General features: G+C 46.0%; 1 protein-coding gene across 1 annotated transcript; it reads left to right on the top strand.

The window, feature by feature from the left end:
- Positions 1-53,884: 53,884 nt before the first annotated feature.
- Positions 53,885-188,415, top strand: LOC143962431 (uncharacterized). Its single transcript, XM_077471707.1, has 6 exons — positions 53,885-53,993; positions 55,944-56,524; positions 62,550-62,607; positions 104,300-104,467; positions 116,245-116,271; positions 185,659-188,415. The coding sequence occupies exons 1-6, from the start codon at positions 53,885-53,887 to the stop codon at positions 186,636-186,638; spliced, it is 1,923 nt and encodes a 640-aa protein (XP_077327833.1). The 3' UTR covers positions 186,639-188,415.
- The last annotated feature ends 99,943 nt before the right edge of the window (positions 188,416-288,358 follow it).

Below are 288,358 nucleotides of genomic sequence, written 5' to 3'. Positions count from 1 at the left end.
GCCCCCCACCCGCTGGAAGGCAGGCACATACGGGTACGTGCTTGTGCCCGTACATGGCATTCTGCCGACGTATAATTACATGCGGCGGTCCTTAACCACTTGCTTACTGGGCACTTAAACCCCCCTCAGTCCCAGACCAATTTTCAGCTTTCAGCGCTGATGCACTTTGAATGACAATTGCGCGGGCATACAACACTGTACCCAAATAACATTTTTATAATTTTTTCCCCACAAATAGAGCTTTCTTTTGGTGGTATTTCATTACAGCTCGGAGTTTTATTTTTTGCTAAACAAACAAAAAAAGATGCAAAAAAAAAAAATCATGTTTAATAGTTTGTTATAAAATTTTGCAAACAGGTCATTTTTCTCCTTCATTGAAGTGTGCTGATGAGGCGGCACTGATAGGCTGCACTGGTGGGCACTGATAGGCTGCATTGGTGGGCACTGATAGGGTGCACTGGCGGTCACTGATAGGCTGCACTGGCGGGCACTGATAGGCATAGTTAAGGCGGCACTAATAGGCACAGATAAGGTGGCACCGATAGGCACAGATAAGGCAGTACTGATGGGCACAGATAAGGCGGCACTGATGGGCAAAGATGGGCACGGATGGGTGGCTCTAAGGGGCACTGATAGGTACCACTGATAGATGGGACTGATGGGCACTGATAGGTGGCACTGATAGGTGGCTCTGATAGGTGGCACTGCTGGGCACTGATGGGCGGCACTGCTGGGCACTGATGGGCACTGGTAGATGACACTGATGGGCACGGATATGTGGCACTGGGGTGCAGCACCGTTGTTGAGGCAGATTGTGGGCACTGTGGGTGGCACTGCTGGGTGGCACTGTGGGCACTGCTGGGTGGCACTGATGGGGGGCACTTATGTTTTATTAAGGTGGCACTGGCAGGGGGCAGGTGGGCACTGGCAGGGCTGGCCGTGATCGGGACTGATGTCCCGATCACGGCCGCCGGTGATTGGCTCTTTTTTTTTCTCCTCGCGCTGTCAGCGCGAGGAGGAATAATAGCCGATTACCGGCTCCGTTGCATCACATGATCAGCTGTCATTGGCTGACAGCTGATCACGTGATAAGGGGTCGGGATCGACCCCTTGCTCGGATCAGTGATCAGGCGAGTCTCATAGACTCGCCGATCACAGAGCGTGCCGCGCGCGCCCCTCAGGGGGCGCTCAGGCCGCTCGTGCACGGGACGACGTCAATAGTCATAGTCCCGGCAAAGGAGGTCCGCGCTGTAGCCGTCATTCGGCTATAGCGCGGATCTCAAGTGTTTAAGTGGTTAAGAAGCTTGTTTCAGGCATGTAAGTTAATAGCTCTAAAGTTGATCTCAATAAACCCCCAACAGTGGAGGAGTGGAGAACACAAATTAAGGAAAGTTTGTTAAAAGTCTAATATGTGTTTTTTGTTTTTGTCGGAATGTCCGACCGTGTGAACAAGGGCTAAGTGAAAATGTCCAAATTGGGGGCAATTAGCCATTTTCCCTCCCTTGTGTCAGGTGACTTGTTAGTGTTACAGGGTCTCAGGTGTGAATGGGGAGCAGGTGTGTTAAATTTGGTGTTATCGCTCTCACTCTCTCATACTGGTCACTGGAAGTTCAACATGGCACCTCATGGCAAAGAACTCTCTGAGGATCTGAAAAAAAATATTGTTGCTCTACATAAAGATGGCCTAGGCCAGTGATGGCGAACCTTGGCACCCCAGATGTTTTGGAACTACATTTCCCATGATGCTCCACTACTCCGCAGAGTGTATGAGCATCATGGGAAATGTAGTTCCAAAACATCTGGAGTGCCAAGGTTCGCCATCACTGGCCTAGGCTATAAGAAGTGTGCCAAGACACTGAAAATGAGCTGCAGCATGATGGCCAAGACCATAAAGAGGTTTAGACATTAATGGCTTTGTGTTGAGTTATTTTGCGGGGACAGCAAATTTACACTGTTATACAAGCTGTACACTCACTACTTTACATTGTAGCAAAGTGTCATTTCTTCAGTGTTGTCGCATAAAAAGATAGAATAAAATATTTACATAAATGTGAGGGGTGTACTTACTTTTGTGAGATACTGTATAATGCAACAGCTAAGGGAAGGGACATATGAAATCTGGAATCATTGCAGCAATCGGACATCGCACTGTTGTTGAGTCTTTTCTTAGGTGTTACAATTCATTTAGCTCTGTCATTTCCCCTTTGCTGTCAGGTTGCAGTAACAATCCCCGGCTCTTCTCAGCTCATAGTTATAATTATACAAAATCTATTAGAGGACATAAGGAATTTGGAAACATTCCAATAAATGGACATCACACTGTTGCTGGATGTATGGATTAGGTGACAGGTCACTCCAGTTATCTTTGTGAATTAACCACTTGCTGACCACCTACCACATATGTACTGCGGCAGGTCGGCTCTATTGTGCGAAACAATCTACCTGTACATCATTTCATGCAATAGACACTGGGAGCGCTCATGCGCTGATTGGACAGAGAGGGAGCCAATCAGCAGGTCCAGCAGGCCTGATGTCCGTCAGCCACCCGCGATTATTCCCCAGAGAGGCAGAATGGCGATCTGCCTATGTAAACATGGCAGATTGCCGTTGTGACAGGTGAGAAGATAGAGATTGGTGTTCCCGCTAAGCAGGAACACCAACCTCTGTGTTCATCCAGTCAGACCATCCCCCACACAGTTAGCAAGCACCCCCTAGGAACTAACTTAATCCTGTCATCACCCCTGATATTAACCCCTTCCCTGCCATGGTCATTAGTACAGTGACAGTGCATATATTTGCCACTAATCACTGTATTAGTGTCACTTGTTCCCAAAAAAGTGTCAGTTAGGTGTCTGGTTTGTCTGCCACAATGTCACAGTCCCTCCAGAAAATCACTGATTGCCACCATTACTAGTAAAAAAAATTTTTTTAAATCCCATAAATATATCTCCCAATTTGAAGACGCTATAACTTTTACACAAACCTATCAATATGCACTTATTGGGATTTTTTAAATAAAATATATAGCAGAATACATATTGGCCTAAACTTATGAAAACATTTTGATTTTTTCTTTTTTTTTTTGGATGTGTTTTATAGGAAAAAGTAAAAAATATAGTTTTCTTTCTCCAAATATGTCGCTCTTTTTCTGTTTATAATGCAAACAAATAAAAACCGCAGAGGTGATCAAATACCATCAAAATAAAGCTCTACTTGTGGGAAAAAACGGATATAAATTTAATTTGGGTACAACATCGCACGACTGCGCAATTGTCTGTTAAAATAACGCAGTGCTTTATTGCAAACAATGGTAATTGAGGGGGTAAAACCTGCCGGGGCTGAAGTGGTGAAATGGTATTACTCCTGGCTGGTCCTATAATCACCAGTCACTGGAGATGTATCCAGCAATGGGGTCCATCTATTGCCCAGAAATTCTCCAACAATACATACAAAGGCTGCACAACCACTAATCCCACTTCTCAGTCACCTTTATTGTACAATGTTCATTCCATCTTTCCAATCTCTGCATCTTCTGATGCATTTCACCCTCTTTCAGGAATTAGTTATGGAGGGAAAGGAGTCTTTTTCTGTCTCTTTCTTGTTCAGAGGGAAAAGTAGAGTATTAGAATTTTGGCTGAAATGGTAAAAAGGTACTAAATAGTGATTTAAATCTTCCAGTAATTATTTTGAATATGAATTGTGTTCTAAATATGGTTTTATTGGAAGCCTTGCGCCCGACTCCTCCCTTCCTGGATAGTTGGGAGAGGGATCTGAACAGACGTGGACTGTACGAAAGTTCTGCCACTGACGTATAAATCCTCCATTAGTAATAAGTAGCAGGAATTGTGATCATACTACTGACAAGGTGGTACTGCTACTTTATTTTCCATCCCACCTCAATGCCAGAGAAAATATACAAGAAATCAGTGGTGCCCCATCTGGTAAATGGAGCTCGATCCTTCATTCCAGCTTTGTTGTAATCCACGGCTACCCCCACTCTCACACAATGGTTTCATAAGGTGGAAGATGTCCGCCATATGGAGAGCCTGGCTAGAGCCCTAAAGGGAACTGATGAGAAGATTAATAAGACCTTTTGGCTTAAAACTCTTGCACTGCTGAATTTGACTGCATTTTGGAAGGAGCCTCCTTCTTAGGCCGCGTACACACGCGGGGACTGTTCGCCCAACTTTGTCCGCTGAACAGTGTTGCGGCAAACAGTCCGCTCGTGTGTGGGCTTTCAGCGGACAGTTTCAGCGAACAGTCCGCTGAACAAGGTTTTTCGGAAATTCCGAAAAACTGTCCGCTGAAACCTTGTTTCAGCGAACAGTCCCCTCGTGTGTAGGCTTGTTCGTCAAACTAAGTTCCGCGCATGCTCAGAAAGGATTTACACGCCGAAAGTTATAATGCAGTGTATAGGACGTCGTATTTTTCGTCCCGTCGTACGTGCCGTTCACGTCATCGCGCACGGTTTCAGCAAACTGTTCGTCCGTCGTGTGTGGCCATGTCTGTCCATGCTAATTTTGAGCGGACTGTTTGCCGAAACTGTTTGACGGACAAAGTTGGGCAAACAGTCCCCGCGTGTGTACGCGGCCTTAGACACCCGGCCACTGAGTCCATACTGCCATGAAGGTGGATTTTAGAATATTGGCCCTTGAGTGATTGGTGGCTGGGCAGGTGGATACGGAGCAGGTCTGCCCTACTACTTTCCTTTCCCTGACCTTGCCCCCTTTTTTTTTACCTTGGAATGTCATATTGAGCTTTAGTATAGATGGGTAAAGTCCAGAGAAGTGATCACCATTAGGAGATCCTGGTGGAGCCGCCCACACAGCTGGGAAGGTGATGAGACCTCATTTGGTTGGACACCTGTCACATGTACCGGGCTCCCAATGCTGGCACAAATTACTGTAAACTATGTATTTTTTTCCCCTTTATGAATGTATGTTTGCTAGAGCTGCACGATTAATCATTAAGAATCATTATTGTGATTTTTTTCCCCGTTGCGATCTTGACAAAGTATTTCCCAATTATTTCTATGCAGAGAGTTCTCTGTTCTGTGGACAGCTGTCAAAAGAAAGGGAATAAAAACGGGCAGTCTGCCAAGAAACACAACATTCTTTATCAGTGGAACTTAAGTATAAACATTGTAATGATTTGTTCTTTAGATCAAAGGAATAGACTTTGGTGTGTAAATGAGGGACGTTTAACCACTTCAGCCCCCCAGGAGGATTTACCCCCTTCCTGACCAGAGCACTTTTTGCGATTCGGCACTTGCTTTAACTGACAATTGCGCGGTCATGCGGCGTGGCTCCCAAACAAAACTGACATATTTTTCCCCCCCACAAATAGAGCTTTCTTTTGGTGGTATTTTATCACCTCTGCGGTGAACCACTTAAACACTAAACACTAAACACTTTTTCTGACATTCCTTGGGTTCAAGTTAAAATCATTTCCTTTTTTTTTTTTTTTTTTGCTTGAAAATTACTTAGAACCCCAAAAACATTATATATCATTTTTTAGTAGAGACCCTGGAGAAAAAAAATGGTGGTTGTTGCAATATTTTATGTCACACTGTATTTGCGCAGCAGTCATTCAAATGCAAATTTTGGGGAAAAAATTACACTTTAATGAACTTTAAAAAAAACAAACCAGTAAAGTTAACACTTTTTTTTGTATAATGTGAAAGATTTTACGCCGCAAAAATGGTGATCTTTTTATTCTAAGCAAAAAAATAGTGATTCTCATTTTGGCCAGAATCGTGCAGCTCTAATGTCTGATATTTTCAAAAAAATTAATAAATAAATAAAAACACCAAAGTGTTAGGCCGCGTACACACGCGGGGACTGTTCGCCCAACTTTGTCCGTCAAACAGTTTCGGCAAACAGTCCGCTCAAACTTAGCATGGACGGACATGGCCACACACGACGGACGAACAGTTTGCTGAAACCGTGCGCGATGACGTGAACGGCACGTACGACGGGACGAAAAATACGACGTCCTATACACTGCATTATAACTTTCGGCGTGAAAATCCTTTCTGAGCATGCGTGCAACTTTGTTTGACGAACAAGCCTACACACGAGCGGACTGTTCGCTGAAACAAGGTTTCAGCGGACAGTTTTTCGGAAATTCCGAAAAACCTTGTCCGTCAAACTGTCCGCTGAAACTGTCCGCTGAAAGCCCACACACGAGCGGACTGTCCGCCCAAACACTGTTCAGCGGACAAAGTTGGGCGAACAGTCCGCCCGTGTGTACGCGGCCTTACAGTCCAAAAGAGTCAATGAGAACAATTAGGATAAATGATGAGATGAGGATAAAAGTTCCCCAGAAGTTGCTGCTATTTTCATCGCCCACTTTTAGGGAGGTCTGTACTGTACTTGGAGAATTTTTCCCTTTTATCGAGTTCTAAAACTTTTTGTTTAGAAAAATAAAGAACACATAAAAAATATGATTTTATTGAATATACTACTAAAGATTTCTACTATAGAGGGATTCTCATAAAGGGGAGGTGTGATAATGGGGGAGTTGGAGGAAGACGGGTGATCATTATTTGCCTTTCTTTCCATCTATTAAATCTTCTGCCCTTGTTGTTGTTGTTGTTTTATCTTTGGAAAGTAAAACATTTTCTGCCAGTAAATCCCTTACACAGCCCACTTCCTGTTTCTTGTCTGGTCATTTGCCTAGACTTATGACATCATACTCAGCACTCTCTCTCTCACTCTCCTGAGAGTTTGACAAGAAGGAAGAGAAGGAAGGAGTCACAAGAGGGCAAATGAGAGCTGCCGAGCTAGAGGTGTGCCTCTGTGTAAATCCAGGAAGTGAACCAGCAGCAGCTTCAGCTGCCCACAGTTATAATGGATGCAGACAGACTCGTGGAGGGAGATTTCTGCAGCATATTTGGCAAGTACAGAATCACAGTATATATAAAATAATATGCAAAGTGGTTGGAGGGAAGCTTCAGAATGGCAAAGATGTTTTTATCACAAATGATGTGATCAAACTGCAGTTCCTCTTTAAGACTGAAGAAAAAACAGTGTAACATGGATGTGTTGTACCTTTGGGGTTGTAAATTGTGGGAATGCTGTACAAATTGTTGCCCCTCCCCCCACTCCTCTCTAAATCCTGACAGGGGATAAAACATGTCAGTAAGGAGCAGAGTTTGGGGGGAGATAAAATATATATTTACACTACAAATGTTAGATAGTAAGAAATAAAAACATTTTAAGCTTTGTCCTGATCATCCTCACACTGGTCCTTATGTTCTTCAGATCACAATCCCACCACCTCCAATCACAAAGTTCTGGGGTGGATGTCATGAAGACGGAGCATGGCTGCACCTGACATTTCCAGGAGGAGGTCTTATCCTGATATTCAGAGAGGTATGGAGGGCACAGACTGGGGGAGGGGTGTGATGGGTAGATGTGGCATGGAGGGCACATACTGGGGGAGGGGTGTAATGAGCAGATAGCACAGGGAGGGCACAGACTGGGGGAGGGGTGTGATGGGGAAATGGGACAAGGAGGGCACTGACTGGGGGAGGGGTATAATGTGTAGATGTGACATGGAAGACACAGACTGGGGGAGGGGTGTGATGAGTAGATGGGACATGGAGGGCACAGACTGAGGGAGGGGTGCAATTGGTAGATGGGACATGGAGGGCACAGACTGGGGGAGGGGTGTGATGGGTAGATGGGACATGGAGAGCACAGACTGGGGGAGGGCTGTAATGAGTAGATGGGACCTGGAGGGCACAGACTGGGGGGGGGGGTGTAAAGGGTAGATGGGAAATGGAGGGCACTGACTGGGGGGGTTTAATGGGTAGATGGGACATGGAGGGCACAGACTGGGGGAGGGGTGTAATGGGTAGATAAGACATGGAGGGCACGGACTTGGGGGAGGGTTGTAATTGGTAGATGGGACATGGAGGGCACAGACTGGGGGAGGGGTGTGATGGGTAGATGGGACATGGAGGGCACAGACCGGGGGAGGGGTGTAATGGATAGATAGGACATGGAGAGCACAGTCTTTGGGGGAGGGGAGTAATCGGTAGATTGGACATGGAGGGCACAGACTGGGGGAGGGGTGTGATGGGTAGATGGGACATTGAGGGCAGAGACTGGGGGAGGGGTGTGATTGGTAAATGGGACAAGGAGGGCACTGACTGGGGGAGGGGTGTAATGTGTAGATGTGACATGGAGGACACAGACTGGGGGAGGGGTGTGATGAGTAGATGGGACATGGAGGGCACAGACTGGGAGAGGGGTGTAATGGGTAGATGGGACATGGAGGGCACAGATTGGGGGAGGGGTGTAATGAGTAGATGGGACCTGGAGGGCACAGATTGGGGGAGGAGTGCAAAGGGTAAGTGGGAAATGGAGGGCACAGACTGGGGGAGGGGTGTGATGGGTAGATGGGACATGCAGGGCACAGACTGGGGGAGGGGTGTAATGGGTAGATGGGACATGGAGAGCACAGACTGGGAGAGGGGTGTGATGGGTAGATGGGTCATGCAGGGCACAGACTAGGGGAGGAGTGTAATGGGTAGATAGGACATGGAGGGCACAGACTTGGGGGAGGGGTGTAATCGGTAGATGGGACATGAAGGGCACAGACTGGGGGAGTGGTGTAATGGGTAGATTGGACATGGAGGGCACTGACTAAGGAAGGGGTGTGATGGGTAGATGGGACATGCAGGGCACAGACATGGGGGAGGGTTGTAATCGGTAGATGGGACATGCAGGGCACAGACATGGGGGAGGGTTGTAATCGGTAGATGGGGCATGGAGGGCACAGACTGGGGGAGGGGTGTGATGGGTAGATGGGACATGGAGAGCACAGACTGGGGGAGGGGTGTAATGAGTAGATGAGACATGGAAGGCACAGACTGGGGGAGGGGTGTAATGAGTAGATGGGACATGGAGAGCACAGACTGGGGGAGGGGTGTAATGAGTAGATGGGAAATTGAGGGCACCGACTGGGGGAGGGGTGTTTTGGGTAGATGGGACATGGAGGGCACAGACTGGGGGAGGGGTGTGATGGGTAGATGGGACATGGAGGGCACAGACTGGGGGAGGGGTGGAATGGGTAAATGGGAAATGGAGGGCACTGACTGGGGGAGGGGTTTGATGGGTAGATGTGACATAGAGAGCGTAGACCAGACAGGGCGGGGTGTGATCGGTAAATGGAACATGGATGACACAGACTGGGGGAGGGGTGTGATGGGTAGATGTGACATGGAGGGCACAGACTGGGGGAGGGGTGTAATGAGCAGATAGCACAGGGAGGGCACTGACTGGGGAGGGGTGTGATGGGAAAATAGGACAAGGAGGGCACTGACTAGGGGAGGGGTATAATGAGTCGTTGAGACATGGAGAGCACAGACTAAGGGAGGGTATGTTGGATAGATGTGACATGGAGGGCACTTACTGGGGGAGGGGTGTGATGTGTAGATGGGACAAGGGGAGCACTTCCTGGTGGAGGGGTATAATGTGTAGATGTGACATGGAGGACACAGACTGGGGGAGAGGTGTGATGAGTAGATGGGACATGGAGGGCACAGACTGGGGAGGGGTGTAATGGGTAGATGGGACATGGAGGGCACAGACTGGGGGAGGGGTGTAATGAGAAGTTGGGACATGAAGAGCACAGACTGGGGGAGGGGTGTGATGGGTAGATGGGACATGCAGGGGACAGAATGGGGGAGGGGTGTAATGGGTAGATGGGGACATGGAGGGCAAAGAATGGGGGAGGGGTGTAATAGGTAGATGGGATAGGGAAAGCACAGACTGGGGGAGGAGTTTAAAGAGTAGATAGCATAGTGACGGCACAGACTGGGGGAGGGGTGTGATGAGTAGATGGGACATGGAGAGCACAGACTGGGGGAGGGATGTGATGAGTAAATGGGACATAGAGGACACAGACTGGGGGGGTGTAATGGGTAGTTAGGAAATGGAGGGCACAGACTGGGGAGGGGTGTAATGGATAGTTGGGAAATGGAGAGCACAGACTTGGGGAGGGGATTAATGAGCAGATGGCACAGGGAGGGCACTGACTGGAGGAGGGGTGTGATGGGTAGATGGGACAAGGAGGGCACTGACTGGGAGAGGTGTGTAATGGGTAGATGAGACATGGAGAGCACAGATTGGGCAAGGGGTGTGATGGGTAGATGGGACATAAAGGAAACAGACTGGGAGAGGGCTGTAAGGCATAGATGCGATATGGAGGGCACAGACTGGTGGAGGGTTATGGTTTGTAAATGGGACATGGAGAGCACAGACTGGGGGAGGGGTGTAATGTGTAGATGTGACATGGAGGGCACAAACTGGGGGAGGAGTGTAATGGATAGATGGGACATGGAGGGCACAGACTGGGGGAGGGGTGTGATGAGTAGATGGGGCATGAAGGGCACAGACTGGGGGGGGGGGGTGCAATGTGTAAATAGCACAGGGAGAGCACTGACTGGTGGAGGGTTGTGATGAGTAGATGGGGCATGGAGAGCATAGACTGGGGGAAGGATGTAATGGGTAGATAGGACATGGAGGGCACAGAGTGGGGGAGCGGTGTGATGGGTAGATGGGACATGAAGCGCACAGACTGGGGGAGGGGTGTATTGAGTATATAGCACAGGGAGGGCACTGACTGGCGGAGGGATGTAATGAGTAGATGGGACATGGAGAGCACAGGCTGGGGGAGGGATGTGATGGGTAGATGGGACATGCAGGGCACAGACTGGGGGAGGGGTGTAATGGGTAGGTAGGACATGGAGGGCACAGACTTGGGGGAGGGGTGTAATCGGTAGATGGGACATGGAGTGCACAGACTGGGGGAAGGCTATATTGGGTAGATGGGACATGGAGGGCAAAGTATGGGGGAGGGGTGTGATGGCTAGATGTGACATGGAGGGCACAGACTGGCGGAGGGGTGTAATGGGTAGTTGGGACATTCAGGGCACAGAGTGGGGGAGGGGTGTAATGGGTCGATGGGACATGGAGGAAACAGATTGGAGGAGGAGTGTGATGGGTAGATGGGACATGGAGGGCACAGACTGGGGGAGATGTGTAATGAACAGATGAGACAGGGAGGGCACAGACTGGGGGAGGGATTTAATGAGTAGATTAGACAATCTAGGGCACAGACTGGGGGAGGGGTGTAATGGATAAACGGTAAATGCAGGCCACTGACTGGGGGAGGGGTGTAATGGGTAGATGACACATGGAGAACACAGACTGGGGGAGGGATGTGATGAGTAAATGGGACATAGAGGACACAGACTGGGGGGGGGGGGTGTAATGGGTAGATAGGAAATGGAGGGCACAGACTGGGGGAGGGGTGTAATGAGCAAATAAGACAGGGAGGGCACAGACTGGGGGAGGGGTGTAATGAGTAGATTAGACATGGAGGGCACAGACTGAGGGAGGGGTGTAATGGATAGATGGGAAATGGAGAGCACAGACTTGGGGAGGGGAGTAATGAGCAGATAGCACAGGGAGGGCACTGACTGGAGGAGGGGTGTGATGGGTGGATGGGACAAGGAGGGCACTGACTGGGAGAGGGGTGTAATGGGTAGATGAGACATGGAGAGCACAGAATGGGCAAGGGGTGTGATGGGTAAATGGGACATGGAGCACACAGACTGGGGGAGGGGTGTGATGGGTAGATGAGACATGCAGGGCACAGACTGGGGGAGAGGTGTAATGGGTAGATAGGACATGGAGGGCACAGACTGAGGGAGGGTGTAATGGGTATATGGGGCATGGAGAGCACAGACTGGGGGAGGGGAGAGATGGGTAGATAGGACATGGAGGGCACAGACTGGAGGAGGGTTGTAATGAGCAGATGATACAGGGAGGGCACAGACTGGGGGAGGGGTGTAATGAGCAGATGAGACATGGAGAGCACAGACTGGGGGAGGGGTGTGATGGGTAGGTGGGACATGTAGGGCTCAGGCTGAGGTAGGGGTGTGATGGGTAGATGGGACTTGAAGGACACAGACTGGGGGAGGGGTATGATGTGTAGATGTGGCATGGAGGGCACAGACTGGGGGAGGGGTGTGATGGGTAGATGGGACATGGAGGGCTAAGACTTGGGGAGGGGTGTGATGGATAGATAGGACATGGAGTACACAAATTGGGGGAGGGGTGTGATGGTTATTTTTGTGACATGGAGGGTAATGACTGGGAGAGAGGTGCAATGGGTAGATGAGACATGGAGGGTACAGACTGGGGGAGGGGTATAATCAGTAGATAGTACAGGAAAGGCACTGACTGGGGGAGGGGTGTGATGAGTAGATAGCACAGGGAGGGCACGGACTGGGGGAGGGGTATAATAGGTAGATGAGACATGGAGGGCACAGACCGGGGGGTGTAATGAGAAGATAGCACAGGGAGGGCACGGACTGGGGGAGGGGTATAATAGGTAGATGGGACATGGAGGGCACAGACTGGGGGGGGGTGTAATGAGTACATAATGAGTACATAAGACATGGAAAGAACAGAATGGGGGAGGGGTGTAATGAGTAGATGGGACATTGACAGCACAGACTGGGAGAGGGGTTTGATGGGTAGATGGGACATGGAGGGCACAGACTGGGGAGGGGTGTAATCGGTAGATGGGACACGGAGGACACAGACTGCGGGAGGGGTATAATGGTATATGGGACATGGAGGGCACAGACTGGGGGAGGGGAGTAATGAGTAGATAGCACAGGGAGGGCACTGAATGGGGGAGGGGTGTAATGGGTAAATGGGACATGGAAGGCATAGACTGGGGGAGGGGTGTAATGAGTAGATAGCACAGGGAGGGCACGGACTGGGGGAGGGGTATAATAGGTAGATGGGACATGGAGAGCACAGAGTGGGGGGGGGGGTGTAATTAGTACATGAGACATGGAAAGAACAGAATGGGAGAGGGGTTTGATAGGTAGATGGGACATGGAGGGCACAGACTGGGGGAGGGGTGTAATGGGTAGATGGGACATGGAGAGCACAGACTGGGGGAGGGGTTTGATTTTTAGATGTGACATGGATGGCACAGACAGGGGAGGGGTGTGATGGGTAAATGGGATATGGAGGACACAGACTGGGGAAGGGGTGTGATGGGTAGATGGGACATGGAGGACAAAGACTGGGGGAGGGGTGTGATCGATATATGGGACATGGAGGGTATATACTGAGGGAGGGGTTTAATTTGTAGATGGGACATGGAGGGCACAGACATGGGGAGGGATGTGATGGGTAGATGGGTCATGGAGATCACAGACTGGGGGAGGGGTGCGATGGGTAGATTTGACATGGAGGGCACAGACTGGGTGAGGGGTGTTATCGGTAGATGGGACATGGAGGGCACAGACAGGGGGAGGGGTGTAAAAGGTAGATGGGACATGGAGCACAGACTAGGGGAGGGGTTTGATGGGTAGATGGGACATGGAGGGCACAGACGGGGGAGATGTGTAATCTGTAGATGGGACATGAAGGGCACAGACTGGGTGAGGGGTGTAATGGGTAGATGGGACATGAAGGACACAGATTGGAGGAGGGGTGTAATGTGTAAATGTGACTTGGGGGCACAGGCTGGGGGAGGGGTTTAATGGGTAGATGGGACATGGAGGACACAGACTGGGGGAGGGGTATGATCGGTAAATGGGACATGGAAGGCATAGACTGGGGAAGGGGTGTCATGAGTAGATAGCACAGGGAGAGCACAGACTGGGGGAGGGGTGTTCTGAGTAAATAGCAAAGGGAGGGCACTGACTGGGGGAGTGGTGTAATGAGTACATATCACAGAGAGGGCACTGACTGGGGGAGGGTTGAAATGGGTAGATGGGACATGGAGGGCACACATTGGGGGAGGGGTGTGATCGGTAAATGGGACATGGAGAGCAGAGACTGAGGGAGGGGTGTAATGGGTAGATGGGACTTTGAAGGCACAGACTGGGTTGGGTTGTGATGGGTAGATTCGGCATGGAGGACACAAATTGGGGGAAGGGGGTAATGGGTGGGTGAGACATGGAAGGCACAGACTGGGGGAGGGGTGTAATGAGTAGATAGCACAGGGAGGGCACGGACTGGGGGAGGGGTATAATAGGTAGATGGGACATGGAGGGCACAGACTGGAGGGGTGTAATGAGTACATGAGACATGGAAAGAACAGAATGGGGGAGGGGTGTAATGAGTAGATGGGACATGGAGAGCACAGACTGGGGGAGGGGTTTGATTTTTAGATGTGACATGGAGGGCACAGACGGGGGAGGGGTGTGATGGGTAGATGGGACATGGAGGACACAGATTGGGGGAGGAGTGTGATCGATATATGCGACATGGAGGGAATATACAGAGGGAGGGGTTTAATGGGTATATGGGACATGGAGGGCACAGACATGGGGAGGGATGTGATGGGTAGATGGGTCATGGAGATCACAGACTGGGGGAGGGGTGCGATGGGTAGATTTGACATGGAGGGCACAGACTGGTGGGGGAGTGTAATATGTAGATGGGACATGGAGGGCACAGACTGGGGATATATTGTAATGGGTAGATGGGACATAGAGGGCACAAACTGGGGGAAGGAAGTAATGTGTAGATGCAACATTGAAGGTACAGATTGGGGGAGGGGGTACTGAGTAAATTAGACATGGAGGGCACAGACTAGGGGAGGAGTGTAATGGGTAGATGGGACATGGAGAGCACAGACAGGGAGAGGGTTATGATGGATAGCTTTGACAAGGAGGGTAAAGACTGGAGGGGTGTAATGGGTAGATGGGACATGGAGGGAGGGCACAGACTGTGTTAAGGATGTAATATGTAGATGGGACATGGATTGCACAGACTGGGGGAGGGGTGCAATGGATAGATGGGTCATGGAGGGTGCAGGCTGGGGCAGGGGTGTGATGGGTAGAATGGACATGGAGGGCACAGACTGGGGGAGTTGTGTGATGGGTAGATGGGACATGGAGGGCACAGACTGGGGGAGGGGTGTAATAATAAATTGGGACATGGAGGGCAAAGATTGGGGGAGGGGTGTAATGAGTAGATGGGACATGGAGGGCAAATACCTAGGGAGGGTTGTAATGGCTCAATGGGACATTGAGGGCACAGACTGGGGGAGGGGTGTTATGAGTAGATGGGACATCAAGGGCACAGACTGGGGAGGGGTGTGATCGGTAAATTGGACATGGAGGACACAGATTGGGGGCGGGGTTTAATGGGTAGATGAGACATGGAGGGTGCAGACTGGGGGAGGGGTGTAATGGGTAGATGGGACAATGAGAGCACAGACTGGCGGAGGTGTATGATCGTAGATGGGACATGGAGGGCACAGACGTAGAGGAAACAAATTGGGGGAGCGGTATAATGTGTAGATGTTACATGGAGGGCACAGACTGGCGGAGGGGTGTAATGGGTAGATGGGACATGGAGAGCAAAGACTGGGGTAGCGTTGTGATGGGTAGATGGGACATGGAGGGCACAGACTGTGGGAGGGGTGTAATGAGTAAATAGCACAGGGAGGGCACTGACTGGGGGAGGGGTGTGATGGGTAGATGGGACATGGAAGGCACAGACTGGGGGAGGGGTGTAATGAATAGATAGCACAGGGAGGGCACTGACTGGGGGAGGGGTATAATAGGTAGATGGGACATGGAGGGCATATATGGGGGAGGGGTTTAATGAGTAGATGGAACATAAAGGGCACAGACTTGGGGAGGGATGTGATGGGTAGATGAGACATGGAGGGCACAGACTGGGTGAGGGGTTTAATCCGTAGATGGGACATAGAGGGCACAGACTGCGGGAGGGGTGTAATAGGTAGATGGGACATGGAGAGCACAGACTGGGAGAGGGGTTTGATGGGTAGATGGGACATGGAGAGCACAGACTGGGGGAGGGGTTTGATGGGTAGATGTGACATGGAGGGCACATCCGGGCGAGATGTGTAATTGGTAGATGGGACATGGAGGGCACAGACTGGGTGAGGGGTTTAATGGGTAGATGGGACATGGAGGACACAAACTGGGGGAGGGGTGTGATCGGTAAATGGGACATGGAAGGCATAGACTGGGGGAGGGGTGTAATGAGTAGATAGCACAGGGAGGGCACTGACTGGGGGAGGGGTGTGATGGTTTGATGGGACATGGAAGGCACAGACTGGGGGAGGGGTGTAATGAATAGATAGCACAGGAAGGGCACTGACTGGGAGAGGGGTATAATAGGTAGATGGGACATGGAGGGCATATATGGGGGAGGGGTTTAATGAGTAGATGGGAAATGGAGGGCACAGACTTGGGGAGGGATGTGATGGGTAGATGAGACATGGAGGGCACAGGCTGGGTGAAGGGTGTAATCGGTAGATGGGACATGGAGGTCACAGACTGGGGGAGGGGTGTAATACGTAGATGGGACATGGAGAGCACAGTCTGGGGGAGGGGTTTGACAGGTAGATGTGACATGGAGGGCACAGACAGGGGAGATGTGTAATCGGTAGATTAGACATGGAGGGCACAGACTGGGTGAGGGGTGTAATGGGTAGATGTGACTTGGGGGCACTGACTGTGGGAGGGTTGTAATGGGTAGATGGGACATGGAGGACACAAATTGGGGGAGGGGGGTGATCGGTAAATTGGACATGGAGGGCACAGACTGGGGGAGGGTGTAATGGGTAGATGGGATTTTGAAGGCACAGACTGGGTAGGGTTGTGATGGGTAGATTGGGCATGGAGGGCACAAATTGGGGGAGGGGTGTAATGGGTTGGTGAGTCATGGAGGGCACAGACTGGGGGAATGGTGTGATGGATAAATAGGACATGGAGAGCACAGACTGGGGGAGGGGTGTAATGAGTAGATAGCACAGGGAGGGCAATGACTTGGGAGGGGTTTGATGGGTAGATGGGACATGGAGGGCACAGACTGGGGGAGGGGTATGATGGGTAGATGGGACATAAAGGACACAGACTGTGGGAGGGTTGTGATTGGTAGATGGGACATGGAGGGCATATACTGGGGGAGGGTTGTAATGGGTAGATGGGACATGGAGAGCACAGACTGAGGGAGGGGTGTTATGGGTAGATGGGACATGGAGGACACAGACTGGGGGGAGGTGTAATGGGTAGATGGGACATGGAGGACACAGACTGTGGGAGGGGTGTGATGAGTAGATGGGACATGGAGGGCACAGACTGGGGGAGGGGTGTAATGGGTAGATGGGACATGGAAAGCACAGACTGGGGGAGGGGTGTGATTGGTAGATGGGACATGGAGGACACAAATTCGGGGAGGGGGGTGATGAGGAAATGGGACATGGAGGGCACAGACTGGGGGGGGGGTGCAATGGGTAGATGAGACATGGAAGGCACAGACTGAGGGAGGGGTGTAATGTGTAGATGTGACATGGAGGGCACAGGCTGGGGGAGGGGTGTTATGGGTAGATGGGACATGAGGGACACAGCCTGGGGGAGGGGTGTAATGGGTAGATGGGATATGGAGAGCGCAGTCTGGGGGAGGGGTGTGATGGGTAGATGGGACATGGAGGACACAGATTGGGGGAGAGGTGTAATGTGTAGATGTGACTTGGGGGCACTGACTGTGGGAGGGTTGTAATGGGTAGATGGGACATGGAGGACACAAATTGGAGGAGGGGTGTGATCGGTAAATTGGACATGGAGGGCACAGACTGGGGGAGGGGTGTAATGGGTAGATGGGATTTTGAAGGCACAGACTGGGTAGGGTTGTGATGGGTAGATTGGGCATGGAGGGCACAAATTGGGGGAGGGGTGTAATGGGTGGGTGAGTCATGGAGGGCACAGACTGGGGGAATGGTGTGATGGATAAATAGGACATGGAGAGCACAGACTGGGGGAGGGGTGTAATGAGTAGATAGCACAGGGAGGGCAATGACTTGGGAGGGGTTTGATGGGTAGATGGGACATGGAGGGCACAGACTGGGGGAGGGGTATGATGGGTAGATGGGACATAAAGGACACAGACTGTGGGAGGGTTGTGATTGGTAGATGGGACATGGAGGGCATATACTGGGGGAGGGTTGTAATGGGTAGATGGGACATGGAGAGCACAGACTGGGGGAGGGGTGTTATGGGTAGATGGGACATGGAGGACACAGACTGGGGGGAGGTGTAATGGGTAGATGGGACATGGAGGACACAGACTGTGGGAGGGGTGTGATTAGTAGATGGGACATGGAGGGCACAGACTGGGGGAGGGGTGTAATGGGTAGATAGGACATGGAAAGCACAGACTGGGGGAGGGGTGTGATTGGTAGATGGGACATGGAGGACACATATTCGGGGAGGGGGGTGATGAGGAAATGGGACATGGAGGGCACAGACTGGGGGAGGGGTGTAATGGGTAGATGGGATTTTGAAGGCACAGACTGGGTAGGGTTGTGATGGGTAGATTGGGCATGGAGGGCACAAATTGGGGGAGGGGTGTAATGGGTTGGTGAGTCATGGAGGGCACAGACTGGGGGAATGGTGTGATGGATAAATAGGACATGGAGAGCACAGACTGGGGGAGGGGTGTAATGAGTAGATAGCACAGGGAGGGCAATGACTTGGGAGGGGTTTGATGGGTAGATGGGACATGGAGGGCACAGACTGGGGGAGGGGTATGATGGGTAGATGGGACATAAAGGACACAGACTGTGGGAGGGTTGTGATTGGTAGATGGGACATGGAGGGCATATACTGGGGGAGGGTTGTAATGGGTAGATGGGACATGGAGAGCACAGACTGGGGGAGGGGTGTTATGGGTAGATGGGACATGGAGGACACAGACTGGGGGGAGGTGTAATGGGTAGATGGGACATGGAGGACACAGACTGTGGGAGGGGTGTGATGAGTAGATGGGACATGGAGGGCACAGACTGGGGGAGGGGTGTAATGGGTAGATGGGACATGGAAAGCACAGACTGGGGGAGGGGTGTGATTGGTAGATGGGACATGGAGGACACAAATTCGGGGAGGGGGGTGATGAGGAAATGGGACATGGAGGGCACAGACTGGGGGGGGGGGTGCAATGGGTAGATGAGACATGGAAGGCACAGACTGAGGGAGGGGTGTAATGTGTAGATGTGACATGGAGGGCACAGGCTGGGGGAGGGGTGTTATGGGTAGATGGGACATGAGGGACACAGCCTGGGGGAGGGGTGTAATGGGTAGATGGGATATGGAGAGCGCAGTCTGGGGGAGGGGTGTGATGGGTAGATGGGACATGGAGGACACAGATTGGGGGAGAGGTGTAATGTGTAGATGTGACTTGGGGGCACTGACTGTGGGAGGGTTGTAATGGGTAGATGGGACATGGAGGACACAAATTGGAGGAGGGGTGTGATCGGTAAATTGGACATGGAGGGCACAGACTGGGGGAGGGGTGTAATGGGTAGATGGGATTTTGAAGGCACAGACTGGGTAGGGTTGTGATGGGTAGATTGGGCATGGAGGGCACAAATTGGGGGAGGGGTGTAATGGGTGGGTGAGTCATGGAGGGCACAGACTGGGGGAATGGTGTGATGGATAAATAGGACATGGAGAGCACAGACTGGGGGAGGGGTGTAATGAGTAGATAGCACAGGGAGGGCAATGACTTGGGAGGGGTTTGATGGGTAGATGGGACATGGAGGGCACAGACTGGGGGAGGGGTATGATGGGTAGATGGGACATAAAGGACACAGACTGTGGGAGGGTTGTGATTGGTAGATGGGACATGGAGGGCATATACTGGGGGAGGGTTGTAATGGGTAGATGGGACATGGAGAGCACAGACTGGGGGAGGGGTGTTATGGGTAGATGGGACATGGAGGACACAGACTGGGGGGAGGTGTAATGGGTAGATGGGACATGGAGGACACAGACTGTGGGAGGGGTGTGATGAGTAGATGGGACATGGAGGGCACAGACTGGGGGAGGGGTGTAATGGGTAGATGGGACATGGAAAGCACAGACTGGGGGAGGGGTGTGATTGGTAGATGGGACATGGAGGACACAAATTCGGGGAGGGGGGTGATGAGGAAATGGGACATGGAGGGCACAGACTGGGGGGGGGGTGCAATGGGTAGATGAGACATGGAAGGCACAGACTGAGGGAGGGGTGTAATGTGTAGATGTGACATGGAGGGCACAGGCTGGGGGAAGGGTGTAATGGGTAGATGGGACATGGGAAGGGCAGACTTGGGGAGGGGTGTTATGGGTAGATGGGACATGAGGGACACAGCCTGGGGGAGGGGTATAATGGGTAGATGGGATATTTAGAGCACAGTCTGGGGGAGGGGTGTGATGGGTAGATGGGACATGGAGGGCACAGACTGGGGGAGGGGTGTGATAAGTAGATGGGTCATGAAAGGTACAGACTGGTGGGGGTGTAATATGTAGATGGAACATTGAGGGCACAGGTTGGGGGAGGGGTATAATAGGTAGATGGGACAGGGAGGGCATATATGGGGGAGGGGTTTAATGAGTAGATAGGACATGAAGGGCACAGACTTGGGGAGGGATGTGATGGGTAGATGAGACATGGAGGGCACAGACTGGGTGAGGGGTTTAATCGGTAGATGGGACATAGAGGGCACAGACTGGGGGAGGGGTGTAATAGGTAGATGGGACATTTAGAGCACAGACTGGGGGAGGGGTTTGATGAGTAGAGTTGACATGGAGGGCACAGACGGGCGAGATGTTTAATTGGTAGATGGGACATGGAGGGCACAGACTGGGTGAGGGGTTTAATTGGTAGATGGGACATGGAGGGCACAGACTGGGTGAGGGGTTTAATGGGTAGATGGGACATGGAGGACACAAACTGGGGGAGGGGTGTGATCGGTAAATGGGACATGGAAGGCATAGACTGGGGGAGGGGTGTAATGAGTAGATAGCACAGGGAGGGCACTGACTGGGGGAGGGGTGTGATGGTTAGATGGGACATGGAGGGCACAGACTGGGTGAGGGGTTTAATTGGTAGATGGGACATGGAGGGCACAGACTGGGTGAGGGGTGTATTGGGTAGATGGGATATGGAGAGCACAGTCTGGGGGAGGGGTGTGATGGGTAGATGGGACATGGAGGGCACAGACTGGGGGAGGGGTGTGATAAGTAGATGGGTCATGAAAGGTACAGACTGGTGGGGGTGTAATATGTAGATGGGACATTGAGGGCACAGGCTGGGGGAGGGGTATAATAGGTAGATGGGACAGGGAGGGCATATATGGGGGAGGGGTTTAATGAGTAGGTGGGACATGAAGGGCACAGACTTGGGGAAGGATGTGATGGGTAGATGAGACATGGAGGGCACAGACTGGGTGAGGGGTTTAATCGGTAGATGGGACATAGAGGGCACAGACTGGGGGAGGGGTGTAATAGGTAGATGGGACATGGAGAGCACAGACTGGGGGAGGGGTTTGATGGGTAGAGTTGACATGGAGGGCACAGACAGGCGAGATGTTTAATTGGTAGATGGGACATGGAGGGCACAGACTGGGTGAGGGGTTTAATTGGTAGATGGGACATGGAGGGCACAGACTAGGTGAGGGGTTTAATGGGTAGATGGGACATGGAGGACACAAACTGGGGGAGGGGTGTGATCGGTAAATGGGACATGGAAGGCATAGACTGGGGGAGGGGTGTAATGAGTAGATAGCACAGGGAGGGCACTGACTGGGGGAGGGGTGTGATGGTTAGATGGGACATGGAAGGCACAGACTGGGGGAGGGGTGTAATGAATAGATAGCACAGGAAGGGCACTGACTGGGAGAGGGGTATAATAGGTAGATGGGACATGGAGGGCACAGACTTGGGGAGGGATGTGATGGGTAGATGAGACATGGAGGGCACAGGCTGGGTGAAGGGTGTAATCGGTAGATGGGACATGGAGGTCACAGACTGGGGGAGGGGTGTAATACGTAGATGGGACATGGAGAGCACAGTCTGGGGGAGGGGTTTGATGGGTAGATGTGACATGGAGGGCACAGAAGGGGGAGATGTGTAATCGGTAGATTAGACATGGAGGGCACAGACTGGGTGAGGGGTGTAATGGATAGATGGGACATGGAAGACACAGATTGGGGGAGAGGTGTAATGTGTAGATGTGACTTGGGGGCACAGGCTGGGGGAGGGGTTTAATGGGTAGATGGGACATGGAGGACACAGACTGGGGGAGGGGTGTGATCGGTAAATGGGACATGGAAGGCATAGACTGGGGGAGGGGTGTCATGAGTAGATAGCACAGGGAGAGCACTGACTGGGGGAGTGGTGTAATAGGTAGATTGGACATTGAGAGCACAGGCTGGGGGAGTGGTGTAATAGGTAGATTGGACATGGAGAGCACAGACTGGGGAGGGGGGTGATGAGTAGATAGCAAAGGGAGGGCACTGACTGGGGGAGTGGTGTAATGAGTACATATCACAGGGAGGGCACTGACTGTGGGAGGGTTGTAATGGGTAGATGGGACATGGAGGACACAAATTGGGGATGGAATGTGATCGGTAAATTGGACATGGAGGGCACAGACTGGGGGAGGGGTGTCATGGATAGATGGGATTTTGAAGGCACAGACTGGGTAGGGTTGTGATGGGTAGATTGGGCATGGAGGACACAAATTGGGGGAGGGGTGTAATGGGTGGGTGAGTCATGGAGGGCACAGACTGGGGGAATGGTGTGATGGATAAATAGGACATGGAGAGCACAGACTGGGGGAGGGGTGTAATGAGTAGATAGCACAGGGAGGGCAATGACTTGGGAGGGGTTTGATGGGTAGATGTGGCATGGAGGGCACAGACTGGGGGAGGAGTATGATGGGTAGGTGGGACATAAAGGACACAGACTGGGGGAGGGTTGTGATTGGTAGATGGGACATGGAGGGCATATACTGGGGGAGGGTTGTAATGGGTAGATGGGTCATGGAGAGCACAGACTGGGGGAGGGGTGTTATGGGTAGATGGGACATGGAGGACACAGACTGGGGGGGAGGTGTAATGGGTAGATGGGACATGGAGGACACACACTGTGGGAGGGGTGTAATGATTAGATGGGACATGGAGGGCACAGACTGGGGGAGGGGTGTAATGTGTAGATGGGACATGGAAAGCACAGACTGTGGGAGGGGTGTGATGAGTAGATGGGACATGGAGGCCACAGACTTGGGGAGGGGTGTGATGGGTAGATGGGACATGGAGGACACAAATTCGGGGAGAGGTGTGATGAGGAAATGGGACATGGAGGGCAATGGGTAGATGAGACATGGAAGGCACAGACTGAGGGAGGGGTGTAATGTGTAGATGTGACATGGAGGGCACAGGCTGGGGGAAGGGTGTAATGGGTAGATGGGACGTTGAGAGCGCAGACTTGGGGAGGGGTGTTATGGGTAGATGGGACATGAGGGACACAGCCTGGGGGAGGGGTGTAATGGGTAGATGGGATATGGAGAGCACAGTCTGGGGGAGGGGTGTGATGGGTAGATGGGACATGGAGGGAACAGACTGGGGGAGGGGTGTGATAAGTAGATGGGTCATGGAAGATACAGACTGGTGGGGGTGTAATATGTAGATGGGACATTGAGGGCACAGGCTGGGGGAGTAGTGTAATGGGTAGATGGGACATGGAGGGCACAGACTGGGGGCTGGGTGTAACAAGTAGGTATGAGCCGAACACCCCCCGGTTCGGTTTGCACCAGAACTTTCAAACGGACCCCAAATTCGTACGAACGTTAGAACCCCATTGAAGTCTATGGGACTAGAACGTTTGAAATTAAAAGTGCTAATTTTAACGGCTAATATGCAAGATGCTGTCCTAAAAAGGTTTTGGGGACCTGGCTCCTGCCCCAGGGGACATGAGTCAATGCCTAAAATGTTTTTAAAAATGGCCGTTTTGGCAGGAGCACTGATTTTAATGACGTTTAAAGTGAAAAAAAAGTGAAATATTCCTTTAACCACTTAAGGACCGCCGTATTGCCAATGTACGTCATTACAATGGCACAGGCAGGCACAAGCACGTACATGTACGTGCCTGCCTTCCAGCGGGTGGGGGGTCTGATCGGATCCCCTCCCGCTGGATACGGCAGTGCGGTTAGCTGCAGGAGCGATCCGTGATGAGGGGATGGCCGTTGGTTTCTGGCCATCCCCTCTCGATCGCTCTTGGCCAATGAGAAGCTTCCTCCCACTGTGTATTGTATACACAGGAAGGAGGAAGTGATGTCATTCTCCTCGGGGCGGTCTTTTTGACCGGACTACGAGGAGAAGACAGAAAGTAAGTGTGCACCAACACTACACTGACATGTAGGTACACACAGGCACACAAACCCCCCCCCCCCCCCCCCCAATCAGTGTCACTGATTGCAGTGATCATTTATTTACTGATCACTACATTCAGTGTCAGTTGTAAAAGTAAAAACTGTCAGGGCAGTTAGTGTTAGGTCCAGGGTAGCCCCCTATCACCCCCAATAAAGGTTTAACCCCCTGATTGCCCCTAGAGTTAACCCTTTCACCCCCTTTTGCCAGTGTCACTAAGCGATCATTTTTCTAATCGCTGCATTAGTGTCGCTAGTGTCGCTAGGTAGCTAGTTATTTTTTTAGGTTCACCGCCAGGTTTTTATAGTGCTAGGTACCCCCATATACTACCCAATGATGGTTTTAACCCCCTGATGGCCCCTAGTTAACCCTTTCACCCCCTTTTGCCAGTGTCACTAAGCGATCATTTTTCTGATCGCTGCATTAGTGTCACTAGTGTCGCTAGGTAGCTAGTTATTTTTTTAGGTTCACTGCCTGGTTTTTATAGCACTAGGTACCCCCATATACTACCCAATAATGGTTTTAACCCCCTGATTGCCCCTAGTTAACCCTTTCACCAGCGATCACAGTATAAGTGTCACTGGTGACGCTGGTTAGCCAGTTAGTTACTTAGGTTCCCGTCAGGTTTTTATATAGCGCCAGGGACCCCCATATACTACCTAATAAAAATTTGAACCCCCTGATTGCCCCTAGTTAACCCTTTCACCAGTGATCACCGTATAAGTGTTACGGGTGACTCTGGTTAGTTTGCTTTTTATAGCATCAGGGCACCCACCATTTATTACCCAATAAAGGTTTAACCCCCTGATCACCTGGCGGGTGATATCAATTAGGTTTAAGGGTCAGGGTCTGCGTCGCCCCAGGCAGCGCTAGGTTAGTCCCAGTACCGCTAACACCCACACGCAAAGCATAAACCTCCCGTAGTGGTATAGAATCTGAACAGATCAATATCTGATCTGATCAGATCTATACTAGCATCCCCAGCAGTTTAGGGTTCCAAAAAACGCATTGTTAGCGGGATCAGCCCAGATACCTGCTGGCACCTGCGTTTTGCCCCTCTGCCCAGCCCGCTCAAGTGCAGTATCGATCGATCACTGTCACTTACAAAACACTAAACACATAACTGCAGCGATTGCAGAGTCAGGCCTGATCCCTGCGATCGCTAACAGTTTTTTTGGTAGCATTTTATATTTAAATCCGGAAGGCAGTGCTTGGTTTTCGGGGTCCCGTATGTGGCTAGGCTCCCAAAAAGTCCCCCACATGTGGTATCCCCGTACTCGGGAGAAGCAGCAGAATTTATTTTGGGGTGTAATTTGACTTATGCCCATAGCATGTGTGAGCAATACATCATTTAGTGACAACTTTGTGCAAAAAAAAATTTTTTAAAATTCCTGCAACTTGTGGCAAAATATAAAATATTTCATGGACTCAACATGCCTCTCAGTAAATAGCTTGGGGTGTCTACTTTCCAAAATGGGGTCATTTGGGGGGGGGGGGGGTTTGTGCTATTTTGGCATTTTATGGCCTTCAAAACTGTGATAGGTAGTGAAGAGTGAAATCAAAAATTTGCACCCTTAGAAACCCTGAAGGCAGTGATTGGTTTTTGGGGTGCCGTACGCAGCTAGACTCCCAAAAAGTCCCACATATGTGGTATCCTCGTACTCAGGAGAAGCAGCAGAATATATTTTGGGGTGCAATTCCACATATAACTATGGCATGTGTGAGCAATATATCATTTAGTGACAACTTTTTGTAAACCTTTTTTTTTTTTGTGTCATTATTCAATCACTTGGGACAAAAAAAAAATATTCAATGGGCTCAACAGGCCTCTCCACAACTTCCTTGGGGTGTCTACTTTCCAAAATGGGGTCATTTGGGGGGGGGGGTTGTACTGCCCTGCCATTTTAGCACCTCAAGAAATAAGATAGGCAGTCATAAATTAAAAGCTGTGTAAATTCCAGAAAATGTACTCTAGTTTGTAGACGCTATAACTTTTGCGCAAACCAATAAATATACGCTTATTGACATTTTTTTTACTAAAGACATGTGGCTGAATAAATTTTGCCCTAAATGTATGACTAAAATTGAGTTTATGCGATTTTTCTTATAACAAAAATTAGAAAATATCATTTTTTCTCAAAATTTTCGGTCTTTTTCCATTTATATCGCAAAAAATAAAAATCGCAGAGGCAATCAAATACCATCAAAAGAAAGCTCTATTTGTGGGAAGAAAAGGACGCAAATTTCGTTTGGGTACAACATTGCATGACCGCGCAATTACCAGTTAAAGCAGTGCAGTGCGAAATTGTAAAAAGGCCTCTGGTCCTTAGGCTGTTAATTGGTCCGGGGCTGAAGTGGTTAAATATCGTGCCTGGGGAGTGTCTATAGTATGCCTGTGAAGTGCCACGTGTTTCCCGTGTCATCTCACTTGCTGTTGTCTCCTTCCGTTTGCAAGTAGGAGATGTTTTTAAGTTGGATGTTTAAAAGTAGGGGCCTGCCCTATATGCTCTGCAGAAATAGCGGAACAAGGTGTTGGTTTTGCCACAACATTGTAAGCCCTCAAAGTGACTTTTGGTGGGCGCTGGAGCACTCTGCTGTGAACGATTATATCAAGAATTGTAATTACATGCCATTGTTGAACAGTGGTAGAAATATCGACCTTTGGTGGTTGTGGAGCTGGTGCTACAACACTATAAGTCCTCACAGTTACTCTGGGTGGGCACAGGAACGGGCCCTCCTGTGAAATATTATATCAAGAATTGCAATTACATGCCCCAGTTAAACAGAGGCTGAAAAATTGGGCTGCTGGCACTGATGCTGGTGCCACGACACTGCAACCTCTCCCATATACTCTAGTTGTAGTGCAGGAATTAGCTCTGCTGCAAAGCATTGCATCAAAAATTGTAATTAAACGCCCCTGTTAAACAGGGGCAGAAAAATTGGGCTGCTGGCATCACCCAGAACCAAAAATGTTCTTCCAACATATCAGCGGAGGAGGAAGAGGATAGACAATCAACATAACAGGGCAGTCACTCAGCATCAGCATAGGCAGTCTTAAAGGGATGTGATATTTCAAAAAAAATTATTCGATTACATCAGCTTCAGGTGCTTGGTAGCTGTGGGTGATCCAAGACTGATTCATCTCGATGAAGGTCAGTCGATCAACTGATTCGGTGGACAGGCAATCGGTAACAAAGCCACTAGCAGCACTGAAGGTGCGTTCCGAAAGAACGCTGGATGCAGGACAGGCCAGTAGCTCAATTGAATACTGTGCAAGCTCTGGCCAGTGATCCATCCTCAAGACCCAGTAAGCCAGAGAATTTTCGGTGGGAAAGGTGTCCAAGTCTGACCTTGCCCCTGGGTATTCCTGCACCATGTAAATCAGACACTGACGATGGTTGCTGGAACCGATCATACCTTGGGGCTGACCTTCTGACCGATGCCTCAGCAACACGTTGTCCAGGACCAGGAGTTTGTAACCTCCTAGTCTCTGGAAACGCGTTGCACAGACCTTTCTGCAAGGCCTTCCGGAGATGTCTCATCCTCTGCTCCATCTGTGACGGCAAGATAAGGTCGGCAACCTTACCCTTGTACAGTGGATCAAGGAGAGTGGCCAGCCAGTAATAGTCCCTCTCCTTGATCCGAAGAATACGAGGATCCTTCTGCAGGCTTTGCAGGATCAGGAAGGCCATGCAGCGTAGGTTAGCTGAGGCATTCGGTCCAGAGTCCTCTGGGTCACTAAGGACAACATGATCCGCAGCTACCTCCTCCCAGCCACGTACAAGTCCACGGGTTTCTTGGGACTGTAAATTATCCCTACAAGACTGCTGATGCTGAGTGCCAGCCTCCACCTCCATGCTGACACAATCATCCTCCTCCTCCTCATCCTCTTCCTGTGTGATGGGTGGTACAGCAGGAACACTGTCTGGATAAAGGGGGCCTTGAGAGGCAAGGAAGTCCTCCTCTTCCTGCCTCTGTTCTGCCTCAAGTGCCCTGTCCATTATTCCATGCAGCGTATGTTCCAAGAGGTGGACAAGAGGTACAGTGTCACTGATGCATGCACTGTCACTGCTCACCATCCTTGTGGCCTCCTCAAATGGTGACAGGACAGTGCATGCATCCCTGATCATGCCCCACTGGCGTGGTGAGAAAAAAACCGAGCTCCCCTAAACCCTGTCCTGGTGCCGTAGTTACACAGGTACTCATTGATGGCCCTCTGCTGCATGTGCAGCCGCTGCAGCATGGCCAACGTTGAGTTCCACCTGGTGGGCATGTCACATATAAGGCGGTTCTTGGGCAGGTTCAACTCCTTTTGGAGCTCAGCCAGCCGAGCAGAGGCATTAAATGATCGGCGACAATGCACACAGACTTTCCTGGCCTGCTTCAGGACATCCTGTAAGCACGGGTACCTGCCCAAGAACCGCTGCACCACCAGGTTAAGGACTTGAGCCACACAGGGCACATGGGTCAGTTGTCCCTGTCGGAGGGCGGAGAGGAGGTTGGTGCCATTGTCGCAAACCACCATTCCTGGCTTAAGCTGGCGTGGCGTCAACCAACTCTCGGCCTGCCCCTGCAGAGCTGACAAAACATCTGCCCCAGTGTGGCTCCTGTCCCCCACACAAACCAGTACAAGCACGGCATGGCATCGTTTTGCCTGCGTACTTGCGTAGCCCCTGGAATGCCTACGGAGCACCGCTGGTTCTGAGGACAGAGCACTGGAAGAGGCCATGGAGGAAGAGGAAGGGGTGGAGGAGAGAGGTGTGTCACAACCAATAGTATAATTTTGGAGGCGTGGTGGCGGAACAACCTCCAACACTATTGCACCTTGTCCTGCATCCTTCCCAGCTGCCAGAAGAGTGACCCAATGGGCCGTGAAAGACAGGTAACATCCCTGTCCATGCCTGCTGGACCATGAGTCAGCGGTAATATTCCCCTTACCGCTGACCGCCCTGTCTAGCGAGGCAAGGACATTGCCTTCCACATGCCGGTAGAGAGCCGGAATCGCCTTCCGTTAGAAAAAGTGGCATTTGGGGACCTGCCACTGAGGAACCGCACATTGTACAAACTCACGGGAGGGGGCCAAGTCTACCAACTGAAAAGGCAGCAGTTGAAGTGCTAACAATTTAGCCAAGCTAGCATTCAACCGCTGGGCATGTGAATGGCTGGGAGTGAACTTCTTCCGCCGGTCCAGCAGCTGGGGCAGGGACATTTTCCTGCTATAATCGGACGTGGGTGTACTGCTAGCAGAGTGCCCGGAAGCACTTGGCTGTGACACACCTAATTCTACACCTTCATTCCTCTCAGAGCATTGTTCAGAGAGGACTGAAGGTCTAGTGGGGTTGGAGATCCCAGCTGATGAGGAGCAAGGAGAGGTCCGCTTTGTTCTTTGGTGTGGGTCTTTGAGGTACTCTTGCCAATGAGCTGCATGGCAGGTCAACATATGTCTGGTCAAGCATGTGGTGCCCAAGCGGCTGATGTTTTGGCCACGTGAGATACGCTTGAGACATATGTTGCAAATAGCAGCGGTGCGATCTGATGCACTCATCTCAAAAAAGGCCCACACCAAAGAACTTTTAGAATAACGCGCAGAGGCAGCGCCCTGCACAGGTGGAGCTCTGCGGTGTGATTCAGTCGGTGTGCTGCCCCTAAGCTGGCCCCCGGAGGGCATCCTGCCTCGTTGGAAATGTGCCTCCTCCTCCTCTCTCCTACCAGGCACCCACGTGGAGTCAGTGCCCTCATCATCCCCTCCCTCTTCATCGCTGGAGCAAACCTGGCAGTATTCTGCAGCTTGTGGAACGTGACTGCCAGATTGCTGTCCTTCTTGAGCATCCCCTCTCTCTGCATTCACGCTACTGCCTTCCTCTAGCTGAGTATCATCATCAGAGCCTACAAAACACTGGGCATCCTCCTGGAGCATGTACCCAACACTGTGCTCAAAGAGTTCAGGAGACTCCTCAGGAGGACGTGGTGGGTCTAGGGAAGGAGTCACTGATGATGACATTGAGAGGAGGGAAGACGATGCGTTGGCAGCTGCTTTGCTAGTACCCTGAGCCTGGGTGAGAGAGGATGAGGAGGATGAAGAGGGCTTGGTCATCCACTCTACCAAGTCGTTGGCATGTTGCGGCTCAACCTGTCCAGCTGCCGAAAAGAAGGACAGGCGTGTCCCATGGCCACGTGCTGATGATGACGATGCACCGCGTCCACGACCAGCACTGTTGTATCTAGACACAGAGCCTTCTTGCCCCCTTTTATCGACTCGCGCCTGTCTGCTTCTCCTTGCTGGCCTTCCAGACATGGTAATGGCCTGAAGGGAGTTGGGAAAACCAGCAATTGGTTAGTGTATATTGTGCTGGAGGCACACACAACTTCCACTAACTCCCGCAGATGGCAGATGGCTCAAATAGATAAGAGCTATGTAGGTGGATATAGCGGTGTATACTGGGTTCAGAGCACGCACAATCTCCTAACACTGACTGCAAGCTCTATTTAAAACGAGCAAGATAGTTAGCTATATAGGTGGATATAGCGGTGTATACTGGGTTCAGAGCACGCAGACAGCACGCACAATCTCCTAACACTGACTGCAAGCTCTATTTAAAATGAGCAAGATAGTTAGCTATATAGGTGGATATAGCAGTGTATACTTGGTTCAGAGCACGCAGACAGCACGCACAATCTCCTACCACTGACTGCAAGCTCTATTAAAAAAGAGAAATAAAGCTAGCTATATAGGTGAATATAGTGGTGTATACTGCGGTCAGGGCATGCAGACCACAACCACTACAGAAGAACAAGAACGAAAAATCAGCCGATAATGATCGATGTATACTGTGTTGAAGGTACACAGAACACCCACTAACTCCTACAGACGGCAACACACTACACAAGGCCGCCGCGCTGGCGGCCTTATATAGTGTGGGGCGTGTACTACACAGCCTGAGCTATGATTGGCCACAGACATCCTGCCTGTGGCCAATCATGGCTCTCCTCGCTGCCGGCGCGGTGATTGGCCAAGCATGTGGGGTCACAGTCCATGCTTGGCCAATCATCATGAGCCAGCAATGCACTGCGATGGAGCAGTGCATTGTGGGCCGTGAGCACCACACGAGTTTGGCGCAAACGGCCCATAACGTTCGGAATTCGCTGATGTTCGAGTCGAACGTATGTTTGACTCGAACACGAAGCTCATCCCTAGTTACAAGTAGATGGGACATGGAGGGCACGGACTGGGGGAGGGTTGAAATGTGTAGAGGGGACATGGAAGACACAGACTGGGGGAGTGGTGTAATGGGTAGATGGGACATGGAGGACACAGACTGAGGGAGAAGTTTAATGGGTAGATGGGACATAGAGTGCACAGACTGGGGGAAGAGTATAATGGGTGGATGGGACATGGAGGGCACAAATTGGAGGGGGGGTTAATGAGTAGATGTGACATGGAGGGCACAGACTGGTGAGGGGGTGCGATGGGTAGATAGGACATAAAGGGCACAGACTGGTGGAGGGGTTTAATGGGTAGATGGGACATGGAGGGTACAGACTGGAGGAGTATGATGGATAGATATGTAACAGAACCCACTGTGTGTTTCGGAGGGGGCTGTGGGTTCTTCTCCTACCCACAAACTATGGCCCAGTAAAGGACATAAGATTTGGAGGGCTATTTGTCGTCTCCCACCACCTGGAGATGCCACCTCCAGAAATTTGTGTCCGCAGTTGTGGGTTCTTCTGAACGCGGTATCTGTGGCTGGGCTCATGGAGTTGTTTTTGGCTACCTAAACCTATTGGCCCGGCTGGGCTAAATATATATGTGAAGCATCCAATCCCACTCTCCAATTTAGTGCTTTCGACATATCCCACTTCCTCCCAGCCTGAATATAGATATCAGATATTCCAACCGCTTACAAGCACAAAACAAGACGACACTTGCTTAGCTGCTCAACATGGACTGATTTATTAGAACCAAAATGACAAGTATTTATAATACAGTAGAAGGGGAGGCCCCCCTCCTGATCATTTATTCTAACAATACAACTGTAGCCAGAAACAGAATTAACCTGAGCTAATTATCTAAACCAACACTCAGACTAGTTGACTGAGAGATAAGACTTTGACTCCTAGCTCACTAATAATTCAAAAAACATTACCATAAACATCAACACAGGGTTAAGTAGCACAAACAACAATGTGTGGAATACTCTTACAAGCCAGACTAGACTCATTTACATTGTACAAGACAACAGACAGGTGGCTGGAGTTCATGACATTAGCATCTGACAGTGTGTGTCCCAACAGCATGAGACAACACACATTATATATACATGTATACAGCATTGAATCTGACTAGCACAGATTGTAGTGGGGTTCTCTTTCACCCCCGTGCCCTTAAAATACAGGGCCCATAATCAGTCGGCAAGAGGCTCGCATTCAGTCCTCTCAAAAAGCCTGTGTCCCGCTAGGTCTGTCACATTATACTTTTATTCCACAATGTACTTTTAGCTGATAAAGACATACAGTGGTGTGAAAAAGTGTTTGCCCCCTTCCTCATTTCCTGTTCCTTTGCATGTTTGTCACACTTAAGTGTTTCGGAACATCAAACCAATTTAAACAATAGTCAAGGACAACACAAGTAAACACAAAATGCAATTTGTAAATGAAGGTGTTTATTATTAAAGGTGAAAAAAAATCCAAACCATCATGGCCCTGTGTGAAAAAGTGATTGCCCCCTTGTTAAAACATACTATAACTGTGGTTGTCCACACCTGAGTTCAATTTCTCTAGCCACACCCAGGCCTGATTATTGCCACACCTGTTCACAATCAAGGCATCACTTAAATAGGAGCTGCTTGACACAGTAAGGTCCACCAGAAGATCCTTAAAAGCTACACATCATGCCGAGACCCAAAGAAATTCAGGAACAATTGAGAAAGAAAGTAATTGAGATCTATCAGTCTGGAAAGGGTTATAAAGCCATTTCCAAAGCTTTGGGAATCCAGCGAACCACAGTGAGAGCCATTATCCACAAATGGCGAAGACATGGAACAGTGGTGAACCTTCCCAGGAGTGGCCGGCCACCCAAAATTACCCCAAGAGCGCAGCGACGACTCATCCAAGAGGTCACAAAAGACCCCACAACAACGTCCAAGGAACTGCAGGCCTCACTTGCCTCAGTTAAGGTCAGCGTTCATGCCTCCACCATCAGGAAAAGACTGGGCAAAAATGGCCTGCATGGCAGAGTTCCAAGGAGAAAACCACTGCTGAGCAAAAAGAACATCAAAGCTCGTCTCAATTTCTCCACAACACATCTTGATGATCCCCAAGACTTTTGGGACAACATTCTGTGGACCGATGAGACAAAAGTGGAACTCTTTGGAAGGTGTGTGTCCAAGTATATCTGGCGTAGAAGGAACACTGCATTTCATAAAAAGAACATTATACCAACAGTAAAATATGGTGGTGGTAGTGTGATGGTCTGGGGCTGTTTTGCTGCTTCAGGACCTGGAAGACTTGCCGTGATAAAAGGAACTATGAATTCTGCTGTCTACCAAGAGATCCTGAAGGAGAATGTCCGACCATCTGTTCGTGTACTCAAGCTGAAATGAACTTGGGTTCTGCAGCAGGACAATGATCCTAAACACACCAGCAAGTCCACCACCGAATGGCTAAAGAAAAACAAAATGAAGACTTTGGAGTGGCCTACCCAAAGTCCTGATCTGAATCCTATTGAGATGTTGTGGTATGACCTTAAAAAGGCCGTTCATGCTCGAAAACCCTCTAATGTAACTGAATTAGGACAATTCTGCAAAGATGAGTGGGCCAAAATTCCTCCAGGACGCTGTAAAAGCCTCATTGCACGTTATCGCAAACGCTTAGTTGCAGTTGTTGCTGCTAAGGGTGGCCCAACCAGTTATTAGGTTTAGGGGGCAATCACTTTTTCACACAGGGCCATGATGGTTTGGATTTTTTTTCACCTTTAATAATAAACACCTTCATTTACAAATTGCATTTTGTGTTTACTTGTGTTGTCCTTGACTATTGTTTAAATTGGTTTGATGTTCCGAAACACTTAAGTGTGACAAACATGCAAAGGAACAGGAAATGAGGAAGGGGGCAAACACTTTTTCACACCACTGTATACAAGATGGCGGTATTTCCAAAGTGTGAGGCTACAAGACTTGGGGACAAAACAGCATTGAGATAATGTAATGCTACATCCCTTCTCCCCCCCCCCCCCCCCCCTTTGGTGCTTTGTTGCTGTGTTGGGTCATGGCACATAGAGAAAAGTCTGGAGACACCTCTCAGCAGGGGATGTGTAAGGAGGGGCTGCCTGCTTATCCCTTCATGTGTTTCAACTGTAGTTGTTTGAATATACAAGTGTTAAGTTCCCATTGGTTCTTCCTTGTCCCCCACTCCCTCTATGACAAGGCTAAGAGGAGTGTCCCTAATGCTGCGTACACACAATCCAATTGTCTGGCGTACTTAGTCCGCCGAAATGCATTTCACCGGACAATTGGATTGTGTGTGAGCTTCAGCGGACTTTTCCAGCGGACTTAGAAAGTATTTTTTCAGTCCAATCTTTCCGCCAGACATGGGTTTCAGCGGACAATACGTTCGTCAGTATGCTAGTCTGGTGGACTAAGAATGATGCATGCTCAGAAGCAAGTACGAAAAGGAAGCTATTGGCTACTGGCTATTGAACTTCCTTTTTCTAGTCCCGTCGTACGTGCTGTACGTCATTCGGTAGAAAGTCTGCCAGACTATCCGCCGGATTGTTTGCCGGACTAAGTACGCCGGACAATTCGCTCATGTGTACGCGGCATAACTGTGTTTAAGAGGTGCATGTTTGGTTTTTAATAAATAGTTTATGCTCTGGATGTTTAACCTTCAACACCTGTGTGGCTTGTCTTGTGATTAAGGGGTTAAGGGCTGGTTTAGGCGAGTCTGCAGGCTGCAGGTGCGTTTGGAGGACAGGAGACACAGGTCTGTCGAAGATACTCAGCAGGGGAATCGGTGATCCGTCACAGATGGGAAATGGAGGGCAAAGACAGGGGGAGGGGTGTAATGAGTAGGTGGGATATGGAGGGCATACACTGGGGGAAGGATGTAATATGTAGATGAGACATTGAATGTACAGACTGGGGGAAAGATGTAATATGTAGATTGGATATGGAGGGCAATGAAGGGCACAGACTAGTGGGGGTGTAATATTAGGATGGAACATGGAGGGTACAGACTGGGGGAGGGGTGTAATGGGTAGATGGGACATGGATGGCACAGACTGGGAGAGGGGTGTAATGAGTATATTAGACATGGAGGGCACAGACTGGGGGAAAGATGTAATAGGTAGATTGGACATGGAGGCTGTCAGACTGGGGGAGGGGTGTAATGGGTAGATGGGACATGGAAGGCACAAACTGGGGGAGGGGTGTAATGTGTAGATGGGACATGGAGGACACAGACTGGGGGAGGGGTGTAATGTGTAGATGGGACATGGAGGACACAGACTGGGGGAGGGGTGCAATGGGTAGATGGGACATGGAGGGCACAGATTGGGAGAGGGGTGTGATGGATAGCTGTGACAAGGAGGGTAAAGACTGGAGTGGTGTAATGGGTAGATGGGACATGGAGGGAGGGCACAGACTGGGTTAGGGATGTAATATGTAGATGGGACATGGATGGCACAGACTGGGGGAGGAGTGCAATGGATAGATGGGTCATGGAGGGTGCAGGCTGGGGCAGGAGTGTGATGGGTAGATTGGATATGGAGGGCACAGACTAGGGGAGTTGTGTGATGGGTAGATGGGACATGGAGGGCACAGACTTTGGGAGGGTGTAATATGTAGATGGGGCATGGAGGACACAGACTGGGGGAGGGGTGCAATGGGTAGATGGGACATGGAGGGCACAGATTGGGAGAGGGGTGTGATGGATAGCTGTGACAAGGAGGGTAAAGACTGGAGTGGTGTAATGGGTAGATGGGACATGGAGGGAGGGCACAGACTGGGTTAGGGATGTAATATGTAGATGGGACATGGATGGCACAGACTGGGGGAGGAGTGCAATGGATAGATGGGTCATGGAGGGTGCAGGCTGGGGCAGGAGTGTGATGGGTAGATTGGATATGGAGGGCACAGACTAGGGGAGTTGTGTGATGGGTAGATGGGACATGGAGGGCACAGACTTTGGGAGGGTGTAATATGTAGATGGGGCATGGAGGGCACAGACTGGGGGAGGGGTGTGATTGGTAGATAGGAAATGGAGGGCACAGACTGGAGGAGGGGTGAAATATGTAGATGGGACATGGAGAGTGCATACTGGGGGAAGGATGTAATGGGTAGATGGGACATGGAGGGCACAGACTGGAGGAGTATGATGGATAGATGTGTAACAGAACCCACTGTGTGTTTCGGAGGGGGCTGTGGGCTCTCCTCCTACCCACAGACTATGGCCCAGTAAAGGACATAAGATTTGGAGGGCTATTTGCCGTCCCCCACCACCTGGAGACGATGCCACCTCCAGAAATTTGTGTCCGCAGTTGGGGGTTCTTCTGAACTGGTTGAACGCGGTATCTGTGGCTCGGCTCACGGAGTTGTTTTTGGCTACCTAAACCTATTGGCCCGGCTGGGCTAAATATATATGTGAAGCATCCAATCCCACTCTCCAATTTAGTGCTTTCAACATATCCCACTTCCTCCCAGCCTGAATATAGATATCAGATATTCCAACCGCTTACAAGCACAAAACAAGACGACACTTGCTTAGCTGCTCAACATGGACTGATTTATTAGAACCAAAATGACAAGTATTTATAATACAGTAGAAGGGGAGCCCCCCCCCCCCCTCCTGATTATTTATTCTAACAATACAACTGTAGCCAGAAACAGAATTAACCTGAGCTAATTATCTAAACCAACACTCAGACTAGTTGACTGAGAGATAAGACTTTTCAGCTCCTAGCTCACTAATAATTCAAAACACATTACCATAAACATCAACACATGGTTAAGTAGCAGAAACAACGTGTGTAATACTCTTACAAGCCAGACTAGACTCATTTACATTATACAAGACAACAGACAGGTGGCTGGAGTTCATGACATTAGCATCTGACAGTGTGTGTCCCAACAGCATGAGACAACACACATTATATATACATATATACAGCATTGAATCTGACTAGCACAGATTGTAGTGGGGTTCTCTTTCACCCCGTGCCCCTTAAAATACAGGGCCCATAATCAGTCGGCAAGAGGCTCGCATTCAGTCCTCTCAAAAAGCCTGTGTCCCGGCTAGGTCTGTCACATTATACTTTTATTCCACAATGTACTTTTAGCTGATAAAGACATATATAAGATGGTGGTATTCCCAAAGTGTGAGGCTACAAGACTTGGGGACAAAACAGCATTGAGATAATGTAATGCTACATCCCTTCTCCCCCCCCCCCCCCTTTGGTGCTTTGTTGCTGTGTTGGGTCATGGCACATAGAGAAAGGTCTGGAGACACCTCTCAGCAGGGGATATGTAAGGAGGGGCTGCCTGCTTATCCCTTCATGTGTTTCAACTGTAGTTGTTTGAATATACAAGTGTTAAGTTTCCATTGGTTCTTCCTTGACCCCTACTCCCTCTATGACAAGGCTAAGAGGAGTGTCCCTAATGCTGCGTACACACAATCCAATTGTCTGGCGTACTTAGTCCGCCGAAATGCATTTCACCGGACAATTCGATCGTGTGTGGGCTTCAGCGGACTCTTCCAGCGGACTTAGAAAGTATTTTTGCAGTCCAATCTTTCCGCCAGACATGGGTTTCAGCGGACAATACGTTTGTCAGTATGCTAGTCCGGTGGACTAAGAATGATGCATGCTCAGAAGCAAGTATGAAAAGGAAGTTATTGGCTACTGGCTATTGAACTTCCTTTTTCTAGTCCCGTCGTATGTGCTGTACGTCATCGCGCTAGCCGGACTTTCTGTGTGTCCGTGTGTGGTCAAGTCCATTCGGTAGAATGTCCGCCGGACTATCCGCCGGATTGTTTGCCGGACTAAGTACGCCGGACAATTCGCTCATGTGTACGCGGCACAACTGTGTTTAAGAGGTGCATGTTTGGTTTTTAATAAATAGTTTATGCTCTGGATGTTTAACCCTCAACACCTGTGTGGCTTGTCTCGTGATTGAGAGGTTAAGGGCTGGTTTAGGCGAGTCTGCAGGCTGCAGGTGCGTTTGGAGGACAGGAGACACAGGTCTGTTGAAGATACTCAGCAGGGGAATCGGTGATCCGTCACAGATGGGAAATGGAGGGCAAAGACAGGGGGAGGGGTGTAATGAGTAGGTGGGATATGGAGGGCATACACTGGGGGAAGGATGTAATATGTAGATGAGACATTGAATGTACAGACTGGGGGAAAGATGTAATATGTAGATTGGATATGGAGGGCAATGAAGGGCACAGACTAGTTGGGGTGTAATATTAGGATGGAACATGGAGGGCACAGACTGGGGGAGGGGTGTAATGGGTAGATGGGACATGGAGGTCACAGACTGGGAGAGGGGTGTAATGAGTAGATTAGACATGGAGGGCACAGACTGGGGGAAAGATGTAATAGGTAGATTGGACATGGAGGCCGTCAGACTGGGGGAGGTGTGTAATGGGTAGATGGGACATGGAGGGCACAAACTGGGGGAGGGGTGTAATGTGTAGATGGGACATGGAGGACACAGACTGGGGGAGGGGTGCGATGAATAGAATGGACATGGAGGGCGCAGACTGGTGCGGAGGGGTGTAATATGTAGATGGGATTTGGAGGCACAGATTGGGAGAGGGGTGTGATGGATAGCTGTGACAAGGAGGGTAAAGACTGGAGGGGTGTAATGGGTAGATGGGACATGGAGGGAGGGCACAGACTGGGTTAGGGATGTAATATGTAGATGGGACATGGATGGCACAGACTGGGGGAGGAGTGCAATGGATAGATGGGTCATGGAGGGTGCAGGCTGGGGCAGGGGTGTGATGGGTAGATTGGACATGGAGGGCACAGACTGGGGGAGTTGTGTGATGGGTAGATGGGACATGGAGGGCACAGACTGGGGGAGGGGTGTAATAATAAATTGGGACATGGAGGGCAAAGATTGGGGGAGGAATGTAATGAGTAGATGGGACATGGAGGGCGAATACCTAGGGAGGGTTGTAATGGCTAGATGGGACATGGAGGGCACGGACTGGAGGAGGGGTGTGATGGGTAGATGGGACATGGAGGGCACAGACTGGGGGAGGGGATTAATGGGTAAATGGGACATAGAGAGCACAGACTGTGGGAGGAGTGTAATGGGTATAAGGGAACATGGAGGAAACAGACTGGTGGTGAGGTGTAATGGGTAGGTGGGATATGGAGGGCACAGACTGGGGAGGGGTTAATGGGTAGATGGGACATGGAGGGCAAAGACTGGGGGAAGGATGTAATATGTAGATGCGACATTGAAGGTACAGACTGGGAGAGGGGTGTACTCAGTAGATGAGACATGGACTGGGGGAGGAGTGTAATGGGTAGATGGGACATGGAGGGCACAGACAGGGAGAGGGGTGTGATGGATAGCGGGAACAAGGAGGTTATAGATGGGGGGGGTGTAATGGGTAGATGGGTCATGGAGATCACAGACTGGGGGAGGGGTGCGATGGGTAGATTTGACATGGAGGGCACAGACTGGTGGGGGAGTGTAATATGTAGATGGGACATGGAGGGCACAGACTGGGAGTGTATTGTAATGGGTAGATGGGACATAGAGGGCACAAACTGGGGGAGGGAGGTAATGTGTAGATGCAACATTGAAGGTACAGATTGGGGGAGGGGGTACCGAGTAAATTAGACATGGAGGGCACAGACCAGGGGAGGAGTGTAATGGGTAGATGGGACATGGAGAGCACAGACAGGGAGAGGGGTGTGATGGATGGCTGTGACAAGGAGGGTAAAGACTGGAGGGGTGTAATGGATAGATGGGACATGGAGGGCACGGATTGGGAGAAGGATGTAAGGTATAGATGTGAAATGGAGGGCACAGACTGGGGGACGGATGTAATGGGTAGTTGGGATATGTTTGTGCACATACTGGTGGAGTGGTGTAATGGGTATGTAGTGCTGATATTTTTGCATACTATCATAATGCAATGTAAGTCTATAAGCATTCTTATTGCTTAGTATTTGGCATCATCTAGTGGACAATACAAAGAATGGACTCTTAGTATTTTCTTTTCTATAACACTAGAAATATAACAGGAAGTGACTGTTGTTTACATTCTTGCTATTACCTACCTACCCAGAATGCCAGGTGACCTGCCAATGTTTCTTCTGGTCTGAACTGCGTGCTGGGTAGGCTATAAAAGGACATGCATGGCCTGCCTGTAAGGACCTGTAAAAAGGTCTCCAAAGAGCATGGCCTACAGCCACTGCTGAGCGGAAGGACTACAGACTTTTCCTGTTACCTGATCACTGGAGAGACAGAGTGACCGGATCGGGAAGGATCCAGAGACACCTGTCGGAGCCATCAGAGGGTCCTGTTCATCTTATGAAGTGGAGCGGTGTGATGGAGCCGGTCGGTGAGAAGCAAGATTGAGACCAGCGGAGTGGAGCTGTTCCATTCTTCAGACCCAGTTTGGTGAGAGGGCTGCTGCCCACAGTTTTTGACGCACTTTATATACACCTATACAATCTAACACAGTGTTGCTGGAACCTGTAGTCCCACGGAGGAGAACTTAACCACTTCAGCCCCGGACCAATTGTCAGCCTAAGGACCAGAGGTCTTTTTACAATTTCGCACTGCACTGATTTAACTGGTAATTGCGCGGTCATGCAATGTTGTATTTAAATTAATAAAACGCTACTAAAAAAAACTGTTAGCGATCGCAGGGATCAGGCCTGACTCTGCAAACGCTGCAGTTATGTGTTTAGTGTTTTGTAAGTGACAGTGATCGATCGATACTGCACTTGGGTGGGCTGGGCGGAGGGGCAAGACGCAGATGCTAGCAGGTATCTGGGCTGATCCCGCTAACAATGCGTTTTTTTGGAACCCTAAACTGCTGGGGACACTAGTATAGATCTGATCAGATCAGATATTGATCTGTTCAGATACTATACAACTACGGGAGGTTTATGCTTTGCGCGTGGGTGTTAGCGGTACTGGCAATAACCTAGCGCTGCCTGGGGCGACGCAGACCCTGACCTTAAAACCTAATTGATATCACCCGCTGGGTGATCAGGGGGTTAAACCTTTATTGGGTAAAAAATGGTGGGTGCCCTGATGCTATAAAAAGCAAACTAACTAACCAGAGTCATCCGTAACACTTATACGGTGATTACTGGTTAAAGGGTTAACTAGGGGCAATTAGGGGGTTCAAATTTTTATTAGGTAGTATATGGGGGTCCCTGGCGCTATATAAAAACCTGACGGGGAACCTAACTAACTAACTGGCTAACCAGTGTCACCAGTGGCACTTATACGGTGATCGCTGGTGAAAGGGTTAATTAGGGGCAATCAGGGGGTTAAAACCATTATTGGGTAGTATATGGGGGTAACTAGCGCTATAAAAACCTGGCGGTGAACCTAAAAAAATAACTAGCTACCTAGCGGCACTAGTGACACTAATGCAGCGATCAGAAAAACAATTGCTTAGTGACACTGGCAAAAGGGGGCGAAAGGGCTAACTAGGGGAAATCAGGGGGGTTAAAACCATTATTGGGTAGTATATCGGGGTACCTAGCTCTATAAAAACCTGGGGGTGAACCTAAAAAATAACTAGCTACTTAGTGGCACTAGTGACACTAATGCAGCGATCAGAAAAATGATCGCTTAGTGACACTGGCAAAAGGGGGTGAAAGGGTTAACTAGGGGCAATCAGGGGGTTAAAACCGTTATTGGGTAGTATATCGGGGTACCTAGCACTATAAAAACCTGGCAGTGAACCTAAAAAAATAACTAGCTACTTAGCGGCACCAGTGACACTAATGCAGCAATCAGAAAAATGATCGCTTAGTGACACTGGCAAAAGGGGGTTAAACCTTTATTGGGGGGGTAGGGGGACCTAACACTAACTGCCCTGACAGTTTTTACTGTCACAACTGACACTAAATGCAGTGATCAGTAAATAAATGATCACTGCAATCAGTGACACTGTGACTGGGAGGGGGAGGGGGAATTGTGTGCCTATGTGCACCTACATGTCAGTGTAGTGTTGGTGCACACTTACTTTCTCTCTTCTCCTCGCAGTCCGGTCAAAAAGACCACCCCGAGGAGAATGACATCACTTCCTCCCTACCTGTGTTTACTATACACAGTGGGGGAAGCTTCTCATTCGCCAGGAGCGATCGAGAGGGGATGGCCAGAAACCAACGGCCATCCCCTCATCCCGGATCGCTCCTGCAGAGAAACGGACCGCCGCATCCAGCGGGAGGGGGCCTGATCGGACCCCCCACCCACTGGAAGGCGAGCACGTACATGTACATGCTTGTGCCTGTCGGTGCCATTGCACTGACGTACATTGCCATGCGGCCGTCCTTAAGTGGTTAATAAAGACTGAGTATAAGCAGGTCTCAAGCCTACCTTTCACTGTACTTTGACACTGTGTTACCAAAAGTCAATTACACCGGAGGCAATTACAAGTGTACCACACCGCAGGATTTGTTCTAATATTCAACTCACAATAACCCTTGTTGTTCCTCTGTTGATTCACTGTTGAATTACAATTGTTACAACACAAATAGCTAGCATAAGAAAGAAGACTAATAGACTGCATCTTTTATCACAAGGCCTTGCATCCTATTAAAGTAGGGGGAGCTCCCTAGTGATTGCGTTGTACTCTATTTATCACTTTGCATTTTTGTATTCACCAGAGTGTGCTGGAAGTGGGAAGGTGCCCAGAGTAAGTCGTAGTCGTAGTCATCCATTCTTCAGACCCAGTTTGGTGAGAGGGCTGCTGCCCACAGTTTTTGACGCACTTTATATACACCTAGACAATCTAACACAGTGTTGCTGGAACCTGTAGTCCCACGGAGGAGAACTTAACCACTTCAGCCCCGGACCAATTGTCAGCCTAAGGACCAGAGGTCTTTTTACAATTTCGCACTGCACTGATTTAACTGGTAATTGCGCGGTCATGCAATGTTGTACCCAAACAAAATTTGTGTCCTTTTCTTCCCACAAATAGAGCTTTCTTTTGATGGTATTTAATTGCCTCTGCGATTTTTATTTTTTGTGATATAAATGGAAAAAGACAGAAAATTTAGAGAAAAAAAAATATTTTCTACTTTTTATTATAAGAAAAATCGAATAAACTCAATTTTAGTCATACATTTAGGGCAAAATTTATTCAGCCACATGACTTTAGTAAAAAAAATGTCAATAAGCGTATATTTATTGGTTTGCGCAAAAGTTATAGCGTCTACAAACTAGAGTACATTTTCTGGAATTTACACAGCTTTTAATTTATGACTGCCTATCTCATTTCTTGAGGTGCTAAAATGGCAAGGCAGTACAAACCCCCCCCCCAAATGACCCCATTTTGGAAAGTAGACACCCCAAGGAAATTGCTGAGGGGCATGCTGAGCCCATTGAATATTTTTTTTTTGTCCCAAGTGATTGAATAATGACACAAAAAAAAAAAAGTATACAAAAAGTTGTCACTAAATGATATATTGCTCACACATGCCATAGTTATATGTGGAATTGCACCCCAAAATATATTCTGCTGCTTCTCCTGAGTACGGGGATACCACATATGTGGGACTTTTTGGGAGTCTAGCCGGGTACGGCACCCCGAAAACCAATCACTGCCTTCAGGATTTCTAAGGGTGCAAATTTTTGATTTCACCCCTCACTACCTATCACAGTTTCAAAGGCAATAAAATGCCAAAATAGCACAAAACCCCCCCAAATTACCCCATTTTGGAAAGTAGACACCCCAAGCTATTTACTGAGAGGCATGTTGAGTCCATGAAATATTTTATATTTTGCCACAAGTTGCAGGAATATTATAAGTTTTTTTTTTTGCACAAAGTTGTCACTAAATGATATATTGTTCACACATGCTATGGGCATAAGTGAAATTACACCCCAAAATAAATTCTGCTGCTTCTGCTGAGTACGGGGATACCACATGTGGGGGACTTTTTGGGAGCCTAGCCACGTACGGGACCCCGCAAACCAAGCACTGCCTTCAGGATTTAAATTAATAAAACGCTACTAAAAAAAACTGTTAGCGATCGCAGGGATCAGGCCTGACTCTGCAAACGCTGCAGTTATGTGTTTAGTGTTTTGTAAGTGACAGTGATCGATCGATACTGCACTTGGGTGGGCTGGGCGGAGGGGCAAGACGCAGATGCTAGCAGGTATCTGGGCTGATCCCGCTAACAATGCGTTTTTTTGGAACCCTAAACTGCTGGGGACACTAGTATAGATCTGATCAGATACTATACAACTACGGGAGGTTTATGCTTTGCGCGTGGGTGTTAGCGGTACTGGCAATAACCTAGCGCTGCCTGGGGCGACGCAGACCCTGACCTTAAAACCTAATTGATATCACCCGCTGGGTGATCAGGGGGTTAAACCTTTATTGGGTAAAAAATGGTGGGTGCCCTGATGCTATAAAAAGCAAACTAACTAACCAGAGTCATCCGTAACACTTATACGGTGATTACTGGTTAAAGGGTTAACTAGGGGCAATTAGGGGGTTCAAATTTTTATTAGGTAGTATATGGGGGTCCCTGGCGCTATATAAAAACCTGACGGGGAACCTAACTAACTAACTGGCTAACCAGTGTCACCAGTGGCACTTATACGGTGATCGCTGGTGAAAGGGTTAATTAGGGGCAATCAGGGGGTTAAAACCATTATTGGGTAGTATATGGGGGTAACTAGCGCTATAAAAACCTGGCGGTGAACCTAAAAAAATAACTAGCTACCTAGCGGCACTAGTGACACTAATGCAGCGATCAGAAAAACAATTGCTTAGTGACACTGGCAAAAGGGGGCGAAAGGGCTAACTAGGGGAAATCAGGGGGGTTAAAACCATTATTGGGTAGTATATCGGGGTACCTAGCCCTATAAAAACCTGGGGGTGAACCTAAAAAATAACTAGCTACTTAGTGGCACTAGTGACACTAATGCAGCGATCAGAAAAATGATCGCTTAGTGACACTGGCAAAAGGGGGTGAAAGGGTTAACTAGGGGCAATCAGGGGGTTAAAACCGTTATTGGGTAGTATATCGGGGTACCTAGCACTATAAAAACCTGGCAGTGAACCTAAAAAAATAACTAGCTACTTAGCGGCACCAGTGACACTAATGCAGCAATCAGAAAAATGATCGCTTAGTGACACTGGCAAAAGGGGGTTAAACCTTTATTGGGGGGGTAGGGGGACCTAACACTAACTGCCCTGACAGTTTTTACTGTCACAACTGACACTAAATGCAGTGATCAGTAAATAAATGATCACTGCAATCAGTGACACTGTGACTGGGAGGGGGAGGGGGAATTGTGTGCCTATGTGCACCTACATGTCAGTGTAGTGTTGGTGCACACTTACTTTCTCTCTTCTCATCGCAGTCCGGTCAAAAAGACCACCCCGAGGAGAATGACATCACTTCCTCCCTACCTGTGTTTACTATACACAGTGGGGGAAGCTTCTCATTCGCCAGGAGCGATCGAGAGGGGATGGCCAGAAACCAACGGCCATCCCCTCATCCCGGATCGCTCCTGCAGAGAAACGGACCGCCGCATCCAGCGGGAGGGGGCCTGATCGGACCCCCCACCCACTGGAAGGCGAGCACGTACATGTACATGCTTGTGCCTGTCGGTGCCATTGCACTGACGTACATTGCCATGCGGCCGTCCTTAAGTGGTTAATAAAGACTGAGTATAAGCAGGTCTCAAGCCTACCTTTCACTGTACTTTGACACTGTGTTACCAAAAGTCAATTACACCGGAGGCAATTACAAGTGTACCACACCGCAGGATTTGTTCTAATATTCAACTCACAATAACCCTTGTTGTTCCTCTGTTGATTCACTGTTGAATTACAATTGTTACAACACAAATAGCTAGCATAAGAAAGAAGACTAATAGACTGCATCTTTTATCACAAGGCCTTGCATCCTATTAAAGTAGGGGGAGCTCCCTAGTGATTGCGTTGTACTCTATTTATCACTTTGCATTTTTGTATTCACCAGAGTGTGCTGGAAGTGGGAAGGTGCCCAGAGTAAGTCGTAGTCACTCTGAGCACTAGTCCCAATTGGAGACACATTCTCAGGGATAATCTGAGACAAATTGATATGTGAAAACGGTGGTGTATTCCTATTTTGCTGTCACATTATGTTGGTGTGCCAGTGAAAATGCTGTAATTCCCATATTTATCGGTGTATAACACGCACAGGTGTATAACACGCACATTCATTTTAAGAGGGAAGTTTCAGGAAAAAACTTAAATTTTAAATAAGGAACTTTGAAGCAAAATAAGGGTCAGTGCCCATCTGCAGCTTCACCATTGCCATCAATGCAGCCTGACCAATGCCCACCTGCTGCCTCACAAGTGCCATCAATGCAGCCTCATTAGTCCACATCAATGCAGCAGCCTCACCATTACCATCAGTGCAGCAGCCTCACCATTGCCATCAGTGCAGCAGCCTCACCATTGCCATCAGTGCAGCAGCCTCACCATTGCCATCAGTGCAGCAGCCTCACCATTGCCATCAGTGCAGCAGCCTCACCATTGCCATCAGTGCAGCAACCTCACCATTACCATCAGTGCAGCAACCTCACCATTGCCATCAGTGCCGCAACCTCACCATTGCCATCAGTGCAGCAACCTCACCATTGCCATCAGTGCAGCAACCTCACCATTGCCATCAGTGACGCAGCCTCACCATTGCCATCAGTGCAGCCTGATTGATGCCCATCTGCAGCCTAGAGGGGACAGGAAGGGGGGTGGGATGAGCACCGACAGATCACATACAGTCAGAATCTCCTATGATAGACAGAACAGTGGTCCAATGGTGGCCCAGGAGACAGGACTTCCTATTACAGAGGCCGCCAAGTAAACGGGAGATTCTCACTGTATGTGATATGGTGGCTCTCGTCTCGCGCCCCTCCCTGTCCATTCCGAGGCAGCTAAAATTGAAGTATTGGCGTATAAAACGCACACGCTTTTTGCACCCGATCATAGTGAAAAGTGAGTGTTATACGCCAATAAATACAGTACAATTTTACACTTTTAGTATAAAGAGAAAGTGCACCTAACAAATTACTTTGAGCCAGCTGCACACCCCGTATAGAGTTTTAGAAAAACATGAATTGGATTCCCCATGGGGTTTTTTAGCAGCAAAAAAGAGACAGTTATTGATAAAATTGAAATATTTTTATTGATCCAAAAAAAAATACTGATCAAAAGCCATTATTGAAATGTCAACAATTGGTTTAAAATTCGAGTTCTGGTGTACATTGTGGAAACAAATTATTGGATGAAAAATACATGCATCACTCCATACAATAATTACCAGAAAATGCTAAAACAGTATTCAAATAATATTCCAAGAAATTTTACATCATCTGATCAAAGGCACCCCACTACCCCAATGCATTTCGATCCTATTGGAGATTAAGTTCTTCTTCAGGGGGGAAAAAAAAGGAAAAGGTGGGATGACTTGAATCACATTTCTGCGAAATATCAAGAAGGAAAATTTGAACATTTTGTAATCATTTATTATTTTTACTTTATTCACGACATGTAGTATTTACCTTTTCCATCAAATCGCTTCACACAAACACGAGATTTAAGTTTTCTCCCTATGGGTGGTCCTGGGCCCCACCGCTGAGATGCTGGATCCCACACTTCCCACTGCAGTGGGGGGGGGGGGGAAGAGAGATGACCCCCCAAAAAAGGGTCAAGATCACGGACTTGCAAGAGGTGAGAGTGTCTTGGAATTACCCCCTGCCCGGGATATAGCCTTGGGGGTGATGGCACCTGAAACCAATAATTATTTAACAATTATTTAACGAATTATTGAGGTGTGTTGAATATTATTCATGTTAAACTGAAGAGAAAGAGGGGGGATTCCTACATATATAAACCTTAGTCCCTCGCTAAAATATAATTATTATTCAATGACAGAACCCGGGTAACCACTACTCCAGCATTCTGTACAGATCTAGTAATGAAATCCTGTGTTTACTACATGAACTGAATTATTTATAAAGGTGTAAATTATCCCTTAATAAATAAAGTCACTAGAAAAAAAAAAAAAATAGTATGACCTTGAGTATGACCTTAAGTGACAATTAATAATGGGGTTACTAAAATCCCCTGGTGAGGTGAACAGAAAAACGTCAATTTTTTCCCACAAATGGAGCTTTCTTTTGGTGGTATTTGATCACCCCTGCGGTTTTTATTTGTTGTGCTATAAACAAAAATAGAGCAACAATTTTGAAAAAAATGCATTATTTTTTACTTTTCGTTATAATAAATATCCCCCAAAAATATATATAAAAACATTTTTTTCCCTCAGTTTATGAATGATTAGCCAGAGTGCCAAGTAGTCAGAGAGAAACTACAACCAAAATATTATTGTAAGGGGTTAAACTACTATGCAAGTTTCCATAAACAACAAAATCAATCAATGTGGTTAACTAGTTGTTGACCGCCGGGCATCAAATGACAGCCAGGCGGCACACCTATTGTGGTGGGAGGTCATCATATGACGTCCTCCCGTTTAAACAGGGAATGTGCGTGATCGTGCATCCCTGTTCTTTCGGTGGCGGCGTGTCACGGAGACACCGCTCACCACCGAAGGGGGTGAACAGCCATTGGGCATGGCTGTTTACCACGTGATAGGCCTTGATGAAGTCACGGCTGATCACAGATGGTTACACCCCCACTGTGCACGATCGCGAGCTCGCTGCACGTACACGTCGGTGGTGGTGTGTTCCCAGGAACAATGCTCATCACCAACGCTGGTAAACAGCCATTGGCTGGCATTTTACCCACATGATTGGCTGTGATCCTTTCACAGCCGATCACTAAATGTAAACCTCATGCCTCATAGAATATACGTTGGGGTGGTTGCTTCGCAAAATGGGATCATTTTGTGGGTAATTCCATTGACCTGGTGCTCCAGGACCTTCAAAAGTGTGATAGGTAGGAATGAAATTAGATGTGTAATTTATGCTCCTAGAACGCCTGAAGGTTTGATGTGATGTTTAACCCCTTACAATAATGATTTGGTTGTAGATTCTCTGACTACTTGCCACTCTGGCTAATCATTCAGTATGAATCCAGCTACACCCACTGGTCATACTTGCTAATATAACAAGCAGAATTAACAGGTAATATATATTATGAACTATGGTTTCTTTTCCCTGCTTTTTCATAGGGTAAATACACATAGAATTTATGCTTTCATTATTAATATGATTATTATCATTTATGCATTACACAAATCCTCATTTTTAATCACGATATATATATATATATATATATATATATATATATATATATATATATATATATTATTTATTTAAAAAAAAATTATAATCACTTGTGTAAGTGTAATCACTCACCGTAAGTGGGTAGCAGATGACTACCCTCCATTTTCCTCTGTCTCATGGGGTCTGCTGCTAGCAGGAAACTTTTTGTCTCCTCCAGGGCAAGGCACCACCCCCTCGCTTTCAGGCGGGCTGGGGGCTGTGGAACTGATGGGCAGGCTCCTCCCGGGGCATGCTGCTGTAACCTTGTGGAACATACTGAAGTTGGCAGGCATGCAGATGCTGGTGCAGGGCTTCTCCAAGCATGTCGCTCGGCACTGACTGTGCCCAAGCAACCAGATGACCGCTGACTTATCCTGGCTCAGTCAACCTCGGCTGCTAGAGGCAACAACTGGCAGGTTTCCCATGAACAGGTGGTCCCAAAATGAGCCCCAAATGTAGCGGTACCCCTGTAGGGGCTGCTGAGTGATGTGGCCCACCTGTCACCCTGCCCAGCCCAGCATTCACTTCTAGACACTCTAAGACAGGCATGTCCAAAGTCTGGTCCGCGGGCCAATCACGGCCCGGGTTCCGGTTTTGAATGGCCCATCTGGTTATTTGGACATGTATATCTTTTGTGACCCCCCCAACGATCTCCCAGCGCTGGGGCCACAGTAGATATATATATATGCCCAGATGCCTTGGAAGGGACAGGGAGGAGGCGGGACAAGTGCCGTGCACACGGGAGAATTTCCCATATACACGGCAGCCTCTGTAATGGGAAGTCAGCACTGCCATTGGATGACTGATCTGTCCATTAAATTAGGCGGCACTTTCTATTAAAGAGGCCACAGAGAAAACAGCTCCTGCAGCTAATCTTTTGGTGCTCGTCCTCGTCCCGCCCTCCTCCGAGGCTGCAGATGGATGGGAATTAGTCAGGCAGCAGTGATTGCAATGGTGAGTCCGCATTCCTGGCACTGATGGGGGGGCTGCATTCTTGGCACTGATGGGGGGGAGCTGCATTCTTGACACTGATGGGGGGGAGCTGCATTCTTGACACTGATGGTGGGGCTGCATTCTTGGCACTGATGGGGGGCTGCATTCTTGGCACTGATGGGGGGGCTGCATTCTTGGCACTGATGGGGGGGCTGCATTCTTGGCACTGATGGTGGGGGGCTGCATTCTTGGCACTGATGGGGGGGGCTGCATTCTTGGCACTGATGGGGGGGGGGGCTGCATTCTTTGCAATGGTGGATGCTGCACTCATGGCAATGGTGGGGCTGCAGATGAGAACTGACCCTTATTTTGCTTCATAGTTTTTGTTTTTTTTAAGTAAAATTTATGTTTTTTTTTTCCTGAAGTGAAGGTGCGTGTTATACGTCAATAAATACGGTATATCCAAATAACATGCCCAAGCTCCTCTCTTTACTCACACACAGCCACAAAGGCAAGAGAATTCTTGTTGGGCCATGTATTAGTGCAAACTAACACACAGACCGAATTTTAATGGTTCAAAAAATGTCAGGGAAAATGGTCAGCCCTCACGCACGTTTGGACACCCCTGCTCTAAGCCCTTGTACACACGGTCGGAGATTCCAACGGAATGTGTCCGATCGGACCATTTTGTCGGATATTCCGATTGTGTGTGGTCTACATCAGACTGTTTCCGTCGGGGTATCCGACGGACCAAGTTTTCCAACTTGTTGGTAAAATTTTCTGACAAAATGCTCCGATCGGACATACTCCGATCATGTGTAAAGAATTCCGATCGGACAAAGTGCCACGCATGCTCAGATTAAATTCCTACACCAAAGCTATTGGCTAGTAGTGTGAACGTAGTCCCATCGTAACGAAATAACGTAATCACGTCGGATTTTCTGACAACTTTGTCAGACTGTGTGTATACAACAGTTTCGGACAAAATCCGTCGGACAAAATCCGAGGATTTGGTTGTCGGAATCTCCGACCGCGTGTACAAGGGCTTAGACAATGAACAAGTTCATCAGCTTTGTTTATTAGTTTTATTGAGGGATTAAAACTTGGATGGTTCATGGGATGCCCAGAAATATTCTTGCATGGTTTGAGACAATTTAGATAATCTCCTCCTGCACAACAGACGATCTCTCCTTCTCCCTCCAGCACAACTCTTCAGGCGCAGCTAGCACATGGTTAGGCCTGGCACGGATTTCAGCTAGGCCTTAGCAAAAGTACCTTATTACAGGCAGGGACTGCAGGCACCTATGGTGTAGCAATTGAAAGTTCTGATGCTAGCTGCCTTCTTTGGTGGACTACTGCTCCCAGTCAGTAGCCCTCCTGGCTGCAGATTTCCGTTTTCACTGCCCATGACACCGCAGTCCTTACTGGCTCTACATCCATCTCAGATTGCATATACTAACAACTTACAAACTCACCCACAATTTAGCTCCCAGCTACATCACTGGCCTAGTCTAAAAATACCAACCAAATCATTCTCTTCATTCCTCCCAAGACCTCCTGCTCTCTAGCTCCCCCGTCACCTCCTCCTATCCTCACTTCCAGGACTTTTCCAAAGCCTCTCTAATCCTATGGAAATCCTTACCCCAATCTGTCCAATTATCTCCTACTATTAGCTTTTAGATAATCCCTGAAAACCCTCCTCTTAAGAGAAGCCTCTTCTAGCCACACCTAACAACTGCATTTTCATTTTCTCCATCAGTTCATCCCCCACAGCTATTACCCTTTTGTTTCATTTGATCCTCCCTTCCAGATTGTAAGCTCTAATTAGCAAGGCCCTCTGATTCCTCCTGTTTTGAATTGTATTGCAACTGTACTGTCTGTCTCCATGTTGTAAAGCGCTATGCAAACTGTTGGAGCTATATCTTTCCTGAATAATAATAACAGTCTGTTGTCTATGAGGCTGAGGAGGAGGGAGATCACTGTTTATATTGATAATTGTGTTAATTGGAACACCTATTGTCTCTGCTAGAAAATTCTTGTGGGTTGTGTTTATACTTGTAGTAATGTGTATTGTTTTTAGTGAGCTTAAAGTCGGCAAGTCTGACAATTGTTGTAATTATATTGCTGTGTGCAGACTACCCCATACACACACACTCATAGCGCTGTATATGTAGTGTGTGTGTGTGTGTGTGTGTGTGTGTTTGTGCCCGTTTGGCACCAGTAACTTCAGTCTCTTGGAAGAAGGAGGCCTTGAACCTTCTGTTAGCCACTTTAGTTGGTGCACTTAGAACTCTTGCTCAGTAAAGTGTAACTGCAGTTTGCTGACAGTATCCAGATAGCAAGGCGGACACTGTGACTGTTTAACAGGGAGTCAGTGAGACCTAGGTTCTGGCAAGTGTGGGCAAAAGTAAAGTAATGCTGTCTGCATGCAGTGTACCTGTTTCCTGCAAATGGGCAAGTGCCCGCTCGCCAATCCTGTGGTCAAGGAACACACAAATGTCCTGGAAACAGGCAGGCTCTTTAGGTAACCAGACTGGTTACCTCACACTGGAATGCTTCATGGCGCCTGTGCAGGGGCACCTGGATATGCATCTGGGATCCCCTCTCAGTCTGGATGTCCCCAACCGGCCATGGATGCCTGTAAAGAAGTGGTGGATTGACCCAGGAGGCAACACTTCTCCCCTGTGTCTAGTCTCTTCTCCTGCTTCGTGGTGCCTGCCCCAGTCCTCAGGCAAACAAGATGGTATCCTTTGCTCTTTTCCCCCAGAGCATGCTGAGCTTTTTAGTTCTGCCACCCCATACAAGGCTATGGGGCCACTTTAGTTGGAGGACCACATGATTGGCTCTCTTTTTGCCAATGAAGATGCAGGGGAGGGAACAGAGCAGGCGGCCGTGACTATGCGAGTACCGCTCTTATTAACTGAAGTAAAGAGAAGGGGGAGGGGGAAGATTCCACCCCGCAAGAGCTGATAGGCGCGCACTCGCTCTCTGGAGAGCCCATGTACATTCTGGCAGTGGCATGAGCAAGATGTGGGGCTGCGGGGCACCCACTACAAATATATATGTGAATTTTTGTAGTGGGAATGAAAACTGCGCTAAGTCAAACTTAATCCAAAACGAACAGCTGTAACATACCATGTGACATAATGACATAGCATAAGAAATAAAAAAATGTTTCGTAAGAAAAAATGACCACCAATCACCTTTCCAGTGGAGAAAAAATGCTGTGTCCAGACCTCCACCCAGTGATAAAACACAAGGCTTACCAGACAGAAATGACCATCAAACTAGAGATAGGTGAATTACGCATTTTTATGATATCCTTAAAGTGGAGGGCCACCCTGAAAAAAAAAAAAATATTAAAAATTACAAAAGAATCTAAAAAAAAAAAAAAATGAAAAAAAATGTTTTTTTTTTACTTACCAGAAATGCCTGTTGCTAGGCACATAATCCTAATCTTCCTCTTCCTCCTCTGCGGAGATCTTCTTTCTTCTCTCCTCGTCGCGTTGTCTTCTGGGCAATGGGTCGCGCTGTGTTCTGGGAAATGTGTGTTCCAGAAAACACAGCATCCCATTCACAAAGCGCTGCACGAGTCGCGCATGCGCAGTAGGAAACGGGCAGTGAAGCCGTAAGGCTCCACTGCCTGTTTCCCTTAGAAGGAATGGCGGCGCCGGGACCCGAGAGCCGAGGGATGGGTCGGCCTCGGGCGGCCGACATCGCGGGCGCCCTGGACAGGTAAGTGTGCTTATTAAGTCAGCAGCTGCAGTGTTTGCAGCTGCTGACTTTTAATTTATTTATTTTTTTAAACGGCCCTCCTCTTTAATTCCCCCAATGATGGTAAACCATCAGGGGCAATACCACTGCACACCCTGTTAACTGGTTGCTCCACAATGTGTATATATTAGAGATAAACAAAGAGACCTCACATAGCATAACTCTGCTATTGAATAAAAGGTAATGACACTCACATGTCTGCCAAGTAAAAATCTATTTTCACATTTAAAATCTGTGGGTACACACAAGATTGCTTCCAGTATTGAACCTAGTGACGCCACAGGATCCTCCCTACGCATTTAGTCATATCTGCCATCATCTGGTGCATGGATGCCACGCTGGAACTTTACTCAGATATAGGAATCCAAGCCTCGATTTAGATCCTATTACACACCCAATCTAACAGGCTGAAATACATTGTGTGGTCCCAATGGTGAACCCCGAAGCTACATCAAAAATGTGAACTAGACTTCTGGGTTTGGCGCCGCATGGAGTAGCTGGGTCTCCAGTTAGCTCCCAATCAGCGATCAATGACCGGCATATAAAAACCAGCCTGACTCTCCATTGCCACCTGAACAGCCCTGGGTGCTCTCACGATCACCCCCTACCCCCAGATTCGCTGCTCAGGAGCTCCGGAACGGGCGCTAGACCGTCTGCCACATCACGGCCGGCCGGTCGCTAAATCGAGGCCCCGGTGGCAGCCTACATGGACCACGCCGTCAGCAATCAGGCCTGGATTTGCTCCACAGAGCCCCCCGCTACCGTTCGTAATACCTCAGGGTGCCATCCCTACCCTCCTGCGGACATCTCTGGGCCCAGCATCCACCATAACTTTGCCGGGCCGGCCGGGCCACAAAATCGAGGCCCCGGTCTCTGCCTACTCGGACCACTCCGCCAGCTCACAGGCCTGGACTTATCCCACGGAGCCCCCAGCTACCGTCAGCATTTTCTCAAGGTGCCATCCCTACCCTCCTGTGGCTATCACTGGGATCTGCACCCGCTGGAACAGCGTGACAGACCGAACCATCACAAGGCCGGCCTGACCGCAAAATTGAGGCCCCGGTCGCAGCCTACACGGACCACGCCGTCAGCAATCAGGCCTGGATTTGCTCCACGGAGCCCCCCGCTACCGTTCCTAATACCTCAGGGTGCCATCCCTACCCTCCTGCAGACATCTCTGGGCCCAGAATCCACTGGGCTCTAGTCTAATGATAGATGCATGACCGGACGCAATAGCCTGCCAGGCAGACAAAACAATTGAGCCTTACCTCTTTCCTCATAAACCCTGCATACCACCCTCAGGCTCCACCCCTCCAGTGAAACATTCGGGTGTCCCTCTACCAGTCTCGAGTGACCCTCACAGAGCGCTGGACACTGGCACGCTTCCAAACTCGGCCACATCGTACCCCCACAGCCTTGTCGTAACATCAGGCCCTGGTCTCTGGCTTTTTCTTTTTCTTTTTTTTTTTTCAGGAGGACCCAGGAGTTTGCATAACTGTGACTCCCCCTCTAACATATTGAAGCCTCCCGGGGGGCCTTCCCAGCTTTCCCATATAAACCGCTTTGTGGAGAAGACTGGCTCACGCTCCCTTATGTCAGCATCTACTCTTCTGGCTCAGCCTCTACTTGAGGCCCCGGCTACGGATTCTCATGTCGCCATGGCAGACGCACCGGCGATGGAGGTAAGCTCCCACATCGCGTCCCCTGTTTCGCTCCAAACATCTCTCTCCCCACCTGTCGTTATACCATCCTCAGTTCTGGGAGACAGTACTACTGATACCGATTGTATAGCCGAAGCCGTGGCTGCCCTCCTGTCCCTCATGATAGCCGCTTTGGTGGAAAAGGCGGTAAACGCGTGGATGAGGCAAATCAAAAAACAGCTAGGGGAACACTCCACTAGAATTGATGAGGTTGAACACCGCCTTTCCAGCCTGGAGGAAGAAGTCTACCAGGCCCAAGCCACCGAACAAGCACAAGACAAAACAAACCAATATATACTCCAAAAACTGGACGATTTAGAAAACAGATGTAGAAGGAGCAATCTGAGATTTGTGGTGGGTACCAGAATCCTTACAACCGTCCGGTCTCATGGACTTCTGCGCCAGACGCCTTCCACAAGTGCTGGGCCTCGCCGGCCCACGCAAGGTTGAATCCCACCACATGGGAGCCATTGTTTCAGACCACAAGTCGCCTCATCCGATTATTGCGAAGTACCTCAATTACGATGACAAGTCCACCATCCTGCAAAAATTCAGGCATACCAGATCTCTTCAAATTGATGATGTCAAGATTCTGATTTTCGCAGATTACTCCCTGGAAGTCTCCAAAAAGAGGAAAGCTTTCCAACAAGTCTGCACTGAGCTATTCCAGCGCCAGATAAAATTCACGCTAGCTCTCCGTCTTAAAGCCCCCAATGGGGAACAACTGTCCTTTTAGGGTCCCTCAGAAGCGGAAGCTTTCCTGCGCTCTCTGCACCTATGCAGACTCTCCGCACAAATCCTCTCCAAACAACCGCCCACTAGACCAGCTGAGCCAGAGAAAAGATTCCCTAAAACGCTTCAGAGCCTCTGGTCTTGCGCAGCACAACTACCCACGCTGACATGGTCTCTTAGGATCCACTCTGTTGGTCTCTAAAGTTATGGAAGTTGAGCAACAAATCTGCCTACCATGGTCACTGACTCAGGTATTTAACCCATCACTAAGTGACTGCCCGTTATATACCGTCTGCCTATGTTACTTGTTTCTGTTTTGCCTTCTACTTTTCATCAGTTTGGTATATCTCCTATAGATTCACTGTGTAAACCCCCCTTCCTAATCTCCCGCCCAGGGCGACATCCCATCACGGTGAAAGACACTGCCTTTCCTTTTGGGCTTTCACGCGTCCCAGTGTCTGGGGAGAGCTGGCTTACGCAGAGACTCTATGCGGAAAAAGGTGAAGTTCATTCCCTATTGTTTTGTTTTCCCCTTCCCCCCTTTCTCTCCCATCTTCCGACCCCCCCCCCAACCACACACCCCACACATCAAACACTTGGGTTGCATCGTTATCTGTCAACCGGCTCACCCTGGTTACCCTTGCTATTTTTTTTATTTATTTTTTTTCTCCTCCTTAGGTCTTTACATTCGGTGTGTAACATACCCCCTCACATTGTACACGCGCAATCGCTGACATGAGAGTCACTTCCTGGAAAGTAAAAGGGCTTAGGTCCCCCTTCAGGAGACAAAAAATTCTTCGCCACCTGAAGAGACTCAAAACTGATATTGCATTGTTCCAGGAAACCCACCTCACTCCTCCTGATTTCCATCGCATGCGCTAAACCACAAAGCTGGAGTTATAGTACTGATACACAAAAATCTTCCCTGTGAGGTGTTAATGGTTGAAACTGATAGCCAGGGCCGCTTTATGTCCATCCACATAAAATTAGGGACTAGAGAACTGATTATTTCCAATATTTACACCCCGAATAACCCTGGTAAACAATTTTTTAATGAGATGTCTACCTGGCTACTCCGTGCCCCGCATTTACCCCATTTAGTGGGAGGAGACTTCAACACAACACTGTACCCTTCAGAAGACAGATCCCACCCTACACGCCTGCGGTCACCGCCTGCATCCCCGAACATACCCATCTCGCACACACCATGGATTCTCTTTCCCTTAATGATGTCTGGAGAATCCATCACCCTGTGGACAGAGAATACACTTTTTACTATAATCCTCACAACATCTTTACCAGAATCGATTACCTCTTCTGCACGGACAGCCTTCTACCGTTGCTCTCTGATGCGGACATTCACGATATCGCTATTTCGGATCACGCACCCATCTCCACATCATTAGACACTCCTGACATCCATCTCCCCGCATTTGGCGTTTTCCCTCCTATCTTCAAAACAATGCAGACTTTCAACGCTATATGGAAGGAGCTTGGTCGGAATACTCCACGGCCAACTCCCCCATACGGAAAACCCAAACCTTTTCTGAGAAGCAGGCAATGCTTTCCTTAGAGGCTGCATCATCTCATAAGCTGCCTCCCTTAAGAGGAACACCTTGTCAAATTATAGGAAAGCCAGTGTTGATCTTCGCCTAGCACAGAACTCTCTGGGCATCCTGAACTCCCCCGAGAACAGACAAAAATGACACGCAGCGAAAAAGGTCCTTCGATACTTGGGCAAACACTCTGGAACTGACACATAGGGCTCGCTTAGATGCTACCTTCCATAAATTTGGTTATAAAGCCGGCAAGACTGTGTGAGGGCCCCTTTTGCCCGACTCATATCACCTCCTTGAGAGACGCATTGGGCACCATAAAATCCTCCCAAAAGGATATAAATGAAGTCATGCTCAAGTACTACTCCTCGCTATATGCCGCAGACCCCATAGACATGAATGTAGCTAACTCCTTCCTAGATGGTCTGGACATCCCCACGGTATCTCCCTCTCAACTTGAAGCTCTCAATGCTTCTATCTTCCTGCCTGAAATTTCGACAGCCATTAGACATCTTGTTCCCTCTAAAGCCCCAGGCCCGGATGGGTTCACGGGAGAATTCAATGAGACCCTATCTGCCATCACTGAACCGGCTCTTCATGCAGTTTACAATAGTATTTGGGCAGGTGGTCCTTATCTACCAACCAGAAACCAGGCCATTGTCAAATTGCTGTCAAAAAAAGGCAAAGATCCCCAAGATCCTGGCTCTTACAGACCCATCTCTCTTCTTAATTTAGATGTTAAAATACTTTCTAAAATAATAGCTTCCAGATTAGCCATCCTTATCCCCTCCCTGATACATCCAGCTCAGTCTGGCTTTGTTAAGGGAAGATCGGCAACCATGAACATACGGAAAGTCATGACAGCCCTAGAACATGCAAAAAATTTGCTGGGGGGGGGGGGGTCATGCCATCATCACCTTGGGTGCGGAAAAATCTTTTGACAACATCAGTTTTGAATGGCTATCCTTGGCTCTAACGAAAATGGGTTTCTCGTGCCCCTTCACCCACCTTGTACGAGCCACGTACACATCCCCCACGGCCAGGCTGGTGGTGGCAGGCCTCCTCTCAGATGAATTCCGTCTCTATAAAGGTACAAGACAGGGCTGCCCCTTCTCCCCTCTTCTTTTTAAAATTGCACTAGAACCCCTCTCCCGTTACCTCGTTCAAAAGGCCCCCCTCCACGGAATCAAAATAGGCCCACGGGAACTCCGCACGTCCCTCTTTGCCGATGACGTTGTCATTTTCACGACCGACCCATCCTCTGATATGCTCACCATTAAAACTATCTTCGATTCAGACTCTGCTCGGGCCTTCGCATCAACTACAGCAAAAGCGAAATTCTCCCTATAGACACTCATTCCGCTCCTCCGTGGGTTCACATTTCACCTTTCTCAGTGGCCAATTCCCATATAACTTACCTAGGCATTAAGATAGGGAAACTGCCCTCTTCTATATACCACCTCAACTACCCCCCTTTAATAACAAAAATTGTTCAGGAATTAAGTAACTGGATGGATCTACCTTTTTCGCTCCTGGGAAGATGTCACTTGGTAAAAGATGGTCAGGTTTGCTCGATTATTGTACCCTCTCCAAACTATACCTCTGCTTTTGAAACACAAAGATACCTTAATCTTAAAAAAAACCATCTCAAAATTTCTCTGGCACACAAAAAACCAAGCATTGCCTTTGCAAAATTGTTTCTTCCCCGGAGCGAGGGAGGGATTAGCCTACCGAATATTAGAGCCTATAACCCCTCTTTCTTGTTGAGAATAAGTCTGGACTGGGTATCGCAACTCTCTTACTATTCAAACTACTCCCTGGAATCAGCAATGGCTCGCCCCTACTCCTTGGTGGCCCTCCTTCATTGCAAGTGGAAATCTATCCCCCCTCCCCTCCAACACAATCTTCTCCTCAGGGGCACATCCATTGCTTGGAGGGAAGTGTGCAAAATACTCAAACTATCACCCTTTCTATCCAGGTGTCTCCCGATACAAGGAAACCCTAGCGTCCCGCCAGGAATGGAGCATAAGCAGTTTTTTGAATGGCGACAAAAAGGCCTAACAACCTTCTCCTCTCTGTGCAACATGGAATCAGGTCACCTTCTTCCCTTCTCTGCGGTTGCAGAAATTTTCTCCCTCCCTCAGTCTCATGCGTTCCACCATGCACAATGTGTCAGTTTCCTGAGGAACTCCTGCAGAGAGGAACGCAAAAGATTTCAGTCATCCTTTCTGGACCTGCTACTACAAGGGGACTCTTACAGGATTTTGGACATCAACAAAGCGCTCGTGTTGAAATCTACCCCCCCTATTGCCTCATCATCATTTGCCAACTGGGTGAAAGATTTCCCAGATCCAGAGTTAGTGGATAAAATTCTACGTGGTTACAATAAAACACATCAGCTGGTCCCCAATTAAATTTGGTACCTCTTGTAGTTTCTCAAGGCCCCTTACTCTAGATCCATCCAGTTTCTACGCTATGGCAGATATATTCTAAGTTGCCTCTCACTATCTCTTATTCTAATTACCTGTATGCATTTGCTTGTTTTTCTTTTTCCAAGGGCCTTGAATGTTGGCTTATGTATGGTACTCTGAAAACAGAAAGATTTTGTATACCTACTTTTGTGATTTCTTGTACCACCTTTCTTCAATAGAATCTATTAAAAAAAAAAAAAATGTGAACTAGACCAGACAGGCTTGTTGCCTTACCGGCATTGCATGGAGTGCATAATATGTAAGCCATCCATATAAGAATAAAACGTAAATAAAACAACAATAAAAATGTAACTGACAGTCTTCAAAGCACCTAAAATACAGTATCACAAAATAAAAATAAAAAACAGATGTCACAAAATTCAAACATAAAAAAATAAACATAAATAGCCATATTTGAGATTTCTCTTTCTAAAGGCCCTCCAGTGACCATAAGGGAAATCGACATCCAGTGATCAAATGTTAAAATCCATCAGAAGGAATAAGAAACCTTGTATTTTGAAAAACAGATCTAACATTTGATCGCTTTTCAAAAGTCATTTTGGGTGCTAATTTTTTTTTTTTTATGACCACTATGAGGGCCTTTGTAAATACCATTCTGGATGTCGCTTTCTCTTATGGCCACTGGAGGGACTTTAGAAAGAGAAATCTCAAATAGGGCTATTTATGTTTATTTTTTATTTTTGTATGTTCAAATTGCATGACATTTTTTTTTTTAATTTTGTGATATCTGTACTTTAGGTGCTTCAAAGACTGTCAGTTAAATTTTTATAGTTTTTTTAATCAAGTTTTTTTGTTCTTATATGGATGGCTTACACATTGTGCACTCAATGCAATGCCGATAAGGCCAGCTGGTCTTGTTCACATTTTTAATGTAGGTATGTGGTTCGCCATGGAGACAGCGTGATGTATTTCAGCCTGTTAGATTGGGAGTGTAATAGGATCCAAATTGAGGCTTGGCTTCCCCGCTTACTATATCTGAGTGATGGTCTGGTTTGGTGTCTGTGCCCCAGATCACATCAGTTATGACGAAACACGTAGGGAGAATCCTGCTTTGATGCCACTATGTTTCATACTGGAAGTGATTGGGAAGCTATCGTGTGTGTGTGTGTGTGTGTGTGTGTGTGTGTGTGTGTGTGTGTGTACCCACAGATTTTAAATGTGAAAATAGCTTTTTACTTGGAGGTTATGTTAGTGTTATTTCCTTTTATTAGATGAACTATGCACATACAGAGTTATGCTATGTGAGGTCTCTCTGTTTATCTCTGATATATACACATAGTGGAGCAACCATTTACCAGGGTGTACAGTGGTATTGCCTTTGACTGTTTACCATCATCAGGGAATAAAGGATATCATTACAATGCGTAACTGACCTATCTGTAGTGGATGCTCAGTTCCGTCTGGTAAGCCTTGTGTTTTATCACTGGGTGGAGGTCTGGACAAAGCACTTTTTCTCCATTGGAAACTATCACTGCACTTTGATTTCTATCACAGATCGACATTAAACTACTGGGATTTTTGTGGACTTTTGTGGATAATATGTGGAAACAACTAGTAAGATTTGTGTTGATGGAATAATTTGTACTTTTCTTTTTATAGAACAAGACAAACCATGTGTTTTATCTGGAGGAGATTACAATTTTCATGTGGGAAGAAGGTAATACAACAAATACAACTTCATACTGCCAGGATATTTTAGAAGCAAAGTAAACCCTTGTTAGCTCTGTATCCAAATGTACTAGTCCAAGTTACGCAGTCAGTTTACCCAAATATGATATTTCAGAGTTTGGTGAATGCTGGAGAGTTACACCCCATGACTATGTTTTCTATCTCTGAAGCATTCTATTTTGTTCTTGAGTCCATACACCTGCTGTGCCCATTATGAGGAGCTCTCACCATCCATGAGCTGAGTTCCCAGGTCTGTACACCTACTGTGTCTAGGAATAGACTTCCCCCATTCCTGCACTGAGTTCCTGGGTCTGAACACCAGCTGTGCCCATCATGAGGGGTTCTCTCTATCCCTGGCCTGAGTTTCTGGTATCTGAACAACTACTGTGTCCATTATCATGGGTTCCCACTAGGATTGTCCCGATACCGATACTAGCATTGGTTTAGATACCGAGCATTTGCGCGAGTACTCGTACTCGCAAAAATGCTCCTGATGTCTAATCTGATACCTGGGAATGTGGCGGGAGAGGGCGGGGTAGAGAGTAAGTCAACAAGCGGACAGCAGTGGAACTAGGGGTAAGCTGGCTGGGGCAAGGTGCAGGGCGCATTCTGTTAAATTCTGTCACATTCTGTCAAAATTGGTGACTGGAAAATTCTAATTCGGTAAAGGAAGTGAAGTTCCGTGTCTCCGGAGGTTAAACATCACAATGCCCATCTTGATACATCTTGCACTCTGCTGCAGTAAGGCAGCAGCGGCTTTCTTGTTTCCCCCAGCCAATATGCTTTGGGCTGGGTGTAACAAGGTGTCTGCTGCTGCTTACTGAGTGCAAGCATATAGTATATACTCTATGTACCGATACCCCCGAAGGAGCTGCTTTTGTTTGTTCAGTCCATTACACTGCCTCCCAACCCCAAAGAACTGTCCCAGCCCCTCTGGTGCACCTAGCAATGTCATTAATGGAATAACACAGTAATAAACACAGACACAGTTCTGCTCTCTCAAGTTTCCTTGGACCAGAGAAAAGTTTAAAGTAATATTAGTCAGCCAAGTCCTGTAGCCAGGACTTGGTTGAAACAGTTCTCAATAACCCAACAAGGCAGCCTCACCAGTGCCCATCAATGCAGGCTCACCAGTGGTTTCAGCATTGTTCTGTGATCGACAACATGGGTGCCTTCATCCCCATTATGCTGCTCTGGAAACACTGGAATTTGTTGTACTCTCTATTAATCATTGTGCATCCGCATATGTATATTGTTTTGTACTATGTAATAAAAAAAATTTTTTAACTTCTTTTTGTTAATAATTTTTGAGACTACTGCCTAAACTAAAGTCCCAACTGAGGGGAAAAAATTGGTTTTGTGTCTAATGTATTACGGATGTGAGCAGTCAGTCTCTTTCCATACAGTTTTATGCACGTCTATTCTTTAAGAGCAACAACAATAATGTTCTAAGAGCAAGGTCTTGCGTTTGTTCTCTTCACCGGCATTTTGGAGCTCTGTGGACAAGGGTCCCTCAATGTAACAGGGTGATGAGGAGCAATGTAAAACAGCTGGTGCTGGGATATAGCACTCTTCTATGTGATCCGGATAACAGGTGTCTGTGCACAGTGTTCACGTTTGGTGTCTTATGGAAGGCAATATGATTCCCTGGCAAAGCCCCCTCACCAATCCTGTACGCATTCAGTGGTCCTCCAAAGAGCGATCAACCAATTATCCTGGCTGCAGATGTGTCGCAATGGCTTCAGTCTGCTGACCCAGTGAATTGATCGATTCCGTGACATTACGTGCTGCTGCAGAGCATCCTTCTGGAAGCATACAGGGTTCTATCCCTCTGGGCTGGAGCTGCAGGCTGTGAGCCCGTTGGCAGGCCGCAATCCCCTCACACAGAAACAGAAGATTGCTCTCCCGATGGGATCCAGGAAACAGGGCCTCCTTGGCCTGGTCCGTCCTGTACTTTTATAGTCTCTCCCACAATCCTCTTGACTCTCTGCAGTGCAGCCTGTGATTTTCAGTCCTGCCCCCTCACCAGTCAGTCAGGCTGCCTTGTGCTGGGACTTCATATTCCACAGTTCTCTGCTGCTGCTCCGTGATGATTGGCTCTCAGTCTCTTCCAATAGGGAGGCTACAAAGTGAACAGTTCAGCCTTGAGTGGTACCTGCTACACATATGACAAATGACATGAATGATGAGAGGAAAGGAAGGATTTTGCAATGCTATCTGCCATATACCATTGGAAAATCCTTCCTTTCCTCGCATGACATCTGTAGGACTTTAAGCCCAGTGTAATATATATGTAAGCTTTTCCTATGACAGGCAACCCGTCTCCAAAACCCCATCCACCATTAATAAGGACTGGACTAGATTTGGAGTAAATGGCCATCCGGCCTTAATTTATTAACAAAATATGCTTTAATAAAAAATACAGTAAATAACTTTAAACTGCGACTTCCAACTTTTTGAGTTGTTGACCTCCAGATGGAATCCCCTGTCTTGTAGGCTATAACCAAACCGTCGCAGTGACCTACCCCTTTTAACCCTTCCTGGTTAACCCCTCATAACCTGGAAGTACCATTAAACCACCCCCATCCCATGGATGGGTACAACAGTTTTTCTACCCGTACCTCACATTACTTCTTTAAAAGCCCAAAGAACCGCCTAGCTCCCACCTGACCCCCTTAACCTAAAAAAACCCAATATATAAACAGGGAGGGTGGGTGGGGATCACTTCCTCCTCCGCTCTCTGAGTGATAGCATAGCATGCTGCTATCACGGAACAGGCAATGGCTCCGCCCCTCAGCTCTGCCTACCCCGTCTCTTAAAGCGGCCCCTAAATAGCTCTTAAAATGGCGACTGTGCAGTCCAGCACATGTCATGCCATCCCTGCGCCCACCCCCTGCGTCTGTTAGCTACCGGAATCACTTCAATCATGTCATTTATTATGCCAGGCTAGTAAAGCATCAGTGCCTGCCCACCAGTGCCCATAAGTGCCACCTATCAGTTCCCATAAGTGCCAACCATCAGTCAGTGCCCATCAGTGCTATTGTAACATGATATTTAAAAAAAAAGTATCTGTAATCGGTATCGGCGAGTACTTGACAAAAGTGTCGGTATTTGTATTCGGTCTTAAAAAAGTATCGGGACAACCCTAGTTCCCACCATGCCCACACTGATTTCCTGGGTCTGCACACCTGTTGTGCCTGTTTTTTAAAGGGGGCTAGATTTTATATTTATTCTATGTTTTGGAGATTGTGACAGGAGGACACACAAAGGTTGGCAGGAACATCCCGTGAGGAGCAAGAACATAAAAGATAGAAGAAACACCCAAAACTCCCTTGTGGATAGGAACAGAGCTGGGTATTATGGCAAGACAATCTCACTATTGAATGATCCATACTGTCACAGATTAGTGGCATATCTTATCTTTATTGCTCAAACCAGATGTCTCCAATCTTAACAGTATGAGGGCCACACTGTATTTTTTTACAAATAGTCATGGGCCAAAAAAAATTAAAAAAATTAAAACGGCTTTATTCAATAAATAAAATGTAAACAAATTATTAGGTTTTACTTGGATGTTTTTGGAATCACCATGATAGGATTCATTACAAAAGAGAGAGAACTTTAGTAAAATAAAGCAAAGAAATTCCAAATACACTTGAGCCCATCAGAACCTTACATGACGTTCCCCATCAGAGTCTCCCTTTACATCAGGGTCTCCATCAGAGTGCTTCACTTGCACCAGAGCCCACCCTTATATACTTATCACATGCCTGGGAGCCATCTTCATGTTAAAATCTGGTCTAAGCACATGATTGGTTATTAGGATGCTTGTTGTCCTAGCAACCAACAATGGTACAATGACAGTGGAGTCAGGGGAATCTGTTCTGGTGACTGGAGGTTGGACTGTAGAAGAAACAGAGACCGTGGGCTGACCTGAGGACCTGTGTGTGACCTGTGTGAGAGGTGACTGACCCTAGCTGTTTGCATGAGGAAATTATCTTTCCTGGACCTCCAGTGTTTGGTCTCTGACCGGTGCCATTCTAAATACATCTTATGATGGTTTGAATAGTGCTTTATTTCTTAAAAGATAACGTGTATTTTGTCTTTTTTAGACCTCTAGCACTTAGTCTACAACCAACGCCATTTTTTAATAGATCTGATTATTCATTATAAAGTATACATACCCAGTTTTTGGCCTCCAGTGGTCGGTCTACAAAAGACGCAATTTTTTAATAGACCTGATCATTCTTTGGGAAGTATACAAACCCTGTTACGTCAGTGGATAGACCGATTTATTCTGCCACTGATTTTGCATGTTGATGTGAAACACGCTGGGAGGAGCCTGACTTGCGAAATCATCACACCTGCCAAGGCTTTGTTAGTGTGGCATTTGTATTGCATGCTGACTTGATTTGAAATTGTAAGCACCTGTCTCTATTTTTTTTTTTTTCTTTTACACAATTTTTATTGAAAGGTAACAGAACATTACAATCAAGATTGAGTCGCACAGTGACGTTTGCATTTCAACACGATATCTTAAATGTAAGCAAAGATACATAAGAGATTGCAAAATTCACAGGGTTTGAACAGTTACAACATAGGATGTTTTAGACAGAAATTAAAAATTGTATTCGTCAGATAAGGCGGAAAGAGAATCAAAGCGTATATAAGGATAAAATAACAATATTCTTGAGGAGGAAGGGGAAGGAGGGGGAAAGGAGGGATAAAAAAAAAAAAAAAGAAAGTGGGGGGGGAGTTTATATTTAGGCGTAGTGGCAGGAGGGAAGATCAGGCAGTGAGGAGGGGTGGACAGCGGCCTGCGCTGTATGAACATCTCATGTACAAAAACATAGATCAATGACAGAGAATCAGCAACAAATAATACTTAAATAGACGATTTATATTCCTGAGTATCTTTAAAAGCTAGCCATTTTGACCAGGTTGAGGTGAATTGTAACATTCTTTCTTGCGAGATACTGATAAGCTCTTCAATAGTTTCAATAGAGGTGATCCTTTTGAACCATTCTTTTTTCGTAGGGATTGAAGTTGACCTCCAGTGAGAGGGGATGCAGTGTCTAGCAGCGTTTGTCATAATCATCACTAGGGATTTCAAATATCTTTTTGAGGGGATTGTGTTGTGGTGCAGTAGAAAGTGGGCTGGGTCGAATTCTAACGGTTCTGAGGTTATGAATGTAATGGTTTCATGAACCATTTTCCAAAATGGTTGGATATGAGTGCAAGACCACCATAGGTGGAATAATGATCCCACTTCACCACTGCACCTCCAGCACTTGTTGGAGATCTGGGGGTTGAATTTCTGTATGGTGCTGGGTGTTCTATACCATCTGGTTAGAATCTTAAATCCGCACTCCTGAGTAGCGACATTGAGTGAGCCTTTGTGAGCGTACATGAAAATAGTTTCCCAGTTTTTATTAGTGAATGAAAGGTTGAGGTCGTTTTCCCAGGCTAGACAGGATGGGAAAGAGAATTCTAGACCTCGTCGAATAATGAGTTATAGATAATTGAAATATTGTGTCTTTGAGGGTGCATACCTGAGCATAGAGTTTCAATGGTCTTGGGGGGTTTGGAACTCAGAGTTGTCAGTACTACCGTGGAGAAAAAATGTCTTATTTGGAGGTACGTCCAGTGGGAGATTAGTCTCGGGTCGTTGTCTTTATTGATTTCCTCGAGGGGAAGAGGTTTCCCATTGTGTAAGAAATGTTTGATCAGTACATTTTTGTGGGGCCAGTTTACTAAGAAAGATTTTTGTTTGTTTCCTGGGGGGAAGTCTGGGTTGTCTCTGAGAGGCGTTAGGGAACTGATCCAAGGGGTGGGGTCACTTTTTTTATACGTGTCATGGAATATTGCTAACGTGGGACCGATAATAGGATGAGATTTAATCTCTTTTGAGTGGTATTTGGGGTTTATCCATGGAAGATGACTGAGTGGGAATGGGAATTGGGCTTGTTCTAGTGATACCCAATCCTTGATAGGCTGGTGTAAATTCCAGTCCACTATACGTGTGAGCATAGCTGCTTGGTGGTATTTTTTCAGGTCCGGGAGGGCTATTCCACCTTTATTTTTTGGGAGAGTTAATCTTGTGTATTTGATTCTAGGAGGTTTACTCCTCCAAATAAAGGTGGTACACGCTTTGCGAAAGGCAGCAAAGAAAGAAGAAGGTAGTCTGATAGGGATCGTTTGCATAGCGTAAAGGAATCTGGGAAGAATAGTGATTTTTATCAAAGAGGCCCTACCAAACCACGAAATATTGAGGGAGTTCCATCTTATAAGGTCCTCTTGTGAGTCTTTTAGTAAGGGTAGAAAATTGAGTTTGAAAAGGTCAGTTAGATTTGAGGGTATTTCTATCCCAAGATAGGTAATATGTTTAGGAGACCACGTGAATGGGAAATTTTTCTTACATAGTTCAACAACATTGGAGGGTAAGGATATGTTTAGTGCTACGATTTGGAGTGGTTAATTTTTAAATTGGATATTGATTGGAACGCCTCAAGTTCTTGAATTATATTAGGCAGTGAAATAAGGGGTTGCGATAGGAAGAGTAGCATGTCATCTGCGAAAGCAGCGATTTTATAGGGATGGTCTTTTATTTCTATGCCTTTTATGTCCGGGTTGGCTCTGATTTTATTAAGAAGCGGTTCTAGGGTGAGAACGAATAGAAGCGGGGACAAGGGACAACCTTGACGCGTCCCATTTTTAAGGGTGAAGGCGTTCGACAGGTGGCCGTTGGTGCGAACGCGAGCAGTAGGATTTGAGTATAGTGCAGAGATGTATGCTCTCATCTTAGGCAGTAAGCCGATGTTTTTAAGGACTGCGTCAATAAAGTCCCAGGCCACTCTGTCGAACGCCTTCTCGGCATCGAGAGAGAGGAAGAATCCCTGTTTCTTTTTGGAAGTCAGCCAATTGTTTATGTTCAGGGCCTTAATGGTATTGTCCCGGCCCTCCCTACCCGGGATGAATCCCACTTGGTCAAGGGAGATTAGTGATGGGAGTAAGGGTAATATTCTATTGGCGAGGATTTTGGCATAAATTTTAATGTCTACGTTTATTAAAGAAATTGGGCGGTAGTTCGTGACGAGGGTTGGGTCTTTTCCTTCTTTGGGAATGACTGCTATGTGCGCTTCCAGGACCTGTTTGGGGGGGTTTCGTTCGGAATGGAGTGATTGGAAAGTTTTCAAGAACCTGGGTTTAAGAATGTCGAGAAAAGTTTTGTAATATTGGAGTGGGAGACCATCTGGACCCGGGGCTTTGCCAATTTTCATGTCCTTTAAAGCTCTATCAAATTCTTCTCCATTAATGGGAGATTCGAGTTCCAGAGCGATATTGTGTGCTATTTTCGGGGGACTGTGTTTGTCTAAATACTCTTGAAGGAGTTTAGTTCTAGCCTCTGAGTTTGGGGGAAACTTGGGATTGGGAGGGATATTATAAAGTGATTGGTAGTACTGCTCAAATTGGTTGGCTATCTCCTCATTCGAGGAATACGACTTTCCTTTGTTGTCTTTTATTTGGTGTATGGTGGAAGCAGCTTTCTTACTCTGAACCGCTCTTGCAAGAAGTTTGCCACTTTTATTGCCTTGTTCGTAGTATATTTTATGACGTAATATATATTGCCTTTTGGCCTTTAGATTCAGTTCGTCGGCAAGTGAGTCTCTAGCTTTAGTCAACTCCTCAAACGCGGAGACAGCCATAGTTTTTTTATGTAGAAGTTCTAGTTTGTGTATGTGATCTACTAGGGATTTGATTCTAGCTTGTTTTTCTTTTTTGAGTTGGGTCAGTTTCCTAATAAATTCGCCTCTGATGACACTTTTGTGGGCTTCCCATTGTATGGCGTTGGAGGTATCGTCAGTGTCATTACGAGTAAAATAGTCGGTGAGTATGTCTCTGAAGCGGAGGATATCTATAGGGTCTTTAAGTACAGTGGTGTTCATTCTCCAAGTTTTGGTTTTAGTGATTTTTTCCGGGAAAGTCAAAGTTAGTGTAATTGGGTGGTGGTCAGATAAAGTCATTGGCTCAATAGTTGTGTTCGTCAGGAGTGGTAGGTCTGATTGTGTGATGTAAAAGTAGTCGATTCTGGAATATTTTTGATGGATTGTTGAAAAGTAAGTATAATCTCTAGATTGAGGGTTGAGAGTTCTCCACGTGTCGTGTAGCGTTAGCAACTGCAGCTGTAGTTTAATTTGTTTAAGAGCCCTGAAGGGAATGCTCGAAGAGCCATTCGAGGTGTCGGTAATGGGGTTGAGGGGAACATTGAAGTCTCCTCCCAGTATAAGAATACCGGAAGCAAAATTTGTTAGAAGGTCTTTGATCTTACGAAAAAAAGCTACCTGTTTCGTGTTGGGGGCGTAAATGTTGGCAATCGTGACCGGGCGTGATGACACCTCTCCCTTAAGGAAGATGTATCTTCCCCCCGGGTCAACCATTGTATCTTGTATCTGCAGTGGAGTGTGTTTCGAGATGAGGATGGATACTCCTTTTGTCTTCCCCTCGGGATTAGTGGAGTGGAAGACAGTGGGGAAACGTCCATCCGAGAATTTTGGAACATTGTTAGATTTGAAATGAGTCTCTTGGATACATACTATGTTGGCTCTGTATTTGTGAAACTCAGAAAGGAACTTGGTTCTTTTAGTTGGGATATTGAGCCCTTTGGCGTTAATGGATAGTAATTTGAGGGGAAGGGTTGAGGTATGCGATCCCTGAGACGGCATCACTGAATATATCTGCCAACGGTGTTGGGAAAGAAAAAAGAAAAGGAAAAGTAATAGAAGACAGAATAAATAAAATTAGGGGTGGAGGGGTAAAAAAAAAAAAAAAAGAGGGGGGATGAAGGGATTACCTAAAACAGGTAGGTAGAACAGATACCGGAGGAAGGATTAGACCAGCTAAGCCAACCTATATGTATATGCCGGTAGGGTCAAGGAGCGATATAGGAGATCACTCCTTGTGTGGGTTCAATGACCAAAAGGGGGGACAAGCAAGTGTCAGATGTTGTAACACAAAGTAAGGTGTTTGAGATAAGGTAAGAGGGATCGGCGCCCAGGGAGCTCAAGTGCGCATGGAAATTTAAAACTGGACAGGGTTGTGATGCATGGAGGTGGAAGAGGGGTAGCGTGGCAGCATCGCGTAATGTGATCAGAGCCAGCCAAGCCTATGTTGCAATGAGAAGAAGTGTGAATAAGTGATCAACCTTGGACCGTGGATATGCATATCTCTTTATAATGACCAACGAGACAAATTAAGTGAGGATCTTGTGTAAGGTAGTGCAATGCATCAGGGGGATGAGACCCTTTCACCCTCTGGAGGGCTTGAGTAAATATGTTGCTTGGTAGTAGTGTGTAGTAAAGGAATCTTCTAAACAACAATCTTAATAACAATAATAATAATAACAATACCTTTAACCTTGCACAAAGAAGGAGTAGGGCGAACCGAGAATCCCACCAGGCATCACCGAGCTCGGAGCCCGGAATTAACAACAAATAATTGTGTCAGTGGATTTGGAGACTAGTGCTGATCCCAGTTAGCAGAAGGGTTGTGTCTATTCATCGAGCAGGATAGTTAGGATAGGTCTTACTCAGATCCATGGGGGATGTGCACTAGCGGGGTTCTCCACTCGCCCAGTTAACAGAAGCTGTAGCAAAAGAGAGAAGGGGTTATACCCCTTACAGGAGCCTCTGACTGGTAACAAACAAAAGTTGAAATCAAGCATACAACTTAAACTTTATGTATATAATGGTAGAGAAGAAGGAAGAACAAAAAATACAGTTTACCTCAATAACCTTAGTGGAATGGGGGTCGAGCCAGACTAAAAGAGACCTTTAAATATGGCTGGTATTGGGATAACCCAGTCCCTAGAGACCATGAGAGAGACAAACCTAAGATAATTAGAGCCTTGGGGCTCTTGTAAGTTATCATGAGGAAAAAAAGAGACGAAAAACCTAGCTAACATCCACATATTAGACAGTGAGCAACCTAGATAAAAGAAACAAACAAAGTTAGACTGACCCCCTAGTGTATTCATAAAATAGCCCATTTCAAGGTGGGCATAGAAATAGTGTTCGCCATCTGGTTGTGAGTCCACCTGTAAAAGAAGACTTTATTATAACATTCTCAGTTCAGTCTGTTCCCCAGAAAGCAAAAAAAAAAAGAAAAAAAAGAGGAGCAATGAAAGCAGGAGAAATAAGCATGTTGTGAGTGGGCAACTGTAAGACAATGTGAGTGCAGGCCCAGACGCTAACCAGGTTCCATCTAAGCGATATAGTCTACATTTTGCTCGGAAACCGGAAAAACCTGAATAAGGGCCTTAAAGAACCCCCTAGGGGGGCATACCTTTTGGGGCAAACTTGTTTTACCCAAACTTGGATGAGGGTAGCGAGCGTTTTCTGGGTGTAGTTTCAAGCTGCAAACAAGGTGTAAGCTGGCGGAGTGAGATCATTGGAAAAGATGATGGTGGGACAGTTGGAACATCATAGAGTCGGCGAAGAGGAGGAACAACAAAAAAAAAAAGGGGGGGTCTTGGGGCTTCTACAAGATAAATGTTTCAGGTAGTTTCAGCGTGCAGGAGACGATGGACTGCGATTTAGGTGTCCATGAGATCTGGCCTGTCGAATTCGGTCTCGTCTTCTAGGCGGGGAGATGCATGGGCTTCCGTGCTCTGCTCCCCTTCCATGATGCGGCGCTGATGGGGACCTTCGTCTGCGGTCTCTGTTTCTCTGCGCTCTGGGAGTCGAGTTGTTTGTTACTTCGATCCATGTGTCGTGAATCTGGAGGGAGTTGTACCAGTCCGGTACCTCTGTTACAGGGAGGTTGAGCGATTCACAGAATGAATGCAAGTCGTCAGGAGTGCGTAGAAGCGCTGTGTGACCTCTCCATGTTGCGGACAAGCAGAATGGAAACTTCCATCTATAGGGAATGCCTCTGGTCCGGAGTTGGTCCAGCAGTGGGCGAAGGGCCCTGCGTGGCTGTAGGGTAATGTTGGAGAGGTCTTGGTACAATTTGATTTCGTGACCGTTGAAAAGCACCCTGTTCTTTTCTCTGGCTTTTTTAAGGATAGCTTCCTTTAGTGGGAAATTTACCAAGCAACAGACAATGTCTCTTGGTGGGTCAGTGTCTCTTCCTCTCGGTCTGAGAGCACGGTGAATTCTTTCAAAGTCAATTGGGGAGTCAGGGGGTCTCTCCAGCAGGTCATTAAAAATGGACATTGCCGTTTGCATTACAGGGGTTTGGTCTGTTGTCTCGGGGACCCCACGGATTCTGATGTTGTGTCACCTTCCTCTATTGTCGAGGTCTTCAATATGGCGTTGCATCTCTATGAGGTGACAAAGGTGGTTGTCAGAGGACCTTTGTATTTGCTTCAGGGCATCAGAATGACGTGATGTAGTTTGTTCAGCTGCTCCAATTCTTGCTGCCATGTGCTGGATGTCAGATTTCAGATTTGTAATGGCTGCTGACAGTGTAGCTTTAATATCTAGAGCTACAGCCTGAAGATCTGCAAGGCTTAGGGCCTGTGTGACTGGGGCAGCTTGGGGGGATACAGCCTGGGTTAGTGGGGGGAAACTGTCTTTGTTTAGGCCCAGCGGACCGTTTGCGCCGCCCGCCGCACCTCCGGAGGTGCCGAGCGGGGAGGATGGCTTAGGCGAGGCCGCGGCTTTGAGGCCTTCCCCGTGCGCCGGGCGAAACATCGCCGGTATACTGGTATGAGGAGACTGACCTGCATCAACAGTCTCCTTGGATCCCGGAGCGTTCCGATCTCCCTTCCCCATGGTCGGATGGCGGTGGATTGGCCCAGAAAGATGCGTATTAGCTCCCTGTACGCCGGAGGAAAGGGCTCAGGCGTCCATCTCTGTCCCCGGTTAGGCCACGCCCCCTCTATTTTAAATACCGTATTTATCAGCATATAATTTGTACCTTTTCCCCCTAAATATAGGGGGCAAATCATGTGTGTGTGTGTGTGTTATATGCCGATAGTGCACCTCAGAGGGGAAGGAGGGGGATGAGCGCCACCGGAATTCACTGAGCCGTCATGTCCTGTATAATTGGCTCTCACTCGGCTCTGACATCACACACACAGTCCCGTCTCTGCCACTGGCATTGGACCAGTGTTCTGTCAATCACAGGAGCTGTTCCAATGGTGGAGGCAGGACTGTGTATGTGACTGCCAACTGAGAGCTGCATAAACAGGAGATGACGGCTTGATTTTCTGCATCAGAGATGGTGATTCTGCAGATGGGCATAAGGCTGCATTGATGGGAGATGGCTGCAGATGGGCACAGATCAGGCTGCAGATGGGCACAGACCGGGCTGCAATGAGGCTGCAGATGGGCACATATCAGGCTACGTTGAGGCTGCAGATGGGCACATATCAGGCTACGTTGAGGCTGCAGATGGGCACAGATCAGGCTGCATTGATGGGCACTAACCGTTATTTTGAAAAAAAAATAAAAACTTTCCTATAACTTTCCTCTTAAATTGAAGGTGTGTGTTATATGCTGATTAAATATGGTAAATGCTTTAGTAGCAATTTTTTCAAATATGGTTCATAGTGACATCTGGCCTGGTATAACTACTTCATCAAATCATTTGTAAAAAAACATGCGTTATTGATCTCTCTTTTAAACAGGGGTGTTGCTAGGTGGGAAAAAGACCAAGGGCTTCAGCTCGAAGGTAAATTTGATAATTTCTCCCACATTTTAAAGTAAGTCCAGCCCAAGCCCGCATTATTGGGGGGGTTGTTTAGACTCACTTTCTGGTTCCCGCTTGGCTCACCAGTGCCCATCAATGCAGCCTGATCAGTACCAATCAATGCAGCCTCACCAATTCCGCCTCACCAGTGTCCATCAATGTAGCCTCACCAGTGCCCATCAATGCAGCCTCACCAAAGCCGCCTCACCAGTTCACATCAAAGCAGCCTCACCAATGCAGCCTGATCAGTGCCCATCAATGCAGCCTCACCAATGTCCATCAATGCAGCCTAATCAGTGCTCATCAATACAGCCTGATCAGTGCCCATCAATGTAGCCTCACCAATGCCCACAAATGCACCACAAATGCAGCCTCACCAGTGCCCATCAATACAACCTCATCAGTGCCCATTAGGGATGAGCCGAACACCTCCCGGTTCAGTTCGCACTAGAACCTGCGAATGGACCCGAAAGTTCATGCGAACTTTAGAACCCTGTTAAAGTCTATGGTACTCGAATGTTCAGAATCAAAAGTGCTAATTTTAAAGGCTAATATGCAAGTTATTGTACTAAAAGGGTTTGGGAACCCGTGTCCTGCCCCAGGGGACATGTATAAATGCAAAAAAAGTTTTACAAATGGCAGTTTTTTCGGGAGCAGTGATTTTAATGATGCTTAAAGTGCGAAAAAAGTGAAATATTCCTTTTAAATATCATACCTGGGAGGGGGGTGTCTATAGTATGCCTGTGAAGTGGCGCGTGTTTCCCATGTTTAGAACAGTCCCTGCGGCTTTAATGCACCCAAATTAAAAAAAAATAAAAGGTGTGGGGCCCCCAGGCCCTATATACTCTGAACAGCAATATACAGGCGGTGCAAACAAGACAGGGACTGTAGGTTTGTCGTTAAGTAGAATCTGTTTGTAATTTTGAACTGGTACATTTTCAAAGTGTAGCTCCAGCGAAAAAAAACAAAAAAAAAACAAACAAACAATTTTTAAGCTTTTTGGAAAACATAGGGAAGGGTTATCACCCCTCTAGCATTTGTTTTGCTGTCTGTGCACCTCTTCAGAACATTTCACCTCACTTTCTGTACCAATGACAAATGTTTTTTGAATTTTTTTTAGTGAAAGAAGGATTGGCGATTGGTGGAGAGGAGACACATTTTTTCCATATTAACTCTTACAGCACAGAATTTCCCTTCCTAGGGGTAGATTTCCTCTCACTTCCTGTTGTCTCCTTCCTTTTGCAAGTAGGAATCGTTTGTAAGTTGGATGTTTGAAAGTAGGGGCCTGCCCTATATACTTTGCAGAAATTTGGGCCTTAGGTGTTGCCACAACACTGTAAGTCCTCACAGTTACTCTTGGTGGGCACAGGAATGGGCCCTGCTGTGAAACATTAGATCAAGAATTGTAATTACATTTGCCTGTGGAACAGGGGCAGAAAAAATGGGCCATAGGTATTGGTGCCACAACACTGCAACCCCTCACAGATACTCTAGTTGGAGCGCAGGAATGAATCCTGCTGCAAAATATTGCATCAAAAACTGTAATTACACACTGAAAAATTGGGCCTTAGTCACTGGTGCTGGTGCCACAACACTGCAACCACTCACAGATAAAACTGCAATTACATGCCCCTGTTAAACAGGGCCTGAAAAATTGGGCCTTAGCCACTAGTGGTAGCGCCCAGAACCAAAAATGTTCTTACAAGTTATCGGCATGATCATTGAGGAGGAAAAGGATAGTCACTCAGCATCAGCATAGGCAGTCTTGAAGGGATCGGAAATTTATTCAAATATTTAGTTACATCAGCATCAGGTGCTTAGTAGCTGGTGGTGATCCAAGACTGATTCATTTTTATGAAGGTCAGTCGATCGACTGAGTCGGTGGACAGGCACACCCTGTGATCGGTTACAAAGCCTCCAGAAGCACTAAATGTGAGTTCCGAAAGGAATCTGGATGTAGGACAGGCCCGTAGCTCAATTGCATACTGTTCAAGCTTTGGCCCGTGATCCATCCTCAAGACCCAGTAACCCAGAGGATTTTTGGTGGGAAAGGTGTCCAAGTCTGATCTTGCCACTAGGTATTCCTGCACCATGTAAATCAGATGCTGGTGATGGTTGCTGGAAACGATCATACCTTGGGGCTGGAGACTAAAAAATTGAACGCATCGGGCAGACGGCCACCTTCTCCACCGCTCCTTCTGTGACTGACCAAAGCCTCAGCAACACGTTGTCCAGGACCAGGAATTTGTAACCTCCCATGCTCTGGAAACGCGTTGCACAAACCTTTCTGCAAGGCCTTCCCGAAGTTGTTTCATTTCTGCGATGGCAAGATAAGGTCCGCAACCTTACCCTTGTAACGTGGATCAAGGAGGGTTGCCAGACAGTAATGATCCCTCTCCTTGATACCACAAATACGAGGATCTTTCCGCAGCCTTTGCAGGATCAGGGAGGCCATGCAGTGTAGGTTTGCTGAGGCATTCGGTCCGGAGCCCTCTGGGTCACTAAGGACAACATGATCCACAGCCACCTCCTCCCAGCAACATGCAAGTCCATGGGTTTCTTGTTACTGTAAATGATCCCTTGAAGACTACTGCTGCTGATGCTGAGTGCTAGGCTCCACCTCCATGCTGACACAATCCTCCTCCTCCTCCTCTTCCTGTGTGATCGTGGACCAGCAGGAACAATGTGTGGATAAAGGGGGCCTTGAGAGGTAAGGAAGTCCTCCTCTTCCTGCCTCTGTTCTGCCTCAAGTTCCCTGTCCATTATTCCACACAGCGTGTGCTCCAACAGATGGACAACAGGGACAGTGTCACTGATGCATGCACTGTCACTGCTTACCATCCTCATGGCCTCCTCAAATGGTGACAGGATGGTACCTGCCCAAGAACCGCTGCACCACCAAGTTAAGGACATGAGCCAAACAGGGAACATGGGTCAGTTGTCCCTGTCGGAGGGTGGAGAGGAGGTTGGTGCCATTGTCGCAAACCACCATTCCTGGCTTAAGCTGCAGTGGTGCCAATCACCTCTTAGCCTGCCCCTGCCGAGCTGACAGAATCTCTGCCCCAGTGTGGCTCCTATCCCCCAAGCACACCAGCTCAAGCACCGCATGGCATCCTTTTGCCTGTGTACTTGCGTAGCCCCTTGAACACCGATGGAGCACCGCTGGTTTCCAAGGACAAATCACAGGAAGAGGCCATGGAGGAAGAAGAAGAGGAGGGGGTGGAGGAGAGAGGTGTGTCAGAATCACCAGTAGTAGCATTTTGGAGACATGGTGGCGGAACAACCTCCAACACTACTGCACCTTGTCCTGCATCCTTCCCAGCTGCCAGCAGTCACCCAATGAGCCGTGAAAGATAGGTAATGTCCCTGTCCATGCCTGCTGAACCATGAGTCAGCGGTAATATGCACCTTACCACTGACTGCCCTGTCCAGCGAGGCCAAGACATTGCCTTCCACATGCCAGTAGAGAGCCGGAATCGCCTTCCATGAGAAAAAGTGGCGTTTGGGAACCTACCACTGAGGAACTGCACATTCCACAAACTCACAGAAGGGGGCAGAGTCTACCAACTGAAAAGGTAGCAGTTTTAAGTGCTAGCAATTTAGCCAAGCTAGCATTCAACCACTGGGCATGTGGATGGCTGGGAGCAAAATTCTTTGGGTGGTGCAGCAGCTGGGGCAGGGATAGCCGATAGCAGATTGGCCGTAAGTACTTGGCTGTGACACACCTAATTCTACATCTTCATTCTTCTCAGTGCAGGTTTCAGAGAGGACTGAAGGTATAGTGGGGTTGGAGATCCCAGCTGATGAGGAGCAAGGAAAGGTCCACTTTGTTCTTTGGTGTGGGTCTTTTAAGTACACTTGCCAACGAACTTCATGGCAGGTTGACATATGTCTGGTCAAGCATGTGGTGCCCAAGCGGGTGATGTTTTGGCCACGTGAGATACGCTTGAGACATATGTTGCAAATAGCAGCGGTGAGATTTGATGAACTAGTCTCAAAAAAGCCCACACCAAAGAACTTCTGGAATAACGCACAGAGACAGCAGCGCCCTGCACATGCAGAGCTCTGTGGTGTGATGCAGACGGTGTGCTTTCCCTTTAAGCTGGCCCCTGGAGGACATCATGCCTCATTGGAGATGTGCCTCCTCCTCCTCCTCTATCCTATTAAGCACCCACGTGGAGTCAGTGACCTCATCATCCCCTCCCTCCTCATCACTGGAGCAAACCTGGCAGTATGCTGCAGCTGGGGGAACATGACTGCCAGATTGCTGTCCTTCTTGGGCACACCCTCTTTCTGGGCTTATATTTCTGCCTTCCTCTAGCTGGGTACCATCATCGGAACTTTCGAAACGCTGGGCATCCTCCTGGAGCATGTACCCAACACTGTGGTCAAACAGTTTGGGGGACTCCTCAGGAGGACATGGTGGGGCTAGGGAAGGAGTGACCGATGCCATGGAGCCGAGAGAAGAGGCCGCGTGGGAGCTGCTTTGCCAAAGTACCCTGAGCCTGGGTGAGAGAGGATGAGGAGGATGAGGACAACTTGGTCATCCACTCTACCAAGACTTCGGCATGTTGCAGCTCAAGCGTGTCCTACGGCCACATGCTGATGAGGATGCACTATGTCCATGACCAGCACTGTTGCCTCTAGACCTAGAGCCTGCTTGCCTTCTTTTTTTTGGCTTGTGACTGTCTCTCCTTGTTGGCCTTCCAGACATACTAATGGCCTGCAATGAGATGTAGCTGCACAAAGCTGGGATGTGTGTATGTGTATATAATATATATATATATATATATATATATATATATATATATATATATATATATTATACTGCACCTAGCAGAATCAACTGCCTGCCTGTAGTATGAGAACACCAGCAATTGTCTTCAGGTAGCTTTAGGTGTACACTGTGCCTGTGGTATTTAAAGGATCAGAACACCAGAAATTGTCTTGAAGGTAGCTTTAGGTGCACATTCACAGAGGACACAGCACACTAACTGTAAATACAGCAGCTGCCTGCCTGTGATATTAATAGGATCAGAAGAACACCAGCAATTGTCTTGAAGGTAGCTTTAGGTGCACACTGTGCAGAGGACAAAGCACACTAACTGTAAATATTGCAAGTACTAAAATCAACTACCTGCCTGTCAGTATATTAGAAAGAGAATAAGAGGAACGGATCTAACTAAACTGAATACTGTGTGTGTGTGTGTGTGTGTGTGTGTGTGTGTGTGTATGTATATATATATATATATATATATATATATATATATATATATATATATATATATATATACACACACACCACAACTAGGGTACACATATATGCTCCATACAATAACTGACTTGTCTGCCTACTCTATCTAACTTAAATCAAATGACACTGTCTCTCTGTCTATATCTCTCTCCACTGCCCCAACACACTCAGGCGGCCTTATATAGTGTGGGGCGTGCACTGAACCCCCTGAGCCATAACTGCCCAAAGCCACCCTGGCTTTGGCCAATTACGGCTCTCTGTACAGACAGCGATGTGATTGGCCAAGCCTGCGGGTCATAGTGCATGCTTGGCCAATCATCAGCCAGCAATGAGTGAATTATGGGCCGTGACACGCCACTCGAATTTGGCGGGAACGGCCCATAACATTCGCAATTCGACGAACAGGCGATGTTTGAGGCAATGCAGCCTCACCAGTGCCCATCAATGCAGCCTGATCATTGCCCATCAATGCAGCCTGATCAGTGCCCATCAATGCAGCCTGATCAGTGCCCATCAATGCAGCCCCAGCAGTGCCCATCAGCTCAGCCTCACCAATGCAGCATAAGTCGATGGGCACTGGTTAGGCTGCATTGATGGACACTGGTTGCACATGAAGAATGCCACCTCACCAGTGCCCATCAATGCAGCCTGATCAGTGCCCATGGACTTAGCCTCACTAATGCCCATTAGTGCTGCCTCATGACGGCTCAGTGATTTCCTGCATGAGAGATGGTGAGGCTGCAGATGGGAGTTGGGCACAGATAAGACTGCATTAAGGCTGCAGATGAGCACAGATCAGGCTGCATTGAGGCTGCAGATGGGCACAGATCAGGCTGCATTGAGGCTGCAGATGGGCACTGATCAGGCTGCATTGAGGCTGCAGATGGGCACTGATCAGGCTGCACTGAGATGGGCACAGAACAGGCTGCATTGATGGACACCATTATTTTGCTTCAAAGTTATTTAAAAAAAAAAAGATTTTTTTCCCTAAACTTCCCTCTTAACCACTTAAAGAGGAAGTAAACCCTGATGAGTTTACTTCCTCTTTCATTCCCTGCAAAGGCAAAGCATAATGGACTACTATGCATCGCATAGTAGCCCATTATGTGTCACTTACCTGACACAGGAACCAGCGAAGTCACCGCTGCCCCCTGTTGTCCGGCGCATCCATCTTCTCGGTGGGGGTCTCGCAGCTCCGCCGCTGTTATTCGGCGAAGCCGCGATGACTTCACTCCCGCGCATGCGCACGGGAGCCGACACACGCGGCAGCTCCATTGTTGGAAATGCCGCGCTCAGTGCGCCTGCGCGCCGCTGTCTACGGTGCATGCGCCGTAGACAGCGGTGCCTGTCTTCGGGCAAATATCTCCTAAACCGTATAGGTTTAGGAGATATTTCTTGGACCTACAGGTAAGCCTTAATCTAGGCTTACCTGTAGGTCAAAGTGGTTTGTAAGGGTTTACAACCACTTTAAGCCCCAGACCAATTGTCAGCCTAAGGACCAGAGGTCTTTTTACAATTTTGCACTGCACTGCTTTAACTGGTAATTGTGCGGTCATGCAATGTTGTACCCAAACAAAATTTCCATCCTTTTTTTCCCACAAATAGAGCTTTCTTTTGATGGTATTTGATTGCCTCTGCGATTTTTATTTTTTGCGATATAAACGGGAAAAAGACCGAAAATTTTGAAAAAATATATATTTTCTAATTTTTGTTAGAAGAAAAATCTAATGAACTCAATTTTAGTCAGACATTTAGGCCAAAATGTATTCAGCCACATGTATTTAGTAAAAAAAATGTCAATAAGCGTATATTTATTGGTTTGTGCAAAAGTTATAGCGTCTACAAACTAGAGTACATTTTCTGGAATTCACACAGCTTTCAATTTATGACTGCCTATCTTATTCCTTGAGGTACTAAAATGGCAGAGCAGTACAAACCCAACCCCAAATGACCCCATTTTGGAAAGTAGACACCCCAAGGAAATTGCTGAGAGACATGTTGAGCCCTTTGAATATTTGTTTGGCCAAGTGATTGAATAATAACAAAAAAAAAAAAAAGTTACACAAAGTTGTCACTAAATGATATATTGCTCACACATGCCATAGTTATATGTGGAATTGCACCCCAAAATGCATCCTGCTGCTTCTCCTGAGTACAGGGATACCACATGTGTGAGACTTTTTGGGAGCCTAGTCACGTACGGCACTTCGAAAACCAATCACCGCCTTCAGAATTTCTAAGGCCGCGTACACACGGGCGGACTGTTCGTCCAACTTTGTCCGCTGAACAGTGTTTCAGCGGACAGTCCGCTCGTGTGTGGGCTTCAGCGGACAGTTTCAGCGGACAGTCTGACGAACAAAGTTTTTCGGAATTTCCGTAAGACTGTCCTCTGAAACTTGGTGCTCAGAAAGAATTTACACGGCGAAGGTTGCATTGCAGTGTATCGGACGCCGAATTTCTCGTCCCGTCGTACGTGCCGTTCACGTCATCGCGCAAGTTTTCAGCGGACTGTTCGTTCGTCGTGTGTGGTCAAGTCCGTTCATGCTAATTTTGAACGGACTGTTTGTCAAACTGTTTGACGAACCTAGTTGGGCGGACAGTCCGCCCGTGTGTACGCGGCCTAAGGGTGCAACTTTTTGATTTCACTCCTCACTACCTATCACAGTTTCGAAGGCCATATAATGCCAAAAAAGCACAAAACCCCCCCAAATGACCCAATTTTGGAAAGTAGACACCCCAAGCTATTTGCTGGCAGGCATGTTGAGTCCATGTAATAATTTATATTTTGCCATAAGTTGCGGGAATATTACAAACTTTTTTTTTTTTTGCACAAAGTTGTCAGTAAATGATATATTGCTCACACATGCCATAGTTATATGTGGAATTGCACCCCAAAATGCATCCTGCTGCTTCTCCTGAGTACAGGGATACCACATGTGTGAGACTTTTTGGGAGCCTAGTCACGTACGGCACTTCGAAAACCAATCACCGCCTTCAGAATTTCTAAGGCCGCGTACACACGGGCGGACTGTTCGTCCAACTTTGTCCGCTGAACAGTGTTTCAGCGGACAGTCCGCTCGTGTGTGGGCTTCAGCGGACAGTTTCAGCGGACAGTCTGACGAACAAAGTTTTTCGGAATTTCCGTAAGACTGTCCTCTGAAACTTGGTGCTCAGAAAGAATTTACACGGCGAAGGTTGCATTGCAGTGTATCGGACGCCGAATTTCTCGTCCCGTCGTACGTGCCGTTCACGTCATCGCGCAAGTTTCCAGCGGACTGTTCGTTCGTCGTGTGTGGTCAAGTCCGTTCATGCTAATTTTGAACGGACTGTTTGTCAAACTGTTTGACGAACCTAGTTGGGCGGACAGTCCGCCCGTGTGTACGCGGCCTAAGGGTGCAACTTTTTGATTTCACTCCTCACTACCTATCACAGTTTCGAAGGCCATATAATGCCAAAAAAGCACAAAACCCCCCCAAATGACCCAATTTTGGAAAGTAGACACCCCAAGCTATTTGCTGGCAGGCATGTTGAGTCCATGTAATAATTTATATTTTGCCATAAGTTGCGGGAATATTACAAACTTTTTTTTTTTTTGCACAAAGTTGTCAGTAAATGATATATTGCTCACACATGCCATGGGCATATGTGAACTTATACCCCAAAATACATTCTGCTGCTTCTCCTGAGTACGGGGATACCACATGTGTGGGACTTTTTGGGAGGCTAGCCATGTACAGGACCCCGAAAACCAAGCACCGCCTTTAAGACTTCTAAGGGCATACATTTTTGATTTCACTCCTCACTACTTATCACAGTTTTGAAGGCCATAAAATGCCAAGATGCACAACCCCCCCAAATGACCCCATTTTGGAAAGCAGACAACCCAAGCTATTTGCTGAGAGGCATGTTGAGTCCATTGAATATTTTTTGTTGTCCCAAGGGATTGAACAAAAAAAATATTTATTTTTACAAAAAGTTGTCACTAAATGATATATTGCTACATGCCATGGTTATATGTGGAATTGCACACCAACATACATTCTGCTGCTTCTCCTGAGTACGAAGATACCACATATGTGGGACTTTTTGGGAGCCTAGCCACGTATCGGGCCCGAAAACCAAGCACCGCCTTCAGGATTTCTAAGGGCGCAAACTTTTGATTTCACTCCTCACTACCTATCACAGTTTCGAAGGCCATAAAATGCCAAGATAGCACAAAACTCCCCAAATTACCCCATTTTGGAAAGTAGACACCCCAAGTTATTTGCTGAGAGTCATGGTGAGTATTTTACAGCTCTCGTTTGTTTTTGAAAATTAAGAAAGTGAAAGTAAAGAAAAAAAAATTTTTTTTTTCAATTTTCAAAACTTGGTGACAAAAAGCAAGATCTGCAAAATACTCACCATACCTCCCAGCAAATAGCTTGGGGTGTCTACTTTCCAAAATTGGGTCATTTGGGGGGGCTTTGCCATCTGGGCATTCCATGGTCTCCGAAACTGATTGGCAGTAAGGAGTGAAATAAAAAAATTACACCCTTATGCCGCGTACACACGTAGCGGACTATCCGACGGACTTAGTCTGGCGGACTTCCCGCCAGACTGTCCATCCGACTTTCCGAACGGGCTACTTGCCCACACACGGCACTTTTTCAGTGGACTAATACGGCGTACTAAGTCCGCTGTACTATCCACCCTACTTTTGAAATGAATGGACTCGCCCACACACGCGGAGGAAAGTCCGCTCATTTCGAGCGCGTCTCCAGGTAGGCGGGGCCCGCGAAGGAGACGTCGCTGGCCCCGCCACCTGGTATGGACTTAAAGGGGAACCCCAACGCCGAAAAAAATGGGCGTGGGGGTCCCCCCAGGGTCACATCAGACCCTAGTCCGAGCACGCTACCCGGCCGGCCAGGAAAGGGGGGGACGAGCGATCGCCCTCCCTCCTGAGCCGTACCAGGCCGCGTGCCCTCAACATGGAGGGTGCCTTGGGGAGGAGGGTCCCCATGTTGATGAGGGCGAGGGCGAGGGGCTTATCGGAATCCGGGAGCCCCCTTTAATGAGGGGGCCCCCAGATACCAGCCTCCCACCCTATGTGAATGACTATGGGGTACAATGTACCCCTACCCATTCACCTGTGAAAAAAGTACAAAAAAAACGCAACACAGGGTAAAAATAGTTTATTGCACAGCTCCGGGGGTCTTCCGTCTTCGGGGGTCTTCTCGCTGGACCCCTCCGCTATCTTCTTCTAGCTCTTTTGCTAGCGGAGGAGCCCGGCTTTCTTCCTCGCCGCCGCCCTTCTTCCGACTTCGGGGGTCTTATCCCCCTCTTCGATTCTTCTGCCGGGCCACTGCGCCTTCTTATAGCTCTTTTACAGGCGGTGGCCCGGTCTTCTGTCGCCGCTGCTGTCGCCGCCGCCTTCTGTTCTTCTCTTCAGATCTTGACTCGTCGCTCCTTCCGCTCACAATGGCTCCGACGCGACACACGGCGACTTATATAGGGACATCACCAGATGATTACCCCGCCCATTATGGTGTCCCAGTCCCAGAGGATGCTGGGACTGTGACATCATAATAGGCGGGGACATCATCCGGTGATGTCCCTATATAAGTCGCCGCGCGCCCGGTCCCCGTCATTGTGAGCGGAGGGAGCGACGAGTCAACATCTGAAGAGAAGAACAGAAGGCGCCGGCGGCGATGACAGCGGCGACAGAAGACCGGGCCATCGCCTGTAAAAGAGCTATAAGAAGGCGTGGTGGCCCGGCAGAAGAACCGAAGAGGGGGACAAGACCCCCGAAGTCGGAAGAAGGGCGGCGGCGAGGAAGAAAGCCGGGCTCTTCCACTAGCAAAAGAACTAGAAAAAGATAGCGGAGGAGTCCGGCGAGAAGACGCCCCGAAGATGGAAGACCCCCGGAGCTGTGCAATAAACTATGTTGTGTTTTTTTTGTACTTTTTTCACAGGTGAATGGGTAGGGGTACATTGTACCCCATACTCATTCACATAGGGTGGGGGGCCGGTATCCGGGGGCCCCCTTATTAAAGGGGGCTCCCGGATTCCGATAAGCCCCTCGCCCGCAGACCCCGACAACCAACGGCCAGGGTTGTCGGGAAGAGGCCCTTGTCCTCATCAACATGGGGACAAGGTGCTTTGGGGTGGGGGGGCTGCACGGCCCCCCCTTCCCCAAGGCACCCCCCATGTTGAGGGCACGCGGCCTGGTACGGCTCAGGGGGGGTCGCTCGCTCGTCCCCCCTTTCCTGGCCAGCCCGGTAGCGTGCTCAGACAAGGGTCTAAAGTGGACCTGGGGGGACCCCTACGCCGATTTTTTTCAGCGTTGGGGTTCCCCTTTAAGTCCATACCAGGTGGCGGGGCCAGCGACGTCTCCTTCGCGGGCCCCGCCTACCTGGAGACCCGCTCGAAATGAGCGGACTTTTCTCCGGGCGGGAAAAGTCTGTTCATTTCAAAAGTACGGCGGACTGGCACACACACGGCCGGATTGTCCGCCGAAATGCAAGTCCGGCGGGAAGATTGGAGTGCAAAACTACTTTCTAAGTCCGCCGTACTTTCGGGTCAAAAAAGTATGACGGAGGCTACACACGGGGGGATTGTCCCGCGGACTTCAGTTTGCCGGACTTTTCCACCCGATTGATTGATCATGTGTACGCGGCATTAGAAAGCCTGAAGGCGGTGCTTGGATTTTGGGGTCCCGTATGCAACTAAGCTCCCAAAAAGTCTCACACATGTGGTATCTCCATACTCAGGAGAAGCAACAGCATGCATTTTGGGGTTTAATTCCATATATGCCCATGGCATGTTTGAACAATATATCATTTAGTGACAACTTTGTGCAAAAAATTCTGTTCACCATTATTTGCACATGTTATATTTAAGCGCTGGTACTTTATGTGAATTTTTGGATGTAATCGCCACATTTTGCACAGTGTAACAGACATTTTGTCATTTTAATTTTTGGTTTTATTTGCATTGTTTCAACATTGTATTATGGTGTAGAGGGATTTTTCACTTGCATTATATTCTCTAGCACTGGCACCTTATACGATTTTTCGGCAGTTTAAACAAATCGCATTTGGAATTGTTTGCTTTACACGTTTTAAGAAACTTTGAATATATTTTTTTATTTTTATTTTATATTTTTTTCTTATATCAGTGTTTGCCTTTTATTTGTAATGAATGTCAAAGTGTTTTTCGGGGTTTGCGTTATTCCCCTATAAGAGCATATACTGATTTATATATACGTTCCGCGTAGTTTACAAGCAGTCTTTTATGTGATGTCAAATTAGCATCTGAATAACCTCCTAGTGTATAATATTATTTAAGTGCCCACACAGTCCACCACCCCTTGAGGTTGGACCACCCCTGTCATAGTACAGCGCACCACTACCTCCCGTTTACTACTAAAATAATATAAGCACATACAAAATTACAATGGACAATACAGTACAAAATTCATATATTTACAAAGAAGACACATTGTGTGTAATATTTGTTCCTGTATCCAATGCACATCACATTAATTCCACTGTACTAAATCATAGTACAGTGGATATAAAATCCAACGCGTTTCGAGATCTTGTACTGTGTACTAAATTCTCTTCATCTGGGGTGTGCGTGATTCACATAAGACAAACAATAAAGGAAATATACATCTGCAATCAAAACAAAATCAGTTTGTTTTAGTGTATGAACATCCCAGCAACAAATCATCTAATACATCATTTGGTTTAATCCATCCATTAATGGAAAACGAATATACTAACCATACATACATTTTTCCAGTGTCCAAGTTACATTTCATGAAGGGACAAATGTGCATAAGATGCGGGCGAAACAAAGGGAACCCTCTTTCTGGTCTCAGGGTGACCGGGCGAACCAATAGGCCTGCCAACCACGACTCCATCCACCACATGGCAAGAACCCCCACAAAGGACATCCAGAAGTGACCATATGGATGCGGAGTCACTGGGTCCCAGAAAAAAAAAAAATTATATATATATATATATATATATATATATATATATATATATATATATATATATATATATATCATTGTCTGTGTTAGTTAACATAATCACTCATAATCAAATTCTATAATGAATATAGAGATGGGGAATCACCCATTACTACACAGACTGTGCTATTACAAAAAAGTACTACTGAAAGGCACATAGTCAAAATACGACGCATCCAAGGCTACTCAGAAACTCACAGCATACTGCATAAAAATATGTGGAGACTCCATCAACTTGATAAATGAGTAGGTACAGATATATAAGAGAACCAAATGATACAAAACAGTACATTGTCGGCTGGAGGGGGGGCCGCAATAATACTGAAAACTCAATTTGTAGGGTGTCGACACCGCAAGAAGCAAGAGAACCTTTGATTGCTGCAAATCAGTGCATAGAAAGCCCTATAGGGAGCAAAGAGGAAGGGGAGGGTTTGTTTTGGTGAATACCCAACAAGCATACACATACTAATATCATCATGCAATTATAAGCAGAGGAGTTACTATCCATCCAAATATCATAATTTGCTCATGCCAGGGGTCTGGAACGTGCACCAACATATATACAAACAAAAGATCTCATAACTTACGGTGCCAATCAGTGCGTCCGAGTCCGTCACAAAATGGGAACCCAAACGGAGCCGCATATGCGACGCCCCGAGGAAGTCAAACTCCCGTCAAAGCTGACGGGGTGGAGCAATGGCTGGGCCATCCCGCGTCATCACCCCGCAATGCACGTAAGTCGTCAGGTGACCAGGAGTTCCAAGTCACATGACCACATAAGAAGGGGCCACCGGACCGTAAACAAATACATCATACCGGTGTTCTGGCATATTCAGTCCAGCCATCATATAGCGTCCGCTGTGTACTGCGCATGCGCAGTACGGGGCAGAAGAAACTTCATAAAATTTTGAAAGTTGAACGGTGCCTGCACCGTGAGTGGAGGTGGTAGCCCCAACATCCAAGCGGACATAGGTTTGTGAAAATTAGACGGCCCCTCGTGGGCGAGCTTCGCTCGGCCTCGCTGCGCTCGGCTCTTTTTTATTCCTACTCAATGTCCACTTGGATGGTGGGGCTAGAACCTGGACTCAGTGCGCAGGCGTCGTTCATCCTCGGCTATTTTCGGAATCTGTGTTGCTGTGTACTGAGCATGCGCAGTACACATCGGACGCTATCTGATGGGGGACCTTATATGATAAGACACCGGCGGCCCCCGTGCGTCGAGTGGGAGAATCAGCAGCGCGATGTAACGTGGATGTTACCTCAGTGGAAAGCAGAATCCCAGCCCATAGCCAGAGAGAGGGGGGAAGGGGAGGGAGAAGGGGAGGAGGAAAAGGGGAAGATCAAAAAAAGAAAGGTCTGAATGATATCGTGCCATTCAGGCCAGGGGGGCGAAGTGGCATTTAAGCTAAAAATCCAACGCTGTTCACGCTGGAGTAATGTCCGATTCCAATCACCCCCCCGCATTCCTGAATGGACGCGGTCGAGGATGACAAAAGAAACCTTGGGGCACACTCCAGCATGGACAGCGGTGACGTGTCTCCCTAATGGGAAGCTGGGAGTGCAAGTTTGCATCGATACCAGATGTCGATAAGCTCTTTTGCAGAACTCTTGGGTTGTTTTACCCACGTAAAAACAACTGCAACTGCAAAGGAGAAGATATACTACTCCTGGCGTTTTGCAGTTAGCATAGTGTCGGGGTCTTTATTTCTCACCATTGGGGAGCACTAAATTTGTGGTGGTATTCATAAGGCGACAGTATCCACATCCTCCACATGTAAAGGTCCCAAAGTTTCTACATGGGTCCCTTTGGCCATCCTCCTTAAATTCACTCAACACCAGATGGTCCCGAAGCAACCTAGCCTTTCTAAAAGTGAAAGAGGGGATATCTGATACAAATGGACCAATCACGGGGTCCATGGTTAGAACGTGCCAGTACTTTTGGACTATTGTTTTGACCTTTTTATGCTGATTGGAATAACCTGTGATGATTGAGATCGGATTTCCCTTTTTATTTTTAGATGATGGATTGTATAGTAAATAATTTCTCGTTCTAGTACATGCCCTATTGTAGGCCTTCTTTAGGCATGTTTTCGAATATCCATGACTTAGAAGTCTCGTTCTCAAAGAGTCTGCTTCCTTTTTAAAAGCCGTCATCCAAGCAGTTTCTTCTTGTTCTTAAATATTGGCCGTATGGAATAGAATTGATAAGAAATGAAAGATGTCCGCTTGTAAAATGGAATTACCAGCTAAGGGTTTCCTGTGTAGGCTAGTACTCAAGTATCCTCTTTCATCCTTCTGGATGGTCACATCCAGAAATGTGATACTGGACTTATCGTGGGTCAGCATAAAATTCAAATTGAACTCATTATGATTGAGCCCTATCAAAAATGAATTCAGCAGCTCCACAGGGCCATTCCAAACTAATAGTACATCATCAATATAGCGTGCCCACATTGACACATTTCCCATGAGTAGACTAAAATTTTCATCATTATTTATGGCTTGTTCCCACTCCCCCAGGTACAGATAGGCGTAGGATGGGGCACACAAAGTCCCCATCGTCTCACCCTGAACCTGGAGGAAGTGGGAACCATTAAAGACGAAGTGATTATGATGGAGAATGTATTTCAGGGCTTCCAAAATGAAGTCCTTGGTAGATGGATCCATCCCTACATCACGGGAAAGGATGTTTCTGATACAGACCAGCCCCTTGTCATGGGGGATTGAGCTATACAATGCTTCCGCATCCACTGCCACAAATCTGGCAGTGGGTGGAATGCAAATGCCGTTGATACTTTGTAATCATTTCATAGTATCTTGGATATAGCTAGGTAACTTTGCTACATAATGACGTAGATGTTCATCAGCCCATTCGCTCAATTTAGCTTAAATGTTACTGTTGCCTGAAATTATTGAGGCGACCAGAGGGGTTATGTATACTCTTATGCCGTTTTGGTAGGTAGAACATTCATGTGCGAGGGTTTTTTGTTCTTATGAAATCCCAATCATTTTTGTTAATTTTGTTGGTAGACCGTGCATGGACCACAAGGTTGTAAAAATCCTGATGAAATCTTGCAACAATCCCCCCGGAAATCTTTTTATACCAGTCCTTGTTGTTCAAAATCTTATTACACATTTCAATATAGAAAGTGTTATCCATGACTACTATATTTCCACCTTTGTCAGATGGTTTAATTGTTATGTATGTATTGTTTGCTAAAGGTTTCAATGCCCATCTTTCAACCATGGATAGATTATCACATTCAACGTGTGTTGTATCAATTTGGCTAATTTCCTTACAAGTGAGTTTGACAAATGCCAAAACATTAGTATTAGTGCTTAAAGGTGGAAAATGGTCAGATTTATTTTTCAGTGTAATTTGGGGAACTATTGGTGGTTCGGACTGGTCCAAACGACCCAGAAGATGTTCCAAGTCAATATGATCAATTAGATCAGGGGGATCATTTTCCTCTAGTAGTTCAATAAGATTATCAAGAGCTTTAAGTTCCTGTATCTCAAAGTCAGGCTTAACTGGGGTCTCTTTGGAGTATAATTGTTTCAAGATCAATTTCCCTGCGAATAATTGTAGGTCTTTAAGGACTTCAAACTTGTCCAAGTTTTGGTTTGGGCAGAAACCAGAACTTGGATTTCAGTAGGGTCAAGATTGTAGGAGGATAGGTTGACCATGTTGAGGTCTGCGGTATTATCTGGGGCGGAGGTGGGGACTACAAAACTATCCCCCCTATCCACCGTTCATTGTGGATCATTTATAGAACTGGATCAAGTTGTTCTATCAGAGGTGTTTCCATATCCTGGTTTACCACTCATAGCTGAGCTTTTGGTGGCCCACCAATGTAGCCTCACCAGTGCCCACCAATGCAGCGTCACCAATGCCCATCAATGCAACTTCATGAGTGCCCACCAATGCAGCTTCACCAGTGCCCATCAATACAGCCTGACCAATGTCCATCAATGCAGTCTGATCAGTGCCCATCAATGCAGCCTCACCAGTGCCCATCAATGCAACCTCACCAGTGCCCATCAATGCAGCCTCTCCAGTGCCCATCAATGCAGCCTCTCCAGTGCCCATCAATGCAGCCTGATCAGTGCCCATCAATGCAGCCTCACCAGTGCCCATCAATGCAGCCTCACCAGTGCCCATCAATGCAGTCTGATCAGTGCCCATCAATGCAGCCTCACCAGTGCCCATCAATGCAGCCCCACAAGTGCTCATGATTGGGCCAGTGTGACGTCCATCATATGAGCTCAGCTGGACCAGGAGGCGGGACATTGTATGTCATTCGACGGGTAAGCTGGAAATGGAGATCCCCGCTTTGTAAATCAATGCCTCTGGCGCTCCCCCTTCCGTTCAGAGGCAGCCCAGCAGCAGGCGGCCAATAGCCACAAGTTCCCACGTAACCCCAGGCCTTGAGACCCAGGGCTAATAATTGTCTTTGTTAAGACCGAGACCCGGGCTTTTTTGTGGCCCACTTGGGGCTATAGCCCCAGTCAGCCCCCCCCCCCTCTGCCGTCCGGTAAGAGGCTCATATTTGTGGTGGAGGGCACAAGGTGTTCACATCTATTTTTTCAAGAAGTGTTTACTTCAACAGTGGAAGGCTGTAATTTTTCATACTATTATTTATTTGATGGACTCATAACAATTAATTCCTGTTTTTTTTTTTCTATATTGATTTTTCTGGACTTTTTTTTACACATTTATATAATATTTGTGATTTGTTTGGATGCACACTTATTATTTGTGTATTTAATTTGTTTATCATCATGTATTCAGATGAGTGGTGAGCGCTGCTCTGGAAACTATTTTTACACTAAGCACAATTTTTTTTTATTATTATATTACTAGCTGTGGGCTGCTTCAAATCTTGTAGAGGGCCACATTTTGTCGGCAGGCATAGTTTGGGGACCACTTGCATAAACAATAGGTTTATTTCCTAGCCCTAAGCTCCAGTTCATGTTAGTTCCTGAGCTTCTAAATTTCTGCTTCTCTAGTTATCAACTTCAGCTTGTATTTGACTACACTTGTTGGCTGTCTGACCTTTGGTCTGTCCTCATTTCTGAAATTGCTTGTTGACTTTGTACCATGCTCTGGTTCTATCCCTGCTCAGCTGTCATCTGCACAGGTATGCCCAAGGGCCATAACTTGGTACACCCACCAGGAAAGTCCATTAGTCCTTGTGGTGTGCTCTGGTGAAGATTTGCACCTCAGCCCCTTTTTTGGGCTAGCCCCCTTTCCAAATGGGCAGATAGCTCAGAAGGTCCACTTTGCAGTTTGTCTGTGACACATAAGAAGTCAGGGTCGGACATGGCTCCACCTACAGTATCTCACAAAAGTGAGTACACCCTCACACTTTTGTAAATATTTTATTATATATTTTCATGTGACAACACTGAAGAAATGACACTTTGCTACAATGTAAAGTAGTGAGTGTACAGCTTGTATAACAATGTAAATGACTTGTAGTTTTGCAACATCTGGAGGTCCGCTAATTGCATATCCCTGGCCTAGGCTATAAAAAGATTGCCAAGACCCTGAAATTGAGCTGCACCACAGTGGCCATCATGAGGCAGCACTAATGGGCATTACATGTTTAACAGGACAGGTTCCACTCAGAACAGGCCTCGCCATGGTTAACCAAAGAAGTTGAGTACACATGCTCAGTGTCATATCTAGAGATTGTCTTTGGGAAATAGAAGTATGAGTGCTGTCAGCATTGCTGCAGAGGTTGAAGGGGAGGGGGCTCAGCCTGTCAGTGCTCAGACCATACACTGTACACTGCATCAAATTGAACTGCATGGTTTTCGTCCCAGAAGGAAAACTCTTCTAAAGATGATGCTCAAGAAAGCCCAACAGTTTGCTGAAGACAAGCAGATTAAGGACATGGATTACTGGAACCATGTACTGTGGTCTGATGAGCCCAAAATAAATGTATTTGGCTCAGATGATGGCAAGCGTGTGTGGCGGAAACCAGGTGAGGAGTACAAAAACTACAGTGAAGCATGGTGGTGGAAGTATCATGGTCTGGGGCTGCACGAGTGCTGTCGGCACTGGGGAGCTGCAGTTCATTGAGGAACCATGAATGCCAACATTCTGTTGACATTATGTGACATACTGAAGCAGAGCTTGATCCCCTTGCTTTAGAGACTGGGCTATAGGGCAGTATTCCAACCTTATAATGACCCCAAACACACCTCCAATTTGACCACTGCCTTGCTAAAGAAGCTGAGGGTTAGGCCCCTTTCACATGGGACAGATCAGTAATGATCCGCCCCGTGATGATCCGCTTGCTCAGCGGGGATCGCTCCATTGTCCCCGCTGAGCCGGCGGATAACAGGGCGGTCCCGGCACACTGTCAGCTCTCCATTCTCCTCTATGGGGGATCATATGAGCACGGACCGTCTGTCCGTGTTCATCCGATCCGCTCTGCAAACGGATAGAAAAATAGGAGTTTCCTCCGTCTGCAGAATCGGACAATTGCGGAGGCGGACGATATCCCATAGGAATGCATGTATGTCAGTATTTCATCCGCAAACGGATGGATGAAATACGGACATAATGTCCACATGTGTGAAAGGGGCCTAAAGGTTATGGACTGGCCAAGCATGTCTCCAGACCTAAACCCTATTGAGCATCCATGGGGCATCCTCACACGGAGGTTGGAGGAGCGCAATGTCTCTAACATCCACCTGCATGGATGTTCATGGAGTGGAAGAGGACTCCAGTGGCAACCTGTGAAGCTTTGGTGAACTACATGCCCAAGAGGGTTAAGGCAGTGCTGGAAAATAATGGTGGAAACACAAAATATTGATACTTTGGGCCCATTTTGGACATTTTCACTTAAAGGTGTACTGACGTTTGTTGCCAGCGGTTTAGACATTAATGGCTGTGTGTTGTGTTATTTTGAGGGGGCAGCAAATTTACACTGTTATACAAGCTGTACACTCACTACTTTACATTGTAGACAAGTGTCATTTCTTCAGTGTTGTCACATGAAAAGATATCATAAAATATTTTCAAAAACGTGAGAGGTGTACTCACTTTTGTGAGATACTGTAAATCACTTCTGGGTACACTGGCCTTCTGAAGCCCAATGAAATAAAATGGCTGCAGCTCAATTTACTGTACAAGATACAGGTAAACACAATAAATTAACCAAAGGAAAAAGCTGCGCACATGAATTGAGTGATGTGTATCGATTAAGTAAAAACACCTAGAAATAATGAATTGATTACCATGATAATTTTAAAAAACCTTATCAACCCCTCTAATAAATCAAACATTACATAATTTATATGGGTGAATTATAAACCAATACCAAGTGTGAATAATGAAATAAATAACAAAAAAATATCAGTGAAGTGATAAAAAAGGTCCAGTGAAGTGAAAATAGTCCAGTGAAAAATGAATAAATAATTATAAATATACAGTGAAAATTCATAGACATTAATAAATGATGATAAGTATCTAATCTTCCATGCAGCCAAAAAACACCAAAGATCGTGACCACCACCACACAAAATATGCGCTTACCAAAAGGCAAGCGATTTCATGCCCATAACAAATCTCTGCAACACCTCCTCCGACCATGGTCACAATAGGCTCTCTTATTGAATAGGACAGGCCGGGAACGTCAACCTCAGCAGGTGAAGCAAATAGGCAATACTCGAGATCCCAGAGAAATGGAAAGAAGACTCACCATAGCATAATTCCATATAGCAAATATTTAATAAAAATAAAGAATTGCACTTACATACAAAGCAGTAATAAAGCCCATAATAAGTGCCGGCTGACATGCAATCGCCCGTCCACCCCTACGCTGTATCGCGATGGCGTCAGCACGTCTGCCTCCCAATGTACATTTTGTCGTAAAAAGACTTATTCATGGGGACCAGGCGATGCACTGACTCATCGCTTAAAATAAAACCCAATAGAACCAAACCTCTCTGTGAAGCATAAGCGGCCCATCCAAATTAGCTGATTCGCCAGAATACAATATACAAATAAACAATTAATACCCTATTTAAAATAAATTGATTATTAAAAATATCGACTAATTAAATATAACTATTCCAAAAATGAAAAATAGAAAAAGGAAATTATAAACTGGAAAAATATATATGCATGAAATGTCATCTGTGGATCAGGCTATTCGTCCGTATCCACAGTCGTAACATCACATATAAATGTGGATAGAACTCCTCAGTGACATCTAGTGGGACAATGGATAATTACAATCCCAATGTCCTACCCCAAAGAAGATGAAATCTACAGAAACGTATAAACCAAACACCCAACAAAATAAGTGAAATAAAACCGATTATCCCATAGCCCATAATGTGCAGTCATAGTGTAATGTCCACACTACTAATAGGGGTATGTATAATTAAGTGGCACCACTATTAATGCAAAGAGCACCAAACAGTGTTCTCTGGTGGGATGGATGCTAGTTCAAGCCCAGCCATCCCACCCACAACACCCTCCACCAATATCATTTACCAGCAGACATTGTGCCAACAGAAGCTCGTACCACAATGCGCAACTATATTACTGAGAAATGGCCCCAAATCGCCATCCTCCAAATAATACAATATTGCATAGCCCAGTACAAAAATTAAAAAATATATTCCAAATAAACTAAATAAAAAAAAAAAAATAGACTCAATGGATATGGCCACTGAGGCTTCACAGCAAGTTCACAAAGATTATTTGAAATCAAATTGTATTAGGAATTATCAATAAAAGCATTTAAGTCAGTGTCCACATTCATCCCAAAAGGGGTGTAGCATTTTATTTTATGAATCCACGCCATCTCAAGTCTTGAGATTCCCCGTACTAAGGATCCACCTCTCCAATGAGGAGTGTAACGATCAATACCAAGAGAAATAGTCTTAGCCGGATCTTTATTATGAGCTTCCAGGTAGTGTCTCAAGACTGGATGTTTGGGAAAACCATGGATGATATTGGCTGCATGCTCATTAAGCCTTACCGAGAGGGCCTGCTTAGTCCTGCCCACATACTGCAGCCCACATGGGCACTGGAGCAGGTATACGGCCCCCTCGGTGGAGCATGTGATAAAAGTCTTAATGTCAAACTCCTTCAGGGTACTAGATGATTTACATTTATGGGTCCTTCTGTGTGTGCACCCACTCAACAAGCAAACCCTGCACCTCCTACACTGATCAAACCCAGTTCAATTCTCAAAAAAAAAATCTCTTTTGATAAGTGGTGGATCTAAAATATTAGGTGCCACTCTGCCCCTAATAGAAGGAGCTCCTTGTAGACAACCTGTGGCTTGACAGGAAGGACGGTATTCAGAACAAGGTCATTGATCAAAATATGGCAATGTCCATCTAATCAGTGTAACCAACATTGGAGTTTTCACAAACCCAATATCAGGGTTCCAAGCGATCGGGGGACGAAATAGAGTATCCAGAAGAGGAAAAAGGCTACAAGCTAAAAAGAAAGGCCCTGATGGGGGATGGGATATTCAACTTGAGTACAGCGGTCCTCACCGATTCTGAAAAGTTTGTGTTAGATAAGGGTCTGAAGTTTGCACCCCTCGTGGGTTGAATACATTTCAGACCTATATGGATGTCCACAAATTTGTAGGAAAGTTGAATATCAAAAGATATTGAAGGGTCCTGAAGGGTCTGGTATGGATTTTGGGGACCCCCACGCCAATTTTTTTTTTTTGGCACGGGGTTCCCCTTAATATCCATACCAGACCTAAAGGGCCTGAAATGTAATTTTGCTGTCAGACAGTTCTAAGCATGGGAAACATGCGCCCCTTTACAGGCATACTATAGACACCTCCCAGGTACAAATTTAAAGGAATATTACACTTTTATTGTTTCACTTTAACCACTTGCTTACTGGGCACTTAAACCCCCCTCAGTCCCAGACCAATTTTCAGCTTTCAGCGCTGATGCACTTTGAATGACAATTACGCGGTCATACAACACTGTACCCAAATGAAATTTATATCATTTTTTTCCCACAAATAGAGCTTTCTTTTGGTGGTATTTAGTTACAGCTCGGAGTTTTATTTTTTGCTAAACAAACAAAAAAAGATGCAAAAAAAAAAAAAATCATGTTTTAATAGTTTGTTCTAAAATTTTGCAAACGGGTCATTTTTCTCCTTCATTGAAGTGCGCTGATTAGGCAGCACTGATAGGCTGCATTGGTGGGCACTGATGGGCACTGATGGGCTGCACTGGTGGGCACTGATAGGCTGCACTGGTGGGCACTGATAGGCATAGTTAAGGCGGCACTAATAGGCACAGATAAGGCGGCACCGATGGGCACAGATAAGGCGGCACAGATAAGATGGGCACAGATAAGATGGCACGGATGGGTGGCACGGATGGGTGGCACGGATGGGTGGCACTGATAGATGGGACTGATGGGCACTGATAGGTGGCACTGATAGGTGGCTCTGATAGGTGGCACTGCTGGGCACTGATGGGCGGCACTGCTGGGCAGCACTGCTGGGCACTGATGGGCGGCACTGGGGTGCAGCACCTTTGAGGCAGATTGTGGGCAATGTGGGTGGCACTGTGGGTGGCACTGCTGGGTGGCACTGTGGGTGGCACTGCTGGGTGGCACTGTGGGTGGCACTGCTGGGTGGCACTGTGGGCACTGCTGGGGGGCACTGTGGGCACTGCTGGGTGGCACTGACGGGGGGCACTAACTTTTATTAAACTGGCACTGCAGGGGGCAGGTGGGCACTGGCAGGGGGCAGGTGAGCGCTTACATTATTGGCCGTGATCGGGACTGATGTCCCGATCACGGCCGCCGGTGATCGGCTTTTTTTTTTTCTGTCAGCGCGAGGAGGAATAATGGCTGATTACCGACTCCGTTCTATCACATGATCAGCTGTCATTGGCTGACAGCTGATCATGTGATAAGGGGTCGGGATCGACCCCTTTCACGGATCGGTGATCAGGCGAGTCTCATGGACTCGCCGATCACAGAGCGCGCCGCGCGCGCCCCTCAGGGGGGCGCGCAGGCCGCTGGTACAAGGGACAACGTCAATAGACGCAGTCCCGGAAATGTAGGTCCGCGCTAATGCCGTCATTTAGCAATAGCGCGGTACCAAAGTGGTTAAAGAGGAAGTAAACCCTGATGAGTTTACTTCCTCTTTCATTCCCTGCAAAGATAAAGCATAATGGACTCCTATGCATCGCATAGGAGCCCATTATGTGTCACTTACTTGACACAGGAGCCAGCGAAGTCACCGCTGTCCCCTGTAGTCCGCCGCATCCATCTTCTTGGTGGGGTCTCGTAGCTGCGCCGCTGTCATTCGGCGAAGCCGCGATGACGTCACTCCTGCGCATGCGCACGGGAGCCGACACGCGCGACAGCTCCGTCGTTGAGAATGACGCGCTCAGTGTGTAGACAGCGGTGCCTGTTTTCGGACAAATATCTCCTAAACCATATAGGTTTAGGAGATATTTCTTGGACCTACAGGTAAGCCTTAATCTAGGCTTACCTGTAGGTCAAAGTGGTTTGTAAGGGTTTACAACCACTTTAATCATTATTAAAATCACTGCTCCCGGAAAAACGGCTGTTTTTAAAACTTTTTTTTGCATTGATACATGTCCCCTGGGGTAGGACCCGGGTCCCCAAACACATTTTATGACAATACCATGCATATAAGCCTTTAAAATTAGTACTTTTGATTATTCATGTTCGTGTCCCATAGACTTTAACGATGTTCATGTGTTCGATCACATTTTTTGCCTGTTTGCATGTTCTGGATGCAAACTGAACAGGGGGGTGTTTGGCTCATCACTAATAGAGGAATATAATGGGGCATTTCTGATGGAGCAATTCTGATTGGGCAGTTTTGATGGGGCAATCTGATGGGGCATCTTTGATGTAGGCCGGTTTGATGGTGGCAATATGATGGGCAGTTTTGATGGGGCAGTATGATGGGGGGCAGTTTTGATGGTGGCACTATGATGGGGCAGTTTTGATGGTGGCAATATGATGGGCAGTTTTGATGGGGGCAATATGATGGGGCAGTTTTGATGGGGGCCATTTTGATGGGGCAGCTTTGATTTGGGCCATTTTTATGGTGGCAATATAATGGGCAGTTTTGATGGGGTAATATGATGGGGCAGTTTTGATGGTGGCAATATGACGGGGCAGTGTTGACGGTGGCAATATGATGGGCATTCTTAATGGGGGCCGTTTTGATGGTGGCAATATGATGGGGCAGTTTTGATGGGGGCAATATTATGGGACAATTTTGAAGTGAGCAGTTTGATGGGGGCCATTTTGATGGTGGCAATATGATGAGGGCTGTTTATATGGGGCAGATTTGATGGTGGTAATATGATGGGGCAGTTTTGATGGGGGCAGTTTTGATGGTGGCAATATGATGGGGCAAATTTGATGAGGGCAGTTTTGATGGGAGCAATTTTGATGGGGCCGTTTTGATAGTGGCAATATGATGGGGCAGTTTTGATGGTGGCAATATGATGGGGCATTTTTGATGGGAGCAGTTTCATGGGGGCCATTTTGATTGTGGAAATATGATGAGGGCTGTTTTTCTGGGGCAGTTTTGATGGGGCAGATTTAATGGGGCAGTTTTGATGGGGGCCCTTTTGATGGTGGCAATATGATGGAAAGTTTTGATGGAGCCGTTTGATAGGGGCAAATTTGATGGGGCAATATGATGGGGAAGTTTGATGGGGCAGTTTTGATGGTGGCAATATGATAGGGCAGTTTTGATGATGGCAATATGATGGGGCAGTTTTGATGGGGCAAATTTGATGAAGGCAGTTTTGATGGGGCAGTTTTGATGGGGCAATTTTGATGGGGCCGTTTTGATGATGGCAATATGACGGGGCAGTTTTGACGGTGGCAATATGATGGGCAATCTTAATGGGGGCCATTTTGATAGTGGCAATATGATAGGGCAGTTTTGATGGGGCAAATTTGATGGGGCCGTTTTGATGATGGCAATATGACGGGGCAATTTTGATGGTGGCAATATGATGGGTAATCTTAATGGGGGCCATTTTGATAGTGGCAATATTATGGGGCAGTTTTGATGGGAGCAATATGATGGGACAGTTTTGATGGGAGCAGTTTGATAGGGGCCGTTTTGATGGTGGCAATATGATGAGGGCTGTTTTGCTGGGGCAATATGATAGAGCTGTTTTGATGGGGCAGTTTTGATGGGCCCTTTTGATGGTGGCAAAATGATGGGCAGTTTTGATGGAGCAGGTTGATAGGGGCAATTTTGATGGGGCAATATGATGGGACATTTTGATGGGGGCAGTTTTGATGGTGGCAATATGATGGGGCAGTTTTGATAGTGGCAATATGATGGGCAAATTTGATGAGGGCAGTTTTGATGGGGCAGTATGATGGGGCAGTTTGATGGGGGTCATTTTGATGGTGGCAATATGATGGGGCAGGTTTGATGGGGCAGTGTTGACGGTGGCAATATGATGGGGAAAATTTGATGGGGGCAGGTTTGATGAGGCAATATTTTGGGGGCAGTTTTGATGGGGGAAATATGATGGGATAGCTTTGTCGGTGGCAATTTTGATAGGGTAGTTTTGATGGGGCAATATGATGGGGCAGGTTTGATGGGGCAGTGTTGACGGTGGCAATATGATGGGGAAAATTTGATGGGGGCAGGTTTGATGAGGCAATATTTTGGGGGCAGTTTTGATGGGGGAAATATGATGGGATAGCTTTGTCGGTGGCAATTTTGATAGGGTAGTTTTGATGGGGCAATATGATGGGGCTGTTTGATTAGGGTCATTTTGATGGTGGCAATATGATGGGGCAGTTTTGATGGGGCAGTTATGACTTCGGCAATATAATGGGTCAATTTTGATGGGGGCAATGTAGATGGAGGGCATTTTGAAGGGGCAATATGATTGGGAAAGTTTTGATGGGGCAATATTATGGGGCCGTTTTGATGGTAGCAATATGATGGGGCAGTTTTGATGGGGCTGTTTTGATGGGGCAATATGATGGGAAAGTTTTGATGTATAAAATTCTTCATTTCCCAGAGAAACGCACAGCCAACTTATTTTTTAAATCACTGACATGCCCACATTTTAACCACCTCAATACAGGGCACTTAAACACCTTCCTGCCCAGACCAATTTTGAGCTTTCAGCGCTGTTGCAATTTGAATGACAATTGCGCGGTCATGCTACACTGTACCCAAATGAAATTTTTATCATTTTGTTCCCACAAATAGAGCTTTCTTTTGGTGGTATTTTTGCTAAACAAATAAAAAAAGACTGAAAATTTTGAAAAAAAAAATGTGTTTTTGTTTCAGTTTCAAAACTTTGTAAATAAGTAAGTTTTCTCCTTCACTGGCGGGCACTGATATGGCGAAACTGATGGGCACTGATGAGGTGGCACTAATGAAGTGGCACTGATGAGGTGGCACCAATGAAGTGGCACTGATGAGGTGGTATTGATGGGCACTGATATGTGTCACTGATAGGCGGCAATGATGGGCACTGATAGGTGGCACTGATGGGCGACACGGATGTACACTGCTCAGTGGCAGGGATTGGCATGGATAAGCGGCTCAAATGGGCATGGATAGGTGGCACAGATGGGGATGGATAGGCAGCACAGATGGGCATGGATGGGCACTGATAGGCAGCATGGAGGGGCACTGATAGTTGGCATGTATGGGCAGTGATAGGCGGCACGGATGGGCACTGATAGGCGGCATGGATGGCCACTGATAGGCAGCATTGTATTGTTTTGTACTGATGGATGCCAATCAATGATGTCCATTGTGGGCACTGATTTGCATCCATTGTGGGCACTGATTGGCATCCCTGGTGGTCTAGGGTGGCATACCTGGTGCTGGGCATCCCTGGTTGTCTGGTGGCGTCCCTGGTGGTTCAGTGTGGGCTCCCTTGGGGGGGGGCTAATCGATCAGCACAGACCCCCCTGTCAGAGGAGCAGCCAATCGGCTCTCCTCTACTCGCATCAGACGCAAGTAAAGAAAAGATCACCGTCTCTTCCTATTTGATGATTGGACATGGCTGATCACGTGGTAAAGAGTCACCGTCGGAGACTCTTTACCGAGAAAGTAGTTGCGGGGTGTCAGACTGACACCCTGCAACAACGATCGCAGCAATGCGCACCCACGGGGCGTGTTTCTAATTGTGGGGGGGTGTGGCTATGTGTGACACATCACTGATCTCTGCTCTGATCACAGGGATGTAATCAGTGACACTGTCACTAGGCAGAGCGGGGACATGCTTGTTTACATTAGCATCTCCCCGTTCTTCCTCCCCGTGAGGTGATAGTGGGTATCCCCGCAGGACCCGCGACCCAATTACGGAGCTTGCCAGTGGCTGTCTCTTAAAGGGCAACATACAGGTACGTGATTCTGCCTGTACGAGCTCTTCTGCCGATGTATATCATCGTGAGGCGGTCGGCAAGTGGTTAATCTAGGCAGGAACTGTTTTCCTTCTTCACCTTACTTGTCATTTTCCATTATTTGGTTAGGTAATGTCCCTCATGATGCTCATCTGGGCTTCCTCATATATTAGTCTAGGTAGGTATAGCACTCCTCTACCTGTATACTAGCCATGTCCAACCTTGTATTTTATCTATACAGCCCCTAACCGCATTTTGTCTTCTTACACTTGGCAGTCATGCTCAGATGTAAACTATTTATATCTCTTTTTGCTTTACAGAGAAGTTCCCCATATATGAACGTGTGTCTCTAGAATCCTTGGTTACTCCACTTGGACATTCATTTACCCATAAAGAAGTGATATTGAGGAAATCTCCCGATGTGAGTCTTGTGCTCATGGATGTCAGTATTGAGGCCTTTACACGGGAATGGGGAAATTTCGGAGGAGGTAAGTGACACTAGGGTGACAATATTGACTCTCGTTATGTAGTATTTTACCTGCACGTTTATCTCATGGTGATCTGATCTCACTATTGTAGACCGATCATCAAATTCTACAGAATCATCTTATTAAGTTTGTTACATTTCCTTTTATTTATAACAAATGTGCTACTTTCCATCAATATTCCAATGTCACAATGTCAGGGGTACGGCATTTTCTGATACAAGGTTTGTGTCCCGACTCTCTCACCTTAACATAACCTTCTCCCCCTCACTGTCTACACCACCCAGAGGAAACCTGGAGGAAGAGTCATTAATGACCTTTCTTTTGAAAATGTTGTTTGCCTGGATGACCATCTAACTTCACTATTTCAAGTACACAGACCCTGAACAGTTTACAGATCGGGAGTTTTATCCTTGATCTATCTTTCCTTGCTGCATGCTAGTGCTAAGTCAGTCACCAAGGAAGACCAAAACCCAGAAATAACTAACATTCTCAGAACTCAGCTGCAGCATTCAAAGTATTTCCATTTTTAGGAGAGCTGCCCTCTCCTCCAGGGCATTCTCTGACATATAAACCCTTCTTGTAAGAAAAAGCATAGAAGTTGCTGGGATAACTGATCAGTGGACAGCACAGTTCCCAGGTGCCTAATGGAAAGCCCAGATCGCTACTTGTGATTTAGAGGTTTCCAATCATGTAATCACTACAACAATGAAACACGGGGGTAACATGATCATAAAGCCTGCCCCACCTCCTGGCATCAGAACCCCCTTAAAGGGCAATGGGAAATGGAAAAATAACTGGCTCATTATCAGGGTTCCAACTCATCCCAAAGGCATTCAGTAGGGTTGAGGTCAGGACTCTGTACAGGACACTCTATGGATCTGGCTTAGTGCAGTCATGCTGGAAGAGAAAAGAGATGTCCTCAAATTGTTGTCATAAGTTGGGAAGAGAATAATTGGCTTAAAGTCTTTGTATACTGCAGTGTTCTACATACTTTTAGTCATATGGTGGTAGGTATTAGATAGATAGATAGATAGATAGATAGGTAGATAGATAGGTAGGTAGATAGATAGATAGATAGATAGATAGATAGATAGATAGATAGATAGATAGATAGATAGATAGATAGATAGATAGATAGATAGATAGATAATCAGGAGAGTACAAACTGTAAACAAAATTAACAAAAAAAAAGTTTCTCTTTAACTGAAAACTAAATTGTATTTTCTTTTGTATTATCCAACACAAACTTTGCAGAGTGCGGAGGGAACTCAGAAGTCACTGGTAAGTAGCTCATCATACAATTCAATTTACATTTTAGTATATTGTATTTTTCACTCAAAGTTTGTCAGATTATGTAATTGTTGGGGATGAGAATTTACCTGGATATGATTTGTGCCCAGTTTATTGAAATGTCCTCAAAATTTAGAAAATACAAACTTTTCCCCAAAAGTGTATGGTGGTGAATCTTGGTATTCAATGCATTATTTTTGAGGGGCAAATATACAAACTATTGTCAAAAAAGATGCATAGGAAGCCAAACACTGACTTTGGGGGGTATGTACCAAAGAAAACAAACAAAACAAAACCGCACCCTGTGCACTCAGCAGAGCATTTTGTTTGTATGCCAAACCCAAACTCCATTAAAATCAGTGGGAGACAAATCTGTCATTTTAAAAATGCCCGCTTTCTAGGACAGAGCTGATCAGAGATTGTGATAGGTAAGAGCCAATAGGTGTGAGCCTCAGCAATTGTGATAGGTGCGAGCCACAGCAGGCACTCAGTTATGGAAGAGCATCAATAGACGACCTCTCAGAAATGGAAGACTGAGCTATAGCTGTGTTTGGGTTATAGTGGGGACGCCTGGGGGGCTTCCCTCTGAGGATGCAACACAAAGCAAATGCCTTGTTTGCCTTGGGGCAGATACGTGTGCTTGGGGAACATGTACAGTGCAAAACATGTTTAAAAAAAATGCCATTTGAACAGGAGTAATGATTTTTAATTGCGTAAAGAAAAACATTAAAAATGTCCAATTCCTTTAAATGACATGCCTGGTGGGTGTTATAATCCTGCCTGTGAAGGGGCATCTCTGTGATGTACAGAAAGTGCTGCAGCAGTGCTGACATTTACAAGGGAAAAAACGTTTTAAATTGGCCGGCGAATGACTGACAGCTGTCATTGACAGCTTTGTGTGTTTAAAAAAAAAAAAAAAAAACAGACAGGCCTCTCCAAGGATCTGCTATGTATTATGGGGGACATTTGGAGGGATCTGTGTAATTTTTTAGAAGCTGACAATGAATGTCATTTGCTTACAATTATAACTGTGTAATTTTTCTTCCTCTGTAAACTTTTGCTTAGGGATGGGCCGAAAGACCCCCTGTTCGGTCTGCACCAGAATATCTCAAATGTTCAGAACCGAATAATGAACCCCATTGAAGTCTATGGGACCGAACTGTAAAAATCAAAAGTGCCTAATTTGAAGGGTTATATGCAAGTAATTGGACATACAATGGTTATGGGGGTCCAGGCACTTCCCTGGGAGACATGTATCAAGAGATTTCATCTTCTGCGACTGATAACCTGCCATTGTGGTACAGCACATTCTGCAAGTTCACGGGATATAAAGGAAGAAGTTGTAAAGGCAGCAGCTTTGACAAACTTTCATTTAGATGCTGGGCATGTGGGTGGCAGTGACTATATTTGTTTTTTGCTGCAGCAGTTGAGGCAGAAAAATTTGCCAGCTATAGTCTACAGATGGTGGTGTGCTACTGGCAGATGTGCTGCAAGAACTTGGAACACCCTGCACTTTACCATCATCCCTGTCAGTGGAGGCTGCAGAGAGGCCATGAGGTATAACAGGGACAGACTGAGGTGAGTAAGGAGGAGGAACATGTTTGCGCCCGTTTAGTGTGGCTTTGTCAATGGGCTGAGTGGTGGGAGGTTAAATGCCTTGTCAAGCATGTGCTACCCAAACTGTTGGTGTTTTTGCCATGCTTGATGTGTTTGAGACAAAGTTGGAAAATTGCAACAGTGTGATCAGCTGCACATGTACTAAAAATGGCCCAGATAGCTGAGCTGTGGGAAGTGGGCCAGGAGATAACAGCTCCACAATGTGATGGAATAGGGTGGCTGCTCTCTACTCATCCATAAAGGCTGCATTGTTGGAGTTGTGCTTCAACCTCACTTTCACCCTCTGTTCTATCCGGTACCAAAGTTGTGTCAGTGACCTCATCATCATCATCATCATCATCTCCTCCATCCTTATTACCACTGGAGACAACTTAGCAATATGCTGTGGCAGAGTGAACATGACTGCCAATTTGTGTACCAGTGATCTCCCCTCTCTGTAGGCTCATATTCCTGCATTCCTGCATTCCTCAACCCCAGAACCAACATATGAATCGAGTAATGGCTGTGCATCATCAAGGGGCAAGTGGCTGGCCCTGTCTTCAAATAACTCAGTTGACTCCTCCATGCCTGATGCTGGGGCTATGGCTGGAATAGCTGTGGATAAGGAGGCAGAATAAGCCGCTCTGGCAGCTGCACTGTGCACTAGTCTCTGCTTGGGTGATGGAGGATGAGGAGGATGAGGATGGTTTAGTAAGCCAGTACACCACCTCCTCTGCATGCTGTGACTGGATAGCACGGGCAACTTCACTAAACAGATTGAAAGTGGTGTTTGGTGCACTTTAACCTGAGTACTCACTATGCAGACACACTCCACTGACACACTATAATATACTGCAGTAAAACTGCACTGATGCACTGCAATATACTGCATTAAGCGTGCAGTGATGCACTGAAATATACTGCATTAAACGTGCAGTAATGCACAGAGATGTTGTCAGGGCTGGGCTCAGCCCTTCCTTCTCTGAACTGGCCGCTCAGCTGTCGGCTAATTGGCAGCTCCTATCTCTCCACAGTGACTCACCTGTTGTTGATATGCTGCTTGTCAGTCCTGCCTACTTAAACTGTCCAGTCCAGATGATGTCTGCCTTCGCCTTGGTCCATGTCTAGAGATGCTCTCCTGCATTCCTGTTAAAGACTTGTTTGGCTGACATTCTTTCTGGCTCCAGATCCTGCTTGCTGTTCTACTACGCTCATCTCTGTCTATCTGACGTTTTTGCTTGTCTGACTATCCGTTTCGGTTCCCGAACTCTGGCTATGTTTTGACTACGTTTACCTTGTTTACTTTTTGTTTATTATTATTGAACAAGTGAGATTTAACTGTACTTCTGTCTCAGTCTGATTCATAATTTCTGACAGTAGGCAAAGGGCATGAATTCAGAAGATGCAGTCAATCCACTTGTTGGTAATATATTTTCCAGATTGGATGAGCAGGATCACCGCATGGGTCAGTTTTCTATGGCTTTACAAACCCTCCTAAATTTTGCGGCTCATCTGGAATCTCCCACTGTGGCTGCTCCGGTAGAACCTGTGTTGTAGGCCATCCCTGCTGCTGCTCCAGTCTCTGTGCAGGCATCCGCCTTGTGTATTACCTCTATAAGAGGTACTGTATGTCTGGTTCCGCTCTGCTTCCCCAGTGATTTGGGGCGATCCAGTCCAATGCAGAGGGTTTTCCAACCAGGTTGAGATTTACTTTGAGATGATGCCCCAAGTGTTTCCCACGGACAGAAGCAAAGTAGGTTTCGTGATATCTTTGCTGTCTGAGAGAGCCTTGGCCTGGGCAAACCTTCTATGGAAGACACAAAAACTTTTTGTCTTGAGTTAACTTGAGTTTGTGGCTTCCTTTAAAAGGGAATTTGATGTTCCTGCACGCTCTGCTTCTGCTGCCAAGTGCCTCATGTCCATCAAACAGAGTATGAGAACTGTTGCCGATTACGCCATTGAATTCCGTACTCTGGCAGCAGAGGTTGCTTGGAACAATGAGGTCCTTGTGACTGTTTTTTCTCATGGTCTTTTGGATACCATCAAGGATGAGATAGCAGCCCGAGATATACCCACTGAGCTGGAGAAGTTGATCACATTTGCCATGCTCATTGACTCCAGACTCAGAGAAAGAATCTCTTGCAGAAGCCTCCTGTATATTTGTCTCTGAACTTTGCAGTTCCATCCTTAACTTCCTCACCTCCCATGCCTCCTGGTACCGAGTCAGTCTGTGAAGATGAACCCATGGACGCGGGCTTCACGCATCTCTCTGCAGATGAGAGAACCCTTAGGAGGAGGGAGAGATTGTGCCTTTATTGTGACCAGTCTTGTCCTACCCATCCAGGGAACGCCCGGACCTTGAGGTCCTGTTATGGACAGACCTTAGGTGGAGTTGTTTCATCCCCAGTTATCCAGAAGGATAAGCCCCTTGTTTCGGTTACCCTTTCTTGAGCTGAGTTGTCCATCAAGATACAGGCTCTAATTGACTCTGTGGCTGCAGGCCTGTTCATTGATGCTGTCATTGTATCAAAGAGCTTGATTCCGCTGCAGCTGCGTGACACTCCATTTGCCTTGAGGCTCTTGATGGGAGACCTCTACAGCCTGCCCATGGGACTTATGAGACTATTCCATTGTCCATGGCCGTAGGGGCTCTTTACCATGAGATAATCCAATTCCAAGTTATTTGCTCACCTAAGTTTCCGCTGGTTATTGGTTATCCTTGGTTACAGAGGCACAACCCCTCATTTGATTGGCTCCATGCTGAGGTTCTCTCCTGGTCACCACAATGCAGTGAGACATGCTTCCAGAAGGTAGCCAAGGTTCTGTGCACCTCTTCACTCTCCTCCATGTCGGAGAAGTACAGCGATTTTTGCAATGTCTTTGATAGAGGTCAAGCCACTAGTTTGTCTCCACACCAGTCGTATGATTGCTCAATTGACCTTCAACCTGGTGCAATACCCCCTCATGGCCATGTTTACCCACAAGGAGGGTGCTCCTCTATAAATAACAACAGGGCGATCAAAGGTTACCAAAGAATAAGCAAATCTATGGTAGGGGACCATAGATTTGCTTATTCTTTGGTAACTGGTTATTCTAACCAACATTTTTCAGTTAGATTCTCAAGAAACACTGGAATCTATTAAAGAATGATAAAGTATTGGGTCCTGTTCTTCCTGAGAGGAGCACCCTCCTTGTGTCAAAGAATTGCCCCGAATGTGGTAGATCCCCCCCAAAGCCATCTCTTTTTTCCCAACCATGAATGGGTTCTACCCCTGTAGAAAATGTGACATCTGTCAAATCAATTCTTTTAGAGGACTCAGATGTGAAACATTTCAATCGACTCAAAAAAATAAATCATATAACATTGAATAATTTATCACATGCTCTTCTGAGTGTGTGGTATACATGATTCAATGCCCGTACTCTAAACAGTATATTATACATACTAAGAGACCCTTACGTGTCCGTTTGTCCGAGCATATAGGGAATATAAAGCGTGGTTTTAGTAAGCACAATTTATCTAGGCATTATGCTAAATATCACAATAAACAAGGGACATTATTTGTAGTCTTGGATAAACTCCAACCTCATTGGAGGGGTACAAATAAAATTAGAGCCATCTCTAGAATGGAAACCAAATGGATTTTTATTATGCAATCTTACATACCCCATGGTCTCAATGTTGAATGGGGCATTCATTGTTTTATTAATAATTCATAATATTTTTTTTAAATATATATTTTTTTCTTCCTCCTCTTCATTTGGATTTTATGGATTTTTTATATTATAATTTTTACTTAATATTTTTGAGTTTAATATTATGATTGTAAACACAGTGTCTCCTCTTTCTTTCGTTCCCCCTATGCTACGTACCATCAGCTCAGTTTGGATATCCTTTTTGGCCACAAGATGGCAGTAATACTTTTTTTGCATCCCATTCATTCACATAGGATGCAATCAGTTAAAATGGTGTGCTTTCCATGTATCTATCTCCACACATAGAGTTGCCAGTACTCAAGATGGCGCCGTGTAACTATATAAAGTTAATTCGTAATGACAGCGCCACTGGCCACTCCCCAGACGACATCCTATTGTGACGAAACGCGTAGGAAGGAGCCTGTGGCAGTGATGTGATTACGTTTGATATCCAGAGATTGATGGGACTTAGTTGGTAGGCGGACAGAAGCCTGTGGAGACGCCGCAAATTCCGAGACTATTTGTTTACAAATACGCTGCTTGACGATGTTTTATCTTGTAAGTGCAATTCTTTTCTTTTATTAAATCTTGTATAAAATACTATGCTATGTAAGCCTTTTCTGCTTTTGTCTCATGAGCGAAACAGTTATTTCTTTAAGGGTGGAGGCCAATATAGGTTGTCCTGAATTTTTCCCGCTTGGAGAGACTATCTGTATGGTAGTCATTTACTGCTGGTAAGAGGCTTTGATACTCACCTTGGTGCGATTCATCTTGGATTTTGGATCTTTTCACTGCTGTCGTGTTTGGAGCTACTTTTGCACTTTATGGACTGTTTCATTTATTATATAGGGGTACATGGTACCACAATACTCATTCACATAGGGTGGGGGCCGTTATCTGGGGGTCCCCTTATTAAAGGGGCTCCAGGTTTCCGATAAGCCCCCCGCCCACAGACCCCGACAACCAACGGCCAGGGTTGATGGGAAGAGGCCCCTGTCCTCATCAACATGGTGACAAGGTGCTTTGGGCTGGGGACCTCAGCCCCCCTTCCCTAAAGCACCCTGCCATGCCCTGCCATGTTTAGGGCACGCGGTCTGGTATGACTCAGGAGTGGGGGTTGCTCGCTCGTCCCCACCCGCTTTCCTGACCGGCCAGGCTACGTGCTCAGATAAGGTTCTGATATGGATTTTACAGTGTAGGGCTTCCCCTTTAAGTCCATACCAGGTGACGGGGCCAGCGACGTGTCAATCTCGCTGATGGAGGCGGTGACATTTACCTCATGTGCTAGTCCTGGCTACCTGGAGCTGTGTTCAAAATAAACTGACTTTTCTCTGTGAGTGGGCAAGTCCGTTCATTTCAAAAGTCTGGGGGACTCCCACCATAGTCCGGCGGGTATTTCCACCAGACCTAGTCCGGTCGTGTGTGGGCAGTTCCGCTCGTTTGGAAAGTCCAGCGGACCTCCACTGCAAAATCCGATCGGGTTGTCCTCCGGACTAAGTCTACCGGACAGTCCGATCATGTGTACGCGGCATTAGAAGCTCAGACCTAGATATATCGGTCCTTTCCCTGTCAAAAGGCAGATCAATCCAGCAGCATACAAACTTTCACTTCCTGAAAATTACAAAATTCACCCTGTTTTCCATGTTTCTTCACTAAAAAATGCAAGGTTAGATCTTTTTCCTGGTTGTGAGTCAGGTCCACCTGCACCTACTATAATCGACGGTAATGAGGAGTATGAGGTCAAAATAACTGTGGACTGTAGAAAAAGAAGAAAAATGATCCAGTTGTTAATTAGATGGAAAGGTTACAGACCTGAAGACAACTCTTGGGAACCAGAGTCCAAGCTACATGCCGAGAGATTGATACAGGCGTTCTTCCAGGCTCACCCTGAAAAGAAGTTACAGATGGGCATCCAGAGGTTGCCCATTGGTCGGGGCAATGTAAGAGAAGTCCGGTTGACTGATGCGCAATGGTGCACAGGTGCGTACACAGTGTGTGCGCCAAATATAGCATTGCTGGTGCAAGCCCTGATGCACGCGGGTGTGAGCAGGCACACATTTCTGAGTGGTCTTTCAGCTTGTTCCTGTTTACCTATGTTTTTATCTGTTCCAGTCTCCCTGTGTTTGACCCGTCTTCACCTGAATCGTCCCTTGGACTTCCACCTGCCTTCCTGTGACCCCGGCTTGTGCTTGACCCTGCTCCTGCTTCGTGCTTTTGTACCTCGCTGCCCGACTGTGTACCAAACCCGGCCTGTATCCTGTCTTAGCTTCTGCCTCACGTTCCGGTACCTGCTCTGCTCGGCTGTTGATGACCCCCTGGCTTATGTTCCGACCACGCTTCTGTCTGGTCATCCAGGTTCTTGTTCTCTGTGCTTATCCGGTGGTCTGTAGCCATTGGTTTCCTGCCAAGGCCCAGCTGGTGTAACCTGCTACATCGGTCCTCATGCTACTCTGTGACGTTCACTCCCTGTCATCTCTACCAGGGGGTGCAAGAGAAGCCCTCTCTAGAGCTCCGTCTCCACCAAGTACATGACAACACCACTTGGATCCACCAATGAGACTGGCTACCTGTGTTATGGGGGGCTCTGTGTGTGTGCCCTGTTGCCGTGCGGCCATAAATTGCCTCAGCTCCCGGGACTGACTACCTCTCTGGCCCTGGCCCCGATTCACCATACCTTATCTCACTGAATTATCATTCAGGACTGGTACATTTGCCTTTTCCTGCTATGTTTATGTTTAATACTACATGAGTTTAATCATATTTATCCTTCATAGATACTCTTGAACTTCTGCTCCTGATGAATGTTTATACACAAAACACGTCGGACACTATAGGATGCAGATACATGCCTGCCCCAGCATTTACTTCAGTTCACCATTTACATAAATCATGTTTATACTATTTCATATTACCTACTTCCATTGCAATATGCCACCCATATGATGATTGTACATACTGTATATGAATTTACAGGGTTTATCTACCAACTTTTTTATAGCATGTGTTGCCAAGTCGATATATATTCATGTATCCTTGATGTTTATTGTACATGCAGATGTATGTGTTTTATGCACATGATTTATACTTTTTGTACTATTTTATGTATTTTTACATCTTTGCATGTTATTAAATATGTTTTTCCATTAATTTCCTCCTCAATGTCATAAGTTTCATTTAAAGTCCCAAATTCCTCTTTTTTATATTACTTGAACCCAGGATGGAGGCACATATCATATGTGCTTCATCTAAAGTCCCAAAATCCCCCCCTTTTTAATTATCGTAATATTGGAATATATGACTGATAAAGCCAATAAACTGTCTTTTATTTAAGGATAGCAATCACATGAAGCAATTTATTCCATAGTTTTTTGGATCCTTTTAAAATCAGAATAACAGAATTACCCTGGAATGTTTGGCCTTCGTACAGACACAGAAGACGGCACACAGGTTAAAATGGCAATTAAAGGCTAATTTCCCTAATTTGTTGCTTTTTAAGTCTATATATGTATATAAATAGTCAATAAGTCTATTAGCCCTCACATGGATTCACTAAGCAGGCTAGACACTGAGCCATGAGGAGGTAGAAAAGAACAGTCAAAAGACCTGCGTAACAAGGTAACGAAGCTTTACAAAGATGCAAAAAGATATTCAAGGCTTTGGATATCTTTTTATATGCCAGTCAGTACTGTTTAATCACTTATTAAGAAGTGAAAAAATGAGGTGCTCTTTCGATGCCAAGCCAAGGTCAGGTAGGCCAAGAAAGACTGCAGCCACAACTGGCAGAAGAATTGCTCAGGTTACAAAGAAAAACACACAGGTAACTTCAGGAGAAATACAGGGTGCTCTCCAAAAAGACAGTGTGGTTGTTTTTAAGGAGCACAATTCAACGGTACTTGAACAAAAAAGAGCTGCATGGTTGAGCTACCAGAAGGAAGCCTTTACTGTACCAATGCCACAAAAAAGCTAATGAGGTAAGCCAAGGTGTTGGGCATATTGTAACCAGGCTTTTTTGTGGAACTTGTACAGTAAATGCCGCACCATCTTTTACCAGAGCAGCGTGCATTTCTCCAGAGGTTACCTGTGGGTTTCTCTTTGTATCCCGGACAGTTCCTATGGCAGTTGTGGTTGAAATCTTTCTTGATCCACCTGACCTTGGGTTGGTATCAAGAGATCCCCAAATGTTCAACTTCTTCTTAAGTGATTGAACAGTACTGACTGGGATATTCAAGGCTTTGGATATCTTTTTATATCCTTTTCCATCTTTTTAAAGTTTCATTAACTTGTTATGCAGGTCTTTTGATTGTTCTTTTGTACCTCCTCATGGCTCAGTGTCTAGCCTGCTTAGTGCATCCATGTGAGAGCTAACACAAAGCCACAAATGTGGGAAATGAACCTTTAATTGCCATTTTAAACTGTGTGTGCCACCTTCTATGTCTGTAACAAGGCAACACATTCCAGGGTATATAAACCTTTGATCAGGGTTGTTTGGGTGATTTCTGTTATTATTTAAAAAGGATCTAAAAAACTATGTAATAATAAATGGCTTCATGTGATTGCTATCCTTAAATAAAAGACAGTTTTTTGGCATGATCAGTCAAAGTTTTAATATTAATGCCAAAATTTCGCAATTTGTCAGGGTATGCAAACTTTTGAGCACAACTGTATATACTGAATGGATGACAGCAGCAGTTTGTATTCATTCCTGTGACCTCATGTATGACATCTTGGATTTTCCCATATGAGTAATTTTACTCTCTGTAATTGGGGTCAATTAAGTCTGGTGAGTGTATTGTGTGTCTGCATGCGGTTGGAGAGGAACACTTCCTGTACTCACTGAGGATGTTACTAACGTGTGGGAGCTATACATGGACTTCACAATTTATATGCATCTGTTATAATTTAAATGAAGATTTATGTGTTTATTCAGTATGGTGATATGTAATTTATGATATAAGAGCGCAGTTCTTTTGTTTCTTTTCAAGAGGACCTGTGATGTTATTATGGACAGGATTGGGGTAAGGGGATTCTATACTGATCAATCAATTTACCCCTCATTGTTCTCTAAATTTCTAATAACAGAAAATAACATGGATAGAAAAATGATAATTAGAAACATTTAAAAAATGTGTAACAAAAACTGAAATGTAGGTTTGGATTGTATGATTGTCTAACACTTTACTCCCATACTTTTGCAGATGGTGAATCTACATTTGTCATCTCAGGTAAGATACTTATCATACAATGCAATTTCATTAAGAAAAAAAAATACTATCATGACTTCAAATATGTCCACGCGATTTGTTTGTTTGTTTGTTTTTTTGTTCACATTTTCAACTGCCATCTATTAATAGATGCATTTTTCAAAGTTAACAAAAGTATCAAAGATAATGAAACCAAATAGATAGCTACATTATAACGAGGGAGATAGACAGACAGACAATATATAGAAATACAAAGAAAGAGAAAGATATGGGCACTACCCATCAACCCAAAGAAAACAAAAATTGCAGTGTTCCAAAAGAAGAACACTAAATGAGTTCTTCCTTTACATTAACTACTTCCCCCCATAGTACCCGTACCATGATGTACCAGTATGTCACTTTGTACATGCACACTGGCACACCCACTGGGGTAAAATAAAAACGTGTGAAAAATGAAATACCTGATTCCCCCTGTGACTGACAGATCCGATCCCACACTCCGATTGAGTGCTTCCGTCAGTATATCCCGCTTCCTCCAATTCGACTATCAGAGAGATATATTCTCATAGCTGCATTGAATACAAGTCTAGCTGAAAATAGCTTGTAGAATCTTGAATCCTTTATTGGACAGAATACGGCCTTTTATACACATTTTACACAAGGGGGTCGATAACGAGGTAAGGCTGCTCATGGATATTCCCCCCTCCCCTATAGCCACAACTTAAAAGACAATTACACAATTAACATGTTAATTAACCCAGCACTTAAAGCAGCCTAGGTGACCAGACAGTCCGTCTCCGGAGGTCAATGTAATCAGCTCTTTCAAGGATTGTGTATTCAGAATTAACAACCTAAGAATAGTCTTTGCATATATCCTGGGAGATACTGTGGATAAATATTACTTACTTACATTTTAAGTAATCCAAGATATATTTTCTCACTCACCCTGTACTAGGATGTCTCAGGGTGACTTAGACATAAGAGTTGTATGGGGAGCTGAAACATGGGTTTCCCAACCTTTCCAAGGGATTCTGGGTTCCATGTGCCCTCCCGTCACACCCCCCAGAGAAGTACAGTGACACTAAACTACTCTGATAACGGGATGTAAAAAAAAATTGTTTAAGAAAATGGAATTTTACACATACTGTCACCAGTCAGTATCCCTGATCACATCCCCACCAGTCATATGATGGCGCTGTATTACACTGGTGACAGTATGTAAAAAAAAAAAAAAAAAAGTGGAAAAAAATTATTTAATTTCTTTGCTTTCCAAAAAATTATAACTTCAAAAAAACTTGTCCTGCCTCTTACTAAATGCCCCAGACTGTTTAGTTTGCAAAAAGGTCATTTGAGGGATATTTGTACCGTCCTGCCATTTTAAGGTCCTCAAGAAATGAGATCCATCAGTATATCAGGACTGATCAATTTTCAGATATATATCATACAGTAGTTTGTAGACACTATAACTTTCACACAAACCAATTCTACTGTACACTTAGCTCCATTTGTGTGAAAAAAATTATATCAATTTTATTTGGGCACAGCGTCGCATTACCGCGCAATTGTCAGTTAAAGTAGGGCAGGGCTAAATAGAAAAAAATGGCCTGGGTTCTCACCAAGAGCCTCAGGCCCTGTACTTTTGATCGGGACCCAGATCTCCTGATTCCAGGTCACCTGATTGCTGTAATAGCCTCTGATTGGCTACCACAGGGATCAGTCACTGTGAAGCCCGTCCCTGTGTTTTTTTTTTTCTTTCTGTGAATGGAGAGGATAAATTTAATGGAATGGATACATTGTATCTCTCTCTTTCCTTGAAGAAAGGGTACTGTCATACCCTCCATACTCCTCTCCTGTACATACTGCCCACTGTCATACCCTCCACTAGGGATGAGCCGAACACCCCCCTGTTCGGTTCGCACCAGAACCCGAGAACAGACCTAAACTTCGTGTGAACTTTAGAACCCTATTAAAGTCTATGGGACTCGAACATTCACAATCTAAAGTGCTAATTTTAAAGGCTAATATGCAGGTTACTGTCCTAAAAAGTGTTTGGGGACCCGGGTCCTGCCCCAGGGGACATGGATCAATGCAAAAAAAAGTTTTAAAAACGGCCGTTTTTTCAGGAGCAGTGATTTTAATGATTAAAGTGAAACAATAAAAGTGTAATATTCCTTTAAATTTCGTAGCTGGGGGGTATCTATAGTATGCCTGTAAAGGGGCGCATGTTTCTGGTGTTTAGAACTGTCCCTGCACAAAGTGTCATTTGTGCAGGAAAAAAAGTCTTTTAAAATCACTTGCGGCTAAATTGTCGGCTCCCCGTAATACAGAGAACACTCAATGAGTGTTCTCTATATTAGCCGACAATTCATTCATTCATTCATTGATAAAAAAAAAAAAGCGTGGGGGTTCCCCTAAATTCAATTACCAGGCCCTTCAGATCTGACATGGCTATTAAGGGGAACCCTGTGTCAAATTTAAAAAAAAATTGACGTGGGGGTCCCCCTAAATATCCATACCAGACCCTTCAGGTCTGATATGGATATTAAGGGGAACCCCGCATCAAATTTAAAAAATAATTGACGTGGGGGTCCCCCTAAAAATCCATACCAGACCCTTTATCCGAGCACGCAACCTGGCAGGCCGCAGGAAAAGAGGGGGGGACGAGAGAGCGCCCCCCCTCCCTCCTGAACCGTACCAGGCCACATACCCTCAACATTGGAAGGATGCTTTGGGGGTCTGTGACCCCTCAAAGCACCTTTTCCCCATGTTGATGAGGACAAGGGCCTCATCCTCACAACCCTGGCTGGTGGTTGTGAGGGTCTGCGGGCGGGGGGCTTATCCGAATCTGGAAGCCCCCTTTAACAAGGGGACCCACAGATCCCAGCCCCCCCCCCCCTGTTTGAAATGGTAAGGGGGTACAAAAGTACCCCTACCATTTCACAAAGAAAGTGTAAAAATGGTTTAATAAGACAAACACACTTTTGAAAAATTCCTTTATTAAAAAAAAAAAAAAAAAAAAAAAAAAAAAAAAGATTCCAGCGGTGCTAATCCACTCTTGCTATCCAGCGACGGATCTCCGGGGTCCAGTGATGAATGATCATATCCAGCGACGGGGGATCTCTCAGTCCAGCGCTGTCCATACATCCCTCTTCTGTCTCCACTGCGGAGACTGCGGAGATCCCAGCGCTGACGTTTCTTATATAAGGAGGGCGGGGCCACCCGTCACCTGACCCTGCCCCTCTGACGCTGGAGAGGGAAGCCAGGGGTTCCCCAGTGACGTGTGGGTGACCCTGCCCCCTCTGATGTAACGCAGGTTTCCGTTACATCAGAGGGGGAGGGGTCACACACACGTCACTGGGGAACTCCTGGCTTCCCTCTGAAGGGCCTGGTTATTGAATTTAGGGGAACCCCCACGCTTTTTTTTTTTTTTATATCAATGAATGAATGAATTGTTGGCTAATAGAGAGAACACTCATTGAGTGTTCTCTGTATTACGGGGAGCCAACAATTTAGCCGCAAGTGATGTTAAAAGACTTTTTTTCCGGCACAAATGACACTTTGTGCAGGGACAGTTCTAAGCACCAGAAACATGCGCCCCTTCACAGGCATACTATAGATACTCCCCAGCTACGAAATTTAAAGGAATATTACACTTTTATTGTTTCACTTTAATCATTATTAAAATCACTGCTCCTGAAAAAACGGCCGTTTTTAAAACTTTTTTTTGCATGTCCCCTGGGGCAGGACCCAGGTCCCCAAACACTTTTTAGGACAGTAACTTGCCTATTACCCTTTAAAATGAGCACTTTAGATTTCTCCCATAGACTTGTATAGGGTGTTTCGAATTTGCTGCGAACAGCCCAAATTGTTCACTGTTGGCTGAACAGGCGAACAGGCAATGTTCGAGTAGAACATGAGTTCAACTCGAACTCGAAGCTCATCCCTACCCTCCACACTCCTCTCCTGTACATACTTTCCACTGTCATACCCACCACACTCCTCTCCTATACATACTGCCCACTGTCATACCCTCCACAATCCTCTCCAGTACATAGTGTCCACTGTCATACCCTCCACACTCCTCTCCTGTACATACTGCCAACTGTCATCCCCTCCATACTTCTCTCCTGTACATTGTGCTCACTGTCATACCCCCCACACTCCTCTCCTGTACATACTGCCAACTGTCATCCCCCCATACTCCTCTCCCATACATAGTGTCCACTGCCATACCCCAAACTCCTCTGCTGTACATACTGCCCAATGTTATATCTTCCACATTCCTCTCGCTCACCTGCACATACTTTTCACTTTTATACCCTTCATACTCCCCCCCCCCCCCATGCCTCTTACCCACAAAAACAGATCCTAAAAATTATATTGAATATCCTCAATGTTACCAGCTCTAGAATGGGCACACTTTTGTTAGTTCAACTAAAGGAAATCTTCTCAGTCCTCATATTTGTTCTGCCCATTATTAGTACTCATTTAATTTTGTGATTACTACTGTGATGTATAGTGGAACATAGGGGATCTCAGCTACTCTAAATATACCACTGGTAAAAAAAAGTGTCCCTGAAAATATTTTTGAAATGTTGGCAAGTATACACTTGGACACTGCACAAGGGCCACCGGGTCAGTAGGGATATAAATTATCGGGTGGGAGGAGTAACTGGGAGTGATATCTTTTGGAGTCGGGTCTGTCATCTACAGGTTGGGAAATGGTCACCTGTGATATAAGTTGAAGGGAGGTAGATAACATGGGAAGTGGTTGGGGAGTGATCTGGTTGGTGGGGAGTGTGAAATGGATGATGTGTTTCAAGTTTCTTTCACATTTGCGGTAATGTTTACTACCCTCTGAAAAGTGATCTGTGGTGGATTGCTTTTCAACGAGTGGTATAGGAGCAGCTGACAGGCATTCATGAGGTGCTATACTTTATAAAAAGCCCCACCAAAATCCTCAGCACCAGGCCCATGATGCTCTGAATTCGGCCCTGGCCAGGAGGGCTAATGAGAGAGACACCTGCATCCAGACGGGCTGGTGCTGGGATCAGTAGCCTCAGGGATGGAAGCTGGACACTGACATTTGCTACACAGACAAGGGGCCCATGGTCCCTGCCTGTAAAGGGCCTTTGCTTTATGTGACTGATGCCATTTGTAAGATCAACTACCAGGGTGCCAGCTGGGTCCATGATTTTTGTTCTGCAAGCGAGTGCTGGAGGAAGAAAAGGTGTACATAGACTGTATACAGGAAAGTTGTCCCTGAAGAGTTTGCTTAAGTCAAGTGGGCATCCCATAATACCCCCTAACCCCATCCAAGTGAATTAACCCCTAATAAAACACAAAATTGCTGGACTGTTTTCCTGACTCAAGTGTGCCTGTGAAATCTCAGTGTGCCTGGCTGTGCAGGGCGGGGGATCCCATTTCATCAGCTGTTGCTTCGTGGGGTAGCGCTACACATGTTATACCCTAAATATTGGTGTAACATGTTAATAAAAGTGAACTTATCCTTTAACTACGTAACTATTGTAGCGGGTGCCGACCCCCCCACTAATCCCTCCACTGCCGCCAGACACAGGCAGAGCCACAACTGCGGTGGATTTCCTCTCCCTCTCTCTTCTCTCGGGGGTGGCGCTACACTATGAAGTGCTCACACTATAAGACAATGTTCTAAACACATACTGAATCTATGTTATAAGGTGGCGATCTGCCTTCATTCTGAATGCTTTTCAGTGGACTGCACATCTTAAAGTCTTGTGTCTATATATGATGCTTTTCTAAACATTCAGAAATATTCCCTAGAAACAAAAAAATGGAATTCACAAATATACACATACAATTACTGTAGCTGCTGACTTTTTAGTATAGGACACTTACCTGTCCAGGGATCCAGCGATGTCCTCACCTGAGCTGGCTCTTCAGTCGTCTTCGGGTCCAGGCACTGCCACGTTTACTTTGGGAAGCCGGCTGTGACTGATTGCAGCTTCACAGTCAGCTTCCCCCTGCACATGCATAAGCCACACTGCACCTTGTGAATGGTCCTGCAGCTTTCTGGGACCTGGGACATGTCCCAGAGGGCTTTGGGGGAGGGGGGCTGAACTGCCCCTTGGATTGCCATGGTGATCTGACCTGAAGTGGGAGTGGGTACCTGTCAAAACTGGGTACCCACTTCCCCCTAAAGGGGGAGGGGGTAAGAGGCAGACAAGTGGAACTTCCCCTTTTGGGTGAAGTTCTGCTTTAATATTAAAGTTGGAACTTTCTTTACAAAAAGCTCCCTTCCCTGTAGAGTGTATTAATGTTCTTTTCTAGGGAATATATAAAGTTTGATGGTTTGCTGGATGTACCTTGTTCCTACTCTTCTGTATACAGTATAGATTTTCAGATACAAAACTATGTGGATTTTTGTTAATTGAAAGTGCAGCCAGGTGCTGGCTAAATTGCCTGTGTCATTGGGGGGATGTTCTACAACATCAGTCACAGTGAGTCTGTTCCCTCTAGTGCTCAGCTTGGATACTGAATTGTCATCTCCTGAATGCAGATCAGGTGAGATCCGAAAGAAGAGCAAAGGATCGTGGAGCATGTAGTCCATGTAGTCCAGTTTACACTAGGATCAGAACATTGTAGACTACAAGTTCCACCCAGCTGGAGAGCAAGCTGGGAGAGGATATTTATAGACTGGGCTGGGGAGTAGTGATGGCCGAACGGTTCGCCCGGCGGTCGTTTCGCGGCGAATTTCCGACATTCGCGGTCCGCACGTTCGAACGCCTTTTTCCGTCGTTCGCCGCGGCGGACTTACGTGTTTAATGTATACAAGAACTTTAACCTTTGGTGACACGTTTATCATGTGATACAGGACAGCCAATTGAGACATGACAGCACATGGACACTTGTACATTCCCCCTAACCTATAAATACACCCGATCCGGTGGCCATTTTACATTCTTTCTTCTGTTAAGATAGGGACAGGTTCCTGTGTGGAGTAGGGAGAGATAAACCACTAGCTATTTGGTACACAAAAGTTCTTTTCAGGACTGGTATAGGTGTTAGGTGTTGATAGGTTTGCTGTGCTGCTGATTCTTGCAGCAGCCTGAGTGTCTTTTGTTAGTTTAGAGAAAGGGAAAGGACGGTGTATGCTACAGGGACAGCCAGATTAGTCTTTCATCATCATCATCATCATCATCATCATTAGCTGTTACTATCAAGGTCCACAAAAGAGCTGTTCCAGTAACCACTAATCGTTCTCTTTTTTTGCCAATTTGTATAGGGACAGGAAGGAAGCAGTGTTGTCAGGCAGTGAGGGTAATTTTAAAGACTTGCTGTTATTATTAGTTCCACAAAGGTTCTTTTCAGGACTGGTATCAGTGGTACAGTAATAGGCTTGTACATGTATAATATTCTTTCTTCCAAATATAGAAAGGATATTATACTTGACTGCTGCCCTTCTGCTGCAGTCTGCTAAACATTCACAACTCACTTGTTCCACAAAAGTTCTTATAAGGACTGGTAACTTGGTATAGGGTGCTACGGTACATAGGCTTGAGTGCGGTACAGTCTGCTGTTCTGTAAGGACCGCTATCGGTCCACAATAGATAGGGTTGACGTGCACCACTGCTGACCGCTGCCCTATACTGCAGCAGTCCTTCAGCGGTATAGGGACTGACGTACAGTCTGCTAATCACTAACACACAACCTGCTTGTTCCACAAAAGTTCTTATAAGGACTGGTAACTTGGTATAGGGTGCTACGGTACATAGGCTTGAGTGCGGTACAGTCTGCTGTTCTGTAAGGACCGCTATCGGTCCACAATAGATAGGGTTGACGTGCACCACTGCTGACCGCTGCCCTATACTGCAGCAGTCCTTCAGCGGTATAGGGACTGACGTACAGTCTGCTAAACACTAATACACAACCTGCTTGGTCCACAAAAGTTCTTATAAGGACTGGTAACTTGGTATAGGGTGCTACGGTACATAGGCTTGAGTGCGGTACAGTCTGCTGTTCTGTAAGGACCGCTATCGGTCCACAATAGATAGGGTTGACGTGCACCACTGCTGACCGCTGCCCTATACTGCAGCAGTCCTTCAGCGGTATAGGGACTGACGTACAGTCTGCTAAACACTAATACACAACCTGCTTGGTCCACAAAAGTTCTTATAAGGACTGGTAACTTGGTATAGGGTGCTACGGTACATAGGCTTGAGTGCGGTACAGTCTGCTGTTCTGTAAGGACCGCTATCGGTCCACAATAGATAGGGTTGACGTGCACCACTGCTGACCGCTCACCTATACTGCAGCAGTCCTTCAGCGGTATAGGGACTGACGTACAGTCTGCTAATCACTAACACACAACCTGCTTGTTCCACAAAAGTTCTTATAAGGACTGGTAACTTGGTATAGGGTGCTACGGTACATAGGCTTGAGTGCGGTACAGTCTGCTGTTCTGTAAGGACCGCTATCGGTCCACAATAGATAGGGTTGACGTGCACCACTGCTGACCGCTGCCCTATACTGCAGCAGTCCTTCAGCGGTATAGGGACTGACGTACAGTCTGCTAAACACTAACACACAACCTGCTTGGTCCACAAAAGTTCTTATAAGGACTGGTAACTTGGTATAGGGTGCTACGGTACATAGGCTTGAGTGCGGTACAGTCTGCTGTTCTGTAAGGACCGCTATCGGTCCACAATAGATAGGGTTGACGTGCACCACTGCTGACCGCTGCCCTATACTGCAGCAGTCCTTCAGCGGTATAGGGACTGACGTACAGTCTGCTAAACACTAATACACAACCTGCTTGGTCCACAAAAGTTCTTATAAGGACTGGTAACTTGGTATAGGGTGCTACGGTACATAGGCTTGAGTGCGGTACAGTCTGCTGTTCTGTAAGGACCGCTATCGGTCCACAATAGATAGGGTTGACGTGCACCACTGCTGACCGCTCACCTATACTGCAGCAGTCCTTCAGCGGTATAGGGACTGACGTACAGTCTGCTAATCACTAACACACAACCTGCTTGTTCCACAAAAGTTCTTATAAGGACTGGTAACTTGGTATAGGGTGCTACGGTACATAGGCTTGAGTGCGGTACAGTCTGCTGTTCTGTAAGGACCGCTATCGGTCCACAATAGATAGGGTTGACGTGCACCACTGCTGACCGCTGCCCTATACTGCAGCAGTCCTTCAGCGGTATAGGGACTGACGTACAGTCTGCTAAACACTAATACACAACCTGCTTGGTCCACAAAAGTTCTTATAAGGACTGGTAACTTGGTATAGGGTGCTACGGTACATAGGCTTGAGTGCGGTACAGTCTGCTGTTCTGTAAGGACCGCTATCGGTCCACAATAGATAGGGTTGACGTGCACCACTGCTGACCGCTGCCCTATACTGCAGCAGTCCTTCAGCGGTATAGGGACTGACGTACAGTCTGCTAAACACTAATACACAACCTGCTTGGTCCACAAAAGTTCTTATAAGGACTGGTAACTTGGTATAGGGTGCTACGGTACATAGGCTTGAGTGCGGTACAGTCTGCTGTTCTGTAAGGACCGCTATCGGTCCACAATAGATAGGGTTGACGTGCACCACTGCTGACCGCTGCCCTATACTGCAGCAGTCCTTCAGCGGTATAGGGACTGACGTACAGTCTGCTAAACACTAATACACAACCTGCTTGGTCCACAAAAGTTCTTATAAGGACTGGTAACTTGGTATAGGGTGCTACGGTACATAGGCTTGAGTGCGGTACAGTCTGCTGTTCTGTAAGGACCGCTATCGGTCCACAATAGATAGGGTTGACGTGCACCACTGCTGACCGCTCACCTATACTGCAGCAGTCCTTCAGCGGTATAGGGACTGACGTACAGTCTGCTAATCACTAACACACAACCTGCTTGTTCCACAAAAGTTCTTATAAGGACTGGTAACTTGGTATAGGGTGCTACGGTACATAGGCTTGAGTGCGGTACAGTCTGCTGTTCTGTAAGGACCGCTATCGGTCCACAATAGATAGGGTTGACGTGCACCACTGCTGACCGCTGCCCTATACTGCAGCAGTCCTTCAGCGGTATAGGGACTGACGTACAGTCTGCTAATCACTAACACACAACCTGCTTGTTCCACAAAAGTTCTTATAAGGACTGGTAACTTGGTATAGGGTGCTACGGTACATAGGCTTGAGTGCGGTACAGTCTGCTGTTCTGTAAGGACCGCTATCGGTCCACAATAGATAGGGTTGACGTGCACCACTGCTGACCGCTGCCCTATACTGCAGCAGTCCTTCAGCGGTATAGGGACTGACGTACAGTCTGCTAAACACTAATACACAACCTGCTTGGTCCACAAAAGTTCTTATAAGGACTGGTAACTTGGTATAGGGTGCTACGGTACATAGGCTTGAGTGCGGTACAGTCTGCTGTTCTGTAAGGACCGCTATCGGTCCACAATAGATAGGGTTGACGTGCACCACTGCTGACCGCTGCCCTATACTGCAGCAGTCCTTCAGCGGTATAGGGACTGACGTACAGTCTGCTAAACACTAATACACAACCTGCTTGGTCCACAAAAGTTCTTATAAGGACTGGTAACTTGGTATAGGGTGCTACGGTACATAGGCTTGAGTGCGGTACAGTCTGCTGTTCTGTAAGGACCGCTATCGGTCCACAATAGATAGGGTTGACGTGCACCACTGCTGACCGCTCACCTATACTGCAGCAGTCCTTCAGCGGTATAGGGACTGACGTACAGTCTGCTAATCACTAACACACAACCTGCTTGTTCCACAAAAGTTCTTATAAGGACTGGTAACTTGGTATAGGGTGCTACGGTACATAGGCTTGAGTGCGGTACAGTCTGCTGTTCTGTAAGGACCGCTATCGGTCCACAATAGATAGGGTTGACGTGCACCACTGCTGACCGCTGCCCTATACTGCAGCAGTCCTTCAGCGGTATAGGGACTGACGTACAGTCTGCTAAACACTAACACACAACCTGCTTGGTCCACAAAAGTTCTTATAAGGACTGGTAACTTGGTATAGGGTGCTACGGTACATAGGCTTGAGTGCGGTACAGTCTGCTGTTCTGTAAGGACCGCTATCGGTCCACAATAGATAGGGTTGACGTGCACCACTGCTGACCGCTGCCCTATACTGCAGCAGTCCTTCAGCGGTATAGGGACTGACGTACAGTCTGCTAAACACTAATACACAACCTGCTTGGTCCACAAAAGTTCTTATAAGGACTGGTAACTTGGTATAGGGTGCTACGGTACATAGGCTTGAGTGCGGTACAGTCTGCTGTTCTGTAAGGACCGCTATCGGTCCACAATAGATAGGGTTGACGTGCACCACTGCTGACCGCTCACCTATACTGCAGCAGTCCTTCAGCGGTATAGGGACTGACGTACAGTCTGCTAATCACTAACACACAACCTGCTTGTTCCACAAAAGTTCTTATAAGGACTGGTAACTTGGTATAGGGTGCTACGGTACATAGGCTTGAGTGCGGTACAGTCTGCTGTTCTGTAAGGACCGCTATCGGTCCACAATAGATAGGGTTGACGTGCACCACTGCTGACCGCTGCCCTATACTGCAGCAGTCCTTCAGCGGTATAGGGACTGACGTACAGTCTGCTAAACACTAATACACAACCTGCTTGGTCCACAAAAGTTCTTATAAGGACTGGTAACTTGGTATAGGGTGCTACGGTACATAGGCTTGAGTGCGGTACAGTCTGCTGTTCTGTAAGGACCGCTATCGGTCCACAATAGATAGGGTTGACGTGCACCACTGCTGACCGCTGCCCTATACTGCAGCAGTCCTTCAGCGGTATAGGGACTGACGTACAGTCTGCTAAACACTAATACACAACCTGCTTGGTCCACAAAAGTTCTTATAAGGACTGGTAACTTGGTATAGGGTGCTACGGTACATAGGCTTGAGTGCGGTACAGTCTGCTGTTCTGTAAGGACCGCTATAGGTCCACAATAGATAGGGTTGACGTGCACCACTGCTGACCGCTCACCTATACTGCAGCAGTCCTTCAGCGGTATAGGGACTAAGAGTTTTGTCACAGGGTCATTTAAAAAATGACATGCAGAGGAAGAGGCAGGCCCTTCCGCAGGGGTGGTAGGGGTAGGGCAGGAGCAACAGGCTTGAGCCAAAGTGGGAAGTTGCAGAAGGTGCGTTCAATTACTTTAAAGGATGCACCAGACTTGGTTGAGTGGCTCGCTCAGCCTTACTCTTCTGCACCCTCCTCATCCTCTCGATCTGCACCCTCTTCTTCACTCTCTGCTATGTGCACCCCCAAAGACACTACCACCAACAACACGACCACCACCACCACCACCACATACCTTCCGCTTGAGTCACTGGAATTATTTTCCGATCCATATCAAGAGGACATTTCTGATGCGCAGCCACTCTTGGTATTGGATCAGGAAGAGGAGGTAGCAACAAGCGCTACTCAGCAGTCTGACGCCAGTACCCAGATCAGCCCAAGGAGGAGGTTGGTCCCCGGTGTTGCTGCCTACTCTACTTATAGCGGTGGGGAAGGTGACGTTGATGATGACGTGTCTAGTGATGTCACGTGGGTGCCCACAAGAGAGGAAGAGGAGGGGAGTTCAGAGGGAGATATGGACCAGCAGATAGGGAGGAGAAGCAGCAATGACTTACATTGCACAGCAGGGACAAAGCAGACTGCAAATGTATCAGGAGCGAGTCATCGACCATGTACGGTCACATCTGGCGCTCCCAGGACACCGGCACATGGCTCCGCAGTGTGGGCTTTTTTTAACGTGTCCGCTGCTGACAATAGCGTTGCCATCTGCAATCTTTGCAGTCAACGCGTTAGTCGCGGTAAGCCCAATACTCACCTAGGGACGACCGCCTTAAGAAGGCACATGAGCAGCCATCACCGAGCCCAGTGGGAGCAACGGAACACACAAAGCCACACTGCAGGCTCTCACCGTCCAGCCTCGTCTTCTACTTCTCCTTCTCCTCTCTCCTCACAATTGTCCTCCACTCCACCTTCCATCACGCCAAGCTCACATTTTTCTGCAAAAAGGCAGGCTTCCGTGGGCCTAATGTTTGAGCGTAAAAAAATGATGACGCCGGATAACCCTCTTGCCCAACGGTTGGCGGCTGGCTTGTCAGAACTCATAGCCCGCCAACTACTGCCATATAAACTGGTGGACTCGGAGGCCTTTCGCAAATTTGTGGCCATTGGAACACCACAATGGAAGGTCCCAGGAAGGAAGTATTTCTCAGAGAAGGGCATCCCAGAGCTATATGGCCATGTTCAGCGGCAAGTGAATGTATCTCTGGCACACAGTGTCGGTGCCAAGATACATCTGACCACAGACACGTGGTCTAGCAAACACGGGCAGGGAAGGTATATCACTTTTACTGCCCACTGGGTGAACCTTCTGACGGCCCTCAAGCATGTAACCCGTGGCACCCGTGTAGATTTGGTTTTACCGCCACGGATTGCATGCAGGCCTGACTCTTCTTCTCCTCCTCCTACTCCATCCTCCTCCCTCTCCTCCTCAGCTGCCTCCTCCTTTTCCGCTGCTAGCGTCTCTTCCACTGCACCGCCCAAGCTCCCCAGAACCTATTCCACATGCCAGGTGAGACGTTGCCATGCCGTGCTGCGTCTGTTGTGCCTGGAAGCAAAGAGCCACACTGGCCCGGCACTCCTTTCAGCTTTGCGTTCACAGGCAGATGAGTGGCTAACACCGCTCAATTTGACAGTTGGTAAAGTGGTGTGTGACAACGGTGCCAATCTGCTTAGCGCATTGAAACAGGGCAAAATCACGCACGTGCCGTGCATGGCACACGTCTTAAACTTGGTCGTGCAGCGATTCCTTGTCAAATACCCTGGGGTCCAGGACATCTTGCGGCAGGCAAGGAAAATCTCGGCCCATTTCAGAAGATCTTACACGGCCATGGCTCGCCTTGCTGACATTCAGCGGCGACACCATCTGCCGGTCAGACGTCTTATTTGCGATTGCCCGACGCGATGGAACTCAACCTTCTATATGCTTGATAGGCTGCTCCAGCAGAAACGTGCAGTTAACGTCTACCTGTATGAACTCTGCGAAAGAAACGGTTCTGGGGAGCTGGGTTTTTTTTCACCGCGCCAGTGGCTGCTCATGCGCGACACATGCAGACTTCTGCGGCCATTTGAGGAGATCACCAAACTGGTCAGTCGCAGCCATGGCGCCATCAGTGACATGGTACCTTATGCCTTCTTTCTGGAGCGTGCATTGCGTCGTGTCATTGATCAGGCTGTGGAGGAGCAGGAGCGGGAAGATGAGGAAGTCGCAATGCTGGATGAATTCCCAGGGGGGGCTACTCTATCTGAGACAAGTCAACAACAGGAGTCTGATGAGGAGTCAGAGGAGGATGGTGCCGGGGCGGATGAGCAGGAGCAAGAAGAGCATGCTTTAAACCTTTCTGGGATCCCTGTTGTGCGAGGATGGGGAGAGGAGAATGAAGAGGACGACATTATCCTGGATGATGAGCAGGAGCCAGGCCACCACACCGCTTCCACTTTAGTGCAAATGGGGGCCTTCATGCTCCAGTGTTTTAATAGGGACCCCCGTATAAAAAGCATGAGGGTCAAGGACCAGTACTGGGTGGCAACGTACTTAGACCCCCGGTACAAACACAAAATGGCGGAAATGTTACCGCCGTCGCAGAGGGCTGTCAGAATGCAGCACTTCCAGGCCTTGCTTCGAGAAATGCTGCATTCTGCTTTTGCGTGCGCTGGCAGAGGAGCAATTCCCACTCCCAGAGAAGGATTTGCGGGTACCAATCCAACAGCGCCTGCAAGAAGAGGCCGGTTTGAAGATGTGTTGGTGACTTCGGATATGAGGTCATTCTTTCAGCCGACCCATCGACAGGTGTCATCCGGATCCAGCATCAGGGAACGCCTAGACCGTCAGGTGTCCGACTACATTGGGTTAACGGCCGATGTGGACGCTCTGAGGAGTGATGAACCCCTAGACTACTGGGTGGGCAGGCTTGACCTCTGGCCAGAGCTTGCCCAATTTGCAATCGAACTGTTGGCTTGCCCCTCATCCAGTGTCCTGTCCGAAAGGACGTTCAGCGCAGCAGGGGGGATTGTGACCGATAAGCGTACTCGCCTAGCTCACCACAGTGTTAACTACCTCACATTTCTAAAAATGAATGAGGCATGGATCTCGGAGGAATTCAACACATGTGATCAGTAGACCATGTATATGTCTATAAACAATTTTTGGAATCAAGCACACAGACCTTCTTAATTCATTTGGCTCACTTCCCTGACCCAAAAAAGCACACCGTACTATATGCCCCTACCCTCCTCTTTGAAGAGGTTGAGCGGTGTCATATTTCTACTGGGGCTGCTTATTATGAGGGGTTCCCACCATCCCTGTGCTGTGCTGACTTCCTCCTGGGTGTTCTTATTATGAGGGGCTCCCACCATCCCTGTGCTGTGCTGACTTCCTCCTGGGGGTTCTTATTATGAGGGGATCACACCATCCCTGTGCTGTGCTGACTTCCTCCTGGGGCTGCTTACGGTGCTGCTGTCAGCGCTGTATGTCACGGAGCTGCTGTCAGCGCTGTATGTCACGGAGCTGCTGTCAGCGCTGTATGTCACGGAGCTGCTGTCAGCGCTGTATGTCACGGAGCTGCTGTCAGCGCTGTATGTCACGGAGCTGCTGTCAGCGCTGTATGTCACGGAGCTGCTGTCAGCGCTGTATGTCACGGAGCTGCTGTCAGCGCTGTATGTCACGGAGCTGCTGTCAGCGCTGTATGTCACGGAGCTGCTGTCAGCGCTGTATGTCACGGAGCTGCTGTCAGCGCTGTATGTCACGGAGCTGCTGTCAGCGCTGTATGTCACGGTGCTGCTGTCAGCGCTGTATGTCACGGAGCTGCTGTCAGCGCTGTATGTCACGGAGCTGCTGTCAGTGCTGTATGTCACGGAGCTGCTGTCAGCGCTGTATGTCACGGAGCTGCTGTCAGCGCTGTATGTCACGGAGCTGCTGTCAGCGCTGTATGTCACGGTGCTGCTGTCAGCGCTGTATGTCACGGAGCTGCTGTCAGCGCTGTATGTCACGGAGCTGCTGTCAGCGCTGTATGTCACGGAGCTGCTGTCAGCGCTGTATGTCACGGAGCTGCTGTCAGCGCTGTATGTCACGGAGCTGCTGTCAGCGCTGTATGTCACGGTGCTGATGTCAGTGCTCTGTATTACGGTGCTGCTGTCAGTGCTCTGTATCTCCTGCACCCTCTTGTTTGCCTACCCTGGTCCCTGACCTTCCCTCTCCTCCATTGCCTTCATTAGCTCCATAGTCCTGAATTGTCAGAACAATTTCCCAAATAAAAAAAAAATGCTTGTAGTTATCGATCCCAAATTCACCTCATACATGTATTATGCTATTGTCCAGGTGGTGGGACTACGTGCTACCCCCTAATAATTACCCCGTGGCCGCAAATTCGACCTAAAGGTTTGCGAAATTCGCCTCCCATTGAAGTCAATGGAGCCCGCGGCGAACGGTCGTTTTCGCGAACGTTTGTGTCCGTTCGCGTTTCGCGTTCGCGAAACGTCCCGTCGGAAGTTCGTCCATCACTACTGGGGAGGAGTCACTCTCTTGGGACCAACTGTGCAAAATACAAAAAAATAATTAAATAATGTGCAAATATAAGCATGTGCAAAGTAATGCAATAGTGCAAAAACTGAGATAAGTGTACCACATGTGTGACCAAAATATAAAAGAACAGGTAAGGATGTAATATGTGCTGAAACCAAAAAAATAATAATAATAATAGTGTTTAGCTGATACGAATAGTACCAAAAAAATAAAAAATACAAAAAAATACAAAATGCAAAAAAAATGTGAAAGGTGTAAGATGTATAAAAAAAACCTCAAAAAATGTTAAAAAATCCAAAAAAATACAAAGGATGACAAAAAGTACAGAAAGTGCAAAAATACAGTAACCTCAAAATACGCATAAATAAGCACTACGTGTGCATTAAATCTGTGACTATCATATAGAGTCCTTGAGGAATAAAGTCCACTTGGCAGAAATAGTTGTATGTACTATAAGTCTTCAAACAGGTAGATCTTTAAAGTGACTGGTGCTCATACAGATAATTCGGTGACTTCTGTGCTCACCCCCTCAGGTCCCCACTCACCAAATCCCTAAGCTCACAAGGGGTAGGAGTGAATATCTGTCTCAAGCTGCACAGGCTCGTCAGCCCAAACGTCCACCTTTTCTTCTTCCTCTAATATACAAGGTGCTGCAGTAGAGCCGGTGATTGCTGGCCAGTGTGTCCTCAGGGAGATGGAAAAATATATCCCATAGTGTAGTAACTCAAGGTCATCAAAAAACTTATATTCAATAATTAGCTTTATTTATTATAGACCGAGATCCGGTAAAAAAATGTATATAAAAAATATTAAAACAACTTTCAAGTCTTGCAAGTACCGTGAAAGCAAAAGCACAGATCATAAAAATATGTGTCACAAAAAATATATCTATTCAATAAAAAATAAAAAAATTAAAAAATTCAGTAGGAGAACTATTGAAAAAATAAAAATGAAAATAAAATTAAAATTAAAAAGTAAATGTAGTCAGGGCCAGGGGCCACACAAGTACCGTAGGCCCATACACAAAGGTCATCATAAAACCTCCAGTGAAAAAACACAAAAAAGGCCAACCGTCGTTACCACTATAAGAAAAACAGTAATAATAATAATCCACGGTCTGTGTACCGAATACGAGTGGAGGGACAAGCGGAGAAGCAGCGTGCGCTCCAAGCTGCGTTCCACTCAGCTTGCCAGACCGGAAGTGACGGGGTGTGCGTGGCTATACTTGGCATATGCTATTTACAGTACTGGATGTCACTACATAGAACATTTCTCTGGACCCTTATTAAACTAGCTTAAGATAAACAGTTACATCACCAGTAGTGATGGCCGAACAGTTCGCCCGGCGGTCGTTTCGTGGCGAATTTCGGCTGTTCTCGGTCCGCCCATTCGGCGGACTATTGCCGTCGTTCGCCCTGCGGACTTCCGTGTTTTTACTGTGTAAAAGAACTTTGACCTGATGACACATCCATCATGGGGTACAGGACAGCCAATTGAGACATTACAGCACATGGACACTTGGACATTCCCCCTAACTTATAAATACACCCGATCCGGCGGCCATTTTACATTCTTTCTTCTGTCACTATAGGGAGAGGTTGCTGTGTGGAGCAGGGAGAGATTACAGTGACCCAAATCGCTAGCTATTTGGTACACAAAAGTTCTTTTCAGGACTGGTATAGGTGTTAGGTGTAGTTCAGGATAGGCAGTGCTGTGCTAATGATTGTTGCAGCAGTCTGAGTGTCTTTTGTCAGTTTAGAGAAAGGGACAGGACGGTGTGTGCTGCAGGGAGAGTGAGTTTAATCATTAGCTGTTACTATCGGGTCCACAAAAGTGCTATTCCAGTAACCAGTTATTGTTCCAGCAGCCTCTGTTTTGCCAGTTTATATAGGGACAGGCAGGAAGCAGTGTGTCAGGCAGTGAGGGTCAGTTTAAACAGTAGCTGTTACTATTAGTTCCACAAAGGTTCTTTTCAGGACTGGTATCAGTGGTATGGTAATAGGCTTGTACACGTATAATATTCTTTCTTCCAAATATAGAAAGAATATTATACTTGACTGCTGCCCTTCTGCTGCAGTCTGCTAATCATTCACAACCCACTTGTTCCACAAAGCTCTTTATCAGGACTGGTAACTTGGTCTGTCTAGGGTGCTAAAGTACATAGGGTTGAGTGAGGTACAGTCTGCTATTCTGTAAGGACTGGTATCGGTCCACAATACATAGGGTTGAGGTGCACTACTGCTGACCGCTGCCCTATACTGCAGCAGTCCTTCATCGGTATAGGGACTGACATACAGTCTGCTAATCACTCACACACAACCTACTTGGTCCACAAAAGTCCTTATAAGGACTGGTAACTTGGTCTGTCTAGGGTGCTACAGTACATAGGGTTGAGTGAAGTACAGTCTGCTATTCTATAAGGACTGGTATCGGTCCACAATACATAAGGTTGAGGTGCACTACTACTGACCGCTGCCCTATACTGCAGCAGTCCTTCATTGGTATAGGGACTGAGAGTTTTGTCACAGGGTCATTTAAAAAATGACAGGCAGAGGAAGAGGCAGGCCCTTCCGCAGGGGTGGTAGGGGTAGGGCAGGAGCAACAGGCTTGAGCCAAAGTGGGAAGTTGCAGAAGGTGCGTTCAATTACTTTAAAGGACGCACCAGACTTGGTTGAGTGGCTCACTCAGCCTTACTCTTCTGCACCCTCCTCATCCTTTTGATCTGCACCCTCTTCTTCACTCTCTGCTATGTGCACCCCCAAAGACACTACCACCAACACCACCACCACCACCACCACCACATACCTTCCGCTTGAGTCACAGGAATTATTTTCCGATCCATATCAAGAGGACATTTCTGATGCGCAGCCACTCTTGGTATTGGATCAGGAAGAGGAGGTAGCAACAACCACTACTCAGCAGTCTGACGACAGTACCCAGATCAGCCCAAGGAGGAGGTTGGTCCCCGGTGTTGCTGCCTACTCCGAGATCTCTACTTATAGCGGTGGGGAAGGTGACATTGAGGATGACGTGTCTAGTGATGTCACGTGGGTGTCCACAAGAGAGGAAGAGGAGGGGAGTTCAGAGGGAGATATGGACCAGCAGATAGGGAGGAGAAGCAGGAATAACTTACATTGCACAGGAGGGACAAAGCAGACTGCAAATGTATCAGGAGTGAGTCATTGACCATGTACGGTCACATCTGGCGCTCCCAGGACACCGGCACATGGCTCCGCAGTGTGGGCTTTTTTTAACGTGTCCGCTGCTGACAATAGCGTTGCCATCTGCAATCTTTGCAGTCAACGCATTAGTCGCGGTAAGCCCAACACTCACCTAGGGACGACCGCCTTAAGAAGGCACATGGGCAGCCATCACCGAGCCGAGTGGGAGCAACGGAACACACAAAGCCACACTGCAGGCTCTCACCGTCCAGCCTCGTCTTCTACTTCTCCTTCTCCTCTCTCCTCACAATTGTCCTCCACTCCACCTTCCATCACGCCAAGCTCACGTTTTTCTGCAAAAAGGCAGGCTTCCGTGGGCCTAATGTTCAAGCGTAAAAAAATTATGACGCTGGTTGACGGCTGGCTTGTCAGAACTCATAGCCAACTACTGCCATATAAACTGGTGGACTCGGAGGCCTTTCGCAAATTTGTGGCCATTGGGACACCACAATGGAAGGTCCCAGGAAGGAAGTATTTCTCAGAGAAGGGCATCCCAGAGCTATATGGCCATGTTCAGCGGCAAGTGAATGTATCTCTGGCACACAGTGTCGGTGCCAAGATACATCTGACCACAGACACGTGGTCTAGCAAACACGGGCAGGGAAGGTATATCACTTTTACTGCCCACTGGGTGAACCTTCTGACGGCCCTCAAGCATGTAACCCGTGGCACCCGTGTAGATTTGGTTTTACCGCCACGGATTGCATGCAGGCCTGACTCTTCTTCTCCTCCTCCTCCTACTCCATCCTCCTCCCTCTCCTCCTCAGCTGACTCCTCCTTTTCCGCTGCTAGCGTCTCTTCCGCTGCACCGCCCAAGCTCCCCAGAACCTATTCCACATGCCAGGTGAGACGTTGCCATGCCGTGCTGCGTCTGTTGTGCCTGGAAGCCAAGAGCCACACTGGCCCAGCACTCCTTTCAGCTTTGCGTTCACAGGCAGATCAGTGGCTAACACCGCTCAATTTGACAGTTGGTAAAGTGGTGTGTGACAACGGTGCCAATCTGCTTAGCGCATTGAAACAGGGCAAAATCACGCACGTGCCATGCATGGCACACGTCTTAAACTTGGTCGTGCAGCGATTCGTTGTCAAATACCCTGGGGTCCAGGACATCTTGCGGCAGGCAAGGAAAATCTCGGCCCATTTCAGAAGATCTTACACGGCCATGGCTCGCCTTACTGACATTCACAATCTGCCGGTCAGACGTCTTATTTGCGATTGCCCGACGTGATGGAACTCAACCTTCTATATGCTTGATAGGCTGCTCCAGCAGAAACGTGCAGTTAACGTCTACCTGTATGAACTCTGCGGCAGAACCGGTTCTGGGGAGCTGGGTTTTTTTTCACCGCGCCAGTGGCTGCTCATGCACGACGCATGTAGACTTCTGCACCCATTTGAGGAGATCACCAAACTGGTCAGTCGCAGCCATGGCGCCATCAGTGACATGGTACCTTATGCCTTCTTTATGGAGCATGCATTGCGTCGTGTCATTGATCAAGCTGTGGAGGAGCAGGAGCGGGAAGATGAGGAAGTCGCAATGCTGGATGAATTTCCAGGGGGGGCTACTCTATCTGCCGTCGCAGAGGGCTGTCAGAATGCAGCACTTCCAGGCCTTGCTTCGAGAAATGCTGCATTCTGCTTTTGCGTGCGCTGGCAGAGGAGCAATTCCCACTCCCAGAGAAGGAGTTGCGGGTACCAATCCAACAGCGCCTGCAAGAAGAGGCCAGTTTGAAGATGTGTTGGTGGCTTCGGATATGAGGTCATTCTTTCAGCCGACCCATCGACAGGTGTCATCCGGATCCAGCATCAGGGAACGCCTAGACCGTCAGGTGTCCGACTACATCGGGTTAACGGCCGATGTGGACGCTCTGAGGAGTGATGAACCCCTGGACTACTGGGTGGGCAGGCTTGATCTCTGGCCAAAGCTTGCCCAATTTGCAATGGAACTGTTGGCTTGCCTTCATCCAGTGTCCTGTCCGAAAGGACGTTCAGCGCAGCAGGGGGGATCGTGACCGATAAGCGTACTCGCCTAGCTCACGACAGTGTTAACTACCTCGCATTTCTAAAAATGAATGAGGCATGGATCTCGGAGGAATTCAACACTTGTGACTAGTAGACCATGTATATGTCTATAAACAATTTTTTTAATCAAGCACACAGACCTTCTTTCTTCATTTGGCTCACTTCCTTGTCCAAAAAAAGCACACCGTACTATATGCCCGTACCCTCCTCTTTGAAGAGATTGAGCGGTGTCATATTTCTACTGGGAAAAAATAGATTTGGCACTATACCATTTCTAACTCAAACTAGATGAATAAATAAAGATAATTTACATAAATTTTTCAGCGTGCTGGTAAGTAATAAAAATAGTAATAAAAATAGAAATGGAAATGAAAATAAATAAAGAAGTGAAGGTGCAGAACTCTAAAGTAATTGTTCCTATATATATACTTGTCAGTAAATATCAATAATCCATAAAAAATATATAAACCATAAATAGTTATTCAAACATGCTATTCCTTAAATTCAAATATTAAAGTGCGAGTGCCAGTGACAAAACATGTGCCGATATTTAAATGCACAAAAAACAGAATAAGTGTCCAATCATATTATATCTCCATGTGTGCATATAATAAATATCATGTGGTAAAAAGTCCGTGAATAAAAATAAAAATAATAAAAATGTGTATGTCAATAACACAGGTGAACAAAATAGTGGGACAAATATAATAAAAAAACTTGATTATATAATTGATGGAAGAGATTAATATAAAAATTGATATAAAAAGATTAGTGAAAAAATAATAAAAATAAAAATATAAGAATAAAAATAAAAATAATGACAAAAAAGAAATGACAAAAAAGGTGAAAAAATCTTCTATATGTGGGGGAGGGGTGGAGGGGGTGAATTCAATTGCTGCTCCCGGTGCTCGGTGACCACTTATGAAATTTGCTCTCACCAGAGGTATGACCCCAGGGTGGATCAGCCTTCACAGTATGAGCCGCTGTGTCGCTCTCTGGCTTGCCTCTGCTGTGGTGCTGGGAGTCCCTCGTTGACGAAACGCGTAGGGATTTATGGATTATTGATATTTACTGACAAGTATATATATAGGAACAATTACTTTAGAGTTCTGCACCTTCACTTCTTTATTTATTTTAATTTCCATTTCTATTTTTATTACTATTTTTATTACTTACCAGCACGCTGAAAATTTTATGTAAATTATCTTTATTTATTCATCTAGTTTGAGTTAGAAATGGTATAGCGCCAAATCTATTTTTTCCCCTTATTTCATTTTACTGTTCCACCCAAGTTGGGTGGAAATTAATAGAGGCCGCTCTTACCAGAACCACATTATATTGTGCTAAGGGTTCCATAGCGCGACCTACCCCCCTCTTGCCCATATTTCTACTGGGGCTGCTTATTATGAGGGGCTCCCACCATCCCTGTGCTGTGCTGACATCCTCCTGGGGCTGTACCTCTGCTGTGCATATTATGAGGGGCTCCCACCATCCCTGTGCTGACTTCCTCCTGGGGCTGTACCTCTGCTGTGCATATTTTGAGATGCTCCCACCATCCCTGTGCTATGCTCATTATGAGGGGCTCCCACCATCCCTGTGCTATGCTGACTTCCTCCTGGGGCTGCTTACGGTGCAGATGTCAGTGCTGTATATCACGGTGCTGATGTCAGTGCTCTCTGTCACGGTGCTGCTGTCAGTGCTGTATATCACGGTGCTGGTGTGAGTGCTTTATGTCACGGTGCTGATGTCAGTGCTGTATATCATGGTGCTGGTGTGAGTGCTTTATGTCACGCTGCTGATGTCAGTGCTCTCTATCACGGTGCTGCTGTCAGTGCTGTATATCACGGTGCTGGTGTGAGTGCTTTATGTCACGCTGCTGATGCCAGTGCTCTGTATCACGGTGCTGCTGTCAGATGACTCTATCACGGCGCAGGTGTCATTGCTGTATGTCACGCTGCTGGTGATCATCTCCTGCACCCTCTTCTTTGCCTACCCTTATCCCTGACCTTCCCTCTCCTCCATTACCTTTATGCGCTCCACAGTCCTGAATTGTCACAACAATTTCCCATATAAAAAAAGAATGCTTGTAGTTGTCGATCCCAGATTCACCTCATACATGTGTTATGTCATTGGCCATGTGGTGGGACTAAGTTTGCACAGCTAATAATTATTTTGTGGCTGCAAATTTGACCTATAGGTTTGCGAAGTTTGCCTCCCATTGAAGTCAATGGGGCCTGCCGCAAACGTTCCGGTTCGCGAACTATCGGCCGCGTTCGCAGTCAGTGTTCGCAAAACGTCCCATCCGAAGTTCGTCCATCACTAATCACCAGGACTCACCAGGACTCCTCCATCCTCTCCCCCACTTAAAGGACTTTGTGTACAATATCAGAGACTAAATGTTATATTTCTGGTAATCTGTTGAACTACTATTGTGTTAAAGAGTTTGGTGGGCTTGTAGCATCAGGAGTTGAAGGGTGTAGTCTGACATAAAAAGGGTCATTCCTTCCCTTTTACTTACCTGTGGTCATAGGTTCTACCAAAGTTACTGGTTGCTACTATTCATTCTACTGTGATTCTGTATGCAATGCATACCTGCTTATGTGTGCTGAGAGCAAAAGTTTAATACTAAAAGTATAATTGCCTAAGCCATATATTGTTCTTGTTTGCAGAACTTTAAGAAAAAATACTTGGTTACTTGTTGCATTCTGGTGTCTGGGTAATTGCATTGTCATATTGAAATATGTCCAAACCCAGGGTGTCAGAGGAGTCAGGAGGCTGGCAGGGTCAGAGCAACCTTTGGGATCCGTCATCTTCAATCGGCCCTCATGGGGATGTGCCAAATAGGTAGCACATCTTTCCAACTTGGACCACACTAGTTATCCACAAGATATAATTTACTAGAGACACTGGCTTTTATTAGGGATTCTGTCCTCTCCTCACAGATGAAGTGAAGGCTATGCTCCTTACTACCACACAGGTGGCACCACAACATACCAGTAGCATGCAGAGGGTGTAAAAATAGGGTTATATACTATACAGTATATACAGCGCTGTATACAAGGCCCAGGCCTAGGATGGCACTTTGCTGGGGGGTTGGGGGGGGGCGGCAAAAAAAGCTGCCCTCCGCACGAAAAAAGCCCTTACTTCGCTGCCAAACTATAGATCATCGGGGCAGGCAGAAGGAGCCATTCCACCAGTGATCGCATAAAGTCACTTGCAGCGGAGGAGGGGGGGTCTGCATGAATGGGAAGTCTGGGCAGATGAAGATGTTGTATGAGTCGGCGGGCGGCAGGAGGTGGGAGGTAGAGTTTCTGGTTGTGCGGGGGCCGGGGAAGATCTCCTGGAGGAGAGGAAGATGCTGAGAGGAGTGGTCAGGAAGATTTCAGCACCAACACAGATGGCACCAGTTGAGTCTGACAAGACTGCACATCACAGAGAGGTGACAGGCAGGGACAGCTTGCTCTGTATCATGTTACATGCAGGCTACCACCATTGCTTGATAATGAATAGATGTCTCTGGGTCTAACAGATGAGATACTGGTGCTCAGGTGTTGCTGGCGCGTGGTTGTGCCCGGGGTTGCTGGTGACGTGGCGGTGAAAATATAAAAATTGATTGCCTGCATCAACCATTAATTAATAATAATCAAGAAAGAGTAAATTTATCAAACATTCATAATAATGACGTGGCGGTGCCCGGGGGTTGCTGGCGGTGTGGCGGTGCCGGGTGTTGCTGGCGACATGGTGGTACCGGGTGTTGCTGGTGACATGGTGCTGTGTTTGCCTACTGACAAGGCCAGATTTATACTTTTGCCCACTTCCTAAGACAACTGTCTTGTGTCACTCTTCTAATTCCCCCTCAGCACCACATGTATATTTGTAGATGTGTTTGTATGTACATTACTATTGCCCCTAATCCTGTACAAGCACAACTGCTTTTTTTATGCTAGTTCACAATGTCAGTAAGGACTGACACTCTTCTGAAAATAAATCCATGCTCGGATCTCTTTTCAGAGAAATTTGACAGAGGCAATTCTGTTGCCTCTGCTATGCCTGTCTTACCCCTTTAAATGCAGTATCACAGTTCTGAAACTGGGTGCAATGCATATGGTTGCAGGTTGGTTTACCCCATTCACCTAGGGGTACACTTCCTGCCGTGCCATGTACGCAGTCTCTGACCATACCTTGTGCCATGCCCGCAGTCTCTGTGGACTGTGATATAAGGGGGGCTCTGTGTACTCTTTTGTAAAGAAAGGGCTGTGGTTACCAGAGATCCCCTTACATCAGAATTTCCTATTACACCAGAGTCCGTAGTAGTCCCTTTTACATCAGCATTCTCCTTTACATTGGGGTGTGACCTTGACATGAAGGGGTGGGTCATATTTAAATTAGGGGATGCACCAGTTTAGTCAGGCCTAGGGCAGCACAAAACCTAAATACAACACTACGAAAGGAGAGCCAAAAAGATGGGCCCACCAGCAAGTGCAGAGATCCCAGATGTGCTACGGTGTCACCTACATCTTTGCACGATTCCAATACATGTTATCACACTCTTTGCAATCTATGGGGGTCACCTTTAATCACTTTTGTAAAACATTATTACTATTAACTGGTTGCTGACCACCGGCTGTCAAATGACGGCCTGGCGGCGCAGCTATTGTGGCGGGAGGCCGTCATATGACGGCCTCCCGTTTAAACAGGGAATGCGCGCGATCATGCGCGTGCATCCCGGTTTCTTCGGTGGCGGCATGTCACGGAGACACCGCTCGCCACCGAAGGGGGTGAACAGCCATTGGTTATGGCTGTTTACCACGTGATCAGCTGTGATGAAGTCATGGCCGATCACAGATGGTCACACCCCGACTGTGCACGGCGCATGCACGCGATCGTGAGCGCACTGCACGTACACGTCGGTGGCAGCGTGTTCCCCGGGAACACTGCTCGTCACCGATGCTGGTAAACAGCCATTGGCCGGCTGTTTACCCACGTGATCGGCTGTGATCCTTTCACAGCCGATCACTACCGGGTTCTCCTCCTCACACACCGATCGTGTGTGAGGAGGAGATTGCGGTAACATCTCGTTACCACCTACAGTACACATCAAGCACACCGATTGCCCCCTCCCCACCCCAATAAAGAGGACCTGTCACCACCCCTCATAGTACCTGTCAATCACAGTCCATCAGAGTACCTGTCATGGTCCATCAGAGTATTTGAGTACCTGTCACAGCCCATCAGAGTACTCGAGTACCTGTCACAGTTCATCAGAGTACCCGAGTACCTGTCAGGGCCCATAAGAAAACCTGAGTACCTTTCAAGGCCCATCAGAGTACCCGAGTACCTGTGACGGCCCATTAGAGTACCCGAGTACCTGTCAGGGCCCATAAGAGTACCTGAGTACCTTTCACGGCCCATCAGAGTACCCGAGTACCTGTCACGGCCCATCAGAGTACCCGAGTATCTATCACGGTCCATCAGGGTACAGAGTACCTGTCACGGTCCATCAGGGTACCCGAGTACCTGTCACGGTCCATCAGGGTACCCGAGTACCTGTCACGGTCCATCAGGGTACCTGAGTACCTGTCACAGCCCATAAAAGTACCCAAGTACCTGTCACGGTTCATCCGAGTACCCGAGTACCTGTCCCAGTCCATCTGAGTACCCGAGTACCTGTCACAGTCCATATGAGTACCTGTCACCGCTCTTCAGAGTACCCAAATACCAGTCACCAAGCCATCAGAGTACCTGTCACTAGGCCATCAGAGTACCCGAGTACCTGTCACCAGGCCATCAGAGTACCAGAGTACCTGTCACCAGGCCAGAGTACCAGAGTACCTATCTCCAGCCCATCAGAGTACCCGAGTACCTATTTGCAGCCCATGTCTCATAGAATATACGTTGGGGTGTTTGCTTTCCAAAATGGGGTAATTTTGTGGGTAATTCCACTGTCCTGGTGCTCCAGGACCTTCAAAAGTGTGATGGGTAGGAATGAAATGAGAAGTGTCATTTATGCTCCTAGAACGCCTGAACATACTACTTCAATGTTCGGCCTCTCTATGTGGCCAGGCTGTGTAAAAGTCCTACACATGTGGTATCCCCATACTTGGGAGGAGTAGCAGAATGTGTTTTGGGGTGTAATTTTTGCTATATACTTGCTATGTGTTAGAAATATCTTATAAATTGACAATTTTTTTTTTTTCCAAAAGTCTTTTATTAAAGATTGTAGTAAACACGGTGGACAAAGGTAAATAAAAGAAAAAGGGTCACAATTAAGCCAAAACACAGAGTACAATGGTGTTTTAACATCAGTAAGAACTGTAAATGGCAAATAAACACAACTGGAAGTTCGACATGGTGCGTATACATAGTTATTAGGTGTCAATGCGAAGGCTTGATGCACCTCCTCTGGAAGCTTATCCATCAAAAACACTTATCTGGAAGTCAAGTGGAGGGGGAGATAATGACTAATAGGAGACTAACAGTATAAATTTGAATCTCACGCGAGTTATTGGTAGCAATAATAAAGGGCCTAAGTAGATCAGGAAGGCAAGGGGAAGGGTCAGGTTAGGGGGGATGGGTCCTTACAAGTGGGGAGAGAGTACAACATGGTCTTAAGGTGGGGGGACTCCATTTAATAGTTGAGTACATTCATCTGAGGTTCTGAAGTGGTGCCAGCAGGCCCAAGTGGCCCAGTATTTAGCTGGGGTGTCTTTAGCTTGGCTGATCAAATTTTCAATTTCTGCTATTTTGGATGCTCTCTTAATCCAATCAGAGACAGAAGGAGAAGTGGTGGATTTCCATAGCGGTGGAATGCACATCTTTGCGGCATTTAGCAGGTGTTGTGCTAGAGAACGGAAGTAAGTTTTCAGAGGGAGTGCTGAGTGGTGTAGAAGCATTGCTGCGGGTGCAAATTGCATAGAGAACGTGGTGATATGACATATGAGGCGGTGTATCTCCTTCCAAAAGGGTTGGAGTCGGGGGCACGACCACCAAACGTGTAGAAATGAGCCTATACTATCTGAACATCTCCAGCAAGAAGGTGTAACACTGGAGTCACGTTTATGAAGTTTAACGGGTGTGAGGTACCATTTAGTGAATATTTTAAAGTTATTTTCTTGGACAGATACATTGGAAGAGCCTTTATGAATGTGCGCAAAAATGGTAGTCCAATCGGACTCCGTCAGAGACTGGGAGAGATCCTTTTCCCAACTGTGAACGGCTAAGTTGGCTTTCGGGCTACCTGATGAGAAAAACATCCCGTAAATGTTGGATATGACATGACGTTGAGGTTCTGTTTGGCTACACAGTGTTTCAAATGGCGTAAGTTGTCTAGAGAAATCAAGTTTAAATTGTCTGCTCAATAAAAAGTGTCTGATTTGAAAATACACCCACAACGGGAAGGGGCGCCCCGAGGGAAGTGTGGGGAGTTCTGATATAGGTCGGAATTGTGCATTCGAAAAAAAATGTAGAGCTCTAATGTCGGATGAAGGCCACAGACCCGAGAGGAATGTATCCGATGGTCCTGCAGGGAATGCGGGATTATGTTTTATTGGGGTCATCGGACTATGGTTGGAGGAAATAAGATGTGAGTGACAAGCTACACGAAAGGCCTGCAGAGTACTTGCTATTAGGGGGTGTTGTTTGCATGATAGTGGGACATGATCAGGGTTCAGCCATGGTAGAAATTTGATCGGGGAAAGAGAAAAAGTATTCTCCACCTGTACCCAAGCTTTGGTACGTGAGTGGACATTCCAGTCTACAATTCTGACTAAGAGACTAGCCCAATAATATTTCTTGAAATCAGGTAAGTTAATACCTCCTCTGTTTTTCGGTAATGTCAATCTAGCAAAGCTGAGCCTGGCTCGTTTCCCATTCCAAATAAAATCTGCACAACTAGACTGGAGGGATTTAAAGAAGGCCGGAGGAAGCTTGATTGGAATTGTTTGAAAGAGGTATAGCAAACGGGGAAGGATATTCATTTTGACAATTGCCGCTCTACCAAACCAGGAGAATAGGCCGGTAGACCAAGCTTTGAGATCTTTTTGGATGGTCTGGAGGATGGGAGAAAGTTGGGTGAGTATAAGTTTTCCAGTCTAGACGGTAATTTAATGCCTAAATAAGTGATGGCTGTAGTATTCCAGCGAAAGGGAAATTTTTTTTGGCATAACTCTATTGTTTCGGTGTGCAGGGATATATTCAGGGCTTCCGATTTGGAAAAATTGATTTGTAGATTTGACAGTGCTTTAAAGGCGTCAAGGTCTGAAAGGAGATTAGGAATAGAAACAAGGGGTTCGGTGAGGAAAAGTAAGATGTTGTCAGCGAAGGCGGCTATTTTCTTAGAACCAATCTGGATCCCCCTAATGTCTGGGTTAGAATTTAATCTACAGAGGAGAGGTTCCAAAGTAAGAATAAATAATAAGGGCGAGAGTGGGCAACCCTGGCGGGTCCCATTGGACACGGAGAAGGCGCCCGACAGTTGGCCGTTATCCCTGACCTGGGCAGTTGGAGAGGCATATAACGCCATAATAAGGGAAACTAGTCTATCAGGGAAGCCGATTTTCCGCAAAACTTCTTCCATATAGTCCCAGGCCACTCTGTCGAACGCCTTCTCCGCATCCAATGATAGGAAAAAACCCCTCTGAGTCGATGAGGACAGCCAATGGTGTATGGAGAGTGCTTTCGTCGTATTGTCTCTCCCCTCCCTCCCAGGCACGAATCCCACCTGATCTAGAGATACAAGCCGGGGAAGGAGGGGGAGAAGGCGATTTGCTAGTATCTTGGCGTAAATCTTCAAATCCACATTAAGCAATGGAATGGGTCTATAGTTTGTTACTAGCGTATCATCTTTATTGGGTTTCGGGATTACTGTGATATGAGCCCTTAGTAAATCTCTGGGAGGAGGTTTGTCTACAGTAAGTGAGTTGAAGGCTGCTAAAAAATGTTGTTTCAAAGTGGCTACATAGGTTTTATAATAGCAAGTGGTAAGGCCATCCGGGCCGGGGCTTTTCCCAGGTTTCATTTGTTTAAGAGCTCCCTCTAGTTCCGTGGACGAGAGGGGGGTTTCTAAAGAAAGTGCCATCTCAGAGGAAATGGGGGTGGGAGCATAATTTTGAAGAAAATGATCAATTGCAAGTTTTCTCTGTGTCTGGTCATTATGGGACAACTGTCCCCTAATGTTATAGAGTTTGGAATAGTATTGAACAAATTGTTCAGCGATCATGTGGTTTGAAACTACTTTTTTGCCCTTGGGGTCCGTGATAGAATGAATGGTTCTAGCGGCCTGCTGTTTTCTGAGAGCTCTAGCCAAAAGTTTACCTGATTTATTACCATATTCATAGAAGAATTTACGCGAAAGCATATAATTTCGTTTGATTTGGGAATTTAAGAGCTGGAGAAGATCTTGCCTAGCTTGGTTTAGATCAGCGAAGGTATCCCTTGCCCTAGAAAGTTTATGGGTATTTTCCAGGTTCTTAATGCGGTTCGTGAGCTGCGTTAAGAGGAGGTTTCTCTCTTTCTTGCTTTTCGCAGCCGCTTTCAGGAACACCCCCCAGATTGTACATTTGTGAGCCTCCCATACTGACATTGGATCTATAGTCGGAGATTGGTTTTCCTTAAAGTAATTGGTTAAATTTTCCAGAATGGAAGCTGCGATCACTGGGTCTGATATAAGGGAAGGATCTAGTCTCCAAATCGAAGGAGTGTGCGGGTTGTCTGCAATTTGTAAGATCATGGATACAGGGTGGTGATCGGAGATGTACATAGCCTCTATGGAAGCTTCATAGAGGCAAGGTAAGTCTCTCTGTGTCAAAAACAGGTAGTCCAACCTGGAATACCGATTGTGTGGGATGGAAAAAAAGGAGTAGTCTTTTCCTTGGGGATGTAGTGTGCGCCAGGAGTCGTGAAGACACAATTCTTGTAAGTGTGATTTGATGATGCGTAAAGTTTATACGTGAGAGAAGAGGTACCACTAGAAGAGTCTTGGATTGGATTTAGTGGGACATTGAAGTCTCCTCCCAAGATGAGAATGCCCTCTTGGAAGGAGGAGAGTTTAGCCAGAGTCTTACTGAAGAAAGAGGGTTGTCCAGAGTTGGGTGCATATACATTGGCTAATGTGATAAGCTTGCCCCTCAGTTTGCCTTTGATGAAAATATATCTCGCCTCGGGGTCCAGCGTGGTGTCTACTATCTGGAGAGGGCATTGTTTAGCTATGAGGATAGAAACCCCCTTTGATTTAGATATAGGATTAGTAGCATGTATTACCGACGGGAATCAGTAATTGGAAAGTTTGGGGATGCCGTTAGATTTAAAATGAGTTTCTTGAAGAAAAAGTATGGCAGCTTTGCATTTGTGTGCGAAAAGCAGCACTTGAAATCTCTTTTCAGGGATGTTGAGCCCTCGTGCGTTCAGGGAAACTATTTTGAGTGAGTCGCTTACGTTTAGACGGGGTTTAGGAGCCATGCTATGTGCCGGAAGATGTCAAACCGGAGACCACTTGTAGGAATGAGAAATATGTAGAGAGCGTTGTTTTAAAAGTAAAAACAGGTGTCTCAGTATGCAATCTACTCAACTGAAAAGGGAAAGGGTAACTAGTGAGGAAAGGGATGAAAAAAAAAAGGGGGGAAAAAACAAAAACACAACACCCCCCCTCCCCTAAAGAGCAAAAGAGCTCTGTTAGGGATGGGGCGATCCTGCTAATTAACAGTCCGGAGAAGTGGAAGGCCTGCTCTCACTTCCAGCACAGATCGTAGGGACGATCCTGACGACCAGTATCCGGAGACAGTCGGTGGAAACTCTAGTCTAATGGATGTATTTGTCAATTCGAGTTGGCACCACCGTGTGGGGAGGAAGCTCGAAGCTACCGAAGAAAGGAGTAGGGAAATACATCTCATATCCCGCTGATCGACGAATTATTAAAGGGACCAGGTGATCCTGGGGTCCCACCGTTAAAGAGGTTAAGCAAAGATTTAAACTTATACACTCTCGTAAGTGAGTCGTAAAAATATCGCCTAGACGCCATCATCTAATGCACTAGTAAACAGGTAGTGGCTGAGCAACCCGCAGTCTAAGATACAACCCGTCATCTCCTAGGGAGGAACATCTATATATGACAAAACATAAGAACAGCAATAACATTGTTAATTATAACATTAACATCCCCTCATTTGACTACGCCCCTCCCCCTGCAGGGAGGATCAGAACGTACGGTATCTTTGTTGGTGGAGAGGGGAGATAACATCGTACTCTGAAACTACATTCTTTATCTGGGTCAGGCCCGCGAGTAGTGCCAGGTAAGGAGGGGGTGGACGGGCTCACACCTAGAAAAACATAGCGAGTGAAAACGCTAAACAATAAAATAACTGTACGGAGGTTTGAGCACACCCATGTTAACAAGTAGAGAAACTACAGTGGAAAGATTCAGAGTCCTTCCTCCCGCATATATATATATATAAGCCTCCGATAGACTAATAGGTAACAGATTTTAGGAGTGTGTAAACTCCCTATGGGGACAGAAGTTTAGGGGGCAAAGCCATGACGGGAAATAAACGGGGGACAGACCCGCCTCCCTCCTGGTGATATCCTAGATGTGGGCCTAAGGGTTTTCACCTACTCCCTCGTCTAGGAAAAGTACCCCTCCCACCTTCAGCTTTGAGTCCATAACTCCAAAAGGAGTTATCCAGGGACTGGAAACATTCTTTAATGATTATGCTCTCAAATAAGCCATCACCAATGTAGGAAGCACAAGCACAAGTACACAGACTAGCCACTTTTGATATCCCTGACGTGAAATGCAACCAGGTAGAAAGTGAGGCAAGTAGTAATCCTAAGGCCGCGTACACACGGGCGGATTGTCTGCCCAACTTAGTCCGCTGAACCGTGTTTCAGCGGACAATCCGCTCGTGTGTGGGCTTCAGCGGACTTTTTCAGCGGACTGTCTGACGAACAAAGTCTTGCGGAATTTCCGTAATTTTGTCCGTCCAAACTTGGTTTCAGCGGACAATCCGCTCATGAGTAGGCTAGTTCGACGGACTAAGTTTGGCGCATGCTCAGAAAGGATTTACACGGCGAAGGTTGCATTGCAGTATATTGGACGTCGAATTTCTCGTCCCCTCGTACGTGCCGTACACGTCATCGCGCAAGCTTTCGGCGCACTGTCTGTTCATCGTGTGTGGTCAAGTCCGTTCATTCAAAATTTGGACGGACTGTCTGTCGGATTGTCTGACGAACTTAGTTGGGAAGACAATCCGCCCGTGTGTACGCGGCCTAAGAGAATATCTACAATGAGGTCTGGGGACAGAGGGGGAGACCCAGCAGGATTAGTTACTCTGTGAAAGCCTGTGCCACAGGCTCTGGTGCATCAATCCGGCCGAAGGTAGGGCCGTCTCTTTAGAGATGAAACTGAGCTATAACCAGAGCCAGCGTAGTTTGGTGTAGACAGCAAACACAGTGCAGGAAAACGTGCGAAAGAAAAAAAAAATATATAGGATCCAACAGGTCTCCCAACCTCGGTCTCCGTCACTCCGATTACAGATCGCTAAAGACATAGTATAAGCATACACTTTTCGAGGGGAAGTTGCCATCAAGAAAGCAAGAGCCCCACTAAACATAAGAGTTAACAGTTGGCATGAAAACAATAAGACTAGATGCTGTGCACATTAAAGACCAGGGGCTCGCAGGTGAGTGTCTAAAAAGGTATGTATGATCTATCAATAGCTAATAGGCAACATAACTAAACAAGCCTTTAGTCCAAGGCTCAGACCAGAGCTACAGGGGAGGTCAGACCAGGGTCCGCCATGTAAGTCTCCGCAAAGTCCTGAGAAGATGCAGCAGGAGTGGTAAACCTGAGCCAAATAAGGAGCAAAAAGTTCAGCGGGTAGTGCGATGCCATAGCACTATCTTTGGTTACCACCGGTCCCATGCGGGAGGTAGAACGGAAGATCCTGGAGTAAGAAGGTTAATAGCGAGCAGGGAGAAAGGAGAAGGAAGGTGAGAACAGAGTAGAGAAGCGGGGAGAGAAAGATATGAAGAATGTCAGAGAATGGGTAGCGATCGGGCTGTGTCCAATAATCTTACTGCAGGTAGAGTCAGCGGTCTCGTCGTGCTCTCCTGGGGTGCAGTGCTCTCGGCGGGCTGTTACCCGAGCTTGAGCCGTGTCTGGCTGGACGTTGCCTAGGCTCAGAGGGCGAGCGGTGTCTCCTAGAGCGGGAATCCTGAAATTCCATGGGTTCCATTGCGGCGTGTGTACGTCTGGCTGTCGGCGGGCGGAACTCTGCATACCATTCCGGAACATCAATGAGCGGTAAATCAAGTGTGTCACAGAAGTGCCTCAGGTCTTCCGGAACTCGTAGCAGAGCGGTTCTCCCTCCAGAAGTGGCAGATAAGGCAAGGGGAATCTCCATCGATATGGAATACCTTTGGCGCGGAGCATATCTAATAAGGGGCGGAGCTCTCTGCGTCTCTGCAAGGTTATGGTGGATAAGTCCTGAAAGAGAGAAATTTGGGACGCCCTTATGGATAAGCGGTTCAGTAGCCCTCCGCGATCTGTGTAAAACCTCTTCTTTTAGATTGTAGTCTATTACACAACACACTACATCCCTGGGTGGGTCAGACTTTTTGCCTTTCGGACGTAGGGCTCTATGGACCCGTTCTATGCCAATCGGTGTATCCGGCGGTCTCTCTAGAATGGAGTTGAATAGGCCAGTGACTTCAGCATGCAGGCTTTCAGAGTCAACCGATTCAGGGAGACCTCGCAGGCGAATGTTATGGCGTCTGCCACGGTTATCCAAGTCTTCCGTGTGACGGTTAAGATCACGTAGTTGTAGCGTGTGGGTATCAATAATCTGACAGGTTTTCTTTAGAATGGAGGAGTGAGTCGAGGTGGTTTTTTCCACATCCTGAATGCGAGTCGCCATGGCCTGAAGATCAATCTTTAGCTCCGCAATTGCGCCAGTCAGGGCTGCTGTAAGAGAGTCTTTAATGTCCGCAGCTACGGACCGCAGGTCCTGGAGGCTCGGCTGGTGATGAGGGGTGAGAACGATATCATCCGTTCTCGGAGAGCCCCTATGCGATGGACGTGCCTCTTGTGTGGCCTGTGAGGCCTGGCCTCGTGTAGCGGCCATATTGGCGGAGTACGAGCGGAACATCTCCAGTATATTCTGTGAGTTCCTGCTGGTCTCGTCCCTCGGAGATCTGGACCGCGATGCTGAGGAGCTGCGGGAAGACATTCCCATGTTGTTTAGATATGGCAGGTCAGGAGAAACCTCTATTTGTCGCTCGTTGTTGTCCTCGTCAGCGGGAGCTCACAGACTATGCTGCCATCTTCAGTAGAGGTCAAGCCACGCCCCCCCATAAATTGACAATTTTGTGTAAAAAAAAATGCGTTTAAATTTTTTTTCACATATTACAAAAACTTTTGGAAAAAAATGAACCGTTCAAAAGATTCATTATGCCTCACAGATTATACGTTGGGGTGTTTGCTTTCCAAAATGGGGTCATTTTATGGGAAATTCCATTGTCCTCGTACTCCAGGGCCTTCAAAAGTGTAATAGGTGGTTGAGAAATGAGATGCGTCATTTTTGCTCGTAGAACGTCTGAAGGTGCTACATCAATGTTGGTGCTCTGTATGTGGCCAGGCTGTGTAAAAGTCTCACACATGTGGTATCGCCGTACTCAGGAAGAGTAGCAGAATGTATTTTGGGGTGTAATTTGTTGTATGCATATGCTGTGTGTGAGAAATAACCTGATAATATGCCAATTTTGTAAAAAAAAAAATAATAATAAAAAAAATCTTCATATTGCAAAGAATTGTGGGAAAAAATGACAACTTAAAAAAACTCACCATGCTACTTACTTAATACCTTGGAATGTCTACTTTGTAAAAAGGGGTCATTTGGGGGGTATTTGTACTTGTTAGTGTCTCAAGAAATGAGATACACCTGATGTACTGAAGGCCTGATCAGATGTGATCAATTTTCATTGATTGGCACCATAGTTTGTAGACTCTATAACTTTCACAAAGACCAAATAATATATACAAATGTGGGTTATTTTTACCAAAGATAGGTAGCAGTATAATTTTTGGCCAAAATTTATGAAGAAAAATTACTAATTAGCAAAAATTTAAGACCGAAACAAAGAAAAAGGCATTTTTTTCACAAAATTTACGTTTTATTTTATTTATAGCACAGAAAATAAAAACACTAGTGATTAAATACCACTAAAAGAAAGCTCTATTTGTGTGGAAAAAAGGACGCAAGTTTCATATAGGTACAGTGTTACATGACTGAGTAATTGTCATTCAAACAGTGAGAGCGCTGAAAGCTGAAAATTGGTCTGGTCAGGAAGGGGGTGTAAGTGCACTGTATTGAGGTGGTTAATTATACACATATTTAATACCTTGTTCCCAGATAATGTTGGTCTCAACAACTACAATACATTCCAATCTTTGGTGATACTCTGCTATACCTTTGCATTCCTATATTCTGCCCGATATCGCATCCATTTTCATGCCGCCTCAGTTCCCGTGGAGGGATTATGCTCCTGACCCACCCTACACCCACCGCCGCGCACTGCACTTGCCATCCAGATTGGTGAGTGTGTTCTGGCTAACCATCTACATGCATTAAATGTTTATTAACTTATATATTTGTTTATATGGTTAGTATATTATACTTTTTATTTATATTCCATAGGAACTTTTTGGTCGCATCAGCTCCTGATGAGTGGGGATACACCCACGAAACGTGTCGAGCTTTTGATTTGATGCCCCAGCCATATTTTATACGGAACCATATTCATTTCATAATTAATTACATTTTTTTTTTAATTATATACAAAAAAATCTTTTTTTTTATATCTAGTGGATGCATACTTACCAAGTGGGTATATTTGTCGACATCGGGCATGCTGTTATGGGCACTATTATGCTACACTATTTATTTATTATTATCATGCGCTGCTGTATGTATATACTATATATCATGCCTCTACTATATTGATGCCTTTACATATAATGAAATTGATGCTTTTTACTGTCTTTTTACTTAATCAATAAATATTTAAATATGGTTAAAATTTACCTCCACTAGCCAAGTGCTTCATTTAAAGTTCCGACTCCCTTTTATATGTAAATATGCAAGATATTGTCCTAAAAAGGGTTTGGGGACCTGGCTCCTGCCCCAGGGGACATGGGTCAATGCCTAAAATGTTTTTAAAAACTACCGTTTTTTCGGGAGCAATTAAAGTGAAAAAAACTGTGAAATATTCCTTTAAATATTGCGCCTGGCGGGTGTCTATAGTATGCCTGTGAAGTGGCACGTGTTTCCCGTGTTTAGAACAGTCCCTGCACAAAATTACATTTGACGGAAAAAAAGTCATTTAAAACTGCTTGCGGTTTTAATGTAATATCTGGTTCCAGCAATATGGATGAAAATAATTGAGAAAAAGGGCATAGGTAGCCATCCATTACCAGCCCCTTTGGGTCTTGTACGGATATTAAGGGGAACCCTGTACCCATAATAAAAAAAGGAAAGGCGTGGGGCCCCCAGGCCCTATATACTCAGAACAGATGCATGTATGATACAACACCAGCAATAAAGGGTAGATACAGGTGTATACTGCGCTGGAGGCACACAACACCCACTAACTCCTGCAGATGCCTTTATTATAGAACACCAGCAATAAAGAGTAGATACAGGTGTATATTGTGCTGTGCTGGAGGCACACAACACCCACTAACTCCTGCAGATGCCTTTATTATAGAACACCAGCAATAAAGAGTAGATACAGGTGTATATTGTGCTGTGCTGGAGGCACACAACACCCACTAACTCCTGCAGATGGCTCTATTAGAGAACAGCAATAAAGCTATTTACAGGTGTATACTGAGCTGGAAGCACACAACACCCACTAACTCCTGCAGATGGCTCTATTAGAGAACAGCAATAAAGGTAGATACAGGTGTATACTGCACTGGAGGCACACAACACCCACTAACTCGTGCAGATGGCTCAATTAAAGAACAGCAATATAGGTAGATACAGGTGTATACTGTGCTGGAGGCACACAACACCCACTAACTCCTGCAGATGGCTCAATTAGAGAACAGCAATAAAGGGTAGATACAGGTGTATACTGCGCTGAAGGCACACAACACCCACTAACTCCTGCAGACGCCGGAACACTACACAAGGCCACCGTGCTGGCGGCCTTATATAGTGTGGGGCGTGTACTAAACAGCCTGAGCTATAATTGGCCACAGGCATCCTGCCTGTGGCCAATCATGGCTCTCCTCACTGCCGGCGCTGTGATTGGCCAAGCATGCGGGGTCACAGTGCATGCTTGGCCAGGCAAACAGCCAGTGTTCGAGGCTAACATAGGTTCGACTCGACCACGAAGCTCATCCCTACCCAGCATGCTCAGTTGAGGACATCACAAGGGGGCAGAGTCCCATGGTCACATCACCGGGTTGCCCTGCCACTCAATTTATTTAGTGGTGGGAGGCAGCGGAGCTGCTAGATGACTGAAGCCAGCGTTGGGTGCAGGCCTCTTTTTTTTCCTGGTTGGCAATGGCAGCGTTCATTGTGATTGATGATGGATCTACACCAGGGACATTTTTGAGCACTTTTTTGATGAATGAGTAAGGGTATGTACACAATACTCATTCACATGGGAAGGGGCGGGATCTAGGGGCTCCCTTGTTAAAGGGGGCTTCCAGATTCCAATAAGCCCCCCCACAACCACTAGCCAAGTTTGTGGTGAAGAGACCCTTATCGTCATCAACATGGGGACAAGGTGCTTGGAGGTTCTCCCTGCCCCAAAGCACCCACCATGTTGAGGGCATGTGGCGCAGTATGGTTCATTAGGGAGGACGCTTGCTTATCCCACATTTCCTGACCTGCCTGGCTCCATGCTTGGATAAGGGTCTGGTATGGATTTCGGGGGGACTCCACGCTGTTTAAAAAAAAAAAAACAATTTGCATGGGGTTCCCCACAAAATCCATACCAGACCCAAAAGTCCTGCTATGAATAGGGTGGAGACCCCCACACATTTGTTTTCACAATTCTTAATTGCTGGAAATTCAGCTGACAGAGGAGAACCCCACTGACAGCTGATGATTCATCGGTTGTTAAGAACGCAGCCTGCTGCATGTTGTTAATTGGTTGTTAAGGATGCCGGCATTCCCTAACTATCACATGCCTGAACCACTAATTATTTACTGCAGGCATTTCATTCTTTTTTTCCTTCTGTGAATTGAGTTTAACTCCTTTTCATACAGTACTCACTGAGAATTTTCAGCGTTTTGCGGTAAATACCGTCAAGCGGTATAGTGAGTTGAAAGTTTCAGGATTATATGTGATATTTAGGCAAAATGTGTTCAGACATCTAAATACCACATGTGATCTGCTTCTGTGAATGGAGCCCATTGTGTCTAAACATCCAGTATATACAATGTCAAAATATCATACTGAAACATTCAATACAAAAACATATACATATATATATATATATATATATATATATATATATATATATATACACACATACATATATATATATATATATATATATATATATATATATATATATATATATATATATATATATATATATATATACATACATATATATATATATATATATATATATATATATATATATATATATATATATATTAGCTGGTCCACCCTCTGCAGCGAGCAGGAAGTGCTTGCTTAAATAACAACTATAGGAGGGATGTGACAATACTAGTAGCTTTGGAAATATAAGCAGTGGCGGCCCCTGCATTGTGGGCGCACGGGCTCTGCTCCCCCTGACACCTCCGGCGCTCTCTCTATTTATGTGCCTGGCCCCTTTCAGGATGCCGGACACATGAAATACTATGGCGGTGATAGGCGGGGTGTGTATTTTGAAGCATGTGATTAGGACCAGAGGCTCTAATAGGCTTAAAATTAGGGTGCGCTCGGGGCGCAAAGCACTGCATCCTGATCCCATCCTGTTGTGTGGTATAGCAAATAAATTTTTGCTATTTTCACACAACCTTCCTCCCTGCCAATCAGCAGGCAGGTCAGTGAGATTGCATTTACTGGGCACAAGTGGCTGCATTTGACGGGCACAAGTGGCTGCATTTGATGGGCACAGTGGCTGCATTTGATGGGCACAGTGGCTGCATTTGATGGGCACAATGGCTGCATTTGATGGGCACAGTGAAGATGCAATTGATGGGGGGGTTCAGTATTTTTCAGTTTGTTTGCGCCCCCCCACAAATTCTGAGCACCAGCCGCCACTGAATATAAGGCATAGCAGCTGCCCTTCTTGCAAACAGGGAGCCATGGGAAATAAGTCCCATTATTTAAAAAATGCACATGCTATTTCCCTGAAACTACAGAGACAACCAGAAGATGTACTACATATTCTAGAAAGGTAGGATAGCAGCAATAAAACTATGCAAAGAAGTTTATGCCCAGGGTTCAGCTTTAAGTGTAATTTTTTCTGGTGCCCTTTAAAATTCCTGCCACCAATCAGACTTTTTTCTATATACTGTATGTATAGAAGGCAGAGTTCAAGATCGTGCTATGTACAAAGTGCAGATATTAGCAGTGTGCTATGTAAATTATGCATGGTTCAGGAGTGTGCTAGGTACAAAGTGCAGAGTTCAGGAGTGTCCTAAATACAATGTTCAGGGTTCAAGAGTGCTCTATGTGCATAATGACATTTCCAGGAGTACTCTACATACAGAGAGCAGGGTTTAAGAGTGCATTATGCAAAGAGTGTAGATTTCAGGAGCAGGGATGAGCTTCAAGTTCGAGTCGAACTCATGTTCGACTCGAACATTGCCTGTTCGCTGAACAGTGAACAATTTGGGGTGTTCGCAGCAAAGTCGAAAAGCCGCAGAACACCCTGTACAAGTCTATGGGAGAGCTAATTTTAAAGGCTTATATGCAAGTTATTGTTGTAAAAAAGTGTTTGGGCACCCGGGTCCTGCTCCAGGGGACATGTATCAATGCAAAAAAAAAGTTTTAAAAACTGCTTTTTTTTTTCGTGAGCAGTGATTTTAACCACTTTCAGACAGGACCATCTTTTTACAATTTGGCACTGCGCTGCTTTAACTGGTAATTGCACGGTCATGCAATGTTGTACCCAAACAAAATTTGTGTCCTTTTTTTCCCACAAATAGAGCTTTCTTTTAAAGGTATTTGACTGACTCTGCGATTTTTATTTTTTGCGATATAAACGTAAAAAGACCGTAAATTTTGAAAAAAAATTATATTTTCTACTTTTTGTTATTAGAAAAATCCAATAAAACTCAATTTTAGTCATACATTTAGGCCAAAATGTATTCAGCCACATGTCTTTGTTAAAAAAAAAGTCAATAACTGTATATTTATTGGTTTGCGCAAAAGTTGTCACATCTACAAACTAAGGTACATTTTCTGGAATTTACGCAGCTTTTAGTTTATGACTGCCTATCTCATTTCTTGAGGTGCTAAAATGGCAGGGCAGTAAACCCCCCCCCCCCCCCAAATGACCCCATTTTGGAAAGTAGACACCCTAAGGAAATTGATAAGAGGCATGTTGAGCCCATTGAATATTTTATTTTTTTGCCTCAAGCGATTGAATAATGACAAAAAAAAAAAATTTTTTTTTTTTTACACAAAGTTGTCACTAAATGATATATTGCTCACACATGCCATGGTTATATGTGGAATCGTACCCCAAAATACATTCTGCTGCTTCTCCTGAGTATGGGAATAGCACATGTGGTCGACTTTTTGGAAGCCTAGCCGCGTACGGGGCCCCGAAAGCCAAGCACCGCCTTCAGGATTTCTAAGGGCATACATTTGTAATTTCACTCCTCACTACCTATCACAGTTTTGAAGGCCATAAAATGCCAAGATGGCACAAAACCCGCACAAATGACCCCATTTTAGAAAGTAGACACCCCAAGCTATTTGCTGAGAGGCATGTTGAGTCCATGGAATATTTTATATTTTGCCACAGGTTGCGGGAAAATTACAAACTTTTATTTATTTTTATTTTTTTTTCACAAAGTTGTCACTAAATGATATATTGCTCACACATGCCATGGGCATATGTGAAATGACACCCCAAAATAAATTCTGCTGCTTCTCCTGAGTACGAGGATACCACATGTGTGGCATTTTTTGGGAGCCTAGCTGCGTACGGGGCCCCGAAAACCAAGCACCGCCTTCAGGATTTCTAAGGGTGTACATTTTTGATTTCCCTCCTCACTAGGGATGAGCTTCGTGTTCGAGTCAAACATACGTTCGACTCGAACATCGGCTGTTCGCCCGTTCGGCGAATTACGAACATTATGGGCCATAATTCGTGTAGCGCTCACGGCCCACAATGCACTGCGTCATCGCAGTGCATTGCTGGCTCATGATTGGCCAAGCATGCACTGTGACCCCGCATGCTTGGCCAATCACAGCGCCAGCAGCGAGGAGAGCCATGATTGGCCACAGGCAGGATGCCTGTGGCCAATCATAGCTCAGGCTGTGTAGTACACTCCCCACACTATATAAGGCCGCCAGCGCGGCGACCTTGAGTAGTGTGTTGGCGTCTGAAGCAGTTAGTGGGTGTTCTGTGTACCTTCAACACAGTACACACCGATCGTTATCGGCCAATTTTCGATCTTGCTCTTCTGTAGTGGTTGTTGTCTGCGTGCCCTGACCGCAGTATACACCGCTATATTCACCTCACCTATATAGCTAGTGACCTATCTTTTATAATAGAGCTTGCAGTCAGTAGTGTTAGGAGCTTGTGCGTGCTGTCTGCGTGCTCTGTACCCAGTACACACCGCTATATCCACCTACATAGCTCTTCTCTATTTGAGCCCACTTGCCATCTGCAGGAGTTATTGGAAGTTGTGTGTGCCTCCAGCACAGCACAGTATACATCTGTATATACCCCTTTATCTCTGGTGTTCTATAATAAAGGCATCTGCAGGAGTTAGTGGGTTTTTTGTGCCTCCAGCACAATATACACCTGTATCTACCCTTTATTGCTGTTCTCTAATAGAGCCATCTGCAGGGCTTAGTGGGTGTTGTGTGACTCAATTACAGTATACCCCTTTATCTCTGGTGTTCTATAATAAAGGCATCTGCATGAGTTAGTGGGTGTTGTGTGCCTCCAGCACAATATACACTACCCAACTGCTGTTTTACCCAACTCTCTTCAGGCCATTACCATGTCTGGAAGGCCAGCAAGGAGAGGCAGACAGGCGTGAGCCGATAAAAGAGGGCAAGCAGGCTCTGTGTCTAGAGACAACAGTGCTGGTCGTGGACGCGGTGCATTGTCATCAGCACGTGGCCATGGGACACACTTGTCCTTCTTTTCGGCATGTTGAACCGCAACATGCCAACGACTTGGTAGAGTGGATGACCAAGCCCTCTTCATCCTCCTCATCCTCTCTCACCCAGTCTCAGGGTACTAGCAAAGCAGCTGCCAACGCATCGTCTTCCCTCCTCTCAATGTCATCATCAGTGACTCCTTCCCTAGACCCACCACGTCCTCCTGAGGAGTCTCCTGAACTCTTTGAGCACAGTGTTGGGTACATGCTCCAGGAGGATGCCCAGTGTTTTGTAGGCTCTGATGATGACACTCAGCTAGAGGAAGGCAGTAGCGTGAACGCAGAGAGAGGGGATGCTCAAGAAGGACAGCAATCTGGCAGTCATGTTCCACAAGCTGCAGCATATTGCCAGGTTTGCTACAGCGATGAAGATGGAGGGAATGATGAGGGCACTGACTCCACATGGGTGCCTGGAAGGAGAGAGGAGGAGGAGGAGGAGGAGGAGGCACATGTCCAACGAGGCAGGATGCCCTCCGGGGCCAGCTTAGGGGCAGCACACCGACTGAATCACACCGCAGAGCTCTGCCTGTGCAGGGCGCTGCCTCTGCGCTGCTATTTGCAACATATGTCTCAAGCGTATCTCGCGTGGCCAAAACATCAGCCACTTGGGCACCACATGCTTGACCAGACATATGTTGACCTGCCATGCAGCTCGTTGGCAAGCGTACATGAAAGACCCACACCAAAGAACAAAGCGGACCTCTCCTTGCTCCTCATCAGCTGGCATCTCCAACCCCACTAGACCTTCAGTCCTCTCTGAAACCTGCTCTGAGAGGAATGAAGGTGTAGAATTAGGTGTTTCACAGCCAAGTGCTTCCGGGCACTCTGCTAGCAGTACACCCACGTCCGATTATAGCAGGCAAATGTCCCTGACCCCAGCTGCTGGACCGGCGAAAGAAGTTCACTCCCAGCCATCCACATGCCCAGCGGTTGAATGCTAGCTTGGCTAAATTGCTAGCACTTCAACTGCTGCCTTTTCAGTTGGTAGACTCGGCCCCCTTCCGTGAGTTTGTACAATGTGCGGTTCCTCAGTGGCAGGTCCCCAAACATCACTTTTTCTCACGGAAGGCGATTCCGGCTCTCTACCGGCATTTGGAAGGCAATGTCCTTGCCTCGCTGGACAGGGCGGTCAGCGGTAAGGTGCATATTACCACTGACTCATGGTCCAGCAGGCATGGACAGGGACGTTACCTGTCTTTCACTGCCCATTGGGTCACTCTTCTGGCAGCTGGGAAGGATGCAGGACAAGGTGCAGTAGTGTTGGAGGCTGTTCCGCCACCACGCCTCCAAAATGCTACTATTGGTTGTGACACACCTCTCTCCTCCACCCCCTCCTCTTCTTCTTCCTCCATGGCCTCTTCCAGTGCTCTGTCCTCAGAACCAGCGGTGCTCCGTAGGCGTTCCAGGGGCTACGCAAGTACGCAGGCAAAATGATGCCATGCCCTGCTTGCGCGGATTTGTTTGGGGGACAGGAGCCACGCTGGGGCGGATGTTTTGTCAGCTCTGCAGGGGCAGGCCGAGTGGTGGTTGATGCCACGCCAGCTTAAGCCAGGAATGGTGGTTTGTGACAATGGCACCAACCTCCTCTCCGCCCTTCGACAGGGACATCTGACCCATGTGCCCTGTATAGCTCATGTCCTTAACCTGGTGGTGCAGCAGTTCTTGGGCAGGTACCCAGGCTTACAGGATGTCCTGAAGAAGGCCAGGAAAGTCTGTGTGCATTTCCGCCAATAATTTAATGCCTGTGCTTGGCTGGCTGAGCTCCAAAAGGAGTTGAACCTGCCCAAGAACCGCCTTATATGTGACATGCCCACCAGGTGGAACTCAACGTTGGCCATGCTGCAGCGGCTGCACACACAGCAGAGGGCCATCAATGAGTACCTGTGTGACTACGGCACCAGGACAGGGTCAGGGGAGCTTGGTTTTTTCTCACCACACCAGTGGGGCATGATCAGGGATGCATGCACTGTCCTGTCACCATTTGAGGAGGCCATAAGGATGGTGAGCAGTGACAGTGCATGCATCAGTGACACTACCTCTTGTCTACCTCTTGGAGCATACGCTGCATGGAATAATGGACAGGGCACTTGAGGCAGAACAGAGGCAGGAAGAGGAGGACTTCCTTGCCTCTCAAGGCCCCCTTTATCCAGACAGTGTTCCTGCTGTGCCACCCATCACACAGGAAGAGGATGAGGAGGAGGAAGAGGAGGAGGAGGATGATTGTGTCAGCATGGAGGTGGAGGCTGGCTCTCGGCATCAGCAGTCTTGTAGGGATGATTTACAGTCCCAAGAAACACGTGGACTTGTACATGGCTGGGAGGAGGTAGCTGCGGATCATGTTGCCCTTAGTGACCCAGAGGACTCCGGACCGAATGCCTCAGCTAACCTACGCTGCATGGCCTCCCTGATCCTGCAAAGCCTGCGGAAGGATCCTCGTATTCTTCGGATCAAGGAGAGGGACCATTACTGGCTGGACACACTCCTTGATCCACGGTACAAGGGTAAGGTTGCTGATCTTATCTTGCCATCGCAGAGGGAGCAGAGGATGAGACATCTCAGGGAGGCCTTGCAGAAAGGTCTGTGCAACGCGTTCCCAGAGACTGGGAGGTTACAAACTCCTGGTCCTGGACAACGTGTTGCTGAGGCATCGGTCAGAAGGAGCAATGGAGAAGGTGGCTGTCTCACTGATGCTTTCAGACAATTTTTTAGTCCGCAGCCCCAAGGTATGATCGGTTCCAGCAACCATCGCCAGCGTCTGATTTACATGGTGCAGGAATACCTAGGGGCAAGGTCAGACTTGGACACCTTTCCCACCGAAAATCCTCTGGCTTACTGGGTCTTGAGGATGGATCACTGGCCAGAGCTTGCACAGTATGCAGTTGAGCTACTGGCCTGTCCTGCATCCATCATTCTTTCGGAACGCACTTTCAGTGCTGCTGGTGGCTTTGTTACCGATCACAGGGTGCGCCTGTCCACCGAATCAGTTGATCGACTGACCTTCATCAAGATGAATCAGTCTTGGATCACCCACAGCTACCAAGCACCTGAAGCTGATGTAACCGAATAATTTTTTTTGAAATATCACATCCCTTCAAGACTGCCTATGCTGATGCTGAGTGACTGTCCTGTTATGTTGATTGTCTATCCTCTTCCTCCTCCGCTGATATGTTGGAAGAACATTTCTGGTTCTGGGTGATGCCATCAGCCCAATTTTTCTGCCCCTGTTTAACCACTTCCCGACCGCCGCACGACGATGTACGTCGACAGAATGGCACGGGCAGGCATAAGGGCTTACATGTACGTCCTTGCCTGCCCGCCGGTCGGGGGCCCGATCGGGCCCCCGCCCGGTGCCTGCGGCGGTCGGTATTCGTTCGGGAGCGATCCCGGACGAGGGGACGGCCATTCATTCATGGCCACCCCCTCGCGATCGCTCCCGACAAATGAAAATGTCCCGTGACATCATTTCCTCTCCTGTAATGTAAACACAGGAGAGGAAGTGATGTATTCTCTCCTCCGTGTCGGTATTTTTCGTTCCGGCACCGAGGAGAGAGGTTCGGTGAGTTGCACCAACACACCACACATACAGTAGAACATGCCAGGCACACTCACACCCCCCCTTTACCCCCCGATCACCCCCCAATTACCCCTGCCCCCCCAGTCACAGTGACACCAATTGCTTTTTTTTTTTTTTGCATTGGTGTCATTTGTGACTGTAATAACTGTTAGGGCAGTTAGGGTTAGCCCCCTTTAGTTCTAATGTACCCCCCTAACCCCCCCAATAAAGGTTTAACCCCGTGATCACCCCCCCGTCGCCAGTGTCACTAAGGCTGGGTTCACATTGCAGCGGTTTATGAGAACGAATGTGATTCGCACCGCACTGCAGTGCAAATCACATCCGATCTCTGTGCGATTCGAGTTCAGCCATACAGATAGTATGGCTGAATTCGTGTCGCACCCGCCGCACCCGCCGCACCCGCCGCAAATTCGCACGGGACCCTTTTTTTGGTCCGCAGCAGAATCGGATCGCATGGGTGTTCACACCATGCGATCCGAGTTTGCAGATCGCACTGCGATATGCGAACTGATCTGGGGGTGTCATTAACATTTCACTGACACTCCCAGCAGTTCGCATAGGGCTGCCGCTGGGAGGCATGCGATGCGGGAACCCGCCGCGGATTCATGGCGTTCCCGCATCGCTCCAGTGTGAACCCAGCCTAATAAGCGATAGTTTTTCTGATCGCTGTATTAGTGTCACAGGTGACGCTAGTTAGGCAGGTAGGTATTTAGGTTCGCCGCAGCTTTTTATAGCGCCAGGGACCCCCATATACTACCGCATAAAGCCCCCTGATTGCCCCCTAGTTAACCCTTTCACCAGTGATCACCATATAACTGTTACAGGTGACGCTGGTTGGTTAGTTATTTTTTTTATAGTTTCAGGGCACCCGCCATTTATTACCTAATAAAGGTTTAACCCCCTGATCACCCGGCGGGTGTCATTTGTGACTGTAATAACTGTTAGGGCAGTTAGGGTTAGCCCCCTTTAGTTCTAAGGTACCCCCCTAACCCCCCCAATAAAGGTTTAAGCCCGTGATCACCCCCCGTCGCCAGTGTCACTAAGGCTGGGTTCACATTGCAGCGGTTTATGAGAACGGATGTGATTCGCACCGCACTGCAGTGCAAATCACATCCGATCTCTGTGCGATTCGAGTTCAGCCATACAGATAGTATGGCTGAATTCGTGTCGCACCCGCCGCACCCGCCGCAAACTCGCACGGGACCCTTTTTTTGGTCCGCAGCAGAATCGGATCGCATGGGTGTTCACACCATGCGATCCGAGTTTGCAGATCGCACTGCGATATGCGAACTGATCTGGGGGTGTCATTAACATTTCACTGACACTCCCAGCAGTTCGCATAGGGCAGTGTGAACTGCCCCTGGGAGGCATGTGATGCGGGAACCCGCCGCGGATTCGTGGCGTTCCCGCATCGCTCCAGTGTGAACCCAGCCTAATAAGCGATCGTTTTTCTGATCACTGTATTAGTGTCACAGGTGACGCTAGTTAGGCAGGTAGGTATTTAGGTTCGCCGCAGCTTTTTATAGCGCCAGGGACCCCCATATACTACCGCATAAAGCCCCCTGATTGCCCCCTAGTTAACCCTTTCACCAGTGATCACCATATAACTGTTACAGGTGACGCTGGTTGGTTAGTTATTTTTTTTATAGTTTCAGGGCACCCGCCATTTATTACCTAGTCTCACTAGTGTACCCCTAAATTTAGGGGTGTCTACTTTCCAAAATGGGGTCATTTGGGGGGGTTTGTGCCATCTTGGCATTTTATGGCCTTCAAAACTGTAACGCCCTTAGAAAGCCTGAAGGCGGTGCTTGGTTTTCGGGGCCCCGTACGCGGCTAGGCTCCCAAAAAGTCCCACATATGTGGTATCCCCGTACTCAGGAGAAGCAGCAGAATTTATTTTGGGGTGTCATTTCACATATGCCCATGGCATGCGTGAGCAATATATCATTTAGTGACAACTTTGTGAAAAAAAAATAAAAAAAAAAAAAGTTTGTAATTTTCCCGCAACTTGTGGCAAAATATAAAATATTCCATGGACTCAAAATGCCTCTCAGCAAATAGCTTGGGGTGTCTACTTTCTAAAATGGGGTCATTTGTGGGGGTTTTGTGCCATCTTGGCATTTTATGGCCTTCAAAACTGTAATAGGTAGTGAGAAGTGAAATCAAAAATTTACGCCCTTAGAAAGCCTGAAGGCGGTGCTTGGTTTTCGGGGCCCCGTACGCGGCTAGGCTCCCAAAAAGTCCCACATATGTGGTATCCCCGTACTCAGGAGAAGCAGCAGAATTTATTTTGGGGTGTCATTTCACATATGCCCATAGCATGTGTGAGCAATATATCATTTAGTGACAACTTTGTGTAAAAAAAAAAAATAAATTTTTTTTTTTGTCATTATTCAATCGCTTGAGGCAAAAAAATAAAATATTCAATGGGCTCAACATGCCACTTATCAATTTCCTTAGGGTGTCTACTTTCCAAAATGGGGTCATTTGGGGGGGTTTTGTACTGCCCTGCCATTTTAGCACCTCAAGAAATGAGATAGGCAGTCGTAAACTAAAAGCTGCGTAAATTCCACAAAACGTACCTTAGTTTGTAGATGTGACAACTTTTGCGCAAACCAATAAATATACAATTATTGACTTTTTTTTTACCAAAGACATGTGGCTGAATACATTTTGGCCTAAATGTATGACTAAAATTGAGTTTATTGGATTTTTCTAATAACAAAAAGTAGAAAATATCATTTTTTTTCAAAATTTGCGGTCTTTTTACGTTTATATCGCAAAAAATAAAAATCGCAGAGGCAATCAAATACCATCAACAGAAAGCTCTATTTGTGGGAAGAAAAGGACGCAAATTTTGTTTGGGTACAACATTGCATGACCGCGCAATTACCAGTTAAAGCAGCGCAGTGCCAAATTGTAAAAAGACCTCTGGTCATTCACCAGCAAAATGGTCCGGTCTGAAGGTGGTTAACAGGGGCGTTTAATTACAATTTTTGATGCAATGCTTTGCAGCAGGGCTAATTCCTGCAATAAAACTAGAGTATATGGGAGAGGTTGCAGTGTCGTAGCACCAGTTCCTAAGGCCCAATTTTTCTGCCCCTGTTTAACAGGGACATGTAATTACAATTCTTGATATAATATTTCACAGGAGGGCCCGTTCCTGTGCCCACCCAGAGTAACTGTCAGGACTTATAGTGTTGTGGCACCAGCACCATAACCACCAAAGGTCAATTTTTCTACCACTGTTCAACAATGGCATGTAATTACAATTCTTGATATAATCGTTCACAGCAGGGCGCTCCAGCGCCCACCAAGAGTCACTTTCAGGGCTTACAATGTTGTGGCAAAACCAACACCTTGTTCCACCAGTTCTGCAGAGCATATAGGGCAGGCCCCTACTTTCAAACATCCAACTTACAAACATCTACTTGCAAACGGAAGGAGACAACAGCAAGTGAGAAGAAAAAAGATGGACGACAAACCAAATTATACAGGGGTGATAACCCTTCCCTATGTTTTCCAAAAACTTAAAAATAGATTGTTTGACTGGAGCTACACTTTAAAAATGTACCAGTTGAAAATTACAAACAGATTCAACTTAACACAACAAACCTACACAGTCCCTGTCTTGTTTGCACCGCCGGTATACTGCTGTTCTGAGTATATAGGGCCTGGGGGCCACACGCATTTCCTTTTTTTAATATGGGTACGGGGTTCCCCTTAATATGCGTACAAGACCCAAACGGGCTGGAAATGGGCAGGGAGGGCTACCCATGCCATTTTTCTCAATGACTTTCAACCATATTGCAGGAACCAGATATAACATTAAAACCGCAAGCAGTTTTCAATGATGTTATTTCCGTTTAATGTCATTTTGTGCAGGGACTGTTCTAAACACGGGAAACACGTGGCACTTCACAGGCATACTTCAGACACACCCCAGGCACCATATTGAAAGGAATATTTCACCTTTTTTTATACTTTAATCGTCATTAAAATCAGCGCTGCCGCCAAAACGGCTATTTTTAAAAACATTTTAGGCATTGACCCATGTCCCCTGGGGCAGGAGCCAGGTCCCCAAATCCTTTTTAGGACAGTATCTTGCATATTAGCCGTTAAAATTAGCACTTTTAATTTTGAACGTTCGAGTCCCATAGACTTCAATGGGGTTATAAAGTTCGTACGAATTTGGGGTCCGTTCGAAAGTTCTGGTGCGAACCGAACCGGGGGGTGTTCGGCTCATCCCTACCCCTTACTACCTATCGAAGTTTTGAAGGCCATAAAATGCCAAGATGGCACAAACCCCCCCCAAATGACCCCATTTTGGAAAGTAGACACCCCAAGCTATTTGCTGAGAGGCATGGTGAGTATTTTGCAGCTCTCATTTGTTTTTGAAAATGAAGAAAAAAAAGAAAAATGTATATTTTTTTTCTTTTTTTCAATTTTCAAAACTTTGTGACAAAAATGAAGGTCTGCAAAATACTCACCATACCTCTCGGCAAATAGCTTGGGGTGTCTCCTTTCCAAAATGGGGTCACTTGGGGGGATTTTGTGCTATCTGGGCATTCCATGGCCTCCGAAACTGTGATAGGCAGTGAGGAATGAAATCAAAAATTTACACCCTTAGAAAGCCTGAAAGTGGTGCTTGGATTTTGGGGTACCGTACGCGGTTAGGCTCCCAAAAAGTTTCACACTTGTGGTATCCCCGTACTCAGGAGAAGCAACAGAATGTATTTTGGGTAGTAATTTCACATATAACCATGGCATGTTTGAGCAATATATCATTTAATGACAACTTTGTGCAAAAAAAAAATAAAAAAATAATAATAATGTCTTTTTTCCACAACTTTTGTCAAAATATAAAATATTCCATGGACTCGACATGCCTCTCGGCAAATAGCTTGGGCTGTCTACTTTCTAAAATGAGGTCATTTGGGGGGTTTTGAACTGTCCTGGAATTTTATGCACAACATTTAGAAGCTTATGTCACACATCACCCACTCTTCTAACCACTTGAAGAAAAAGCCCTTTCTGACACTTTTTGTTTACATGAAAAAATATTTTTTTTTGCAAGAAAATTACTTTGAACCCCCAAACATGAAGTTTTTTTTTTAAAGCAAAGGCCCTACAGATTAAAATGGTGGGTGTTTAATTTTTTTTTTTTCACACGGTATTTGCGCAGCGATTTTTCAAACGCATTTTTGGGGAAAAAACACACTTTTTTTTAAATTTTAATGCACTAAAAATCACTATATTGCCCAAATGTTTGATGAAATAAAAAATATGATCTTAGGCCGAGTACATGGATACCAAACACGACATGCTTTAAAATTGCGCAGAAACGTGCAGTGGCGACAAACTACATACATTTTTAAAAGCCTTTAAATACCTTTACACTTTAGATTTACGGAGGAGGTCTACTGCTAAAATTAGTACCTTCGATCTGACCTTCATGGTGATACCTCACATGCATGGTGCAATTGCTGTTTACATATGACACCAGACCGACGCTTGCGTTCGACGTTGCACCTTAGCAGGGGGGACAGGGGTGTTTTTTTTTATTATTATTTATTTTGCTTTTTTATTTTTTTTTCAACTGTTCCTTTCATTTATATAATTTTTTTTATCATTTTTATTGTTATCTCAGGGAATGTAAATATCCCCTATGATTTCAATAGGTAGTGACAGGTACTCTTTTTTGAAAAAATTAGGGTCTATCAGACCCTAGATCTCTCCTCTGTCCTCAAAGCATCTGACCACACCAAGATCGGTGTGATAAAATGCTTTCCCAATGGTGCTGTTTACATCCCGCAAAATCTAAGTCATGAAATGCTCGTAGCTTCCGGTTTCTTAGGCCATAGAGATGATTGGAGCCATTATGGTCTCTGATCAGCTCTATGGTCAGCTGGCGGACCGGCTGCATTCTCAGGTTCCCTGTTGGGACAGGAGAGCCTGAGAAAACCATGGAAGATGGTGCGGGGGGGGGGGGGAACATTCCCTCCCACTGCTTGTAAAAGTAGTCTAGAGGCTAATTAGCCGCTAGGATTGCTTTTACATAAAAGCCGACCGCTGGCTGAAAAGAATGATACCAAGATGATACCTAAACCTGCAGGCATCATTCTGGTATAAGCACTCAAAGTCCCGCAACATACCAGTATGTTGCTGGAACTGGTTGGGCATATATTGTAATTTTTTTTTCATGCAGCCTGTGGGCTGAACGAAAAAAAAATATTGATCGGTGGGTATGCCCACCATTAGAATACCTCCCTTCATCCACCCACTTCTAATGGTGGGCATACATTCACCATTTATATATGCCGAAGCATGGGGGCATCCTCCCGCAAAAGGTAGGAGCAAATTGCTCCTCCACCCCTTATGCCCCCATGCTTCGGCATATATGCTCTTTTTTAACTGTGGTGGTGAAATCACCTCTGACAGTGCTGGAGTCGCAGCTTTATGTATCGTGGGAGCAAAACGCTGTTGCTGTCAAGATAAATAAATCCGCGCTGCAGCAGAATGGCGTACCTGCTAAGCAAATGATGGTTAACAATAAAACAAAGTAACATTACAGTATAACAGTAGGACTTACCATACCTGCAAAGCAAATACAAAAAAATTAATAAAAATAGCAAAAAATAACACATTTAACACAATCTGTGCCTAAAATATATATATGCCGAAGCATGGGGGCATCCTCCCACAAAAGGTAGGAGCAAATCGCTCCTCCACCTCTTATGCCCCCATGCTTCGGCATATATGCTCTTTTTTATATTTCAAAGATTTTATTTTCAAAATACATAGAACAGGAACATGAACATATCAGGTGCCAACATCAGAACATAAATGCATTCCATAATAGTCAACCGTCTGAACATCTGAATTACAGGCAAAACATTACAAACCCCTGAAACTACTAGAGGTCGACACTCTGTTCCCACAATCTATAACCTCGGGGAACAACATGTATTCGAGCAACATTTAAACAATTAGAAAAAAAGAGGAAGAAAAGGGACGGGAACCTGGGAGCCAGGGAGAGCAGCTCAGCACCCCTAATGGGAGCTCGCTGTGCCGGGCCGTCACCCCCCAAACCCCCAGACACCCACTGTTCCCGATACAAATCTGGGAGAGGCACAGAGCGGCAAAGAATTATGTGTAAATGGCTAGAGCTTATTGGGGAGGACCCCCAATTTAGTTGAGTAAAAAAGCTTAGATTCAACCGGGGCCCCTTCTGGGTAGACCGGAATAACTAGGCTCAAATATGGCAACACAAGCAGCTACGCTTGTAAAAACACGTAGAAAAGGAGAGCAAGAAGCAGAGAGGGGGTTGGGGGGTTCTAGATGGGGAGAAACACAGAAGAGAGGAAAAAGAAAAAAAAGGGGGGGAGCCAGGGGAGACAGGAGGAACCCGACCAGTTCCTAAATAATAGTGCCAACGGAGAAGGACCACTCTAAGGAATGCAATAATTTTGACCTGCGGGGGGCTAGGGGAGGGAAGGGGAGATAGGAAGCCAGGCGACAGGATTCAATTTGGGCAACGGTTATCTAGCTGGTCCTAGTTGGCGGAACGCCCGTTATAAGGGAGATGCCCACGTATTGGGCCCAAGGTTCCCAAATAGCCTCAAACTTCTCTTTGTAATTCAGTAAAACGCTTGTGACTTTTTCCTGTGTCATGATCCATGAGATCTTATGTTTAGCAGCACGAATCGAAACTTTGGGCTGTTTCCAAGCTTTCGCTATGGTGATCTTGGCCCCTAGCAACATGTAGTGAATCAACAAACCAGTAGATTTGCCAGTCCGAGGGATAGGGCTATTTAGAAGAGCTACCACCGGGGTTCTAGGGACCTGAATGCCCGTCACCTTAAAGATTAAGTTAAACATCTGCCGCCAGAAAGGCCTAAGCTTTACGCATTCCCACCAAATGTGGGCCATACCTCCCGTCAACTCGCATCCCCTGAAACAAAGGGGACTGGTTGAGGGGAACATGTGGGCCAATCTGGACGGGGTCAGATACCATCTAGTCAGCACTTTAAGATTTGCTTCTATTAGAGATATGAACCTAACCCCTTTATAGGCTTTGTCGAACGAGGAATACCAGGCCTCCAGGTTCCATTGAAATAAGAGGTCCCTTTCCCAGGCTACCATGAAAGAAGACTTGTTGTCGTTCTGAGCTAGAGCCTGGTAAATTACCGAGATTCCACCTCTTTGGTTCGTGGCTTGTCCGCACCACGCCTCATAGTCAGTAAAGCGAGGGGGGGCCGGTTTCTCCTTCCAAAGCCCATGAAGGAAGTGTTGAATTTGAGAGAACCGGAAGAGTTCCGAATTCGGAATCTCCAATTTCTTTTTGCAGTATGATAGAGTGATGGGGCCCGATGACGTGAAAAAGTGGCCAATCCGGTATAGCCCCTTATCCAGCCACCATTTAAATGCTTTAATATCTAACCCTGGTGGGAAATCACGGTTATTGAAGATATGAGCCAGAGGGTGTGAGCCTGAGACCAAGGAAGGGTTGGGTTTCAATCGATCCCAGAGTGCCAGAGATTGAGACAATATAGGCGAGAGGATGGGGGGCCGTTCCTTATGAGGGATCCAGAGCAGAAAATCTAAAGTGTACGTAGGGACAGCCTGTCTCTCTATATTCAGCCAGTCAGGTTTTTTGAGTCTGGAATATATTGTGGATAATTGAGCAAGTCTGGCAGCTTGGAAGTACCAAGACAGTCTCGGAACACCCAAACCTCCTTTTCTCTTAAGTCTATATAGAGAATTACATGACAGCCTGTGACCCGCTTTCCCCCATATGAATTGAATCATCTTTTTCTGAAGGGATTGCAGATGATCCGACCGAACGTTAATCGGAATTGCCCTAAATAAATACAGCAACCTGGGAAGAAACGTCATTTTGAGCGAATTAATTTTACCCAACCAAGAGAGATTTCCCCGAGCCCAAGATTGCAAATCTGCTTCTAACTTCTTGTAGGTAGGAGGGAAGTTGGCCGCATAAAGTTGTTCAACTTTGGGGGTCAGTTTGATCCCGAGGTAGTCTAAAAAGGTGTCTTTCCACTCAAAGTCGAAACTGCTCCGTAGGGCGGATACCATGGTTAGGGGAAGCGAAACATTGAGAGCGTGAGATTTTGAGTAATTGACCCGGAGACCCGAGGCCCTCGAGAAGGTGTCAAGGAGTCTGCATAGATTCGGTAAGAAAATGATGGGGGATGTTATGAAAAGGAGAACATCATCTGCAAAGAGGCCGCATTTATGCGTCTGAGACCCACAGGAAACCCCCTGTATGTTGGGGTTAGTGCGGATGGCTATGGCAAGGGTCTCAATAGCTATAGCAAATATCAACGGGGACAGCGGGCAGCCCTGTCTGGTGCCCCTCGCTATGCTAAGTGGTTGTGAATAGTGGCCCAAGAGACGAATTGACGCCGTTGGGGTGGAATATAAGGAGTGTAGAATGCCCATAAAGCTGTCGCCAAACCCCCATCGTTCCATGAGTGAAAAGATATAAGACCACTCTATAGAATCGAAGGCTTTATGTAAGTCCATGGATAAAAGCATACCCTCTTGTTTGGGTCCCCACTCCCAATTGGATTGGAGGATTGAAACTATATCTATAGCCCTTCGAGTCAGATCCGGCCCTTGACGGCCAGGGATAAAACCAACTTGGTCTTTATGTACATATCTGCTAATAAAGGAGGCTAACCGGTCGGAAAGGATTTTAGTGAGAATCTTGAGGTCATTATTGATTAGGGATATGGGTCTATAGTTCTCTACTTCTTCCCAGTTCTTATTCGGCTTAGGGATGACCGAAATGTATGCGGAGTTCAACTGGGGGTCTAAGGGGGATCCCTTAGTTAATGAATTAAAAAATTTAGCCATATGCGGTACTAGAGATTCTACAAAGGTCTTGTAGTATGGCACAGAGAGGCCATCAGGTCCTGGGGCTGATCCCGTTTTAAGAGATTTTATGACTTCCTTAATCTCCTCAGCAGAGATTTCGGCTTCCATGATATCTCTATGGTCTTTTGAGAGTGTTGGGATGGGCAGGTCCCTAAGTAAGGTCTCACATGCATCCCGGTCATCCCCTGAAGTCGAACTGTAGAGCTTGGCATAATAATCTTGAAACGACTTAAGTATTTTGGTGGGGTTGGCAGAGAGGGCTTGTCCCGAGATTCTAATTTTGGGGAAAGAGTGAGTACGAGTCTTAGGTGTTAATTTGGCTGCCAACATAGATCCAATTTTATCCTTCTGGTTATGAAATTTAGCACTGCCCCAACGGATTTCCTTTTCGGTTCTGGCGGTTAAAGCTAGGTTTAATTCAAGTCTAGAGGCATCAACTAAGTCAGCTAAAGTCCTAGAAGGGTGTTGTTTGTGTTGAGATTGCAATGTTTTGAATTTGGTTTCGAGGTTTTTGATGGTGATCGTGCGTTCCCTCTTGACGCGCGAGGCTATGTTTATTATTTTACCCCTGATCACGACTTTGTGGGCAGCCCATAGGGTCTCCGGGGAGATCCCTCCTACTGCATTCAGGAGAAAGTATTCATTCAAGGCGTTCTCAATGTCTTTTGATGAGCTGGGATCATTCAAAAGAGATTCGTTAAGCCTCCAATGGAACCCTGCCACTCTTGACACTACATTGTGTACTGAGGCGCATACTATTGAGTGGTCTGACCATGAGACATCGAGAATCGATGCTTTGTGGATAGATGGGATCATCCCCGAAGTGACCAGAATGTGGTCAATTCTAGCGTAAGATTGGTGAGGGGGAGAATAGTGGGTGTAATCTCTCTTGGTTGGGTTCAACTCCCTCCATACGTCTATCAGGCCGTGGGCATGTAGATTCCTAGCTATGGATAAGCTAACCCTGGTGGGGCGTGTAAGCTGAGACCCCAGTGGCCTGGATTTATCAAGCCCCTGATCGAAGGCGACATTAGAGTCTCCCCCAAAGATCACCTTGCCCTCGGTGAGGGGCAGGAGGACCCTGTGAAGGTCCTGAAAGAATTTGGGTTGACCCTTGTTTGGAGCATAATATGAAATTATGGTATAAAGGACGCCCTCAATCAGGCCCTTGACCAATATGTACCTGCCTTCGGGGTCTCTGACGGTAGAGGAATGTTCAAACCTACATGATTTAGCAACTAGAACTCCCACACCTCTGGTCTTATTCTCAGCGTTCGCTAAATAAAAATTTGGATACCGTGAGTGGAGGAATTTTGGGCTGTACCGGATTGGGAAATGTGTTTCTTGTAGGAGGATAATATCTAGGTTAAGGGAGCGGTAATGTTCAAATGCTAGTTTCCTCTTTCTGGGGGAGTTAAGTCCCTGAACATTGTGAGAGGCAATTCTGAGAGGCCTCTTAGAGCTGTCTAAGTGGGTCATAGAACCTCGGTGGAGATAGGCTGAAGGAGTGGATATCTCTTACCCGTGAAGAAACATTCCCAATCAGGTCTGGCAAATGAAGGTGGGATGATCCGGACTGAGATCAGGACCGTGGGTCGCGAACATCCTGTCGGCTGGCTCCAAAGGGGAAAGAAGAGGGAGGAGGGGAAAAAGAAAGAGACAAGAACAAGTAAGTCAGACATCTTCAAAGAAGATCTACAGCACCCAGGGGAGGATACCCCAAGGGTCCGCAGAGCAATAGACGTCGGCGTCCTTTATCAAAGAGCCGACTCCCCGACTCGCAGAAACAAAGGCCTGTCTCTGCGGTAAGGGTTGAGGCGCAAGGGGATCACCTCTACCCCTAACTGAAATAAAAACCGTTGTGTGTAAGAAAAAACAGCTCCCCGGGATAAACCCAGAACAGCACTAAAACTAAAGTGAGAAAGATTAATAATGACCACATATAGGCATATAAAAAGGCAGGTATTCATTAAACTATGACATGTAATTGAGAGTAAACCGAGCCTAAACCCCCCTCCCCCCCTGGGCAGAGGTGGTGTCGGACCCAGAAAGATAGACTAGACTAAACTGGAGGACCTGAAAACTGCCCTCGAAGAGAACATACTACAGACCCGGCTAAAGTCTCCCACAGGCTATCAAGAGTAAGTATAATGACTGCAACCATTCGGATGACTGAAGAGAGAGGGGGGCCCCCAAAATAATAGGGACCCCACCCCCTCTCCACAGACAGCCTGCTACACACCTGAGCCCCCGGCCATGCATGGCAAAGATAACACCTCCCACCGAGACATTGAGTCTCGCAATAAAATTCCCTGGTGGGTGCTAAAGGGATTGCAACCTCGAGAAAAAAACAAAAAAATAAAAACCCCACAAAAGTTTGCAAATGAAAAGAATGGACCAAACTGCTGAACAAAAAGTCAATGAAAAATAAAAATAAAAATGAAGAGAGGATCCCACTGGGACAGGTTAAATAGGGTGGGCTCCAGGCCCCAATCTGAACGGAATAACCTGACCCAGGAAACCGATCCAGAAAAATTTTGGGAAAAGACAGATGAGAAAAAATAAAGAAAGTCACGTTATGGTGGTCTTCCCTCTCTTGATTTCTTATTCTTTCCCGAGATCCAGACTGGAGAGACCGGGCTTGATGGTTGTGGACGCTTGGCGGATGCAGCAGGATTAGCCGTTACTTCCATGGGTGCCTCGTGGGAGATGAGTTTGAGATGGAGAAGTAACTTTTCGCCTTCTGGGAGACTGGAAAAGGCGTAGGAATGTCCGTTGTAGTTGAATCTGACTGCAAAAGGAAAGGCCCAGCGGTACTTGATCTCCTGATTGGAGAGAACCGTAAGGAGCGGCTTCAGAGCTCTCCTCTTCTGAATAGTGACCGGGGACAGATCCGCGAAGATCTGGAGCTGGTGGCCCTGGAAGGCTATCTGTGGCTGGAGTCTGGACTGCTTCAGAATCTCCTCCTTCACAGCGTAGAAATGTGGTTTAACGAGGACGTCTCTCGGGGAGCCATCCTTCCTCACGGGGCCGAGGGTCCTGTGGGCCCTGTCTAATTCCAAACGATGTGACGGTATGTTCGGAATTAAGTCCTTAAAGAAATCTTGGATTGCTGCAGAAACATCCGTATAGGACTCAGGTAGGCCACGTATCCTGAGGTTATATCTTCTGGATCTATTTTCCAGGTCGTCGATCCTGGATAGGGCCACGTCCAATTGCTCCTGAAGGGTCTGGATATGAGCGGCATTTTGGTTAGTGCGAGACACAGTAATGTCCAGTTTGTTCTCAATAGCTTCCATTCTGGAGCCTAGGTTTGCAAAATCTGATTTCATGTCTCCGGTGATCTGGGCTGCCGTGTTAGCCAGGCCCCTCTCCAAGAGTGTTGAGAGTTTGTGAAACAGGTCTCCCTGCTGGGATAGGGAATCCTGGTCAGGCAGGCATGGAGAGTGGACTTCTAGGAGATTAGGGGAAGTAGGCCCTGACGGAGTCAGGGCATTGTCTTTCACATGGCGACCCAGGAGGGATTCCGTGGAGGCTGGGGATGGCGTTTGGAGGTAGTGGTGTCCTCCCTGGGTGACTTGGGAGTACGAGAGAGTAGCTGGGGCGATCACTTGCCTTTGTTCTGGCTTCCTTTCTCCGGAGGCCGCGTGCGTCTGTGAAGCAGCCTGAACGGCGGCCATCTTGGTACACCCGTTCAATCCGGCCCTGTGAAAGTCCGGTCCCAGATCGCATCTGGCCGCGGGGCCCGGCATCTAGAAACTGTCTTGCTTAGATCCCCTATGCGGAGCGGGTGCTGTCCGTGCTGTTTGGTCGATGTAGCGGAGCTGTGGGCTATCGCGGGGTAGAGGTGATGCGGAGCACCCGGCTCAAGCAGCCATTACGGCGCGCCCGTGCATGCGCACTCCATATATGCTCTTTTTTAACTGTGGTGGTGAAATCACCTCCGACAGTGCTGGAGTCGCGGCTTTACGTATCGTGGGAGCAAACGCTGTTGCTGTCAAGATAAATAAATCCGCGCTGCAGCTGAATGGCGTACCTGAAAACAAAAAATGGTTAACAATAAAACATTGCAGAATAGAATACAGTACAAAGGAGCAGAACAATAGAGAGAGAATAGAGAGAGAGAGAACAATAAAAACGACAACTATTTTTGGTTTCTTTATTTTATATTTTTTTTGGTTTTTTACTTTTTTTTTTTTAAACACTTTTTTATCTAACGTTAGCACTTCTGTTGTAACGGTTCCAGCGGTTTGGGTCTCTCAAAATGTGATGGCATCTTGGGAGACCCTGTGAACGTGTGCCTAGCCTGTGCAATGCTGTACCCTATGCTAATACGCAACTAGTTCATGGTAGCGTTCAAAACATTCACCAATGCAAAGACCAGGATTGTCAGGACAGCGGGGACAATAATGACGGGTGTCACGCCTATATCCGCGCTTTCTGCAGACACGACATTTTCTTTGGGGGGCTCGTTGGGTAGGGGTACTTGGGAGGACATAAGAATAATGCCTCTCATGCAGCCAGCTTACTGCATCTGGTTGGGGAAGGTGAGGTGGAGCACCGCCTGGATACAGAAGGGCTCTGACGATATCCTCCTGGATTTTAAGGAAGGATCCAGTCCATCCTGAAGCTTTGTGTAGCACATAAGCATTCAGCATAGCCAATTGGAATAAATAAACAGATACTTTTTTGTACCAGCGTCTGGCCTTACGGGCAACTAGATACGGCAACTAAATACTAGGCCTAACTCTGCAAACGCTTCAGTTATGTGTGTTGTGTTTTGTAAGTGACAGTGATCGATCGATACTGCACTTGGGTGGGCTGGGCTGGGCTTGGCAGAGGGGCTAAACGCAGGTGCTAGCAGGTATCTGGGCTGATCCCGCTAACAATGCGTTTTGGGAAAACTAAACGGCTTGCGACGCTAATATAGATCTGATCAGATACTATATTACTAAGGGAGGTGTATGCTTTGCGCGTGGGTGTTAGCGGTACTGGCACTAACCTGACGCTGCCTGGGGCGATGCAGACCTTATATGACCCTCAAACTTATATCACCCGCCGGGTGATCAGGGGGTTAAACCTTTATTAGGTAATAAATGGCGGGTGCCCTGAAACTATAAAAAAATAACTAACCAACCAGCGTCACCTGTAACAGTTATATGGTGATCACTGGTGAAAGGGTTAACTAGGGGGCAATCAGGGGGCTTTATGCGGTAGTATATGGGGGTCCCTGACGCTATAAAAAGCTGCGGCGAACCTAAATACCTACCTGCCTAACTAGCGTCACCTGTGACACTAATACAGCGATCAGAAAAACGATCGCTTATTAGTGACACTGGCGACGGGGGGTGATCACGGGGTTAAACCTTTATTGGGGGGGTTAGCGGGTACCCTAGAGCTAAAGGGGGCTAACCCTAACTGCCCTAACAGTTATTGCAGTCACAAATGACACCAATGCAATAATAAAAAAAAAAATAAAAAAAATGCAATTGGTGTCACTGTGACTGGGGGTGCAGGGGTGATTGGGGGGGTGATCGGGGGCAAAGGGGGGGTGAAAGTGTGCCTGGCATGTTCTACTGTTAGTGTAGTGTTAGGTGCAACTCACCGATCCTCTCTCCTCGGTGCCGGAACGAAAAAGACCGATACGAGGAGAGATTACATCACTTCCTCTGCCTGTGTTTACATTACAGGAGAGGAAGTGATGTAATGCTGCCATTTCATTCATCAGGAGCGATCGCGAGGGGGTGGCCATGAATGAATGGCCGCCCCCTCATCCCGGATCGCTCCTGCAGGGAATCCGACCGCCGCTGGCACCAGGGGGAGCTCGATCGGGCCCCCCACCCGCGGGAAGGCAGGGACGTACATGTACTCCAATATGCCTGCCCGTGCCATTCTGTCGACGTACATCGTCGTGCGGCGGTCGGCAAGTGGTTAATAATGCTTAAAGTTAAACAATAAAAGTGTAATATTCCTTTAAATTACGTACCTGGGTGGTGTGTATAGTATGCCTGTAAATGGGCACGTTTCCCGTGCTTAGAACTGTCCCTGCACAAGTGTCATTTCTGCAGGAAAAAAAAAGTAATTTAAAATCATTCGCGGCTATAATGAATTGTCGGCTCCCCATAATACAGAGAACAGTCATTGAAAGTCATTGATAAAAATAAAATAAAAAGGCTCAAATGTAAAAATAAAAATGACGTGGGGTTCCCACGTCATCAGGGCACGGGGACAGGTGACGGGTGGCCCCGCCCTCCTCAGCTAAGGAGTGTCAGGCTGCCGGGATTCCCACTGTGTCTCCAGTGGAGACAGGATGGATGAGCTGCACTGGAGGGACAGATCACCCATTACTGGACCCCGGAGAGATGATCATACATTGCTGGATAGCAAGAGTGGATTACTACCGCTGGAATCTTTTTTAAATTTTTTTTATTTTTAATAAAGGACTTTTTCCAACGGTGTGTGTGTTTTTAAAATTTTTTTACACTTTCTTTGTGAAATGGTAGGGGTACTTTTGTACCCCCTTACGATTTCAAACAGGGGGCAGGATCTGGGGGTCCCCTTGTTAAAGGGGCTTCCAGAATTTGATAAGCCCCCCACCCGCAGACCCCCAAAACCACCGGCCAGGGTTGTGGGAATGAGGCCCTTATCCTCATCAACATGGGGACATGGTGCTTTGAGGGGTCACGGACCCCCAAAGCATCCTCCAAATGTTGAGGGCATGTGGCCTGGTACGGTTCAGGAGGGGGTGCGTTCTCTCATCCGCCCCTCGTTTCCTGTGACCTGCCAGGTTGTGTGCTCTGTAAAGCCGACAATTCATTATGGCCGCGAGTGCTTTTAGCATGCGCCCCTTCACAGGCATACTATAAACACCCCCCAGGTACAAAATTTAAAGGAATATTACACTTTTATTGTTTCACTTTAAGCATTGTTAAAATCACTGCTCCCGAAAAAAAAAAGCAGTTTTTAAAACTTTTTTTGCATTGATACATGTCCCCTGGGGCAGGACCCAGGTCCCCAAACACTTTTTAGGACAATAACTTGCATATTAGCCTTTAAAATGAGCACTTTTGATTTTGAATGTTCGAGTCCCATAGATTTAAATAGGATTCTAAAGATCTCACGAAGTTTAGGTCTGTTCGCAGGTTCTGTTGCGAACCGAACCAGGGGGTGTTCGTCTCATCCTTAGGAGTGTGCTATATACAGAATGCAATTTTCATAAGTTTGCAACATATAGATTGCAGTGTTTAGGAGATTGCTATGTACAGAGTGCAGAGTTCAGGAGTACACTATCCAAAAAGTGCAGGGTTCTGGAGTTTTCTACACACAGATTTCAGGTGTAGCAGTACTCTATGGACAGAGTTGCAGAGTTAAGGATGTAGAGTGTGCACAGTTAACCATTTGCCTACTGGGCACTTAAACACCCCTCCTGCCCAGACCAATTTTCAACTTTCGGTGCTCTCACACTTTGAATGACAATTACTCAGTCATGCAACACTGTACCCAAATGAATTTTTTGTCCTTTTTCCTCCCCAAAAAAACGCATTTTTCTTTGTTTCTGTGATAAAATTATGCAAATTATAAATTTTTCTTCATAAATGTTGGCCACAATTTATATTGCTACATATCTTTTGTAAAAATAACCTAAATTAGTGGATATTATTTAGTCTTTGTAAAAGTTAGAGAGTCTACAAGCTGTGGTGCGAATCATAAAAAATTTATCTCATCTGATGTACTGGTGGCCTATCTCATTTCTTGCGACCCTAACAAGCCAGGAAAGTACAAATATCCCCAAATTACCCCTTTTTGGAAAGTAGACATTCCAAGGTATTTAGTAAGAGGCATAGTGAGGTTTTTGGTGTTGTCATTTTTTCCCACAATTCTTTGCAAAATGAAAATTTTTTTGTTTTATATTTTGTTTCCCACAAAATTGTCATTGTAATAGGTTATTTCTCTCACATGGCATGTGTATACCACAAATGACACCCCAAAATAAATTCTGCTACTCCTCCTGAGTATTACAATACCACATGTGTGGGACTTTTTCACAGCCTTTCCACTTAGAGAGACCCAACATTCAGGGAGCACCATCACGTACTCTAGGAGCATAAATTACACATCTAACTTGTTGACTACCTATTGCACTTTTGAAGGCCCTGGAGCACCAGGACAATGACATGTGACACTGACATGACACTGATGCCAGATGGCACTGATACATGGCACTAATGGCATGTGACACTGACGACAGATGGCACTAATACGTGGCACTGATGACAGATGGCACTAATATGTGGCACTGATGACACCTGACACTGTTGACAGATGGCACTGATGACACGTGACACTGACAGATGGCACTGATACGTGGCACTGATGACACGTGACACTGAAAGGTGGCACTGGGGACACATTGCACTAGGGACAGGTGTCACTGGGGACACGTGGCACTAGGGACAGTGGCACTGGGGACACGTGGCATGGTTAGGTGGCACTGGGGACAGATGACACTGTTAGGTGGCACTGGGGACAGGTGGCATTGATAGGTGGCACTGGGGACACATGGCACTGACAGGTGGCACTGGGGGCAGGTGGCATTGATAGGTGGCACTGGGGACACATGGCACTGACAGGTGGCACTGGGGACAGGTGGCATTCATAGGTGACACTGGGGACAGATGGCACTGATAGGTGGCACTGAGGACAGATGGCACTGATAGGTGGTGCAGGGGACAGATGGCAGTGATAGGTGGCACTGGGGACAGGTGGGCATGTGTGTGTGTTTCACTGTGTGTGTGTGTTTTACTCTGTGTGTTTTACACTGTGTGTGTGTGTGTGTGTGGTGTGTGTGTGTGTGTTTACTCACTGATGCTGCAGCACGGAAGCTCTCCCTCCTCACATGCTGTCTCTGTGTGAGGAGGGGAGCCGGCGATGAGAGATGATCTCATATGTTTAGGCTGATCGAGTGCTAATTTGCCACTGTGATTGGCCATTCAGCACTATCTGTGATTGGCTGTGTCCGAGGGACACGGCCAACACAGAACCTCCCCGATGCGTGCCCGCGGCGGCGCGCAGAGGGGAAGTAAATTGGAGGACATCCAGGGATGCCCTCCTGGCAGATAGCGTCTGCTCTGTAGCCGTCTTTTGCTATAGAGCAGGTGTGAAGTGGTTAAGGAGTGTTAAGGAGTGCGTTACTGTCAGAAACCATGAATCAGAATGAGACAGAAATACAATTAAATCACACTTGTTTATTAACTAAAAATAAAAAGGTAAATAGAAAAAGCGGAGTCAAAGCATAGCCAGAGTCCAGTAACCGGATCGAGTAGTCAGCCAGTCCAGAGTTCAATAACCAGATCGGGTAATCAGCCAAGCCAGAAGTCAGGGATCCAAGTACAGCAACAGCAAGCAGGATAAGGAGCCATAAGGGATGTCAGCAAGCCAGTCTTTAAACAGAACTGCAGGAGATGGTTTCTTGTGATGTGACCAGGCGAAGGCAGAGGTGAAGTGAGCTGGATAGCTTTAAGTAGGCAGGTCATATGAGCATGATCAGGAAGAGCTGGTAACTGTGGAGAGAGATGAGAGCTGGCAATTAGACGACAGCTGAGCAGCCAGCCCAGAGAAGGAAGGGCTAAGCCAGCCCTGACAGCTACACAGAGTGAGCACAGTAAAGAGAGCACTATGTACAGAAGTAAGAAGTGTAGGACTTACAGAGCGCAGAGTTCAAGAGTGTGCCATGTACAGAATACAGAGTTTAGAGATTTGCCATGTACAGTGTGCAGTGTTCAGAAGTGTGCTATGTACACAGTGCAGGGTTCAGAAGAGTGCTATGTATAAAGTGAAGCATTCAGGAGTGTGCTATGTTTATAGTTCAGGGTTCAGGAGTGTGCTATGTATATAGTTCAGGAGTGTGCTATGTATATAGTTCAGGGTTTAGGAGTGCATTATGTACAGAGTGCAGAGTTCAGGAGAGTGCTATGTACAGAGTGCAGAGGTCATGAATGTGCTGTGTACAGTGTGCAGTGTTCTGGAGTTTACCACATACAGAGTGCAATGTTCTGGAGTTTGCCACGTACAGACTGCAGGGTTCTAGAATTTGCCACATAGAGAGTGCAGGGTTCTGGAGTTTGCTACATAGAGAGTGTAGGGTTCTGGAGTTTGCTACATAGAGAGTGCAGGATTCTGGAGTTTGCCACATAGAGAGTGCAGGGTTCTGGAGTTTGCCATGTATAGAGTGCAGGGTTCAGGGGTAAGCTACAATACATATGAAAGCAAAGTTAAAGAGTATGCTACATATGGAGTGCAGAGTTCAGTATTTCCTTTAAAGGAAACATAACCCCAAATTCTTACATTTCTATTACTTTTGTATAACAAATATTAATGTATAAACTCTTAACAAGCTTGCTTTTTTAAAGCTATGAAAGTGTTGTCAACACGTTAAAGTGGAGGGCCACCCTGAAAAACAAAAATACATTAAAAATGAGCAAAAATCTGAAAAAAATAAATTAATTTTTTTTTTAAACTTACCAGAAATGCCTGTTGCTAGGCATATCATCCTAATCTGCCTCTTCCTCCTCCGCGGAGATCTTCTGTCTTCTCTCCTCCGTGCGGTGTCTTCTGGGTAATGGGCTGCGCTGTGTTCTGGAAACTGTGTGTCCCAGAACACAGCGCGCCCCATTCACAAAGCGCTGCGCGACTCACGAATGCGCAGTAGGAAACGGGCAGTGAAGCCGCAAGGCTCCACTGCCTGTTTCCCTTAGATAGAATGGCAGCGCCGGGACCGAGAGCGGAGGGACGGGTCAGCCTCGGGCGGTCGACATCGTGGGCGCCCTGGACAGGTAAGTCTGCTTATTGCTTACAGTGTTTGCAGCTGCTGACTTTAAAAATTTTTTTTTTAAAGCTGGCCCTCCTCTTTAAAGACTAGAGTGTCTGTGCACATCCCCCACACTGTAGTCTGCTGTCATAGGAAAGTGCAGGACAGGGAGGGTTCTGTGTGTGGCACTGGGAGAGTGCTGTCCCTTGTACCCATAGATGCCAGGCTTCTGAGCAACCAGCAAAGGGCCAGCGCTGGAGGTGGCAGAACTTTGTTCTCCATATTCCGACAGAAAAAAGCCCTGTATATATAGCTATATAGAGGAAGGAGGGCTCTGGTTCACAGTGATTGTTGTTTTTTTTCTCTTAATTTTACTTTATATGAGCGATTCATTATCTATTTTTTCAAACACAGTCCTGCTTTAGGCCCCTTTCACACATGCGGACAGTATGTCCGTATTTCATCCATCCGTTTGCGGATGAAATACAGACATACATGCATCCCTATGGGATAGCGGGTGTCTGCGGATGAACATCCGCAGACACCCAATATCGTTGAATTGTCCGATTCTGCAGACGGAGAAAAATCCTATTTTTCTATCCATCTGCAGAGCGGATTGGATGAACACGGGCAGACGGTCCGTGCTCGTCTGATCCCCATAGAGGAGAACGGAGAGCTGACAGGGCGGTCCCTGCACAGTGTGCGGAGACTGCCCTGTCTGCCACCGGCTCAGCGGGGACAACGGAGCGATCCTCGCTGAGCAAGCGGATCATCATGGGGTGGATCTTTACTGATCCGTCCCGTGTGATAAGGGCATTTAAGAAAAGTTAAATGTATCCAGTTTATTTATTCTATTAATGCTAATACTGGGTGTTTACTTTCCAGATGGTATTTATGAAATCTTGTGCATTTTAAGAAGTCGGAGTGTTACCATTCTTGTCCCATCGATCTATACTGTTGTGTTCCTCGTGGCTCTTCCTCTCAATATCATGGCGATCGTCATGTTCCTGGTGAAGATGAAGGTCAGGAAGCCGGCAGTGGTCTACATGCTGAACCTCGCCATAGCAGATGTCCTCCTTGTTTGTGTCCTTCCTTTTTATATTGTCTACAGATTCTTGAGATATAACTGGATCTTCGGAGAAGGAATGTGTCGCTTTGTCACGGCCGCATATTACGGTAACATGTACTGCTCCGTCCTGCTCATGACAAGTATCAGCGTGGACCGTTTCCTGGCCGTAGTCCACCCGGTGCGGTCTCTCCCCTGGCGCACAGTGACCCGAGCCTGGCTGGTGTGTGGTGCCATCTGGGTCATCTCATTGGCCAGCATTGTGCCTTTTCTCATAAGAGAACAAACCTGGGATATTGGCAGAGACAGAACATTGTGTCATGAAAATTGGCATTTAGGGGCTTATTTATATTCTAGTTATGTTTACTTCCCCACTGTGTTCTCACTTTTTAATTTCTTACCGTTATTCATTATAAGTTTCTGTTACATCGGAATCATCCGCAGTCTCAGCAGATCAGCATTTGATCGCAGACATAAGAGATCGCGATCTATCCGTCTATCTGTGATTGTACTGAGTGTCTGTGTCCTTTGCTTTGGCCCCACCAATGTCATCTATTTAATTCACTACAAGCAGATGTATAAGACTTATGATCGTTCTCTGTATATTCCCTACATCATCTCTTCCACTATCAGCAGTATAAACTGTTGTCTGGATCCCCTTATCTATTATTTTGCTTCCTCCGAGTGTCAGAGATACGTCTCCAGCTTGCTGCGCTGGAAGAGAAATGATCGCCCTCCAGTACACACAGAGCAGGTACCCCTGAGGACTCATCCTGCTCAGCTTACTAAGAGTGAATGATTTATTTTAACCCCTTTCTGCCCAGCCCTGGCATCTCTTTAACTGGATCTTTACACCCAGGAAGAACTGCCCAATTACATGACCACTGTGATTGGCTGTCACAGTGGTCACATGATCAGAAGCTCCTCCCTCCAGCTCCCGATCATTGCTATAAACTTTAAGCTGTCTATGACAGCTCCATCACTGTAGAAAGAGGGCACAGTGAGTTTAAGGGGCACTGATAAGACAGTACAGCCAGCCCTCCTGTACTGAGCCCGGGCCCCATCAGTTCAAAAGGAGGGATCGGGCACCTGCTGAGCAGGGAAGGCCGGCTGTACTGTCTTATTGCAGACACTGATTCTATTCTGCCTCCCCCTGCAGCACTGGCAGCTTCTCCCCCACTCCCTCCCTCCAGCTGGGATTGGTTCTAGCACATGTGCCCCCTCCATCTGCTGTCTGGGACCCCGTGTGCTCCTTTCCCCACACAGTGGTACCGACTCCCCTCCTTTCCCACCGGCAGCTGCTGTGGGCACACAGGGGGATTTTTCGGGATGGAGAGTAGGGGAAGGGGCTTGTAAATATTTTATTTCCTTTCCTGAATGAACACAGTGAGTGATCAGTACCAATCACTCCTGTGTCCATTCGTCACTGAAGCATAGTAAGCATAGTAAACTGTACTATCTATGCTTCAGTTTGTGAATGAGCAGGAAGCCTCACAGCGCTTCCTATTCATTCATCTGTACAGTCACTTCCACTTCACAATTATGTGCCACTTTGTGTTGGTCTATCACATACAGTAAAATCCCAATAAAATACATTTACACTTTGGGTTGTAACCTGACAAAATGTGGAAGATTTCAAGGGGTATGAATACTTTTTCAGGACACTTTAGTGCTATTTACATTTTTTGTATGGTCTTTGTATTTTCTCAAAGTTAATTTTTATTTTTTTTGAGGGTGACTGCCAGTATAGTGGACCTATTTTTAAAGTTTAAGCATTACATAATTCATACAAACATGTAACTGGCTGGAAGCCTTATAAACAACATGATTTTGTCTAATGAAGTTTTGTCTTATAATCACCTTACATGTCTCCTTTCTCTGCTCTCCTCAATGCACACCGCACTCTTAAGCCTCGTACACACGATCAGATTTTCCGATGGGAATTGTGTGATGAAAGGGTGTTGGTGGAAAATCTGACCGTTTGTACGATCCATCAGACAATTGTAGGATTTTCCACGGACAAATGTTGGATGGCAGGCTTTAATTTTTTTTCAGCGGACAAATGTCTGTTGTCGTATTTTCCAAGCATGTGCACAAAAGTCCGTCAGACAAAAGTCCAAAGTACAAACACGCATTCTTGAAAGCAAGGACGAGCCAGAAGCGGTCGGTCTTGTAAATTAGCGTTCAGAATGGAGAATTAACAATCGTGATTTGGCAAATTATGAAATCTTGAAAGGCAGCGCACAATTCTCTTCTTCTTTATAATGGGATAATAATGACGCTGCTTTACTGCTGATACTGATGGAGTTATTGCAAACGTATTTTAACCACTTCAGCCCCAGAAGATTTGGCTGCTGAATGACCAGGCCAGTTTTTGCGATATGGCACTGCGCCGCTTTAAGTGACAATTGCGCGGTCGTGTGACGCTGCACCCAAACACGATTGATGTCCTTTTTTTCCCCACAAACAGAGCTTTCTTTTGATGGCATTTAATCACCTCCACAGTTTTTATTTTTTGCGCTATAAACAAAATTTTGAAAAAAACACAATATTTTGTACACTTTGCTATAATAAATATCCCCATTTTTTAAAAAAAAGCTATTTTTTTCTCAGTTTAGGCTGATATGTATTCTTCTACATATTTTTGTTAAAAAAATAAATAAAAATGCAATAAGCGTATATTGATTGGTTTGCGCAAAAGTTATACAGTCTACAAAATAGGGTAGAGATTTATAGCATTTTTATTATTATTATTTATTTTTTACTAGTAATGGCAGCGATATGCAATTTTTATTGGGACTGCGACATTATGGCGGACACATTGGACACTTTTGACACTATTTTGGGACCATTGGCATCTATACAGCGATCAGTGCTATAAAAATGCACTGATTACTGTAAAAATGTCACTGGCAGGGAAAAGGTTAACACTATGGGGACGATCAAGGGGTTAACTGTCTAGGGTTTAACTGTGTTCCCTGGGAGGTGATTCTAACTGAAGGGGGAGGGGACTGACTATAGGAAGTGAGAGATCGTGGTTCCTAGCTAATAGGGACACACAATCTGTCATTACCCTCAGAACAGAACAGGGATTTGTGTGTTTACACACAGACTTCCGTGTTCTGCCCCTCGTACCCGCGATCGCTCGTGACCGGTAGTCATTGCGACCATCGGCCACAAGCATCGGCACCACCTGCAGTGTGGCGACGCCTACTACCCAATCCTACAAGCAAACGTAAAGCTATGATGGTTCGCGGGATCGTGCCGACCTGCCGCAGTAAAATGACGGTGGCTGGTCAGCAATCGGTTAAAAGGCTTTTTTTTTCTATTGATATCAAGAATAATATCATTATGCTTTTTTCTTTGTTTTTTTTTGGGGGGGGGGGGGGGCAAGTTACAACAACACCATTATCCTGTAGTTCTTAAGATCAAAGATACAACTATGTTGGTGTCCCTTGTTAATTTTACATTTTTTTAAATGTAACTGCCTACTCACAAACTGTCATTTGACGTAAAACACATAGCCAAGTATTATTCTACACATTTTTTTTTACTGTGCATTTAAAAAATAAAATAACATTAGAAATGCCATCTGCCAATAGAAATTAACCAAAAAGTGCATTCTATGCATCCAAAAATATAGAAAATATACCAAATCAAATCATTATTCAACCAAAAAATAAGATAAAAACCTTATGCATGTGTCATGCTTCTTAATACAGGGGGTCAACAATGCCAAGGTTGGTGAAAGCAAGGGTCTGTCATCCGGAGATAATTCCAAAAATCATCCGGATTATTCTCCTGGAGCTCCCGAAGCAAAGGCATATGACATAATTGGTCACGATTAATAAAGCAACCAATCTTTGATCCAAGAGTTCCTCCTTCTCCTGTTCCTGGACTGGATTTGGGTCAAAGCAATAAATCCAAGGCAAATAATAAATAACACATTATCTCCTCTGATTCCACAAAATGTCTGGTTGATGAACGGTCATTCAGAAACTAACTGAAAAGCACAAAATTAAAAGTGTGAACTGAAAAGCACGAAATTAAAAGTGTGAATCAACACTCGCCAAACTTCTAATAACATGAAATTAGCAGAAAGGGTGGCGCTAAAGAGCTGAAAAACCATGTAATGCGTCACTACGTTCGTGTTTGTTGGCCGACAATTCCTTGCCGTTTTGTATGCAAGACAAAATCCAGGCACATGCCTTCAGACAAAAGTCTGAGGTTTTGTCTGCGGAAAATCCGATCGTGTGTACGAGGCTTAACTCCCATCTCTCACCATCTTGAACCTTGTGTTATATTAAGAAGTGATGACCTTTGCAGTAATCTTTGTGTATTGACTTATAACAACCTAGGAGGAATTCAGATTCTTTCACATGCTCTTTCTTGGCTTGTTCTTATTATGTTCAGATCCACTTTAATGGACACCTGGATTGTGATGTTTATTTTTTCACTTATTATTTAATATAAGTACAATTATTTAGCACAATGTACTGAAAGCGGTAGTATTCCCATCCTGTGCTATTTCCACCATATCAAGATTTCATACCTAGTGAACTTGTAATGTAAACCGCTTCCTTCCTTATCCCTTTCTGTGTAATCTGTCCTTTTCTAATCAATGACGTAATCAGCGCATGCGTAGTTAGTCCCATTTTTTCGGCAGGCTCTTCTTGCCAGAAAATAGTGTTTTCATACAGGGGCTACGTCATTTTCTTTGCCGGATGTCAGCTCAAAGATCCCGCGAGATCGTTTATAATTCACAAGCTGAGCCTTAACCCGGCAGCGATTGCTTGGCTTGATAAATACGGCGCACGTGCAAGAATTGGGACATAGAAAGGGCATAAGGGAGGAAGAATGAACAGTATTGAACACAGAAGTCAGAAGTCAGCATAGTGGTGGCCACAAAGGAAAAAGAGCTTATAGAATACAATATTTTTATTAGTAAGAAGACTTCATATATTTTTCCTATGTGGTGCTTTGATTTAACCACTTTCAGACCGGACCATTTTGCTGGTGAATGACCAGAGGTCTTTTTACACTTTGGCACTGCGCTGCTTTAACTGGTAATTGCGCGGTCATGCAATGTTGTACCCAAACAAAATTTGCGTCCTTTTCTTCCCACAAATAGAGCTTTCTTTTGATGGTATTTGATTGCCTCTGCGATTTTTATTTTTTGCGATATAAACGTAAAAAGACCGCAAATTTTGAAAAAAAATGATATTTTCTACTTTTTGTTATTAGAAAAATCCAATAAACTCAATTTTAGTCATACATTTAGGCCAAAATGTATTCAGCCACATGTCTTTGGTAAAAAAAAAGTCAATAATTGTATATTTATTGGTTTGCGCAAAAGTTGTTACATCTACAAACTAAGGTACGTTTTCTGGAATTTACGCAGCTTTTAGTTTACGACTGCCTATCTCATTTCTTGAGGTGCTAAAATGGCAGGTCAGTACAAACCCCCCAAATGACCCCATTTTGGAAAGTAGACCCCCTAAGGAAATTGATAAGAGGCATGTTGAGCCCATTGAATATTTTATTTTTTTGCCTCAAGCGATTGAATAATGACAAAAAAAAAAATTTTTTTTTTTTTTTTTACACAAAGTTGTCACTAAATGATATATTGCTCACACATGCTATGGGCGTATGTGAAATGACACCCCAAAATAAATTCTGCTGCTTCTCCTGAGTATGGGGATACCACATATGTGGGACTTTTTGGGAGCCTAGCCACGTACGGGGCCCCGAAAACCAAGCACCGCCTTCAGGCTTTCTAAGGGCGTAAATTTTTGAGTTCACTTCTCACTACCTATTACAGTTTTGAAGGCCATAAAATGCCAAGATGGCACAAAACCCCCACAAATGACCCCATTTTAGAAAGTAGACACCCCAAGCTATTTGCTGAGAGGCATGTTGAGTTCATGGAATATTTTATATTTTGCCACAAGTTGCGGGAAAATTACAAACTTTTTTTTTTTTTTTTTTTTTTTAACAAAGTTGTCACTAAATGATATATTGCTCATGCATGCCATGGGCATATGTGAAATGACACCCCAAAATAAATTCTGCTGCTTCTTCTGAGTACGGGGATACCACATATGTGGGACTTTTTGGGAGCCTAGCCGCGTACGGGGCCCCGAAAACCAAGCACCGCCTTCAGGCTTTCTAAGGGCGTAAATTTTTGAGTTCACTTCTCACTACCTATTACAGTTTTGAAGGCCATAAAATGCCAAGATGGCACAAAACCCCCACAAATGACCCCATTTTAGAAAGTAGACACCCCAAGCTATTTGCTGAGAGGCATGTTGAGTCCATGGAATATTTTATATTTTGCTGCAAGTTGCGGGAAAATTACAAACTTTTTTTTTTTTTTTTTTTTTTCACAAAGTTGTCACTAAATGATATATTGCTCACGCATGCCATGGGCATATGTGAAATGACACCCCAAAATAAATTCTGCTGCTTCTCCTGAGTACGGGGATACCACATATGTGGGACTTTTTGGGAGCCTAGCCGCGTACGGGGCCCCGAAAACCAAGCACCGCCTTCAGGCTTTCTAAGGGCGTTACAGTTTTGAAGGCCATAAAATGCCAAGATGGCACAAACCCCCCCCAAATGACCCCATTTTGGAAAGTAGACACCCCTAAATTTAGGGGTACACTCGTGAGACTAGGTAATAAATGGCGGGTGCCCTGAAACTATAAAAAAATAACTAACCAACCAGCGTCACCTGTAACAGTTATATGGTGATCACTGGTGAAAGGGTTAACTAGGGGGCAATCAGGGGGCTTTATGCGGTAGTATATGGGGGTCCTTGGCGCTATAAAAAGCTGCGGCGAACCTAAATACCTACCTACCTAACTAGCGTCACCTGTGACACTAATACAGCGATCAGAAAAACGATCGCTTATTAGGCTGGGTTCACACTGGAGCGATGCGGGAACGCCACGAATGCGCGGCGGGTTCCCGCATCGCATGCCTCCCGGCGGCAGTTCACACTGCCCTATGCGAACTGCTGGGAGTGTCAGTGAAATGTTACTGACACCCCCAGATCAGTTCGCATATCGCAGTGCGATCTGCAAACTCGGATCGCACGGTGTGAACACCCATGCGATCCGATTCTGCTGCGGGCCAAAAAAAGGGTCCCGTGCGAATTTGCGGGGGGTGCGGCGGGTGCGGCGAATGGCTGAACTCGAATCGCACAGAGATCGGATGTGATTTGCACTGCAGTGCGGTGCGAATCACATCCGTTCTCATAAACCGCTGCAATGTGAACCCAGCCTTAGTGACACTGGCGACGGGGGGTGATCACGGGGTTAAACCTTTATTGGGGGGGTTAGGGGGGTACATTAGAACTAAAGGGGGCTAACTCTAACTGCCCTAACAGTTATTACAGTCACAAATGACACCAATGCAAAAAAAAAAAAAAAAAAAATGACATTGGTGTCACTGTGACTGGGGGGCAGGGGTAATTGGGGGGGTGATCGGGGGGTAAAGGGGGGGTGTGAGTGTGCCTGGCATGTTCTACTGTGTGTGTAGAGTGTTGGTGCAACTCACCGATCCGCTCTCCTCCGTGTCGGAACGAAAAATACCGACACGGAGGAGAGAATACATCACTTCCTCTCCTGTGTTTACATTACAGGAGAGGAAGTGATGTCACCGGGGATTTCTATTCGTCGGGAGCGATCGCGAGGGGGTGGCCATGAATGAATGGCCGCCCCCTCGTCCCGGATCGCTCCCGGACGAAAACCGACCGCCGCAGGCACCGGGCGGGGGCCCGATCGGGCCCCCGACCCGCGGGAGGCAAGGGACGTACATGTATGTCCTTATGCCTGCCCGTGCCATTGTACCGACGTACATCGGCGTGCGGCGGTCGGCAACTGGTTAAAGTAACTTAATGAACTTTGTTCCGTGTATTTTCAGATAGAAGTATGAGAGTTTACTACTGCTTTAAAATCAATAAGCTTAGTACTGGATATATATTCCAGCTTGTAGGCAGCTTCATAGTTACTTGTCTTATAAAAGTAGATGTAAACCCAAACTGAATGACATTTAGTTCGCTAAATCTGTTTTTTTTTCTTTTCCAATAAAATGCTTTTTTAATGTTTTATCCTTTGTTGCATGTCAGTGCTGCTCATCTCCTGCAAACTTTTTAATCTCTTGTTGACTGCATAACATATATACACTTTATTACCAAAAGTATTGGGATGCCTGCCTCTACTTGCACATGAACTTTAATAGTCTTAGTCCGTTGGGTTCAATATAGAGTTGGCTCACCCTTTGTACCTACAACAGCTTCAACTCCTCTGGGAAGGCTGTCCACAAGGACTAGGAGCGTGTCTATGAGAATGTTTGACCATTCTTCCAGAAGGGCATTTGTGAGGTCAGGCGCTGATGTTGGACGAGAAGGCCTGGCTCGCAGTCTCATCTCTAATTCATCCCAAAGATGTCCTATCGGGTTGAGGTCAACACTCTGTGCAGGCCAGTCAAGTTCCTCCACCTCAAACTCACTTCTCCATGTCTTTATGGACCTTCCTTTGTGTACTGGTGTGCAGTCATGTTGGAACAGGAAGGGGCCATCGAACCAAACTGTTCCCACAAAGTTGGGAGCATGAAATTGTCCAAAATGGCTTGGTATGCTGACGCCTTAAGAGTTCCCTTCACTGGAACTAAGGAGCCAAGCTCAACCCCTAAAAAACAACCCCACACCATAATCCCCCTCCACCAAATGATTTAGACCAGGGCACAAAGCAAGGTTGGAAGATGATTGACCCCAAAGGTTGCCCTGACCTTGCAAGCTACCTGACATCTCTGACACCCTGGGTTCAGACATAATTCAAAGTGATAATTACACAGACACCAGACTGTAGCAAAGTAAACAAGTATTTTACTTAAGATTTTTTAAGGCAGATAAGAACAAGAATTGCTTACACGGATATCTTTCAGTGTTAAACTTTGGTCTTAGTAAGTATAAAAGAGTATGCAATGCAAATTAAATTACAATAAGTCAAACAATAGTAACCAATAGGTCCTGAAAGAACCTATGACCCCGGTATAAAAGGGAAGAGATTAGCTTTTTTCTGTGTCAGCCTGCTCACTTAAAATCTTGATGCCACAGGCCCAGAAAGTTTTTGGCACAATTTGTAAGAAATGCAATAATCAATATCTGAGTAGATTTCCCCTTAATGTGCGCAGATGTTATGCATAGAGCCCTTTAAGTGGGGAGGGGAAGAGAAAGTGGTGAAGTTCTTGTAGTGTAGTCTTCAGCTAGCTCAACGAGGGCCCAGAGGAATTGCTGAAAAATGACGATAAGAAATAAAGGATAGTGTGTTTCCTTTTCAAAGCCTTTATGTAGAGAGATGGGATAAAGATGTCTGCATGGGGTGTCTTTGTGGGGTGTACACAAAGTGGGCTTCTGCCTGCTCACCAATCCTGATGATACCAAGGCTCAGGGGAAGAGGATGTCCTGGAGCAGGCTCTTGAAGAATCTGCAACCAGGGGATGGTGCCTGGCCCTGCACCACATGACACTGAGATTCAGGTGAGTCTGTAATGGTGACGATGATAGTGACCCCCGACTGTCACTTGGCCACCAGGGGGCTGGTGATGGGAGATCTGCCTTCAGGTGTAACGCTCACTTGCTGGAGTCTCCTCAACTGTCAAGGTCGTGTCACCCACTCATGTTCCCGAAAGCGCCCGGGTTCCTGCTCGCAGCTGAAGGCCATGCTCCCAAAAAGAAGTGCTATTCCCAAGACCGGACTATTTATGTCCTCGCCCAGCATCCCTCTCTATCCTAGCCAGCTGGAACTTGTAGTCTACAACATCACTGGCTCCAATGTAAATCCTGGCTCTCCAGACCAAATATCCCACAATCCCCTGCTTTCTATAGTTGTCTCTCTCTCTGCATTCATGAATGATGGCACAATGACCAGGCTGAACACTAGAGGGAAACAAGCTCACTGCAGTTGCTTTTACAGAATGTCCCACAATGACACAGGCAAGTTAGGCATCTGGCTACATACAGTATATAGGGCACATGTGCTCCGTGAAGGTATGAGGTTTTGTGCTGAGACTACAATTATTATGCACTCCGAGCACACTGACTGAACAGCCCTCAGTCAAGGCTCCTGATCAGGAGTCAGTGGGATGGGCTCCCAATCATGTGACAGCGGTGGGAACCAATCACAGAAGTTACAGAATTCAGAAGCCTGTATTGGGGTGTCCCAATAGTTTTGGAAATATAGTGTAAGCTATTGGAAAATAACTAAGATTAAATATAATTCATTGTCCATAAAAATTCCTCCCTCAGAGTCCCCACCCTTCATGGATGTCCATGGCTCTACGTTTTGGGGATTCTGGGAACTCTAGAGGATATCTGAGGAATGGGAAGGCTTTCCACCCCCCTGTTTGCATTCTCAAACTTTATTATATGTGCTTTTAAAATGGCTCAGCTCTCTTGTACATTATTTAGTTATATATTCATGTATTTGATATTATTCATTGTTACTCTGCTTATAATAAAGACAATTGTAAAGTGTCAGATGTGTGTCCTGCCTGTGTGAATTGTTTGACTTTAAATATAAAAGAACATAATGACCAACAAACTAATTTTAGTCCACCTGGAAAACTTACACAGGGCTGTGTGTTAGGATAGTCATGGGGAAAAGTCAAACGCTAAAAGAATAAATACTTCTCCTCAATTCTCATTGCCGTCCCATTGGGGAGATTTCACCTCATTTCCTGTCCCAGTGACAGCAGGACCACCATTGGGATGAGTAATGAGTATATCTCTAGACAAATCTTTATTTTTTTTTGCTTGTATATTGCACTTTGAAATATATACCAAAAAAAAAACAAACAAAAAAAAAAACAGTGCTGCGCTACTAAGTGACTCAAAACATATAAAACATGAATACATTCCTAGTGTATATAAATAAGTCCACTGAATGTGAAAAAATGAATCAAAGTTTGTGCAAATAAATGGTGACAGATTGAAGAGGATCCAGCCGTAAATCAATTCACCCAAATGCAGACAATATTATGCGCTCTCCTCCACCAGTTTCACAAGCTGCTCACCTCATATAAGAGTAAAACCAGCAGTTTTCCCCTCTGGGGATAATGAAAACAACTGGCGTGATATGGATTCAAAACCTCAGTTGGCCAAGACTCCTTATTTGGGTTTTGTGGAACCTCGATCGTCTTGCCCGTTAGATGTTATATGCAAAGAAAAAGGCAACATCTAGTGCTCTCTGTTTTATATAATTTAATAGTATAAAAAAGTGGTAAATAAACTCACAAGTAAAGCACAATCAGCTTGTGCTAGCTGCAAAGGCATTCAAACATCCCAATCTTGAAATGGCCACGGTGTGACATCAGTATGCAGGCTCCAACCCTAAACGTGTGAAATGTTTAAACCCCTAAATGGATTAAATAATCAAAATCAAATTAGACTGAATATCCCCCCATGATTCACCTCAAATAAAAGTAAAACAATGTATCATCGATATATCTCAGCTGAACACCTACAATCTCCAAATCCAAACATAAAGTTTAACAATTTGGTTGGATGGTCTTGTGTGTCTTTTTATCCTGACTATGTAACTATGTAAAGGCAAAAAAGTGACCAATTTTTTATGAAGTGGAAAACTATTGCAGGGAGTTGGATTCCAATGAGACCTACAGGAGAAAGAATGCTCTGGAAGGTTTGTTACCAATATTTATCACCTCCCCTCAACTCCACCACTCATCAAACTCCTCAGTGATTGGCTAGGCTGGATAAATATCATTACTCAGATATTGTGACTTTCTACACTAACAAATGGTGACAACTCAACAGCAGCGGGGACAAGTAATCAATGCTCTGAGCTCAGGAAAAATATACAGAGTACAGAAAACATAAGCAGTTAAACACAGGAGACAGAGTGCAGAGAGGTGTCAGCAGCAATAACCATATTTATTATACAAAATAAAATATCGACTTAAGCCGACCATACATGGATTGAAATTTGCCTGGTTCAGCAGGGACTAGCTAAATTTTGAGCTATGTATTGGCACCCTGGTTGTACACAACCAGTCCGTTGGGTTTCTCCCAAGTGATTAGTGCTGCTGGCTACAGCTGGGAACACGAATCATTGTGTTCTGCCCACAGGAAAGGTTCCCCGTACTCTCTACCAGCAAAACACAATAGCACTGTGGGAAGGATTTCCCCATCAACACTAAATTACATAATCTATGGCCTGCCTTACACATAAGAGAGAAGGATTATGCCTCTGCACTGGAACCATGGGGTCATCATATCTCAGAGCATAATCACAGGTCTCGGGAGAGATCCAGGGAAACACAGAGTGGTGTTCTGTGAAAGAATTTGTAATCAGAAGCAACCAATGGTCACAGATAAACTCCACTATGGAGAAGTGCTAGAGATCTTCTCACAGCATACAGTGAACATTGGACTAGAAGCACACATGCAGCCTGGAAAACAACAGAGACAGCATGTTTCTGGGCTTTCTTTCCCTTCATCAAGCCTAATTTATAGTAATAATGTGGATATTTGAAAGTTACTGAAAATATCAGGATTGATGAAATCAGAAGAAAAAACACACAAAACTTGAAAAAAAACCTCCAAAAAAGGGTAAAATATGAAAATCAATGGGAAATACTTATTGGGAGATACAAAAGACATAACAAAGAGTGTTCCCTAGATCTGTACCTATACACAGAGAACACACGACATGGATATAGCAAGAACTGTGCTCCATTAATGAGCAGAGGGAAGGCTGGAATTAAAAACAAGTGTCAATGAATAGATATAATGAGCATCACTGAGAAGAGAAAAGCAACAAATTAAGACATGAAATGTAAATAGTAATGAAAAGACACAATATGATAAACAAACTGGAAACTAAAAAAGCTGTGTGTGCATAATATATACACAAACAAGGGAGATTTATAATACCATATTCATATCAATAATTTAATTTAACCCTTTAGGAGACAAGGTGTCAAACTTGTAGGTCCAGGACGTCTCTTTCTCTCACAGAGCATTTTAAACTGCTCAACAGGGGAAAGACTACTTGGTATGGTTTCCAGAATGCACATTTGTTAAACTAATGTGCTTCTCTAAGAAGTGTCTAGAGACACTATGACCATCTTCACCCCGTTTAATAAATCTTATGTGATTGCTAAAAGGACTATGGAGAGCTCAGATAGTGGGGCTTACATAAAGCAGATCAGATTAAACAATATTTTACAGACTATGTGGAGCAATTTCTAGCATTGATACATCCACACTAGATTTCCAAACATATTACCACTAATACAGTGGGGTGGATTCGACTTTTTAAGTTCACTAGGTGCAACTTTTCCTTATTCGCTCAGGTCTTTATAATAGACTCTTCTAGGTTTCTTAGGGAGATGTGGGCCCAATTGGGGGTCCCTTAGCAATATGGGCCAGTGCATGTTGTGAATTTATGAAGAAATAATACATTTTTCTCCCAAAAGATCACTTTCCCTCCCATCAGAATTAGGTGACTAATTTATACAACACATTGAAAAACTGGGATGCAAGAAACAAGAACCCTGTGTTGAGACAAGAGACTGGAACAATAGTAACTTTTGTCACCAAACAAAAAGATGTGTACTTATCTTTGTTGGTTAGATTGAGAAGACCAAACCTGTATAGGGAATGACTAAGTATTTATCACATGGAAATAATCCTTAACTAGAAAAAAACATTGTGCTCAAGTAAAGACTGTTTGGACAATATACAACCATGAAGACAAAATTAAATAGCTGACACCTTGTCCAACAAAACCTATTGTGTAAATTTTTAGGAACTTGTGGATACAGCTAAGCTATCTAAACATTTATTGGACTGCTCAAAGTCCATCTCAACACATGGTGTTAGAGAGATATGAATGGATATGCAAGTCAGACATAGTTTGTATGTACCTATATGATGATTACAAGTCATAAAAGAGATATTATAATTTTTGTATCTAATGATCTAATGAACTATGTTATAAAGAAAATATATATGAAAGTGTGATTATAAGTAGAAGTGTTTTAGTAATAAATTTGTATTATCAAAAACATATAATCGTGATTATAACTGTATAAGAGTTTAACCTATTTTTTTTTTAAATCAAAGAAATTGTTATTAAAGATTGAAATGTTACATGCCATAGAAAATCAGACAATGTCAACGCACAATAAGGCTGTACATGTTATGGTGGTCCACAAGGGACAATTATATATTAGATTTACACATTACTAGTGGCAGTATAGAACAAAAGCACAGTTAAAGAAAAATATGAAACAGAAAACCGAAGAAAAAAAAAAAACATTCAAAAAACACATAACACACACGGCTATAGGATTGTGTATGTTCCTTGAACCTGTCTGACAGGGTGCAACCCCATCTGCTGTCACACCCATGAACAATCGTTAAGTAATAGTTCTCCAGACTATAGGTCGTGTCACCCCTGGATTATCCTTGTAACAATCTATATTTGATCAGCTGATGAGGAGCCAGTCCAGAAACATCCAGCCAATCCTGCCACATTGTTTAAAATTTGTGTGGGGTGTTCCTGTGTTAGTAGGCCAACTTTTCCCTGATTAACATTTTGTTCCCCTGATCAATCCAATGTTGGTGAGGAGCCTGGGTGTAATCCATAACTGCGCTATAAGTTTTCTGGCTACATAAAGTATGGGCAGCTGGAGTAAACATCTCTTCATCCAGGCTCCCAACAGGCAAACCACTGGATTCTTTGGAATGATGATCGAAAACACCTGAGCAATGACCTTGAGGATCCCATTCCAGTAACGAACCAGTTTTGCCCATCTCCAGAACATATGTAGGAGGTCGCCATGGTCCCTCATGCACTTAGGGCATAAGGGTGTATCACGGAGGCCCCAACCATGTAGCTTGGCAGGTGTTCTGTAGACTCTGTGCAGTAAATACAGATGTGACAGTTTTACACTGAGACCAAGGGGGCAGAGGCTAGGCAAAGATTCCACGTCTCCTCGTCCATCGGTCCCAGATCACCCTCCCCATTTTCGCCTACACGGCAGACCGGCAGAGTCCTGAAGTGCATTAAGAATAACGCCATGCCCTCTGGAGATCATACATTTTTTTTCCCGCTCCATTAGGATCAATTGCACAATGACATGATCAGTCAGTCAGAGTGGCTTGAGCCGGGACTGCAATTTTAATGCATGTCTCAGTTGTAGGTATTTGAAGAAATCATTGCGTGGTATGACAAACTCCGCCTGTATCTCCATAAAGGATTTTAAAACATATCCACTGAACATTTGTGACAGGAATTGGATACCTTTCTCCCTCCAGATGTTAAACCTCTTAAGCTTTAAAAGTTTGCTATAATTTTCATTCCCCCAGATAGGAGTGAGTATTATAAAACCGCGCACCAATAGTAAACTTTTAACGTGCAACCATAGGGTATTTAATAGAGTTATGGTTGGGGAGCCCCTGTCTAGATGTGTATATCCTGCCTCCAGGTTAGAGAATGCTATACCTGCATCTGTAGAGGTGCCTAATATTCTATGTATTGGGTCCAGGGGATCTTCCAATCCCCAGCCACCCAGTTGCTGTAGCTGTGAGGCCAGGAAGTAGGTCCTAGAATGCGGTACTGCCAGACCGCCTTCTTCTTTTTTATATTGCAGAGTATTTAACTAAGTCTGGCAATCTTTTTTTGTGCCATATTAATTCCCTAAACTGGGAGTCTATCTTGTCAAACCAGCGCCTAGGGATCCACATCTGGGAGTTATGGCAGACATAAAGTGGTTGCGGTGCCCACACCATTTTTATGAGGTTAGCTCTCCCCACTACGGATAGCCATAGTTTGCACCAGGCTTTGCATTTCTCTCTAAAGTTAGTTAGCAAAGGTAGAAGGTTCAGGGGAATATATTGTGAGACCTCCGGGGACACATGTACACCTAGATATCGAAAGGATGGTATTATTTGAATTATGGCCGTGCATTCAGGGAGAGGTACTGTCAGTGGGGCCAAGAGCATCAGCACTGACTTATTCCAATTTATTGAAAAGCCAGATAATGTGGCAAATAGTTTAATTAGGTTCATGGTCGCCGTCAGGGAGCCCTGAGTGTCACCCAAGTATATTAGGGTGTCATCAGCATACAATGACACCACATCTGTCCCTGTGTGCCTTCTGAACCCAATAATCACACTATCAGCTGTCATTCTTGCCGCGAGTGGTTACAGTACCAGAGCGAACAGCAAGGGTGACAATGGGCACCCCTGCCTAGTGCCCCTGAACAGCGGAAATGGCTCTGACAGTTCTGCATTAACTCTAATTTGGGCTGTCGGTTGGACATACAGCAATTTAACCCACCTGATAAATGTATTGCCCAGGCCCATTCTCTCTAAGACCTTCCATAGGTAAGGCCACTCGACACTGTCGAAGGCGTTAGCCACATCCAGTGAGAGAATGGCCTGATTACTGGGGTTCTCCACTGGTATTTGGATATTTAGAAAGAGATGTCTAATATTTTGGGCTGTAGATCTTGTAGGTATAAAACCTGACAGATCTCTGTGAATCAGTTTTTGTATGACCTGGGACAGCCGCTTTGCCAGCACTCTTGCGAGCAGTTTAACATCTGTCATGAGCAAGGAGATGGGTCAATAAGACTCGGGAGACTTTGCCACCTTGCCCGGTTTCAAAATCACAATTATGACAGCTTCATTCATGGAGTCTGGTAATGTTCCGGTTTCTATGGCATTGTTAAATACTTTCAAAAGTGTAGGCAGTAATAAGGCAGCATATCGCTTGTAAACCTCCATCTCTGGGGCTTTATTGTTGTGGGTTTGTTCCAATGCTAGAGCTAGTTCTTCTTCTTATATTGGATCATCTAACATATCTGCATCCGAGGCAGACAAGCGAGGAAGCTCACAGTTTTCAAGGAAATTTGCTATATCATTATCACTAGGAGGTACTTTGGAGGAGTATAAGTCAGCATAAAATGAATGAAAAATCTGTGATATGGCAGAGGTGTCCATATGGGCTATCCCCTGTGTATCACACAAGGAAGAAACCACAGAGGCGGATGCCTGAGCCTGTGCCAGCATATGTCCGATGGACTCTCCCTCTTCAAAGTGTGTTTGTTGCAAGAAAAATCTCTTGTTCTCAGCCAGCTGAAGTGCAAGCTGGCTAGGCATGGACTGCGCCCCCAGCCATGCCTTTTTTGTGTCCTCCGTGGGATTGTTAATATAGGTGTCCTCTGATTCTCTAAGTACCCTGCACACCTTCCTTTCCCAGGCTTTAGTGTTCGTTTTTATACCACTGATAGTAGTGATGAACTGCCCTTGTAAAAAGGCCTTAGCCATATCCCACAGTTCCCAACGAGGCTGAGTCTATATTATCCTGCAGAAAAAATCTAAGACTATCCCCTATGGGATCGGGCGATGGAAACTGTGCAAACCAAAAAGGGTTAAGTTTCCACCCCCTGGGTTTAACGCTAATGGGCAGTGTAATCTCAACCCAGAGGGAGGAATGGTCAGAAATGTGTCCATCCCCATACCCAGAATCCGCAACCAGCGGGAGTAAGGCGGCATTTCCTAGCCCCAGGTCAATCCTAGACAAGCTCGCATAGGCTGTGGAGCAGCATGAATACTGTCTAGACTGGGGGTGGGTTCTTTGCCACACATCTGTCAAGCCAAGCTCAGCAAGCAAATCTGCGAATGGAGTGTCACATCCCGGCCGGGTAGGTATGGGCAGGGGTACAGGTACTTTATCCCATTTATGGTTTAAATAATTGTTAAAGTCACCCATTACTAACAAGGGCACATTGGGGAACCATGCCATAAACTTAGCCAGGCATCTGAGGACTTCAGCTGAGTAAAGGGGGTGGTATGTATATATTGGCAATAATGCATATCATAAGAGCTACCTTACATAGTAAGAAAATGTACCTCCCTCTGGGGTCAATGATGTGTTGGGAGCAAGAAAAGTGTGCATCCTGACAAATCAGAACGCTCACTCCCCTGGCGTAAGACGAGTATGTAGAATGAAATTGGGTAGTATTCACTCTAGGACTAAAACTAGGCAGGGCGTCTGATGCAAAGTGGGTCTCCTGTAGACATACAATTCCAGCCCCCATAGCTTTAAGGTGCCGCAGAACTTCTAGTCTTTTCACATGATTACTTAGCCCTCTGACGTTCCATGATGGAGCTTAATAGTAGCCGACATTTGTATACAATGCAATTATATGTATGAATAGCATGAGCACCAACGTAAGTAGGCTAAGGCAAGTAACTGCAATTGATCTTAATTTGATATCTATGATCAACTTGTTTATAGCAGTACCTGAAGCACCCTTATATAGTCCAGTAGTGGCAGCTCTAGCAGGAGGTCGCAGAAAGAGCTCCAGATGTTCAAGTAGACAGACAATGTCCCGTGTGGTTCTGAAGAAAAAAAGAAACAAAAAGAAAGAAAAAAACAACCAAAAAAATGTAAAACCGTTAAGATGCAATTTGCGGAGCCAACAGGGGTCCCAACCTGTAAGGCTAAAGTAGAAAAAGCCCCCAACAAGTACTCGGGGGGGGGGGGGAGACAATGGAAACACCCATAGAAATTGCTTCTAGGTGACAGGTAAGGTCTCACATGTGCAGGTGACATGGAGCAACTAGTAACTGGTAACTGTTACAATGTCCTTCTCACTCCGCCGGGTTTGTATAGATGTGATTCCAGCTTGCTTGTTACAACCGGGCCCCAATTTATGATGGTGGACGTTGCTGTCTTGCATCTTTGAGGGCTTTGTCTTCTCGGTCCAACCACTGCGTGGCCACTACAGGTCGGTCAAAAAAGTGTGTTGTACCAAGGGCAGTGATCCGAAGTCAGGCTGGGTATAGCATGCCATATTGTATGTTTAGATCTCTGAGCCTTCTTTAAACATCATTAAATGTCGCTCTTCTTTTTTGCAGCTCAACTGAAAAATCCGGAAACAGTGATATTCTAGAATTATCGATCTCCATTTTACCAGGCAGGCCCCTTGCTTTTGGCAGTATCACATCCCTATCCCTGTAATTAAGTAATTTAAACAGGAAGGGTCTGGGGTGGTTGCCGGAGGTAACGGATGAGTGGGTACTCTGTGAGCATGTTCTACCGCAAAATGTGGTGAGAAGGATTCCCTGCCAAATGTAGAGATTAGCCAGTGTTCTATAAAGTCTACCGGGTTTTTACCCTCAGCTCGCTCTGGGATCCCCGTATATTGTTGTGCCTCATTCGATTTTCCATTTCATCAAGTCGCACAGCATGTTGTTCAGTGAGGTGACAATTATATTTTAGATCTCTTTGCATGGGAGCCATGTCATCCTCCACCGTGCTCAGCCTGCCTTCCAGAGCAGATGTTCTCTCCCTAAGTTTTTGCATATCATGATGGGCAAAAGTTATTTCAGCTTTAACCCCTTTTATCTCATCAGAGAGAGCAGTGATGGACTGATTGCATGATGTTACAGCAGTAAATATGTCTCTCAATGTAGGTTCTAATTCAGGTGCTCTGGGGATGGTGATCTGTGTCTCAGACATGTTATCGACAGGAGTACTCACTGTGTTCCATGCAGATGACAATCCGTCTTCATCCTCCAAGGGGACTGTGTCATCTGTCCCCCGAGAGCTTCAAGGGGTGCCTCCTGTTGCAGGCTGGCCAGCTAAGGCATCTTTATAAGTTGCTTCTGTGCGGCCTCCTTATAGTGATCTTTGGCCACACGCTTTACGCTGGCTGCCTCCATTTTGCCGTTTAGACATGTCGGCGGACTGTACGGCGGGCACAGCGGTGGTCCGAGCGTCTCCCGGTGGTCGGTGGAGCAGGATGGCGAAAAGGCAGCCGTCCAGGGCAAGCCTGGAAGGATGAAAGCACGGATGGCCGGTGGAGCTCCAGCACACACGTCCTCCTACTTCAGATGCTAAACCACGCCCCCAATTTAACCTATGTTTAGATAAACAAATATTAATTGGATATATCAGAATTATCCATTCATCCATATAAATAATTTTATGTGATATTGATTGATATATATAACCTGTGTCCTTTCTAAATGGACTACATTTTTATAGCTATACATTGATATACATATATATAACCATTTTATATAATAATTATGTTAAGCATATTTTCTATTATGTCGGTTACTAGCATCCCTGATTACTAGAGATACATTTGTTAGAACATGTATATAAAAAAATACACATTATAAAGATAAAATATATTAACTTAACCACTTGCTTACTGGGCACTTAAACCCCCCTCAGTCCCAGACCAATTTTCAGCTTTCAGCGCTGATGCACTTTGAATGACAACTGCGCGGTCATACAACACTGTACCCAAATGAAATTTTTATCATTTTTTCCCACAAATAGAGCTTTCTTTTGGTGGTATTTAGTTACAGCTCGGAGTTTTATTTTTTTCTAAACAAACAAAAAAAGATGCAAAAAAAAAAAAAAAAAAATCATGTTTTAATAGTTTGTTATAAAATTTTGCAAACGGGTCATTTTTCTCCTTCATTGAAGTGCGCTGATTAGGCGGCACTGATAGGCTGCATTGGTGGGCACTGATGGGCTGCATTGGTGGGCACTGATAGGCTACATTGGTGGGCACTGATAGGCTGCACTGGTGGGCACTGATAGGCATAGTTAAGGCGGCACTAATAGGCACAGATAAGGCGGCACCGATGGGCACAGATAAGGCGGCACTGATGGGCAAAGATGGGCACAGATAAGATGGCACGGATGGGTGGCACGGATAAGTGGCACGGATGGGTGGCACGGATGGGCACTGATAGGTACCACTGATAGATGGGACTGATGGGCACTGATAGGTGGGACTGATGGGCACTGATAGGTGGCACTGATAGGTGGCTCTGATAGGTGGCACTGCTGGGCACTGATGGGCAGCACTGCTGGGCACTGATGGGCGGCACTGCTGGGCACTGATGGGCGGCACTGGGGTGCAGCACCTTTGAGGCAAATTGTGGGCACTGTGGGTGGCACTGTTGGTGGCACTGCTGGATGGCACTGTGGGTGGCACTGTGGGTGGCACTGTGGGCACTATGGGCACTGCTGGGTGGCACTTACTTTTATTCAGGATGGCACTGCGGTGGGCAGGTGGGCACTGGCAGGGGGCAGGTGGTCTCTTGTACTGCTGGCCGTGATCTTGTACTGATGTCCCGATCACGGGCGCCGGTGATCGGCTTTTTTTTTCTCCTCGCGCTGTCAGCGCGAGGAGGAATAATAGCCGATTACCGGCTCCGTTCTATCACATGATCAGCTGTCATTGGCTGACAGCTGATCACGTGATAAGGGGTCGGGATCGAACCCTTGCACGGATCGGTGATCAGGCGAGTTTAATGGACTCGCCGATCACAGAGCGCGCCGCGCGCGCCCCTCAGGGGGCGCGCAGGCCGCTCGTACACGGGACGACGTCAATAGACGTAGTCCCGGAAAAGTAGATCCGCGCTAATGCCGTCATTTGGCAATAGCGCGGATCTCAAGTGGTTAAAGAGATAAACACCAAACACATGTGAGACCCCTGGTGGTTGAAGGTGCTATTACTAGGCTCCTGGGAAAGGTAAATTATTACATTTTGCCTGCCAACGAGGAGGGAATACATACCTTTTGGGCAGAACTTAGTATAATGTTATGATCTTATTGTTTAAGAGGATATTTAAGAAGCAATAAAAATGCCATGAGGGAGGAAGCTCAGGGACCCACCCTGAGAAGGGACACTGGGAGATACACACACTCCCAGACAGACTGACACTCATGTACCATGCATGAATACATATTTTTACATTCATGAAGATTCCTGCTCCTTGGAACAATCCAGACTAGTAGCCATTTTGGAATGGGTAAATATGCCATGTTGATTATATCTTGTATGTTCTCTCAAATATTGATGTATTGAATATTTTACTATTGATAATGGTTCTCCTGAATCAATAACCGCCTTTTAGATTTTTTCTCTAAATTCAATTTTTCATTATATATTTCTTTTTGCATAGTTGCCATTTTTATTTAAAAACAAACGTTTAATTAATTTCACATTGTTAACCATTTACTTACCTGCAGTATAGTAATGGTTGAATGTGTAAAATGCAGACGTTCTGTTTAATTGTCAATTATCTTAAGGTAATTTATTCTACCGAGAAATAACATTGGTAATATTATGTCCAAGGTACTACACTCCCATTTTGTGGGTGTTTCCATTAACTGTCAAGATGTTTATGTAATGCAATCTGTATTTTAATTTCATGTAAATATTTGTTTTTTGTCAACCAATAAATGTAACTATTTTGTATGATCACTTGTTGTGAATAAGTTTCACATGTATAGACTGTGTCATATAGATTGATTCTGTATTTTAAAAATATCCTCGTTAAACATTTACTTAATAAATACTGTGCTGGAAACTGTCCTTAAAATGCACAAAGTTCAGGGTTTGTTCCATGTGCTTAAACTGGCTATGAAACTGGGTAATAAATCTAACCTCCCTAAAGATGTTATTAGGTCATTATTAGGAATAGTATTTTTTGTAACCTGGAGTTTAAAATATACAGTAACTGGTTGGCTTCTTCCACCACCTCTTTTTGATATTGCTTGTCCTGAAATTTTCTGACCTCGTTCCGCTGGGTATAATCATGCAGTAGGATACAGTCCTTCCAGAGTCAGCATAATTGGTTCTAGAGTGTGTCACGTTTCCACTTTGGATTGTGGCAATTTATAACAGGAATTACCTGCCGTGTACACGCGGTCGAAATTTCTGACAACAAATGTTCGATGCAAGCTTGTTGTCGGAAATTCCGACCGTGTGTAGGCTCCATCAAAAATTTGCTGTCGGAATTTCCAAAAACAAAATTTTGAGAGCTGCATCTCAAATTTTCCGACAACAAAATCTGTTGTCAGAAATTACGAGCGTGTGTACACAATTCTGATGCACACAATTCCACGCATTCTCGGAATCAATCAGAAGAGCCGCACTGGCTATTGAACTTCTTTTTTCTCTGCTCGTCTTGTACGTCACCGCATTCTTGACGTTTGAAATTTACAACATTTGTGGGACTGTGCGTATGCAAGACAAGTTGGAGTCAACATCCATCAGAAAAAATCCAGGATTTTTTTTGTCAGAATGTCCGATCATGTGTACGCAGAATTCGTGTTTTCTGGAGGTGATGGTATGTGCATGATGACTGAGTTCTAGATCTAAAAACAGACATTTTGGCCGCATCTAAATGGTATTAGTGAGGAATATGGTTATCGTTGCTGACACCTCTCTGCACCCTGTCTCCTGTGTTTAATTATTTTGAAACTGGATCTTTTCCCAAGATTACTGATGTTAATGCTGTGGTTGGTGTATAGCTCAGTCCTGAACAGAGAATCCATTCCAGCTGATTACAATCCTTTGGGTAGATGCTAATGAATATGTTCCCATGATTTGAAAAAGGTTATGAATGTTTATTAGACAATAAACTTTAACTCCTTTTTTTTTTTTTTTTTTTTTTAATTAAACATTTAAAACTGGCTCACTTTTAGCACTACAGTTTAAATATTTAAATATGTGTTTTCCACAGAAAAAGTAAGCAACAGCCTAACCAAAAAATGAAACACAAAATTTAATTACATGTAGGACTCTCAAAAGAATTTTCACCATAGAACTTTAGTGAAATATTAACGTTAATAACAAGTTTCTTAAAAAGTACAAAATGTATTCCATATGAGAATTAAAAACCAGGTATATACAATATTGCAAATACACTGAAATGGATGCACATTGGACTGAAATCTCAACACGTTTCATGGAACAGCACTGACTTCCTCAGGAAACAGCCAAAGTTAATTATAGCACCCTCTAGTGTGTGCTAGAAGTTAGAGTAGGTAAATTATAGTTTAGCTCAGGGCTAAGCATGAGCTATGGTATCTGGGTCAGGGGTTTACTAAAGTTCAGGGCTGGCTGACTCATCCTGGCAGCCCTCTGGTGCCTTCCCCTTGTTTAGAAGGTTGGCGAATCTTCCGGAACTAGAGGTTGGAGGTTAGGAGGAGCTGCCTTGAATATTTATGGAGCCTTGGCCAATCTTCAGAGGTAGGCTGGCAGGGGGCTTACATACTACTCTAAGGCTTTGTCTTTGGGGAGAGACAAAGGGTAAACCCGGCCATGAGGGGGTATCTATCAGCAAAGAGGTACTCACCGAGGCCAAGATGCAGAGAGCGGTGGCTTTTGCGACTCAGCGTACACCACCCCTGGAGGTGATACAGGGAGTGGGTTGCACCAAGAGGCACAAGCCTCCAGCGGGATACCTGACTTGTGTGAAGGTCTGGAAGAGGGCTTGTGCAAGATGGACTGGACCAGAAGGTAAGTAGCCAGCAGGTCTGTAAAACAGGTAAAGAAAGTGCAGAAACAGGTCGAGGGTCAAACACAAGTAATCAGTCCTTTAGCCAGCAAGGCAGAGTGCAGAGGACAATCCAGAGGCAGGCCGAGGGTCAAACACAGGTATCAGTCCGAGAGCCAGCAAGGCTAAGTGCAGGAAGTCCGTTAAACAAGCCAGGGGTCAGGTCAGGAGAGAATCAGCATAGTCTTCAGGCAATGTGGGTCACAACAGGAAGTTGCAAACAGGAATAGGAAGCAGAGAAACACAGGTGAGCAGAGACAAACCAGCAACTTGTCTGTGTGCTAAGGATCCTTTTATAGGCTGGTCAGGGAATTCACATTATGCGTGTGCTTGTGCGCACTCGCGCATGCCCCTCAGTAGGGCTGCGAATGTGCGTGCGCCGGAGCGCCGATCCATGGCAAATTTGTGTGCGTCTTTGCGCAGGGAGATGGGGAGTTTGATACAAATTACTTCCCTGATAGTGCCCCCCCAGGGGCGGCCTCCGAACGCCCAAGCTGGCCATCAACTCTGGATGTTCCTGATGAAAAGCTCTAATCAATCTTGGAGCATGAACATTACCAGAAGGTTCCCAGGAGTTATCTTCTGATGGGTACCCTTTCCATTTTACTAGGTACTGAAGTTGTCTGCCCGATTTTCTGCAGCTAAGTATGGCTTCCACTTCAAATTCGTCCTCCCCATCTATTACAACTGGAGGTGGGGGAGGCTCCTCTCTTCCGGGAAATAGACTAGGAACCACTGGTTTTAAGAGAGATACGTGAAAAAACTGATGTATTCTGTATGATCTGGGTAAGTCTGACTCAAAGGCCACAGGATTCACCATTCTCTTGATTGTGGATGGGCCTATGAACCTAGGACCTAACTTACGTGAAGGGCAGGGTAGTTTGAGATGAGTAGAGGCTAGCCAGACCTTCTCGCCAATTCCAAAAGCTGGATTCTCCTTTCTCCCTTTGTCGTAGTACTTCATGTAGTGGTCTTGAGCTCTTTGCATGGTTTCTCAAATCTTTTGAAAATTTGATTGGATAGCGACAATCCGATCCTGAACAGCAGGGACTGACGTTTCAGGGATGGAGTTGGGGAGGAAGGAGGGATGGAATCCAAAATTCGACCAAAACGGTGTTTGGTTAGTAGCTGTGTGTACAGAATTGTTGTATGCAAATTCTGCATAAGACAGAAGGGAAGACCAGTCATCCTGGGAGCCGAAACAGAAACAGCGGAGATATTGTTCTAGAGATTGATTTGTCCTTTCTGTCTGACCGTTGCTCTGAGGATGGTATGCGGATGAGAGACAGACATTGATTTCCAGGGCATTACAGAGTTCTTTCCAGAATTTAGAAGTAAACTGAGCGCCCCTATCTGAGACGATACTGTTAGGTACTCCATGGAGTCTGACTATTTCCTTAATAAAGGTATTGGCAGCGTCCAAGGCAGAGGGAGTACCAATCATGGGCAAGAAGTGGGGCATTTTTGAAAGACGGTCAACCACGACCAGGATGGTGGTAAACCCTTCTGAGGGTGGCAGGTCCACAATAAAGTCCATAGAGATGTCTGCCCATGGCCTTCCAGGGATAGGTAGGGGTCTCAGTAATCCCCAAGGTTTGGCTTTAAATCCTTTGTTGCGTTGGGACGGAATGCATGAGGAGACAAATTTCTGACAGTCCCGCCTCCAACCAGGCCACCAGAAGGAATGGGAAATCAATTCTGATGTCTTCCGTATTCGGAAGTGGCCGGCCAACTTGTGGTCATGAAAAGTCTTTAAGATTGCTGACCTTACATCCTGAGGGACAAAGATCTTATCCTGTGCCCAAAGTAGATCATTGCATGTCTTCAAGGAAGACACTACGGGATCGGTACAGTGGCTTGAGGCTGTTTTAATGGTGGTTACCAGGTCGGTTTGTGTAAGCAGGAGAAAATTTTGCGGTGACAGAATGATGCTGGGCTCGGTAAACTGGGGGGATTCAGGGAACATCCGGGAGAGTGCATCCGCTTTGCCATTTTTGGACCCGGGACGGTAGGAAATGTGGAAGTTGAACCTAGAAAAAAAGTGCCCAACGGGCTTGTCGTGGTCTTAACCACTTGGCTGTTCTGAGATATTCTAGGTTCTTGTGGTCCGTAAAAATTGTAATAGGATGAGTTGCGCCCTCTAAGAGATACCTCTATTCTTCTAAGGCATACTTAATGGCCAATAGCTCTCGGTCACCGACATCATAATTCTTTTCTGGAGGATTTAGCTTTCAGGAGGCAAAAGCTACTGGATGCAAAAGGGCTTTGGGGCCCCGTCTTTGTGAAAGAATGGCTCCAGTGGCGGTTTCAGAAGCGTCAACTTCCAACACAAATGGCAAAAGTGGGTCTGGATGCTGTAGAATGGGTGCTGAAGTGAACAAAGATTTCAGTTTAATGAAGGCTTCCTGAGCTTCCTGGGACCACTGGAAGCGTCCATGTTGATGGCTCAGCTGCGTAATCTGAGAAACAATGGATGAGAAGCCGGCAATGAATCTTCGATAGAAGTTAGCAAAGTCTATGAATCTTTGCACAGCTTTTTTGTCCCCTGGAGCGGGCCAATCAAGAATCACCTTGACCTTTTGGGGGTCCATGGAGATCCCCTGAGTGGAAATGATGAATCTGAGAAATTGGACAACGGTCTTCTCGAATTCGCATTTTTCTGCCTTAAGGTATAGTTTATGTTTCCTAAGAATGGTAAGGACCTTTCTTACATGGTCTCGGTGTAGTTCGATGGTGGCAGAAAAAATGAGAATGTCGTCTAAATATACGATTACAAAGTCGTCAAGGTAGTCTCTGAAAATGTCATTCACCAGGTGTTGAAAGGTGGCCGGGGGGCGTTGCACAGACCGAAGGGCATCACTAAATACTCAAAATGCCCAAACTTGGACCTGAAGGTTGTTTTCCATTCGTCATTGGTACGAATCCGGATAAGGTTATAAGCACCTCGTAGGTCAAGTTTGGAGAAGATCTTGGCAGTCCGGAAGTGCGTAAATAGTTCTGGGATGAGCGGCAGCGGGTATCATTTTTTTGACAGTTATTTTATTGAGTTCTCTATAATCGATGCAGGGTCTGAGGGAGCCATATTTTTTCTCAACAAAGAAAATACCCGCCCGGCTGGAGATGAAGAGGGCCGAATGAAGCCTTTTTCCAGGTTCTCATCGATGTAGGCTTTGAGAGCCTTTAGTTCAGTCTCGGATAGAGGGAATATGCGCCCAAAAGGAATTTCAGATCCAGGTAACAATTCAATGGGGCAGTTGTAAGACCAATGAGGTGGTAGACAATTGGCCTTCTTCTTATCAAAAACATCCTTAAACTCAAGATATACTGAAGTGACATGCTGAAGACTGTCGGATGCAGGAACGACTGCCATACAAGTAGCTGGGACTGGAGGAAAACAGTGTTGAGAACAGTAAGAGGATGTAAAAGAGACCTTCTTTCTGCCCCAGTTAACTTGGGGGTCATGGGCCTGCAACCAAGGGAGTCCTAAAATAATAGGGAACATGGGAGAAGAAATCAAATCAAAGCATAGGAACTCCTGGTGGCCAGAAGTCCGTGATGGTAAGAATCGGCTGGGTCTCTTGTGTAACTGGTCCGGAGCGAGGTAAAGACCCATCAACCTCTTGGAGAGGGATGTGTAGTTGAATCCCCTCTTCCGCCAGCTGCAGAGAAACAGAAAGAGCAACATAAGACTGGGTGAGGTTTGTGGCTTGATAGTTCATAACAAATTGCAGAGGTGGCTTACAGGGTCTCACTGGGCAGTTGTGAAGGTAATGGTCAACCCCTCCGCAGTATAGACATAGGTTGGCCTGTCGTCTTCGTTGCCTTTCATCTGGGGTGAGACGAGGGCGAACAAGTCCTAGCTGCATGGGTTCCCCTTCCGCGGCCAAGGGACCGTCAGGGACCGGAATTGGAGGGTAAGGAGTGGTCGACTTTGGGAGCATCCAGCTGGGCCGAGGGGTCTGAAGGCGCTCAAAGCTACGCTCTCCCATGCGCCTGTCCAGCTTGGTGGCTAATTGAATCAGGTCCTCCAAAGAGGTGGGGGTCTCCACTCTAGCTAATTCATCCTTCAAAGTTTCGGAAAGGCCTTGTTGGTATTGGTACCTGAGGGCGGCCTCATTCCAGCCGGTGTCAGCTGACCACTTACGGAAATCAACAGTATAGTCCTCCACTGGTCTCTTTCCTTGTGTTAAGGTGTGCAGAGTGGCTTCAGCTGTAGCAGTACGTTGTGGGTCATCATATAACTGACCCATGGAGTTAAAGAAGGTTTCCACCGAGTTTAGGAGAGGACTTCTTTGTTCCATAAGGCTATGTGCCCATGCCTGGGGTTCTTCAGATAGTAAGGAGATGATAAATCCAACTTTCACTATTTCACAGATATAAGGAGCAGGCATTTTTAAATGCCCTGAATTTTTTTCGGTCGCCTGAAAATCGCTCGGGCGTAGGTACCCTTGGTTCAGGAGTCGCCATCATCAGGGCAGGCGGCGAATGGGCCTGTGGTAGGGAGGCCCCCGCCGGCGGGCGCTGGTGCTGCGTTAACTGGTGCAGGTGTTCCTGGCTAATTGCTGAAGATGGCTGTCGATTTGGGTGTACCCTTCTTGCAATTTCTGCACAGCGTCTGCAAGGGCTGTAGCTTGCTGGCACAACATCTCCAAAGGTGAACCCGCTCTGTTGGCCTCTGACATGGCTGGTTTGTACTATCAGCAAAGAGGTACTCACCGAGGCCAAGATGCAGAGAGCGGTGGCTTTTGCGACTCAGTGCACACCACCCCTGGAGGTGATATAGGGAGTGGGTTGCACCAAGAGGCATAAGCCTCCAGCGGGATACCTGACTTGTGTGAAGGTCTGGAAGAGGGCTTGTGCAGGATGGACTGGACCAGAAGGAAAGTAGCCAGCAGGTCTGTAAAACAGGTAAAGAAAGTGCAGAAACAGGCCGAGGGTCAAACACAAGTAATCAGTCCTGGAGCCAGCAAGGCTGAGTGCAGAGGATAATCCAGAGGCAGGCTGAGGGTCAAACACAGGTATCAGTCTGAGAGCCAGCAAGGCTAAGTGCAGCAGACAGAGTATAATCCAGAGGCAGGCCGAGGGTCAAACACAGGTATCAATCCGAGAGCCAGCAAGGCTAAGAGCAGGAAGTCCATTAAACAAGCCAGGGGTTAGGTCAGGAGAGAATCAGCATAGTCTTCAGGCAATCCGGGTCACAACAGGAAGTGGCAAACAGGAACAGGAAGCAGATAAACACAGGTGAGCTGAGACAAACCAGCAACTTGTCTGTGTGCTAAGGATCCTTTTATAGGCTGGTCAGGGAATTCACGTTATGCGTGTGCTTGTGCGCACTCGCGCACGCCTCTCAGTAGGGCTGCAAATGTGCGTGCGCCGGAGCACCGATACATGGCAAATTTTTGTGCGTCTTTGCGCAGGGAGATGGTGAGTTTGATACAAATTTCTTCCCTGATAGTATCGCAACAGGTTGAAGGACAAGTGAGCAATCATATGGCAAGGTATGGGGCATATTTTGTACAAAACACAGACAATGAATGTAGGGGATTGCATGTACTGTACTTTAAAGAGTGGCTTAACAACAACTTTAAGTGGGCTTCACATAACTTCCCATCCCTATCCAAGGTATTAAAGGAGAAGTCCAGCCTGATCTTGTTTTGCTGGACTTCTAATGCCGCGTACACACGACCGGACTTTTCAACATCAAAAGTCCGACAGAATGATTCCGGCAGACCATTCGATCGTGTGTGGGCTGCAGCGGACTTTTGATTTGCAAAAGTCTGACAGACTTTAGAAATGGAACATGTTTCAAATTTTTCCGCCAGAACTCCGCCGGACCCAGTTCCTACCGAGAAATCCGCTTGTGTGTATGCTAGTCCGATGGACAAAAACCGACGCAAGGGCAGCTATTGGCTACTGGCTATGAACTTCCTTATTCTAGTCCGGTCGTACGTCATCACGTTCGAATCCGTCGGACTTTGGTGTGATTGTGTGTGGCCAAGTCCGTTCATTGGAAAAGTCCGTCAGAACTCTGTCAGAACTTCGTCGAAAGTCTGTCGGACCTAGTCCCTTGAAAAGTCCAGTCGTGTGTACGTGGCATAAGGGTCACATGAGTGCAATTTGTTTTGCACACCTGAGACCCATTTTTATATATCTATATAACTGCAATATACAGTATCTGATGGATACATTATTTCATCAGTAAAATCAAAGTCAATTGTTATTAGAAGTTTCTCTCTTATTAGAGATCTTGAGGTGTTTTCTTATTATTATTGTTCCTGCACTCTGTAAAGTTGGAAAAACTTTATTGAACATTAAAACAACAATAATAATTATAACAAATACATTTCTTCTTATCAACTCTTCTCGCAGAACTGACATTCTTAAACTTCAAGGTTTTGTTTTCATGTGGAAGGTCTAGAAATATTACATTTCTTTTCTTTTGGTGACTTACAAGTCAAATCCTGAAATAGAATGCAGTATCATTAGTGGGAATTTACTAATGCAAAAATTGTCTTATTCATTTTATATATCACAATCCTAATATTTTATTATGACATGAAAGTCATATTTTAGTAATAACATTTCTAATTACCTTAATTTGCTCTTTTTCTTAAACTGACCTATACTACTTAATCAATTATTCTGTGTATTTTAACTATTAAAAGACGCAATTTCTCTTTTTTTTGTCATGATTCAAAAACTCGTTTTCACAAAGGAAGGTTTCAAATCAACCCCAGAAGACGGAAGCAAAGGGGGCTATTTACAAAAGGCAATTTGGTCAGTAAAGTTAAAGAGGAAGTAAACCCTGATGAGTTTACTTCCTCTTTCATTCCCTGCAAAGATAAAGCATAAAGGACTACTATGCATCGCATAGTAGTTCATTATGTGTCACTTACCTGACACAGGAGCCAGCGATGTCACCTCTGTCCCCTGTAGTCCGGCGCATCAATCTTCTCGGTGGGTCTCGCTGCTCCGCCGCTGTCATTCAGTGAAGCCGCGATGACGTCACTCCCGCGCATGCACACGGGAGCCGCCACGTGCAGCATGCGCCGTAGACAGTGGTGCCTGTCTTTCAGCAAATATCTCTTTTCATAGGAGTAATTATTTTGACCTTATCATTACATATTGGTGGTTGTATGCCTTAGTTTTATTTATCGAGACTCTTTTCACTATCATTGGGAAATTGAATGAATTTATTTGTTTATTTATTTATTTATCAAGAATTTGAATGTCATTTTTTTACTCATTTAGCTTTTAATTTGTCACCAGTGCCACCTGTCATCAGTGACATCTGTCATCAGTGCCACGTATAAGTGCCATCTGTCATCAGTGCCACCTGTCATCAGTGCCATATCAGTGCCACGTGTCATCAGTGCCACATCAGTGTCATCTGTCATCAGTGCCACATCAGTGCCACGTGTCATCAGTGCCACATAGTGCCATATGTCATCAGTGCCATATCAGTGTGACGTGTCATCAGTGCCATATATTAGTGCCATCTGTCATCAGTGCCACGTATCAGTGCCATCTGTCATTACTGCCACCTGTCAGTGTCACGTGCCACCTGTTATCAGTGTCACGTGTCATCAATGCCACGTATTAGTGCCATGCGTCCACAGTGCCACATATTAGTGCCATGTGTCATCAGTGCCACATATTAGGGCCACGTTTCAGTGTCACGTATAGGTGCCATCTGTCATCAGTGCCACATATTAGTGCCATCTGTCATCAGTCTCATGTGTCATCAGTGCCACGTATTAGTAGCATCTGTCATCAGTGCCACGTATCAGTGCCACCTGTCAGCAGTGCAACGTCAGTGTCACGTGTCATTGTCCTGATGCTCCAGGGCCTTCAAAAGTGTAATAGGTAGTCAACAAGTTAGATGTGTAATTTATGCTCCTAAAACACGTGATGGTGCTTCCTGCTTGCTTCCTGCTTGTTGGACCTCTCTACGTGGCCAGACTGTGGAAAAGTCCCACATATCTGGTATCGTAATACTCAGGAGGAGTAGCAGAATTTATTTTGGGGCATTATTTGTGGTATACACATGCCAAGTGAGTAACCTATTACAATGCCAATTTTGTGGAAAAAATAAAATTAAAAAATCTTCATTTTGCAAAGAATTGTGGGAAAAAAATAACATCAAAAACCTCACTATGCCTCTTACTAAATACCTTGGAATGTCTACTTTCAAAAAAGGGGTCATTTGGGGGGTATTTGTACTTTCCTGACTTGTTCGGGTCACAAGAAATAAGGTAGGCCACCAGTACATCAGATGTGATCATTTTTTTTATGATTTGGACCACAACTTGTAGACTAACTTTCACAAAGACCAAATAATATCCACTAATTTGGGTTATTTTTTCCAAAGATATGTAGCAGTATAAATTGTGGCCAAAATTTATGAAGTAAAATTAATAATTTGCAAAATTTTATCACAGAAACAAAGAAAATGCATTTTTTTTTCAAAATTTACAGTCTTTTTTCATCTATAGCGCAAAAAATAAAAAACCCAGAGGTGATCAAATACCACCAAAAGAAAGCTCTATTTGTGGGGGGAAAAAAGGGACAAAAAATGTATTTGGATACAGTGTTGCATGACTGAGTAATTGTCATTCAAAGTGTGAGAGCACCAAAAGCTGAAAATTGGTCTGGGCAGGAGGGGGGTTTAAGTGCCCAGTGGACAAGTGGTTAATCAGCGAGATGTACTACTTAATAGAGATATACTGTATATATAGAAAATATATTAGAGGAAAAAAAAAAACGTTACCATTATTTGCAATGATTAGCAGCTCCTGTTTTCAGTATACACCAAAGAGCAAATATGTTTTAAGAATTCTTACAAATTATATTTGGAACAAGAATATTGTTTAGCTGTCTCTTGATGTGACTTCAATATATATACAGTATATCAATAACATGTGATCTAGGTCTTAGCAATTCAATATATTACTATACAAAATTCCCTACTAAATGATAGACAGGCATAATTAATTTAGAGTGTAATGTATATTTTGTCTCTATTAGGCTCTAATAGGCTTCAAAAAAGGTGGACTCGTGGCGCAGAGCATTGAGCTATGAGCCCATCCAGGAGTATATTCGTATAGGAATATTCATTTGCTTTTCTAACACTGAACCACCTCTCAGCCAATCAGGAGGTGCATATCTAATACCCGGCCATCACCTGATTGCCTGAAGGCACCGGAGCTGTGATTGGATGCCTAGCAGAAGGAAGACGAGACAAATGGAGGACACAGGAGCTGCCGCAGTCACCCGCTGCTCATCCCACGGCTCGCATCCTGACCTGCTGTCTGATCCCCTACCAAGATGAGGTAAGTTCCGGGCAGTCAGCGGGCCGGTGGGCAGGGGGGGCATTTGATGTGCACAGTGGCTGCATTTGATGGGTTTGATGTTTGTTTTTTCAGTATTTTTCAGAATTTTTCGCCTCCCCCTCCCAAAAAAATTTTTTAGCACCAGTCGCCACTTCTGAGGATTATATATCATGGTTTGAAAAACCTAAAAAAAAGATTGTTGTGGGTGGTCAGTTATAATAGAAATATTGAAATAAGTAGAATAAGTAGAAGTAGAGCAAAAAATTTAACAGCTCATGGCCGTGAGGCAGGTGGCAAGCGGTTAACATTTGATCTTTGGATGACGATTTCCCTTATGGCCACTGAAGGTCCTTTAGAAAGAGAAATCTCAAATACGGCATATTCCTTTTTTTAACACAGCGTAACACCAGATATAAGACAACTGATAGGATTTTAAAGAAATATTTTTGGTATGTTTTTACAAAATGACTCCAAACAGAAAGAAATATTATCTGCTAAACCAGCCATTATCTTTAGAAAATCAAGATGTGTACAAAATCGCCCGGCCTCTAGTTGCATTAAATGAACAAGCAAGACAATAATTACCTTTATCTGCACCAGACAGACCCAACCCCTAATATCCCACAGCTGTGGTTACTAAAAGACTATAAATGTCAAAAAAAGTAAAGAATCAAAATGTGTGACTACGTTCTAATTAGGACCAATACTTGCAAAACCCAGTCATCAATAAGTCACCATGCATAAAATTAACAGCAGAAATCATGTGTACAGTATGCAAATGCTCAAATTCATCCAAACACAATAAATAACATTCACAGAACCTGCCTTTCAAAACACAAAGGTTCTGAGAGGAGGAGTTTCAGGAGGCGGAGTTAGTAGAGGAATCACTGCTTGCAGATAGCAAGGTACCATGGGATATGTAGTCTTTATAAATTGAATGTAAACAGCTGTTTACTTTCAATCCAGGAAGTTGTGAAAACAGATGGCCAGCAGACTATTAGAATTTACCACGCTAAAGGAGATTTTCAACTAAACTTAAATTGTCAAAATTAACTATTGTTTGTATTGTACTTTTGAGAGTATTCTTCTCCGCTGCTCTGTAGTGTGTTATGCCAGCTGCAGGGCGGAGGGTAAGAAGTGCCTGTTCTGTGTGGTGAAAACAGCACAGCGGATCATAGGAACAGAGCTACCGAATTTGGACACAGCATATGCCAGCCGAATAAAAAAGCAGACAAAAGCTATTAGTATTGATCTAATCCACCCAGGTTACAGTGTGTTTGCCCCATTGCCATCAGGGAAAAGATATAGGACACTTAAAACGCACACTAATCGCTTAAAGCATAGTTTTTTCCCCATAGGGCCATATTTTGCATAATCCCATCAGGCATGGTGTTTTAGGAATTTTATGTGGAATTCAAATATTATTTTATTTATTTATTTTTAAATAACATTTTATGTGTTGATATATTTAAATAGATATGTGGGCATGTGCTAGGAGAATGTATGTGTAGTTTTGTTGAGAAGTGTTTTATTGCTGCTGTAAAGAGTACCCGGAAAAATGTTGTTGTATGTATACAATGACAATAAAGTATCTCTATCTATCTATCTATCTATCTATCTATCTATCTATCTATCTATCTATCTATCTATCTATCTATCTATCTATCTATCTGTCTGTCTGTCTATCTGTCTATCTGTCTGTCTGTCTGTCTATCTATCTATTGCTATTACATTGGTGATGTTATAAGATGACAGTGCTGTGACCATAGATTTCCTTTAAGTAATGAAAAAAAAAAGATTCCTGAATAAACAGCAGATAGATCATAAGCTCTACAATAACATGCAATGCCAAACTGCAGTTTCCAAAGTGAGCAAAGTAATTTCTTGTATTAGGAGAGGTATGGATTCCAGAGAGAGAGATATCATTTTGCCCCTGTTCAAATCATTAGTAAGACCTCATCTGGAATATACAGTTCAGTTTTGGGCTCCAGTTCTCAAAAAGGATATCGGGGAACTGGAGAAAGTGCAGAGAAGGGCAACCAAACTGATAAGAGGCACGGAGGAACTCAGCTATGAGAAAAGATTAGAGGAACTGAATTTATTCACTCTTGATAAAAGGAGATTAATGGGGGATATGATCAACATGTACAAATATATAAGGGGTCCATATAGTGAACTTGGTGTTGAGTTGTTCACTTCACAGTCAACAATGAGGACAAGGGGGCACTCTTTATGTCTAGAGGAAAAGAGATTTCATCTCCAAATACGGAAAGATTTCTTCACAGTAAGAGCTGTGAAAATGTGGAATAGACTCCCTGCAGAAGTGGTTCTGGCCAGCTCAGTGGATTGCTTTAAGAAAGGCCTGGATTATTTCCTAAGTGTACATAATATAACTGGGTACTGACATTTATAGGTAAAGTTGATCCGGGGAAAATCTGATTGCCTCTCGGGGGATCAGGAAGGAATTTTTCCCCTGCTTTAGCAAATTGGATCATGCTCTGCTGGGGTTTTTTGCCTTCCTCTGGATCAACTGTGGGTATAGAATTGGGTATATGGGATTGTTTGATATTATTATTATTTTTTTTTTTTTGTGGTTGAACTAGATGGACTTGTGTCTTTTTATTCAACCTGACTAACTATGTATGTAATAGGCCCATGGTGTAAATTAAAAAAATAAATGCTCTGGTCCATAAGGTACCGGGGCTGAAACGGTTAATAAACACTTATTCCGTGCAAACTATTTTTATACTGTAAGATGCCGAGATAAAATAAAATCTGATAATAGCGTGCTTTCATACATCATATGACTGTTATAGTCACGTCTAGTTGTTATCCTGATAAACCAAAAATATGATTTCTGTTGCCTCATACTAAATAATTCTTTGTGCTCAGACATCTTTGTGGAACCATCTTCCCCTCACATTCTGTATCTTGCTAAGAACATTCTCCTTGTCCACAGACCAAACTACCATACCACCAGACATATAACAGGGGAATCCTCCTTATATAAATATCAGATAATTAAAAGCACATTAGTTGTGACTTTTTAAAGCAGAGCTAAACGTAAACAAGAAAAATAGTAGAATTGTTGTAGGCACCACTTTGTATATTCGTTCCGCCCAAAAAAAAAATTCCCATCTTACTAAGGATTTATTAACCACTTAAGGACCGCCGTATTGCCATTCTACGTCATCAGAATGGCACAGGCAGGCACAAGCACGTAGATGTACGTGCCTGCCTTCCAGCGGGTGGGGGGTCCGATCGGACCACCTCCCGCTGGATACGGCGGTCCGTTTCCCTCCGGGAGCGATCCGTGATGAGGGGATGGCCGTTGGTTTCTGGCCACCCCCTCTCGATCGCTCCTGGCCAATGACGTACTTCCTCCCCTGTGTATTGTTTACACAGGAAGGAGGAAGTGATGTCATTCTCCTCGGGGCGGTCTTTTTGACCGGACTACGAGGAGAAGACTAACAGTAAGTGCACCAAAACACTACACTGACACATAGGTACACATAGGTACACAAACCCCCCCTGATCCCCCCCCCGATCGCCCCCAGTCACAGTGTCACTGATTGCAGTGATCATTTCTTTACTGATCAATGCATTCAGTGTCAGTTTTAAAAGTAAAAACTGTCAGGGCAGTTAGTGTTAGGTCCAGGGTAGCCCCCTATCACCCCCCAATAAAGATTTAACCCCCTGATTGCCCCTAGAGTTAACCCTTTCACCCCCTTTTGCCAGTGTCACTAAGCGATCATTTTTCTGATCGCTGCATCAGTGTCGCTAGTGTCGCTAGGTAGCTAGTTATTTTTTTAGGTTCACCGCCAGGTTTTTATAGCGCTAGGTACCCCGATATACTACCCAATAATGGTTTTAACATCCTGATTGCCCCTAGTTAACCCTTTCACCCCCTTTTGCCACTGTCACTAAGCGATCATTTTTCTGATCGCTGCATCAGTGTCGCTACTGTCGCTAGGTAGCTAGTTATTTTTTTAGGTTCACCGCCAGGTTTTTTATAGCGCTAGGTACCCCGATATACTACCCAATAATGGTTTTAACATCCTGATTGCCCCTAGTTAACCCTTTCACCCCCTTTTGCCACTGTCACTAAGCGATCATTTTTCTGATCGCTGCATCAGTGTCGCTACTGTCGCTAGGTAGCTAGTTATTTTTTTAGGTTCACCGCCAGGTTTTTATATCGCTAGGTACCCCGATATACTACCCAATAATGGTTTTAACATCCTGATTGCCCCTAGTTAACCCTTTCACCCCCTTTTGCCAGTGTCACTAAGCGATCATTTTTCTGATCGCTGCATCAGTGTCGTTACTGTCGCTAGGTAGCTAGTTATTTTTTTAGGTTCACCGCCAGGTTTTTATAGCGCTAGGTACCCCGATATACTACCCAATAATGGTTTTAACATCCTGATTGCCCCTAGTTAACCCTTTCACCCCCTTTTGCCAGTGTCACTAAGCGATCATTTTTCTGATCGCTGCATCAGTGTCGCTACTGTCGCTAGGTAGCTAGTTATTTTTTTAGGTTCACCGCCAGGTTTTTATAGCGCTAGGTACCCCGATATACTACCCAATAATGGTTTTAACATCCTGATTGCCCCTAGTTATCCCTTTCACCCCCTTTTGCCAGTGTCACTAAGCGATCATTTTTCTGATCGCTGCATCAGTGTCGCTACTGTCGCTAGGTAGCTAGTTATTTTTTTAGGTTCACCGCCATGTTTTTATATCGCTAGGTACCCCGATATACTACCCAATAATGGTTTTAACACCCTGATTGCCCCTAGTTAACCCTTTCACCCCCTTTTGCCAGTGTCACTAAGCGATCATTTTTCTGATCGCTGCATCAGTGTCGCTACTGTCGCTAGGTAGCTAGTTATTTTTTTAGGTTCACTGCCAGGTTTTTATATCGCTAGGTACCCCGATATACTACCCAATAATAGTTTTAACCCCCTGATTGCCCCTAGTTAACCCTTTCACCAGCGATCACAGTATAAGTGTCACTGGTGACGCTGGTTAGCCAGTTATTTAGGTTCCCCGTCATGTTTTTATATAGCGCCAGGGACCCCCATATACTACCTAATAAAAATTTGAACCCCCTGATTGCCCCTAGTTAACCCTTTCACCACTGATCACCGTATAAGTGTTACGGGTGACTCTGGTTAGTTTGCTTTTTATAGCATCAGGGCACCCACCATTTATTACCCAATAAAGGTTTAACCCCCTGATCACCCGGCGGGTGATATCAATTAGGTTTTAGGGTCAGGGTCTGCGTCGCTCCAGGCAGCGCTAGGTTAGTGCCAGTACCGCTAACACCCATGTGCAAAGCATACACCTCCCGTAGTGGTATAGAATCTGAACAGATCAATATCTGATCTGATCAGATCTATACTAGCGTCCCCAGCAGTTCAGGGTTCCAAAAAAACGCATTGTTAGCGGGATCAGCCCAGATACCTGCTAGCACCTGCGTTTTGCCCCTCTGCCCAGCCCACCCAAGTGCAGTATCGATCGATCACTGTCACTTACAAAACACTAAACACATAACTGCAGCGATCGCAGAGTCAGGCCTGATCCCTGCGATCGCTAACAGTTTTTTTGGCAGCATTTTATATTTAAATCCGGAAGGCAGTGCTTGGTTTTCGGGGTCCCGTACGTGGCTAGGCTCCCAAAAAGTCCCCCACATGTGGTATCCCTGTACTCGGGAGAAGCAGCAGAATTTATTTTGGGGTGTAATTTGACTTCTGCCCATAGCATGTGTGAGCAATATATCATTTAGTGACAACTTTGTGCAAAAAAAAAAAAGTTTGTAATATTCCCGCAACTTTTGGCAAAATATAAAATATTCCATGGACTCAACATGCCTCTCAGTAAATAGCTTGGGGTGTCTACTTTCCAAAATGGGGTCATTTTGGGGGGTTTTGTGCTATTTTGGCATTTTATGGCCTTCGAAACTGTGATAGGTAGTGAGGAGTTAAATCAAAAATGTACACCCTTAGAAATCCTGAAGGTGGTGACTGGTTTTCGGGGTGCCGTGCACGACTAGACTCCCAAAAAGTCCCACACATGTGGTATCCCCATACTCGGGAGAAGTAGCGGAATATATTTTGGGGTGCAATTCCACATATAACCATGGCATGTGTGAGCAATATATCATTTAGTGACAACTTTTGTAAAAAAATTTTTTTTTTTTTTGTCATTATTCAATCCCTTGGAACAAAAAAAAAAATATTCAATGGTATCAACAAGGCCCTCAGCAAATAGCTTGGGGTGTCTACTTTCCAAAATGGGGTCATTTGGGGGGGTTTTGTGCCATCTTGGCATTTTATGGCCTTCAAAACTGTGATAGGTAGTGATAGGTAGTGAGGAGTAAAATAAAAAATGTATGCCCTAAGAAATCCTGAAGGCGGTGCTTGGATTTCGGGGTCCCGTATGCGGCTAGGCTCCCAAAAAGTCCCACACATGTGGTATCCCCGTACTCAGGAGAAGCAGCAGAATGTATTTTGGGGTGTCATTTCACATATGCCCATAGCATGTGTGAGCAATATATCATTTAGTGACAACTTTGTGCAAAAAAAAAAAAGTTTGTAATATTCCCACAACTTGTGGCAAAATATAAAATATCCCATGGACTCAACATGCCTCTCAGTAAATAGCTTGGGGTGTCTTCTTTCCAAAATGGGGTCATTTTGGGGGGTTTTGTGCTATTTTGGCATTTTATGGCCTTCGAAACTGTGATAGGTAGTGAGGAGTTAAATCAAAAATTTGCACCCTTAGAAATCCTGAAGGTGGCGATTGGTTTTCGGGGAGCCGTGCGCGACTAGACTCCCAAAAAGTCCCATACATGTGGTATCCCCATACTCGGGAGAAGTAGCGGAATATATTTTGGGGTGCAATTCCACATATAACCATGGCATGTGTGAGCAATATATCATTTAGTGACAACTTTTTGTAAATTTTTTTTTTGTCATTATTCAATCCCTTAGGACAAAAAAAATAAATATTCATTGGGCTCAACATACCCATCAGCAATTTCCTTGGGGTGTCTACTTTCCAAAATGGGGTCATTTGGGGGGGGTTTGTACTGCCCTGCCATTTTAGCACCTCAAGAAATGAGATAGGCAGTCATAAATTAAAAGCTGTGTAAATTCCAGAAAATGTACTCTAGTTTGTAGACGCTATAACTTTTGCGCAAACCAAAAAATATACGCTTATTGACATTTTTTTTACTAAAGACATGTGGCTGAATACATTTTGCCCTCAATGTATGACTAAAATTTAGTTTATTCGATTTTTCTTATAACAAAAAGAAGAAAATATCTTTTTTTTTCAAAATTTTCGCTCTTTTTCCATTTATATCGCAAAAAAAAAAAAACGCAGAGGCAATCAAATACCATCAAAAGAAAGCTCTATTTGTGGGAAGAAAAGGACGCAAATTTCGTTTGGGTGCAATATTGCATGACCGCGCAATTACCAGTTAAAGCAGTGCAGTGCGAAATTGGAAAAAGACCTCTGGTCCTTAAGGTGTTTATTGGTCCGGAGCTGAAGTGGTTAAGGTGTATGCACCATGCAGTGTACCTTTAATGGGCCCCATCACCCCTGGGGACAGGGATCCCACCTCCCCTAAGGGCAGGAACCCTGTCCCCAGACAATGCTGGCTGGCAGGACTGACATCAGCTACCCTTGGGTGCCAAGATGGTGAGGGGCAGTGAAATTCGAATCCACTTAAAGCAGTTCTGCACCAAAAAAAAAAATTAAAAGCCAGCAGCTACTAATATTGCTGCTGCTGACTTTTAATAAATTGACACTTACCTGTCCCCAGGGTCCAGCGATGTCGGCGGCAGATGACGAGCGATCGCTCGTCTCTCTGCTGCCCCCCGCCACCATCCTCTGTCAGGGAATCGGGAAGTGAAGCGTTGCGGCTTCACTGCCCGGGTCCCTACTGCGCATGCGCGAGTCACGCTGCGCATCTCTGCTGGTCCCCGCTGTGTCCTGGGAACTGTGTGTTTCCCAGAACACAACGGGGGGACGGGGCATCTACGGGGCTCTGCGGCGGTCTGTTCCGGAAGTGGGTGCAGATACCTAAATTATCCAGGTAACTGCACCCCCCTCCCCCCTGAAAGGTGCGATTGTGGCACCGGAGGGGGGAGGGATCAGATTAGTGGAACTTCCCCTTTAGGGTGGAGAACCACTTTAGCCCCGGACCAATAAACAGCCTAAGGACCAGAGGTCTTTTTACAATTTCGCACTGCACTGCTTTAACTGGTAATTGCGCAGTCATGCAATGTCATACCCAAACGAAATCTGCGTTATTTTTTTCCCACAAATAGAGCTTTCTTTTTATGGTATTTGATTGCCTGTGCGATTTTTATTTTTTGCAATATAAATGGAAAAAGACCGAAAATTTTGAGAAAAAATGATATTTTCTACTTTTTGTTATAAGAAAAATGGATTAAACTCAATTTTAGTCAAACATTTAGGGCAAAATTTATTCAGCCACATGTCTTTAGTAAAAAAATGTCAATAAGCGTATATTTATTGGTTTGCGCAAAAGTTATAGCGTCTACAAACTAGAGTACATTTTCTGGAATTTACACAGCTTTTAATTTATGACTGCCTATCTCATTTCTTGAGGTGCTAAAATGGCAGGGCAGTACAAACCCCCTCCCAAATGACCCCATTTTGGAAAGTAGACACCCCAAGGAAGTTGTGGAGAGGCATGTTGAGCCCATTGAATATTTTTTTTTTGTCCCAAGTGATTGAATAATGACACAAAAAAAAAGTTTACAGAAAGTTGTCACTAAATGATATATTGCTCACACGTGCCATAGTTATATGTGGAATTGCACACCAAAATATATTCTGCTGCTTCTCCTGAGTATGAGGATACCACATATGTGGGACTTTTTGGGAGCCTAGCCGCGTACGGCACCCCGAAAACCAATCATTGCCTTCAGGGTTTCTAAGGGTGCAAATTTTTGATTTCACTCCTCACTACCTATCACAGTTTCGAAGGCCATAAAATGCCAAAATAGCACAAAACTCCCCCAAATGACCCCATTTTGGAAAGTAGACACCCCAAGCTATTTACTGAGAGGCATGTTGAGTCCATGAAATATTTTATATTTTGCCACAAGTTGCAGGAATTTTACAATTTTTTTTTTTTGCACAAAGTTGTCACTAAATGAAATATTGTTCACACATGCTATGGGCATAAGTCAAATTACACCCCAAAATAAATTCTGCTGCTTCTCCTGAGTACGGGGATACCACATGTGGGGGACTTTTTGGGAGCCTAGCCACGTACGGGATCCCGAAAACCAAGCACTGCCTTCCGGATTTAAATATAAAATGCTACCAAAAAAACTGTTAGCGATCGCAGGGATCAGCCCTGACTCTGCGATCGCTGCAGTTATGTGTTTAGTGTTTTGTAAGTGACAGTAATCAATCAATACTGGGGTAGGGGGTTAAACCTTTATTGGGTAATAAATGGTGGGTGCTAGGGATGAGCTTCGTGTTCGAGTCGAACATTCGTTCGACTCGAACATCGGCTGTTCGCCCGTTCGGCGAAGTCCGAACGTTTTGGTCCATTCGCGCCAAATTCGTGTGGCGCTCATGGCCCACAATGCACTGCGATGGCGCAGTGGATTGCTGGCTCATGATTGGCCAAGCATGCACTGTGAACCCGCATGCTTGGCCAACTGCAGCGCCAGCAGCGAGGAGAGCCATGATTGGCCACAGGCAGGATGCCTGTGGCCAATCATAGCTCAGGCTGTGTAGTGCCTGCCCCACACTATATAAGGCCACCAGCGCGGCGGCCTTGTGTAGTGTGTTGGCGTCTGAAGCAGTGGGTGTTCTGTGTACCTTCAACACAGTACACACCGATCGTTTTCGGACGATTTTCGATCTTGCTGTTGTGTAGTGGTTGTTGTCTGCGTGCCCTGACCGCAGTATACACCGCTATATTCACCTCACCTATATAGCTAGTGATCTATCTTTTATAAAAGAGCTTGCAGTCAGTAGTGTTAGGAGCTTGTGCGTGCTGTCTGCATGCTCTGTACCCAGTACATACCGCTATATCCACCTACATAGCTCTTCTCTATTTGAGCCCACTTGCCATCTGCAGGAGTTATTGGAAGTTGTGTGTGCCTCCAGCACAGCACAGTATACATCTGTATATAACCCTTTATCTCTGGTGTTCTATAATAAAGGCATCTGCAGGAGTTAGTGGGTGTTGTGTGCCTCTAGCACAATATACACTACCCAACTGCTTTTTTACCCAACTCCCTTCAGGCCATTACCATGTCTGGAAGGCCAGCAAGGAGAGGCAGACAGGCGCGAGCCGATAAAAGAGGGCAAGCAGGCTCTGTGTCTAGAGACAACAGTGCTGGTCGTGGACGCGGTGCATCGTCATCAGCACGTGGCCATGGGACACGCTTGTCCTTCTTTTCGGCAGCTGGACATGTTGAGCCGCAACATGCCAACGACTTGGTATAGTGGATGAACAAGCCCTCTTCATCCTCCTCATCCTCTCTCACCCAGTCTCAGGGTACTAGCAAAGCAGCTGCCAACGCATCGTCTTCCCTCCTCTCAATGTCATCATCAGTGACTCCTTCCCTAGACCCACCACGTCCTCCTGAGGAGTCTCCTGAACTCTTTGAGCACAGTGTTGGGTACATGCTCCAGGAGGATGCCCAGTGTTTTGTAGCCTCTGATGATGACACTCAGCTAGAGGAAGGCAGTAGCGTGAATGCAGAGAGAGGGGATGCTCAAGAAGGACAGCAATCTGGCAGTCATGTTCCACAAGCTGCAGCATACTGCCAGGTTTGCTACAGCGATGAAGAGGGAGGGGATGATGAGGGCACTGACTCCACGTGGGTGCCTGGTAGGAGAGAGGAGGAGGAGGAGGAGGCACATGTCCAATGAGGCAGGATGCCCTCCGGGGGCCAGCTTAGGGGCAGCACACCGACTGAATCAGACCGCAGAGCTCCGCCTGTGCAGGGCGCTGCCTCTGCACGTTATTCTAAAAGTTCTTTGGTGTGGGCCTTTTTTGAGACGAGTGCATCAGATCGCACCGCTGCTATTTGCAACATATGTCTCAAGCGTATCTCGCGTGGCCAAAACATCAGCCGCTTGGGCATCACATGCTTGACCAGACATATGTTGACCTGCCAAGCAGCTCGTTGGCTACCGTACCTCAAAGACCCACACCAAAGAACAAAGCGGCCCTCTCCTTGCTCCTCATCAGCTGGCATCTCCAACCCCACTAGACCTTCAGTCCTCTCTGAAACCTGCTCTGAGAGGAATGAAGGTGTAGAATTAGGTGTGTCACAGCCAAGTGTTTCCGGGCACTCTGCTAGCAGTACAGCCACGTCCAATTATAGCAGGCAAATGTCCCTGCCCCAGCTGCTGGACCGGCGAAAGAAGTTCACTCCCAGCCATCCACATGCCCAGCGGTTGAATGCTAGCTTGGCTAAATTGCTAGCACTTACACTGCTGCCTTTTCAGTTGGTAGACTCGGCCCCCTTCCGTGAGTTTGTACAATGTGCGGTTCCTCAGTGGCAGGTCCCCAAATGCCACTTTTTCTTACGGAAGGCGATTCCGGCTCTCTACTGGCATGTGGAAGGCAATGTCCTTGCCTCGCTGGACAGGGCGGTCAGCGGTAATGTGCATATTACCGCTGACTCATGGTCCAGCAGGCATGGACAGGGACGTTACCTGTCTTTCACGGCCCATTGGGTCACTCTTCTGGCAGCTGGGAAGGATGCAGGACAAGGTGCAGTAGTGTTGGAGGTTGTTCCGCCACCAAGCCTCTAAAATGCTACTATTGGTTGTGACACACCTCTCTCCTCCACCCCCTCCTCTTCTTCTTCCTCCATGGCCTCTTCCAGTGCTCTGTCCTCAGAACCAGCGGTGCTCCGTAGGTGTTCCAGGGGCTACGCAAGTACGCAGGCAAAACGATGCCATGCCGTGCTTGCGCTGGTTTGTTTGGGGGACAGGACCCACACTGGGGCGGATGTTTTGTCAGCTCTGCAGGGGCAGGCCTAGAGGTGGTTGACGCCACGCCAGCTTAAGCCAGGAATGGTGGTTTGCGACAATGGCACCAACCTCCTCTCCGCCCTCCGACAGGGACAACTGACGCATGTGCCCTGTGTAGCTCACGTCCTTAACCTGGTGGTGCAGCGGTTCTTGGGCAGGTACCCCAGCTTACAGGATGTCCTGAAGCAGGCCAGGAAAGTATGTGTGCATTTCCGCCGATCATTTAATGCCTGTGCTCGGCTGGCTGAGCTCCAAAAGGAGTTGAACCTGCCCAAGAACCGCCTTATATGTGACATGCCCCCCAGGTGGAACTCAACGTTGGCCATGCTGCAGCGGCTGCACACACAGCAGAGGGCCATCAATGAGTACCTGTGGCAGTGACAGTGCATGCATCAGTGACACTGTACCTCTTGTCCACCTCTTGGAGCATACGCTGCGTGGAATAATGGACAGGGCACTTGAGGCAGAACAGAGGCAGGAAGAGGAGGACTTCCTTGCCTCTCAAGGCCCCCTTTATCCAGACAGTGTTCCTGCTGTGCCACCCATCACGCAGGAAGAGGATGAGGAGGAGGAAGAGGAGAAGGAGGATGATTGTGTCAGCATGGAGGTGGAGGCTGGCACTCAGCAGCAGCAGTCTTGTAGGGATGATTTACAGTCCCAAGAAACACGTGGACTTGTACGTGGCTGGGAGGAGGTAGCTGCGAATCATGTTGTCCTTAGTGACCCAGAGGACTCCGGACCGAATGCCTCAGCTAACCTACGCTGCATGGTCTCCCTGATCCTGCAAAGCCTGCGGAAGGATCCCCGTATTCTTTGGATCAAGGAGAGGGACCATTACTGGCTTGCCACTCTCCTTGATCCATGGTACAAGGGTAAGGTTGCCGACCTTATCTTGCCATCGCAGAGGGAGCAGAGGATGAGACATCTCCGGGAGGCCTTGCAGAAAGGTCTGTGCAGCGCGTTCCCAGAGACTGGGAGGTTACAAACTCCTGGTCCTGGACAATGTGTTGCTGAGGCATCGGTCAGAAGGAGCGGTGGAGAAGGTGGCCGTCTGACTGATGCTTTCAGACAATTTTTTAGTCCGCAGCCCCAAGGTATGATAGGTTCCAGCAACCATCGCCAGCGTCTGATTTACATGGTGCAGGAATACCTAGGGGCAAGGTCAGACTTGGACACCTTTCCCACCGAAAATCCTCTGACTTACTGGGTCTTGAGGATGGATCACTGGCCAGAGCTTGCACAGTATGCAATTGAGCTACTGGCCTGTCCTGCATCCAGCGTTCTTTCGGAACGCACCTTCAGTGCTGCTGGTGGCTTTGTTACCGATCACAGGGTGCGGCTGTTTACCGAATCAGTTTATCGACTGACCTTCATCAAGACGAATCAGTCTTGGATCACCCACAGCTACCAAGCACCTGAAGCTGATGTAACTGAATAATTTTTTTTGAAATATCACATCCCTAGACTGCCTATGCTGATGCTGAGTGACTGTCCTGTTATGTTGATTGTCTATCCTCTTCCTCCTCCGATGATATGTTGGAAGAACATTTCTGTTTCTGGATGATGCCATCAGCCCAATTTTTCTGCCCCTGTTTAACAGGGGCGTTTAAGTACAATTTTTGATGCAATGCTTTGCAGCAGGGCTAATTCCTGCAATAAAACAAGAGTATATGGGAGAGGTTGCAGTGTCGTGGCACCAGCACCAGTGCCCAAGGCCCAATTTTTCTGCCCCTGTTTATCCGGGGCGTTTAAGTACAATTTTTGATGTAATGCTTTGTAGCAGGGCTAATTCCTGCAATAAAACAAGAGTATATGGGAGAGGTTGCAGTGTGGTGGCACCAGCACCAGTGCCTAAGGCCCAATTTTTCTGCCCCTGTTTAACAGGGGCGTTTAATTACAATTTTTGATGCAATGCTTTGCAGCAGGGCTAATTCCTGCAATAAAACTAGAGTATATGGGAGAGGTTGCAGTGTGGTGGCACCAGCAACAGTGCCTAAAGCCCAATTTTTCTGCCCCTGTTTAACAGGGGCGTTTAATTACAATTTATGATGCAATGCTTTGCAGCAGGGCTAATTCCTGCAATAAAACTAGAGTATATGGTAGAGGTTGCAGTGTCGTGGCACCAGCACCAGTGCCTAAGGCCCAATTTTTCTGCCCCTGTTTAACAGGGACATGTAATTACAATTCTTATATAAATTAATAAGAATGCGGCGCTACCTAAAAGTACTAAAACTTATAAATGAATAATAATCCCAAAATCAATATAAATCAAATAATATCGACTAAATGAAACATGGATATAATAAGAAATGAATCCATATAGATAATCCAAATAAAGATACGTGTGCACGCAATAAATGTGCAACAATTAGTGAATAAAAGTCTGTGAAAAATTATCAATCCAGTGATTAAATAGAAATAATTTGCATAAGTAATCCAAATATAAACAAGCGTATAAAAAATATATATATATATATATAAAAATGTATAAAAATATATAAAGTGAAAAATCCGTGAAAAAACAAATGTAGTGACTATTTAGATAATCAATATACACACGTGATTGTCCATAAATAAAGTGCACTGATGACTGATGAATTGCAAAAAATATACAAATAAAGTTCATGCAAAAAAGTGTGAAGAATCAATTCCCAAGAGTGGCAAATCACTGCAAACTTCAGTGCTTAATGGGTGCACCAACTATTTTCCCCAGCCTCTCACCTCCAATAGCTGGTAAACAGGCACTGTGTAAAAGGATAACTGCTGGCTTCTTAATCTTTCAGTCACACTGCTCCACCGCTGTTTGTATTTCACTGTAAGGTTATATATTATATGCCCTCCTAATAGCTCCAGGAAATCCAAGCCATATAAAGTGGAAAAACACAGAGGGCTTTCATGTGTAGTATCTTCGCTTTTTGTGTTTTTCCACTTTATATGGCTTGGATTTCCTGGAGCTATTAGGAGGGCATATAATATATAACCTTACAGTGAAATACAAACAGCGGTGGAGCAGTGTGACTGAAAGATTAAGAAGCCAGCAGTTATCCTTTTACACAGTGCCTGTTTACCAGCTATTGGAGGTGAGAGGCTGGGGAAAATAGTTGGTGCACCCATTAAGCACTGAAGTTTGCAGTGATTTGCCACTCTTGGGAATTGATTCTTCACACTTTTTTGCATGAACTTTATTTGTATATTTTTTGCAATTCATCAGTCATCAGTGCACTTTATTTATGGACAATCACGTGTGTATATTGATTATCTAAATAGTCACTACATTTGTTTTTTCACGGATTTTTCACTTTATATATTTTTATACATTTTTATATATATATATATATATTTTTTATACGCTTGTTTATATTTGGATTACTTATGCAAATTATTTCTATTTAATCACTGGATTGATAATTTTTCACAGACTTTTATTCACTAATTGTTGCACATTTATTGCGTGCACACGTATCTTTATTTGGATTATCTATATGGATTCATTTCTTATTATATCCATGTTTCATTTAGTCGATATTATTTGATTTATATTGATTTTGGGATTATTATTCATTTATAAGTTTTAGTACTTTTAGGTAGCGCCGCATTCTTATTAATTTATATACCTATTTTTTAGTGCAGAGATCACTGTTTTTATGCTGGCTGCTTCCTATGCGCATCAATTTTGTATTTATTTAAATATTTTAAAAAAATTTTTAAAAAATTTTTTTATGACATATTAGGTGGAGCGCACTAGTTTACTCTTTACACATAATTACAATTCTTGATATAATATTTCACAGGAGGGCCAGTTCCTGTGCCCACCCAGAGTAACTGTGAGGACTTATAGTGTTGTGGCAGCAGCACCACAACCACCAAAGGTCAATTTTTCTACCACTGTTCAACAATGGCATGTAATTACAATTCTTGATATAACCGTTCACAGCAGGGCGCTCCAGCGCCCACCAAGAGTCACTTTGAGGGCTTACAATGTTGTGGCAAAACCAACACCTTGTTCCGCCATTTCTGCAGAGCATATAGGGCAGGCCCCTACTTTCAAACATCCAACTTACAAACATCTCCTACTTGCAAACGCAAGGAGACAACAGAAAGTGAGATGAAAAAAGACGGACGGCAAAACAAATTATACAGGGGTGATAACCCTTCCCTATGTTTTCCAAAAAGCTTAAAAATAGATTTGTTGACTGGAGCTACTCTTTAAAAATGTATCAGTTGAAAATTACAAACAGATTCAAATTAAAACAACAAACCTACACAGTCCCTGTCTTGTTTGCACTGCCTATATACTGCTGTTCTGAGTATATAGGGCCTGGGGGCCACACGCATTTCCTTTTTTTAATATGTATACGGGGTTCCCCTTAATATGCGTACAAGACCCAAAGGGGCTGGTAATGGGCAGGGAGGGCTACCCATGCCATTTTTCTCAATGATTTTCAACCATATTGCAGGAACCAGATATAACATTAAAACCGCAAGCAGCTTTAAATGACGTTATTTCCGTTAAATGTCATTTTGTGCAGAGACTGTTCTAAACACGGGAAACACGTGGCACTTCACAGGCATACTACAGACACCCCCCAGGCACCACCCTGGGGCAGGAGCCAGGTCCCCAAACCCTTTTTAGGACAGTATCTTGCATATTAGCCGTTAAAATTAGCACTTTTAATTTCGAGCGTTCGAGTCCCATAGACTTCAATGGGGTTCTAACGTTCGTACGAATTTGGGGTCCGTTCGAAAGTTCTGGTGCGAACCGAACCGGGGGGTGTTCGGCTCATCCCTAGTGGGTGCCCTGATGCTATAAAAAGCAAACTAACCAGAGTCACCCGTAACACTTATACGGTGATCACTGGTGAAAGGGTTAACTAGGGGCAATCAGGGGGTTAAAATTTTTATTAGGTAGTATATGGGGGTCCCTGGCGCTATATAAAAACCTGACGGGGAACCTAAATAACTAACTGGCTATCCAGCGTCACCAGTGACACTTATACTGTGATCGCTGGTGAAAGGGTTAACTAGGGGCAATCAGGGGGTTAAAACCATTATTGGGTAGTATATGGGGGTACCTAACGCTATAAAAACCTGGCGGTGAACCCAAAAAAATAACTAGCTACCTAAAGACACTAGTGACACTAATGCAGCGATCAGAAAAACGATCGCTTAGTGACACTGGCAAAAGGGGGTGAAAGGGTTAACTAGGGGAAATCAGGGGGTTAAAACTATTATTGGGTAGTATATCGGGGTACCTAGCGCTATAAAAATCTGGCGGTGAACCTAAAAAAATAACTAGCTACCTAGCGACACTAGCGACACTAATGCAGCGATCAGAAAAATGATCGCTTAGTGACACTGGCAAAAGGGGGTGAAAGGGTTAACTAGGGGCAATCAGGGGGTTAAAACCATTATTGGGTAGTATATCGGGGTATCTAGCGCTATAAAAATCTGGCGGTGAACCTAAAAAAATAACTAGCTACCTAGCGACACTAGCAACACTAATGCAGCGATCAGAAAAATGATCGCTTAGTGACACTTACAAAAGGGGGTGAAAGGGTTAACTCTAGGGGCAATCAGGGGGTTAAACCTTTATTGGGGGTGATAGGGGGCTACCCTGGACCTAACACTAACTGCCCTGACAGTTTTTACTGTTACAACTAACACTGAATGCAGTGATCAGTAAATAAATGATCACTGCAATCAGTGACACTGTGACGGGGGGGGGGGGGGGGGGGGCGATCGGGGGGGTTTGTGTGCCTGTGTGTGCCTATGTGTTAGAGTAATGTTGGTGCAGACTTACGTTGTCTTCTCCTCGTAGTCCGGTCAAAAAGACCGCCCCGAGGAGAATGACATCACTTCCTCCCTGCCTGTGTATACAATACACAGTGGGAGGAAGCTTCTCATTCGCCAGGAGCGATCGAGAGGGGGTGGCCAGAAACCAACGGCCATCCCCTCATCTCGGATCGCTCCTGAAGCGAACCGGACCGCCGGATCCAGCGGGAGGGGGTCCGATCGGAAGGCAGGCACATACATGTACGTGCTTGTGCCTGCCTGTGCCATTGCAATGATGTACAATGGCAATACGGCGGTCCTTAAGTGGTTAAAAGCACTTTATCATAAACCATGTACTAGGATTAGACTTCCAGGCTGTAAGGCCGCGTACACACGCGGGGACTGTTCGGCCAACTTTGTCCGCTGAACAGTGTTTCAGCGGACAGTCCGCCCGTGTGTGGGCGTTCAGCGGACAGTTTCAGCGAACAGTCCGCTGAACAAGGTTTTTCGGAATTTCCGAAAAACTGTCCGCTGAAACCTTGTTTCAGCGAACAGTTCCCTCGTGTGTAGGCTTGTTCGACAAACTAAGTTCCGCGCATGCTCAGAAAGGATTTACACGCCGAAAGTTATAATGCAGTGTATAGGACGTCGTATTTTTCGTCCCGTCATACGTGCCGTTCACGTCATCGCGCACGGTTTCAGCAAACTGTTCGTACGTCGTGTGTGGCCATGTCCGTCCATGCTAATTTTGAGCGGACTGTTTGCCGAAACTGTTTGACGGACAAAGTTGGCCGAACAGTCCCCGCGTGTGTACGCGGCCTAATTCTGACTTTCTCAAATTGGGCAGGGGTACATGACAAGGTTGTCACTCATCACCCCTACTATTCACCTTGGCAGTTGAACCTTTAGCTGCTGCAATATTATTACACCCAGACATAAAAGGTTCTAACTCTAATAATAATACCTATAAACTAAGCATGTATGCAGACAATATGATCTTGTTCCTCACACAACACAATATAGCCTTACCAAACCTACTTCATACCCTCAAAACTTTTTGCATCACTTTCAGGCCTAAGGCCGCGTACACACGCGGGGACTGTTCGCTCAACCTTGTCCGCTGAACAGTGTTTCAGCGGACAGTCCGCTCGTGTGTGGGGCTTCAGCGGACAGTTTCAGCGGACAGTCTCCTGAACAAGGTTTTTCGGAAATTCTGAAAAACTGTCCGCTGAAACTTTGTTTGAGCAAACAGTTCACGCGTGTGTAGGCTTGTTCGCTCAACTTTTGAAATGAGCAGACTTTTCCCGCACGGAGAAAAGTCCGCCCATTTCGAGCGCGTGTACAGGTAGGCGGGGCCCGCGAAGGAGACGTCGCGGGCACCGCCGCCTGGAATGGACTTAAAGGGACACCCAACGCCGAAAAAAATCGGCGTGGGGGTTCCCCCAAAGTCCACAACAGACCCTTGTCCGAGCACGCTACCCGGCCGGCCAGGAAAGGGGGGGCGAGCGAGCGCGCCCCCCCCTGAGCCGTACCAGGCCGCGTTCCCTCAACATGGGGGGTGCCTTGGGGAAGGGGGGGCCGCGCGGCCCCCCCACCCCAAAGCACCTTGTCCCCATGTTGATGAGGACAAGGGCCTCTTCCCGACAACCCTGGCCGTTGGTTGTCGGGGTCTGCGGGCGGGGGGCTTATCGGAATCCGGGAGCCCCCTTTAAGAAGGGGGCCCCCGGATACCGGCCCCCCACCCTATGTGAATGAGTATGGGGTACAATGTACCCCTACCCATTCACCTGTGAAAAAAAGTACAAAAAAAAACACAACACAGGGTTAAAATATTTTATTGCACAGCTCCGGGGGTCTTCCGTCTTCGGGGGTCTTCTCCGGACTCCTCCGCTATCTTCTTGTAGCTCTTTTAGTAGCGGAGGAGTCCGGCTTTCTTCCTCCCCGCCGCCGGCCTCTTCTTCCGACTTCGGGGGTCTTGTCCCCCTCTTCGGTTCTTCTGCCGGGCCACCGCGCCTTCTTCTAGCTCTTTCAGAGGCGGTGGCCCGGTCTTCTGTCGCCGCTGTCGCCGCCTTCCGTTCTTCTTCTTCTTCTTCTTCTCCAGAAGATGTTGACACGACGCTCTCTCCGTCCGGAATGCCAGAGCCGCGCTGTGCTGCCACTTATATAGTGCCAATGGGGCGGTGTCACATGGTATATGTCACATGGGTTGGTCACATGGGTTGATGTCACATGGGGACTATGACATCGTAAGGGGGCGGGGTCACCATGTGACATCAACCCATGTGACCAACCCATGTGACATATACCATGTGACACCGCCCCATTGGCACTATATAAGTGGCAGCACAGCGCGGCTCTGGCATTCCGGCCGGAGAGAGCGTCGTGTCAACATCTCCTGGAGAAGAAGAAGAAGAAGAAGAAGAAGAAGAACGGAAGGCGGCGACAGCGGCGACAGAAGACCGGGCCACCGCCTCTAAAAGAGCTAGAAGAAGGCGCGGTGGCCCGGCAGAAGAACCGAAGAGGGGGACAAGACCCCTGCGGCGGGGAGGAAGAAAGCTGGACTCCTCCGTTACTAAAAGAGCTACAAGAAGATAGCGGAGGAGTCCGGAGAAGACCCCCGAAGACGGAAGACCCCCGGAGCTGTGCAATAAAATATTTTAACCCTGTGTTGTGTTTTTTTTGTACTTTTTTTCACAGGTGAATGGGTAGGGGTACATTGTACCCCATACTCATTCACATAGGGTGGGGGGCCGGTATCCGGGGGCCCCCTTCTTAAAGGGGGCTCCCGGATTCCGATAAGCCCCCCGCCCGCAGACCCCGACAACCAACGGCCAGGGTTGTCGGGAAGAGGCCCTTGTCCTCATCAACATGGGGACAAGGTGCTTTGGGGTGGGGGGGCCGCGCGGCCCCCCCTTCCCCAAGGCACCCCCCATGTTGAGGGCACGCGGCCTGGTACGGCTCAGGGGGGGGCGCGCTCGCTCGCCCCCCCTTTCCTGGCCGGCCGGGTAGCGTGCTCGGACAAGGGTCTGTTGTGGACTTTGGGGGAACCCCCACGCCGATTTTTTTCGGCGTTGGGTGTCCCTTTAAGTTCATTCCAGGTGGCGGGTCCAACGACGTCTCCTTCGCGGGCCCCGCCTACCTGTACACGCGCTCGAAATGGGCGGACTTGCCTCCGCCTTACGTGGGCGAGTCCGTTCATTTCAAAAGTTGAGCGAACTGTTTGGCAAACAGTTCGCTGAAACAGTCCGCTCAAAAAGTGCCGTGTGTGGGCAAGTCCGCTCATGCAAATTTTGAGCGGACTGTTGCGGCAACTGTTTGACGAACAAAGTTTCAGCGAACAGTCCCCGCGTGTGTACGCGGCCTAACAGTGAATGTCTCCAAATCAATAGGTATGCCAATAAACATCCCACCTTCCCATTTACACTCTTTACGGTCCTCATTTAACTTCACCTGGCCATTAGAATCTCTCCCATACTTGGGTATCTTTCTTACCCCAGATATAAATGACCTAACCTCACAAAACTACTTACCAATGATATGAAAATTAGGTTCATTGCTTAACTACTTACAGACCGGACCATTTTGCTGGTCAAAGACCAGACCACTTTTTGCGATTCGGCACTGTGTCGCTTTAACTGACAATTGCGCAGTCATGCGACGTGGCTCCCAAGCATTTTTTCCCACAAATAGAGCTTTCTTTTGGTGGTATCTGATCACCTCTGTGGTTTTTATTTTTTGCGCTATAAACAAAAATAGAGCGACAATTTTGAAAAAAACGCATTATTTTTTTACTTTTTGTTATAATAAATATCCCCCAAAAATATATAAAAAACATTTTTTCCCTCAGTTTAGGCCGATACGTATTCTTCTACATATTTTTGGTAAAAAAAAAAAATCGCAACAAGCGATTATTGATTGGTTCACGCAAAAGTTATAGCGTTTACAAAATAGGGGATAGTTTTGTGGCATTTTTATTAATAATTTTTTTTTTACTAGTAATGGTGGCGATCAGCGATTTTTATTGTGACTGCGACATTATGGCGGACACATCGGACATTTTTGACACATTTTTGTTATGCATAGATTATTGATATTATTTGCCAGATTAGAGTTTGCCAAACAACATCTAAAAAAGCCTTCACAGTTCTGGAACAACATCCTATGGACAGGTGAGAGAGACCAAGATCAACTTGTACCAGAGTGATGGGAAGAGAAGAGTATGGAGAAGGAAAGGAACTGCTCATGATCCAAAGCATACCGCTTCATCAATGAAGCATGGTGGTGGTAGTGTCATGGCGTGGGCATGTATGGCTGCCAGTGGAACTGGTTCTCTTGTATTTATTGATGATGTGACTGCTGACAAAATCAGCAGGATGAATTCTGAAGTGTTTCGGGCAATATTATCTGCTCATATTCAGCAAAATGCTTCAGAACTCATTGGACGGCGTTTCACAGTGCAGATGGACAATGACTTGAAGCATACTGCGAAAGCAACCAAATAATTTTTTAAGGGAAAGAAGTGGAATGTTGTGCAATGGATTCACATGTGCAGTGGATTGCGTGTCCCGGTACTCGGGGTTGGGGATCACATGATCACAATGTCAACAAAACTGTTAGGCGCCATGCACACGAGATGCCGGTGCAAACTCTGCTGGACACATGTTTTTAAAAGCTGAAACCGGCGTTTAGAAAGCCCGTTTTGCCGCGATTTTTTACCGGGATTTAGCAGCGTTTTACCACGTTTGCATCTAGAAGCATTTAGTTAAGCTAACATCATAGACCCTCCCCAAGCTCAAAAAAACAGTATTATTAACTATTTCAGCCATTTTGTGAGAACAGAGTGAGTAGCAGCAGCTGTGGGAGCAGCAGTGTACTTGTATTTAGCGTGTCACTTGCCACGTCACCTGCCACAAGTTGTGGATTGTCCACTTGCCACATCACCTGCCACAAGTTGTGGATTGTCCACTTGCCACATCACCTGCCACGTGACTTGCCACAAGTTGTGGATTGTCCACTTGCCACGTCACTTGCCACGTCACCTGCCACAAGTTGTGGATTGTCCACTTGCCATGTCACTTGCCACGTCACCTGCCATATCACCTGCCACAAGTTGTGGATTGTCCACTTGCCACATCACCTGCCACGTCACCTGCCACAAGTTGTGGATTGTCCACTTGCCACGTCACTAACCACGTCACCTGCCACGTCACCTGCCACGTCATCTGCCACAAGTTGTGGATTGTCCACTTACCACATCACTCACCACGTCACCTGCCACGTCACTCGCCACGTCACCTGTAAAAAGTTGTGGATTGTCCACTGGCCACATCACTAACCACGTCACCTGTCACGTCACCTGCCACAAGTTGTGGATTGTCCACTTGCCACGTCACTTTTGCCACATCACCTGCCATGTCACCTGCCACAAGTTGTGGATTGTCCACTTTCCATGTCACTTGCCATGTCACCTGCCACAAGTTGTGGATTGTCCACTTGCCACGTTACTTGCCACATCACCTGCCACAAGTTGTGGATTGCCAAATGCCACGTCACATTCTACGTCATCTGCCACATCACTTGCCATGTCACTTGCTACGTCACCTGCTACAAGTTGTGGATTGTGCACTTACCACGTCACCTGCCATGTCACCTGCCACAAGTTGTGGATTGTCCACTTGCCACGTCACTTGCCAAGTTTCCTGCCACAAGTTGTGGATTGTCCACTTGCCACGTCACCTGCCACAAGTTGTGGAAAGTCCACTTGCAATTACAGTTGTTTAAAATATTTTTTAATGGTTTTTCATCATTTGCCATAATTTTTGAGATTTTTAATGTAAAAAAAATAGGTCACTTTTAGAAACGCTTATAAACGAAAAAGTGTTTTGCGTCTGAAAACATGGAAAACTTGCGTCTGAACCCATTTTTTTGCTTCTGAAAAAAACGAGGTTAAACGCAACTGCATAAAAACGGCAAAAAACGAGACTGTGTAGATAGACACATAGGATAACATTGAATGAGTTCAGGGGCAGTTGAAAAAAGTGTCCAACTGCCTCTGAACACGTGTTTAACAGCATCTCGTGTACATGAGGCCTTATGAATTCATTCATAACAGCTGTGTTTCCTATGCTGTAAATGGTCCACATCTATCACATGGGACATGGGCCAATCAAATCACACTGTACCATGTGATAAGGCTGTAGCCAATCACAGATTACTAGTGATCACAGCTGTCATGAATGGTTCACCCATTTATGATGGTGGAAATCTTTGCTGTTACAATGATCTTCATGGTAGCAACAAACAAAGTCTCTGATCACCCCCCAGTGTTACACTGAACTACTCTAATCAAAATATGTAAAACAATTTCTTTTTTTTTTTATGTAAACAAATGTTTAAAAAAAATATATTATTATTATTTTGTTCTATTTGTAACATTCTGTCACCAGTCAGTGTCCCTGATCACCATCACATCAGTCATATGACGTTTTACTGCACTGGTGACAGTATATAAAACATTTTTTTTTTTTTTTTAAAAAAAAAACACATTTTCTTAAATATCTTAATTTTCCAAACAAATTGTAAGAAAAACATTACAACTTCAAAAAACTCACCGGGCCTCTTACTAAATGCCCCAGACTGTCAACTTTCCAAAAAGGGGGCCACTGCCTGATCCCCTATCAAGATGAGGTAAGTGCTGGGCAGTCAGCAGGTGAGCGGGCGAGCAGGTGGTCAGGGGGGTCACAGTGGCTACATTTGACGGGCACAGTGGCTACATTTGATGAGCACAGTGGCAGCATTTGACAGGCACAGTGTATTTGATGGGCACAGTGGCAGCATTTGACAGGCACAGTGTATTTGATGGGCACAGTGGCAGCATTTGACAGGCACAGTGTATTTGATGGGCACAGTGGCAGCACTTGATGGATACAGTGGCGGCATTTGATGGGCACAGTGGCGGCATGTGATGGGCACAGTAGCGATTTTGCACCCCCCAAAATGGTGTGAAATACCTAAAAAAAAGATTGTTGTGGGTGTTCAATACAAATTATAATAGAAATATTGGAATAAAAAGTAGAGAAAAAAGTTAACAGCTCATAATATTCCTTTTTTTAACACTGTGTAACACCAGATATAAGACAACTGATAGGATTTTAAAGAAACATTTTTGGTATTTTTTACAAACTGACCCCAAACAGAAAGAAATATCTCTTAAACCAGCCATTATCTTTAGAAAATCAAGATGTGTACAAAATCGCCCGGCCTCTAGTTTCATAAAATGAACAAGCAAGACAATAATTACCTTTATCTGCACCAGACAGACCTAACCCCTAATATCCCACAGCTGTGGTTACTAAAAGACTATAAATGTCAAAAAGTAAAGAATCAAAATGTGTGACTACGCGCTAATTAGGACCAATACATGCAAAACCCAGTCATCAATAAGTCACCATGCATAAAATAAATAAATAGCAGAAATTATGTGTACAGTATGCAAATTCACCCAAACACTATCAATAACATTCACAGAGCCTGCCTTTCACCACACAGAGGTGCTGGGAGGAGGAGTTTCAGGAGGCGGAGTCAGTAGAGGAATCACTGCTTGCAGATAGCAAGGTACCATGGGATATGTAGTCTTTAGAAATTGAAATTAAACAGCAGTTTACTTTCAATTCAGGAAGTTATGAAAACAGATGGCCAGCAGACTATTAGAATTTACCACGTTAAAGGAGATTTTCAACTAAACTTAAATTGTCAAAAATAACTATTGTTTGTATTGTATATAAAGAAAAGGGGGGCAAGTGGGACTTTAACCACTTGCCGACCAGCGCACGACGATGTACCTCGACAGAATGGCACGGGCAGGCAAATGGGCGTACATGTACGTCCCTTTAAATTTGCCGCCCTGCCATCGGGAGCGTGCCGCCGGCGGCGCGCTCCCGCGCTGGTCAGGACCCCCGTGAGTCCGGTCACGGGACCCGCGGACTCGATCGCCGCGGGCATCCCCGCGATCGTCTCACGGAGCGGCCGAATGGAGAAGTGCCGTTGTAAACAACATTTCTCCATTCTGCCTAGCAATTAGTGACGCTGATCTCTGCTCCATGTGATTGGAGCAGAGATCAGTGTTCACTAAATGAAAGCCCAACCCCCCCACAGTTAGTAACACACCCCTAGAAACACTTAACCCCTACACTGCCACCCACTGGTTAACCCCTTCACTGCCAGTGTCATTTACACAGGAATCACTGCATTTATATAGCACTGATTACTGTATAAATGACAATGGTCCTAAAAATGTCCGATGGGTCCCCCACAATGTCGCAGTCACAATAAAAATCGCTGATCGCCGCCATTACTAGTAAAAAAAAAAATAATAAAAAATGATTAATAAAAATGCTATAAAACTATCCCTATTTTGTAAACGCTATAACTTTTGCGCAAACCAATCAATAAACGCTTATTGCAATTTTTTTTACCAAAAATATGTAGAAGAATACGTATCGGCCTAAACTGAGGGAAAAAAACATTTTTTTATATATTTTTGGGGGATATTTATTATAACAAAAAGTAAAAAATAATGCGTTTTTTCAAAATTGTCGCTTTATTTTTGTTTATAGCGCAAAAAATAAAAACCGCAGGGGTGATCAAATACCACCAAAAGAAAGCTCTATTTGTGGGAAAAAAAGGATGTCAATTTTGTTTGGGAGCCACGTCACACGACCGCGCAATTGTCAGTTAAAGCGACGCAGTGCCGAATCGCAAAAAGTGGTCTGGTCTTTGACCAGCAAATTGGTCCGGTCTGAAAGTGGTTAAATGAAGCATGTTAATTGAAAATAAAAATAATAAATACATGTGCGTAAATGAAATGATTTAGATTTAATTTATAATCAATAACCCCTAGGGGTTGGCCATGATCTGAATGCATACAAAGGTAGTACAGTAATATAAATATAGATATACACTCAATATATTTTCATAATAGTAATTTAGAGAATCTGGAGTATAGACAAATCAAAGGACATACATGGATGCAGTTCATAGAGCAGAAATACATAAATTACTAATCAAAAATCATAAAATCACATGAATGAGTACAAGCTCTATAGGACAAAATTTGATATTATCAAGGATTAAAATAAGCTTAAATAGGCATCCTTAGTTTGAGAACCCGACGCGTTTCTTGGCTTCTTGCCAGTCATCAGGGGTGGGATGCATGTTTTTACTAAAAAAGAAAATAAATATTTTTTTTATGTTTTTTTTCCCTGGAATTTATTCATCAATCAGTCGAACATATGGGCTGTTTTTGCTGGGTATGTTGCAGTCTTTTTTCTGGGGTTGTGATGCACTCAGCTCCCTCCCTACCTCCATGGAAGGTGGGAGTATATGTGTTTGTTTTTTGTTTTTTGTTTCCACCTGATGCTGCAGCTAAGTTGGGTGGGCACCCACTGAGGTATGGATTATGCTCAGCTGTGAGTGTTCCCTCATCTGATTTTATGATTTTTGATTAGTAATTTATGTATTTCTGTTATGAACTGCATCCATGTATGTTTTTTGATTTGTCTATACTCCAGATTCTCTGATTACTATTATGAAAATATATTGAGTATATATGTATATTTATATTACTGTACTACCATTGTATGCATTCAAATCATGGACTACCCCTAGGGGTTATTGATTATAAATTAAATCGAAATCATTTCATTTACTCACATGTATTTATTATTTTTATTTTCAATTGACATGCTTCACGTCCCACTTGCCCCCCTTTTCTTTTTATACAATTTACCCAGGATGGAAGCATGCCATTGCTACTTGGTACTGCAGCAGGTCACTTCTCTTAAATCTATTGTTTGTATTGCTATTACATTGGTAATGTTATGAGATGACAGTGTGTGCTGTGACCATAGATTTCCTTTAAGTAATGAAAAAATAATAATTGCTGAATAAAAAGGCTCATGGTGTAAACTAAAAAATAATGCTCTAGTCCATAACGTACCGGGGCTGAAACGGTTAATAAACACTTATTCCGTGTAAACTATTTTTATACTGTAGGATACCGATATAAAATCAAATCTGATAATAGCGTGCTTTCATACATCATATGACTGTTATAGTGACTTCTAGTTGTTATCCTGATAAACCAAAAATATGATTTCTGTTGCCTCATACTAAATAATTCTTTGTGCTCAGACATCTTTGTGGAACCATCTTCCCCTCACATTCTGTAACATTCTCCTTGTCCACAGACCAAACTACCATACCACCAGACATATAACAGGGGAATCCTCCTTATATGAATATCAGATAATTAAAAGCACATTAGTTGTGACTTTTTAAAGCAGAGCTAAACGTAAACAAGAAAAATGGTAGAATTTTTGTAGGCACCGCTTTGTATATTTGTTCCACTAAAAATATTTTTCCCTTTTTACTAAGGATTTTTTAAGGTGTATGCACCATGCAGTGTACCTTTAAGGGACCCCATCACCCCTGGGGACAGAGACCACATCTCCTGGAAGGATGGAGACCCCATTTCCTCTAAGGGCATGAACCCCATTTCCCCTAGGGACAGGAACCCCATCCCTAGACCATGCTGGCTGGTAGGGCTGGCGTCAGCTACCCTTGGGTGCCAGAATAGGAGAGGGGGCAGTAAAATCCAAATCCCCAGCCACATGCTCCCTCAGGGTGAACTGGCCTTGTGAAGCACCTTAATGTGAGGTAATCCTGTACTGTTATTATTACTATGTTAGGATTATTATTATCTTCATTTATTATGAGGTGAATGCGACCCCCCATGCATTCACATACATTGTTTCCGGCTCTTAAACAGAAAATGTGTAAATGCAGTCCACAAAATTAATCTGACCCTTAAAGGGGTTGTAAACCTTCGTATTTTTTTAACCTTAACCTCTTGCCGACCGTCTCATGCAGAATGGCATGTACAGGCAAACTAACTTACCTGTACATTGCCCTTTAAGAGATGCGCCCGCGGCAAGCTCCACGAGTCGGGTCACGGGTCCTGCGGACTCGATGTCCTCAGGGATACCCACGATCAAGAGGAAGAACAGGGAGATGCTAATGTAAACAAGCATCTACCCGTTCTGCCTAGTGATAGTGTCGCTGATCTCTGCTCCCTGTGATCGGGAGCGGTGATCAGTGACGTGTCACACACAGCCACGCCTCCCCCCACAGTTAGAATCTCTCCCCAGAACACACTTAACCCCTTCCTAGCCAGCTAGTGGTTAACCCCTTCACTGCCAGTGTCTTTTACACAGGAATCAGTGCATTTGCATAGCACCGATTGCTGTATAAATGACAATGGTCCCAAAATCAAAAATGTCCAATGTGTCCATCATAATTTCGCAGTCATGATAAAAAAAAAAAAACACTGATCGCCGCCATTACTAGTAAAAATTTGTTTTAGAAAAATGCCATAAATCTATCCCCTATTTGTAAATGCTATAACCTTTGCGCAAACCAATCAATAAATGTTTATTGCCATTTTTTATTTATTTTTTTAACCAAAGATATGTTGAAGAATATGTATCGGCCTAAACGGAGGAAAAAAAATGTTTTTATATATTTTTGGGGGATATTTATTATAGAAAAATGTAAAAAATTATGTTTTTTTTTCAAAATTGTTGTTCTTTTTCTGTTTATAGCGCAAAAAAACCCCAAAAAAACACAGGGCTGATCAAATACCAACAAAAGAAAGCTCTATTTGTGGGAAAAAAAGGACGTAAATTTTGTTTGGGAGCCACGTCACACGACCGCAATTGTCAGTTAAAGCGACGCAGTGCCGAACCACAAAAAGTGTTCTGGTCTTTGGCAAGCAAAATGGTCCGGGGCTTAAGTGGTTAATGCATCCTATGCATTAAGGTGAAAAACACCCCCCAGTCCCCCCTTTTTACTTACCTGAGCCCTGGAATTTGACCCACAGGGACGTGCTGTCTCTCCACCCGGGGTTCTCGGCTCTTGATTGGATATATTGTTAGCAGCGCAGCCATTGACTCACGCTACTGTCAATAAAATCCAATGACGCAGGCACTGGGGGGTGGGGTGGAGTCATACATTTGGCGGCTAAGGACGCAGAATGCTGGATTTGTAAGTGTTCCCACAAGGTAACCCCCTCAGGGAAGTGCCTTTTCGAGGGAGTCATCTGATGTGGGGAGGAGCCACGAGAGCCGCCGAGGGACCCCATAAGAGGATGTTCAGGGCCACTCTGTGCAAAACGAGCTGCATATTGGAGGTAAGTATGACATGTTTGCTATTTAAAAAAAATAAAAAACTAACCCTTACAATTACTTTAAGTAGAAAAGGGTTGCTGACCCCTGATGTAGATGAACTCCTTACCCCACAGCATACTGATCTTCAACATTCCAAGGTATTTTGAGTCTAGGAATTAATTACTTTCTTAGCTGTTGAGAGTGGGAGGACTTAACGTAGTATGAAAGTGGATCTTCATGCTAATTATTGATGGTGATAAGTGTTTGTACATGTCTACAGGGATAAGGGTTTGGAGGAATTACTTGGGCACCATTTTAATGTATAGGATCTTCCTTTTTCTTGCACTTGGTGGTTTCTGTCTATTTATTTTTTAGTTATACATGGATCTAGTGCGAACGCCGCCAGACTATGATGGATATGATATAATGGTCACCTATCTTCTGTCACCATAAAAATTGTCACTAGTTAAAAAAAAAAAAAATCAGTGAATCCTCACCACTCACAAACAAAAACTACAATTTAAGCAATAACCGATTCGTCATTCAGACGGGAAACCTCCTCCAGTACCAATAAACTACTGTATAATCATGGCAGGTGGGGACAAAGGAATGTCACCAAGAAGGTAAATAAGAGGAGGGTCAACCACGGTATATTTAAGCAAAAATATAAGGCTTTATTAATGAAACACAAATTATCGAAAATAAGTTCAGCAAGAGTTAGCCACTCCTGGTGAATCACATTCCTACAATATACCAGTTTATTAAATAAAAAAAAATCACTGTAGAAAATTGACAATATTGTCATTTAAAAGACACCGAGTTCAGAAAGCCCCCCGCAGACTTCTATTCCTAGAATCCTGTCTCCAGGGTGGGATTGAAAAGTGGTGCTATTATTAAGGATAGTCCTGCATGAAGCCGCAGACTCCTCTTACATTGCTCCCAATAGACTGTTGGTATCTGATGTCCGTTAGGACGTTTTCTATATATGTATATCAACAGTGGCTTGTTTTTCAAGATTAAAATGTGAACAGTCATATTATCATTTTATTCCAGTTGCTGACTTCCGCTGATAGATTGGTTCTACCATCCAAAACAGACAGTCACATAGCAGATAGTTATTGCTGTATACAGTGGAGCAAAAAAGTCTCTCAATCAACAGGCAGTGTTCACCTACCCCGCTGTGTCCATTAGTGCAGTGAACTATATAGAGCCCATGTAAGTAACATGAGAAATAGGGAAATCAACACAGTATTCAGTGTGTCCATAGATTGTCGCTATAATATTTCATTTTAGAAAAAGATACATGGAAGGTATTCACCCTAAATGGGCGCTTACCCCTCCTTTCGAAAGACTGGGGGCGCATGGGGAATCTGAGCTAGCGGCACACCCTGTTATCAAATTGGAAGGTCAGGTAAATTACCCATGTTTTTTTTTTTAGCAACAATAAGAAACAAAATAATTTGGAAAAATTCCTTGATTTTATTATCCAGAACACAAGTTAAACATTATTGGGGGCAAAATATGTTTAATATAAGAGCTCTGGTATACAAAGTGCAGAACAGTTTCAGGTAGAGGAACGTGCATACATAATTTACAATTCCTTATTATAAAGCGATTATACTATATTCAAATAGATTTCCATAACATTTAATTCATATGACCATATGATATACACAATACCCCAATGCGTTTCAACCTTGGAAAAAATGATTGCAGTCTTCTTCAGGGGGGTTCTTTTCACATTTCTGCAAGTATATCGAAAAGGACACAATTTTCGCATTTCATTATATTGATTTATATGAGTTGCTTTCCCTTTAAGACAACCTGTAATATTTACCTTTCCACCAACAAGTCTTTTCCGCTCAAACCAGAGACTTTCCTTAAAAGCAAAAAAACCTTTTCCTGCAGATCTTTCCCAGGGCTTTCCCAATTCCTGACAGACACGTCCCACACCCCATTAGAGAAGGGGGATGAAATAACCTGTCCCCTGGATCCATAGACTTGCAAGAGGTGACAGTATAAATAGTAAATAAATTATATATCAAATTATTATTGGGGTAAAAAAAAAAAACCTCTCTTTTCAAAATTGTGATTGGTGATATTGGTAATACGATTACATGTGTTAATAGCAGTATGTATGTTAAACATATGCTGTGTGATAAATCAGGTGGTGTGATCTGTACGGTGACTAATAGGGATGAGCTTGGTGTTTGAGTCGAACGCATGTTCGACTCGAACACCGGCTGTTCGCCCGTTTGGCGAATACTGAACATTATGGGCCGCTTGCTGCAAGTTCGTGTGGCGATCACGGCCCACAATGCACTGCGCCATCGCAGCGCATTGCTGGCTCATGATTGGCCAAGCATGCACTGTGACCCCGCATGCTTGGCCAATCACAGCGCCGGCAGCGAAGAGAGCCATAATTGGCCACAGGCATCCTGCTTGTGGTCAATTATAGTTGAGGAGGTTTACTACACGCCCCACACTATATAAGGCCACCAATGCGGCGGCCTTGTGTAGTGTGTTCCGGAATGCATGGAGAGAAGGATAGGCAGGGACAGTGTGTTTTTTTCTCAGGCATCTGCAGGAGTTAGAGTGGGTGTTGTGTACCTCCAGCACAGTATACACCTGTAGCTACCCTTTATTGCTGGTGTTCTCTAATACAGGCATCTGCAGGAGTTAAAGTGGGTGTTGTGTGCCTCCTGCCCAGTATACACTACCCAATTGCTGGTTTCCCCATCTCCCTGCAGGACATTACTATGTCTGGAAGGCCAACAAGAAGAGGCAGACAGTCACAAGCCAATAAAAGAGGGCAAGCAGGCTCTGTGTCTAGAGACAACAGTGCTGGTCATGGATGCGGTGCATCATCATCATCAGCACGTGGCCATGGGACATGCTTGTCCTTATTTTCAGCAGCTGGACATGTTGAGCCGCATCATGCCGAAGAATTGGTAGAGTGGATGACCATGCCTTCCTCATCCTCCTCATCCTCTCTCACCCAGGCTCAGGGTACTAGCAAGGCAGCTGCCAAAGCGTCCTCTTCCCTCGTCTCAATGTCATCAGTTCCCTAGACCCACCATGTCCTCCTGAGCAGCCCCCCAAACTGTTTGAGCAGAGTGTTGGGTACATGCTCCAGGAGGATGCCCAGCGTTTTGAAGGCTCTGATGATGATACCCAGCTAGAGGATGGCAGTAGCGTGAGCGCAGAGAAAGGGGATGCTCAAGAAGGACAGCAATCTGGCAGTCATGTTCCACCAGCTGCAGCATACTGCCAGGTTTTCTCCAGTGATGAAGAGGGAAGGGATGATGAGGTCACTGACTCCACGTGGGTGCCTGGTAGGAGAGAGGAGGAGGCACATCTCCAATGAATCACACCGCAGAGCTCCGCCTGTGCAGGGCTCCGCCTGTGCGTGTTATTCCAAAAGTTCTTTGGTGTGGGCCTTTTTTGAGACGAGAGCATCAGATTGCACCTCTGCTATTTGCAACATATGTCTCAAGCGTATCTCGCATGGCCAAAACATCAGCCGCTTGGGCACCACATGCTTGACCAGACATACGTTGACCTGCCATGCACCTCGTGGGCAAGCGTACCTTAAAGAACCACACCAAAGAACAAAGCGGACCTCTCCTTGCGCCTCATCAGCTGGGATCCCCAACCCCACTAGACCTTCAGTCCTCTCTAAAACCTGCACTGAGAGGAAAGAAGGTGTAGAATTAGGTGTGCCACAGCCAAGTACTTGCGGGCACTCTGCTAGCAGTACACCCACGTCCGATTGTACCAGGAAAATTTCCCTGCCCCAGCTGTTGGACCGTCGAAAGAAGTTCACTCCTAGCCATCCACATGCCCAGCCGTTGAATGCTAGCTTGGCTAAATTGCTAGAACTTCAACTGCTGGCTTCTCAGTTGGTAGACTCGGCCCACTTCTGTGAGTTTGTGAAATGTGTGGTCCCTCAGTGGCAGGTCCCCAAACGCTACTTTTCCTCACGGAAGGCGATTCCTGCTCTCTACCGGCATGTGAAAGGCAATGTCCATGCCTCGCTGGACAGGGAGGTCAGCGGTAAGGTGCATATTACCGCTGACTCATGGTCCAGCAGGCATGGACAGGGACCTTACCTGTCTTTCACGGCCCATTGGGTCACTCTTCTGGCAGCTGGGAATGATGCAGGACAAGGTGCAGTAGTGTTGGAGGTTGTTCCACCACCACACCTCTAAAATGCTACTACTGGTTGTGACACCTCTCTCCTCCACCCCCTCCTCTTCTTCTTCCTCCATGGCCTCTTCCAGTGCATTGTCCTCGAAACCAGCGGTGCTCTGTAGGCGTTCAAGGGGCTACACAAGTACACATGCAAAAAGATGCCATGTCGTGCTTGCAGTGGTTTATTTGGGGGACAGGAGCCACATTGGGGCAGATATTTTGTCAGCTCTGCAGGGGCAGGCTGAGAGGTGGTTGACGCCATGGCAGCTTAAGCCAGGAATGGTTGTTTGCAACAATGGCACCAACCTCCTCTCCGCCCTCCAACAGGGACAACTGACCCATGTGCCCTGTGTGGCTCACATCCTTAACCTGATGGTGCAGTGGCTCTTGGGAAGGTACCTGGGCTTACAGGATGTCCTGAGGCAGGCCAGGAGAGTCTGTGTGCATTTCCTCCAATCATTTATGTCAGTGCTCGGCTGGCTGAGCTCCAAAAGGAGTTAAACCTGCCCAAAAACCGCCTTATATATGACATGCCCACCAGGTGGATGCATGCTGCAGCAGCTGGGCCATCAATGAGTACCTGTGCAGCTACAGCACCAGGACAGGGTCAGGGTAGCTTTTTTTTTTCACCATGCCAGTGGGGCATGATCAGGGATGCATGCACTGTCATGTCACCATTTGAGGAGGCCACAAGGATGGTGAGCAGTGACAATGCATGCATCAGTGACACTGTACCTCTTGTCCACCTGTTGGAGCACATGCTGTGTGGAATAATGAACAGGGCACTTGAGGCAGGAAGAGGAGGACTTCCTTGCCTCTCAAGGACCCCTTTATCCAGACAGTGTTCCTGCTGCCCCACACAGGAGGAGAAGGAGGAGGCTTGTGTCAGCATGAAGGTGGAGCCTGGCACTCAGCATCAGCAGCAGCAGTCTTTTAGGGATGACTTACAGTCCGAATAAACCCGTGGACTTGTACGTGGCTGGGAGGAGGTGGCTGCGGATCATGTTGTCCTTAGTGACCCAGAGGACTCCAGACCGAATGCTTCAGCTAACCTACGTTGCCTGGCCTCCCTGATCCTGCAAAGCCTGCGGAAGGATCTGTCAGGGCTGGATTAGCCCTTCTTTCTCGGGGATGGCTGCTCAGCTGTCAGCTAATTGCCAGCTCTCATCTCTCTCCACAGTTACCAGCTGTTCCCGATCATGCTTGTCTGGCCTGCTTACTTAAAGCTGTCCAGCTCTCTTCACCTCTGCATTCGCCTTGGTCACATCACAAGAAACCATCTCCTGCGGTTCTGTTTAAAGATTGGCTTGCTGAAATCCCTTCTGGCTCCTTATCCTGCTTGCTGTTGCTCTACTTGGATCCCTGACTTCTGGCCTGGCTGATTACCCGATCTGGTTATTGAACTCTGGCCTGGCTGACTACTCGTTCCAGTTACTGGACTCTGGGTATGCTTTTCTTGATCATACATCATGGGACACAGGAGCTTCATTACATAGTGGGTTATATAGGCACCTCTGGTGATTGGACACTGGTTAACCCCCAATTAAGGAGAATTCCTCCCCTATATAACCTCTCCCATATGGGAGGCACCTCAGTTTTTTCGCCAGTGTCTATGGTGGTTGGTCACGTAAAACATGTGCTATGAAGAAAGCTCTGTGCAGGTCCCTGCAGAGGCCTAAGGGCTACAACTAACCGGATCCATATCTTGGGCCGATATTTTGACCCCCAAGATGATATGGTACCCGGGCCTCGTCATCCGAAGAATTGAGGTTTGGCCTGTAAGTCCTCTCCTATTGGAAGACTGGGCTCTGGGAAAACCAGACTTGGTGTACTATTTACTTAGTGGCACGAAAGTTTCTGGCAGAGTCTTTTACAAGGTCCAGGTAGGAGGTTCTTCTGAGAAAGAACCCCAAAAAAACCTGAAGGTTGGCACAACTCTGCCCGCCGTGATGGGTGAAGGCTGGAATCTGTCTGTTTTCAGCAATTCCTGCGGCGAGGACAGGTAAGGGAAGTTAATCCTATATAAATTATATTATGGATTTTTTCCATAGCAGCCTGATGCATACTTACATGCCTTTCAGTACACACGCTTAGTGAAGCCTGGTTCTCCAGATGACTCACGTCTCCACTGCAATCCCTGCCACAATAAAGGTAATACAGGAGTCCCACGTAGTCTAGGGGTCCCACGCAGCTCCAATGGCGATTCCCTCCAGCCCCCGGATACCGGCGGTCCTCGTGCACGCGCGCCGAGGGCGCTCCAGGGCTAATGGAGGAGGGGGGAGTGTGGTTGCGAGCCGTGCACGACGGTGTGCACGGCGATGTACTACGCAGGCGCCAGGCAGCAGTTTTAAAAAGCCCAGAGTGTCAGGGGGCTGTAAGTGGAGACACAGGAGCTGTGGGCAGTAAGCATCCCAAGGGACTGGATCCAGGCAAACCTTAGACACCTACTCAGCATCAGGTTGTGCAGTTTAACCACTTCCCGACCGCCGCACGATGATGTACGTCGACAGCATGGCACGGGCAGGCATATTGGCGTACATGTACGTCCCTGCCTTCCCCCGGTTTGGGGGCCCGATCGGGCCCCCGCCCGGTGCCTGCGGTGGTCGGTATTCGTTCGGGACCGATCCGGGATGAGGGGGCGGCCATTCATTCATGGCCACCCCCTCGTGATCGCTCCCGACGAATGAAATGGCAGAGTGACATCACTTCCTCTCCTGTAATGTAAACACAGGAGAGGAAATGATGTAATCTCTCCTCGTGTCGGTCTTTTTCGTTCCGGCACGGAGGAGAGAGGATCGGTGAGTTGCACCTAACACTACACTAACAGTAGAACACGCCAGGCACACTTTTCACCCCCCCGATCACCCCCCAATCACCCCCCAATCACCCCTGCCCCCCCCAGTCACAGTGACACCAAGTGCATTTTTTTTTTTTTTTTGCATTGGTGTCATTTGTGACTGTAATAACTGTTAGGGCAGTTAGGGTTAGCCCCCTTTAGCTCTAGGGTGCCCCCCTAACCCCCCCAATAAAGGTTTAACCCCGTGATCACCCCCCGTCGCCAGTGTCACTAATAAGAGATCGTTTTTCTGATCGCTGTATTAGTGTCACAGGTGACGCTAGTTAGGCAGGTAAGTATTTGGGTTCGCCGCAGCTTTTTATAGCGTCAGGGACCCCCATATACTACCGCATAGCCCCCTGATTGCCCCCCAGTTAACCCTTTCACCAGTGATCACCATATAACTGTTACAGGTGACGCTGGTTGGTTAGTTATTTTTTTTTTGTTTCAGGGCACCCGCCATTTATTACCTAATAAAGGTTTAACCCCCTGATCACCCGACGGGTGATATAAGTTTGAGGGTCAGATAAGGCCTGCGTCGCCCCAGCGTCAGGTTAGTGCCAGTACCACTAACACCCACGCGCAAAGCATACACCTCCCTTAGTAATATAGTATCTGATCAGATCTATATTAGCGTTGCCTGCATTTTAGGTTTCCCAAAACGCATTGTTAGCGGGATCAGCCCAGATACCTGCTAGCACCTGCGTTTAGCCCCTCCGCCAAGCCCAGCCCAGCCCACCCAAGTGCAGTATCGATCGATCACTGTCACTTACAAAACACAACACAGATAACTGCAGCGTTCGCAGAGTCAGGCTTGATCCCTGCGATCGCTAACAGTTTTTTTTGTAGCATTTTGAAACAGTCGCTGACAGGCTAGGTGCTTTTTTACCTGTGAGTCTCACTAGTGTACCCCTAAATTTAGAACCCAAAATGGCAAAGCGAAGGTACACTAGTGAAGAGGTCTACACGTTTCTGAGCATGACAGATAGTGAAGAGGACGTCACTCATCTGTCAGATTCAGGCTCAGAATACGATCCTGTAGAGGACAGCGGCTCCATGACAGATAGCTCTGACGACGGAGATGAGGCCACTGTTAAGAACAGGTGTGCCCAATCCCGAATGTATTCTGTTGTTGAGGTGCAGAAACCGCAGGTCACTCGTATGGAGCAGAGACGTACTAGAGCCGCTCATCCTTCTGGTGAACTGGCAAGCACCAGCGGCCTAGTACACCCTGGACGTACATCCAGCACTGCAGTAACACGTGGTGACGTGGCGAGTCCCATAAGTGCAGTTCAAGCTGGCGAGGTGGCAAGCACAAGTAGTGTCCCGCTGCCACCAAGAAGAAGACAAAGACAGGCCCATCGTACCCATAGTGCCCTTCCTGCAGAATTCGCCAATCCTATTTGGGTGCCCACCACTTCTGCAGAACCCGTACTTCCCCCATTCACTGGCCAACCTGGCATTAACGTGGAAACAGTTGATTTTACGACACTTGACTTTTACTCACTGTTTTTCACTGAAGATCTCTATAGATCTATTATGGACCAAACCAATTTGTACGCTGCTCAACACATCGCCACTATTCCCCAGTCCGCCCTTGCCAAACAATGGAAACCAGTTACGGTTTCCGAATTTAAAATCTTTCTGGGCCTCTCCCTCAACATGGGCATAACCAAAAAGAGTGAGTTGCGGTCATATTGGTCCACTGACCCAATTCACCATATGCGCGTGTTCTCTGCTTCCATGTCCAGGGCACGATACGAGATGATTTTGCGGTTCATGCACTTCAGCGACAATAAACTCTGTCGTCCTCATGGAGACCCTGAATACGATCGGCTCTACAAAATTCGGCCCCTCATAAACCACTTCAACCAATGTTTTGCAGACTTGTTTACTCCCCATCAAGTTGTCTGCGTTGATGAGTCCCTGATTAAGTTTTCTGGTCGCTTGTCATTCAAACAATACGTCCCCAACAAGCGTTCCAGATACGGGGTCAAGATGTATAAGCTCTGTGACAGGGCCACAGGCTATACACGTAGTTTCATGGTTTATGAGGGTAAAGATAGTCACGTAGAGCCGGAGAACTGCCCTGACTACATAGGAAGCGCTGGCAAGATAGTGTGGGACATGGTGTCACCCTTATTCGGAAAGGGATACCACTTGTACGTGGACAATTATTACACAAGCGTGCCACTGTTTAGTCACTTGTTTGATCAGCAGATTGGAGCATGTGGCACCGTGCGACCTAATCGCCGGGGCTTTCCCCAGCGGCTTGTAGAGTCCCGTCTTAGGCTGGGGGAGAGAGCCTGCTTGCGCAGTAATAATTTGCTCCCTATGAAGTGGAGGGATAATAAGAATGTTTTCGTTCTTACCTCCCTTCATGCAGACACGACGGTCCAAATTCCTATGGCGACTGGTATTGTGGAGAAACCCCTCTGTGTCCACAAATATAACCTTAACATGGGAGGGGTGGACCTCAATGACCAGTTGTTGGCGCCGTATCTAGTTGCCCGTAAGGCCAGACGCTGGTACAAAAAAGTGTCTGTTTATTTATTCCAATTGGCTATACTGAATGCTTATGTACTACACAAAGCTTCAGGACGGACTGGATCCTTCCTCAAATTCCAGGAGGATATCGTCAGAGCCCTTCTGTATCCAGGCGGTGCTCCACCTCACCTTCCCCTACCAGATGCAGTAAGCCGGCTGCATGAGAGGCATTATTCTTATGTCATCCCGAGTACCCCTACCCAACGAGCCCCCCAAAGAAAATGTCGTGTCTGCAGAAAGCGCGGATATAGGCGTGACACCCGTTCTTATTGTCCACGCTGTCCTGACCAGCCTGGTCTTTGTCAGGGTGAGTGTTTTGAACGCTACCATTCACTAGTTGAGTATTAGCGTAGGGTACAGCATTGCACAGGCTAGGCACACGTTCACAGGGTCTCCCAAGATGCCATCGCATTTTGAGAGACCCAAACCGCTGGAACCGTTACAACAGAAGTGTTAAAGTTACATAAAAAAGTGTTTAAAAAAAAACAAAAAAGTAAAAAAACCAAAAAAACAAAAAATATATAAAATAAAAAAAACAAAAATAGTTGTCGTTTTATTGTTCTCTCTCTCTCTATTCTCTCTCTATTGTTCTGTTCCTTTGTACTGTATTCTATTCTGCAATGTTTTATTGTTAACCATTTTTTGTTTTCAGGTACGCCATTCAGCTGTAGCGTGGATTTATTTATCTTGACAGCAACAGCGTTTGCTCCCACGATACGTAAAGCCACGACTCCAGCGCTGTCGGAGGTGATTTCACCACCACAGTTAAAAAAGAGCATATATGCCGAAGCATGGGGGCATACGGGGTGGAGGAGCGATCTGCTCCTACCTTTTGCGGGAGGATGCCCCCATGCTTCGGCATATATAAATGGTGCATGTATGCCCACCATTAAAAGTGGGTGGGTGAAGGGTGGTATCTAATGGTGGGCATACCCACCGATCAATATTTTTTTTTCGTTCAGCCCACAGGCTGCATGAAAAAAAAATTACAATATATGCCCAACCAGTTCCAGCAACATACTGGTATGTTGCGGGACTTTGAGTGCTTATACCAGAATGATGCCTGCAGGTTTAGGTATCATCTTGGTATCATTCTTTTCAGCCAGCGGTCGGCTTTTATGTAAAAGCAATCCTAGCGGCTAATTAGCCTCTAGACTACTTTTACAAGCAGTGGGAGGGAATGTCCCCCCCCCGCACCATCTTCCATGGTTTTCTCAGGCTCTCCTGTCCCAACAGGGAACCTGAGAATGCAGCCGGTGGTTCCGCCAGCTGACCATAGAGCTGATCAGAGACCAGAATGGCTCCAATCATCTCTATGGCCTAAGGCACCGGAAGCTACGAGCATTTCATGACTTAGATTTTGCGGGATGTAAACAGCGCCATTGGAAAATTGGGAAAGCATTTTATCACACCGATCTTGGTGTGGTCAGATGCTTTGAGGACAGAGGAGAGATATAGGGTCTGATAGACCCTAATTTTTTAAAAAAAGAGTACCTGTCACTACCTATTGCAATCATAGGGGATATTTACATTCCCTGAGATAACAATAAAAATCATAAAAAAATATATATAAACGAAAGGAACAGTTTAAAAATAAAATAAAAAAGCAAAATAAATAATAAAAAAATAAAATAAAAAAAAACACTCCTAAGGCGCAACGTGGAACGCAAGCGTTGGTCTGGTGGCATATGTAAACAGCAATTGCACCATGCATGTGAGGTATCACCACGAAGGTCAGATAGAGGGTACTAATTTTAGCAGTAGACCTCCTCCGTAAATCTAAAGTGGTCACCTGTAAAGGCATTTAAAGGCTTTTAAAAATGTACGTAGTTTGTCGCCGCTGCACGTTTCTGCGCAATTTTAAAGCATGTCATGTTTGGTATCCATGTACTCGGCCTAAGATCATATTTTTTATTTCATCAAACATTTGGGCAATATAGTGATTTTTAGTGCATTAAAATAAAAAAAAGTGTGTTTTTTCCCCAAAAAATGCGTTTGAAAAATCGCTGCGCAAATACCGTGTGAAAAAAAAAATGAATCACCCACCATTTTAATCGGTAGGGCTTTTGCTTTAAAAAAACACTTCATGTTTGGGGGTTCAAAGTAATTTTCTTGCAAAAAAAAATATTTTTATTCATGTAAACAAAAAGTGTCAGAAAGGGCTTTTTCTTCAAGTGGTTAGAAGAGTGGGTGATGTGTGACATAAGCTTCTAAATGTTGTGCATAAAATGCCAGGACAGTTCAAAACCTCCCCAAATGACCCCATTTTAGAAAGTAGACACCCCAAGCTATTTGCTGAGAGGCATGTCGAGTCCATGGAATATTTTATATTTTGACAAAAGTTGTGGAAAAAATACATTATTATTTTATTTTTTTTGCACAAAGTTGTCATTAAATGATATATTGCTCAAACATGCCCTGGTTATATGTAAAATTACACCCCAAAATACATTCTGTTGCTTCTCCTGAGTACGGGGATGCCACAAGTGTGAGACCTTTTGGGAGCCTAACCGCGTACGGTACCCCAAAATCCAAGCACCACCTTCAGGATTTCTAAGGGTGTAAATTTTTGATTTCATTCCTCACTGCCTATCACAGTTTCGGAGGCCATGGAATGCCCAGATAGCACAAAATCCCCCCAAGTGACCCCATTTTGGAAAGGAGACACCCCAAGCTATTTGCCGAGAGGTATGGTTAGTATTTTGCAGACCTTCATTTTTGTCACAAAGTTTTGAAAATTGAAAAAAAGAAAAAAAATATACATTATTTTTTTTTCCTTCATTTTCAAAAACAAATGAGAGCTGCAAAATACTCAGCATGCCTCTCGGCAAATAGTCATTTCACATATGCCCCTGGCATGTGTGAGCAATATATCATTTAGTGACAACTTTGTGAAAAAAAAATAAAAAAAAATAAAAGTTTGTAATTTTCCCGCAACTTGTGGCAAAATATAAAATATTCCATGGACTCAACATGCCTCTCAGCAAATAGCTTGGGGTGTCTACTTTCTAAAATGGGGTCATTTGTGGGGGTTTTGTGCCATCTTGGCATTTTATGGCCTTCAAAACTGTAATAGGTAGTGAGGCGTGAAATCAAAAATGTACGCCCTTAGAAAGCCTGAAGGAGGTTCTTGGCTTTCAGGGCCCCGTACGCAGCTAGGCTCCCAAAAAATCCCACACATGTGGTATCCCCGTACTCAGGAGAAGCAGCAGAATTTATTTTGGGGTGTCATTTTACATATGCCCATGGCATGCGTGAGCAATATATCATTTAGTGACAACTTTGTGAAAAAAAAAATAAAAAAAAAAAAGTTTGTAATTTTCCCGCAACTTGCGGCAAAATATAAAATATTCCATGGACTCAACATGCCTCTCAGCAAATAGCTTGGGGTGTCTACTTTCTAAAATGGGGTCATTTGTGGGGGTTTTGAGCCATCTTGTCATTTTATGGCCTTCAAAACTGTGATAGGTAGTGAGGAGTGAAATCAAAAATTTACGCCCTTAGAAAGCCTGAAGGCGGTGCTTGGTTTTCGGGGCCCCGTACGCGGCTAAGCTCCCAAAAAATCCCACACATGTGGTATCCCCGTACTCAGGAGAAGCAGCAGAATTTATTTTGGGGTGTAATTTCACATATGCCCATAGCATGTGTGAGCAATATATCATTTAGTGACAACTTTGTGAAAAATTTATAACGTTTGTAATTTTCCCGCAACTTGTGGCAAAATATAAAATATTCCATGGACTCAACATGCCTCTCAGCAAATAGCTTGGGGTGTCTACTTTCTAAAATGGGGTCATTTGTGGGGGTTTTGTGCCATCTTGGCATTTTATGGCCTTCAAAACTGTGATAGGTAGTGAGGAGTAAAATGACATATGTATGCCCTTAGAAATCCTGAAGGCGGTGCTTGGCTTTCGGGGCCCCGTACGCGGCTAGGCTTCCAAAAAGTCGACCACATGTGGTATCCCCGTACTCAGGAGAAGCAGCAGAATGTATTTTGGGGTACAATTCCACATATAACCATGGCATGTGTGAGCAATATATCATTTAGTGACAACTTTGTGTAAAAAAAAAAAAAATATTTTTTTTTTGTCATTATTCAATCGCTTGCGGCAAAAAAATAAAATATTCAATGGGCTCAACATGCCTCTTATCAATTTCCTTAGGGTGTCTACTTTCCAAAATGGGGTCATTTGGGGGGGTTTTGTACTGCCCTGCCATTTTAGCACCTCAAGAAATGAGATAGGCAGTCATAAACTAAAAGCTGCGTAAATTCCAGAAAATGTACCTTAGTTTGTAGATGTGACAACTTTTGTGCAAACCAATAAATATACAGTTATTGACTTTTTTTTTACCAAAGACATGTGGCTGAATGCATTTTGGCCTAAATGTATGACTAAAATTGAGTTTATTGGATTTTTCTAATAACAAAAAGTAGAAAATATCATTTTTTTTCAAAATTTGCGGTCTTTTTACGTTTATATCGCAAAAAATAAAAATCGCAGAGTCAGTCAAATACCTTTAAAAGAAAGCTCTATTTGTGGGAGGAAAAGGACGCAAATTTAGTTTGGGTACAACATTGCATGACCGCGCAATTACCAGTTAAAGCAGCGCTGTGCCAAAGTGTAAAAAGACCTCTGGTCATTTACCAGCAAAATGGTCCGGTCTGAAAGTGGTTAAGCATATATATTTATTGTGAGACTTTAAGCACAACAGTGATTGCACTTTGTACTAGTACCTCTGCTTTGTAGCTTAGGACTATGTCTTCTCGTAAGAGGGTCTCAGGGGGAGGTAACAAGGGCACTGGTAAATCACTGCCTAGGTCCAGGGGTTCTAAAAATGCCTGTAAGTTACCATCCCCCCCGCAAGACTGGAGCCAGCCTCACAGGATGAGTCAGTGCCCCTGTCAGGTTTTGCAGCCTCTCCTAATGTCTCAGTCCCTACATTGGAGGGTTTTGAATCATGAATTTTATTTCAGCTTCCCTGAAAGATAGCAGGAAAAGGGGTAGATCCCCTCCCTCTGAGGAGATTCCTCTTTCAGATGACACTTCTGACAAAGAGGAGAGATCCCTATCTTGGGACAGGGATCTTGAGCAGTCGGATGAATCAGAGGAAGAGGAGAGAGTCCCCTCCTCCCAGGCGCTCAGAAAACAGGTGCAGTATTATACTGAATTGGTGCGTACCACATTCAGAATGCCTGCTGCTGAGGTCGCTATGTCCTCTGTTTCTTCCCTGGGAGTCAGGAAAGTCCCACAGACTGCTTTTTCCTTTCCAATTCATCCCTTAATGGATAAATTGTTGTATGAGGATTGGGGACATCCTGATAAACTGTTTGCTCCTCCTAAAAGGTTTTCTATGCATTATCCTCTGGAGGAAAGTTTCACCAAGAAATGGGGGGTCCCATCTGTCGATGCGGCTGTTTCTTGCATGAATAGAAACCTGACCTGTCCTTTGGATAATGCTCAAGTATTTAAAGATCCAACTGATAAGAAGCTGGAAACATTATTAAAAGCCTCCTTTTCCATGACTGGCGCTGTAGTGCAACCTACAGTCGCAGCTGTGGGGTTGTGTCAGTTCCTCAAGGAACAGGTTAAGCAGATGCTTGGCCTTCTTCCCAGTGAGGAAGTGGAGAATTATGCAGAAATACCTCAAATTCTGTGTTTCATGATTGATGCGATTTTGGATTCTGTCCAACAAGCATCTTGTTTGTCTCTCCTGTTGGTACACATGCGAAGGGCCCTATGGCTAAAGAATTGGGCAGCTGAGCTATCATGCAAGAAGCATTTGATTGGGTTCCCGTTTAAAGGGGAACGTTTGTTAGGAGAAGAATTAGACAAATTCGTCAAAAAAAATTTCAGGGGGTAAATCTACTCTCCTTCCAGTCAAAAGGAGCAAACGTTCATCATTTAGGCATTCTCTCTCTCCCGGAGCATCAAGCTCTAAGCAGTGGCGGCGGCCTTCTCAACCCTCCTCTACAGGAAAGGCTCAAGGCTGGGCCCCGGGACAGAGGAAATCCTGGGGGCGAAAGCCTGCCAAGCAGAGCCCAAAAGCTTCCATGTGAAGGGGCACCCCCACTCGGCCGAGTGGGGGGGAAGGCTCCTGCAGTTTGCGGAAGCCTGGTGGGAAGAGATCCAGGACAAGTGGGTGGTCTCTTCGGTATCTCTGGGCTACAAGCTAGAGTTTCAGGAGATTCCACCTTGTCACTTTCTAAGGTCAAGGATCCCCAGGGACCCAGTAAAGCAAAAACCGCTATTTCTGGCCTTAGATCACTTGCTATCCCAGGGGGTGATAGTAGAAGTGGACCCAAAAGAACAGGGTTCAGGGTTTAACTCGAATCTCTTCACCGTTCCGAAGCCAAATGGAAGTGTCAGATCTATCCTGGATCTGAACCGGTTTTATGCATCCGGTCCTTCCGAATGCAGTCAATTCGCACTGTGGTCTCCTCCCTGCAAAGGGGAGAGTTTATGGCATCAATAGACATCAAGGATGCAAATCTCCATGTGCCAATTTTTCCCGCACACCAAAAGTATCTAAGGTTCGCGGTAGAACGGCGCCATTTTCAATTTGTGGCCTTGCCGTTTGGGCTCGCTACGGCCCCTCGAATCTTCACAAAGATTCTGGACCCTCTCTTGACAAACCTAAGGTGAGCTCAGGGTATAGCTGTCATGGCTAATCTAGACGATTTGCTTCTCATGGAGAAAACAGTAGCGCTCCTGAACCACAGTGTTACCAGAACGCTAGAACACCTGGAATGCCTAGGTTGGATTATAAACCTAGAAAAGTCATGCCTACAGCCTGCTACCAGGTTGGAATACCTGGGTATGCTTATCGACACCGCTCAGGGCAGGGTGTTTCTTCCAAGGCCAAAAGCCTTGGCCATTGGGGATCTGGTGCGCCAAATTCTGGGCAGGAGATCTTTCCCCATTCGGTTGTGCATGAGACTGTTCTGGAAAATGGTCGCCTCCTTCGAGGCCGTTCCATTCGCCCAGTTCCACTCAAGGCCTCTGCAAAGATGCATCCTTGCGGCTTGGAACAGGAAGCCCCAGTCCTTGGATCTTCCTATGCGTCTATCCCCAGGGACACGCAAGAGTTTCGTCTGGTGGTTACAAACTGAGAATTTGCTGAAAGGCAAAACTTTTCTTCCTCTTCCATGGAAGATTATTATGACAGATGCCAGCCTGACAGGCTGGGGAGCAATGTTGGAGGAGACGTGCTCGCAGGGGAAATGGTCTGCAATCATAAATGTCTTGGAGATCCGGGCAGTTTATATGGCTCTCATAAACTGATCTTTCAGACTATGGGGTCTCCCTGTTCGGGTTCAGTCCGACAATGCCACAGCAGTGGCCTATATAAATCACCAGGGTGGTACCAGGAGTCTGGTTGCGCAAAAAGAGGTGAATCGCATACTTGTCTGGGCAGAAAGGCATGTTCCATGCCTTACTGCAGTCTTCATTCCAGGAGTGGAAAATTTGCAGGCGGATTTTCTGAGCCGCCAGCAGTTGTGCCCAGGAGAATGGGCTCTGCACCCCGACATGTTTTGGAACATATGTTGCAGGTGGGGTACTCCAGACGTAGATCTGTTTGCATCCAGGTTCAACAGAAAACTGGACAAATTTGTGTCAAGGACAAGAGATGCACTTGCTCAGGGGTCAGATGCTCTGACAGTTCCCTGGGATCAGTACAATCTGATTTATGCCTTTCCCCCGTGCCCGCTTCTGTCACGGTTCCTGGGAAGAGTCAAGAGGGAGACAAAGTCGGTTCTTTTGGTAGCCCCGGCTTGGCCTAGGCGACCGTGGTACGCAGAGATCATGAAGTTGGCAGTAGGCCGGCCGTGGATCCTCCCTCTCCGGCCAGATTTGCTCTCACAGGGTCCAATTTACCATCCTGCTTTACATAGTCTAAATTTGACGGTTTGGCTGCTGAGACCCACATTCTGAGAGACCGTGGGCTTTCGGGGCCAGTCCTTTCTACTGTGGTCAATGCCAGAAAGCCGGCCTCCAGGCTTATTTACTACAAAATCTGGAGGGCATATGTTTCCTGGTGTGAACTCAGGGAATGGCATCCTAGAAAATACGTCATTAGCAGGATATTGGCCTTCCTCCAGTCAGGCCTAGAAATTAATTTGGCCGTAAGCACTATCAAGGTGCAGATTTCGGCCTTGTCAGTGTTTTTTCAGAAGCCACTTGCATCACATTCCCTGGTGCGGGCTTTCATCCAGGGGGCTATGCGGATAAGGCCGCCAGTCAAACCTGCGGTATGCCCATGGGATCTGAATTTGGTTCTCTCGGCTTTGCAGGGGCAACCTTTTCAACCTTTGCATCAGGCTTCGTTAGTTCTTTTGACTAAAAAATTGGTTTTCTTGGTAGCCATATCCACGGCTAGAAGAGTGACAGAACTAGCAGCTCTCTTCAGCAAAGAGCCGTATCTAATTATTCATAAGGACCTGGTGGTAATGCGTCCCAACAGGTCCTTTCTACCTAAGGGGGTTTCAGGATTCCATTTGAATCAAGATCTAATCCTACCATCCTTTTTTCCGGACCCACAGTCCGCAGAAGACGAATCTTTGCACACTTTGGATGTGGTAAGGGTCATCAGTATCTATCTTCAGGCAACTGCTCAGATAAGGAAAACGGATTGCTTATTTATTTTGCCAGAAGGCCCTAGGAAGGGACAGGCGGCATCAACATACACTCTCTCAAGGTGGGTTAGACAGATTATTTCTCAGGCCCTCAGGCCTATAGTGTTAAAGGGAAAATCCCTCCTTTTCAAGTGAAAGCGCACTCAACTAGGGCTGTAAGTGCTTCTTGGGCAGTGCATCACCAGGCCTCCCTGGCTCAGATCTGTAAGGCTGCAACTTGGTCAACAGTCCACACATTCACCAGATTCTATCAGGTGGATGTCAGAGGGCAAGAGGATATCAAAAAATAAAAGATAAAAGTGCAGCGCTTAACCTATGAAAATGAGACTTAATACAAAAATTTATAAACTTTGGTAAAAAACCTAAATAATGAAAATCAAAATATTAGTGAATCCAAATAAAGTGAAAATCAATAGTGAAAATCAATAGTGAAGAGTATTTTCAAAAATTAATTATCGAATAAAAAAACATTCATCAGTAACTCAAAAGTCCAATACATTTGAAAAAAGTTGTGAAAAAATTCAAAAGTGTATTGTAGGGCTACATAGTATAAATAATGTCCTAAGTGAGTGAACAACAAAACATGTGGTTGATTATTGTTTGTTCAAACAAAAAATAGTGCTTGACCACGGGAAACAATTTCCTAGCAAAAAAATATATATATGTGCTTCAGCATTCGTATATATTTTTTTGCTAGGAAATTGTTTATTTTTTTAACGATACATTTATGTTTGTATTGCTCGGTGGAGTAATTTTTTAGCGCTTAAAATTATTTGGTGGAATAAAGATTTACGTGTTTAAACTTTATCACGCGATTTGGCGCACTTTTATTTTTGTTTTTATGATGATATGATACTCCGAGAATTTTGAGAGGACCAGAACGGACTTGGTGACTACGAGACATTTGAAGGTGTGGGTTGTCTTCCGGCTTCCTGTATCGAAACTCCTACGTATTTGCAGCTGTGCAGACCGGCTCACGAGAGGATTCGAGCTGATTCGGTGATTGTGGAACATCTGAGGGACTGGGTCGTTTTCCAGCTTTCCGCATCGAACCGTCTGGATGTCCGTATTTGCATATACCGATCGTTGACCTGGTAAGCCTCCATTAATTACTGACCTATAGCAGTGAAGGGTCCACGTGGTCAAGCACTATTTTTTGTTTGAACAAACAATGATCAACCACATTTTTTGTTGTTCACTCACATAGGACATTATTTATACTATGTAGCCCTACTATACACTTTTGAATTTTTTCACAACTTTTTTCAAATGTATTGGACTTTTGAGTTACTGATGAATGTTTTTTTATTCGATAATTAATTTTTGAAAATACTCTTCACTATTGATTTTCACTATTGATTTTCACTTTATTTGGATTCACTAATATTTTGATTTTCATTATTTAGGTTTTTTACCAAAGTTTATAAATTTTTGTATTAAGTCACATTTTCATTTTCATAGGTTAAGCGCTGCACTTTTATCTTTTATGTTTTGTTGTGCCTAGTATCTTGGTTATAGTGTACAGCTGCTGTTTTTTTAAATTTTGTTACTAAGCGCATATTTTTTTCTTGGCAAGAGGATATCGCCTTTGGGCGCAGTGTACTGCAGGCTGCAGTTTAGGTCCTCCGGTCCATGGCGGTCTATAATTATGATCTGTATCTCCCTCCCCTCAATCTGAGCATTACTTTGGGACATCCCACTATATAATGAAGCTCCTGTGTCCCGTGATGTATGATCAAGAAAATAGGAATTTTATATACAGCTTACCTGTAAAATCCTTTTCTTGAGAGTACATCACGGGACACAGGGCTCCCACCTATCTTGGGTTTTACATGCTTTCCTATTGCTTTGCTACAAAACTGAGGTGCCTCCCATATGGGAGGGGTTATATAGGGGAGAAATTCTCCTTAATTGGGGGTTAACCAGTGTCCAATCACCAGAGGTGCCTATATAAGCCACTATGTAATGAAGCTCCTGTGTCCCGTGATGTACTCTCAAGAAAAGGATTTTACAGGTAAGCTGTATATAAAAATCCTATTTTTCTATTTAACTTTTTATTTTTATTTAATAAACAAGTGTGATTTAATTGTACTTTTGTCTCGGTCTGATTCATGGTTTCTGACAGTAGGCGAATACCATGAATTCAGAAGATACAGTCACTCCACTTGTTGGTAATATTTTTTCCAGATTGGATGAGCAAGATCACCACATGGATCAGTTTGCCATGGCGTTACAAATGCTCCTGAGTCGCACGGCTCACCTGGAATCCCCCATGGTGACTGCTCCAGTACAACCTGAGTCACAGGCCATCCCTGCTGCTGCGCCAGTCTCCGTGCAGGCACCCACCTCAAGTATTGCCTCTATAAGAGGTATGTCTGGTTCCGCTCCGCTTCCCCATCGATTTGGGGGTGATCCAGTTCAATGCAGAGGGTTTCTCAATCAGGTTGAGATATACTTTGAGATGCTGCCACAGGCATTTCCCACAGACAGAAGCAAACTAGGTTTCATGATTACTGATGGCCGAACTGTTCGCCCAGTGGTCGGTTTGCGGCGAATTTCGGCTGTTTGCGATTCGCCCAATCGGCGGACTATTGCCGCTGTTCGCCCGGCGGACTTACGTGTTTACTGTGTAAAAGAACTTTGACCTATGATGACACATCCATCATGGGGTACAGGACAGCCAATTGAGACATTACAGCACATGGACAATTGGACATTCCCCCTAACTTATAAATAGACCCGATCCGGCGGCCATTTTACATTCTTTCTACTGTCACTATAGGGAGAGGCTGTGTGGAGCAGGGAGAGACTGCAGTGACCCAAACTGCTAGCTATTAGGTCCACAAAAGTCCTTTTAAGGACTGGTATGGTGTAGGTGTAGTTCAGGATATAGGTTTGAGTGCACTGCTATTCAAGTGATTGTTGCAGCAGCCTGTGTTTTGTCAGTGTACAGAGGGACAGACAGGACGCTGTGTGTAGCAGTGAGGGACAGTCAGTTTAATCATTAGCTGTTACTATTAAGTCCACAAAGGTCCTTTTCAGGACTGGTATGGTAATAGGGTTGTACACGTATAATATTCTTTCTTCCAAATATAGAAAGAATATTATATTTGACTGCTGCCCCTATGCTGCAGCAGTCCTTTATCAGTATAGGGACTGAGGTACAGTCTGCTAATCACAACCTACTATTTCCACAAAGGTCCTTATAAGGACTGGTAAGGTATAACGTAGTACAGTATATAGGGTTGAGTGAGGTACAGTCTGCTAATCCTTAAGGACTGGTATAGGTCCACAAAATATAGGGTTGAGGTGCACTACTGCTGACTGCTGCCCTATTCTGCAGCAGTCCTTTATAAGTATAGGGACTGAGGTACAGTCTGCTAATCACAACCTACTAGTTCCACAAAGGTCCTTATAAGGACTGGTAAGGTATAGCGTAGTACATAGTATATAGTATATAGTTGAGTAATACACGTATAAAATACTTGCACATATAGAAAGCATAGTATAGTGCGTTTCCACTGTGCAGCATTGTGACTGCTGAGCGGTTCTGCAGCGATACTACAAAGAGTGACAAACGCAATCCAAAAAAAAAGTATTGTAACTGGTGTGATAGACCAGTGTCCCCCAAAAACAACAGATTGAAGCGGGGTGTTATATACCTTCTTCCACATACATACTGCACTTCTCTAGAGAGTTTTGTCACAGGGTCATTTAAAAAAAATGGCAGGCAGAGGAAGAGGTAGGCCCTTCCGCAGAGGTGGTAGGGGTAGGGCAGGAGCAACAGGCTTGAGCCAAAGTTGCAAATTGCAGAAGGTGCCTGCGATTACGTCAAATGATGCACCAGACTTGGTTGAGTTGCTCACTCAGCCTTACTCTTCTCCACCCTCCTCATCCTCTCAATCTGCACCCTCTTCTTCACTCTCTGCTATGTGCACCCCAAAGACACTACCACCAACAACACCACATACCTTCCGCTTTAGTCACAGGAATTATTTTCTGATCCATATCGAGACATTTCTGATGCGCAGCCACTCTTGGCATTGGATCAGGAAGAGGAGGTAGCAAGAACCGCCACTCAGCAGTCTGACGACAGTACCCAGATCAGCCCAAGGAGGAGGTTGGTCCCCGGTGTTGCTGCCTACTCCAATATCTCTAATTATAGCGGTGGGGAAGGTGACGTCGATGATGACGTGTCTAGTGATGTCACGTGGGTGCCCACAAGAGAGGAAGAGGAGGGGAGTTCAGAGGGAGATATGGACCTTCAGAAAGGTAGGAGAAGCAGGAATACTTACATTGCACAGGAGGGACAAAGCAGACTGCTAATGTATCAGGAGCGAGTTATCGACCATGTACGGTCACATCTGGCACTCCCAGGACGCCAGCACATGGCTCTGCAGTGTGGGCTTTTTTTGACTGGCCGCTGCTGACAATAGTGTTGCCATCTGCAATCTTTGCAGTCAACGCATTAGTCGCGGTAAGCCCAACACTCACCTAGGGACGACCGCCTTAAGAAGGCACATGAGCTGCCATCACCGAGCCCAGTGGAAGCAACGGAACACACAAAGCCACACTCCAGGCTTTCACTGTCCAGCCTCGTCTTCTACTTCTCCTTCTCCTCTCTCCTCACAATTGTCCTCCACTCCACCTTCCATCATGCCAAGCTCACGTTTTTCTGCAAAAAGGCAGGCTTCCGTGGGCCTAATGTTCGAGCGTGAAAAAATGATGACGCCGGATAACCCTCTTGCCCAACGGTTGACGGCTGGCTTGTCAGAACTGATAGCTCGCCAACTACTGCCAAAATAAACTGGTGGACTCAGAGGCCTTTCGAAAAATTGTGGCCATTGGAACACCACAATGGAAGGTCCCAGGAAGGAAGTATTTCTCACAGAAGGGCATCCCAGAGCTATATGGCCATGTTTAGCGGCAAGTGAATGTATCTCTGGCACACAGTGTCGGTGCCAAGATACATCTGACCACAGACACGTGGTCTAGCAAACACGGGCAGGGAAGGTATATCACTTTTACTGCCCACTGGGTGAACCTTCTGACGGCCATCAAGCATGTAACCCATGGAACCGGTGTAGATTTGGTTTTACCGCCACGGATTGCATGCAGGTCTGGCTTTTCTTCTCCTCCTCCTCCTCCTACTCCATCCTCCTCCCTTTCCTCCTTGGCTGACTCCTCCTTTTCCGCTGCTAGCGTCTCTTCCGCTGCGCCACCCAAGCTCCCCAGAACTTATTCGACATGCCAGGTGAGACGTTGCCATGCCGTGCTGTGTCTGTTGTGCCTGGAAGCCAAGAGCCACACTGGCCCGGCACTCCTTTCAGCTTTGCGTTCACAGGCAGATCAGTGGCTAACACCGCTCAATTTGACAGTTGGTAAAGTGGTGTGTGACAACGGTGCCAATCTGCTTAGCACATTGAAACAGGGCAAAATTATGCACATACCATGCATGGCACACGTCTTAAACTTGGTCGTGCAGCGATTCGTTGTTAAATACCCTGGGGTCCAGGACATCTTGCGGCAGGCAAGGAAAATCTCGGCCCATTTCAGAAGATCTTACACGGCCATGGCTCGCCTTGCTGACATTCAGCAGCGACACAATCTGCCAGTCAGACGTCTTATTTGCGATTGCCCAACGCGATGGAACTCAACCTTCTATATGCTTGATAGGCTGCTCCAGCAGAAACGTGCAGTTAACGTCTACCTGTATGAACTCTGCGGCAGAAACGGTTCTGGGGAACTGGGTTTTTTTTCACTGCGCCAGTGGCTGCTCATGCGCGACGCATGCAGACTTCTGCCGCCATTTGAGGAGATCACCAAACTGGTCAGTCGCGGCCATGGCGCCATCAGTGACATGGTACCTTATGCCTTCTTTATGGAGCGTGCATTGCGTTGTGTCATTGATCAGGCTGTGGAGGAGCAGGAGCGGGAAGATGAGGAAGTCGCAATGCTGGATGAATTCCCAGGGGGGGCTACTCTATCTGAGACAAGTCAACAACAGGAGTCTGAAGAGGAGTCAGAGGAGGATGGTGCCGGGGCGGATGAGGAGGAGCAAGAAGAGCATGCTTTAAACCTTTCTGGGATCCCTGTTGTGCGTGGATGGGGAGAGGAGAATGAAGAGGACGACATTATCCTGGATGATGAGCAGGAGCCAGGCCACCACACCGCTTCCACTTTAGTGCAAATGGGGGCCTTCATGCTCCAGTGTTTTAATAGGGACCCCCGTATAAAAAGCATAAGGGTCAAGGACCAGTACTGGGTGGCAACGTACTTAGACCCCCGGTACAAACACAAAATGGCGGAAATGTTACCGCCGTCGCAGAGGGCTGTCAGAATGCAGCACTTCCAGGCTTTGCTTCGAGAAATGCTGCATTCTGCTTTTGCGTGCGCTGGCAGAGGAGCAATTCCCACTCCCAGAGAAGGAGTTGCGGGTACCAATCCAACAGCGCCTGCAAGAAGAGGCCGGTTTGAAGATGTGTTGGTGACTTCGGATATGAGGTCATTCTTTCAGCCGACCCATCGACAGGTGTCATCCGGATCCAGCATCAGGGAACGCCTAGACCATCAGGTGTCCGACTACATTGGGTTAACGGCCGATGTGGATGCTCTGAGGAGTGATGAACCCCTGGACTACTGGGTGGGCAAGCTTGACCTCTGGCCAGAGCTTGCCCAATTTGCAATCGAACTGTTGGCTTGCCCCTCATCCAGTGTCCTGTCCGAAAGGACGTTCAGCGCAGCAGGGGGGATCGTGACCGATAAGCGTACTCGCCTAGCTCACAACAGTGTTAACTACCTCACATTTCTAAAAATGAATGAGGCATGGATCTCGGAGGAATTCAACACATGTGACCAGTAGACCATGTATATGTCTATAAACAATTTTTTTAATCGAGCACACAGACCTTCTTTCTTCATTTGGCTCACTTCCTTGTACAAAAAAAGCACACCGTACTATATGCCCGTACACTCCTGTTTGAAGAAGTTGAGCAGTGTCATATTTTTGAGGCCCAGCAGCAAGTTGCTGGTATCAGTGCTGCTGTTAGTGCTCTCTATCACGGTGCAGGTGTCAGTGCTGTATATCACGGTGCTTTTGTCAGTGCTTTATGTCACGCTGCTGATGTCAGTGCTCTCTATCACGGTGCTGGGTTAGACATGGGCGCCGTCAATAAATTTGTTTCATTCTGTTCCGTTACGATTCGTATTAAAATTAATTCGTACTTCGTATTTCGTGTCCGAAATTCCGTTTAGTTTCGTACGAATATGAATTTCCGTTATGTTTGTTAATTTGTATGAACGACGTTCGTTACGATGAATTTAAAGGCAAAAATATACCTCAATATGACAGTCGATGCTGATGGAAGTTTGGTTTTTATCTGAAATACGAAATTCCGTTGAAGAATTTCCTATCTGAAATACGAAGTTTCATTAGATGAGAAAGAGAGAAGCGGATTGTCTGCCATGCACCGCTGGTCCAGTTTGCGCCTGCTCCTCCTGGGGCTGCTTATTATAAGGGGCTCGCACCATCCCTGTGCTGTGCTGACTTCCTCCTGGGGCTGCTTATTATGAGGGGCTCCCACCATCCCTCTGCTATGCTGACTTCCTCCTGGGGCTGCTTATTATGAGGGGCTCCCACCATCCATGTGCTGTGCTGACTTACTCCTGGGGTTGTACCTCTGCTGTGCACATTATGAGGGGCTCCCACCATCCCTGTGCTATGCTCATTATGAGGGGCTCCCACCATCCCTGTGCTATGCTGACTTCCTCCTGGGGCTGCTTATTATGAGGGCCTCCCACCATCCCTGTGCTATGCTGACTTCCTCCTGGGGCTGCTTATTATGAGGGGCTCCCACCATCCCTGTGCTGTGCTGTGCTGACTTCCTCCTGGGGCTGCTTATTATGAGGGGCTCCCACCATCCCTGTGCTATGCTCATTGTGAGGGGCTCCCACCATCCCTGTGCTATGCTGACTTCCTCCTGGGGATGCTTATTATGAGGGGCTCCCACCATCCCTGTGCTGTGCTGACTTCCTCCTGGGGCTGCTTATTATGAGGGGCTCCCACCATCCCTGTGCTATGCTGACATCCTCCTGGGGCTGCTTATTATGAGGAGCTCCCACCATCCCTGTGCTGTGCTGACATCCTCCTGGGGCTGTACCTCTGCTGTGCATATTATGAGGGGCTCCCACTATCCCTATGCTATGCTCATTATGAAGGGCTCCCACCATCCCTGTGCTATGCTGACTTCCTCCTGGGGCTGCTTATTATGAGGGGCTCCCACCATCCATGTGCTGTGCTGACTTCCTCCTGGGGCTGCTTATTATGAGGGGCTCCGACCATCCCTGTGCTATGCTCATTATGAGTGGCTCCCACCATCCCTGTGCTATGCTGACTTCCTCCTGGGGTTGCTTATTATGAGGGGCTCCCACTATCCCTGTGCTGTGCTGACTTCCTCCTGGCGCTGCTTATTATGAGGGGCTCCCACCATCCCTGTGCTATGCTGACTTCCTCCTGGGGCTGCTTGTTATGAGGGGCTCCCACCATCCCTGTGCTATGCTAACTTCCTCCTGGGGCTGTACCTCTGCTGTGCATATTATGAGGGGCTCCCACCATCCCTGTGCTATGGTCATTATGAGGGGCTCCCACTATCCCTGTGCTATGCTGACTTCCTCCTGGGACTGCTTACGGTGCAGGTGTCAGTGCTGTATATCACGCTGCTGATGTCAGTGCTCTCTATCAGGGTGCTGGTGTCAGATCACTCTATCACGGTGCAGGTGTCAGTGCTCTATATCACGGTGCTGGTGATCATCTCCTGCACCCTCTTCTTAGCCTACCCTGACCTTCCCTCTCCTCCATTGCCTTCATGCGCTCCCGAGTCCTGAATTGTCAGAATTTCACATATAAAAAAAAGAATGCTTGTAGTTGTCAATCCCAGATTCACCTTATACATGTGTTATGTCATTGGCCATGTGGTGGGACTATGTGTGCACAGCTAGTAATTATTTTGGGGCTGCAAATATGACCTGTAGGTTTGTAAAGTTCGCCTCCCATTGAAGTCAATGGGGCCCGCCGTGAACGTTACGGTTCGCGAACTATCGCCTCGTTCGCGAAACGTCCCATCGGAAGTTCGTCCATCACTATTCATGATATCTTTGCTTTCTGAGAGAGCCTTGGCCTTGGCTAACCTTCTATGGGAGATGCAAAAACCTGTTGTCTTGAGTTACCCTCAGTTTGTGGCCTCCTTTAAAAGAGTATTTGACGTTCCTCCACACTCCGCTTCTGCTGCCAAGTGCCTCCATCAAACAGAGTATGAGAACTGTTGCCGACTACGCCATTGAATTCCGTACTCTGGCAGCAGAGGTTGCTTGCAACAATGAAACCCTTGTGGCTGCTTTTTCTCATGGTCTCTCGGATTCCATCAAGGATGAGATAGCAGCCCGATATATACCCACTGAGCCTGAGAGCTTGATCTCGTTTGCCATCCTCATTGACTCCAGACTCAGAGAAAGACTTTCTCTTAAGGAGAGCTTGTGGAAGCCTCTGGAATGTTTGCCTCCGAGCTTTGTAGTCCCACCCATGCCTCCTGGTACCGAGTTGGTCAGTGAAGATGAAACCATGCACCTGGGCTTCACGCGTCTCTCTGCGGATGAGAGAGCCTTTAGGAGGAGGGATAGATTATGCTTTTATTGTGGCCATGGAGGTCACTTTTTGAAGTCTTGTCCTACCCGTCCAGGGAACGCCCGAACCTTGAGGTCCTGTCATGGACAGACCTTAGGTGGTGTTGTTTCGTCCCCAGTTATCCAGAAAGATAAGCCCCTGGTTTCGGTCACACTTTCTTGGGCTGAAATACAGGCTCTAATCGACTCTAAGGCCACAAGCCTGTTCATTGATGCTGCATGTGTTTCGCAGCGATCGATTCCGCTGCAGCTGCATGACACTCCGTTTACTATTGAGGCTCTTGACGGGAGACCTTTACAGCCTGCCCATGTGACTCAGGAGACGGTTCCGTTGTCCATGACTGTAGGTGCTCTTCACCATGAGATAATCCAATTCCAAGTTATTTCCTCACCCAGGTTTCCGCTGGTTATTGGTTATCCTTGGTTATAGAGGCACAACCCCTCTTTTGATTGGCTCCGTGCTGAGGTTCTCTTGGTATCCAAAGTCCTGTGTACCTCTTCACACTCCTCCCTGCCGGAGGAGTACCGCGATTTTAGCGATGTCTTTGATAAAGGTCAAGCTGGTAGTTTGCCTCCACACCAGTCTTACGATTGCGCAATTGACCTTCAACCTGGTGCCATACCTCCTCGTGGCCGGGTTTGCCCTTTGTCAGTCTTGGAGGATAAGGCCGTGGAAGAGTATGTTGCTGATGCACTTTCTCAAGGTTTCATCCGCAAATCCTCGTCTCCTGCTGGTGCTGGCTTCTTCTTTGTGAAGAAGAAGAGCATGAACTGAGACCTTTTATAGATTATAGGGGTCTCAATCGTGTCACGATTAAGAATTCCTACCTGATTCCATTGATTACAGTTATTTGACCGCCTCAAAGGAGCAAGGGTTTTCACTAAGCTTGGCTTGAGAGGGGCCTAAATCTTGTGCGTATTAACCACTTCTCGACCGGCGCACACTGATGTACGTTGGCAGAATGGCACAGGCAGGCAAATGGGCACACCTGTACATCCCTTTGAATTTGCCGTCCTGCCTTCATGAGCACACCGGCACACTTGCGTGCCGGTCGGGACCCCCGTGAGTCTGGTCACGGGTCCCGTGGACTTGATCGCACGGGCATACCCGCAGTCGTCTCACGGGTGGCTGAACTAGGAGATGGGGTTGTAAACAGCATCTCCCAGTTCTGCCTAGCAACAAGTTACGCTGATCTCTGCTCCATGTGATTGGAGCAGAGATCAGTGTTCACTAAAAAAAAGCCCAGCCCCCAACAGTTAATAACACCCCCCCAGGAACACTTAACCCCTACACTGCCACCCACTGGTTAACCCCTTCACTGCCAGTGTCATTTACACAGGAATCACTGCATTTGTATAGCAGTGATTGCTGTATAAATGACAAGGGTCCAAAAAATGTGTCAGAAATGTCCAATGTTTCCGCCATAATGTCGCAGTCACAATAAAAATAGCTGATCGCTGCCATAACTAGTAAAAAAATTTTTTTTATAAAAATGCCATAAAACTATCTCCTATTTTGTAACGCTATAACTTTTGTGCAAACCAATCAATAATCGTTTATTGCGATTTTTTTTTGCCAAAAATATGTAGAAGAATACGTATTGGCCTAAACTGAGGGAAAAAAATGTTTTTTTTTATTTATTTTTGGGGGATATTTATTATAACAAAAAGTAAAAAATAATGCTTTTTTTTTTCAAAATTGTCGCTCTATTTTAGTTTATCACGCAAAACATAAAAACCACAGGGGTGATCAAATACCACCAAAAGAAAGCTCTATTTGTGGGAAAAAAGGACGTAAATTTTGTTTGGGAGCCACGTCGCATGACCGCGCAATTGTCAGTTAAAGCGACGCAGTGCCGAATCGAAAAAGTGGTCTGGTCTTAAGCCAGCAAAATCGTCCGGGGCTGAAGTGGTAAGGAGGGCGACGAGTGGAAAACTGCATTTAATACCAGAACAGGCCACTATGAATACCTGGTAATGCCTTTTGGCCTTTGTAATGCCTCGGCAGTTTTCCAGGAATTTATTAACGATGTCCTCCGAGATTTGTTGCAGTTATGTGTGGTGGTTTATCTTGATGATATCCTCATATTTTCCAAGTCCCTAGAAAGCCACCACACAGATGTCTGTTGTGTGCTTCAGAAATTAAGAGAGAACAATCTATATTGTAAACTGGAGAAGTGCGAGTTCCATCGTGAACAGGTTACATTCCTGGGCTATGTCATTTCCACTGCTAGTTTTTCGACCCAGAGAAACTTTTGGCAGTCCTACAGTGGCCTCGACCTGTGGGTTTATGCCCTCTGCAGCATTTCCTGCGTTTTGCCAACTATTATCGGAGGTTTATTCGTAACTTCTCGTCTCTGGTCAAGCCCCTGACTGATGTGACCAGAAAGGACGGTAACCCACAGAGTTGGTCTCCGGAGTCCATTAAAGCCTTTGAGACTCTCAAGGCTGCCTTTGTTTCTGCTCCTGCATTGGCACATCCTGATCCTACATTGCCTTTTATCCTAGAAGTGGATGCTTCCGAGACTGGAGTTGGCACCCTTCTGTCTCAACGTCCTATCTCTGAGAGCGCTATGCATCCGTGTGGCTACTTTTCCAAGAAATTGTCACCTGCTGAGTTCAATTATGAGATTGGTGACAGAGAGCTGTTGGCGATCATTTTAGCCCTGAAAGAATGGAGACATTTCTTTGAAGGTACCACTGTGCCTGTTCTTATTCTTACTGACCATAAGAATCTTACATTCTTGTCTGAGGCTAAGCAACTCTCTCCTAGAAGGGCACGATGGGCCCTTTTCTTGTTTAATTTTAATTACATTGTCTCATTCTTACCCGGTACTAAGAATGTAAGGGCTGATGCCTTGTCACGACAATTTTCCTCCACTTCCAAGTCGGAGTCGGTTCCTATGATTCCTCCCGATCGTATCTTGGCTACGGTTTGCACCAGTCTTACTTCTCCTTTGGGTGACAAAATTCTTGCTGCTCAGGTCCATGCTCCTCCTGAGAAACCTTGTGACCACTGCTTTGTCCCAGAGAGTCTCCATACTGCTGTTCTCCAGACTTACTATTCTTCCAAGGCAGCTAGCCATCCTGGGAAGAATCAACTCATTTGGGCCATTTCCCCAACAATTCTGGTGGCCTAGTCTACGGGCTGATGTTACTGCCTTCATAGCTGCCTGTCCCGTTTGTGCTCAGAGTAACTCTACAACACCTTCCAGTTGGCCTCCTACAATCCATACCCAATGGAGAGAGGCCCTGGACTCACCTGTCTATGGATTTCATTGTGGAATTGTCCAACTCCCAAGGCAACACTGTTATCCTTATGGTGGTTGACCGGTTCTCAAAGATGTGTCATTGTTTTCCACTTAAGAAGTTGCCTACCTCTAAGGAACTGGCTTTCATTTTTGCTCTGGAGATCTTTCGCTTACATTCCCTACCCAAAGTGATTGTCTCGGACAGGGGCAGTCAGTTTGTCTCCCAGTTCTGGCGAGCCTTTTGTGCACAGTTGGGAATCCAGCTTGCGTTCTCTGCTGCATAGCACCCGCAGTCTAATGGGGCTGCAGAGCGAGCCAGTAAGTCCTTGGAGCAATTCCTACGTTGCTATATTTCTGACCACCATAACAACTGGTCAGACCTATTACCATGGGCAGAGTTTGCTCACAATAGTGCCTTGAATTCTGCCTCCAGATTGTCTCCATTTATGGCGAATTATGGTTTCCAACCTTCCATGTTGCCTGACTCGTTTGTTCCACAGAGTATCCCTGCGTTAGAGGAGCATCTTCGTGGTCTTCGTTCCACTTGAGTACAAGTCCAGGGGTCTTTGCGTCATGCTAATGATTGATACAGACTCCATGCTGACTGCAGACGCCTGCCTGCGCCTTCCTATCAGGTTGGGGATAGGGTCTGGCTGTCATCTCGCAACCTCTGGCTTTGTGTTTCCTCACTGAAGTTTGCACCATGGTTTATTGGGCCTTTCTGTATCCTTCGCAGGATTAACCCAGTGGCTTACGCTTTGGACCTTCCTCCTAGTATGTGCATCTCAAATGTGTTTCATGTCTCCTTATTGAAACAGTTGATCTGTAACCGATTTACCACCTCGGTGCCATGCCCTTACCCTATTTAGGTTGAGGACCATGAGGAGTATGAGGTACAATCCTTGGACGTACATGCCCCTGTCTTCCTCCGTGAGTTCCATAGACAGTTTCCCCTCAAGCCCAGTGGCCCTCAGAAGGAGAGGGGTCATTGAGGAGGGGGTATTGTCAGGGCTGGCTTAGCCCTTTCTTCGCTGGGATGGCTGCTCAGCTGTCGGCTAATTGCAAGCTCTCATCTCTCTCTACAGTTACCAGCTGTTCCTGATCATGCTCATCTGACCTGCCTACTTAAAACTGTCCAGCTCACTTCACCTCTGCCTTCGCCTTGGTCACATCACAAGAAACCATCTCCTGTAGTTCTGTTTAAAGATTGGCTTGCTGACATCCCTTCTGGCTCCTTATCCTGCTTGCTGTTGCTCTACTTGGATCCCTGACTTCTGGCCTGGCTGATTACCCGATCTGGTTATTGAACTCTGGCCTGGCTGACTACTCGATCCGGTTACTGGACTCTGGCAGTGCTTTGACTACGCTTTTTCTATTTACCTTTTTATTTAATAAACAAGTGTGATTTAAATTGTACTTCTGTCTCGGTCTGATTCATGGTTTGTGACAGGATCCTCGTGTTCTTCGGATCAAGGAGAGGGACTGGCTGGCCACTCTCCTTGATCCATGGTACAAGGGTAAGACAATTTTTTAGTCTGCAGCCCCCAGGTATGATTGGTTCCAGCAACCTTCACCAGTGTCTGATTTACATGGTGCAGGAATACCTAGGGGCAAGGTCAGACGTGGACAGCTTTCCCAGCGAAAATCCTCTTGCTTACTGGGTCTTGAGGATGGATCACTGGCCAGAGCTTGCACAGTATGCAATTGAGCTACTGGCCTGTCCTGCATCCAGCGTTCTTTCAGAACGCACCTTCAGTGCTGCTGGAGGCTTTGTAACCGATCACAGGGTGCGCCTGTCCACCGACTGACCTTCATAAAGATGAATCAGCCTTGGATCACCACCAGTTACCAAGCACCTGAAGCTGATGTAACCGAATATATTTTTTTTTAAATGTCACATCCCTTCAAGACTGCCTATGCTGATGCAGAGTGACTGTCCTGTTATGTTGACTGACTATCCTCTTCCTCCTCAATGATCCTGCTGATAGCTTGGAAGAACATTTTTGGTTCTAGGTGACGCCACCAGCCCAATTTTTCAGCCCCTGTTTAACAGGGGCATGTAATACAATTTTGATGTATTTTGTATTTCTCATTCCTGCACTCCAACTAGAGTATATGGGAGAGGTTGCAGTGTCGTGGCACCAGCACCAGTGCCTAAGGCCCAATTTTTCAGACACATGTAATGCAATTTTTGATGCATTGCTTTGCAGCAAGGCTCATTCCTGCACTCCAACTAGAGTATATGGGAAAGGTTGCAGTGTCGTGGCACCAGCACTGGTGCATAAGGCTCAATTTTTCAGACGCATGTAATGCAATTTTTGATGCAAAGCTTTGCAGCAAGGCTCATTCCTGCACTCGAACTAGAGTATATGGGAGAGGTTGCAGTGTCGTGGCACCAGCACTGGTGCATAAGGCTCAATTTTTCAGACACATGTAATGCAATTTTTGATGCAAAGCTTTGCAGCAAGGATCATTCCTGCACTCCAACTAGAGTATATGGGAGAGGTTGCAGTGTCGTGGCACCAGCACCAGTGCCTAAGGCACAGTTTTCATTGAACAGAGTTTGGATGACACAGGGTTAAACGGAAAGGTCATAAATTAACTGCACATTATCTGGACAGAATGCTTGGGGAGATTGTGATGTGTTCCTGCTTAGGAGATGTATGTTAGCTTGGGGGGGTGGGGGGGCTGCAAACTCTGAAGGGCTCCAACACACACTCACTGCTATTCCAGCCCTTCACATATTTCCACATAAACTTCCCTCCTGGCATTAAACTTTGCCAGGTATTGTGCTCAGCTTACCACCCCAAACTGATGTTCCTCCCTCAGCTCACCTCTCTCCCTGCATGTCCCGTGAGAAGAATAGCTGTGCTCCTCCTCTGGGTTCTCTCATCATATGGCACTGAAGATAGAGGAGGGGCAATTCAGTGGGACACACAGAGCAAGTATGCAAGACAACGGGGGGGGGGGGGATGAGGAGACAGAAAATCAGGAGGGGCTGGTGGGGAGGTGTGCATCACGAGAGGTATGACTAAATACAATCTCTTAGCAGCAGGAGCCTGATCTACCCATCAGCTAGCTGTGATTGACAGGTAGATCGAAAAGGAAGCTGTCATAAGGCCCGCTACTGGCAATGCCTGAATGGTCAGTCCACCCCTTACTATTGCGAGCTGTGTCGGTGGCTGCTGGTGTAGCACCCGCCACCTACTTCAAAGTCTTGCAGGACGCGGCTGCTAACGGGAACTGAGTTCCTGTTGTGGAAAAAGTACAGGAACTCCGTTCCCATGCGTTCCCGCAGGACTTGAGCCCTGGTCATTCGGGATAGACTGGTGGTTCAGATGATGACTCACTGGAATAGGGCCATTGAGGGGGTGAAGGTGACGGATCTCTCACCATTACCAAGAGTCAGGCCATGAGATGGTTCCATCAGCTTCCCTTAAAGAAGGGTTACATTTGAGTTTGGGACAAAGAACAGACTATAGTTTTTTGAGCTATTGTAGTAGTAGTTAAGTTGTCTATGTTATCCATCAGCTAGATAATATCAGGGGATTGAGAAACATGCACTAATCATGTTCTGTGACAATCTAAGAGCAGTTATGACCACCAGGAAATGTGTACATCTCCACGATATTATCTTTAGAATTAATTTCCTCCAACGATGATAAAAGTACTCAACCCTCTACAGTATAATTCTTCAGCATCAGCTTTCCCTTATATCAGTGTTCAGAGCTCACCCCGCAGTAGAGATGGAAGTCTGTCTTCTTCTGCCTCTCGTCCTTTTACATGTTGTCTCCATGTGCCACATAGTGAACAGTGGCATTCAGAGAAAGGGTGAGTACCCAGCAAGCTCAGAACATTAATGTAATATGTGAATAGAGAGGGCTGGTTGTCATGGATCGGAGTACAGAGGGTACAGGGACAAGGGAGGGTGGACGATGCACGGCCTGGCTTTTTTCTGTTTGGATTTGCACAGATTCCCTGTTTAGCAAATCATGCACCTGTACAGCCGGGTTATTTGAGCTTTGTGTGGTTTGATGTATAAAACCTGTCTTACTTCTCCTTCTTAACTACTTCAATACCGGGCACTTTCACCCCAAAAGTCATGGAACACTACACATAGAAAATTGTTATCACTTTTTTCACCCAAATAGAGCTTTCTTTTGGTGGTATTTAACCACTTCAGCCCCAGATGATTTGGCTGCTTAATGACCAGGCCATTTTGTGCAATACGGCACTGCATCACAACTGACAATTGTGTGGTCATGCGGCGCTGTACCCAAACAAAATTGACATATTTTTTTTCCACAAATAGAGCTTTCTTTTGGTGGTATTTGATCATCTCTGTGATTTTTATTTTTTGCGCTATAAACAAAAAAAAAGCGTCAATTTTCAAAATAAAAACGATTTTGTACTTTTTGCTATAATAAATATCCCCATTTTTTTTAAATTAAAAAATGATTTCCTCAGTTTAGGCTGATATGTATTATTCTACATATTTTTGGTAATAAAAAAATCACAATAAGCGTATATTAACCAACTCAATACAGTGCACTTACACCCCCTTCCTGACCAGACCAATTTTCAGCTTTCAGCGCTCTCACAGTTTGAATGACAATTACTCAGTCATGCAACACTGTACCCATATGAAACTTGCGTCCTTTTTTCCACACAAATAGAGCTTTCTTTTAGTGGTATTTAATCACTAGTGGCTTTTTTATTTTTTGTGCTATAAATAAAATCAAATGTAAATTTTGTGAAAAAAATGCCATTTTCTTTGTTTCTGTCATACGTTTTTGCTAATTAGTCATTTTTCTTCATAAATTTTGACCAAAATTTATACTGCTACATATCTTTGGTAAAAATAACCCACATTAGTGTATATTATTTGGTCTTTGTGAAAGTTATAGAGTCTACAAACTATGGGGCCAATCACTGAAAATTGGTCACATGTGATCAGACCTTCAGTACATCAGGTGTATCTCATTTTTTGTGACACTAACAAGTCAGGAAAGTACAAATACCCCCCAAATGACCCCTTTTTAGAAAGTAGACATTCCAAGGTATTAAGTAAGTAGCATGGTGAGTTTTTTTAAGTTTTTTTCCCACAATTCTTTGTAAAATGAAAAATGTTTTAATTATTATTTTTTTACAAAATTGTCATATTATCAGGTTATTTCTCACACACAGCATATGCATACAACAAATTACACCCCAAAATCTATTCTGCTTCTTTTCCTGAGTATGGCGATAGCACATGTGTGAGACTTTTACACAGCCTGGCCACATACAAAGCACCAACATTGAAGTAGTACCTTCAGACGTTCTAGGAGAAAAAATTACGCATCTAATTTCTCAACCACCTATTACACTTTTGAAGGCCCTGGAGTACCAGGACAATGGGATTTCCCATAAAATGACCCCATTTTGGAAAGCAGACACTCCAACGTATAATCTGTGAGGCATAATGAGTCTTTTGAACAGTTAATTTTTTTCCAGAAATTTTTGGAAAATGTGGAAAAAAATGAAAACGCATTTTTTTTTTTACACAAAGTTGTCAATTTATAAGATATTTCTAACACATAGCATGTATATAGCAAACATTACACCCCAAAACACATTCTGCTACTCCTCCCGAGTATGGCAATACCACATGTGTAGAACTTTTACACAGCCTTTTCACATAGAGAGGCCGAACATTGAAGTAGTACCTTCAGGCGTTCTAGGAGCATAAATGACACATCTCATTTCATTTCTACCTATCCCACTTTTGAAGGTCCTGGAGCACCAGGACAGTGCAATTATCCACAAAATGACCCCATTTTGGAAAGCAAACACCCCAACGTATATATTCTATGAGGCATGGGCTGCAAATAGGTACTCGGTTAATCTGATGGGCTGGTGACAGGTACTTGAGTACTCTGATGGCCTGGTCACAGGTACTTGAGTATTCTGATGGCCTGGCGACAGGTACTCGGGTACTCTGATGGCTTGGTGACAGGTACTCGGGTACTCTGATGGCTTGGTGACAGGTACTCAGGTACTCTGATGGCCTGGTGACAGGTACTCTGGTACTCTGATGGCCTGGTGACAGGTACTCTGGTACTCTGATGGCCTGGTGACAGATACTCGGGTACACTGATGGCCTGGTGACAGGTTCTCTGATGGCCTAGTTACTGGTATTTGGGTACTCTGATGGCCTAGTGACTGGTATTTGGGTACTCTGAAGGGCGGTGATACGTACTCAGGTACTCAGATGAACTGTGACAGGTACTCAGATGAACCATGACTGGTACTCAGATGAACCGTGACTGGTACTCAGATTAACTGTGACAGGTACTTGGATACTCTGATGGACTGTGAGAGGTACTCTGGTACTCTGATGGACTGTGACAGATACTCGGGTACTGTGATGGACTGTGACAGGTACTCGGGTACTCAGATGGGCTGTGACAGGTACTCGGGTACTCAGATGGGCCGTGACAGGTACTCGGGTACTCTGATGGGCCGTGACAGGTACTCGGGTACTCTGATGGACTGTGACAGGTACTTGGATACTCTGATGGACTGTGACAGGTACTCAAGTACTCTGATGGACTGTGACAGGTACTCGGGTACTCTGATGGACTGTGACAGGTACTCGGGTACTCTGGACTGTGACAGGTACTCGGGTACTCTGATGGGCTGTGACAGGTACTCGGGTACTCTGATGGACTGTGACAGGTACTCAAGTACTCTGATGGACTGTGATAGGTACTCGGGTACTCTGATGGCCTGGTGACAGGTACTCTGGTATTCTGATGGCCTGGTAACAGGTACTCGGGTACTCTGATGGCCTGGTGACAGGTACTCTGGTACTCTGATGGCCTGGTGACAAGTACTCTGATGGCCTGGTGACAGGTACTTGGGTACACTGATGGCCTGGTGACAGGTTCTCTGATGGCCTAGTGACTGGTATTTGGGTACTCTGAAGGGTGGTGATAGGTACTCAGGTACTCAGATGGACTGGGACAGGTACTAGGGTACTCAGGTGGGCCGTGACAGGTACTCGGGTATTCTGATGGGCCGTGACAGGTACTCGGGTACTCTGATGGGCTGTGACAGGTACTCGGGTACTCTGATGGGCTGTGACAGGTACTTGTATACTCTGAAGGACTGCGACAGGTACTCAAGTACTCTGATGGACTGTGACAGGTACTCAAGGTACTCTGGTGGACTGTGACAGGTACTTGGGTACTCTGATGGACTGTGACAGGTACTCGGATACTCTGATGGACTGTGACAGGTACTCGGGTACTCTTATGGACTGTGACAGGTACTCAAGTACTCTGATGGACTGTGACAGGTACTCGGGTACTCTGATGGACTGTGACAGGTACTCTGGTACTCTGATGGGCTGTGACAGGTACTCCGGTACTCAGATGGACTGTGACAGGTACTCGGGTACTCAGATGGGCTGTGACAGGTACTTGGGTACTCTGATGGGCCATGACAGATACTCGGGTACTCTGATGGACTGTGACAGGTAGTCGGGTACTCTGATGGACTGTGCCAGGTACTTGGGTACTCTGATGGCCTGGTGACAGGTTCTCTG

This window comes from Lithobates pipiens, unplaced genomic scaffold (assembly GCF_037356315.1).
Source record: "Lithobates pipiens isolate NorthernLeopardFrog02 unplaced genomic scaffold, aLitPip1_a1.2 Scaffold_8, whole genome shotgun sequence".
Taxonomy (NCBI): domain Eukaryota; kingdom Metazoa; phylum Chordata; class Amphibia; order Anura; family Ranidae; genus Lithobates; species Lithobates pipiens.
Note: the sequence above shows the minus strand (reverse complement) of the source record. Positions and strands in the feature narration are given on the sequence as shown.

What these genes read in the sequence shown, in the direction of transcription:
- LOC143962431 (XM_077471707.1), top strand. Translation starts at nt 53,885, where the DNA reads ATGACCACCAATCACCTTTCCAGTGGAGAAAAAATGCTGTGTCCAGAC. An exon ending in GACCATCAAACTAGAGATAG is followed by an intron (nt 53,994 to 55,943) that starts GTGAATTACGCA and finishes TTTTTTTTTCAG; the next exon opens with GAGGACCCAGGAGTTTGCAT. An exon ending in ATCTACATTTGTCATCTCAG is followed by an intron (nt 116,272 to 185,658) that starts GTAAGATACTTA and finishes TTTACTTTCCAG; the next exon opens with ATGGTATTTATGAAATCTTG.